Source organism: Periophthalmus magnuspinnatus, chromosome 6 (assembly GCF_009829125.3).
Source record: "Periophthalmus magnuspinnatus isolate fPerMag1 chromosome 6, fPerMag1.2.pri, whole genome shotgun sequence".
In the NCBI taxonomy this organism is placed as follows: domain Eukaryota; kingdom Metazoa; phylum Chordata; class Actinopteri; order Gobiiformes; family Gobiidae; genus Periophthalmus; species Periophthalmus magnuspinnatus.
Genome location: NC_047131.1, coordinates 8,965,179 through 9,253,536, shown reverse-complemented (window position 1 = coordinate 9,253,536; position 288,358 = coordinate 8,965,179). Strand labels below are relative to the sequence as shown.

The 288,358-nt window shown below is 40.4% G+C and overlaps 6 protein-coding genes and 1 non-coding gene across 7 annotated transcripts; 5 read left to right on the top strand and 2 right to left on the bottom strand.

The window, feature by feature from the left end:
- Positions 1-97,004: 97,004 nt before the first annotated feature.
- eif4g2b (eukaryotic translation initiation factor 4, gamma 2b) lies at positions 97,005-121,562 on the top strand. Its single transcript, XM_055222642.1, has 21 exons — positions 97,005-97,219; positions 100,190-100,298; positions 101,935-102,000; positions 102,789-102,914; positions 104,230-104,332; positions 104,804-104,935; positions 106,101-106,167; positions 106,590-106,741; positions 109,773-109,883; positions 111,120-111,302; positions 111,737-111,878; positions 112,008-112,165; positions 112,523-112,636; positions 114,540-114,668; positions 114,958-115,062; positions 115,942-116,157; positions 117,134-117,392; positions 117,592-117,796; positions 118,422-118,627; positions 118,717-118,838; positions 119,539-121,562. The coding sequence occupies exons 8-21, from the start codon at positions 106,658-106,660 to the stop codon at positions 119,602-119,604; spliced, it is 2,100 nt and encodes a 699-aa protein (XP_055078617.1). The 5' UTR covers positions 97,005-97,219; positions 100,190-100,298; positions 101,935-102,000; positions 102,789-102,914; positions 104,230-104,332; positions 104,804-104,935; positions 106,101-106,167; positions 106,590-106,657; the 3' UTR covers positions 119,605-121,562.
- Positions 113,412-113,597, top strand: LOC117372935 (small nucleolar RNA SNORD97). Its single transcript, XR_004541544.1, has one exon. It is a non-coding gene; the product is annotated as a small nucleolar RNA SNORD97 (small nucleolar RNA).
- A 675-nt stretch (positions 121,563-122,237) lies between the features above and the next one.
- Positions 122,238-136,218, bottom strand: LOC129456333 (trichohyalin). Its single transcript, XM_055222563.1, has 10 exons — positions 136,213-136,218; positions 130,630-130,743; positions 129,950-130,210; positions 129,354-129,494; positions 128,963-129,163; positions 127,108-127,295; positions 126,545-126,758; positions 122,962-123,060; positions 122,662-122,726; positions 122,238-122,400 (listed from the first exon to the last, which is right to left on the bottom strand). Exons 1-10 carry the CDS (start codon positions 136,216-136,218, stop codon positions 122,238-122,240), a joined length of 1,452 nt encoding a protein of 483 aa, XP_055078538.1.
- A 3,562-nt stretch (positions 136,219-139,780) lies between these two features.
- lyve1b (lymphatic vessel endothelial hyaluronic receptor 1b) lies at positions 139,781-143,371 on the top strand. The gene is made up of 5 exons (XM_055222562.1): positions 139,781-139,882; positions 140,567-140,732; positions 142,405-142,544; positions 143,114-143,124; positions 143,354-143,371. The coding sequence occupies exons 1-5, from the start codon at positions 139,807-139,809 to the stop codon at positions 143,369-143,371; spliced, it is 411 nt and encodes a 136-aa protein (XP_055078537.1). The 5' UTR covers positions 139,781-139,806.
- Positions 143,372-145,263: 1,892 nt separating this feature from the next.
- rlig1 (RNA 5'-phosphate and 3'-OH ligase 1) lies at positions 145,264-153,990 on the top strand. Its single transcript, XM_033968354.2, has 7 exons — positions 145,264-145,477; positions 145,976-146,093; positions 148,247-148,342; positions 149,864-149,980; positions 150,298-150,546; positions 151,308-151,474; positions 152,379-153,990. The coding sequence occupies exons 1-7, from the start codon at positions 145,388-145,390 to the stop codon at positions 152,562-152,564; spliced, it is 1,023 nt and encodes a 340-aa protein (XP_033824245.1). The 5' UTR covers positions 145,264-145,387; the 3' UTR covers positions 152,565-153,990.
- Positions 153,991-154,821: 831 nt separating this feature from the next.
- Positions 154,822-211,535, bottom strand: cep290 (centrosomal protein 290). Its single transcript, XM_055222638.1, has 52 exons — positions 211,380-211,535; positions 210,887-210,964; positions 210,692-210,761; positions 210,556-210,602; positions 208,799-208,936; positions 208,116-208,169; positions 206,221-206,367; positions 203,639-203,821; positions 201,747-201,836; positions 201,517-201,639; positions 199,273-199,396; positions 198,694-198,866; positions 197,807-197,969; positions 197,297-197,397; positions 194,340-194,406; positions 194,053-194,141; positions 192,856-192,931; positions 191,876-192,009; positions 190,389-190,535; positions 187,975-188,121; positions 187,705-187,820; positions 187,243-187,345; positions 186,831-187,061; positions 185,543-185,716; positions 185,081-185,192; positions 184,349-184,554; positions 180,850-181,001; positions 179,162-179,273; positions 178,404-178,706; positions 177,287-177,439; positions 175,110-175,274; positions 174,916-175,023; positions 174,617-174,748; positions 173,860-174,132; positions 173,249-173,356; positions 172,284-172,483; positions 171,202-171,415; positions 170,548-170,685; positions 169,175-169,396; positions 168,102-168,221; positions 167,883-168,025; positions 167,521-167,676; positions 165,248-165,368; positions 162,011-162,145; positions 161,015-161,101; positions 159,994-160,167; positions 158,636-158,758; positions 157,845-158,011; positions 157,105-157,246; positions 155,943-156,016; positions 155,773-155,864; positions 154,822-155,087 (listed from the first exon to the last, which is right to left on the bottom strand). The coding sequence occupies exons 1-52, from the start codon at positions 211,482-211,484 to the stop codon at positions 154,849-154,851; spliced, it is 7,251 nt and encodes a 2,416-aa protein (XP_055078613.1). The 5' UTR covers positions 211,485-211,535; the 3' UTR covers positions 154,822-154,848.
- A 512-nt stretch (positions 211,536-212,047) lies between these two features.
- tmtc3 (transmembrane O-mannosyltransferase targeting cadherins 3) lies at positions 212,048-262,739 on the top strand. Its single transcript, XM_033968588.2, has 14 exons — positions 212,048-212,188; positions 213,555-213,768; positions 214,344-214,562; positions 221,003-221,102; positions 224,556-224,671; positions 225,071-225,243; positions 239,454-239,706; positions 242,334-242,482; positions 243,155-243,275; positions 246,693-246,804; positions 250,204-250,307; positions 251,027-251,196; positions 253,021-253,247; positions 257,313-262,739. Exons 2-14 carry the CDS (start codon positions 213,580-213,582, stop codon positions 258,167-258,169), a joined length of 2,790 nt encoding a protein of 929 aa, XP_033824479.1. The 5' UTR covers positions 212,048-212,188; positions 213,555-213,579; the 3' UTR covers positions 258,170-262,739.
- The last annotated feature ends 25,619 nt before the right edge of the window (positions 262,740-288,358 follow it).

Here is a 288,358-nt window from a genome sequence, read left to right as displayed (position 1 = left end):
ACATTAGCCTTGGTCTTACCCATAGTCTGTGTAAAGAAGTGGACTAAGTGAGCTCATCGAGGCTACAGCTGTTATAGCGGCCGATATGGAGCCAAACTGCATATTAGGATTTTCAGCCACGAGTATCATAGCAACCAAAGAGCCAATCTGGAGTGTAGTTGTTGAAGGTAACGCCCCTTCCTGCCTGCACCTCTGGATAAAATAGCAAAATCAAAAGACCAGGATCATGTAAAGCGGGTTAATACGAAAATTTTAAGATCAAAATGGCGAGTCTGACAGCAGCAGTTACAGAGAGAGATGGCAGTTTTTCAATAGAAAGTGAATAGGCGTCAAAGGAGCCAGAAGCGCGCCCATGATCACTTTATATTAGGAACGCGGCGGCTAGCAGGTTAGCTATGTCCGTTATATACAGTCTATATAGCAGGGGTGTCAAACTTAATGTCACCGAGGGCCATATCAGCAAAATGGTTTGTCTCAAATTTGCGAAGATATAGAAAATATGTTGGTGTAACTGCATAACTCCTGATAAACCGACATTTTAAGACAGTCGTACATTTAAATTTACCTTGTCGCAGGCCACATAAAATGACATGGCGGGCCGCATTTTGTCCTCGAGTCCTCGAGTTTGACACATGTGATATAGAGTCTATGGTCTATGTTCTCATCTTTTGCTCATTTTTAGATATTAGACCAGGACGAAACCAGAACTGAAATTAGAAATGAGCCAGGACTAATTGCGATTTCTCTGATGAACATTGTGATTATATTAGATTTGTGTTTTAATAAAAAGATTCAGTTCAAAGTTCACATTTTAAACACAACCAGAAGAACCAGAAGTAGCAGTTTGTGTCCAGAATAAGACCCCATGGAGACAGAGGGAGGGCATCTGACACACAGGGACATTTCAGAACAGGTTTGTGCAGATCTAAACTACAGGATTAGCAGGGTTTTGTTTTTTTTTTTACGCAGAATAAAACAGGAGATTTTCTTGTTTGTGGAGGAAATGACGGTACTTCAAAAACTGCTGCTTTTGCGATTCGCTAATTGCGTCTGTTCAAATTGTGATTGTGATTCAGTTATGATTCATCTCTCGGCTCTAACTGGGGCTGGACAGATTTTGGTGTAATTAACGTGGGTAAACTCGGGGTCCGGGGCCTTTAACTGTGTTTCTGTCAAATAAATGAGGATTAATCTACAGATAATCAAATGTATCATGTAAATCCACTCTCTTTTTATGACACTTTAAACGTTATGATCAGTCTCAACAGCCCGGCCCCTCCTCCCTCTCCTTTCCCCCCGTGGCGGTTACTCTCCGCTCGTAAACTACAACGTCCAGTTTCATCAGGACGGTCACCTCTCCTCTCCTCCTCTGGGCTCCAGCGCTCCCTCGTTCACCCAGCCTCGTAAATTAGCGCGTTTCATTCTCCATACACTTCTATTGTGGAGGTTAGCACGACGGACTCCTCCCCCGCCGCTCTGAAATCACACTGTAATAAAAACTCAAGGTCCTTCCTCTGCACCACTGTCCCTCCTCTGTACCACTGTCCCTCCTCTCCACCACTGTCCCTCCTCTGCACCACTGTCTGTACCACTGTCCCTCCTCTGTACCACTGTCCCTCCTCTGTACCTCTTCTGTACCACTGTCTTTCCTCTGCACCACTGTCCCTCTTCTGTACCTATATCCATCCTTTGTACCTCTGTCCCTCCTCTGTCCCACTGTCCCTCAGTCCCTCCTCTGTACCTCTGTGCCTCCTCTGCACCACTGTCCCTCCTCTGTCCCTCCTCTGCACCTCCACTGTCCCTCCTCTGCACCACTGTCCCTCCTCTGCACCACTGTCCCTCCTCTGCACCACTGTCCCTCCTCTGCACCACTGTCCCTCCTCTGCACCACTGTCCCTCCTCTCTGTCATTATATTCCCGTTCTTTCTCCATAGGCTTGTGGAGGGTCATTCCTCCCTGTCAGTCTAAAATCACTGTTTGTTTTGGTCGACACAAAGATGGAGATGGATTTGTGGGTCGTAAACAACTCACGGGAAATATCCAGGAGGAGCTCAAAACTTTACTGAAAGCCTCTGCACCTGATTTTTACCGTCTTAAAAACAGAACTAGTTAATTTTAAACATTCCGAGCATCCTAATTATTCACCATGATGAGTTTATAAGCACTTTTTACACTTTAGACTTACTCACAGAGGGAAGAAGCTATTTTTTTTTCATAAGAGCAGAGACTGATCAGGTTTGTGGTTCTAATCCCACGAGTCAAAGATTTACTGCAGACTTCAGCCAAAAATCCCACCACAATCCATTATCCCGACCAGAATCCTCCATCTTATTGGGAAAAAGCCGGAATGGGTTTCTCACGTGAAGAAGGAGCAGAGGGCTTAAGGTGCAATGGCAAAAAAAAAACCTCAACCTATTATCATTTCTCGTCCTATTTTCTAAAGATGCATTATGTAACTTTCCTGGTGGAGGGTCAGCCACTTCCTTGTCACCATGGAGATATTAGTTTTTTGCTTGAATGTTCCACAGTAGTGAAGTAAACACAGATATAAAGATTTACTGCAGATTTCAGCCAAAAATCCCATCACGATCCATTATCCCAACAGGAATCCTCCATCTTGTTTTGGAATGGGTTTCTCATGTGAGCAGAGGGCTTAAAGTGGCTCAGTGGTTAAAGCGTTCGCCCAAAAACCCAAAGGTCAGTGGTTCAATCCCAATGCTAACAGGTGCACCCTTCTTAGATGTGTGTGAGTGGGATATTTCATTGTTGTTTTTATATTTTTATCTTTTTTTAATCAAAACAGCACTACTAATACTACATAACTTTAAAGAATTGACCTTTTAAATACCCTAACTAAAGATATTCAAATTGTTTTTTTTGCCACTGCCGCCATATTGGTTCGAGTTGCTAATGTAAACAAATGTAAACTCCAAAGGAAATGTGAAAACTAACCCAATATCAGGATTAAACCACTTTTTGGGAAATTTGTATTAGGATTAAAAAAACTCTTCCTGTTAGTCAGAGAAAAGCCAAATAAAAACAGTTTGATTTGCTTTTATCAAATCCAAATAACCACAAAAAGTCTCATATTGTCCCGTTGCGATCCTGCCCTGGCCTGTGTGAGCCTCGTCTAAGCCCTGAGTTTAAAGATGACCCTATAAAGACTGTGGGACTGGACGGGTTTGGGTTTAAATGGGCAGTGATATTAATGACATCATCACAGTCCAGTGTAAAAATCCACTCAGCTGATTGGATCAATACAGAGACTGGAGCTCCTCAGGGACGGGACGGGCACAAGATTGTTACCAAAGTAAATACAATTAAAATGGGACGATGTTTGTTTATTGAGGGAAGAACAGAACAGAACTATTCCAGAGGTCTACGCTAGGGCCGTAAATTTAAGATAGTGAAGTCACTCTTAGCCTAGACCTTAGACTTAAGACTTTACTTTATTGTCCCCGGGGGGAGATTCCTTTCCACATACACAGAGCACGTCTGACATACTGTTGTAACGGTGGAGTATAACCAGTGTTGGGCAAGTTACTTCTCCCAAAAAGTAACAGTAACTCAGTTACTTTTTGGGAGAAGTAACTAGGCAAAGTAACTACTCTGCGTTTACTCCACGTTACTTATTATGCAAAACAATAAAAACACAACAGATGTGAACCTTTAACAGATTGCAATTATATTGCATTTGTTTAAGTAAATTATAGAATGTATCAAAAATAAAAAAAAAACAACATTTCATTTGAAGTGCAAATAAATCAACATGTCACAATTTCAGACAACTGAACTTCAAGTATTTTCTTCATTAAAATAAACAGTAACAATAAAGTGCTTTCAGTAAAATATGTAAAAGTAATATGTGTAAGTAAAAAATGTTTTGCAAAACTAAGGCATTCAAATGTAAATCATGTAAAATAAGACAAAACCTTTAACCTTCTCTGGCCACACACTGTAATTCTCTGTCCAGTATTCAAATATTAATCACCTCTGATCTGAGCCTCTTCCTCTTTGGAGAGAATACAGTCACGTTTCTGATCAAAACACAACTCGGACCTAATCTGCTGTGAACGCACGTGTGGACAGGACATCATTTCCCATCATGCATTACACGTTTGTAGTCCATGCAGGCGGCCGCAGTCGGTGGAGAGCTGCTGCGCTCGCCTCGCTCAAAAACTTCCCCTTACCAGCGCATACGTCAGAGCAAGTCGGTGGCATCTTGGACACAAAACTAACCGGCATGCACCGCGCACCGACTGACGGCGTCGTATCTGCGCCCGCCTCATCTCAAACGAGCCTTTTATCTCACCCCAGCCTCCTCTTTCACCAAAGAAACACAACAGCAGCTCCTCGGCTGAGAGACTCTGATGAAGAGCAGCGTGAACTCAATTAAAAGTAACGAGCTACATTTTATTGTCAGTAACGGTAACGGCGCTACGACGCTAGGAAAAGTAATTAGTTACATTACCAGACAGGAATCAAGTGAACACGACAAACGCAGCACAGACAGGGTGAGTACAAACAGACGATCTCGCCCAGAGTGTCTTCTCCCATCTCCTCTGATCCATGGCAGGTGTGGTGATTAGCCAGATGGAGAGCAGGTGCGCGTGGGAGGAGCCGAGAGCTCCGCCCAGCTCCAGGTACAAGCAGGTGAGGGAGGGGGAAGAGCACACAGGGAGACAAAACAGGAACAGAAAAGCCCACATCATGACGCATACATATATACACAGATAAATACCAAACATCACAGTCACATAAACACATTACAAAAACAGACATTATGCCTCAGCCGGGCCTGTTGTTTAAGAAGGCAATGGGATCAGGCTTCTACCAAACCGTGCCCTCCTGCACCTGATCGCCCTGTACCTCCGTCCTGATCTCCTGGTTTAGCCCTAGTTTAGACCTGGTTTATTCTTAGTTTAGACCTGGTTTAGACCTGGTTTATTCTTAGTTTAGACCTGGTTTAGACCTGGTTTATTCTTAGTTTAGACCTGGTTTAGACCTGGTTTATTCTTAGTTTAGACCTGGTTTAGACCTGGTTTATTCTTAGTTTAGACCTGGTTTAGACCTGGTTTATTCTTAGTTTAGACCTGGTTTAGTTCTGGTACAGTCCTGGTTTAGACCTGGTTTAGACCTGTTTTATTCTTAGATTAGACCTGGTTTAGTTCTGGTTTAGTCCTGGTTTAAACCTGGTTTAGGTCTATTTTAGACCTGGTTTAGTCCTGGTTTAGTCCTGGTTTAGACCTGGTTTAGACCTGGTTTAGTCCTGGTTTAGACCTGGTTTAGTCCTGGTTTAGACCTGGTTTAGTCCTGTTTTAGTCCTGGTCTAGTCCTCCTCTCCTCCGGGGTTAGAGTGGTGATGTCGTAGATCATTATGGCTCATCATTACCTCCATTATGGCTCTGGTTTGACCTTCTGCGTGTTCCCGCTCGCAGCTGCCAAACCTCAGCTTCATAAATATGTAAGAGCCCCTCACGAGCGGAGCTTTAATTCACTTCACATATCTGCATCCAGGAAATAAATAAACAAACACGAGGTGCTTTCTGTCAGAGGAGCCGGAGTATCGAGACATGTGGAGGCGTCACACGTGTTTGGGAGGATTAGACAAGGCCATACATCGTTTACAAGATATTATCCAAGTAAATACATTTGAAAGATATGCAAACACAAAACTGTCAAAACTCTGCAGAAAGAATACACAATATACTTTGCTGCTGACGTCATCAACATTGCCTGGGGGTGTGGTGCTAACTGGAGGCACTGCTCTGTCTGAAACTCTGTTACTCAAGGTTTGGTCCATATTACTCTATTCTCTGATCTATGTTATAATGTAGTTTCCTCATCACAAACAGACCTGGAGTTGTGTTTTGTTTCATTCACATGTTTAACACACAAACTCTGAGTTAGACTGAGTTCTTCTCTCAAACAGAAAACACTCTGTTCCACCTTGTGATGTCATGTGGTAATACAGGAACTGCCCCACTGTGTTTTTAAAATCCATAAACCATCACTAGAATCATTTGGATCATTTCAGCCCTGGAATTGCCCATCTCTACTAAACTAAAGGTAAAAGGAGCTGTTAACTTAAAAACTACCACTTCATGACATCACAAGGTGGAACAGAGCATTTTGAGCTTTGGAGATGTAGATAGAGTAATAATAAAGGGTAAATTAAACAAAACACAACTCCAGGTCTGTTCTTGAGGAAGTAATAACATTATAAAGCTCACAAGAGTTAATTTTGTCATGTAGGACCTTTGGCACAGTCTGACCAGAAAGAGCTGATTTAGCTCAACTACAGCATGTGAGCTGATTCATGCTGTTAAACAACTCCCTCTCAAATAACATTACTGTCACAAGCTACTTAGCATTAGCCAACAGTTTTTCAATTAGTCACTCTCACCTTTTTGTTGAAAATCAAACTCCTAAACAGGACCATGAACACTCAGACTGATCACAGGCTCCTGAAAATGTGCAGATTAGTCACTGATAGAAATGATCAGGTAAAAACAGAATATAATCAATACAAAAAACTGAGAGTACAACATCTCAGAAACCTCCAAACGTCTGATCCACAAATGTTGAACCTTCTCATTATTAGTTTGCAATCAGCTCCACAAACTTGTCATATTAATCTTTTGGCTTAAAGTCCTTTGAGCTGACAACACTCACGACTTTAGGGTTGAACAATGGCTCCACTTTTTGAAGATATTGTGAAAAAATCATTTGGCTTTTGTTTATTTCAAGCGATAGAGAAGACGCTGAACTGATGTTACATGAATATTACCATTTTTGTTTAACATCAGAGCTAATGTCCAGCAGAGGTTTAAAGTGGTTTCTTGGTTGCTGGTTTCCTTGACGATAACTCACCCCTCCCATAATCACTGCTCCTTGTTACCTCAGCCTCTAAAACTGTGAGTGACGCAGCTCCAATCGATCCTATTAAATCTCCTCTGTGCTCTTTGACCCCGGAGGAAGAGGAGGAGGAGGAGGAGAGAGAGAGAGAGAGAGAGAGGAGGAGGAGGAAGAGGAGGAGAGAGAGTGCAGGAGGTGGAGAGAGAGAGAGGAGGAGGAGGAAGACGAGGAGAGAGAGGAGGAGGAAGAGGAGGAGAGAGAGAGGAGCAGAGGGAGGAAGAGGAGGAAGAGGGGAAGAAGAAGAGGAGAGAAAGATTGGAGGAAGAGGAGGAGAAGGAGTGAGGAATAGGCGGAAGAGGAGCAGAGGGAGAGAGGAGGAGGAAGAGGAGGAGGAGGGGGAGGGAGGAAGAGGAGGAGAGAGCAAGAAGATGAAGAAGAGGAGGAGAGGAGTAGAAGAAGGAGGGAGAGGAAGAAGAGAATGAGGAGAGAGAGGAAGAGGAGAGCGAGTAGGATGAGAAGGGAAAGTAGGATGAGGAGAGGAGGAAGAGAAAGAGGGAGGAGAAATGCAAATAGGTGCGTGCTCCTCTGGCTCCTGTCGCAGCTTGTATCGACCGAGGGGACAGATGGTATCCACCGGAGGGACAGTGGCTTTAATCTGCTTTGGAGCTGTCAGCGCAGTATTGATCCTACAGAGACTGAGCATTTACACTGAGACGAACTTTAACATGATGGACTTAAAGTCAAATGAATATGTGAGTCCTTAAAGTCTGTCCACACACACTCCTCCAGCTCTTCAGGGGGACCCCAACCATAAACTGTATGTATAAATGCACATAGTTAACCTGCTCGTGCTTCCAGCTCCATCGACTCTGGCTCCAACTCGCTTTCTATTAACTGCTGCTGTCAGACTCGTCATTTTCGTCTTAAATGTTCATATTAACCGGCTCTACATGATCCTGGGGTTTTTATTTCACTATTTGTCATAACGACTGACAGGAGGGACCAAAGAGACAGAACTCAGGGAAAGTTTAACAATGTTTATTAACAGTTTTAAATGTGCAAATGAAGGTAAATGGATCAGGGAGTTGACAGCGGGGTGTTTGCTGTGGTCCAGCAGTGGAGCGTGAGCAGTACTGGTAGAGGTGAGCTGGGTCAGACGAGGTGAGGTTCGTAAGGGTCGTGGAGAGCTGGGTCGGAGACAGAGGAGCTGAGCGGGTCCAAGGAGCAGAATCTGACGAGGAGCAAAAACATCCAACTTAGAATGAAGCACAAAGAGCAAAAATATGAAAATGGGTCAAGCAGAGTTGTACCACAATGGATATGTGGACGATCTGGTGCTGAGTGTCAGATCCTGACTCTTGCAGGTGTGTGTGGGAGGAGCCCGAGTCTCCACCCAGTTCCAGGCTCAGACACAGAAGGAATGGAGGAAAACAGTGCAAAATGACAGGACAGACTGGGATCATGACACTATTTTATCCATAAATCAAGATATGAACATTAATAACAGACAAATAAGCAAAAAGGGCGTTCCCTTCAACACACACACTACAGTTTATGATCCCGAGACATTCCCAAGCCATCCGAGAGACATAGTCCCTCCAGCCTGGGTCTTCCCCGGGGCCTCCTCCCAGACCTGCTCAGGGAGTTGAAACGCCTTAGTTTCTGAGTGATCTTGTGGTTTGTGATGGACACTATTCAAACCACACGTTTTATCTAAAGCTCTGCCCACAAAACCACATAACCAGGAAGCTCTCTGAAGTCCTCCCCGTGCCCCCACCACACGGCCCCTCCCTGCTCAGCCCCCCCTCACAGAACAGCGAGTAGCAGAGAAACAGCGTCAGAGACTGAAAGTAACTAAACTTTTTAAGAATACATTGCTTTTGGTGAGTATAGCATTTTGAAAACAATAAAAGGAAACATGGTGATCTAAATATGTTGTGTGTTACAGTTTATACCCCATAGAAGTAAAATACCTCCTCTTTAAGTATTTTCTTGGACCTCTTATACTTACTACTTGAGTGATATTATATTGAGTCATAGTATTGTAAATTATTGTCTTTGCTCCCGTTCTATGTAAAGACACAGATGCCCTCCCTGGCCTCTCTCCATACACTCAGATGCCCTCCTTGGCCTCTCTCATAGTAGCAGAGGACAGTTGAGAGTCACAAAGCCGAAGCTCAGATCATGGGCTGCAGTTTTCTCTTTCACTTTTCATATTTATGTTTTGTGTTTTTCTGAGACCCACAGAGCAGAGGGTCTATTGTCAAACGCCTTTTCACAGTTTATTCTTCCTCTGGCTCAAAGAATCCTGTCAAAAATGGCACAGTCAAATGAGACCCGCAAGAACCCTGCAACTACTATTACTGCTACAAATTCTACAATTACTACTACAAATACTACTTCTACTACTACTTCTACTACAATTACTGCTTCTATAGGGGTGGCAGAGTTTAAGTAGTAGTAGTCGTAGTCGCAGAAGTAGCAGTAGTAGTAGTGTAGTTGAATAAGGTACACTTTAGCCTTGTTTCCACTGATTCTCTTCAGAGTGGATCTGTCTGAAGCGAACCGTACCGCTCCGTCTGAGGGGTTTGAAGAAGATCACAGAGGGCGTGGCTAAGGCGCTGGCTACATAAGAAACAAGATGATTGGACAAGAGAGGACGCAGAGTCAAGACGACAAAAAGCAGATATAAGCAGAAAATAATAATCTCTCATCAAACTCTGACTTGATGCTGTATTTCCAGTGACGGAAACTTTATATGTTGAGCTGATGTGTTGCAAAACAAAACACAAATGAAAATACAAATGTTTCCTGTTTATGGAAGCTGCACTTTGTAATGTTTGTGTGACGTCAGTGTCTCATGTCGCAGAGCCCTGACCCTGGACCCGGAGCCTCGAGTCTGAAAACACAAGTCAGCACCAAACAGACCCTCTCCAAGGCCCAAGAGAACTGTACCAGTGGAAAAGAGGCTGTATTGTCTCCATAGGGAAACTGTAGTAGTTGTGATAGTTACGGTAGCAAAGGTTGTACTACTACTACAGTACTTAACAATAGTAACTGTATAGAAGTGGAAGAATGCAGTACAGTAGCAGTAGGTCTAGTATTAACAGTAGTAGTAGAAGTAGCAGTAGTAGTAGTAGTAGTAGCTGTAGTAGCAGAGAATTCCCTGATGACCAGTGACTTTCTCCATAAAAAGCCCATTTTGTTCCAGTTTAAGTCTTTTAAACCCGCCGGGTCATTTCCGGTCGTTCTTGCGTTGGCGTCTGTGTTTATCCTTCCATCGGCGACTCTTTCAGCCGATAAGAGCAGAAAACGGATAAAAATACCCTCAAATTACATCTCGTTTGGTTCATTTGAAAAACGATAAGTTGCTCTTTCATTTTGTCGAACCAAAGCTCTTCAGTCACGGCGTAATGGAGCCGCTAATGTTTTAAGAGGCAGAATTCAGCTAAATAAATGCGTTTAGGGCATTAGAGGACTGGGTTTTATTCATCGTAGCTAATTACAAAAATAAAACAGGAAAATGAAGTTCCTTGGACAGTTAGCGCGTAGCTGTGTGGAGAAGGCGTTTTTGGTTTTATCGCGGACTGAGCTAGCTAGCGCCTGTTCCGCTGGAGATAGCTGCAGTTTTTAATTAGGAATGTGCTTTTTTAATTAGCGTGACGTGTTTTGTGCTAAAGGGGGAAAACAAACATTAGCATAACATCAGTTAGCTCAGATGTGAACGCGTTTATGGCACAACGTTTGAGAAACTGAAAAGCTCTTTAAAGTAAACAAGAGATGGACCTGTTCACATCACACTACGGTGCACAGCTTTAAAACTGCAGTACGGAACTTTTCTAGTGTGGAGATGTGTACGTGTATATCTATATCCATCTATGTCTCCCTTCTCTCTACCTCTCCCCTCGTCTCTCTTTCTTTTTCTCCAAATTCTACCCTTTCCTCCCACTCTCTGCTCCCTCTTGTTCTTTGTCATCATTTCCCTCTCTCTTCCTCCTCTCCTTCTCCCTCTCTTTCCCTCTGTTCCCTCTCGGTCTTCTCCTCCCTCCTCTGTCTAGACGTGCATTGATTCCTCCCTGTCACCTTCTCACATATATCTGTATTCCCTCTTCCCTCTCTCTCTCCCACCCTCCCTTCTTTCCTCTCCTCCTTGTCTTCTCTGACCCTTTGTCAGATACAAAAGTTTATGTATATATATATATATATATATATATATATATATATATATATATATATATATATATATATATATATATATATATATATCCATTCAGTCCCTTCTTTTCACTGTCCCCCTCTCTTCCCCCTTTTCTCTCTCTCTCTCCTCCTCTCTCTCTCCTTTCCCCCATTCTCACAAGTACATTTTTCTTTTCCCCCTCTTGTCTTACTTTTTTGCCAGTCTCTCTTCTTTCTGCCTTTTCTCCAAAGGTATGTGACCATCTTTACTCTCTCCTCTTTTCTTTCCATCTCAACCTTTTTCTTCTCCCTCTCTCTTTTCCTCCTCTCCTCTCTCTCCCTCTCTCTTTCTTCCCCTTCTCTTCCTCATTTTTATATTTTCCTCCCTCTCTTTCTCCTTCTCCCTCCCTCCGTCCAATAGTTACAGAGGTGTCCTTTCTCTCACTTCTCTGTCTCTCTCTGTCTCCCCCTCTCCCTCCCATTCCTTCTCTCTGTCCTTCTCTTTTTCCTTTTCCCTCTCCTCTCTTCCCCCCTCTATCCTTTTATCCCCTCTCTTCCTCCTCTCCCCCCTTGTTCCCCTCTCTCACTCCCTCCCTGTCCCTCTCCCTCCTTCCTTTATGGAGGTGTTCTCTCTCTTACCTCTCTCTGCTCCTTCTCTCCCTCCGTGTCCCCCCCCTCCCTTGTCCCTCTCTCTCTCTCTCCCTCCTCCCCCCCCTCCCTTGCCCCCCCTCCCTTGTCCCCCTCTCTCTCTCTCCCTCCTTCCTACAGTTAGAGGTGTACTCTCTCTTACTCTCTCCCCATCCTTCTCTCCCTCCCTCCCTGTCCCTCCTTCACTCTCTCATTCCTTCCTTCCCACAGTTACAGAGCTGTTCCCTCTTCCTTATTCTCTCCCTCCCTCTCTCCCTGTCCCTCCCTCTCTCCCTGTCTCTCCTTTTCTCCCTCCTTTTCTCCCTCTCTTCCTGTCCCTCCTTCTCTCCCTCCCCCTCTCCTCCTCCCTCCCTGTCCCTCCTTCACTCTCTCATTCCCTCCTTCCCACAGTTACAGAGGTGTTCTCTCCTCCTTCTTCTCTCTCTCCCTCTCTCTCTGTCCCTCCTTCCCTGTCTCTCCCTCTCTCTCTCCCTGTCCCTCTCTCCCTCCCCCTCTCTCTCTCTGTCCTTCTTTCCGTCCCTCAGTCCCATAGGTGCACACAGGTTGTATTGAGTCCCAGTCCGGGGGCTCCTGCAGACACACTGTCAGGTGAGTGTGTGGAGAGGGTGATGGATGCTCCGATCTATAAGATGATGGATCACCTCTGCGTCGGCCATCTTTGTTTCTCAAAGAGCAGGTTACCATGGCGACGACCCCACACACTGACCCTCAGCAGAACAAGAAATAGGATTTGTTCACACAGTGTTGTCAGAGGATCCATGGAATTGAGCCCAACTGAAGTAGAAGTATGCACACTTTAAAAGAGTACTACACTTCTGGAGGGTCTGCCACCTGCTTCAGCTCTGATTTCTTGGCTTAGAATGTGCCGCAGTATGGCATTAAAGCTACCATGAGGGGGTATTTTACTTCTCTGGGGTATTAACTGTAACACAAAACATATTTAGATCACCATGTTTCCTTTTTATGGTTTTGAAAATGCAAAATTCACCCAAAACCACATATTAAGTTTCAGTTTCGTTTTGGAAGCTCTTTGCATTAAGTCACTCCCCCTTCAGAGCACTATCACAACACAACCAGCATTCATCCCGGTAATGAAACTACTGCACATCAAATCAGGTTCGTGAAGGAGCTGTGTAGTTTTGTATCATGTTTTGTATATTTATGCTGACTTGTCGTGTGGGAGCATGGGTGATGCAGGCTTGTGGGCGGAGCCTTGTACAGAATCTCACAGCTAACCGTAAAGTGGGTTCGAATAGGGCCAATTTTGCTGCATATTCCCTCTTTAAGGTAACAAAAACCTGATTTGTCTCTCTGGTGTCACTTACTACTGCACTTTCATATCTTAACGTAATTCCATGATGCATTTGGAATTAAACTATTTTTTATTGTCATCATATTCACCGTCTTTGTGTAAATTATAGTTTGCATATTTCACCAGACCGTCTCTTATCAAAGCCAAAGCGGGGATCAGAGGAGCCGTTTGCCTCTAAACAAATGCCCTAAGTGCTTTTCTGTGTGAAATATTGGTGTTTTGACATTTTAATAGCACAATAACGTCCTCTGTGCGTGAATGTAATGGAGCCATTTCTCCCGCTGTCAGTGAACGCAGCGCCAATAACACTGCACTGATGGAGAGGGACAGTGAGGGCTTCTGGGTAATCGCGGAGTGCTTGTATCAGGCACTTGTTTATTTTAGACACAAAACAATAGCACCTCTTCATCACACAGGTAAGGGTCTGATCAAACTGTGTTAGTGTCATGGTTACCTCATGTACTGTGGGATTTTAAAGGGACGGTAACAGATTTTTCCTCATGTATTTGAACAAAATGTGTCCTACCCCAGGTCAGATCTATTGTATAAGCCACTCTTGGGGTCAAAATGAGTCCGCTGTGTGCAGTCTGCAGCTGATCATAAAGCGTTTTGTTGTCAGAGAATCAGAAAGTGCGTTTTAGCATGCTAGTTGGTTTTAGATTTGCATAAAGCACAAAGTGAGTGAGGAATAACTTTGGACCACTGCAAACTGTTTAAAATGAACTAGGACTTTACATGGGCATTGTTAAAGTGTCTTGCTCAAGGACGCATAGCAAAGTGGACTGGCCTCAGAGGGTTTGAACCACCAACCTGTCTGTTATTTGCTAAACAACCCGGTTTAGTTCCGGTTTAGTCCCGGTTTAGTCCCAGTTTAGTCCCGGTTTAGTCCCGGTTTAGTCCTGGTTAAGTCATGGTTTAGTCTTGGTTTAGTCCTGATTTAGTCCTGGTTCAGTCCTGGTTTACTCCTTGTTCGGTCCTGGTTTAGTCCTGGTTTAATCCTGGTTTAGTCCTGGTTTATTCCCGGTTCAGGCCTGGTTAAGTCCTGGTTTAGTCCCGGTTTAGTCCCGGTTTAGTCCCGGTTTAGTCCCGGTTTAGTCCTGGTTAAGTCTTTGTTTAGTCTTGGTTTAGTCCTGATTTAGTCCTGGTTCAGTCCTGGTTGAGTCCTGGTTTAGTCCTGGTTAAGTCTTTGTTTAGTCCTGGTTTAGTCCTGGTTCAGTCTTGGATTAGTCCTGGTTTAGTTCTGGTTCAGCGTTGGTTCAATCCCTTTTAGAGCCATATCTGGTAGGGCATCTGGAGTAAAACACTTGGCATGAAAAACAGAACTACTTCATTAACCAGTTTGCAGTGGTCCAAAGTTATTCCTCACTTCCCTTATGCATTTAGAGCATCCTGATTACTCACCACAATGAATTTATAAGTGCCTTTCACAACTTCCAGAGCAGAGTTTTGTCGTCATGGCACAGCTAACAACAATTAGCATGCTAACTATGCACTTCCTACTTCCAGAGCTGCTTATACACTACAGTTTAGTCACTGCTGAAGAGTCTCCTTTAATACTGCAAACTGTCCAAAGGGTTTTTCACAGGAACCAGGAACAAAGAAACAAGCCCTGAGGCAACGGAGAGAGAGAGATGGAGGGGGAGAGAGAAGAGAGGGAGAGAAAGAGGAGAGAGGATTGCCAAAGGGCATAGAGTGAGAGAGGAACTGCAGATTGCCAAGAGAGGGAGAGGGGAGGGGGGTAGAGGAAGAGAGGAAGGAAGAAGGAGAGGAATGGAGAGAGAGAATAGGGAAGGAAAGTGAACGGAGAGACAGACAGAGAGAGAGAGAGAGAGAGAGAATGCTCCTTCACATGTGCCCTTTAAAGCCACACAGATTATAGACACATCCAGGATAAAAGAGCAAGGTCAGAGGAGACGAGGAGATAGGAAAGGAGACAAGGAGAGGAGGAGAGAGAGGAGGTGAAGGCTCTGCAGTTGAGTGGTACTTAAACGTAAATGAAAACAGTGGGGCTTAGGCTTAGTCCTGGATTAGGCCTGGTTTAGTCCTGGTTTTAGTCCTGGTTTAGTCTTGGATTAGTCTTGGTTTAGTCCTGGTTTAGTTCTATTTTAGTCCTGGTTTAGTCCTATTTTAGTCCTGGTTTAGTCCTGTTTTAGTCTTGGATTAGTCTTGGTTTAGTTCTGGATTAGTCCTGGTTTAGTCCTATTTTAGTCCTGTTTTAGTCCTGATTTAGGCCTGTTTTAGTCCTGGGTTAGTCTTGGTTTAGTTCTGGATTAGTCCTGGTTTAGTTCTGGATTAGTTCTGGTTTAGTCCTATTTTAGTCCTGGTTTAGGCCTGTTTTAGTCCTGGATTAGTCTTGGTTTAGGTCTGGATTAGTCCTGGTTTAGTCCTATTTTAGTCCTGTTTAGTCCTGTTTTAGTCCTGGTTTAGTCCTGGATTAGTCTTGGTTTAGTTCTGGATTAGTCCTGGTTTAGTCCTGGTTTAGTCCTAGATTAGTCCTGTTTTAGTCCTGGATTAGTCTTGGTTTAGTTCTGGATTAGTCCTGGTTTAGTCCTATTTTAGTCCTGGTTTAGTCCTGGTTTAGTCCTAGATTAGTCCTGTTTTAGCCTTGGTTTAGCCCTCTTTTAGTCCTGGTTTAGTCGTGATTTAGTCCTTGTTAAGATGAACAAGAGGATGTGAAGAGAACTACACTGAAAACAGGTCAGAAAGAAAAAAGAGGGGGGCGAGGGTAAAGAGACAGAGATAGTGAATGAAGAAAGAAAGGGAGAAAGAGGATAAGAGGGAAGAGAAAGAGAGAAAAGAGAAGGGGAGAGAGAAGAACGGACAGATGGAGTGGGTGTTGAAGAGAGAGGGGAGAAGAAAAATGTGGATTAGGGAGAGAGAAGAGAGAGAGAGCAGGTGAAAGGATCATAGGGGATGGGGGTATAGAAAGGCAAAGGGGCGAGGGAGAGGAGAAACCCAGGGGTGGAAGAAGAAAGTGAGAGAGGAATGGAAGAAGAGGGGACAAGAGAGAGAGAAAGAGGGGTGAGTTTTATTGGGACATAACACAGTGGCAGCAGATTATCACAGCTGGGACACATCCAACACCAGCAGCATCTCTATTTACACAAGAGTGATGGCATTTATACACATTTATACACTTTTATACACAGTTATACACATTTATACACATTTATACACATTTATACACATTTATACACATTTATACACAGTTATACACAGTTATACACATTTATACACATTTAAACACATTTATACACATTTATACACATTTATACACATTTATACACATTTAAACACATTTATACACATTTATACACATTTATACACATTTATACACATTTAAACACATTTATACACATTTATACACATTTATACACATTTATACACATTTAAACACATTTATACACATTTATACACTTTTATACACAGTTATACACATTTATACACATTTATACACATTTATACACATTTATACACATTTAAACACATTTATACACTTTTATACACAGTTATACACATTTATACACATTTATACACATTTATACACATTTATACACATTTATACACATTTATACACATTTATACACATTTATACACATTTAAACACATTTATACACATTTATACACTTTTATACACAGTTATACACATTTATACACATTTAAACACATTTATACACATTTATACACTTTTATACACATTTATACACATTTATACACATTTATACACATTTATACACATTTATACACATTTATACACATTTATACACATTTAAACACATTTATACACAGTTATACACATTTATACACAGTTATACACATTTAAACACATTTATACACATTTATACACATTTATACACATTTATACACATTTAAACACATTTATACACATTTATACACATTTAAACACATTTATACACATTTATACACTTTTATACACAGTTATACACATTTATACACATTTATACACATTTATACACATTTAAACACATTTATACACAGTTATACACATTTATACACAGTTATACACATTTAAACACATTTATACACATTTATACACATTTATACACATTTATACACATTTATACACAGTTATACACATTTAAACACATTTATACACATTTATACACATTTATACACTTTGATACACATTTATACACATTTATACACATTTATACACTTTTATACACATTTATACACATTTATACACTTTTATACACATTTATACACATTTATACACATTTATACACATTTAAACACATTTATACACATTTATACACATTTAAACACATTTATACACATTTATACACTTTAATACACAGTTATACACATTTATACACATTTATACACATTTATACACATTTAAACACATTTATACACAGTTATACACATTTATACACAGTTATACACATTTAAACACATTTATACACATTTATACACATTTATACACATTTATACACAGTTATACACATTTAAACACATTTATACACATTTATACACATTTATACACTTTGATACACATTTATACACATTTATACACATTTATACACTTTTATACACATTTATACACATTTATACACTTTTATACACATTTATACACATTTATACACATTTATACACATTTATACACAGTTATACACATTTATACACATTTATACACATTTATACACATTTATGCACATTTATCCACATTTATACACATTTATACACATTTATACACATTTATACACATTTATACACAGTTATACACTTTTAAACACATTTATACACATTTATACACATTTAAACACAGTTATACACATTTATACACATTTAAACACATTTATACACATTTATACACAGTTATACACTTTTAAACACATTTATACACATTTATACACATTTATACACATTTAAACACAGTTATACACATTTATACACATTTATACACAGTTATACACATTTATACACGTTTATACACGTTTATACACATTTATACACAATTATACACATTTATACACATTTAAACACAGTTATACACATTTATACACATTTAAACACATTTATACACATTTATACACATTTAAACACATTTATACACATTTATACACATTTAAACACATTTATACACATTTATACACATTTATACACATTTATACACATTTATACACAGTTATACACATTTATACACTTTTAAACACAGTTATACACATTTATACACTTTTAAACACAGTTATACACATTTATACACATTTATACACATTTATACACATTTATACACAATTATACACATTTATACACTTTTAAACACAGTTATACACATTTATACACTTTTATACACAATTATACACATTTATACACTTTTAAACACAGTTATACACATTTATACACTTTTATACACAGTTATACACATTTATACACTTTTATACACAGTTATACACTTTTATAAACAGTTATACACAGTTATACACTTATACACATTTATACACATTTATACACATGCAGGGTAATTCATATCTTATTATAATATAAAAGTGCAATTTTCTAGAGCAAAATAAAATAAATAAAAATGGCGACTATTTGAAAACTTCATGCCAATACTAAAACTACAGAAAATATATTGCACAGGGAGGGCATCTGACACACAGGGAGGGCATCTGACACACAAGGTTAGCAGCTTTTACACAGGAGACACAGGGACATTTATAAATAGTACAGTATTAGCAAACATAATTAAAAACTGTGTGATTTGAAATGTCACTGTCAAATTAGAATTTCGATTTTCGTTTTGAATAATTTCGCCACACTTTTAATGAGCGTTTTTGAATATTTTAGAGCAGTATTTTCTCAGTGACACGGACGGCCACGGCAGGTTTTGGGTTTGGGATTAAGCCGTTGCTGTAGGCAGAAAGTGCACAAATCTGTGTGATAATCTCAGGCCAAATCCACAATAATCCCAGAGATTACAAACTCCAGCCAAACTCATCACAACATGGAACTACTTTAACAGTTTTACACCAAAAAATATTCAGACTTTGCAGAGATACGTTGGAGGGGACTGCATGGATGTCTATGGTAATGTCACGATACTAAAATTTCAAACTCGATTTCGATACTAAGGAATAGACTCGATACTGATCACGATACCACAGCCTCTTTCTTTAGATAATATACTGTGATTTTCAACATTAAATGATCCGATTGTGTTAATGGAAAACTCAGATTAAAGTATAACAGCATCAGACAGAGCAGTGCCTCTAGTTAGTCCCCCTCGGATTTATAATGTGAGGTTAAAACAGTGTAATCCCTCATTCGTCCAGTAGGGGTTCAGTGTAGAGACGATCCACTTGGACTCTGTAGACCGAAACTAGACAACATCAGACGGGGGAATCAGCTCTCGACTCTGAAATTGTCTGTAGATTTAAATAATTTGACTACAAATTTGAAAAAGTACATTTCAGATAATCTAACGTGTCCACACCAGTCGAGTTAATTTGTAATGTTCTGTCTCACTGTAAAATCCTGCATATATTTGACTTTTTACATTGGTTTGGACTGTGGGAAACATAATGTACTGGACATGGGGACATTTATTGTATTTTACCGCTAATGTCTATGAAGTACTGTTAGAATTATAATGTACTCGTACTGAAATCATTTTTTCTTTTGTTAGATTAATGGATTTGTACATGGTCCCTGACAAATAAAGAATAAAGAAAAAAAAAGGAAGAAAGAACCTGGACACAAGACATTTTACATTTATTGGATCTGAAGCTCTGGGCTAAGCAGACTTCAGTTTGTTAGTCAGACTCAATAAACTCAGGTTCGGTTAAACTCCAGATCTTCAAACCCGTTTCAGCAAAATGTAAAATGTCACAAAATCTGGTGTTTTCAAAGGACAGAGACAAAAAAAGAGACAAACTAAATCAAATCTGACATAAAGCTCAAGTCACTTTAGACTCACTCACACAGGGAAGACGACTTTTACTCGAGTAAGAGTACTGTTACACTGTACTATATGTTACTCCTCTACTTCTCCTTTTATCTCTACATTTACCTCTATCTCACTATTTCCTTCCAGTTTTTCTCCCCGTCTCTCTCTCTCTCTTCCCTCTCCACCTCTTCTTCCTCGTCTTCTCTCTCTTTTTTTCACTCTTCAACTTCTTCCTCTCCCTCTCTCCTCTCACATTCTCTCCATCTTACCTCTCCTATTCTCTCCATCTTTCGCTCATCTTCTTCTCTCTCCCTCTGCCTTTCTCCAAACCAGAGGAGAAGAGGGGGGGCAGAGGAGAGAAAGGGGGAAAGCAAGGGAATGGAAAGAGAGGAGGGTAAAGAGAGAGAGAGAAAGGAAAGGGAAAAAGAGAGAAAAAGAGAGGAGGGGGAGATAGGGGAGATAGAGGGAGAGATGATGGTTAGGGCGGGGGAAGAGGAGATGGAAAATAGAGAGAGACCAAAAGGGAAGTGGGGAGAGAGAGGGGGAGATCAAGGGAATGGAAAGAGAGGAAGGTAAAGAGAGAGAGAGGAGAGAGGAAGATAGAGGGAGAGAGGATGGAGAGGGAGTGAGATAAGAGGGGAAGAAAAGAAGGAGAGAGAGACCATAGGGGAAGTGGGAAGAGAGGAAAGAGAGTGGGAGACCAAGGGAATGGTGAGAGAGGAGGGTAAAGAGAGAGAGAGGATATGGAAGAGAAAGATAGAGAGACGAGAGGGGGAGATAGAGGGAGTGACAGAGGAGGAGAAGAAAATGAAAGAGAGAGAGACCAGAGGGGAAGTGAGGAGAGAGGGGGAGACCAAGGAATGGGAAGGAGGAGGGTAAAGAGAGAAAGAGAAGTGGGAAAAGAGAGAGAGAAAGGAGAGGGGGAGATGAAGGGACAGAGGATTGAGAGGGAGTGAAAGAAAAGGGGAAGAGGAGAAAGGAAGAAGAAAGGCCAGAGGGGAAGTGGGGAGAGAGGAGAGAGAGAAAGAGAGCAAGGGAATGGAATGAAAGGAGGGTAAAGAGAGAGAGGAAAGAGAGAGGGAGATAGAGAGAGAGGATGGAGAGGGAGTGAGAGAGGAGGGGAAGAGGAGAAGGGAGGAGAGAGAGAACAAAAGGGAAGTGGGGAGAGAGGGGGAGACCAAGGGAATGGAAAGAGAGGAGGGTAAAGAGAGAGAGAGAAGATGGGAGAGGGGGAGATAGAGAGATAGCAAGAGAGAGGAGGGGAACAGAAGGAAGGAGAGAGTGACCAGAAGGGAAGTGGGAAGAGAGGAGAGGGGGGGGGGAACTAAGAGAATGGTAAGAGTGGAGGGTAAAGAGAGAGAAGAGGGAAAAGAGGGAGAGATGAGAAGGTGAGATAGAGGGAGAGAGAGGAGGGGAAGAGAAGGAAGGAGAGAGTGACCAGAAGGGAAGTGGAGAGAGAGGAGCGAGAGGGGGAAACCAAGGGAATGGAAAGAGAGGAGCGTAAAGAGAGAGGGAAAAATAGAAAACAAGGGGGAGAGGAGAATTATATACTAAAAACATTATAATACTCACATAAGACCAAAGTACACAGTCTGAAAAGTAGATCCGAAAAGTAAACCTTGTACTCAAAAGTTACTGAAGTACTTGTAACTACCCACAAAACCAGCCCAAATTGGCGTGGCTGCAGACGGAAAAACTAAAATGCATTCCAGATGAGGACAACATGTTTACAAGTGATTAAAATACAGAATAATTCCTGAGATTTAATGAGGCGGACTTAATCAAAATAAATTAAAATGAATTTGCATAAACAGTGCAGTGCCGAGATGCTCCCGTAAGTGCCGGCTTGTCGAACACGGAAAACCATATTCCGCTCTCATCTTCGGAAATGCGGCAGGTCATTATCGAGTCCAATGGAATGCTAATGCTATGCTAATGCTAACCGCGCGGAGGCAGAGTGCAGAGTCTGATGGACACTGACAGGAGCTAAACAAGAAAAAAATAAAAAAAACAAAAAAACTTATAGCTTTATTTAGCAGAAAACTAGCAGATGTAATGAAACAGTATTGAAAGTCCAGTTACATAAACAGAAGGAGTTTATATTACATTTGCAGAGTGGTTAGCATTCCGGGCTATAAGAAGGTCCTTGGAGTTTGCATGTTCTCCCTGTGCCTGGGCGGGTATCAACCATAGACTGTATAAAGAAGTGAACTAAGTGAGTGTAAGTAGAGCGGGTTAATACGAACATTCTAAGACCAAAATGGCGAGTCTGAAGCAGCAGCTACAGAGAGAGAGGCCACAGTTTTTCAATAGAAAGTGAACTGGAGCCAGAGTCCATTCTATGTCCATTTATATAAACAGTCTGTAATTTCAACCCAAAACATGCACAACAGGTCAGGCAGTATTGAGCAAGACTAGACCAAGATCTGGAGCTGGGTCCCACTGCTCCTGACAGGGACTGAAGAATGGGTCAAATGCAGAAGACACACTACGGAATGTTCTACACTATAGCATTAAACCTGAATAGTTGCAAGTTGCAGGTCAGATCTGTGGAGAGAAGAAACAAAATATGTTCAAGTTGTCAATATAAAAACACCTATTGTCTGTTTAATGCTATAGTGTGGAACATTCAAAGAAAAGCAGGCATTTCTCTCTCTCTCTCTTGCACTCTCTTTCTTACACTCACTCTCTCTATTTTGCGCTCTGTCTTATGCTCACTCTCTCTTCTTTCTTTCTTTCTTTCTTTCTTTCTTTCTATCTCTTGCTTTCTTGCTCCCTCTCTTGCTCTCCGCCCTCTCCTCTCCCTCTCTTTCTTACAATCTCTATGTCTTTCTTGCTCTCTTTTTATTGCTCTCACTCTCTCTCTTTCTTGCTGTCTCGCTCTTGCTCTCTTTCTCTCACTCTCTTACAATTCCTTATCTTTCTTGCTCTCTCTGTCTCACTCTCTTTTTCCTGCCTTCTCTCTCTTTTTCTCACCTTTCCCTCTCCTTCTCTCTCTCTCTCTCTTTCTCTTAACACCGTTGCGTATGTTTCCCTCTCTCATGCTCCAGTGACACAGATCATCACCTGTCCTCTCCTCTGTCAGGGTCCTTCACAGCTCAGCGTCCCCTTGTGGCTCATTTCTAATCCCCACACAGCCTGATTACTCTGTTATCAAAATCAAGCACACCCTACTCTATTCTCTGTGGTGCTGAAATCAAACGCACACTTTAAATGACACAACAGTTTGAAGAGGTCACAACGATGGATTTTCTCAAACCGTAAACTTTTAAACAAACCCCAAACATGATGAGTGTGTGTGTGCATTTATAATCACTCTCTTTTTCTCTCTCCTCTCCCTGTCTTCCCTCTATCTCCTCTACTTCTCCACCTCTCTCAGCAGTTACCCCTTTCTCTCTCTCCTCCCAACTTTTCTCTTTCTCTCCATCTCTCCGTCTCTCTCTCTCCTGCTCCAGCTATCTTCTCCTTCCTCTCCTTCTCTACCTCTCCTTCCCCGCCCTCTCTCTCTTCTTTCTTACTCTTAAACTTCAACTTCTTCTTACTCTTTCTCTCTCACTCTCTCTCACCTCCCAACTTTTCTCTCCATCTCTCTATCGCTCTCTCTCGCGCACTCGGTCTATCTTCTCCTTCTCTACCTCTCCTTCCTCACCCTCTCTCTCTTCTTTTTCACTCTTAAACTTCAACTTGTTCTTGCTCTCTCTCTCCCCTCCCAACTTTTCTCTCTTTCTCTCCGTCTCTCTCTCTCGCGCTCTGTCTATGTTCTCCTTCTCTACCTCTCCTTCCTTGCTCTTTCTCTTTTCTTTTCACTCTTAAACGTCAACTTCTTCTCACACTCTCTCCATCTTACCTCTCCTGTTCTCCCCATCTCTTTCTTCTTTCTCATTCTCTCTTTGTTTTCCTCTTTTTTCTCGCTCCATCTTGTGATGTCATTGGGTGGTAATCCTTCACTCATCCTGACAATTCCAGTGCTCCAATTACTTCTATGTCCGATTCTCTTCATCTGAACGTCTGTAAAGGGAGGAGAGGGAAAAGAGAAAAGAGACGAGGAGAGAGGGAGGGAGAGAGGATAGAGAGGGACTGAGAGAGAGGGGAAGAGAGGATGGCTAGAAAGAGAGGATATAAAGAGAGAGAGAGAGGGGAGAAAAAAGTTGGGAGAGGCAGACAGAGAGAGAAGAGGGAGATAAAGGGAGACAGGAGATAGACGGAGAGAGAAGAGAGGAGGAGAAAAGAGGATAGATTTCATTGGAGTCCATTTGGCCCTGTGTAACCCTTCTGTTTGATAAAGGACTTTTCAAGGATGATCTGCTCCCCTCTCTCCTCTTCTTTCTTCCCTCTCTCTCTTCTCTGGCCCCTTATGTCCTGTATAACTCTTGTACAGTTTCATGGTCTGTTCCCCTTTCTCCTCCATCCCTCGCTCTCTCCCTCCTCTTCTCTCGCTCCTCCTCACCCTCTCTTTTCTGTCCTGTGTTATAACTCTTGTACAGTTTCAAGGTTGGTCTGCTCCTCTCTCTTTCTTCCTCCTCCTCTCATCTATCTCTCCTTTCCCCTCGGTCTCCCTCCTCCTCTCCTCCTCTCTCCTAGTGTCCTGTTTAATCGGAACTGGTCTGCTCCTCTCTCCTCCTCCTTCTCCTTCTCCTCCTCCTCCCTCCCTCCCTCCCTCCCTCTATCCCCTGCTGATGTTCTGTATAACAGTTTTCATGGCTCTACTCCTCTCTCATCCCCTCTTCCTCTTCTTTCTCTCCCTCTCTGTTTTATCCTGTCGTGCAGACCAGTTTCATGGCTGGACTGCTCCTCTTCTCCTCTCCTCCTCCCCGCCCTTCCTCCTTCTTTCCTCTCTTCCTCCTTTCCCCTCCTCTTCTCTTCCTCTCCTCCTTTTCTCTTGTGTAGATCAGTGGTTGGGCTGCCTCTCTCCTCCTCCTCTCTGCTCTCCTCCTCTCCTCTCTCCCTCTATCCCTCCTCATGTTGTGTAGATGAGTTTCATGGCTGGGCTGCTCCTCTCTCCCGCCTCTTCCTCCTCCTACTCCTCTCCTCTCCTCTTCTCCTCTCCTCTCTTCCCTCTTTTCTGTCGTGTAGACGAGTTTCATGGCTGGGCTGCTCCTCTCCTCCTCTTCCTCCTCCTCTCCTCTCCTCCTCTCTTCTCTTCCCTCTTTTCTGTCGTGTAGACGAGTTTCATGGCTGGGCTGCTCCTCTCCTCCTCTTCCTCCTCCTCTCCTCCTCTCCTCTTTTCCCTCTTTTCTGTCGTGTAGACGAGTTTCATGGCTGGGCTGCTCCTCTCCTCCTCTTCCTCCTCCTCTCCTCCTCTCCTCTTTTCCCTCTTTTCTGTGGTGTAGACGAGTTTCATGGCTGGGCTGCTCCTCTCCTCCTCTTCCTCCTCCTCTCCTCCTCTCCTCTTTTCCCTCTTTTCTCTCGTGTAGACGAGTTTCATGGCTGGGCTGCTCCTCTCCTCCTCTTCCTCCTCTTCCTCCTCCTCTCCTCCTCTCCTCTTTTCCCTCTTTTCTGTGGTGTAGACGAGTTTCATGGCTGGGCTGCTCCTCTCGGGGAGTCTCTGTTTCAGGCCAGTGCCACAGATTAGCCCCTGGTTCAATAATTATATTACACTGTGGGAGCGAGGGAGATCGAAAGAGAGGAGGGAAGGAGGGGGGTGAGAAAGAGATGGAGAAGAGAGAGAGAGGAAGGGAGAGAAAGGGAGATGGGGGAGGGGGGGGGCAGTAAGAGGAGGAAGAGAAAAGGAGAGGAAGAGGAGGGAGAAAAAGAGAGGAGAGAGAGGGTGAAACGCAGAGATAGAGGAGAGAGTGAAAGAGAGAAAGAGAGAGAGAAGAGTCTTGTTAGAGGAGAGGTGTGACGCTGCCCCCACAGGCCTTCTGCTCTAATTGTTTCAGTGCAGGTAAAAAAAAAAAAAAAAAAAGAGCCTGCAGACACCAGAGATACAAAAAAAGGTGAAGATCAAGTCCACGTGTTTTTGTATTTAGTGTCAAATACTGTACATGACTTTATATTTAGAACATATTTAAATCAGCCTCATTGTGCTTGTGTCGCTCTGTCGTTATAATCTATGACGCATGTGGATCATTATGTTTTAATTTGGACATTTTAAATCACAATATTCATCTAAAACGACTTAATAAAAGAAACAAATCTGCTGACTTCCACGTTACAAAACTGGGAGCTGACGTCCATCCTTAGACCCAAAGCAAACAAAAGAAACCAAAGAGAAAAAAAGAAGGGCCATTAAAGGTTGAAACTGGAGACAACAGCTGTTTACAGTCTCAGTGTAGTTAGCTCCTCCCTTCAGATTGATATAAGGCAATCTGAGCAGAACTGAAGAAGCGGATTGGATGAGCAGCGAATTTGTCCAGTTGACAGATTTAAACTTCGTCTTTTGCTTTCCACCAAAACGACTACACGACGTTGCCGAATCCTACGAGTATCACAGATTAAGAAAATAAAACTGGAGAAGGAAGTGCGTACGTCACAGTGTATGTACCAGCAGAGGTGAAGACAAGGGTTGTTTGACAAAATGGCGTCTTGAAAGTAAGTGATTAAAGATTACTGAAACATGAATCACTTAAAATACAACTTCAGAGGCTCAATGAGAAGAAACAACTAGAACACGGTTAAAAGCTCTGAACAGTCCAGTTTGAAGAGTAGGTCTGATGTAAGTATTTCTGTATCTTGATTCAGGTGTATTTGAACTACTCAACGTCTTCTGTTTAATGTTGTTTCCATATGGTTTTCATAAATTGCCTAAAGTTGTCTGTCCCTGGCTACCGCATGCTTCCTTATGGTTCTCATCCAACAAAATGTCTTTTAAAATGTATTCACAACGTTATTAATTCTCATCTTTTTTCACAAATAACAGCTAAGTAAAAGTTTAAAAAAGGAATTGTAATACTACTACTACTATACTATGTCATTAAAACATATTTATTTCCATGGAAACAGTCACCAAGCCATGTTACATATCAGGTCTGTGGAGACGTGATCCCATTCACGGATATTGTTTTTATTATTTTAAATTTTTTGCAATAAAAACACCCCAACAAGATAGACACATTTAATGCCATACTGTGGAACACTCCCTCATGAAGCAATAACATCTCCATGGAGTAGAAGGTGGCAGGCTCTCAGACCGAGAATGTTACACAGTGGACGTTTAAATCAGCATTAAAATGTGATTTCATGTGATTTGAGCTGAAAAATGAGACTGAAGAGCCTCTTGTGTTCACTGTAAACTCCACTGTGTCTCTGCTCTGATTCACTACATCTGTACACACTTTTACTGCAGTCCTGTCTCCACCCGGGCGATGAAACCTGCGATAAAAAGGGCTCTGCTGTGCGAATAATCCATCACGCCCCGCCCCCGGCACCCCCCGGCGTTTAGAGAAGGGTGCGCTTGTTTCGTGACCTGTTTAAATCACGTCCTGTGGCAAGTTAAAGTATTACGGCTCTGTAATGAAATATTTAGACAGGGCGGTAATGGAGGAGAGGAGCAAGCGCACCCGAGAGAGAAGACGGGTTTAATACAGGTCTGAACCGGGACTGAACCAGGGCTGAACCAGGACTAAAACAGGACTGAACAAAGACTGAACCAGGACTGAAACAGGACTGAACCAGGACTGAAACAGGACTGAAACAGAGAGAGCACGAAGGTTTAATACAGGGCTGAACTGGGAGTAAACTAGGACTAAAACAGGACTAAACCAGGACCAAACAAGGACTGAACCAGGACTGAACCAGGACTAAACCAGCACTGAAACAGGACTGAAAGAGAGAAAGCAGATGGATTTAACTCAGGGTTGAACCGGGACTGAACCAGGACTTAAAATAGGACTAAACCAGGACTAAACCAGGACTCAACCAGGACTAAAATAGGACTAAACCAGAGCTGAACCAGGTGAGGAACAAGCATACTCAAGAGAGTCAGGTTTAGCACGGGACTGGGCCAGCACTAAACTGGGACTAAACCAGGACTGAACCAGGACTGAACCAAGTCGGAAACAGGACTAATACAGGACCAAACCAGGACTAAACCAGGGCCAAACCAAGACAGAACCAGGACTAAATCAGGACTAAACCAGGGCCAAACCAGGGCCAAACCAGGACTAAATCAGGACTAAATCAGGACTAAACCAGGGCCAAACCAAGACTAAACCAGGACTAAACCAGGATTAAACCAGGGCCAAACCAGGACTGAACCAGGACTAAACCAGGACTAAACCAGGACTAAACCAGGACTAAACCAGGACTAAACCAGGACTAAACCAGGACTAAACCAGGATTGAACCAGGTCTACATCAGGACTCTATAGGAGGGAGATGGATGAGGGAGTGAAACTGGGTCAGACTCACAGGTCGAAACAAGACGCTACAGTGCACAAGTGGAACACAGGAGAGAGAGAAAGAAAGAAAAAGAGAGAGAAGGAGGGAGGAGGGGAGAAAAAAGAGAGATGAGGAAGAGAGAAAGAGGAGGGGAGAAAAAAGAGAGAGGGGAGAAGAAAGAGAGGTATAATGATGAAGAGAGAAACAAAGAAGAGTGGGAGAGAATGAGAGAGGAGGTAGAGCGAAAAGCAGATAGAGAAGGAGGAGTTGAATCAAAATACAAATACAATTAAAGTAAACCAACAACACCACTGAAAGTAAACAGGAAAAACGTGAATGAAAAGGCAGAGAGAGAAAGAGAGAGATGGAGGGAGGGGGACAGACAGAGACGACGGAGAGTGGGATGAAGAGGAAGATGAGAGACACGGAGCAGGGGAACATGCAGAAAAAACTGAAAAAGAGAGGCGAGTTGAGCGATGATTTATGAGTCAAAACTCACACAGCAGCCTTTGACACGAGGGCGTTCTACGTATGTGTCTATGGCTCAATGCTCAGCTGTTTCCATGGCGACACAATGCATAGCAAACACTGAAAAGTTTGAAGACTTTCTGAAAACTCAAAACTAAACAACACATTTTCAGGAGCCTGTGACCAATACGAGTGTTCATGATCCTGTTTAAGAGTTTAATTTTCAACAAAAAGGTGAGAGTGACTAACTGAAAAACTGTTGGCTAATGCTAGTTATCTTGTGACTGTAATGTTATCTGAGAAAGACTTGTTTAACAGCACAAATCAGCTCCTCTGCTGTAGTTAATAATCTGTTGTAAAGCAGTTCTTTCTGGTCAGATTGTGTTAAAATAAAGATCAGATTAAACTCTTAACAGATTAAACTCAGACAGAGCAGTGCCTACAGTTAGCATCACACCCACAGGAAACATCGATGACAGCAGCTGCAAAGTATCCAAAGGGGAGTCATGTTTTTGAAAATGTTTAACTCGACTCGAAAATGTGCCATATTAATCTCAAAGTCCTTTCAGATGACCACAAACCTCCCCTGATCTCCAGCTCAATTTTAAAATACATTCATGAATATTATACAACCCCAATTCCAATGAAGTTGGGACACTATATAAAACTTAAAAATAATACAGAATACAATGATTTGCAAATCCTTTTCAACCTATATTGAACTGAATACACTATAAAGACATGATATTTAATGCTCAAACTGATAAACATTATTGTTTTTATGCAAATATTCACAAATTTTCAATTTGATGCCTGCAACACTTCCAATAAAGCTGGGACAGGGGCAACAAAAGAATAGGAAAGTTGAGGAATTCTTAAAATACATCTGTTTGGAACATTCCACAGGTGAACAGGTTAATTGGAAACAGGTGAGTGTCATGATTGGGTATAAAAGGAGTGTCCCCGAAGGGCTCAGTCATTCACAAGCAAGGATGGGGTGAGGTTCACCACTTTGTGAACAACTGTGTGAGCAAATAGTCCAACAGTCTAAGGACAACGTTTCTCAACATACAATTGCAAGAAATTTAGGGATTTCATCATCTACAGTCCATAATATTATCAAAAGATTCAGAGAATCTGGAGGAATCTCTGCACGTGAGCAGCAAGGCCCAAAACAACATTTAATGCCCGTGACCTTCGACCCCTCAAGCGGTACTGTATTAAACACAGACATGAATGTGTAAAGGATATTACCACATGTGCTCAGAAACCATTGTCAGTTAACACAGTTTGTTGCTGCATCTCCAAGTGCAAGTTAAAACTGTACCAGGCAAAGAGAAAGCCAAATATCAACAACACCCAGAAACACCACAGGTTTTTCTGGGCCCGAGCTCACCTGAGATGGACTGACGCAAAGTGGAAAAGTGTGCTGTGATCTGACGAGTTCACATTTCAGATTGCTTTTGGAAATCACGGATGTCATATCATAAAAGGACCATCTGGATTGTTATCAGCGAAAAGTTCAAAACACAGCGTCTGTGATGGTCTGGGGGTGTGTTCGTGCCCATGTGTAACTTGTACATCTGTGAAGGCACCGTTAATACTGAAAGGTACATACAGGATTTGGAGCAACATATGCTGCCATCCAAACGTCTTTTTCAGGGACGTCCCTGCTTATTTCAGCAAGACAATGCCAAGCCACATTCTGCATGTGTTACAACAGCGTGGCTTCGAGGTAAAAGAGTGCGAGCACTAGACTGACCTGCCTGCAGTCCAGACCTGTCTCACACTGAAAATGTGTGACACATTATGAAGCGCAAAATACAACAGCGGAGACCCCAGACTGCTGAGCAACAGAAGTTGCACATTCAGCAACTTTCCTCCTGCAAAGCTTCAACAATTAGTGTCCTCAGTTTCCAAACACTTATTGATTGATGTTAAAAGGAAAGGTGATGTAGCACAGTGGTAAACATGCCCCTGTCCCAGCTTTATTGGAAGTGTTGAAGACATCAAATTGAAAATGAGTGTTTGCAAAAAAAACTATAAAGTTTATCATTTTGAACATTAAATATCATGTCTTTGTAGTTTATTCAGTTCAATATAGGTTGAAAAGGATTTGAAAATCATTGTATTCTGGATTTTAAGTTTTACACAGCGTCCCAACTTCTTTGGAATTGGGGTTGTACTGTCACTTTAATGTAAATAATTTCTATTTTCGTTTCACCCAATTACATGACCCTGCAGTGACTCAACTTCAACTTTTACCTTGTTCTTTCAGAGTGAGAGAGGAAGCGAGAGATCCAAGATGGTGCCGGTGCGTTTGAGAGCTGTCCTCTTGAGTTTAAACTGAAACCTCCTCATTCACATCAGAGTCAGGAAGAGGGTCAATTAAGCAGTGAGGGCGCGATGTCATGAATATTCAGTTACCACGCCGACGACCCCCGACCTCTCAGTACTGTTAATTATATCCTGCCTCCCCCTGCTGGTGGGAGGACGCCCAGAGGAGCTGCCTGAGGTATAATGTTAGGCCAAGTGTATTTGATTAACTACGAGGATAAAAATATACATGATATTTTTAATCATGAATACTGCATACTGCTGTCTGTCACTGTTAGCCAATCACTGCTGGCTATCTTATCTCTCAACCAATCAGCTCGCAGGATATTCATTTAAATACACTCTCTCCCATCCTCCACTACAGCAGCTGAACCACGAGCCGCTTCAACCTCTCCATCTCCTCCTCTTCAGCTCCACCAGGACTCTCTAAATGTTTAGCGTTTTGTTATGGGATGACTAAACCAGGACGAAACCAGGATCAAATCAATCCAGGACTAAACCAGGTCTAACCCAGGAGTAAACTAGGACTAAACCAGGACTAAACTAGGACTAAACCAGGACTAAACCAGGACTAAACCAGGACTAAACCAGGATCAAATCAATCCAGGACTAAACCAGGTCTAACCCAGGAGTAAACTAGGACTAAACCAGGACTAAACTAGGACTAAACCAGGACTAAACCAGGACTAAACCAGGACTAAACCAGGAAAAAACTAGGACTAAACCAGGACTAAACCAGGACTAAACCAGGACTAAACCAGGACTAAACTAGGACTAAACCAGGACTAAACCAGGAATAAACTAGGACTAAACTAGGACTAAACCAGGACTAAACCAGGACTAAACCAGGAATAAACTAGGACTAAACCAGGACTAAACCAGGAATATACCAGGTCTAAACCAGGACTAAATCAGGGCTAAACCAGGAATAACCCAGGATTAAACCAGGACTAAAACAGGACCAAATCAAATCAGAACTAAACCAGGATGTAGCAACATATGAGTAAGCCAAACTAGGAGTAAGCCAGGACTAAACCTGGACTAAACTGGGACTAAACCAGGACTAAACCAGGACTAAACCAGGACTAAACCAGGAGTAAACTAGGACTAAACCAGGACTAAACCAGGACTAAACCAGGACTAAACCAGGACTAAATCAGGGCTAAACCAGGATTAGACCAAGGCTAAACCAGGACTTAATCAATGACTAAACCAGAACTAAACCAGGATTAAACCAGGACTAAAACAGGACCAAATCAAATCAGAACTAAACCAGGATGAAGCAACATATGAGTAAGCCAAACTAGGAGTAAGCCAGGACTAAACCTGGACTAAATTGGGACTAAACCAGGACTAAACCAGGTCTAAACCCAGAGTAAACTAGGACTAAACCAAGGCTAAACCCGGACTAAACCAGGTCTAAACCAGGACAAAAACTAGACCCAAATCCTGCAGTTTACAGCTGTGTCTGAGTTGGGTAAGGTCATCGTCCGTTCCCCTTCTGAATCTTGTGGAGCAGGTGTTCCACATTTCACCTGTTCATTTTTTTCTTCCTTTTATATTTTTTCACCTTTTTCTTTCATTTTTAAGCCTAGTTCTATCTATCTTTGGGACAGAGGAGAGGGAGTCCTGGAGCCCTGACCACCATCTGGAGCACAGGCTGATTCACGGTGCTCTTTACCCAGAAAAAGGCCTCCCTCTGTGGGTGTGGGAGGAGGAGCGATCGCCCACATCTCCAGAGAAGAACTGACACATTCAATCATCATTTTAGAGCCAGGATTTTTACTACAACCAATGAATCAAGATCTGAACATTTGGAGAATCTTTTTTTGAGTTTGTTAGAGTTTGCCATCTGCTCGTCTCTATGGAGATGTTATTGCTTTGGCTATAAGAATGTTCCATGGTATTATTGAATGTTATTGACTATATGAAGTATGTGCAGCTGGCAACATGTCCTTTGCAGACTAATAAAATTTCAACTGCTTATCTCCATGGAGACAAGCAGCTGAGGACATCAGGTCAAGTTACAGGTCAGATCTGGGAAGAAATGAGCCCGCCAGGCACACACATAAGGATGCATGTTCTTCAAGGGAAGTGTTAAGATATGAAAACTGAACAAAAGTTTAAATATTAATTTCATGCCATACTGGGGAACATTCTGGGCAAAGCAAAAACATCATTATGGAGACAGACAAGTGGCAAACACACCACCAGAAAAATTACAAAGTCCACCTTTAATGGAATAATGTACCCAGTTATTATAAAGATGGGCAAAGTTGGTGAAGTGTCTTGCCCAATGACACCACTGGACTGCACGGCATCTGGTCGTTGTTAGTGTGAATTATATGGAATACTCGTGGCTATCAGATTGGAGCAGCACCATGTGCAATCTGAGCCTGGGGGTAGGAGTCAGGTTTGTGGAGAAGCAAACCCGCTCACAGTAAGGACTTTTTTTTCTGTTTTTCAGTGCAATAAATTTAAAAAAAGCTTTTGAGTCTGTTTCTCGGCATTATCTTTTAAGGCTGGTGATGTATACTGCGATGTTATTGCTGGTTTTCAGATGACATCACAACATTCTGGGAACAGGTAAAAATAATATTGTTAAAATTCAGGTTTGTGTTGTAATACAGTGAGTTCTTAGGTCAGTGATCAGATTCAACATTTATGAATTTATCTTTTTGATATTTCATAACAAAGTACAGTGTAATTACCGGGGAAAACTGTCTCTCGCCCCCATCTGGAAGTATGACATCATCACAGTTTACAGTCTGAAATTCACCTATTCAATGATCAACGTTCCTGTTCTAAATTAACCAGTGATCTGTGAGGTCTTATTGAACTGAGAATATGGAACCTCACAATGTGAACGTGTTTACGGCTCTGCTCAGGCTCCAGAGCTGGTTCAGTCTGAATATGAAACAGTTTAAATAAAGCACACGTCACTGCCTCAGGGCCAATCTATACACACACGGTTACTCTAGCTTATATATGCAGCGTCGAATGGGTGAAAAAAACAAAAAACACATAGGTTTTATTTGAGTTTTTGAAGTCATTTGAATTTGCAAGTAGAGACTGTTCATACAAATGGAAATGAGTGTCAGCCTGTCAGGTTAAAGCTGAGGAGCCTGTAGAAGAAACATGTGCACTTTTGGAATGGTTTTTTAAAGGCATAATATGTAACTCATCTGGTGGAACAGTTCACCACTTGCTTCTCTCCATGAAGATGTTATTGTTTTGTGTAAAATGTTCCACAGTATGGCATTAAAACCTATTTTATCTTCACTGAGACAACCAGGTAATGACACCAGTAAGCCAAGGTACAGGGGTCTATAAATACATTTCAGCTGACATTCCCTGGGGGTGTGATGCTAACTGTAGGCCCTGCTCTGTCTGAAACACTGTTACTCAAGTTAGACTTTAATCTGAGCTTTGTTTTAGCACAATCTGAGCAGAAGGAGTTGATTTAGCTGAACTACCACAGGTGAGTTGATTTGTGCTGTTAAACAAGTCCCTCTCATCATTACAGCCACCAGCTAGCTAGCATTAGCCAACAGCAACATTTCAGTTTGTCACTTTCACCTTTTTGTTGAAAATCAAACTCCTAAACAGGACCATGAATGTTCAGATTCTGTGTGTGTTGTTTAAAATCTTTTGTGTGTGTGCGTGTGTGTGTGTGTGGGGGGGGGCGTTGTGTCATTATAGTAACTGCTGAACATTCTGCCAATAGAAATGCATGTAGAACACCCCCAGCATGATGTCACTGCAAAGTATCCTTATAATTCTATGGGAGATTCGCTGTTTTTGAAAAAGAATCTTCAAACTTCTGTTCCACAAATGTTGAACCTTCTTATTATTAGTTTAGAATCAGCTCCACAAGCTTGTCATATTAATCTTATGAATTAAAATCCTTTTAGCTGAAAACACTCACGACTTTGGGGATAAATAAAGGCTCCACTTTCTGGAAATATTGTGAAAAAAATCATTTGACTTTTGTTTATTTAAACTGACAGAGAAGACACTGAACTTTGTGCCAGTTTTTGTTTCATGTGAACAGGCCCAGTAAATATATATTAACCATAAACCAGGTCCACACATCTGCAGTGTGACAGTCACACAAAGAACTCCACCTGAGATTTCTCACCTGTCTCCAGCTCTGGTTAAACTATAGGGATTCAACAATTTAATCGCCTATATTCAACGCAATATATTGGCTGATATACTAACCATTTTTAGCCATCTTTTGTTAGCATGTATTCTCCCTGCCTCTCCTCCATTGTCACAGTAACAGCTCACATCGTTCCATTATCTTCACATGGGGCAATCGTTCTAATGCTGAGTTATTCAGACCGATGTGTGTAATCGAACAGGCCTGTGCTGAGCTAAAGAGACACGCAGGCGGGCTTTTACTGTGAAAGGTCACGCTGGTTTGGTACTTTTATTGTGGCGGTAATGCTCTCCTGATGGCTCCATTGTTACAAGGCACAGAGGCACAGCTTGATAAGAAATTTGGCAAAAAGACAAGTTTTTAACAATAAAATAGCATTCAGTGGTTGTTCTAAAGTGTGTTTTGGCTTTAGAGGTTAAGAATGAATGAAACAGGTGAATTAGAGAGTTAAAAATGACCAACTTGGGCTTGTGACTTGGAAATTTCTGATTGTTTCACACATTAATTATAGAGGACGGCGACGCTCAAACACAACCGCACCACCTCATGCCGCTACCTTCAACTTTTCTCCATTGGCTCCATCTCTGCCCATCAGCCGTCGTCATCTTACTTGTCGTCCGTCATATCGGTCCCATACCTCCCACCGTCGCTGCCTAAACCCAGACTGCCTTAGATCCCTGCCTCTGCCATTACTGCTGCCATATTTGGATGCCTCTCCCTGGCACATCCTTGCCGCGGTCTCCCACTCCACCTCTATCTATCCTTCCCCATGCCTCCAATCACATCCTTTTCCTTTTGTCCCTTTCTGCCAGTGCACAGGTGTGCTGATTGACCAGCTGGAGATAGGCAGTCACATGCTCTGGGCTGTCGTCATAGTAACAACGGGGTGGGTCAAACGTACTAAAATTATAAGAACACTGCAAACCACAAAACACTAAAAGTAAACGCTTATCTGCCTGTACCATATGACATTTAAATGCAAATTTCTTACACAGTGATACATTTTCTGGAACAACATATATTTAATATAGTCAGAAGTAGAAAACATCAACATTAGACCAATTAATAGACCCATGCATTTATTTATTACTGTAATGATCTGATATTTTGTGCGTTTAGTTCAGAGTTGACACCTTTTGTTGTTCTTGTATCTGTTTATGTGGTGTTCATGTAATGCTTTTGTATGGGACACTTGGTTGCTATGGCGACAGGTTGATGTAGTTCTGTTGGTCAGTCACTGGTCTGTTTGGCTCTGGTGAGTTGAGCTGCTGTTGTTCTGCTCTTGTTTTGTCCTGGGTCACGGCCTACAGTAGACCTTGTGTTCACAAAATAAACAACCAGAAGAGACTTGGTATGTTTCCTCACACCAGAACACTACAACACTTTCATGTAGTTTCATGTAACAAAAATCCTCAAACGTCGTAACAACATAATACCTATAGTGCAAAGGGAACAGGAGGAAGTGTAAACATTTTAAATCCCCCCCATTTCCCTTGATCACACTCCAGATAAGACCACCTAACTTCTTTAGTTTCTCCACTATATCTAGAGTGGCCTTGATCTACACAATTTACAAGACTTATCATTTTAATAGATTAAAGTTTGGACACAGCTGAAGCTCCTCCTTCAGCCTATTCCAGAGCCTCACCCCACAGACCGACACACAAAAACCTTTCCTCATCGTTCATTTTTCAGCATGTTTAAAGCCTGATGTTCCTCTAAGGTCCCTCACTTCTCTTTCTATAAATATGTTTTGAATGTTTTCTGGAAATTGAATATTTCTTGCTTTGTGTATAATAAGCACTGTTAAATATTTCACAAAATCTGCAAATTGTTACAATTTAGATGGAATAAAGTGTCTGTGTGTTCTCTGATCCCCACATTATGAATAAACTTAAATGCTCATTTTTGTAGAGTAACTATGGGATGTGTATTGGTTTTATAATTGTTTCCCTTGCCCCTCTGCACAGTAACCCCATTAGGGCAAGATCAACACATACTAAGAGACAGATTTCACATCTAAGGCCTGTCGTGCTTTAGACACTGCAATGCTTCTAGCTAAATTTTACTGAATATATTTAATATGTGCCCTCCAGTTTAGTTTTTCATTTATTATCACTCTCAGGAATTTACTTTGCTGATAACGCTCTATTTTAATCCCTTCCACTATCACATTTATTTCTGTGTTAATCTTGTTTCAAAAAACACCATAGTTGTTTTGTTCACACTTAACTTGTTACTGTTTGGAAAGGATTGTGTCTAGTAATCTGTTCATGCATCTGCAAATAATACAAGCTTTAAAAATTTGGAAACATTACACAAGTCAGTGATATACAGAATGAAAAATGTAGGTCCCAACACTGGTCCCTGTGGGTCAACGCAAAGAATACTCAGACATGATGAGCCATTGTCACTCAGCTTCACAAACTGTTGCCTGTTTGTTAAAGAACTTTCCACCCACTTGGAAAACACTCCACCAGTTCCATATGATTCTAACTTGTGTATTAAAATGTTATGAATAATGATGTTAATTTTTATTTTTGTTATTAGATCAATAGAAACCTTAACCGCAAATGTATTGTTGTGCCCATTAAAGGTCCTATATTACCAAAAACTGATGCCTGTGAGCTTTAAACCATGTTATAATGTTCCTCCTCAAAAACACACCTGGAGTTGTGTTTTGTTTCATTCACATGTTTGAGTAACACTTTATTATTAGTCTGTTACATCTCTAAAGCTCAAAATGCTCTGTTCCACCTTGTGATGTCATGAAGAGGTAGTTTGCATGTTAACAGCTCCTTTAACCTTTAGTTCAGAAGAGATCGGCAATTCAAATGATTCTAGTGAAGGTGTGTGGAGTTTAAAACACAGTGGAGCACTTCCTGTATTACCACTTGATATCACAAGGTGGAACAGAGTTTTTATTTTTTTCTGAGAGAAGAACTCAGCCTAAATATGCAGTTTGTGTATTAAACATGTGTGAATGAAACAGGACTGGAAACAACATTATAACATAAAACTGAAATAGCCTAATATGGGCCCCTTTAGAGCCACTGAAGTTGATCTGTCGACTCTAAAGCCAAACTGACACTGAAGCAATTTATGTTATGTCTACAAAAGATTCAGGTTGGTTATAGGTGGTTTTCAGACTCTAAAATGTGGTGATGTCATACTCCCAGATGAGGGCGCAAGAACCAGATTTCCATTTTGATGACACTGTACTTTACGATAAAATATCCAAAAGGTAAATTCACAAATGTTGAACCTGATCATTTCTATTAGTGTCTAGACTCAAGAACTCACCGTGTTACAACCAAGATCAGCATTTGAACAGTAAGTATTTTAACTATCACCATCTGTATTAAATATGACCGGTCTATGGAATGTGTGATGTCGTCTGAAACATAGTAATAACGTTGAAGTAAAGTCTGTCGCCAGTTTTACCAAGAAGAATGACATTTGCCATTTTGATTTTTGTAGAGAAATACCAGTTTGAAAAGATAAATTGTTCATGTAATCTTGTGGTATTGAGATTTCTTCTTTTTTTTAATCACAGTTCTTACATTTCTGGGCTACATTAATAATCTCTAATCCCTCCTGCGGGTTCAAAAACACAGATCAGCTGATGTGAACTGTTGTCTTGACTTTGACTGTCAGGGATTTGCAAGTTCTTTTCTTACATTAACAAAAAAGTCATTACGTTTGTGAGCAGCGGCGCACGTATCACATAGCTATCCTTAGAAGATCAGTTTATTTTTATGCATTTTATATTTATTTCTGCTTTTTCGGTTCTTTTTCTGCAGAATTCTATGTACAGCTTATTCTTTTTTTATAGACTTTAAACAGCCCCTTTGTCAGCCAAGGACACCCTCTCTTTCTGTGTCTGCTATTACACGAGATTAATGGACAGTTTTGATCGTATAATGTCATGAAGACTGTCAGAGATCCATTGTGGGCTCTGTCAGAGTCTGTTCTTTGATACAGATCACGCCAGTTTTTATTGAAAAAGTCATTTCTAACAACATTCATAGCTGCTACTGATATGATCCATTTATATTGTATTTATTTATCTATTTTTTATTTCTATAATTCTTGTGATAAACTGTACAAAACTGGTAAATGGTCTGTAATATTCATAGACTGTATATATAAATGGACAATGCTAACCTGCTAGCCGTCGCGTTCCAAATATGAAGTGAGCATGGGCTGTGCTTCCAGCTCCATTGACTCTGGCTCCAATTCACTTTCTATTGAAAAAACGTGGCTCCTCTCTCTGTAACTGCTGCTGTGAGGCTTCTCATTTTGGTCTTAAAATGTTCGTATTAACCCGCTCTACATGATCCTTGTGTTTTTATTTCGCTATTGTGTTTGTAAATCAAGATATGAACATTAATAACAGACAAATTACGCGTCTTCTTTCTCCAAGGTCGCTCCTGCTAGTGTTAGCAACAGATTTGATTGACAGCATGGCTAAGCACTTGCTCCCTGCTAAATCAATGGTGCGGGCAGGAAGGGGCATTACCTTCAACATCCTCGCTCCGGATTGGCTCTTTGGTTGCTATGACACATGCAGTCGGTGTTCCAAATGTGGTGCTCGACTCAAAATTTCCCCCCTATAACTGCTCTAGCCTCAATGAGCTTCATTTGACTGGAGCTGAACGCTGTGGATGACATCACACTTACAGTTTATGGTCATATCACATAAGTATTCCACTCTGAGTGTAGTTACCTTAGTACAAATGTTATCAGAACTGTGAGCACTGAGCCTAGTTGGTCTGGTGATTTGTGGACATAAACCCATGATGTTCATGCATGGGTTTATATGAAATCCTCTGTTATTTTGTGCGTATTTGGATTTAGCAGGTCAATATTAAAGTCCCCTCAAATGAACATGTTTGTATGTGTCATATAGGAGAATGTTTCCTCCTCTGAGTTTGTGATTAACTGCACATTAAAGCCCTTAGCCTGGTGCGCTGCAGATTCTCTGTAGAAGAACATTTGTTTGTTTCTCTTTACATATTTCCATAGTTGTCCTCCAACACATGACCCGTGACTGTTGACATCTAATCCACAATTTTAAAGTTCAAGGATTTATCTACAGAAAGTGCTGCTCCTCGTCTCCTTTATTCAGTCTGTTCATAAACTCCTCTGTGTATCTAGGCCTGTCTCGATAACACATTTTGAAGTGCGATATATGGTTGAAGTAAATATAGACGATAAACGATAATATTGAAACCAAACCATAAAGCAGAAATATCCTCCAAAAAAGTATTCTAAATGTACAAAACTGTTAAAAAATGTAACACATACGCAGTGAGTTTGCATCTATAATGAGTCATAGAAGTTATTTATGCAAACTCTACAGCTCAAAGCTCATCATAAAACAGAAAAATAACTCAAATGTTCCCACTAGTCCAAAAATAAATAAAAAATATTGCCCCTAAAATGATCGTTCCATGTGTTATGTGTTGAACGATACAAGTAGATATATTAGTTATAGTGCCAGGTCTGTATGTGTATCTGTATCTGCTTTAGCCCATGTTTCTGATGGTTATGTACAATTTGTGTGTAAACTGTTGTAAATAATTGTTAATGTTACTGCAGTTTACATTTCTACAATTTAAATGAATAATAGACAGAGTCCCATTGTGTTTAATATTCTCCTTAAAACGATCGTGTGCGTAATAGCCTCACTCTGTATTAATATTAAAAAAGCAGTTATTATGGGGGTCTATTTCATGGTCCACATCAGGCAGATTATGTTCAGTATATTCAGAGTTTATGAATCCCCTCTGATCGCTGACTCTCGTTTCCTTCAGCTGAGTGTGCAATGTGTTCAGTGTCAGTGTGTAACTGTGTGATATCTTCCATCTTGTGCTTCACATATATTTTGCAGGTCCTCCAGCTTCCTTCTCTGGTGTGTCATTCAACTTTATGAAGACTTTACAGATACTGGTCACTGTGTTTTTACTGTTCTTTTGTTTCATTTCCTCTCTCTGACTCTTTTGTCAGCGTTCATCTTGGTGAGACGTTTGAACATTTGGTACCTCTTAGCTTTGGTCCTTGTTTGAGAAGAGCAGCTTTATGCTTCCTGTTCACGACCCTGGTGACGATGGTGGGGTCATTGATGGTATCGTTCAGAGCGTTCCTCCTGGGTGACAGGCGGCGAGTGGCGAGTGGCACTCCTCAATGTTGCTACAGTCCAACTTGATCCCTCTGGACTGTAAGAAGGCAGCCACCTTAACTTGTTTGTGCTAGTGATAACATCCTGGCCTCCTGACAACTCTCCTCTGATGTCACCGCACAACGCACAAGCATATGACCGAGGTTTTATTGGGAGCTTGGTAACAATGACACTGTTCATTCTCTGTATACAGTGATCCCTCGTTTATCACTGTGGTTACGTTCTAAAAATGACCCGTAATAGGCCAAATCCGCAAAGGAGTCAGCTTTATTTTTTACAATTATTAAATATATTCTAAGGCTGTAAAACCCCTCACCACACACTTTATACACTTTTCTCACACAGGCATTAACATTTTCTCACATTTCTCTCTTGTTTAAACACTCTCAAAGTTCAAACCTTCGTAGATTTAAAAAAAAAAAAAAAAAGTGTTGTATTATAGAATGAATCCAAAGATCCAGACCTGTTTTCAGGCTCAAATATTTGTTTGATAAACAAAAATATAAACTTTTTCTTATACTGTAAATAAAAATGACAGCTTTTAGAAATACTATAAAAATACAATTTTAATGGTCAACCTACAAGGTTGGACACATAAGAAATGATTTAGTGAGTGACTCACATGTATTTCACAGTTCCTCTGACCACGCCTCTTCGTCCTGGTGTCACTCGCCTGTAGTGTCTTTTTCCACTGAAGGTCTTGGTGCAGGTGTTTTTTCCAAGTGCAAACATGCAGGAACCGTATAAATTATTCTTTTTTCCATGTATGCCTCCCCCCTGACATTCTATTTGTTGTGTTATAATATGTGTTTTGCATCTTGTCATAATAGCAATGACCTTTCTATGATAATAATTAAAAAAAACAAAGAGCTATAAAGCCGATGGTTAATGAGCTGAACGTTTTAAATGGACTCTGAAATAATTACAGTTTTACTTTTAATTATTTAATTGAAGAAGAGTCAAGGTATCATTGTTGCAGGCATTTATTTATGCTTATATATTTTCCCTTTCAATATCAACAATCAAATATAACGTTGTAGGTAATTTCTTCCCAGTTGTAGCTAGTACTGTATTACATAACTTTAAGAAAATATACCTTGTTTCTCCCGTAGAAGAAGTCACATGTGGTGCATGATGGGATACAAAAGTGAGCAAAGTCTGCTCAGATGCACGCTTTGTTCATGGCTGAAGGAAACGTGGGAAACGCAGGGCACATTTGTCGACCGCATTTGTCAGGTGCATGAAATGGGACAGACCTTGTTGCGTCGGCAGTGACGTAAGTGACATTCAATGCCCCTGAAGTAGTGTGCAAACGTCGAATTGAGACACAGCAACTATACGAGCCATTTTTTTAAGGTCTTTTTTATATTTTAACACTACCAGCCACCGTGTGTCACTGTACTTCCTGTATGGTCTTAGTAGGTGTGCCCAGGTTTGCCTATTTAAGGGCTACAGAGCAAAGAATTACCGTTTTTGATCGTGGTTGTGCTCGTGTAGAATGAACACATATTGGGCTCTTTAACCACATGTTCTAATACCTTTAAACTCTGTCAGTCTAGTAGCTGGTGGCGCAGGGCTGCTACACACACATTCATACACCAGTGTACACAGGCACTGATGTATGATTCAAACCCACAACCTTCAAATGGACAAACAGGATCCATTTTTACCTCCTTTACCGGGTCTATGAGACTCTCCTGCTGCATTTTGCCTGCTGTTTTCCTCCCTTAAGATGTGAGAGACTCTTTGATGTGACCAAGTTCATCCATGATCAGGAGACACTGCTGTTGTTGTTAGTGTTGAACAGCTGTCACCACTTCCTCGCCTGTTAGCTGTTAGGTTGTAGCTCAAACATTTTCAAAATTTTCTCACAGGTAATATAAAACTGGCCTGTTACAATAATGACTATTTCCATTTATGGTTCAGTGTTTTATTAATGGAACTATCATTTTTGGGAACTTTTTCTTTTTTCTTTGGAGTATTGTTTTTTTCTGCAATATTATAAAAATATGAAGATTTGAGCTGCAGAACTTTGATTTATGAATTAAAATGCCACAAACTAACTCACTTAAGTGTTGCATTCTGTTGTTTATCTACACAGCTCAACAATATTTCACAATCTTGCACATTTAGAATACATTTTTATGAATATTCTGCTTTATGTTTTGGTTTCAGTGTCATCGTTTATAGTTTATATTGTCCTCAGAAATGTATCGCTCTTCAAATGTTGTTTTCGTGACAGGCCTTGTGTAAAACTGAGTGATTTCAGTTTCATTGCCTGAGTTTGAGTCCCACCTGCTGCTTCCCGCTCATGACGGAGGCGGCTCACATTCATATTTCAAAGAGGCTCAGACTTCAGCAGACTTTGCAGCTCTTTCATAAAGTTTATTCTGCAAAAAACAAGAGTTGAGTTTGTATTTTGTTTTCCTAATGTGAGTCTGACCTTTAGCTGGGGCCTGGCTCTGCATCTCTCTCTGTTCAAGTTTGTTCAGATAAAGCTCAGATAAAGTCAGCACTAACTCTGGGTTTGTGCTCATTATCGTCACAGCGACCAACGTCTCAGCTTAATTGGAAATCTGACTTTTCACACAAGACACAAGATTTATGATTGTGCTGCGTGTAAAAAAGTGGTGGAGAATTGTTATTAGAGTTTGTGAAAACACTGTCAGAACTGTTACATTTCAGCTTTCTGTTGAATGACTCACTAATGGTTCACTAACCCAAAGATCAGAGGTTCGAATCCCGTTCCCACATCGATCAAGTGCGGTGTGAATGAAAACTGGCCACAGTGCAGTCGGGTTGTGAAAAGAATCGAAAATCAGATACTACTTGACACTAAAACTTGTAACGCAGGTAGTAACTGGACTCAAGTGCAACACAAAGAACACAGCCAAACTCCTTGTCTCTGTGAATACAACAGGTTTAAATGAAATACAGAGCCTGCGTGTCTTCTAGATAAACAAATGAAATGAACAAACGACAATCCAGAACATATAGTCTACCCTCCTGATTAGTAATGAACGACAGGTACGGGGAAAAACAGGGAGGCAGCAAACAAAGGACCGGAAAAGGGCTGGGAAACGAAACTGGACATGGGATGAAACAGAAAACAGGCAGAATTGTGACAAAACTATTGACACTACATACTCATTTGCACAGGTATCAGTACTTTTAGCATCGTGACAACACTACAGTGAAATACAAAAGTACAGAGGAATGAACTAGTTATAAGAATTAACAGTGTTTGTACAAATAACATCTAATATATTTGTTTAACCCAAAGCATTCTTAAGTGTGGCCAGTGTACATGAACGTCCCCTGGCTCCTCCCATTGCTCCGCCCGTCCTTTACGCTCCGCCCAGAGGCTTTCATTAGTGGACCAGCTCACCTGCTCACACTTACATGGAGCAGTACGTGAATGACACTGAGTTTGTCCTTTTCATTTATTCATCCATGTCATTTCATATGTACTTTTAATATCATTTTCCACTTCATATTCGCAAAACCTGTCCCACTCCTCCCAACTCCCGCCAAAAGCCCAATAACCCACTCTAAAGTCCTCTCAATAAACATTTAAACTGGGCTTTGGTGCTGCTGTTTCATTATCTCATTTCATTGAAGACACTACGAGGAATCGGTCGTCATTAAGGATTATAACAGTCAGAGAGTATTTTTCAACCTGATAAAAACTTTTATGTTTTTATTCTCCGTGAGTTTTCTTATTGTTCTGTCTGCCTCACAGATAAAAGATTAGACTGTTGTAGAGAGGGTTTCAGAGCGAGGTCAGAGCTGCTTCCTGTCGACAGCTGAACAGAAAAATACCACACACCAAAATAAAGAGTTTTTAGCAAGAAATACAAATAAGTAAATAAGTATAAGACGCATAGACTAGTATACACCCATGGACCACTATGAACCTACTGGACACTGAGGGATTACACAGATATAAGACAAATGGGAATAGAAAACAAAGCACTACCATTTAATGTGGAAAATTACATTCTATTGTCTAAAGAGAGTAGTCAGTTGTCAAATTTACTGCAAAACAAACATATTTAGAACAAAAAATGACCTTGTTCTTGATGTTTTTTCACATAGACATCCCTGCTCTGTCCACATTAGCACATTGGTTCATTTGCAGTTCCTCTCTGACAAACCCGTGCAGTATTTTGACACTTGTATTTATTTAAAACTATAAATGACTGCAGCGTTTTGGCCCATTTTCAAAAACAAACTGCACCTGCTCTGCTCTGTGTCGGAGGAACTGACAGATATCTGTGAACGCAACGCTTTTCTGCCAAAACTCAGCCAATGTATAAATATAGACGAGCGAAAGGAGGAGAGAATGAAAGTCTGAATGTAGGTCAACTTAAAGGAGCGTTGCGGAACTTTTCTGCTGGAGTGTCGGGCGCCTGCTTGTTGCCATGGAGATGTTACTGTGTTGCCTATTAAATGTTCACAGTATGGCATTAAATGGCTTTGGGCGAAATTACAGTCGCTCAGTTGGTAGAGCGTTTGTCCACTGGTCCAAAAGGTTGGTGGTTCGATTCAGACTCTCGACATAAACATCATAGGTTGACTGGTCTGACCTACAGGTTGGCGGTGTGATTCCAGCTCCCACAGTTGAATACTGTCGTTGTGTCCTTGGGCAAGACACTTAGCCCACCTCGCCCCCAGTGTGTCTGTGTCACTGGTGTGTGAATGTGTGTGTGAATGGGTGAGTGGTTCCTTGATGTAAAGCACTTTAAGATATAAAAATGTGACTACTTGCTTACTTAGAGGTCAGATCTGTGGAGAGGTGACCCCTCTCACAGTAAGAGTGCATGTTTTTCCACAGTAAAAAGGTACTATTCATAAAAAGCTCCTGTAATTGAAAATCCAAGATAGAAGAAGTTGTGTGGACTTAGGCAGATCAGTTTTCTCAAATATCACATCACGGAGGCGGTGAAGCACATTTACAACAAGCACAAAATGTTGAAATAACCCAGCAGTTTAGAAAATTTTAGAAATGGATTTTAGAGGGCCCAGATGATTTTATTTTCTGATCGCTTATAATATAATGTTATAATGTAGTTTCCTCATCACAAACAGACCTGGAGTTGTGTTTTGTTTCATTCACATGTTTAACACACAAACTGCATATTCGTCTCTCAAACTGAAAACACTCTGTTCCACCTTGTGATGTCATCAAGTGGCAATACAGGAAGTGCTCCACTGTGTTTTTAAACTCCACACACCTTCACTAGAATCATTTGGATGATTTCAGCCCTGGAACTGCTAATCTCTTCTCAGTTTTATGTAATATAGAACCTTTAAATAAAAGATACAGGTCTTGTGGTCATTAGTTACCACAGAGCTCATTAGCCCCGAGCTTTCAAACTTTATTATTCTTATATTTTTTAAGGATATTGTAAAAATGAATGGGAAAATGTCCTTCCAGAACCAGAAGGTGGGCGGTCACTGCAGAGCTCCATAAAACTGTATTTGCCTGACCAGCCAGTCCCTCCTACGTCTAAAAGCAGGAGAGTCTGGAACCAGATCATAAACAACCGTCTTTATTTGGAATGGTCCAATGACAGCCTTGAATACTGTTGTATCATTCCAGTGGTCGATGAAGTACTCTATTTCAAGTAAAAGTACAGATACAGAGGTAAAAAGTTACTTGAGTAAAAGTTTCACATGAAAACTCAACTTAAGTAAAAAAAAAAATATTTAAGTACCTGTTTAAAAATGTACTTTAAGAGAAAAAAATCAAAGTATTCCACATAAGTGTTGTTAATTTGTTAAAGTGCTATTAATTAAAATGATACAGATTTGATGATACAGTAGTGGAGTAAAAAGTACAAACACCTGCTCTCAAGTGTAGCAAACTAAAAGTAAAAAGTATCCACTGTAAAATGTACTTAAGTAAAGTACAGATACCCAAAAATTCTACTTTTACTATGTTACCTTCCACCACTGTATCATTCAGAAGAAAATATACAGCGTTTTAGTAGCTCACTGTCTCTCAAAGCTTATGCTAATTATTATAAAAAGCGGAAGATATAAAATAAACAGCCTATTGAAATCCAAACTAACTAAAATACAGACTACCCAATTATTTTTATATGTAGAATACTTCAGTTTGTTGTGTTATTTTAGTATTTATCTCTCAAAATTAGCATTAGCTTTAGCACTGAGACACAAACATCAAGTGTCCTCTGGTGATGTATTCATTTTACACTGCCTGATCTTTAAACATTTATGCAAAGGCCTCATAGCGACTGGACAGGAAGTAGTGACGCTAACAGCCAGGTTGAGGGCGCTGTTGTGCACAGACTCTATTGAATTCAGCTGTTTCTCAGTATTTCGAGTTCCTTTCTTTTAATATTTGCTTTGTTTGTTTTGACATGAACGGACCAGTATTAATCAAATGTTTTGTGTGGAAACTCAAACTTCAGCTCAAGGTAATAAATGGTTTTATGAGCACTTATAAACCGTTTCAGTGCACGGCCGTTTCTGAAGGAGAGAGAGGAGTTTGATTGACAGATGTTAATGAAGCGTCATGGCGGCCGCTGTGTTTTGACGGTGAAGAGAAGTGCGGCGAGGGTGAAAAATAAAAGTGATGTTCAAACAGCAGAGGGAGCAGTTCTTATGGAGAGTATGGACTTTAGAAAGATCAGACCTAACGAGGAGTTGTCTTGTCTGGGAGAGGAACAACGCATTATAGATTTGGTTCTGTTAACAAAAGTACTCGGCTAATCCACTGAAGACAGGTTTTTCTGTGTATTTTGGGGCAATAAATACACAATATACATGTTTAATGCCATGCTGTGGAACATTACAAGTAAAACAACCTTCATGGAGACAAGCAGGTGACGAACCCTCTACCAGAAAAGTTATATTATAGTGCATCTTTTAACAAATTAGACTAACTTCACTGAAGCTTAAGCCCTCCACACACTATAGGATAATTTGCCCGATTTTGGCTTTGGTTTGCGTCTCCCCGATTTCAGGGAGGCTTTGGACCCTCATATGTGATCCTGAATCCGCTGCGCTCCTCATGTTTGCTATGTCAGTGTGACTTTGAGCTGCTCTGTCATATCGTAACCATAAAATATCACCATAGCAACAGACAATAAAACAGAGCATCAGGGGCAGACGGAGTGACGGACACAGAGGCAAAAGATACAAACTCGGGAAATAGTGAATATTATCCATCCATACAATGTGCCCTACGCAAATAACGACCCCCAGTCCACAAAACAGCAGTATAATCCAGTTTGAAGGGTTCTGTAAAAGTAAAAAGGTGAAAGTAGATCCTCACGATGTCTGTTTCCTGTGTAGTTTTTCTCCTGTTTTGACTTGTATATCTCTTCTGTATCTAAACTAGAAGTACAATGCTCTGATCTTTGGAACATTTTAAAACCTCACAGTGACTCATTTTACTGTAGACTCACTTACTCACTAACGTTTAGCTTGTAGTGTGCGGTCTCTTCTCTGCCATAACCTGCTGCAGTCTTTGCACTCGCACGATTGTAAGATTTAAAATCCGATTCTTCTCATGTCTGTGGTCTGTGCTTTTTGTCACCCTTTTAAAAACAATTTAAGACTGAAAAGACCTGAAGTGTGTGCCGGGTTTTAGGTTGCATAATTAGTTTTAATAAATAAGTTAAGTTTTTCCTAGTTTTGTAACTTTGGTGAAGTTTATAATTTTACTTCCTAAAACTATGATAAATATTTAGCACAGGTTCTATCCACCAAAGTCAGAATTAGACAAACATGTAAACGTGTCAAATGGACTTTAAAGTGTGTACAGCGTTTATATTTGAACTCTCAGCTCTGTGTATCGATCAGGAGGATTAGCACTTCCTGTTTACTAAAGTCTTTATGGGTGGGCGGAGTCTGATGCTGGCAGCGTGGGAAACAGTCCAAGGGCAGCTCTCTTCTTCGATCTGGCTCTCTTATCTTCTCCTCCCGTTCTACTTTCTTTTTCTCTCTCTCCTCGCTCCTTTCTGTCCATCTCTTCCTCTGTACCTTCACTTTTCCTCTTTCGCCCTCATGCTCAACCCTGTCTCCCTCTTTCTGCCACTCCCTGTCTTTCTGTTGCCCTCATACTCACCCCCCACCCCTTATCTCTATCTCTTTTCCTCTCCCTCTCTTGCTCATACCTCTCTCCTCTCCCCCTCCCTCTCTATGCTGACTCTCCATCTTCCTCCTCTCCTCCTCCTGCCGATGAGAGACAGAGATAGAGAGGGGTTCGATCCTGGACTCAGACGTTTGATCTGAACTCAAGGTCACTCTTCTGTAGTGTGTCTGCATTTAGAGCCATGAGAGATGTTCACAGTACTACAAGGAGAAAAATAGTACTTACAGTAGTAGTAGTAGAAATGGTGAGCAGCAAATTGTAGTAGAAGTAGTAGTAGTAGTTATAGTATTAGTAGCAGTAATAGCAGCAGCAGCAGTAGTAGTTATAGTAGTAGTTGTTGCGATAGTAATGGCAGTAACAATAGTAGTGGCAGTAGTAGTAGCAGTAGTACCCATAATAGTAGTAGTATGAGCAGTAGTAGTAGTATTTTTAATAGTAGTATAGTAGTAAACATGTAGTCATTACAGTAGCTGTGGTGGTAGTAGTATCGTTATTTTTTGTTCCACAGTATGACATTAAACATGTTTCTATGGCGACAAGCAGGTGAAACCACCAGGCCAAGTTACAGGTCGGATTTACAGTGTAGGTTCACAAGAATGTAGGACCTTAAAAGAGTCATGGACAAATATCCAAACCTGCTCGGTCAGCTTCATGTAACAGAGGCCAGAGGATAGCGCCCCCTGTCTGCTGACCCTGTGATGAATGATTCAGCTCCAGTATCAGTGCCGAGAGGGAATAGAACCATCAACTCCACCTGCAGCAGCGTGACAGTGATGAAGAGGGGCCTCCTCCAAGGGTCAAAGGTCAAACCTGGAACTGTGGACCGCACACAAACCTCAGTGAAGAGTAATGGGGTACAGTAAAGAGAGCTGAAACATGTAGACCTGGTTTAGTGTTGGTTTAGACTTGTTTTAGTCCTGGTTTAGTGTTGGATTAGACCTGGTTTAATCCTGGTTTAGTGTTGGTTTAAACTTGTTTTAGTCCTGGTATAAACCTGGTTTAGTCTGGACCTCTTAGTATAGTGAGATTCAATAAAGGGAAGAAATGTAGTCCTGGTTTAGTTCTGAGTTAGTTTTAGTTTGGGCTTTCTATTTATTTATAAAGTTAAACTAAAAATCTGAAAAGTTTTAAAACTGTTCAGTGAGTCAGCCAGCCAGCCACAAGAGCAGCCAAGCACAACCACAGCAGCCACAACCATACAGTGGTCAGTTTTACTGACCTAACTGTAGCTTTAGTTTAGTCATTTTTTCCTTCTTCTTATACTGTGAGCTGGGTTGCCTCTCCACAGATCTGACCAGTAGCCAGGCCTAGTGATGTCACATTGTCGTCAACATAGAGTGACAGTTGGTAGCGTGTTTGTCCACTGATCTTGAGCTAAAAACATCACTGGTTGAGCGGTCAGATCCACTGACCCACAGGTTGGCAGTGTGATTTCAGCTCCCACAGATGAATACTGTTGTTGTGTCCTTGGGCAAGACACTTAACCCACCTCGTGTGAATGTGTGTGTGAATGAGTGACTCGTTTCTTGATGTAAAGTGCTTTGAATGCCTTGAGTTATGGTTACCATGGAGAAATTTTAATGCCATACTGTGTAACCTTCGCCAACGCCATGGTGTGGGGCTCAGACTAGAAAAGTTACATAGTGAAGCTTTAAACCTTTATTCTATATATTTTGTGTATGCCAGTGTGTGCGATAACACTGATGGACAGAAAAGACACATTTCTAATTTAGGACCAAATTAAAACGTTGAGTACTGCGTCGTTCATAATCAGACCCGTTTCCTAAAGTCTTTTATCCCTGACGCTGGTGTGAAACTGCTTTGACAAACGCACCTTTAGTTTGTGACAGTAATAATGAACCTGCTCTCAGTTTAAACGCTTATGTCAGCTCTGTCTCTGTTCAAACGCTTATGTCAGCTCTGTCTCTGTTCAAACGTCAGCTGTCACAGAGGAAACGGCACTTTAAATAACACACATTTACACAGCTGTATTTAGACTAAAGGAAAGGATTCAGATGATAAACGTATTACGGTCTGTCTGCTCCGCTCACTGTCTCTGACCCAGTGGGGAGAGAGGCTGCAGTCTATCACAGACTGTATAAAGAAGTGGACTAAGTGAGTGTGATGTCACCCACAGCATTCAGCTCCAGTCAAATGACGCTCATCAAGGCTGCAGTTATAGAGGCCAATTTGGAGCCGAGTTCCACATTTAGAATTCCAACTGCGAGTATCATAGCAAACAAAAAGCCAATCCAGAGAGAGACTGTTGAAGGTAACGCCCCCACTGGTTTAGCAGGGAGCTGGCACATAGCAATCAAACCTGTCAATCAAACCTTTTGCAAACACTAGCAGGAGCAACCTCAGAGAAAGAAAGTGATTGATTTGTCTGTTAGTAATGTTCATAGCTTGATTTATGGACACAATAGCAAAATAAAATCACCAGGATCATGTAGAGAGGGTTAATGTGAACATTGTAAGACGAAAATGAAGAGACTGACAGCAGCAGTTACAGAGAGAGGAGCTATGGTTTTTCAATAGAAAGTGAATTGGAGTCGATGGAGCCAGAAGTCACTTCCTATTTGGAACGCAGCGGCTAGCACGTTAGCTATGTCAGTTTATACATATAGTCTATGGTGTCTACAGAGGCAAAAGAGCTAAGGAAGTATTTCTACATATGCAATTTGAAGCCAAAATATGTAACTTTGTCGCCATAAATATACTAACATTTCTTTGTTCATTTTGGTCTGAAGAACATGTGTCCTTACTGTGTGCGGGCTTGCATCTTCACAAACTTGACTCTAACTTGACTTAAATGTAGTAAATTCGCAAAAGTAAAAAAAAAAAAAAACTGTGATAAATGTTATTAACTATTCAATATTTAAATAAACACTCATCAGAGTTGTTACAGAAAGATCAGGGCCAAATTTCTCCCAGAGTTAATATTAATGCACAGAGTCAGCCCCCACAGAGTCATATAAAGAGAGTCAAACTAAACATAAACCAAACAGTCACAACAGCAGCCATGACACTCAATCAGTGTAAAAATTACTTTCAAGAGAGTTTACCCAAAAAACTCTGAACTCTACAGCTCAACCCTGTGCCAAACCAGTTCAAACCAGTTCAAATCAGTTTAAATTACTTTAAATCAGTTCAAATCAGTTCAAATCAGTTCAAAACAGTTTAAATCAGTTCAAAACAGTTCAAAGCAGTTCCCACTTCCCTTTCATTTCTGGTGGTAAGTAAATAACACCATGATTAAATACATTTGTAATTAAAATGAATGATAGAAGCTCAAAGCTGTGACATATTGTAGGTTTATTTGAAATTTTTGTCATGTACCTTATAATTGAGGTTGTTTAACAGGGGCCATTAGCCCAGAGTTTGCATTTATATGGATATTTTTTGCTAAAATATCTTACTCTGCAATGTCACAATGGAGAATATTTCTGCTTTGAAGATAATAACTTTAATGGGATGGTAGCTACATCGACCATGATGCTGCAAATTTAAGCTAACTCACATGCTAGGCCCTGTTTCAAAACCAGAGTCAGTGGGAGACGATGCTCTAAAGTGTTAATTCAGAGTTAATATTCCACAGTGTGAAGTCTCCTCCACACTCCACAGAGTCAGAGGCAAACACTGACTCTGTCCAGTGTTGGACTAAATCTGAAAAGTGAACGGTCTAAAAAGTAAACTGAACACTCTGTAACAGGACCTTATGCCACTGAAACAGTGTTGAAGATAACTCTTTAAGAGTTAATCTCACTCTTCATATTTTACTGTGAAGGAAGGCCTCATATATACTGCCTGTTTCCATGGAAATGCTGTTTCTTTGGCTATAATCTTCCACAGTATGGCATAAAACTAAAATCTCCATAGAGAATGTTCTGAAGTATAGTTTTAACTTTCTATTTCCATGGAGTCATGGAGGTGACGTACCACCTACAGAAAGTGAGATACTGTACCTTTAAAGATGGATATACATGCCAAAGGAATAGTTGTTGAGTTAATTATAACTTAAATTAACATGATTATACCCCTGTTAGCTTTACTAGCACTGCAAAAACTCTACTCTGCTCTCTGAGAATTGTCAAAAGTGCTTATCAACTCATCATGGTGAATAATTAGGATGTTCTGAATGCATAAGGTAAGTGAGGAATAACTTCGGACCACTGTAAACTGTTTAAAGTTAACTATTAACTATAACTACTAGCGATTTTCAGACACAGATCCAGAGCCTTTGTTCACGCTTTAGGCTAAGTTAGTTATTATAAAAGTTATTATAAAATGGTACCAAATAGACACAATATTAACACAATGAGTCTGAAGACGTTTGTTCAAAAGTAGCTCCCCAATAAGCCATTCACAAACTTGATCAACTTTAGCCCGGTTATATTTAATGGTGAGTGTGACTAAGAATAATAATTTTGTAAGAATAAAACGTTCTTAAACTGAAAAATACTGATCTTTTGTCATTGAGATTCATGTCCCAAAGTAACCCCCTCCTGCCCTGTTCAAAATGGAGGAGATCTAATGCTTCTATTGTCCACAATCAGATGAAACACAATGAGAGAGAGAGAGAGCTTTGAAAGGGAAAGGATCAGATCTGAGTTCATTTGATACAACAGTATAAATGTGTATATAAGTAGATGCTTTACACATATGAAGACTGAAGCGTCCTCGTTATAATCGTCTATAAGAATCTACACAGTGAGAGCGTTGATTGCATGGCTCAGATAAAGGAGGGTCGTAGTGAAACAGGTTCATGATATTTAAGATTTTTAAGGCTGAAAAACAGAACTAGTTCATTTTAAATGGTTTGCCGAGGTCTAAAGTTATTTTTCACTTACCTTATGCATTCAGAGCATCCGAATTATTCACCACAATTACAATTAGATTCAGACGCTACGCAGCAGACTTATTTTGACTTCAATATATTGTAAGATTATAGACTGTATATAGAAGTGGACTAAGTGAGTGTGACGTCACCCACCCTCAAATGAAGCTCATCGTGGCTGCAGGTATCGTGGCCATATTTGGAATTCCGACCGTTAGTATCATAGCAACCAAAGAGCCAATCTGCTGGTTTAGCGGGGAGCAGACGCCTAGCAACGCTGTCAATTCAACCTTATAAATGTTCATATTTTTATTTACGGACGCAGTAGCGAAATAAAAGTACCAGGATCATGTAGAGCGGGTTAATTTTTAAGACCAACAATTTAAGACGAACATTTTAAGACCAAAATGACAAGTCTGACAGCAGCAGTTACAGAGAGAATGGCCACAGTTTTTCAATGTAAAGTGAATTGAAGCCAGAGTCGATGGAGTTTGAAGCGCTCCCATGCTCACTTCCTGTTTGAAATGCAGCGGCTAGCAGGTTAGCAATGTGCATTTATATATATATACAGTCTGACAGTCGATGGATAAGACACATTTAGCTCAAAAACATGTGAAAAAATCGTGTACTGGGCCTTAAAGGTAAGTTCAGATTTAGTGAGTATTCTGTAGTAGATTTTATATTTACATTCAGACCAGAAATCTGAGCCTGATCTGATATTTGGTGTAAACAGCCAGTACTTTTGCTATTCTCTCTTTGTAAACTCCATTTTTTGTTCTCATTTTTCACATAAGTTCCTGAAAAGCGCCTGCACGAGTCTCTCCCTCTGCACTGGAATAAGTCTGAACATTACGTCTTTACAAAAACGTGACACTTTTGACCCAATCCTCCAATAGAAATGCTAATGCACTGCCAATCAAACTAAAGGCATGTGAATACACGGAACGACAGAATATAAAGAGACGAGAGAGAGGAGAGAGATGGAGAAAGGGGAGGAGAGAGGAGAGATGGAGAGAGAGATGGAGAAAAAGGAGGGAAGGGGGGGAGGGGAAAGGAGGGGAGAGAGGAGGCAAGGACAAGGTGGAGAGGATAGTGAGAGACAGAGAGAGATGTGGAGGAGGAGAGAAAGAGGGGGGAGGAGATGAGAGGAGGATAGAGAAAGGAGAGGAAAGTGATGGAAAAGGGGAGAGGAGGGGAGAGAGGAGGAGATGAGGAGGAGAGAGAGAGAGGGAAAAGGAGAAACGAGGGAAGGAGGAGACAGGAGATGGGTGAGAAAAGGAGGAGACAAGAAGAGATAAAGAGGAGGGAAGAGAGAGGGAAAGGAGAGCGGGAGAGAAGAGAGAAAGAAGAGGAGAAGGTAAGACAGATGAGGAGGAGAGAGGGAAGACGGAGGGGAGGAGGAGAGAGAGGAGACGAGCAAGAGGAAGAGGAGGGGATACAAGAAAAGAAGAGTGCAGAGGGGAGGAAGAGTGAGGAGACAAGGAAGGAGAGAGGAAAGAAATGGAGGAGCGGAAATGAAGGGAGGAGGAGGGGAGGGCGCAAGCAGAAGATGAGATGAGGACAGAAGATAGGAAATGAGGAACGGGGAGGAAGAGGAAAAAGAGGAGGAGAGAGAGGAGAACAGAGGAGGAGAGGAGAAACACAAAGGGGAGACGAGGCAAGGAAAGGGTGTGTGTTATCCTGAGCTATAAATACAGTTGTTTTTGACAGAACCATGCTAATAATGTTGTAAATATGGAAGAGAGTGACAGAGACAGAGCCACGGCCCCAGGAGAGAGAGAGAAAGAGAGGAAAAGAGGAAGATAGAGATGGAGAGAAGGGGGAGAGAGGGGAGAAAGTGTGTGTTAAACTAAAGTAAGAGCAAGAGACAGAGGGAGGAAAATGAGAGAGAGAAAAATAGAGAGAAAGGGGGAGACTGAAAGAGAGGGAGGGAGGTGAAAGAGAGAAAGGGGGAGAAACAGGAGGGAGAGAGAAAGTTTAACTGAAGAGCGTGGGAGTGGGAGGAGGGGGGGCTCCAGTTACTGTGAGCTGGATTTTGGTTCAAACTCCTCCTGGGAGTCTTGCAAAATGTTAGATTTTAACAATATTTTGAACACAACAAAACAAGGATTTTTTTCTCTTTCCTGCTCTCTCTTTCACCTTCTCTCACTATCTTGATATTCTATCCCATCTTTCTCACTCCCTCTTCTTTTTGCTATGCCTCCCCCCTCTCCCGTTTTTGGTCCCTCCTCCCAATTCCATGCATGTGTCTCTTTGCCCCTCTGCTCCTCTTTTCTTTCCCTCTCTGCTGTCTTCCTGCTGCCTTTCTTTTATTTCTTTCATTCCCTCCTCTCTCTTTAGCTCACTTCCCCTCTCTCTTCCACCTCTGTCCTTTCTTTCTTTCTCTCCTTCTCTCTCTTTAGCTTCCTTCCCTTCATTCTTCCGTCTCCCCTTTCTCTCTCTCTTCTCTTTCTTTCTTTGTCCCTCCCTCTTTCTCTCTTAACCCCTCTCTCCTCTCTCTATAACTTCCTTTCTTTTTCTCCCTCTCTCCCTCTCTCCTTACCTCCCTCCTCTCTTCATTTATCTCTCTGACTCGAGGTACATCCTGAATCGCACATAATTAAAACGTGCAGGAGACAAAATGGCCGCCGCTGTAGACCTGGGCTGTTGCATATTCATGCTAATCAGATCGGAGGAAGAGCGATTCATTTGAGGTGATTAAAAAGACCACAGGTTTCTTTGATTAAAACAAACGAGAGGAGAGATAGAGCCGAGACGCAGCGGGAGGGGGAACATCTGCAGGAACATGCACGTTTTGCCGACAAATTGGATCAAAGTTAGGAATTAATGTTATTCCAGACCAGCACATTTAACAAGGGAAAACTGTGAGCACTTTTGGAGGAAAATGCTATTCTCTCTTAATGCCAAAAACGAAATGAAAAAAGATAATTAATACCTGGTGTAGTGATGTCCTTTGGTTCTGTTAAGTGGAACTAAACACTAAACCCTGGGTGTATGGTGTTTTAATACCACTATCTACTGTTCCTAGTTCTTTTCGGCAATTTCAGATAAATTAGCAGCTTTCTCGTCAAAAATGTATAAATCTAAGTGTGTGCTGTCTCATGTGGCCTCTGCAATTTCTAGTATTACATGACATCACACAGGACTGCCCTGATTACAGCCGGGTGTTTCTGATTACAAACACCTGGCTGCAGGGGCGGAGTTTGAAGTGTGGATACCTGTTAGACCAATCACACTGTTATACCTCAAGACCCCGCCCTCTCACTCTCCCCTTTAGTCCTCCAGATCCTGCCCTTCCTCCGCCCTCACTATCCCCTTTATTCCTCCAGGTACAGCCCAGGTTAACAGCTCCGTTTCAAATGCGGTGGTGGCGGGCAGGGTTTAGGTGTTTATGAGTATGAATGAGCAACACGTTTGTTCTTACACCTAGAACAGACTTGCTATGGCCTCAGACATTTCATATTTCATCATTCATCCAAGTATATTTATGTAGATTATGAACAGTTCAATGGCAGCATATTGTTAGAACTGTTAAACCATGCTATATGTTCATCGCAATGGCTCAAATGTGATTTCACAAAACAGAAACAGACTTGAAAAATGAACCACGCCCACTTCCAAAATCTACCCAATCATAGCACAGGTGTCAAGTTGTTACGTCTTATGAAGCACGAACTGGCCTTTAGTCCCACTGTAACGAGAGCCCAATTTTTTAGGCACTATTCATTTAAAACTATCGTTCTTGTAATAAAATAAAATTTGAATCAGGAAGGGCAAGGTTAGCGTGCTAGTTGTTGTTAGCATTACCTGTGACGGCAAAACTCTTATAAACTCATCACGTCGAATGAAAGAGGATGCTCGGAATGCATCAGGTAAGTGAGGAATAAAATAGGATACTAGACAGGCTAACCAGAGATCAGGAGTCGAACCCACAAACTCCTGGTGAGGGGGAGGAGACAGGATAACCGCTCTGCTACCTCCCCCTCTGCTGCAGTAGACTTGTGGTGTTTTGTCTTTTGTCCCAGCTGTGCTTCCGTACGTGACCCACTTCCCTCTGTATTTTCCTGTCTTTTGCGCATACCTGCTCTGCTCCTGCTGCATTTGAATATTTCATGTTGACAGCGTAATGCGAGCGCTCAGATGGATGAAGGGGAGAGCGCGGGGCCCGAGTGAGACCGCGACTCCAAAACTCCGTCGTTAACCTGCAAAATGACAAATGCGTCTGACACGGTAAACAGGCTGGAGTCTGCCTCTCTGCTCACTGTTCTCACTGTGCCGCTCTAGTCTGGATTCAAATCAATGTAATTACTATAGAGCAATATTATTATCCTGCCTCCTCCCTCTCACCAGAAGGTTATGGGTTCGACTCCTGATCTCTCTGAGTGAAGTGTGCATGTGTTAGGAAATGGTGGTAGTTTTCAAAATGTTTAAATTAACAGCTACTTCTTACTTTCTGGCCAGTAGAGATTAGCAGTTCCCGGGCTGAAATCATCAAAATGGTTCTAGTGAAGAAGTATGGAGTTTAAAAACACAGTGGAGCACTTCTTGTATTACAACTGATGACGTCACAAGGTGGAACAGAGTGTTTCCAGTTTGAGAGAGGAACTCAGCCTAAGAATTTGTGTGTTAAACATGTGTGAATGAACCAAAACACAAGTTCGGGTCTGTTTGTGATGAGGAAACTTATGACATAGATCAGAAAAAAGCGTAATATGGGAACTTTAAAGAGGAGGTATTTTACTTCTATATTTTACTTCTGTAACACATAACACATTTAGATCACCAAGTTTCCTTTTGTTGTTTTGAAAATGTGATATTTACCCAAAACAAACTAGTAACATGTTTTGTAAGTTCCAGTTTTGTTTTTGATGCTCTGAGTCTCCCCTCCATTTGCTCGGCACACTAAGTCACTCCCCCTTCAGAGCTCTATCACAACACAATTAGCATGCATCACGCTAATGAAACTACTGTACATTGCATCAGGATTGTGAAGTTGTAGTGTACAGTTTAATATCATGTTTTTGTACATTTTTAAGGAGAATTGTTGTGTGGGAGCATGGGTGACGTAGGCTTGTGGGCGGAGTTTTGTACAGAATCTTAGAGCTAACCATAAGGAGGGTTCAAATAAGGCTTAGGAGAGATTGCTAGATAACTCAAACATGCATGGATGACACTTAAAACCTCTTCAGGCAGGGAACAACATTATAACATAACAAAGAAAGTCTATTTTACATAATAGCCCATCTTTAAGCTGTATATTTTGACCTCAAATACCTCCCTGTGTCTAACCCTCGTCTCCACTTTTCAAACACCTCCATTTTGCTGCTCTTTTGTGGGTCACCTGGCTTCACCTCCATCTTCTCGTTTGTTCCACTTCAACTCTATCCATCATGTTGCCTGCTCCTGCCTGCACCAACCGCACTCAGAGCGCCTCAAATCGGGTTAGCTGAGTCCCAGAGGCCCCTGTGGCTCTGGGGGTGGTCCCTGGTGGTCCCTATCCCCAGTAACAGCACTCCTTTCTGGGCTTGTTCCCGGTGAGTTTGTCCTTGGTTGGAGCTAAAAAAAAGGTGGTTAAAGTTGCTTCTAAAGTCAAGCAGTGAAACACATTGTAAAGTGTAGCATTAATCACCGGGTTCAAGGGTCGTTAGGCAGAGTAAATTGGAAAAATCGTACCTCGGCGCAGGCTTCGAACGCAACACAAGATTTTGTAATGAATAATGACCCCATGGTAAACAAGTGAAGTCTCCCAAAGTAATGTTGTTGGTCCAAAGGTGTGGTTTTAAAAAGAGAGAACTAAAAATACTCCATAAATCATCGGCAGAAGTTGTGAATGACCCAATCACTCATTTGGAATTTTAAGATGTGATTATTTAGTTAAAGCTACAATATGTCACTTTCTGTAACATCCATTTTCCAGGGTTGGGTCACGGAGGCAGCAGTCCAGGCAGGGACTCCCAGACTTCCCTCATCCCAGCCACTTCCTCCAACCCCTCTGGTGGGAATCCAAGGCGTTCCCAGTCCAGCCGAGAGACATGATTCCATGAAAATAGAAAGTTAAAACCATAATTTGGAACATTCTCCATGCAGATAGATAGATTGCATGTAGAATATTATAGCCAAAGGAACAACATTTCTATGGAAACCGGCAAAAGGGTTAAAGAGGAGTAAGAGTCAGGTTTGTGGAGAAGCAAGCCCGCTCATAGTAAGGATGCAAGTTTTTCCAATGCAATGAGCAAAACCAAAATGAAAAAAAACATGCTCTTGGTTAGTCTATTTTATGGCTAAAAGTTCCATATTGTGGCTTTAAACTCCTTCCACAATATATGCATATACTGTACATTCGTCCTGTGTTACTGTGGCAGTGTGGTTATCCTGTCTCCTCCCTTTCACCAGGAGGCTGTGGGTTCGACTCCCGATCTCTGTGAGGGGAGTGTGCATTTCCTCCAAGAGTGGTTATCGTGCCTCTGAAAGATTCTAGCAACAAAAACTTGCGGCTAAAACTTATTATCAAGACGAAACTCAAAAAAGTCTCCTGCATTTGAAGAAAGTTTTTCACATGATTAAAATGTAAATTCTGAACAGTACCTGCTTCACTGTAGCAGCAGGAAAATACATAATTATTCAAGCAAGAGCCAAGGAAATAAACAAGAACAGATCTGAATCAGAGAGGGCCAAAGGTGAGCTCTACACAGGCACCCAATCATCCCAGGTAAATACATTTATATGGAAAATAGTTTGAACAAAAATACAAATAAAAGCTAAAGAAATGCATCTCTTTACATACATTTGCAGGAGACGTTTGGGTTAAAAATAGACTCAAGAGATCTGTGAATTAAGTTAGGATTTTGACAGATCAGTCCCGTAAGATCAGTAACACTCATTTAGACTCCTCTAATGTTTGTTTAGTTTTATCTAGTTTAGTTTTGGTTTAGCCATAGTCTAGACCTGGTTTAGTCCTGGTTTAGTCCTGGTTTAGTCCTGGCTTAGTCCTGGTTTAGTCCTGGTTTAGTCCTGGCTTAGTCCTGGTTTAGTCCTGGTTTAGTCCTAGTCTAGACCTGGATTAGTCCTGGTTTAGTCCTAGTTTAGTCCTATTCTAATCCTAGTTTAGTCCTGGTTTAGCTCTGGTTTAGTTCTGGTTTAGTCCTAGTTAAGTCCTGATTTAGACGTTGTTTAGTCCTGGTTTAATTATGGTTCAGTCCTAGTTTAGTACTGGTTTAGTCCTAGTTTTGTCCTGGTTTAGTCCTAGTTTTGTCCTGGTTTAGTTCTAGTTTAGTCCTGGTTTAGTCCTGGTTTTGTCCTGGTTTAGTCCTAGTCTAGTCCTGGTTTAGTTCTGCTTTAGTCCTGATTTATTCTTGGTTTAGCCCTGGTTTCATACTGGTTTGGTCCTAGTCTAGTCCTAGTTTAGTCCTGATTTAGTACTGGTTTAGTCCTAGTTTTGTCCTGGTTTAGTTCTAGTTTAGTCCTGGTTTAGTCCCCCCAGCGCTAGTTTCATTCGGTTTGGTTTGGTTTCATATTTTTTCAGCTGAAACTACAAAATGGTTAAACTCTCCTAACCACCAGTGTAGTCCCAATGAGACACTCGATTGTGGTCGACATGTGGCTAAGGACTTTAAAATGACACCAACGATTTCACAGCGATTTTCTGAACCTGTTTTTATGTTCACACTTTAATCTTCAAATGAATCAGAGCCGCGTCACCTCCGTCAGAGCATGAGTCAGATCAGCCTGCACAGAACGAGAGAAACAAGAGACACACAAAGTACAATGGAACTATAGAAAAATATAATCTATGTAAATCGACATTATCGGCTTTCAAAGGGGCAGTACATAATTATGCTTTAGTGTCTGCAAACTGCTTGTCTCCATGGAGATGTTATTCTTTTGCCTGAAATCTAGTATCTAGTTTTGATACCAGTTTTAGTATCGATTAGTATCTGATTTTAAATACTTTTGACAACCCTACTGTAGAAATACCTTGACTGTAAGTGGGGCCAGCTCCACAGATCTGACCTGTAACCCGACCTGCTGACGTCACCTGCTTGTCTCCATGGAGTTTAATGTCATACAGCGGAATTACCTCTCCAGCCAGAACCACACACTTTGACAAAACTTTACAAAGATGAGTGGGTCTGGAGTCGGGGCCTGTCTGTCCAGTTTCAGAGGGAATGATTGACAGGTGGATTAACCAATCAGAGTGACGTATGGTCTGTTTGTGTCAAAACAAACATGGCGGATTGCACATAAAAAAATGGGGGAAAATTCAAACTTGCCAAAAAGCTCTAAACTCTTATTTAGCACAGGTAAAATAAGTTAAAGATTTTGTTCTGAATGATACAAGAGTTTTAAAGAGGAGATCTCTACTGTATTTGGGAGACATGTTAGTCCCACGCTCTATAGTCCCACTCCAGACCCTCAAACGGAAGGTAGAAGGGGCTGACTGCTCAGGTAACAGTAGGACTGACTAAAATATACTACACAGTAATAATAGAAGTAACATAACATTTTCAAAACAACAAAAGTTAGCATGGTGATCTAAATATTTTAAGGGCCCATATTACACTACTTTCTGAAACAAAACACAACTCCAGGTCTGTTTTTGATGAGGTAACAACATTATCACATGACTTAAAGCTCACAAGAGTCAGTTTTGTATAATATAGGGCCTTTAATCTCCCATAGACGTGTAACTCTCTCTTTAAAGCTGCTGTTTCCCTGTATCTGAACATAAGTCTGCTCTTGTTGAAATGCCAAACATCTCCAGGTAAATGTCAGGTGTGTTTAATCGTGTACTGTTTGCTCCTCCATCACTTCAACTCTGCTGTTTTTCTGATAAGCGTGTTCAAGTAAGTGTTCAGATATAAATATGAAGGCGATTATGGGTGAAAACTGGATGAAAACTGGAGATTAGATAGAACAGATAGGGCACAAGAGAAATTGTGCCTTTTCTGAATGATGATCTGGCGTCTGCTTGTCTCGACGAAGCGCAACAGTCCCGCCCTCTGGTTCTGAAAGTAAATTTTCCATTTATTTTTCCCATAGACTTTTCAAAACATTCAAATATTAAAGTGGAACTAAGCACCTAAACTCTACACAAAACTGCATTTCAAATAGAGGGGCAGTACCTGAAGGACCAAAGGGGAGGAGGGGCGGGGTCTGGAGGACTAAAGGGGAGGAGGGGCAGGGTCTGGAGGACTAAAGGGGAGAGTGAGAGGGGCGGGGTCTGGAGGACTAAAGGGAGAGTGAGGGGGAGGGGCGGGGTCTGGAGATATAAGAAGTGTGATTGGTCTAAAACATGTGTCAAACTCAAGGCCCGTGGGCCAAATGTGGCCGGCCATGTCCTTTTATGTGGCCTGCTACAAGGTCAATTAAAAGGTATGACTGACTTAAAATATCAGTTTATCAGGAGATACACAGTTACACAGCCATTTTTTTCATATCTATGCAAATCCATATGCAATATTTGTAACTTGAATAAGTAATAAATATAGAAACGGTTAATTAACAAGATTAAAAAGTAGTTGCATTTATTTTACATTAGGTTACATTTATACTGTCTTATAGTTACATCTGGCCCCTTGAGAGCAACAAGTTTGCTGATGTGGCCCTCTGTGAAAATGAGTTTGTCACCTCTTGTCTAAAAGGTATCTACACTTCAACCTCCAACTATGCAGCCAAGTATTTGTAATTAGAAACACCTGACTGTAATCAGGGCAGTCCTGCGTGATGTCATGTAGAACCTGAAATTGCCAGTGGAGGCTTTTCAGTCCAAAAACACATTTAAAACCTAAACTTCTGCCAAATGTTTGAATAAAGTCACAGTTTATAAAGTTTCAGAAACATTTTAAGAATATAGTTCTGGTGGTCATTAGTTACCTCATTAGCCGTGCACAAGCTTTAAGACTTTCAACGTTAATTAAGTCAATGGAAAAAACGAATGGGAAATTTACTTCTGGAACCAATGTGTCTTGTCCCAGAACAGACATACTGTAAAAGGAGCTCTTGAGTTTAAAAAGAAGTCTACTCTTTTATGGTCCGGTCATCAGGAAGTCCACTGTTAGCATGCTAGTTGTTGGTAGCTTCACAGTCACTGCAAAACTCTGGTCTCTGAAAGTTGTGAAAATAATAATTAGGATGTTCAGAATGCATAAGTGAGGAGTAACTTTGAACCACTGCAAATCGTTTAAAATGAACTAGAGACGTTAAAAATCAGGTACAGGGCCTTTAATATTACGAAGTCTCCTCCTCTGTCCTCTGTCTTCTCTGTGGTTTTGTGGCTCTGTTCTGTGGTCACTTTTATTGAATTGACTCCTGTGTAAACAGCAGCAGAGGGACAGGCAACGGGTTTAGATCAATACCCGACCATGTGATTGTCTCCGTATGGCTCTCACCTACAGCGCGGGGAATAACAGAGACAGATAGCAGCGTGTAATACAAAGAAATAAACAAATAGGAGAATTAGGGATAGATTGTTTTAAAATCTGCTCCTCTAACAAGAAAACATGCAGAGACACATGTAATGCCGGTCCTACATTACTCAAGCTTGTAAGAAGATGTGTTATTCTATTGGGTGAGTAATTAAACTTTAACAAACATATAATAATAGAAACAGGTCCACTGATTCTTGTTCAAACTGCAGAACTGATCAAACCCTGCCTGTTCATAGTGGCATTTCAATAGCGTAGTTGTTTCCACAGGGTTCTCATCCAACAGCCTCTTCAACTGGATAATATCTTGCATGTCCCTGGTATTGGAGCGCCCTCTGTTGTCAACAATGGGAATGAACAATGGAAGTGAATGGAGTCTGATGTTTATGGGCTTAAAAACTGCACAGGAGAAGTCCGAAGTTTTATCTATGATGCAACTAAACAGGAAAGATGCTTGCTTTTTTTTTATTTTAATAGATTGGAGGCAGGATGACAGCTTCATCTGCAGTCTCACTTCTTCAGGATAGTATTTCAGGTGTGAGTCCCGGTTTAAAGTCTAGTGTGGAGTCCAAACTGTCAGGTATAAAAGCAAACTGTCATAACGCTAGGCACAAGGGACCAAAAATACAGAACTCAGGGAAGTTTCAACAGTGTTTATCTACAAAGGTGAGGGTTGATAAATGACGGTAGATCAGACGGTGTGTCGGGAATGGGGAGTAGCCGTGGTCCGGGGAAAAACGTGAGGAGCAGAGTCTGAGACGAGGAGTACAGTACCGGTACAAGGAAGCAGGGTCGAAGGTGGGAGTGCTGAGCTGGTCCAAGGAGATCTGGTGAGGAGCAAAGGTAATCCGGTAAGCACGTAACAAACAGAGAAAAAACATGAACAAAGCCGAGCAAGGTATTTTCACGTGAACACACGGACGAGCGTCGGGTCCTGGCTCCTCTTATCCACCGCAGGTACAGCTGATGATGATTGCTTCCAGGTGCGCACGGGAGGAGCCAAGATCTCCGCCCAGCTCCAGACTCAGACACGTGAGGGAGGGGGAAAAGACAGCAAGCGATGTAGGACAGACTGGGATCATGTCACAAACAAAATGTGGGTCTGGAGAAAGAATCTATTAAAAAAAACATTAACAGAAGACCAGATGAACCTCATTGGAAGAGTAGCAAAGATGCAGACAGAGCATTTTTGAGGCTCAGAGAAGACAACAATGAATGAAACAAAACACAACTCCAGGTATGTTTTTCACAAGAGGAGAATAGTATAACAAAAAAGAGTAGAGTAAATTTAGCATAATATGTGTTCTTTAATAAAAAACTAATTGGATTTATATTGCGGTATCTGTCATAGTAGTATTTAGTATCAAATCAAAAATCTCTGGCATTGCCCATACTTATCTTCCACCAACTCTGCCTGCCCAATCCCAGACTATTTTCACTTTATAATCCTCGTTCCAAACTTCCTTAAACTCCGCCCTCTAAACTGCATTAGCGCCTCATTAGTCTTTCCGATGGTGTTTTTAATTTTCCTGCCCACAGCTCGGGTCAGAGGGTCAGAACAGTCTAAATCTGCTCATTTAGTCCTGGTTGAGTTCTGGTGTAGTCCACGTCCTGATGCAGATGCTACGTGAGCCTCATAAAGTGCTTTAACAGATGGAGTCACTAAATAGACTGGACGTTTCCTCCGGAGCCGTCGTCAGGGAAGCGGGACACTGGACTCTACACGGGATAATAGGCTTAATCAGTTTGTCGTGGGGGATTAAAGACACACTAGGCAACTTTTTCAAACTGAAGTAACCTAAAAGTAGAGCGATTAAGGTTAAGGGACACTTTGTTGTCCCCTGTTGTTGGGAAATGTGTCCTTTGCATTTGACCCATCCTTCAGAGTCTCTGGGTGAAACCTGTCAGGGGCAGTGACAGGGAGAACATGCAAACTGTACACAGACACAGGAAGAACATGCAAACGCCAGACAGATAAAGAAGAACATGCAAACTCCACACAGACACAGGAGGAACATGCAGCCATGACACAGAAAGAACATGCAAACTCCACACATAACGCCAGACAGACACAGGGAGAACATGCAAACTCCACACAGACACAGGGAGAAGATGCAAACTCCACACAGACACATACAAACTCCACACAGATATAGAGAGAACATGCAAACTCTACACAGACACAAGAAGAGCATGTAAACTCCACACAGACCTGCTGAAAAGGTTGAGGGTTTACTTTTCATGTTTATAGTTTGAACAAATAAAAATATACAAATAAAAACAGCTAGAAAAAAGTATTCTTTTGTTTCTGTTGGGCAAAAATACTTTTATTTTCTACTCTTTAAATACATTTTCAAACAGGTGCTCTAATACTTTTTTTAAGTAGGTTTTTTCATGTGATACTTTTATTTTTTATTTTTATTTATTTTTTTGCTCCAGTATCTGTACTTTTACTCAAGTAACAAAACTGAGTACTTCTTCCACCATTACCATCTGGCCGTATGATGACATGACATTTTTTGAAGTTATACATTCTATAATTACGCCTCTTCAGTCCTCCAGCATCAGCATATTTTCATATACGTTTATTTCAGCTGCAAATATGTACTTTGAATACAAATATGTCACCTACAGAAGTGATAAAAGTTTTGGTGTGCTCCTGTCTCGTCCCTCATACACTTTTGTTTGTTATCTCTGAGTCTGAGGCGCCGGTGGACGGCTCCTCCTCATGTGAACTCCACGCTGACAAAGGCGCCATGTTAATTAATCTGAATTTCAATTAAAAGTGAAATGTTTGCAGTGTCGTCGCAGCTCAGATAAAGCCGTGGAAATTAAAGGGATGAGAGCGACGCGTGGGAGGGGAATGCTAATTCGGGGACAGAAAATGACAGACAGGCAGGTGATTTTAAAGGGGCGGGATAATAGGATTCATCTGGGTTTTTAAAGGTTTTCTATTGTGCACTGTTCAAACTGCTCATCACAGTCAGAGGTGGGTAGTACACATTTACGCGAGTACTTTTCTAGCTGCATACTTTTACTCCTACTTGAACAATGTTTTATTGAAGTAACAGTACTCTTACTTGAGTAAAAGTTGTGGTTCCTCTTCTCACTGTGTGTAAGTCTAAAGTGACTTGAGCTTTATGTGGACAATGTGAAATGATCTGAACATTTGTGTTTCTTGCGGCTCCTTCAGATATGATTTAGTTTGGCTCATTTTTGTGTCTGAACATAAGACATTTTGTGACTTATTTCCTGTTTTGTCCTCCAGTAATATTATTTTGAAAGAATGTTACTGTTACTTAATTTGTTTGTATATTCTGCCTTAATTAGTATTAGTATTAACTCCTTTATAATTAATTTCTTAGACTTTTTATTAATGTATCATTGTATGTATTTACTGATCTGTCTATCCATCCATCCATCTATCTATCCATCTATCTATCTATCTATCTATCTATCTATCTATCTATCTATCTATCTATCTATCTAGGTAATAGGTAAAGTTACATAAGGTACCTTTTCCTATGGAGGGTATGCCACCTGCTTGTTTCCATGGAGATGATATTCCTTTGCCTCATGTTTCACAGTATTGCTTTAAATTTATCTATCTTTTTTTGTTATTTTTTCATTTAGGGATGTTTTTATAGCTCAAAAAACTTTAAAAACATGCTTTCTTACAGTGTGCAAGGTCACCTCTACACAGATCTGACCAGTAACTTGGCCTGGTCCACATAACGGCATAACATTTAACAGTTTCCACAGAGAGAAGCAGGCGACATCACCAAATCAAGTATTTTTTGGCAATAAAATTATCCTGTTTGTCAAATTAATGATAGATACATTTATACCGTCTGAAAAATGTATATGTATGTAATAATGCACCTTTAAAATTATATATATAAATAAATAATACAAATTTAAGTCTACACAGAGAGCTGCATATTAAAACAGAAATCAAAGTGCAGAAATCAAAACCCAGGAGTCGTGAGAAGGCTAACCACTCTGCCACTGCCCTGCTGTCAAAGCCCTAATGTCCCTCCATATTGACTGCAGTGCGGACTTGAGCTGTGTGTACTTTTAAACGTGTGCCTATAACAAAGTGCTGACCCTGAACACGGCTGTATCGCTCACATTAATCCTTTTGTTTTTTCCCACAATGCTTTGCTGCTGCGGCGCGCTCTCGTACGTGGCGGCGGTCGATGTGGTTTTATCTTTATTACATTTAAATCAATACAAACAGCACAAACTGCAGTCGTTACACAGTGTGCTGCCTGGGATTGAATGAAACACGCAAACACACTGCATAGGCCCTGTGTACGGCTCCGTGTCAGGAATTCAACGCTTATCTGTATTTATGATATAGGTTTAAAGGGGCAATGTGTAACTTTTCTGCCTGTCACCATGGAGATGCTTTTGCTTTGCCTGGAATAAAAGGTCAAAGGATTTATTGCACAAAATTGATCAGAAAATAGCTTAATATGGGCCCATTAAATATATGTATCTTCATGGAGACAAGAAGATAATCCCACCAGGCCCAGTTATAAGTCAGATCTGTGGCAATATGACCCTCGAGGTTTGAACCAGTGACCCTCTACTTAGCAGGTATGTCCTCCGATCCAGGTGCAGCGGTGGGTGTCTGAAACAGGAGAGCGGAGATGAATGCTTTTAGACTGAATAATTCATGATGTACTTTTACAGAACTGTCCCTGTCAGACCAGTTTAAACAGAGACACTGCTGCTCAGGCGCCAGCTCGGAGGGACCTGGGAGGGCATCAGAGCTAATGTTTACAGTCAAGTGGTGATGCGTTAAAGCAGCTTGAATAAAAATCTATCTGGTTCATTTTACCCGATGACCTGGACAGCTGACAGATTACAAAAAAAACGGTTTAGATTTATAAAAGCTTTGGTCATTTCAGTGTCATTTTTGAGTTGAATGTTTATTTTACTTTACCTCCAGTTTCATTATGTCATCCTTCAGTGTCTCTGGGTTAAACCTGCATTTGACCCATCCTTCAGTGTCTCTGGGTTAAACCTGTCAGGAGCAGTGGGACACAGCAGCTCTTGAGGTCAAAATAAGTGTGCTGTCTGCATCTAAATATAAAGCTCGTTAGCATGCTAGTTGTTGTTTTGTTGCTTTACGGTGACGACAACTCCGCTCTGGTTTCTGAGAGTTGTGAAAAATGCTTATAAACTCATCATGGTGAATAATTAGGATGCTCTGAATGCATAAGTTAAGTGAGGAATAAACTTTGGACCGTTTAAAATGAACCAGCTCTGTCTTTCACGTTTTTAAGACACTAAGCTTAAAGTATAAAGTATTTTCTTCACTATTTAGTACATTTAGACACATTTGGTTTATCTGAAAACACGAGTCAAACTAATGGATTATTCTAACACATTTGACCCGTGCACGTGTCCCTGTATATATCTGCATGTTTGTGTTAGAATCATCATAATTGGTCCCTCATCGCATGTTTCATATATTTCAAAGTCCATTTCCTGTTTTTGGGTGCACGCAGTCATCTCCCTGGAAACCAAAACAAAACAGCAACAAATGTGTTTTATTATTAACAAAGCGCTTTGGGACGTCCCGTAGCAGCGCCCCCATCAGTGAGCATGAACGCATTTATTTAAGCCAACTCAATGAGGATATGTGAGTTTGTATTCCCGCTGGTCCCTGGTCTAAATATGAGAGAATGTTGAGTGTAATAAATCTTATATTTTTAAAAACCCAGGCGCAGCAGTGAGAGCAGAGCAGGAGCCTGAATGAGAGGTTCAAGGGCACGGGAAAAAACAGCGCTGGTGAAAAACTGGGATGTGTTTTTTCATATTTTTTGTGACGTTATAATCTCAGATAGAAGGCAGGATCTATTGATACTTTGCACTAGAGGTGTTTTACATGTATCTCTATGGTATAATATTCAGCGGTGACACAATGCACACATTAGCACTGTCAAAAAAAAAAAAAAGATGTAAAATAAAAGATTGTCTGAAAATGCTACAAAAAATACAAAATGGATTTAAACAGCACATTTTCAGGAGCGTGTGATCAATCCGAGTGTTCATGGTCCTGTTTAGGAGTTTGATTTTCAACAAAAAGGTGAGAGTGACTAACTGAAAAACTGTTGGCTAATGCTAATGCTAGCTAGCGCGTGATTCTAATGTTATTTAAGATGGATTTGTTTAACAGCACTAATCAGCTCATCAGTTGTAGTTCTTTATGGTTAGATTGCGTTAAACTAAAACTCAGATTAAAGTCTAAGAGAGCCTCAGACGGAGCAGTGCCTCTAGTTTAGCGTCACACCAACCAAGTATCAATAATGTTAACTGGACGCAAACTCATTACTGTGGCGCCTTGAACGTGGCTCTCACACTGCTCCGTTACAGCTCAGCCGTTTGTTCTGTTTAAGCTGGAATGGGTTTTTGAGCAGCGGAGAGCAGTGTTCAGGAGAGAAAGTGTTTGGTGAATGATTCAGAGCAGAGAGTCAAACAGAGCCGCAGAACTGAGCTAATCGCAAAGCACTCCTCTGGTCTCACTGCAACTTTAAAACAAAAACAAACTGAGTGGAAATCAGAGGTGAGCGGGTAGTGACTTTACAGGCGCTGGACCTGATTTTCATTGTCTAAAAAACATGAAAAACGAGTTCATTTTAAACAGTTTGCAGTTATTCCCCATTTACCTTATGCATTCAGAACATCCTAATTATTCACCATGATGAGTTTATAAGGGCTTTTTTTACAGGAGGATGGGAGGGCATCTGGCACACAGGGATACAGGAGGACGGGAGGGCATCCGACGTGCAAGGAGCTCATCTATTTATGATCTGAAATTTGTGATAATTAATTAAAAATCCATTTGTCCCAGAACCAGTATTTTTCAGAGTTTTCCTGGTGTTTAAATCCAGACTCTGTAATCTCTGCTTCATGGGATTGTTTTGTCATTTGGGAAATATGTCCGTTTCATTGGAATCTGCAGGACATTCCGGAAAATAAGAGGATTTACATTGAAATGAGCCACACGTGAAAATGTATTCAGCGTTGGCTCCCAAAGGCTTTCACCAAATGTACTTATTATTCTGACGTGAGAGAGGTGAGAGAGAGGAGGAACGGAGGAGCAGAGGGAAGGAGCGCGAACCGGGTTTAAAATAGTGAATACAGGACGCTATAGACGCAGGGAGGTTTGTGTGAAATGCAACACAGATAACTCTAAATGTAAAAGAATATGCAAATAATGTGGGTCAGCTGTAGTTTTAAAGCAGCCCTGTTGTGTTTGTGTCGCTCTACAGTTATAAACTCTGACTCTGTGGATCATTATGTTATAATTTGCACATTTTAAATCACAATATTCATCTAAAAAGACTTAATAAAAGAAACTAATCCTCTGACCTGAAAAGGCCAGTTTGCAGAATAAATACACTTCCAACCATTTCTAGAACAGGACTAAACTAGGTCTAAATAAACAAGTCTGAATCCAGAAACCAGCGCTAAGATAGCAACATCTGTCCAAAACAAGTTCATGACTATACCATCCACTTGTCCTGTAGTATACTGTCACTCTGCCCCAGGGCAGCTGTGGCTATCAGTATAAAGTAAAAGAATAATGCAATGTAGAGTGCTTTGAATAAAATGTTATGTGTTGTTATTATTGGGATTAATGAACTAAACTAGAACTAAACCTATTCTAATCATAGACTAAATCAAGAGTAAACCAGAACTAATCCAGGACTAAACCAGGGCTAAACCAAAACTAAACCAGGACTAAACCAGGACTAAACCAGAACTAGACCAGGACTAAACTAAGACTAAACCAGGACTAAACTAGAACGAAACCAGAACTAAACCACGACTAAACCTGGACAAAATCCATTCTAGTCATAGACTAAACCAGAACTAAACCAGGACTAAACCAGGATTAAACCAGAACTAAAAGAGAACTAAACCAGGACTAAATCAGGACTAAACCAGAATTAAACCAGAACTAAACCAGGACTAAACCAGGACTAAACAAAGATAAAACCAGAAATGAACCAGGGCAGTGACTTGATTAAAATGGAGTAAATCAGACAGCAATTTTAACCTAAACCAGGACTAAACCAGCACTAAACCTAAGCAAGAACTGAACCAGGACTAAACTGGAACTAAAGTAAACCAGTCTACTGCACCAGGACTAAACCAGGACTAAGGTAAACCTGGTTTCGTCCTCCTGTGACCGTTTTGCCGTTTATGAGATGTTGGCGTTTTATCCTCTCTTTCCTTCAGTTCACAAAGTCCCGCTCTAATGAAAAAGTGGACCTGTTTGTTTGTTTGCTGATTTGTGGCTCATTTGCATTGAGTGATTGTGCTGAAGTGAACCGTGACAGAGGACGAAGGCTCCACTGAATTAAACACTCCAGGACCAAACTCAAACAAGCCAACAGCACATTCATTTCAGAGTAAGGCAAAAGTATTTAAATGCTTCGGAAATACTTCAATTCATCGCAAAACGTCAATGTTAAAGAGGAGGCATTGTGCGAAATCGACTTTTTTGGAGCTTTCGGCCATGTTATAACGCTGTTTCCTCATCAAAAACATGTCTGAATCTAATCTAGTGATCGCTCCGGGGCCATGTTTGAACCCTTCTTACAGTTAGCAGTACCATTTCGTACAAGACCCCGCCCACATGCCTACATCACCCATGCTCTCCCACTATAATAGTCCATAATATAAAAAAGCAGAATACGAAACAATCCACAACAACTTCACAAACCTGATATGATGTGCAGTAGTTCCATTAATGGGATGCATGCTGATTGTGTTGTTACAGTGCTCTGAAGGGGGAGTAACTTAGTGCAGAGAGCAAAGTGGGGGGCTCAGAAAATGTAAAGGTAATATGGTGATCTAAATATGTCACGTGTTAACGGTTAGTACCTCATAGAAGCAATACACCCTTTTTAAATTGAGTTTTTCTCCACCTTCTCAACATGCCCTTCACCTTCATTTTTCAGTTTCTACATAATTTATTTTTTAAAGTTTGTCTCCTCCAAACATAGTTCACTTTCCCTGCTCCTCCCTGCTCTAAGTACAGCAGTGTCTCAATAATAACGTCTACAGAGAGAGAGACTTGAGACATGTTTGGGATTTGATAAAGGAAAATATATCCTTTTGACCACTTCACCTTTACCTGGTTTTTCCCATCTATCTGAACAAAATGTGTGAAACCAAACCAGAACCAAACCTGGACTAAAAAGGGGCTAAACCTGGACTAAAATGGACTAAACCAGAGAGTAAACCAGGGATTTAACCCAGACTAAACCAAGAATTAAACCAGGAACAAAATCTGAACTAAAAATGGACTAAATCAGGACTGAACAAAGACTGAACCAAAACTAAACCCAGGATGCAATCTAGACTAAACCAGGTCAAAATGATAAATAAGTCAGACCTAAAACTTTACCAAAATTGAGTAAACCTGGACTAAAACAGTTTGAACCAAGGACGAAATCAGGATTTAACCAAACCAGGACCAAACCTGGACTAAAAAGAGACTAAACCAGTACAAAACGAGGACTAAAACAGGGACTTAACCCAGATTAAACCAAGAATTAAACCAGGAACAAAACCAGGACTAAACCAGGAGTAAATCAGGGACTTAACCCAGACTATGTGTTTGAGTAAAATGTGTCTTGCTTTAGTACAGATATATTGTCTTGGTCAATGGTCAGTGGCAAATAGTCACATTTTTATATAGCACTTTTTCACCTTCAAGGCACTAAAAGGAGTTTACATCAACGAACCACTCACCCATTCACACACACATTCACACACCCATTCACACACACACATTCACACACCCATTCACACACACACATTCACACACCCATTCACACACACATTTACACACACATTCATACACCAGTGTACACACACACTGGGGGAAAGGTGGGTTAAAGAGTCTTGAAGATGTAAAAGACCATCTATCATTTACCGACTACTTCTGTTTTTCCATTTTTTAAGATGCTAAAAATTCAGTATGAGACATTTAAGTTGTGTCCTCCAAACAAAGTTCACTTTCCATATACCTACCCACCACTACTCCACCTCTGTCCCTGTAATAAAGTCTAGAGGGAGAGTGAGGTGAGCGACGTGAGGGAGCGCTGCTGTCAAACCAAAATGCACTCTGTGTGGTCATTAGATTCTGTCAGTCAAAAAGACAAAGTACCAGCCCCGAAAAACGATAGAACAGAGACGTGCCGACGCCATACGGAGAGGCTGAGATTCAAAATAAAACTGGACCCTATACACGCCTGTCTGTCAAAGAGCTAGAGCAGGTATAATGGAAAAACGGTGTTGAAATGGAGAAATATAAAGATTTGAATGACAGGGGAATAATAGTCATGTCAAATGCATTACAGAGAGGGATGGACCAGGTTTTAAGCAGCACGAAATGTGGAGTAAAATGAACTAAACCAAAGAACAAAACTAGACCCAAACCAGGAACGAAACCGGGTCTAAACTTGGACCGAAGAAAGACTACCCCAGGACTAAACCCAGGACGACATCAGGACTGAACCAGGTCAAAACGATAAATAAACCAGGACTAAAACTGGACCAAAATGGAGAAAACCAGAGCAAAACTAGAGCCAAATCAGAAACAAAACTTGGACTAAAAGATGGTCTAAACCAGGGGTGTCCAAACTACGGCCCGGGGGCCAAATGCGGCCCTCAGACCAATTTTTACTGGCCCTCAAACCTTCACGTGAAATGGCCCAATTGATCATAATCATTACTTTTTATGGCAAATTTGAGTAATCCTACCAATATAACCTAAATAACATCACGTTGCATTGTCAAACAGACCAAATGTTAATATTTCAAGCCTTATTTAAAGTATGAAGTCAAAAATATGTTAAATGCACCATCTGAATTATCCACTGTATTGACCACTGGCCCTCTGTGTCGAATATTTTTCAAGATATGGCCCTCGGTGGAAAAAGTTTGGGCACCCCTGGTCTAAACTAAGAAATAAACCAGGGACTCAATCCAGACTAAACCAAGAATTAAACCAGCTACAAACCTAGAGTAAAAATGGACTGAACTAGGACTGAACTAGGGCTAAACTAGAACTAAACCAGGATTATATCTGGATTTAACCAGGTCAAAATGATAAATAAACCAGGACTAAATCTGGATTAAAATTGACTACATCTGGGCTAAAGCTAAATCTAAACTAAGGACAGAATCAGGATTTAACAAAACTAGAACCAAACCAGGACCTAACCAGGACTAAAAAGGGACTAAACCAGGACAAAACCAAGGACTGAACTGGGTTTTAAACAGGACCAAACTACTGATGAGCCAGGAATAAAACCAGACTAAAACCGACCAAGGACTAAACCAAGACTTAACTAAGACTAAAGCAGGATTCAACCAAGACTAAACCAAGACTAAACCATAACTCAACTAAGACTAAACCAAGGACTAAACCATGACTAAACCAGGACTTAACCAAGGCTTAAGTAAGGACTAAACTAAGACTAAACCAAGACTAAACCAGGACTGAACCAGGACTTAACCAAGGACAAAACCAGAATTAAATTAGAAACAAAACTAGGGCTAAAACTGTCTAAACCAAAAACAACCAGCACAAAACCAATGAGAATGACACGTCTGAAATGTTCTTAATTTTTTTTCTTCTTGGGACCAGGCGTTTTCTGTAAAAAGTAACTTGGGGCTCAGTCTCATGTTAAACGTTTTATATTGTTCTGATTTTGTGGCCTTTAACGTTGTTGTTTGTGGCTCTAATTTGTTTAAGAATCACTGTTCTGAAGCGTACACTGGTGTGTGAAGGTGGATGTGTGTGTGAGTGGGTGAGTGGTTCTTTGATGTAAAGCATTTTGAGCCTTGAAGGTGGAAAAGCGCTATATAAAAATGTGACCGTTTACCATTTGAACAGCATAAGGATAGTTTGAGTTTAATAACACAGGGCTGTATACAGGTCTGACAGTCACAGAGCTATTGCAGGTTTAATAGAAAATGGTGTTGAAATGTAGAAATATGAAAGATTTGAATGACATGGGAATAATGGAGTGTCAGCTGTTTCACAGACTGAAGGAAACACGCCTGTGCAGATGGACACTTTGGGGGAAATGGGTTTTATATGGGACTAAAACAGTAATAAACCAGGAATAAAGCTAGATAAAATGGACTAAACCAGGACTTAACCTATCTAGACCAAGCTCTAAACCAGGATTTAACTCAGATTAAACCAAGGACTAAACTACAATTTAACTAAAGAACTAAACCAGGAACAAAACCCAGGACTAACCCAGAACTCAACCTGTCTAAACCAAGGACTAAACCAAGACTTAACCAGGAGTAAACCAATCCTAAACCAGGACTGATCCAAGATTTAACCGTGTCTAAATCAGGACTAAAACTGTATTAAACTGAACATAACCCAGAACAAAACCAGAAACCCACCAGGACTGACAGAACTAGAACTACAACCACACCAGAAACACAACCTGGACTAAAAAGAGACTAAGCAAAGAATGAACCAAAAATAAACCAGGACTATACCAGAACTAAACTAGGATTAAGCCCAGGAAGACATCAGGACTTAAATAAACCAGGACTAAACGTGGAATCAGAGTATCTAAACCAAGGACAAAACTAGGACTGACCAAATCTTGAACCAAACCAGGACCAAACCTCGACTAAAAAGAGACTAAAATCCAAGGCTTTAAGCAGGACTAAACTAGGACTAAAACTGGACTAATCCTGTTTCCCTCCTCTGGTTTTTCATCTGTTTTGGTGACATAATGGTGCTAACTTCAGGTCAGTCTTTGCTTTATTGAACTCTTTACTCAGTATCTTTTATGAAGTCCACATACCACGTACCAGATGTATGTACAATATGTTGACAGGTCTTTCATCCATCTACAGCAAACTGCTATAACCTGGCACCATACATCCTTCCTGTTTTTTTTTTAAGGTCAAGGTAATGTTGTGCACTGTCCCTGTTCAAATAAAAGCATACCATACCATACATTTAGCACTGAGTTAACTACATAAAAACACATTGATTTTAGTGTGAAAGCTGCGTTAGCTTCAGGGCTTCACCAGGTTAAAACTCAGAGCAAGGAACGAGCTGAACTGTAACAAATAAGACGAGTTCAAATGAGCTGGATTTAAAATATTTGTCATTTCTAGCGCTGCAGTTGATTAAATAAATTCTTGGACTAAAAACATGTGCTGCCGATCGATTGGTCGAATAAAAAAGGGGGCGTGGCTAAAGCACTGTATCTGTACATATCTGATCCAAACTGCACTCACAGGACTAGAGATCGACTCACATGTGTTCTTTTCATGACCGATGCCAATACCGATTTAAAATGAAAATAAAAATTTGAATCTAAACCAGAACCCAAATACAACTTAACCAAGAACTAAACTAGCACTAAAACAGAACTAAACCAGGACCAAACCATGGCTAAACCAAACTAAACCAGCACTAAAACAGAACTAAACCAGGACTAAAACAGAACTAAACCAGGACTAAAACAGAACTAAACCAGGACTAAACCATGGCTAAAGCAGGACCCAACCAAGGCTAAACCAAACTAAACCAGCACTAAACCAGGACTAAAACAGAACTAAACCAGGACTAAACCAGGACTAAACCATGGCTAAACCAGGACCCAACCAAGGCTAAACCAAAACTAAACCAGAACTAAAGCAGGACTCAACCAGGACTAAACCATGGACAACAAACAGAACTCAACCAGCTCTCAAAACTATTCTTAGATGGATTGGATTTTTAGAATCCAAAGCAACCGATGGCTGATAAGCTCTGTAGATAATTTTTGGGCCAATTTGTAGGGTTAATTTTTTATCATTTTCCTCAAATATATACTTGAATTTACTACAAACCCACAGTTGTATTACAGACTGATAAGAAAGCCGTGTATTCACATTGTGCTCAGTTATCTCTTTGCATGTAAGTGTTGAAATAAAGTTTTATACATATTCTTTAGGCCAAAACATAACATGGGCCTTTCTTAGAGATTGAAGGATAATAGATGATATGCTGGGGGAAAAAAACAACAACAAAAAAACAAGTAACTCCATGGAGACAAGCAGGTGTCACCACTAGGCTAAGTTACATGTCAGATCTGTGGAGAGGCAAGCCAACTCCTGGTAAAAATGCATGTTTTTAGAAGGTATTTTTAAGCAATACAATACACATTGAACACACAAAAAAAAGGAACAGATTACTTTGGACTGATTTTACCAGCTTTCAATCTCAAATAATAGGTCGTTCATTAAATCCATCCATTGTTTGTATTTCAAAGTGTCACTGTTTATCCTGTTCCTTGTTATAACCTGCGTCACTTTAAGCAAATACAAGTCCTCAGTGCTCACATGGGTCTTTACGATTTTCAAATATTTCGTCCATTATTCTTGCCTTGTTTTCGCAAAAAGATCTCATTTGAATACACTTCCAAAACAGATGAGAATGATTGGCATTTCAAGTGCTGTTTGATTTGTGCAGTGCGGTGTCTGTCTGTGTGTGGTCCTGTGTGTCGTGTGTTCAGGAGCGCGGGGTTAACTCAGTCCTCAGATTAAACTGCAGATTCAGGAGCGGATCGATATAAAAGAGGCTGGTCCATGTTATCACAGGACAGGGACAGACAGGGGGACACGCGGAGGACACACCAGAGACAGGGAGCAGCCATTTTAGATCTAATCAGCTCTGCGTTTAACATAAAGAGGTGTGTCGGATCAGTGCGCTGTTTAAAGGTTTTATAATACACAAAACTGACTCTTGTGAGCTTTTAGTCATGTTATAATGCTGTTACCTCCTCTAAAACAGACCTGGAGTTGTGTTTTGTTTCATTCACACATGTTTGAGTAACACTTTATTATTAGTCTGTCACATTTCCAAAGCTCAAAATGCTCTGTTCCACCTTGTGATGTCATGAAGTGGTAGTTTTCAAGTTAACAGCTCCTTTTACTTTTTGTTTAGTAGAAATGTTCAATTCCAGGGCTGAAATCATCCAAATGACTCTAGTGAAGGTGTATGAGGTTTTTGATGAGAACAACATTATAACACGGTGAAAACTAACCAAACTTTGGTCTGAAAATATAAAGTAATTGTTAATAGAATGAATGCAAACTACCTTTACCTCATGTGGCAGAAGGGCTGGGGCTGCATGAATAATTCTGCACTGAACATAACAAAAAACAAAACTGGGAAAGAAACTATGAAATCTTTGAATATCATGAATAAAACTTCTTTAATACATCTCACATACCGTTGGTGTATCCAGGCCCGGGTGTACAGGTTTCAGACGCCTAAACTAATACCACTTAATGTTTGTGTAATAGGTTTAACTCCTTTGAAACTCAAATGCTGCCTCTGCACCCAGCCCTTTGTGCCTTTGTGTATCTGTGACGTTTGGTGTTGCGTTTCATTTTGCTACACGCTACGGAAGAACGACTTGAGAAAACTGTCGAATCGCATGTTTTCTGACAAGCATTGTGATTTGATTTTGCGGATTCTGTTCAAAGTTCACATTTTAAACGTGTCCAGAAGAGCTGACATAAAGATTAAAATCTGAAGTGACACAAGACTCACATTTCAGAATATGTCCGTACCATGGACTGTATATATAAATGGACATAGCTAACATGCTAGCGTTCCAAATAGAAAGTGCGCATTTTTTGTCTTAAAATGTTCGCATTAACTCGCTCTACATGATCCTGCTAATTTTATTTCACTATTTTGTCAGTAAAAACAATATGAACATTAATAACAGACAAATCAGGCGCCTTCTTTCCCCGAGGTCGCTCCTGCTACCGTTAGCAACAGGTTTGATTGACAGCGTTGCTAAGAGCTAATCTTCTGCTCCCCCCTAAACCAGCAGTGTGAGCAGGAAGAGGCGTTACCTTCAACAGTCTCGCTCCGGATTGGCTCATTGGTTGCTATGATACTCACGGTCGGAATTCCTAATATGGAACATGGCTCCAAATTCAGATACATACATACAGGGAGGGCATCTGACACACAAGGACATTTCAGAACATGTTTGTACAGATCTAAACTACAGCCATGCAGAATGACACAGGACATTTTGTCGTTTGTGGAGGAAATTATGGTACTTCAAAAACTGAGATTTGCTAATTGTGATTTTGATTCGATTGTGATTAATTTCACAACTTGCTCTTACACTAAACCAAAACTGAGAAAAAAGTCTGAAACCTCTGAATAACATGAATAAAACGACTTTACTATTTCCCACATGTCCCCTGTGTATCTGTGATGTATGGGCTTTGCGTTTCATTGGCTCCACGCTCAGAGGTTTCACACGTTTGGAAAACAACAGCTCACCCAAATGTTGTGTGAAACATGGAGGAGTGAGAAAGAATCCTGACTCAAACTCACAAACAAAACCAGGCCTCTCCACTCTGAGAGAAACAACATCTCTGCTCCAGTTTACACCGTTGTGCAAGTGTTTTTACAGAAACAAACCTGAAGGAGGAGAAGGGCAGACAGAGACATGATTCTTCTACGGAGGGGATATTTACTTCTATGGGGTATTAAAGAGGAGGTATTTTACTTCTATGGGGTATTAACTGTAACACATAACATACTTACATCACCATGTTTCCTTTTCTTGTTTTGAAATTGCTATATTCGTTTTTGATGCTCTGAGTCTCCCCTCCCTTTGCTCTCCATGCTTAGTCACTTCGCCTTTAGGGCTGTCGCAACACAATCAGCGAGCGTCCCACTAATGAAACTACTGCACATCGCATCAGGTTTGTGAAGTTGTAGTGTACAGTTTTGTATCATGTTTTTGTATATTTATGGAAAACTGTCATGTGGGAGCATGGGTGACGTAGGCTTGTGGGTGGAGCCTTGTACAGAATCTTACAGCTAACTGTGAAGGGCCCGGGAGAAATCGCTAGATTACTCAAACATGCATGGGTGACATCTAAAACCTCTTCAGGGATGTTTTTGATGAGGGAATAACATAATAATGGAGGAGAAGGATACAAAAAGTTGATTTCCCCAATTACCCACTGTTTCATGGTGCACTGCATAGCTTTTTACGCTTAATACTTGGAGATGTTATTGCTTGACTTGAACATTCCGCAGTAAGGCATTAAACTACGACATCTAACATTTAGTGAATGTTATATTTTAGATATTCTAAATGCTTTAGGCTTGGTGGTGTCATTTAGATGTCTGATAGGTTTGATGTCATAATATGGAACATTAATGGCAAATCAATAGCATCTCTATGGTGACAAACAGTTGGTAGTCCGCTGTGTACTGTTTGCATCTAATTATTAAATGTTTTATTGTCTGATAATCAGGATGTGCGTGTTAGCATGCTAGTTGTTGTTAGCTTTACTATGACGGCAAAACTCTGGTCTCTCAGAGTTGTGAGCAAAGCACTTAAGTGGTGACAGTAGCTCAGTGTGTGTGTGTGTGTGTAGGTGGGTGGGGGTGTGTGTGTGTGCGTGTGTGTGAGTGTGTGGTTCCTTGTTGTGCTTTGAGCCTTGAAGGTGGAAAAGCGTGATATAAAAATGTGACCTTTTACAAACTCATCATGGTGAGTGATTAGGATGTTCTGAATGCATAAGGTAAGTGAGGAATAACTTCGGACCACTGCAGACTTGTTCTGTTTTTCTCATTCTTAAAACAGTAAAAGTCCCGTACAGGGTCTTTAAATGTGTGTATATGTGTATACGTGTGTGTGTGGGGGTGTGTGTGTATGTGCGTGGGTGTGTGTGTGTGTGTGTGATAAATAGTTGGGTTGGTTCTCCTTGTGTACAAAGCCAAAGTCACACTGTGGCTGTGAGTGTGAGGGGAGTGTTAATGCTCTGATACCACGGCAACGCTAACAGGCTTTCCCACAAAATACTCAAATAAATAAATATAAAACATGTTAGAAAAGGTTACAGTCTCAAGGGAAAGAGAGAGAGATGATTTCTGAAGGTTAAAGTGAAACAAACCAAAGGAGAGAAAGAGAGAGAGAGATAGGGAGAGAAGAGGAGAGAGGAAAGAAGGAGAGATAGAGGAGAAGAAAGGGGGAGAGGAAAGGGGAAGAGGGAGAGAGAGAGAGAGGAAAGAGGGAGGGAAAGAAGAGGAGAGAGAAAGAGAGAGGTAAGAGGCAGAGAGGGAGAGAGGAAAGAGGGAGAGAGAGAGGAAAGAGGGAGGGAGAGAGGAAAGAGGGAGAGACGATTTCTGAAGGTTAAAGTTAAGCAGACCAGAGGACAGAGAGAGAAAAGGGAAAGAGGGAGTGAAGAGAAAAGAGGAAAGAGCGAGATAGAGATGATATTGCTGGGTTAAAGTCAAGCAGACCAGAGAGAGAGAGAAGAAAGAAGGGAGAGAAGAGGAGAAAGGAAAGAGGGAAAAAGAGAGTGGGGGGGAGAAAAGGAGAGAGGAAAGAGAGAGCGAGAAAGAGAGAGAGAGAATGAGAGAGGGAGTGAGGGTGAAAGATTGAGAGAGGGAGTGGAGACAAAGAAGGAGAGGAAGAAAAAGGGAGAGAGGAGAGGGTGGAGGAGTTGAGGGGGGAGAGGGGAAGAGAGCGGTGGAGACAGAGGAGAGGGGGATGAGGAGAGGGAAGGAGAGGAGGGAAAGAGAGAGCAGGAAAGAAGTGCGGGTGCAAGAGAGGAATGGGAGAGAGGAGAAAGAAGAAGCGGGAAAGCGAGACGAGAAGAGAGGAGAGAGTGAGGAGACAGGGAGAGAGTGATGGAAGGAATGAGAGAGAAGGAGAAAGGAGACAGTGATGGAGAAGAGGAGAGGGTACAGGGGAAAGAGAGGACAGGAGACGACAGAGAAGAGAAGGATAAGAGAGAGAAAGAGGGAGCGTAGGGAGAGGGAAGGATAGAGGGGTGATGAGGAGTGAGAGACAGATGAGGAAAGAAGGAAAGAGGTGGAGAGATGAGAGTGAGACGAGCGGGTGGAGGAGTTGAGAGAGGAGGACACAAAGGGAGGGCATCTGACACATAGGGACATTTCAGAGCAGCTTTTACCCAGAGACCCATGGAGACAACTTTTAAAATACCTTGATTAAAACTTGCCATTATGATCTTGATATCATCACACTGTTATAAAGAGAATTAACACTCAAAAATAAATATTAAGACACAGAAAGAGAATGTCCACTGAAAGCTTTCTCTCTCAGGAAGTTCCTTGTGACTGAATTATTTTGAAAGTCTTAGACCGCCCTCTAGTGGAAGAAACCAGCAAACTACATCATATCACAAATGAAAAGACTCCATTGAACTGTACAGGTCAGAATGTTGATATGTGATGTAAATATGGCCAGAACTAATCCAAGATGAAAGTAAAGATGTGAAATTTGAAAAACGTGTGCATTTATCTGGATGGACCTAAAATAACCACTAACAGTCAAAAGTTTGGACACACTCTCATTCAATAGTTTGTTTTGTATTTATTTATTTATTTATTTATTTATTCACCACTTTCTACATTTTCTATCCAAACAGAGGACATCAAATATATAAAGCAAGATTTATGGAATTATGCAGCAAAGAAAGTTAGTTTTGATGTCTTCGTTGAGGATCCACAGGGTAAGTAACCATGGAAATAAAGAAAACATACAATGAAAAAGAGTGTCCAAACTTTTGACTGGTGGTATACTTTAGTGCAAAGAGGACATTCCCTGGGGGGGTTATAAAACTAGCAGTGATCAGATGAAATGATCAAAATCGTCCCTACATATTAATATCTGCAGTACAAAATCCCACATTGGTCCTTCTCGATGCTAAACGTTGTTACCGTGTCAGTGTGTTGTTAAACCCTGTGCACTTTGAGTTGTTTACACGCTGTAGCTGCACAAACGCATTAGAAATAAGTGCTTCTGTCAGCAGCGAGCTAATGCTACGTTAGCTCTGTCAGCGATTGCTACAGTGATAGAGCCATTACAGGGGCCTGCGGTTCAAACTGAAGGAGACTACATGATTTACAACACAGACTCAGGCCGTGGGAAAGAGACTGAGTAAAAACAACAGCACACGGTGTTGTACTGATCTGCTCTGTGGAGAGGTGAGCACAACAGGGAGAGGTATGAAGGAGGGTCTGGAATTAAAGGGCCCATATTACTCTGTTTTCTGATCTATGTTCTAATGTTCTAATGTTCTATGTTCCTCATCACAAACAGACCTGGAGTTGTGTTTTGTTTCACTCACACATGTTTAACACACAAACCCAACATATGTAAGCTGAGTTCTTCTCTCAAACTGGAAACGCTCTGTTCCACCTTGTGATGTCATGTGGTAATACAGGAAGTGCTCCACTGTGTTTTTAAGCTCCATACATCTTCACTACAATCATTTGGATCATTTCAGTCCTGTAATTGCTAATCTCTTTTGAACTAAAGGTAAAAGGAGCTGTTAACTTGAAAACTACCACATCATGACATCACAAGGTGGAACAGAGCATTTTGAGCTTTGGAGATGTAACAGACTAATAATAAAGTGTTACTCAAACATGTGTGTGTGAAACAAAACACAACTCCAGGTCTGTTTTTGAGGAGGTAACAGCATTATAACATGGTGTAAACCAGGGGTGCTCAGACTTTTTCAGTATGTGAGCTACTTTTAAAATGATCATGTCTGAAAGATCTACCACCTAATACAAACATGTTAAACACATATTTATTTGTAAATGTATTATGAATTCTTACATGTACAGTGCATTTTGATGTACCTTGCACAATGTCATGAGATAATACTGCACAACACAACTGAACTTCTTACATGTTCATAATTACTTGAATGATGATTACTGCTCTGACACTGAATGGAATCAGTGAGGGATGCATAGTTCGGGCAGTAGCTTCTGACAGCCAGGAGTAAAATTGCATTTTTCGTTTGAAAGCGATAACAGAGCTAATCATGTTGATTACGGTTTTGTCTTTTTTTTTTTTTATAGCCATAAAAATCATGTTAAATGAAGAAATTTACTGCATTTTTCACACAACTACTTCTATTTTACACATCCATCCATATTTTTTTCTTTTATCAAATAAATGAGTGAGAAAATCCCTGCAGCCCCGCGCTCTCATTCGTCACCTTCAAGGGACAACAGAGGCAGATTACCGTATTGATGGTAAAATATTTAGATAGCCCCATGTCTCCGCTTTGAGACGCCGTTTGAATTTACATGAGAGCACGAAAACATCTGAAAACTCAAACACAGAAGCAATACATACAAAAATATAGGTTTGTCCACATAAACATTTCACCCTGACAACACATATTTCTTTTTGTCATAAATTCTTATCTGAATATACATTATTTAATCATATTTACACTGCTTTGTGAACCTTCTCTTACATGTACAGACTAGAGCACTACCAGTTGGATCTGTTCATTTATCTTAACCACCACTTCTACCACTTGAAAAGTTACATAGTGAAGCTTTACTTGTTCTACATACACAAAATTGACTTTTGTGAGGTTTGAGTCATGTTAGAATGTTGTTGCCTCATCATAAACAATGTGTGAATGAAACAAAACACAAGTCCAGGTATGTTTTTGATGAGAAGACAACATTAAAACATAAATCACAAAATAGTGTAATATGGCCCTTTAATACAAAAAACAAAACATATTATTGGACAAAATTAACACTGGGTTTAGCATCGTGCTTTGTACAAAAACGGCCCTCAAGACGAGCGACACAAACAGGTTCATGTGGATGTAGTTCCTGGTGCAATGGAACTTTCTGGAACAAAACACATATACACAGAAGAGGCAGAGTAATGCAGTTTTTAAAGGAGAAGTATTATGTAAAACTTTTATGCACTTTGAACCATGTTGTAATGGTGCTTCCTCATCATTAGTTTACTAAAAGTTGTATTTTGATTGATTAATGCATGTTTGAGTAATCCTGTATTGTCCTGCATTTGGGGTTTGGCGCTCAGAAAATGTTCACCTACCCCCTGTCCCCACCCACTTTTTTGTATTACTAAGAGTCCACTGTGAAGAGGACGGGCTTCTCAGCTCTGCAGATTTGAACTGGAAGTCAATAGACCCCTTTCTATTAAGTCATTTTAGATAAATACTGATAAATCCTTTTTCTTTCTCTACCCTGGAAAGTAACATAAACAATGCACTTATGTAATAAACACACACTTAAAAACAACATGACAGATTATGATTTTAAATTTTTTTATTTATTTGTTGGAGTATTTTTGATGTGTTAACCAGTTGTTCCTGTCCTAGATGTCAGATAGTACAGTTGATAGTCTAGGTCTCTTTAGTGCAGTTGCCCAAAGTAGATTTCGTCATCTGAGCTGTCATCTGGCATGTCAAAGCAGAACTGAAATCCCGCTTTTGGTCGTTTTCGTTTTTTCTTCTTTCGTTGGGATACCCTCTGGCCAGTGGAAGGGCCATTAGCCTCCGGTTCATCTGGAATGTCGCAATAAAACCGGACACTTGGTGGAGGGTCTTCTGACTCAAATGTCGCCGCTGATGATCCTTGAAGAGCTTCATTTTGTTGTGACTGGAAATTGATCAGGAGAGCTTGTAACCTTAATGTCTGCTTGCTCCTCCGGTTACGATTTCTCCTCTGTTTTGACGTCAGTTTCTCCTCCTCTGGCTCGGGCTCTGGTGTGGGCCCCACAGCTGCTGGAGGGATCTGAACTTTGTCAATTTCAGGAACTTGATTGCTCCTGCTGTCACCTGTTGGGGTCTTGTCTCTAATTTTTGTATTTTCAGTTGAAGAGTTGTTCCTAGAAAGCTGGAAGAGGGACTCATCAACTTGTCCAAAGCAGACCTTGAATTCCGGTTTGCTGTCTGGAAACGAAAAGCATTCTCCAGCCTTTTTCTCATCTTTCTTTGGTCTCCTCACTTTCGGTGGCACAGCAGGTCCACTTATGTCCACTGGCTCATGAGTCTCTTTGCTGTCCTTTGTGTTGTTCAAAGAAAGCTTGAAGAGGGACTCATCGACTTGTCCAAAGCAGACTGTGAATTCCGGTTTGCCGGCTGGGAACAAAAAGCGTTCTTCGCCCTTTTTAGTATCTCTCTTTGGTCTCCTTGTTTCCGGTTGCACAGACTGTCCTCTGTCCCCGGACTTGTTCAAAGCAAGTTTGAACAGGGTCTCATCGACTTCTCCAAAATAGACCTTAAATTCTGGTTCTTCGCCCGGGATCTCAAACAATACGTGATCTCCGCCCTTTTTCGCATTGTGCTTTGCTTTCTTAGATTTAGCTTGCATTGTTGGGGTCTTATCAGCATTTGTGTTGCCCGTTGAAGACTTGTTCAAAGGAAACTTGAACAGGGACTTGTCCACTTGTCCAAAGCAGACATTGAACTGTGGTTTTTGTCCTGGGAAGTCCAACACAAAGTTCTCTCCAGCCTTTGAACCAGCACGCTTTGGTTTCCTGGTCTTCTCTCCTCTCAGCTCCATCGTCTCAGGCTCTGCTGTTGGGGCCTGGGTTGGTTGAGGCATCTGAACATGACCTTGGTGTTTTTCTGAAGTTGGACTCTCTTTCCTGTCCTCTTTCATTGTCTTGTCCAGTGAAGAACATGGAGCCTGATTTTGAGTCTCATCATTGGTTCCTTGATTCCCAGGTCTTGTCTCATGTTGGACCCAGGTTCTAGGAGCCTTTGATGAGTCTGTTCTGCGGTGGTTGTTACGGCGTCGGTTGGCATATCCATTTGGTCTGTTGTCAGGTTCAGTGACCACTTCAGAAGCCTCAAAAGGCTGTCTCGTTACATGGCACGCCCACCTCACTGTAACGTTGGAAGGTTTCTGGTTCTTTCCTTTCCTTTTTCCCATGTTGATAGTATTATCACTAAATGTGATAGATTTGTTCACTTAAGATTTGTGAGTTTGAGGTTTGAGATCTGTGATTCTCTGTTTGCTCTTGTCCACAAGTGCTTTCTGTTAAATGACTAAAATCTACCGCTGGGTCACACTTACTAAAATTCAGTGGAAAGTCAGTGTGACATCACAAAGCAACATTCTCGTCGTCATGACGATGGAGCCATGACGATGGAGCCATGACGATGGAGCCATGACGACAGAACAGAATAAGTTGCCTTTACGTAACATTCTAGAACATCTCTGTGGTCTGTTCTATGGAAAATTCAACCATAGATTCTGGTCGATCGGCCACAATTATATGGTGGAATTTTCTCCTTAACCAACCCATCCACATGAAACAAAAACTGGCACAAAGTTCAACATCTTTTCTGTAAATAAACAGAAGTGAAATTATTATTATTTTTATTATTATTATTTTTATCATCGTCATTTAGGCGTTTATGCCATTATTCAAAGACAGGAATGTTGTCCATGTCCACACCATATGATTAAGTCTGTTTTGGAGTCAGTCCTAAAGAAAAGTTCAGTTTTTGTGCTTTATAAGTTTGAAATAAGTCTGAATATACATGAAATATTCAAACTTATAAAGCACAAAAGCTGAACTTGACTTTCCATGGATACGTGGTTGTGCACTTGTAGCTGGGACAGCGGTAAACCTGGATCTAAACACAATCAGATGAACAAATATATTGTAATTATCCACGTACCATCACCGTCTTCTGTTGTTGAGTTGTACCCGTCCCTGTCGCTGTGACGGACACCTCGGGCTGCTGCAGATGTGTCCAACCAGGAAGTCAAAAATTAAAAAAAGATAAGGCAAGATTCTAAATAAAATCTTATATATAATCATGTCTACTATGTTTTAGTGAAACGTGTAGTCTAACCTGTCATGTGAAAATGTATGATAGTGTCATGAAGTATTATTTTCTGCCACAGCATTCAGGAAAAAAAAAAACACTACTACACAGTGACACAGTTTGTTTTACTTTATTGTGCAATATGTACAACGTCATCCAGTAGGTTCATCGTGGTCCATGGGTGTACACTAGTCTATGTGTCTTATACTTGTGAAAGATACAGCTCAAGATCATTCTAAAACTATTCAGAAAAGTTTAATTTCTGTCCTGTGAATGGGACTTTTTTAGTATTGATACTTGCTCAAATGAATCTCAGTTTTGATACTAATTTTGTTTGTTCTAAAGTTGACTTCCTTCATTAAGCCTCACACCTTTACTCCTCTGCAGTGTTTTTTTTTCTGTGCTGAGTTGAGTTATAGGTCACACCGGCCGCAGCTTCGATTTAACTTTGGTGAAGTGAAGCGTGGAATTACTGTTGGCAGTGTCTCCTCCAAATGTCACACAGTGGTCTGGTCACACATTTTAAAAATCAATAAGTTCTTCTCTAAAACTAAAAACACTCTGTCTTACCTTATGATGCCATGTAGTAATACAGGAAGTGCTCCACTGTGTTTTTTAAACTCCACACACCTTCACTAGAATCATTTGGAGGATTCCAGATCTGGAATTGCCAATCTCAAGTGAAGTGAAAGGAGCTTTGAAAAGGAAAGGATCAGGTCAGTACAACAGTACAAATGTGTATATAAGTACATGCTTTACACATATGAAGACTAAAGTGTCCTCATTATATTCATCTATACGAATCTACACAGTGAGAGCGTTGATTGCATGGCTCAGGTAAAGGAGGGTCGCAGTGAAACAGGTTCATGATATTTAAGATTTTTAAGGTGCTATACCTGATTTTTACTGTCTTAAAAATGTGAAAAACAGAACTGGTTCAGTTTGCAGTGGTTCAAATCTTTTCCTCGTTTACCTTATGTATTCAGAACATCCTACTTATTCACCATGATGAGTTTATAAGCTCTTTTCACAACTTTCAATGACCAGAGTGGAGTTTTGCAGTGAAGGTGAAGCTAATAACAACTAGCATGATAACGCATGAATCCTGATTCTCAGATTTAAAAAAATGCTTTTTAATTAGATGCAGACTGTACACAGTGGACTTATTTTGATCTGAAGAGAAAGTAAGTAAATAAACTCAATTTATTTAGAGCTTGTGGCCGATAAAAATTACACAGTTCTTTACAGAAAGCAGGTCCACCAAATAAATACCAAAGAGTCACATAGGGTCATGGGACTCAGTCAACCAAAAGTTTTAAACAGCAGTGTCTTCACTCCTGAGGCTTAAACCTGTTTTTTGGAACCATAGCAGGTCCTGACTGGAGGAGCGGAGGGTGCGTCCAGAGCATAGACTTTGTAAATAAATGAACATAGCTAACCTGCTAGCCGCCACATTTCAAATAGAAAATGAGCATGTGCACGCTTCTGGCTTCATCGACTCCAATTCATTTCACATTGGAACATTTTTATCCGTCTCTCTGTAACCGCTGCAGTGAGCCTTGTCCTTTTGGTCTTAAAATGTTTGTTTTGATCCGTTCCACATCCTTGTATTTTTATTTCACTATTGTAAATCAAGATATGAACATTAATAATAGACAAATCAGGCACTCTAGCTAGCATTGGCAACAGGTTTGTGATAACATTTTTCCTCGGCCACTATGAGAAAGCAAATGTATTTCAACAAGCAGACCAAGAGAGATTGATTTTTTGTAGCAGGAATTATGTGTCAGTGTGCGTACAGCAATGAAATCTCTGCTGCGTAATAAAATTCGACATGAATGAGTCTACAAGCAGTGCCACTATCACAATCTGTTCACTTTCAGGTCCTCAAAGAGTAGCCATTTGTTTAGAGAAGCAAATCAGTATCATAAAATGGAGGACACTACAAATTTTGGGTACGTTCACAATTACTCATAAACCACATCAAAACTGGAACTAAACTGGGATTCATTTAGAAACTAATCCTGGACTAAACCAGGTCTACCATTCTGGTTAAACTGGGCTCAAACTAGAACCCAACAGGAACAATTGCTTTATTTATGCAGACAAAGAAGACATTGAACCTTGTGACAGTTTTTGTTTCATGTGGACAAGCCCCATAATTACTGAAATATTAATCATAAACAATATGAACAAATCTGAAATCTGACAGTTAAAAAGAAGTTTAAAGAAAATATTTCCAGACTGTTGTGTTGTCAATAGAACCCAACCTGTCCCAGGATTCCCCGGGTAGACCTGATTTATCTCATGATAAATTTGGCAAGAGCGTGTAAATGTGTAGTCGCGTGTGCCACACTATACTGTCTGGACACGCTTGTGTTTATGCTTCACTTCCTGCTCATCTAGGCCTTAGTTGTTGCTTAATGTTTCTTAGGATCTGAGGATAACATACATACAGTCACACACAAGTATTAAATGTATCTTTATCTAGACTATACAGGCTCTAAAACACAAAAGACCTTTTATAACAGAAACAGTGACATTTCAAATCAAATGTTAAAAAAATAATTTGAAAAATCAGATTTTCATCAATAATACACTGTATATGTTCAGTATTCTCTGTTTCAAAGCCCAGAGTCACCGTATTTGATCCTTTTTTTGGTTGATGTTTTCAAAAATTCTCAACCTACAATAGAAACAATCGTTTAAGTAGTTGAATGATCAAAAAATATAACTGCTGTCTACACAAATTAAATAATGGCTAGTTACAGCCCTCTATGGCCAAATGCCTAGTTTAATATCACACAAAAAGTGGATGGACTGTAAAATTGGCTAATAACTCACCAAAAAACTCTCTGTATCTATCTATATCTATATATAATCATCAATATATAACACTCACGCAGCTCTTCAGGCTTAATACCAATTGTTGTCCTTGTAGTCTTCTGAATATCTCAGGTTTTTGTTCCTGGGTTTGGTGGAAACAGATGTCACGTTCTTCAGTTTGGTTCTGGTCCTTCTCCCTTGCAGACACACATCCTCATAATCATAGAAATTGTCATATTCAGGTCAAGTCCATATCATCTACCTTCTTATTTTTGTTCTTTTTCTTTCTGGTGGTATTTATAGCTGTGGTATGCTGAAGCCTGGATCTCCCCCTCTTCACATTGCAATACCTGAGCCACATTGATAGGTGTAGCTTCTGGCTCTGATGGTGCAGTGTTCTCTGGTTGATCTTTTGTGTATTTAGAGGAGGTAAACCAATCCTCAAGAACACCCTTATCCTCCCTGACTGGATCTTCATCCTCCGGTGGATTGAACATTTTGGCTTCCAGTAACATCTCCCAAGTGTCCAGAACCTCACTTACTTCTATTGCTGACATCTTCTGATGTTCACAATTGGCAGTTTTAGGTTGGGAGGTTTGAGAGATCGTGTATCAGAGAACACTTGCATCTTCAGCTTGGATGATATCAGGCTGGGATACCACAACCACACAGGCAGATTCAGTCATTTATGGTGTTTCCACCATATCAGTCTCCTCAAGGAATTTAAACTGGTCACTGTGCTCTACTACATCTTCATCCACTAATGGTTCAGAGCTGATGGAGTCATATTCAGAGTTGGTTAACTCTACTTGAGCCTGTGTTGCTGGCTCTTCATCTTCTTGTGGAATGACTGTAGCCTTTCCAGAAGTCCCTGGAGTGGCCTGGACCTCATTTAGTTCCATTGCTGACGTAGCCTGGTTCTTCATCCTCCGGTAGACTGCAAGTTTTTCCTCCCACGACATCTTCCAGATCTAATTTACCTGAACTGGTGGTGCCTTCTGGTCTTCTTCACACACATGAGTTTGTGACTGAGAGGTTTCGACCGCACAGACCAGAGTTTCTATCCCTTTATCTTGGGCCATTTCAATTTCAGTTGTGAAATCTTCAACGGAACTTTCATCATCTGGATTCTTTTGAGATATGTCATCTTCAGCCTGGGTTGATGGTTGTTCAGTCTGAAGTGAAATGACGTCTTTACCTTCATCAAAAGTCTCCTGGACCTCTTTCTGTGTCTTCCTGATTGACAGTGTTGCTGAGTACCCACTTCCTGCTAAACCAGCAGTGCGGGCGGTAAGGCATGTTACCTTCAACAAACTCAATAAGGATTGACTCTTTGGTTGCTATGATACTCACAGTCTGAATTCCTAAGATGCAACTTGGCTCCAAATTGGCCCTTATAACTGCTAGCCTCGGTGAGCTTCATTTGAGCCAAACGCTCTGGGTGACGTCAAATTCACTTAGTCCACGTCTTTATACAGTCTATGGAGCAAGGAGGTAAAAGGTGTAGAATGTACTGAGCGGCCTGCTCGGGGAGTGCTCTAAAAATAACAACAAAAATTTTAAAATCGATCTTGAACTTTACTGGAAGCCAGTGAACGGATGATAGAACCAGACTGATGTGGAGGACTGTGGAACCAGATCGATGTGGGACATTGTGAGTGCTCTTGTTAAAAGCCTTGCAGTAGAGTAGAACTGCTTACACACCACATCTGTGTTGGGGTAAGATACATTTTCAAATACATGGTACAGCTGTAATAACGGAGAAGCTAACTATACTGAAACTGGAAAAAAGCCTTTCTTTACAGTATCTGTATGTAGGCTAGGTCTATTGAGCTACACTAAGTGTGCACTGTGCCTGAGATATACTTAACATATTCATACAATTCTTAATAGGTGTTTTCACACCTACCAGCATCCTGGCTAGCTCTATTGTTCTCTTTTTTCCTTTGTTTGCTTTGGGTCTGAGTATGGACTTATAGATATATTAGACATCATCATGTCTAAGGCTGCCATTCAAGTTCAAGGAAGGATTTCCTTTCCTAACAAAAATTGCTTATTTAACTCCCCTCTCAAGCCATTTATTTTTTGGCTAAGATCTGTACCTCACTATCTTCAAAGGAGTGGTTAGTGGCTTTGAGATGCAGATGTACAGCAGTCTGGTGTCCAGAGGAGCTCTCACAGTGATGTTGATACATTCTATTATGGAGTGGCTGTTTAGTTTCTCCAATGTAACGCTCACTGCACTCTTGACTACAGAGAATGTACATAAGAGGGCCTTAGACATCATCTATCCTCCATCTATAACTCCATCCTCAGACCCAAACAAAAGAAACAAAGAGAACAACCTGGCTAGCCAGGGTGCCAATAGGAATTGTATGAATATGTTAAGTATGTCTCAGGTACAGCGCACACTTAGTGTAGCTCAATAGACCTAGCCTACAAATAGAAACTGTAGACAAAGCTGTGTCTAGTTTCAGTGTAATTAACCCCTCCCTTCAGGCAGATATAAGACAGTGTCCACCAGCAATCTGACCAGAACTGAAGAAGCGGCTCCAACAACCTTTGTTGTTGGAGCCGCTGCTGCATGTCCACTTGACAGATTTAACTTTGGCTTTTACTTTTGAATGAAGGAAACGTTTCCAAGTGTTGCTTGTAAACAGGAAGTTGAAACAGGTTTTTCACACCAAATACGGTAATATTTAAACACCAGATCTAAACCAGGTCTATAACTAGACTATGCCAGGGCTAAACAAGGACTAAAACAGGTCTACATTGTATAGTTCCAATGTAAACAAGGACTAGCTCAAAGGAGGACAAAGAGGTGGACAAAATTGACAAAAAAAATGAAACAAACACAAGAAGAGCAGAGGCTGATCTTAAAACGGCTGATTAAATAGAATCTAAACTTGTCTAATGAGGTTTCAGAAAATCTGATATCCATACATCCTGGAGACATAATTCTAGACCTTGTTAGGCTTTTTAAAGTATCATTGATATGTGTTTGACCTACATTTTCAGACAATTTCAAAATAAGCGTTTACACATCAGTATCAGTCTTTTTGTGTTGAAATATCTAAACTATAATCAAACTCTTTATTATAAACTCAGTTTAAAGTATTTTATCTCTTTTAGATTAAGCAGATTCTTCCTGCACTGCAAACGTTACATGACCTGTCAATCATCTGTGAAAGGCGGGTTGTTGTTGGTCAGCGCTGAATTTGATTGGACGACAGGAAAGACACTCTAAATCCTAGGCATTTTGTCCCAACCATGATTTTTGTAAAGTGTTAAACTGATTGTGATCAAACTGATAACGGTTATGTATAGAAAGAACATCTTTAAATATTGGGGGTGAGAAATATGGTTTTATACTTTGTTTCTGCCAATAATTCAATTTTGACCACAGACCTATCTTAAAAAAATGCAATCTATCTGCAGCTGTCTAAAGTAGTTAGTGCAGTCTTCCAAAAACGCAAAGGTCTGTGTGTGATACTACCCTGCTCTGAGCCTCCAAACAGTGCATGCTGTTGTTGTGTCCTTGGGCAACACTCACTCACCTTACCTAAGTGCGAAAGTTCCATTGAACCAGTGAATGGTTGGTTGTAGTCAGAGTGGCCATTGGCGCAGATTGGCAGCCTTGCTTCTGTCAGTCTACCCCAGTGCAGCTGTGGCTTGTCCCCAACCCCATGATTCTGGTCTTGTCAAGCTTGTAAAGCACAATACAAGTGTAAGACATATATTTTATAAGGTAGTTAGTAGTAGTAGATTAGTAAATGTGCACTCCATACACAACGCTGGTTTTCAAATGACTTCACAACTTTCTATAGAACAATCACATTTAATACAGATGGGGCAGCTAAAATAAATATCGTTAAAATGCAGATTTGTGTTGTAATACATTAAGTTTATGAGTCTGGTCACTGATAGAAATGATCAGGTTCATAGGGAAATCTGGTCCTTGCCAGTGTCATCATCATCATCATCATATGTATGTGAAAGGAAACTGAAACCCATGAATAGGTGGTGGCTCAAACATCAGATCTGTCTCATTGTAATTAACTCGCACTTGTTCTTTTGAACAGTTCCTTAATGTGAATGGCTGAAACTGGACCTCATTTTTGAAAAGAACCTATTTTTCTTTGTAATTTTTATGCATTTTTTTAAACTGATTACCGTTGAACCAACACAAGAATCAGCACAAAAGCAGAGAGAGAGCTCTTGGTGTACACACAAAAAAAAACAAAAAAAACAAAACACATTTGGCATAATAATAATAATGGTTGTTGTTGTTGTTGTTATTATTGTTGTTGTTGTTGTTGTTGTGCACCTTAATTTTATTTAGATAATGCATAATTCCAAAGGGTTTGAGCCATTTTAAACAAACCTTAGCCTTTGTCTTTCTCTCTCTGAGATTACTTTGTAGGTGAAATAAATTCTCACATTGGCTTCAGTTATATAAATAAATGTAAAAAGAGCCTGTCTTGTGAACGACTCTTTGAAATGAACGCATGCAAAAGATTCTGATCTCATGAAGGAGCCGAATTTCCCATAACTAACTCGTACCATTCGCCAATTTAAATTAATTACTTATTTATTCATTTTCATTTTTCAGCAAACCCTTCACTCTGATCGAAATGCCTTGGTTTTAGCTGGTCCCTTGATTATGATTGGTCAAATGCGTCATAGCAACAGAGTGCGTGTCCAATGCGAACCAGCGACATCTCTGTCCCGAGCTCCAGCAGCAGCGTCTGTCCGCTAGTGCAAACACGCCAAACGGGACAAATCTGGACAATAATCCGCCTCATTCACTGCATATAGCTCACCCGATACCCCCAACCAAACCATCAACTCCATTCTTTCTTCTCCATTTCTCCCTTGGTGGTCAAAAAACAACCTAAAACTGAAGTAGCTTTGGTGAAGGTAAGCGGACTTTCCTTCTGACCGGTTTTATTCAAAATGGCGGCCGCTTAGCCTCGATGCTAACACCAAAGCTAACTGTAGCATATTAGCTCCAAAAACGGGATTTATGGCCGAGTTTTGTCTGGTTTTCATCTCTGTTTAGCGGAATAGCTTTGTCACTGTATGCACCTCTCATATCGACAGCTTTAGAGACGCTTTAGGCTTAAAATATCACATTATTTCATGCATAGTTTTGTGAAGTTGTTGGAATTTTGACAGATGTAAAATACAGCATGGATTTGACTAAAAACAGGTTTATGATTTTTACATATGAAGCCGGGTTTATACAAAGAAAAATGCTTAGATCCAGATAGTTCACGTTATGCCTCGTGTTTTATTATAATTGCCAATGCATGTGTTTAAAATGAGATACCCTATTTATTATCACATTAGTGAGATTTTTCATAAAAGTTAGATTAAAAGTGATATACAGTGTAAAGACAATCCTAAATCCACACCCATTGATGCAACAGAATTTGCACCGCCATCCCTTGAATATTTTTACATGTATACTACTACTCTTTGAAAGGGACAAGTCATCTGATTCTTAATCCAAGCTAAAATAATGTAATAATTGATCTGGGTGTAAATGAGGAGAGTAAAACGCATGCTGGAATAAAACCAAAAATAGCCTCGTTAATTGGGGGTTACATGAGGTCTTTCCCTTTTGTTTATCAGCGAGTCGTGGTTGTTATTGGATATATTACCTAATGGACCCAGTCTATTCCATTAGACACGACCTTGATTCACTCTAGGCTTAAACGTTGGATCAATTTTTGTCTTGAAATGTCATAACAATTTTATAGATGCTGCCTGAGATTATGATGGCTCCTATTCAAGTGCACCTACTCATCGTTTTCTTTATATAATTACTTAGTTGTGGGTACACTATGTCTCATGAATAATAGTAGATGCTGATGTATCTCCAAGGCAAGCTAACCAAACACGTAATAAAAAAAGAACTAAAGCTTGAACATCTATTTTTGTCGTTTGGGGCATGTTATTGACAATGCAGGCATAATTATTAGAAATATGTATACGCATCTGTAGCGTATGTAAACCTCACGCTTTTTGGAAAATGCCTAGCTTAGTCCCTGCCTGCTTCACGCTGTTCTACTGAGCAACACAGCCGCTTTGGGTGCACACAAAGCGGGTAGGAGTCTGCACAACACCCGGCGTTATGTCATGTAGAGTTTCCGAAGGCGTTGCTACTGCACAATTGGTATTTCTATTAAACCACGCACTCAGTTCTTCAAGTATACAGATAAATGGTGTGTAATAGGATTTGTGCAGTGTTCATATTTCGGTTATAAATGCAGAAGAGGCTGTGATGAGAGCAGTGAGGATGGAGACTGCCCTTGCCCGATTTGCGTCGCTCTATTGTACATGCTGCTGCCAGATTCGTCTTAGAAGCGGGTCTGCGCATGCGTGAGCCGGCCTTTCGCCTCTTGTACGGCAACTGCGCTTGGACAAACTGCACCGGGTTTTAATTTGTCAGACAGCCATCAATCTTCATTACGACCGTTTTGTCCCGGACAAAGGCTGGCCTAGTCTTTAAAACACGTGTTAAACTGTTAAACCAGGTTATATTTTTGATACGAGAAGTTAAAAATGGTGAATATGTCGTTAGCTTCGTTTTAACATGGCACAGACGGACAGCCAAGCCACAGCCCTCTTGCACCGCATTGTCGTGTGCTGTTTTCATTTTTTTGCTCATAAAATCTCCATCAAATATTCATTTTTTTAGTATGGCAACAAAACTCCACTTTAGATCATTTGCTATTTGCTAACCCATCATTAGCAAAGTTACAAAATCCATGTTGTAAACGTGAACACTGGACGATGGGGTTTAGCAACAAATTATTAGCATGTGAGGCTAAAGAACCGCACCTTGGCTTTGTTGTTGACGAACAAAAACGACAATTTTGCGCCTTTTAAGCGAGTGACATCTGACATAACTCGGTTTATACACACGAAATATGTTGTATATAACACTTTCAATGCGCTAATGCGAGGTTTGGTTTAAATAAAGCCACGAAATCGCGTTTAAAGCAAGCGTATAACAAAAGAGGTGATGTTATTCAACCCCGGTGCGTCAGTCGTCATTACTACATAACAACAACAACTGAACAACAGGAGCAGAGCTTGATGAAGTGGAATTCATTGAAATAGTAGTAAGTAGTAAATAAGTAGTAAATAAAAGATATTTGTTTATCCCGCAATCTGTACAATCATATTTTTTTACTGTTCATTATTTCGTATTAAATATTCCTACAAGACCAAAATCTAGGTTATGTTCTCAGTTGGAATGAAAGCTCAGACAGTAATGCAATGTTTTGACAGATGAAGTCATATGTAGGTCATTGGGTTAGCAAGTGATGTAATAAACCTTCCAGCCGTCTAAATTCTGTCTTGAAGAATAACACACAAAACAAAAAATACAACAAAAATGAAATGAAATATGATCGTAAAGCTTTCTATGAATTTGGGAGGAGTTTGAAATATTTGTGAACACAATTCTGCAAGTGTCAAAACAGAGGGTGAATACTGTGCACATATTGAGGTCATTAGGTCAGTCTCGAAAACTTTTTGGTTTAAAATGTTTTGTGTTTTTATCTGTTACTATATTTTTCATGAATTAAATCTGCCCTTTTTCTCTGTTGTTTTGGACCCAGGCCAAAATTATCTTATTATGATATTCTTTTGTTGTACTCAAAAACACTGTGCTAGGAAATTTTGACTAAAAATGAACATTGTAATTTATTGCACGCTGCCAGATCATAATTCTGTCTATGTAGGTGTGGGGTCAATAGTAGGTTTTGGAATGCTCTACCAACTAAGCTACTGCCGCCCTGTGTTTGTGCACATGTTGGTGCTGCTTTTGTAATGCACTGATTTTATCTTTTACCTTTCTTCCTCCTCTCTGTACAGAGCCGTTTTCCCCATCCCTCCCTATTACTCTTATTCTTTTAGGGATTCTTCGTTGTCAAGCCGCCAAAGTGGAGAGTGTGATTGCAGAAGGGGGTGCTTCTCGTTTCAGGTACAGTACGCTCACACAGGCACAGAATGCACGGAACGCAAGGGACACACTGGACCTGTTCACTGTGCTTGTTTTGAAGTGCATTACATTTTCAGTCATAGATGAACATGTCGTCTGCCTGCCATTTAATACTAGATACAATAAAACCCCAAGATATCCTTAGAAAGGATATCTTGGTGTTTTATGTTTTTTTTCCACCTATGTATTGTCCATCCATCCCATCCATTTTCTTCCACTTCCTCTTGGCCAGGTCATGGGGCCACAGTCTAAGCAGGGACTCCCAGACTTTCTTCACCCCAGACACTTCCTCCAGCTCGTTGGATGGGACTCCAAGGCGTTCCCACCTATGTATCGTGTTATCTGTATACTTGTTTTTTGTTGACTCTGTGAAGCACTTTGGGCAGCTGGAGTTGTTTTAAATGTGCTATAGAAATAAAAATTTGAAACTTGAATTGAACATTAATCCCATGTATTTTCCTGATTGTATAGGTCTAAGTTACATGGTTGGCATAAACAGAATAAGACCCCATGGGGACATTATATTCAGATTAGAAGGTCTTACATCTCTGGAAAAATAATGGAACTTCGATTGTAACTTAATTAAAATCTTGAAAAGTATTGCATTGTTTTGTCCCCCCCCCCCCCCCCCCCCCCAAAAAAAAAAAAAAAAATAAAATAAAAAAATAAAAATAAGAATTTGCTCAGAATGCACATTGTAAACAACTCCAGGAGCATTGACATTTGAGATAACACTGAAGACTGATAAGACTGAATCCCATGCTTTTCAGAACATGTTTCTAGGGGTCTATCCTACAGGGTCTTTCTTATTCTGTAAAGCACTTTGAATTACCTTGTGTACGAATTGTGCTATACAAACAAACTTGCTGTGCTAGGGTTAGCAGCTTTTACACAGAACGAGACCCCATGGAGATAAAGGGAGGGCAAATGACAGACAGGGACATTTCAGGACATATTTGTAAAACCAGATTTGATGACTGCACCAAGTGAATCGTGATTTCAGGTAGTTTGCGATTCATGTTGCAGCCTTTTGTTAAGATGCTCTACCACTGGATGCAGATTAAGTGTCTCATGCTCTTACTGTTGCCTGTGGCTCTGATATGATCTGGCTCTACATTTTCGTGACTTGCCCCTTTTTCCTCTGGGACTCAGGGATGTCCGGTTCACAGTGTGGTTAGATTTAAAATGGCTGCCACATTCTTCTTGTCCTTTTGTGTAACTGTTCTTTAAAAACTCAGGGAGGGGCCGGGACAGAACAGGCCCTGGGAGGAGTGGAGTGGAAAAGTTATGATCAAATTTGGAGATATTTGTATATTACTGAGTATTGTCTAACTAGGGCTGTAACGATTAGTCTGAAGAATTGTGATTAATTGGCTACTGAAATAATCGTTAAGTATTTTGATGGCTGTTAATCATTATCTGAAATGTAACTGAAACCATCTTTGGAAGAAAACATATACAACACAAATAATGTTCAGGAAATTATCACCGAAAGACAAAAGAAGATCAATCAATATGAGAAAAAGAATAGATTTTAAAAAATGTTTTGTCTTCCATATCTCCCAGTCCTGTACTGAATACAATGCTCATGTTTTTGTGTGTGTTTGTGTGTGTGCAGTGCTTCTTCGGGGGGAGGAGGTGGTAGGGGTGCACCTCAGCACTATCCCAAGACTGTCGGCAACAGGTTTGTTTGGCTCTGAATTCAATTTTTTCATGTTATTTATTTCATTTACAATGCGGCTCTGATACAGAGATGTCCCACTACAAAAGAGCGGCCCAATCAACAACTCAAGATCCACCTCCAATGTATTTAAAGATGGAGTGTGTCTGTAGGTCTTTTAAAAACATTGTTATTTTTTGAATGAATAAAAGTCTTGAAGCCCGTGACTAGAGATAGACCAGTATTTAGACTGTAGATGGCCACTGGCCTTAAATCTCCATCAGAAGCCAATATTTTGTTTTATTGAATCTGCTGCCTAAAAATACAGATAAAGCTTTATATTAACACTTTAATACAAAGAGATAGATGCACAAAACATGACTACACAGCTTTTATAGGTTTGTGGTAAAAATAGTGAGTTTGTAGTAAATTTAAATTACATAATTTTGGGAGAATACCGGTAATCTAAATCCGCTCCACATATCAGCCTAAAAATATCAGCAGATCTTATTGGTTGCAGCTGGTGTTGGCATCGCCCATGAAAAAACACATATTGATCGATCTCTATCTGTGAGCAAATAACACGACTCTACAGGAAGATCTTTGCACCCAGAGATCATTCTGAAGAGGTGCTCATCATGTTTGTGCCATTAAACTGCTCCCTGCACGGGAATTGTGTCAGATATTTCAAAGTGAGCGGTTTGAGTTCTTTTTTTTCAACACAACATGGTTTTAAAGCTCAAATTTTCTCCCTTAAAGCCTCCACAGTCTAGACTCTAACCTCCTGCTGTTTGTTGTCTGTGTGTGTGCAGCGAGTTCCTGGGGAAAACCCCAGGGCAAAGCGTTCAGAGATGGGTTCCTTCACGAAGCACTAGACGAGATGTCAACTCCAGCAACGAGAAAGAGAGACACGATGCAATCTTCAGGAAAGTGAGGGGGTAAGAAACCAGACTTACACTGTGTTTAAAGGACAGAGAAGCATATATACATCAAAGTCATTATAAACAGTTTGAATGGAAAAATATAGTGGTATACTTAAAAGCGCACTATGTAACCTCTCTGGTGGACGGTCTGGCACCTGCTTGACACATGGAAATGTTATTGAGAGAATTCCACACAATAGCATTAAACTAATATATCTTTTTTTTTCAATCACAAGTGTTGTTAATGCAACACAGCCCTATTGTGCTTGTATCTGCTCTATATTTATAATCTGTGACACACATGGATCATTATGTTATAATTTGCACATTTTAAATCGCAGTATTTGTGTAAAACGACTTGATAAAAGAAATAAGTCCGCTGACTTCGGTGCCCAATTTGAGTTGACGTTGCTGTAAGCATCATCATAACTGCTCCTGTAGCTATCTGCACATCACACTAATGAGCAGCAGATTTATTTATTTTTTTACCAAAATTACCATGCAACACTGCCAAATCCTGCATATATCACTGATTAAGAAAATGAAACTGGAGAAGGAAGTGCATACGTCACCGTGTACTGGCGGACATGAAACGGGGGTGGATCGGCAAAATGGCGTTTTGAAAATAAGTGATTAAAGACAACTGAAACATGCATGAATCACTACAAATACAACTTCGGGTGAGTAAATGAATGAAAAAAAAAAGCTAAACTGACTTTCCAGAGATTATAACCATAATAGATTTGCTTTAAAAACATCCAATCTGGATGTCACCTCTCCATAGAGCTGATCTGACTTACTGGCGTCACTTGCTTATGTCCACAGAGAAAGATTTATTATTACTATTACTATTTAATCCCATACAAAACAGTGGCAAAGCCACATCACCATGGAAACAAACAAGTGGCAGACCCTTGACCAGAAAAGTTTCATAGTGCACCTTTTAAAGTGGCTGTACCCAATTTCTTGTAACAAGGTAACATTTGTTTTGCCTCAGTACAGATGTATTGTAAAAGCAGCTCTTAGGATCAAAATGGAACAGCTTTGTAAAAAATGTTCATCCTCTGTGAACCAGGAAGTACTACTGGTGCGTAGTTGTTAGCATTACTGTGACACTCTGGCCTCTGAAAGTTTTAAAAAGTGCTTATGTTAACTCATTGTGTTGAATAATTGAGATGCTCTAAAAGTGACAGAACTAGTTAATTTTAAATGGTTTGCAGAGATCCAAAGTTATTCCTCACTTTACTGTTTTTCATATTTTTCAAGACAGTAAAAATCTGGTCCAGCGTCTTTAAATCTAAAATCCTTCTCACTTGTCTCTCCTCCGCAGCATACTCAACAAACTCACGCCGGAGAAGTTTGACAAGCTATGCCTTGAGCTGCTGAACGTGGGCGTAGACTCAAAACTCGTCCTTAAAGGAATCATCTTGCTGGTGAGTTTTTAAGCAAATGTCACTGGCTTGTTTGTAATGAACATGTTTAACTGACCCATATTTTCTCTCTCGTGCCCTCTTCCTCCTCTCTTCTCTCCTTCATCCCTTTCCTACTCTCTCCCCTCCTCACCTCTTCTCTAATCTCTCTCTCATCAATCTGTCCCCCGCTTGTTTCTTTCCCTCTCTTCTCTTTCTTTATTCCTCACTCCTCCACTCCTCTCCCTTTCACTCTCATGTCCATATCTGTCTTCTCTCCTTCCTCCTGTTTCTCACCTTCTCCTCCTCCTTTGCTTCATCTCCCCTATTTTTCTCATCTCTCTTCTTTTTCTCCCCTCTTGTTCATTTCTCTCTTATCTCTCCCCTCCCTCTCTTTTGTCTGTCTCCCATTCCTCCCCCCACACTCTTTTCTTTCTCTCTCTGTCTCTCTCTCCTTCTCCCCCTCTCTTTTCTCCCTCCCCCTCTCCTCTGTAGATTGTAGACAAAGCCTTAGAAGAGCCCAAGTACAGCTCCCTGTATGCTCAGCTATGTCTGCGTTTGGCCGAGGACGCACCAAACTTTGACGGCCCTTCACCTGAGATCCAAACATCCCAAAAGCAGAGCACAGTGAGTCCTCCTCCTCCTCTTCTTCTTCCTCTCACAATAACATTTATATGTTTAAAGGTGCCATATCGCATTTTTACTGTCTTTAAAATGGAAAAAAAAACAGAAAAAGTTCATTTTAAAAGGTTTGCAAGTTGCAAGTTATTCCTCACTTACCTTATGTAGTGAGAGCATTCTTATTATTCAGCATGATAATTTTATAAGTGCTCCTCACAACTTTCAGAGACCAGAGCGGAGTTTTGCTGTGGCGGTAAAGTCAACAGCTAGCATGTAATTCCCTTTTTTATTACAAGTTTAATGATTATGATTAGATTTTGAATTTGTTTAAAGAAAGGATTGAGTCTATAGTGCATATTTTAAACATCTCCAGGAGCATTTATTTGAAGAGAAAGCTTTTATATGTATGTGTGTGTGTGTGTGTGTGTGTGTGTGTGTGGTGGTGGGGGGGGGGGGGGGGGGGGGGGGGGGGGTGTATGGGGGTGTATATTTTTTATGTATATATACACACACGCACACACACCCATAGCAGTTTTCAATTTAGAATTAAGTATTAGCAGAACGTTCCATATACCAGGAAGCTGCTGAAACTCATGAATGCACAATGTGGAAGTAATGTATAAATCTCACGCTTTTCAGGAACAAGTTTGTAGAGTTCATTTTATGTCTGAGGAGGCAACTGTAGTTTGCATTAGGGTTGTATTGAAAAACTGATTCTAATCAATACTAAGACTAGATACTTATTTGTTCAGGTGTCGATACTAAAAAAGCCACATTCACATAACAGAAATGAACCTTTTCTGAATATCTTTAGAGTGATCTTGAGCTTTATCAGAACAAGTATAAGACACACAGACTAGTGTACACCCATGAACCACCACACTGAGATCACACAGATATAAGGACACATGGGAATAGAGAAGAAACTACTACCATTTAATGCTGAAAATCACATTTATTGTCTAAGGAAAGTGATTTTCATCATCATTGTGGTATCAGAATTGGTATTGAGTCTATTCCGCAGTATCAAAATCGAGTTTGAAATTTTAAGGGATTGCATCCTTAAATATTGATCTAATGTTTTGACCACTTTCCCAATGGACCAAGGCCCACATTTGTTTACATTATTATGTTAATAACTCATGTACAAAAATAAAATTTTGTTTTTCAGACCTTCAGAAGACTGCTGATTTCCAAGCTTCAAGATGAATTTGAAAACCGCACCAGAAATGTTGAAAGTGAGTCTCATCTGTCCCAAATATCCATAACCCTGAAATAACTAGTGACCCATAACCTCTTGCGCAGTATTTCTCAAACTGTGGTACCCGACCTTCTTCAGGTGGTACTTGGACAGCTCTTCAGTTTGTGGTTTTGTTTAATTCAGAGTTCTTTTTATCCACTTTTTTTCATCCTATTTTGGACAATTTCTTGTTTAGAACTACAGTGGAAGTTATGTAGTCTACTTTTAGACCCTGAATAGTTCTGTTGTAGACCTGGAATAGTTCTGTTGTAGACTTGGTGGTACCCGGAAAGCCAAATCTTTTTTTCTTTGGTGGCACTTTGTGTAATTAATTTGAGACCAACTGCCCTAACCCCTTATATGACCTAGTTCTTCTGCCTCTTTCACATTTCAACTCTTTCTCTTTGTGCTCGTGTCCAGTCTACGACAAACATGACAACCCCCTCACGTCGGAGGAGGAGGAGCAGCGTGCCATCGCTAAGATCAAGATGCTCGGAAACATCAAATTCATCGGGGAACTCGGCAAACTTGACCTCATCCACGAGTCTATCCTTCATAAGTGCATCAAAACAGTACGTGCTGTCGGGCTGCGCAGGGCGGGGAGGGTAAAGTCGTAGCATTAATGATAAAGAAATTAGAGGAAGTATTTAGAAGTTTGAGGACGTAGTACCGGTATGTAGTAAATCTATCTCTAACTGGTTCCCTTTTTGCCTCTTTTGCATTGTCACGGTTCACAGGTCGCTTTGATGCGACTCCCTCCAGCTGAGTTGTGTCTCTGCTTCAGTTTGGCGAAACAGTGACGTCACCCAAGCTTAACTAATGTTTTCTTAATAAATAAAGTCAGAATCATAACTGAACTTTACTCATTAATTCCAAGGCAGATTTCCACTATCCCCAAAAAGACATTTAGTAGTTCCAAGTTTGTTCCTCTGTGAGACGTGGCTATAGCTAAAGCTAGAGTAAACACTTAACTACTTCCAGTTCTGGTTTTCAGCACAGTCTGTACTGTCTTTTGTCCAATCATCTTCTTTCGTGTGTAGCATGCCTTAGCTAAAGTGATCCAGGGGGCGCTAATACCCTCCAGACGGGGCAGTATCGATCTGCTCCAAACTGAACAAGAGAACACAAGGCATCACTAGTATTCATATGAGTTTCAGACACGTACACAGCTTTAGAGCAGCTTTTTCAGACAAAAGTGAAGCAGGAGGGCCGCACTCAGACAACACACACTCCCAAAGCATTGATCTAATTTTGTCTTAAAGTCCTGCATTGACAGTATACTCAATGGGTGGAAAAAAATCCAGTTTTAAAGTCGGGTACCTAAGCTGTAGGTATGGGACGATATTAAATTTTAGACTCATGATTATCGTGGCCAAAATAATCGCAATTAACGATATTATCGCGATAATTATTAACCTGTTGACATTCCGGGCCAACTTTACAACTTTACAGCAATGTACATACACTTCTACATCACCCACACAAACAAACTACACATCAAATGAAAGCTGCGGCGCTCGTCTTTCTGGATATGCAAACCTTTTTCACCTGCAATCACCACAGTGCTGACAGGAAAGACGTTTTTACAGAAAAGTCACAAAGTGTGAATCTGGACTTCACTTACCATTGAGCGCTCTGGTTCTGTCAAACATCAACATATTCACACAAAGTTGGTCTCTTTTGTTCCGTAAAGGTCCAGAGAATATAATCCAGTCAAGAAATTATGTCCACAAAATAAGATCCTCCATGTCCAATCTGCTGCAGGAAAGTACTCCAAATATGAAATCTGCTCCGTCACTTCTTTGCCGTTCTTTTGTCGATTTCAGGCATAATAAACTTCTGACAGCGCCAACTTTGTTCCCCAGTGCTAAACACATGTGTCAGCTTGTGATTGACACCAGTGTTGGTCAATAAGGTTGTGGGTTACTGAGGCCGCAGACAGCGAATCAGTGCTACAGATACACTGAAAGTTTACGCCCCACTCTTCCCCTTGTAGAATCAACCCATTACATCACACACTTTTAGTGACGTTTTCCCCTTACAGCCAATGAGCAGCGGGACAGGATGATGTATCACATGCCATGGTTTTCCGTAAACAGACGTACCCGGAAGAAAATGTGTACTCCTCAATGCCATGCTGTCGAAATGGACCGGTCCTTGTTGCGCCGGAAGTGACGCAAGTGCCCGTCGACGAACACTTAATTTTTTTAAATTAAGGCACTTTGGTGAATTGGGAAACGAGTGGATGCAGAAATGTGTGCATAATGGCGCATTTTACGCACTGTTGTTTTGCGTTTTAAACATGACGAAACGGACAAACCAAAGGGAGGACGTGATCGAGGACACTGTGGATGTTTGTACAAGTGAAACTAGAGGCATCTCTGACCTGGAGCAGTTCATGGCAAAGAGTAAAGATCCCACAGTGGACTCAGGAGTAAAGGACCTTATTTTTTGATGGATTGGATGCTGTTCTCGATCGGTTTGGGTGGTTTATTCTGCTATTGACTTAATTGTAGGTAAAATACACCGTGTATAATCGTTAGCTTTGCTTCTGTGCACATAGTGCGCATTCAGACCATGCGCTCTGGCACATTTGTGTTCAGCTGTATGAATTAGACTTAATTTGTCAATTTTTTAAAAGGTGTTGTTTTATTCTGCAGTTTGCATTATTGTAGGTAAAAATCTAAGATGTGCACACATTAGCGTCTCATCTGTGTGCACGGGTGAGGCGCGCACTGGTACGTTCCTGTGGAGAATTACGGATCAGACTTTGTTTATTGTTGATATCTGACAGAATATAGTTCAGACAGAGATAAGCACAGAAGCTACAAGTGTCAATGCTATGACAGAGTGGGCAAACACCAGAACTAACATCTAAACGTTGCATTGGAACTGGAAACATGAGGCAGTGTGGTGCCGTAAAGGCGATTATAATCGTGCGCGATGATCGCAATTATAAAAAATGCCACGAACGATTAATTGTGGACCTTTTATCGCGATTAACAATATTATCGTCCCATCCCTACTAAGCTGTCATAGTGTAGAAAGACGCTTCTTTGTGATGTAAATTCTCATTGTCTGTTAAAGGTCCTATATTACACAAAATTGACTCTTGTGAGCCTTTAGCCACATTATAATGCTGTTACCTCCTCAAAAACACACCTGGAGTTGTGTTTTGTTTCATTCACACATGTTTGAGTTTCTATTATTAGTCTGTGTACATCTCTGTTCCACCTTGTGAACATTTTCATGTTAACAGCTCCTTTTACCTTTTGTTCAGTAGAGATTGCCTATTCCAGGACTGAAATAATCCGATTGATTCTTGTGAAGGTGTTTGGAGTTTAAAAACACAGTTTAGCACTTCCTGTATTACCACATGACATCACAAGGTGGAACAGAGTGTTTCTGTTTCAGCGAAGAACTCAGCTTTAATATGAAGGATTTATGTGTTAAATATGTGAGAATGAAATAAAACACAACTCCAGGTCTGTTTGTGATGAGGAAACAACATAACCGATATGAGAAAATAGCCTAATATGGAACCTTTTAAAGCTGTGAACTCTACAGATGATATGTCACATTTTCTACCTTTTTGTGTTTCAGCTTCTGGAAAAGAAGAAGAGAGTCCAGCTCAAAGACATGGGCGAGGACCTGGAGTGCCTCTGTCAGATAATGAGAACCGTGGGGCCCAGACTCGACCATGAGAAAGCCAAGGTACGCCCCCTGCTGCTCACTAAGGGCACCTTCAGGGCATTATTCAGTCCCTCTGCAGCTAACCAAAGGCATCACCTCTCAAAGTGAAGCCAGTTTTAACCCTAATGAACAGAATGAGTGCAGTGAAGGTGCAAGAACTTTAAAAACAGACAAGCCTCGTTCACACTTGGAGCACTTCCTGTATATCACCACTTAATGACATAATACGCAGGTTTGTGTGTTAAACATGTGTGAATGAAACAAAGCACAACTCCAGGTCTGTTTGTGATGAGGAAACAACATTAGAACATAGATCAAGTTTGTATAATATAGGCCCTTTAAAAAAGTCAGAAAAATCACTGAGTATTTTCGTCAATTTTCTGGGAACTATGTGTAAATGAGGCTAAACTAATTATGCAGAATTAACCATATAGGCCATTCTGCTGAAAAAATGATTTTTGGTAGAGATTCAAAATGCAAAAGATGTAACAATGGCAGAGGAGATCGATTAAAGGCCCTGCACCTGTTTCCACTTATGTATTGTCTTGCCCCAGTACAGATATATTGTATAAGCAGCTCTTGAAGTCAAAATAAGTCCAGTGTGTGCTGTCTGCATCTAAGAATAAAACGGGTCATTGTCTGATAAGCAGGAAGTGCATGTTAGCATGCTAGCTTTTTGTTAGCTATACCATCCACTCTGGTCTCTGAGAGTTGTAAAAAGTGCTTATAAACTCATTGTGGTGAATTTAAGACAATAAAAATCAGGTACAATGTCTTTATATTGTAAATTGTTAGTTCCCTGATCCCGTTTCTTGCACGTTTACAATAGTGTAAACCTGAGTTCTGTTTTTGCATGTCTTATTTCCTGGTTTAGTTCAGCTCTCGTGTTCGCTCAGCCCCTCCTTCTGAGCGCAGTCACATTTATCTTCATATGAGGCTCTCCACAGAATCATTACACTCTGCATTTGATAATAAGCACATTTTTCACAAACATTACCCCTCTCTCTCTCCCTCCCTTCCCTGTATCTTGTCTCTTTCTCTCCTCTCTCTCACACCAATCACCTCTTTTTTCTCCCCTCCCTCACTACCCTCCCTTCTCTATCTCATTATCTTTTCCCTCATTTTTTCTCCCTCCCTCTTCTCTTTCTACCATCATTGCTCTAACCCTCTCCTCTTCTGTCCCTCCTTTCTCCTATCGTCTCTCCTTCCCTCTCTCCTTCCCTCTGTCTCCCTCTCTCCCTCCTCTCTCTTTCACAGTCTCTTATGGATCAGTACTTTGGCCGGATGCGCTCCCTGATGAACAACAAAGAGCTGCCGGCGCGTATTCGCTTTCTGCTGCAGGACACGGTGGAGCTGAGGGAGAACGCCTGGGTCCCACGGAAGGCCTTTCTGGACAACGGGCCCAAGACCATCACACAGATACGCCAGGACGCTGTCAAAGTAATATACACAACATATACTTAACACAAATGTTAAAATTATTATACATAAATATACACGCAGATACACCCGGATGCTGTCAAAATAAACTAATATTAAATATAACTTACAAAATATGAATGTAGAGGATGGTGTCAAAGTCAGACATGAATATGAACTGTAAAGTATACACATTCAAAAACATATCTACTATTGTAGCCACAGCTGCCCTAGGACAGATTGATGGAAGCGAGGCTGCCAGTCTGCACCATCGACCCCTCCCACCACCAACACTCACACACATCATATTCATACAAGGCACTGTGGGTGAAGTGTATTGCCTGAGGACAAACCACTAGCACTTGGTTTCCTTCGGGGTAGGAGACTGTCTCCCCACCTGTTAGTACCTAACCTCACCCCCTCCTCTCTCTTTTCCTCTCCTCTCTGTGTGTCAGGATTTGGGCGTGTTCATTCCCGCTCCCATGTCTCAGGGCCTGAGGATGGACTTCTTCCTGGAGAGTCCCTTTATGCCCAACCGCCTCAAACTGGACCGGGAGACTCTGGGCGGGCTGGCCGACATGTTCGGACAGATGCCAGGTAACCACAACACACACAATACAATACCCTCTGACTGCTAGAGGACATTGACTTTTGACTACATGAATATTAGCTCTAAGACCATAATCCCCTTTGTTTAAATCTTTTGTTCTTCTGTCTCGTGTCCAGGCAGTGGGATAGGCACCGGCCCGGGGGTGATCCAGGACCGATACTCCCCGACTATGGGACGTCACCGCACCAACCCTCTGTTCAATGGTCACAGCATGGTCCCTCCTCCACAGAACCAGTATGAGCTGAGCAACAAGTCCTTCACTAAGACCAACCAGGTACACACACACACACACCCCCACACCCCCCCCCCACACACACACACCCACACACACCGCCAGGTACACACACATGCACACACCAGCAGGTGCACACACATAAAAACACACAAACACAACCTGTATACTAGCTCCAGGTTAAAGTCAACCTTGCCGTCTAGATGAATTCTTGTGAACTTAGTTCAGTGCTACATATGTCAGTCCTTGTGTTGGCCAGATTAAGACTAACAGTACTGTACAGTGAAATGTGTCGTGCTCTAAGTGCAGTTTACTATCAACACTTCTAATGTAGCCCTGTGTTAATCTGGGCAGTTGTCAGATTTACATCTTCTGACTCTGTGCTGTGTTTGGACTCAGGTCCAGAACCAGCATTTTCTGAACCAGAACCAGAACCACCTGGCCCAGCAACAGGTTCAGACCAAAGACCTGCCCCCACGATTCAGCAAGAAGGGCTCGCTCAACGCAGACGAGGTTTGAGTCAAATGTATCACACTGTTACAGTCAACACAGGGATGTAACAGTAACAATGAATGAATTTTGTGATCTACATTATAATGTAGTTTCCTCATCACAAACAGACCAGGAGTTGTGTTTTGTTTCATTCACACATGTTTAACACACAAATCCTGCACATTTAGTTCTTCTCTCACAGAAACAGAAAACACTCTGTTCCATCTTGTGATGTCATGTGGTAATACAGGAAGTGCTCCACTGTGTTTTTAAACTCCACACACCTTCACCAGAATCATTTGGATAATTCCATACCAATTACCAATTTCTACTGAACTAAAGGTAAAAGGAGCTGTTAACTTGAAAACTACCACTTCATGACATCACAAGGTGGAACAGAGCATTTTGAGCTTTGGAGATGTAACAGACTAATAATTAAGTGTTACTCAAACATGTGTGAATGAAACAAAACACAACTCCAGGTCTGTTTTTGAGGAGGTAACAACATTATAGCATGGCTTAAAACTCGCAAGAGTCAGTTTTGCGTAATATAGGACCTTTTTAATGAAAAGATTCAAAAAATACCAAGGAACATTTAGCACATTCAGGGCTAAAAATTAACTTCGTTCATCTTGAGTACAGTGATCTGGAGCTGTTTCTCAGCCATACCACATTCACTATTTTAGACCCACTTATGGTGCCTTTGTATTGTAAAAGTCCAAGTTACTTCTACTAGTACATTACCATGATGTTCCCTGTACTGTTACATCCCTGTGTACACAAATACTTCTGTTGAATGCCCGGTGATTATGAAAAGACGCGTTATTCTGAGGGTCCGACCTGCTGCCAGTCTGTCCTAAACCTTACCTTCTTCTCTCCTTTTAAACTCCACTCTCTCTTCATCCTTCTCTCTCTCCCTCTGTCTGTTCTTATTCAATCTGGTTGCAGGGCCATTGATTGCGATTATGAGATATGAGGGCATCATTTTAAACTGTGTGACATGTTCCACCATTCATTTCACTAAAACTACAGTTGGTCAACATGATAACTTTAAAAAAAAGTTTGATTTTACTTCCTGGTTGGACACGGCCAGCAGGTGTGACATATGTAGAGGTATTTTTATAACTGTTACCTAGCGACCATAATGCAAACAAGGGCCAAAACCTGTCTAAATTACACAATAGCGACATTTGAAATTTTAATTTTTATTAGTCTTATCATATTTATTGAGAAGGCAGTATGAATTTGTGCATTTCTGTTAAATTGAAGCAATAAGCATAAGACGTAATACTAAAGCCATACAATAACAAAAAGAAATACAAAAGCTCAAACCAAATCTACTGACTAAACAAAAGTAAAAAGTTGCGTCATTTATTTTCATTTAAGTGTCAGAAAAATGTCTTCTTTGTGCGTAAACTGTGTTTTGGATGGAGTTTTCAGTGTTGATAACATAGGCAGAGGGATTCTGTTTTACAACTCTGCACTACTTCCTTTATTTTTTTGAACTTTTTTTTATCAACTTTTTTCCCACAAACTGCCACTTAACTGATGTGTAACTATGATAAATATTTACCATAGATAATATCCACCAAACCACGTCACAATTATGAATACATGAAAACCTGTTACATGCACTTTGTAAATATTTATCAATTCAGTGACATTTTGTGAAGAAAAACTAAAAAGAAAAGCACAGTAACATCTGCTGCCCGTGTCTAACCAGGAAGTGAAATTATAAACTTCACCAAAATAATTAAAAACAAAAAAAAACTAGGCAGGATTTTTGATAAAGTCTTAAATGTTAACTGTGTTTTAGTGAAATGAGTCGTCTAACCTGTCATGTACTTTTTTCCCCTGTGAATTTGGCCTGTACATATGTTTTTAACCTTGTTTTATTCTGTTTTGTGTCTCTGGTGTTTTTCAGATCAGCCTGAGACCAGCACAGTCGTTCCTGCTCAACAAGAACCAGGTGCCCAAGCTCCAGCCGCAGATCCCAAACATGATGCCCCCTAGTGCCCAACCGCCGCGCACACAGACCCCTCCTCTGGGGCAGGTAAGAGCGCGGAGGTCACATCATAGACTGTATATATAAATGGACATGACTAACTTGCTAGCCCCTACATTCCAGATAGAAAGTGAGCATGTGCACGATTCGGCTCCATCAACTCGACTGCTGTCAGACCGTCATTTTGGTCTTAAAATGTCCCGCTCTACCTGATCCTGTAACAGACCAATTAGATGCCTTCTTTGCCCAAGATTGCTCCCATATTTAATGATTAAAGTTGTTACTTTTAAATAGTTTCATTATTTCATCTCATTAATTCTTTCTTTCTACGGTTCAGCCTCCACAGCTGGGACTGAAGACCAACCCTCCACCGATTCAGGAGAAACCTCCGAAAACCAGCAAGAAGCCTCCTCCAGCGAGAGAAGAGCTCATCAAGATGACCGTGAGTCAGACAGAATACAAGTGTCACTGGTATCACTCCACAGGATCACTCTTTTACTATTCAGAGTAAAAGTGAAATTATTATTTTTCCCCATCCCTGTTAACTTCCCATGTGAGTTTGTGTTCTGTCGCGAGACCTCACGAGAGGCGCGGTTCTAGTAGTTCTTACCTGTGTGTCAAGATGGTGGCTGAATAAAATTTTCTCTGCAACAAGATCCTCGTGTTTTTGGGAATTTACAATCCCAATTATACTGAATTTAAGCAAGGCAAGAATGTTTTTTTATAATTGGAAGGGTGTCTGTTAAAAATATTAAATTCAATATTTACAGGCTGAAAATCAGTTAATAAAATTAATAATAAACATGAAATAAAAGTGCAATGACTTTTCTTACAGAGAGAATGACACTCACTTGGCTCCATGGAGATAATAACTTTACCTGGAATGTTCCACAGTATCTTTTATGGAGACAACACTAGGCCAAGTCAGAGTTCAGAGCTGACCTGTAATGTTTGCCCTGAAGGCCAAGCTGGGCCAAAATGCACTGGTCTGTATTTCAAGTCAATGGTCTTGCTGAAATAAAGGCTTTTGAGCTTTTGTGATAACGTTGGTCCATCATCAAAAACATGCCTCAGTACATTTCCATGCATGTTTCATTATTTAAGTGATCTGTCCTGGCCCTGTCACGTCAAAAGTGAAGCTAAGAAAAACATGTTAATACATTGTTTTCATGATCGTGTGATGTGTTATGTGTTAGCACTTAATACCCCATAGAAATAAAATACCCCTTCTTTGGCATTTTTGTACACACTTGTCCATGTACTCACTCAGTTATCCCTTCGATTCTTTTGTATAATAGTGTTGTTTAAATGCTGTACTCAGGAGGCGATAGTGACGGAGTACCTGAACAGTAAGAACCTGTCTGAAGCCGTGTGCGCGCTCAGAGACATGAAGGCTCCGAAACACTTCCTGCCTGAGCTCCTGTGTAAAGTCCTGCTCTGCTCCCTGGACCGACCTGACCCGGACAAAGAGCACGCCAGCACCCTGATCCACAGTCTGAGGGCCGAGGGCGTCGTGTCCTCGGAGAACTTCATGCAGGTACAGACCACAGAAACAGTGAAATAGACAGGGGTCGGCCATATCTCATATTTGGTGCGTTCTTGTTATTTACGTTATTTTAATATTAAAGGTCCTGTGGTTACACAAAACTGACTCGTGTGAGGTTCAAGCCGTGTTCAAGTCCTTGAAGTGTCCACTTCAGTGTACACTTTGTCTTCAAAGCTCAAAATGCTCTGTTCTACCTTGTGATGTCATGAAGTGATTGTTTATTTAAGTTAACAGTTACTTTTACCTTTTGTTCAGAAGAGATTGGCAATTCCAGGGCTGAAATGATCCAAATTTGTGTAATGAAGGTGTGTGGAGTTTAAAAACACATTGGAGCACTTCCTGTATTACCACATGACATCACAAGGTGGAACAGAGTGTTTTCAGTTTGAGAGAAGAACTCAGGATTTGTGTGTGAAACATGTTGTTTCCTCATCACAAACAGACCTGGAGTTGTGTTTTTTTTCATTCACACATTGTAACATAAATCAGATAATAGCCTAATATGGGCCCTTTTTAAACACGTTTTCCTCTGTCCTGTTGGATCTTGTGCATATTAAGGACAACAATTTCAAGTTGAGTCACATAGCATTACCCCTGAGAACTAAACAGATTGTTCTGTTTATGGTCATGTAGCAAGCGGGACTTGCATCACGGTAGCGTGGACTATTCCAAGTTTAAACTAGGACTAAACCAGTGATAAAATAGGACGACACCATTGCCACCATTTAAGGTATTACCCAAAGGAGGTAATGCCAAACTTTAGCCAGACCTCTTAGGCAAGACACTTCACTGACATTGCCCTGCGTGTGCGTGTGTGCGTGCGCGTTCTGAATAATACAGAAAATTGTAAAGCAGCTGCAAGTCTGGAAAACCTCTGTACAAGACTAATTCATTACTATTATAAATACAAGAAGAGATGACATATCATCAATGTCTTTAACTCTCCCTGCCTCTCTCTCTCCTTTAGGCGTTCCTGAGCGTCCTGGACCAGTGCCCAAAGATCGAGCAGGACATTCCTCTGGTGAAGTCGTACTTGGCTCAGTTCGCGGCTCGTGCCATCATCGCAGAGCTGGTTAGCGTTGCGGAGCTAGCTCATCCTCTGGAGAACGGGACGCACTTCCCTCTGTTTCTGCTCTGCCTTCAACAAACAGCCAAACTCAAAGACAAAGAGTGGCTCACTGATCTGTTCACCCAGAGCAAGGTCAACATGCAGAAGATGCTCCCAGGTAACACACGAGAGGGTGTTTTAAAGAAGACACGTTATTCTCATGTGTGCTCTGTAGTTATAATCTGACACCCGTGGGTCAGCTCTGAAAAGTTGATTTTGCAGAATAGGTCTGACTGAAAAAAACGTGATCTATTCAAAAGACTCATTTGTTCTGATTTGTATTTATATTTATAGATCTATTTTGTTTCTTTGTTCAGAAATCGACCAGAATAAGGACCGCATGTTGGAGATCCTGGAGGGTAAAGGCCTGAGCTTCCTGTTTCCACTGCTGAAGCTGGAGAAGGAGCTCCTGAAGCAGATCACAGCCGACCCTTCGCCTCAGTCCATCTACAAGTGGATCAAAGACAACATTTCACCCAAACTGCACACGGACAAGGGCTTCGTCAACATACTCATGACCAGGTACTGCTGCTACTACTATACTCATGTCCAGGTATTTTAACACTACTATTGCTACTATCACCACTACTACCATTGCTACTGCAACATCTCCCTCAAACTGCACACAGAGCTTTGTCAACATGTTACTGATAGTGATAATACTACTACTATTATTAATGCTACTGTGATATATTACTCATTTATAAACTGGGCATATGTACAAAAGTGTTACACATGTGAGTTACCACATTACGTTTGGGATCTATAAAAAAAAAAAATGAAAATGAGAGGTCTTGTCCAAAAACTAGCTTTGTCCATATGTACACTTTTAGAAAGAATTCTACATACATTTGTATAAATTAGACCCCAGGTACTAATATATAATACTTGTAGTAACAGTAGGAGTGGTGATAGTACTACTAGTTCAAGGAACCTCTCTCAGTCAAAGTTTATTTGTATAGCACAATTCGTACGGAAAGTAACAAAAAGTGCTTTACAGAATAAGAAAGACATTAAAATCACAATACAAACAAATCAATCACCATAAAATTAACATTAAAAGAGAACAGAATGAAGACCTTTCAGACTATGGGCGATCCTCATGTCAACGCATCTGACCTTTGACCCCCCTCCCCTCCGTTTTTAGTTTCCTGCAGTACATCTGTCAGGAGCTGGGCGTGTCCGATGGCGATGAGCAGAGCCCTCCTTCCAAAGAGCAGCTGGAGCAGGAGAAACTGCTGCTCTTGTCCTTCAAACCTGTGATGCAGAAGTTCCTCCACGACCACACGGAGCTGCAGGTCAGCGCCCTGTACGCTCTGCAGGTGCACTGCAACACGCAGGGCTTCCCCAAAGGTAAAAGGCGGCCACTATATATAATATATACTACTATAAACAAATCTTACACAGTGTGACCTCTGTGTGACCAAACCTCTGCTCCTCAGGAATGCTGCTGCGATACTTTGTGCACTTCTACGACATGGAGATCATTGAGGAGGAGGCTTTTCTGGCCTGGAAAGAAGACATCACTCAGGAGTTCCCCGGGAAAGGGAAGGCGCTGTTCCAGGTATGAACCACAATACTGAACACTGCACATGCTACTGAGCGGTCCGGGTTAGGAACATTCAGATCTTTTTTTTATGCCACAGGGAAATTGATTGTGTAGGTGTCTCTTTAAATCGGCCGTATTGTGCTTGTGTGCCCTCTATAGTTATAACCTCTGACACACATAGATCATTGTTATAATTTGCACATTTTAAATCACAATAGTCATCTAAAATGACTTAATAAAACAAACAAGTCCACTGACTGTCACGTTGAAATGAAAATTGCGGTACCCAATGGAAGCTGACATCGCCGTAAGCATCATCACAAAGCGCCGCATACTGTCGGCCCCTCCCATGGACAGCTGCAGATCATACAAGCGAGTAGCAGATTTCTTTTCATTTGGACCAAAATTATTACACGATACAGCTGAATCCTACGAGTATCACCATGTAAGAAAATAAAACTGGAGAATGAAGTAAGTACAGAGCAGAGGCGGTGAAAACAGGAGTTGATCGGCAAAATGGTGCCTTCAAAAAAGGCCTGATTTAATATTGTGTGACTGTGTCTTAATTGGACGCTACATAAAACATCCAGTTTCAACTCACTCAAGTTACAAGGGAAGGTTTTGTGCGTTCTTTACAACCTTAGAATTGTTTTAACTAATCATCTTTAACCTTTTATTAATTTGTTTTATAAAATATATTTTTTGCATATTTTAGGTGAACCAGTGGCTGACTTGGCTTGAGACCGCGGAGGAGGAGGAGTCAGAGGACGACGGCGACTGAAAACACGACCACAGAAGAAGAAACTCATCATGGAGGATGTGACGCGGATCCAGCAGAGATCCACCTTCTATTATTCTACTATTACTACAACAGCACTCTGCGCCTTTATCGCCCTACCTTTTCCGTTTATTAAACTCTTCTTTTGTGCTTAACCACTATGCGCTGCATACAAACCAATAGTGCTTCGTATTCGACGGTAGATTTCATGAATTTAAAAGTGGCTCAGATAAATGTGTGGGTTTTTTGTTCTGTTTTTTGTAAAAGCATGCATTTCTTTTCAAATATTACTTTTTTTTACTTATTCAAAGCCCTCCCTATGACCTATGACCGTTAAAATGACATTGCTAACTCTTATCTCTAGAATTACGTGATCTTTGCATGGGCCAATTAATTTAGTATTTTCAAATTGGCCAGATTTAAATAAAAAAGTAAGTTTCCCAATTTTCTTGCAAATGTTAAGACTGTTGAAAATGATGGACTAATGGAATTTGTTGGTGAAAAAGTTAGACATTGACAGCTAACTTTACATTGCTGTATTGTTAAAGTGTAGGCATCTTTGCTAACTACATTCACAACACATCTGCTACCCGGTGTGCTCTGTTTTGCATATTCAGGTTTTTTTTAAGTCAGATGCCCTACCCAATGCAACCATCTGCATCTTATCCACATTTAGGACTAGCTTCTGACTACCCTCAAATGGCAATGTCTTCATAAATATTAGCATATTAGTAAAAGTTAGCTTCAAAGTTGCTAATACTAATTGGTTGGGACATTCAAAGGTTTGATATGAAATATAACAACGCAGTATTTGTAAATTTCACACTGGATGTAGAAAACTTTGTAATTGAGATTTGCATATTAATTAAAATTCAAATGTGCGGTGAACTACACAAAACATAATGAAATTGTATCTAATTGTCTTGATGTTTTCATTCAAGAAGGCGTCAACAAACACTGGCGCTTTTCAATGATACTTGAAAGTTGATAAATAAATGCAGTGCAGTTTTAATTTGATTAGATTTTAATTGGAGCTTTGAGTTTTGACCCTCTCGGGCTACTACTACTACTACTACTACAGCATTACCTTTAAGACATTGGAGAACTTGTACTTGGAAATGCAAAGTTTTTGAGTGACTACTTTCACCATTAATATTACTACTACAGTAAGCTTTTAGTGATAGTAAGTAATTGGAAATTTTTAAATATCAAATTTTCTTAAACTTACAAACTGAGGTACTTGTATTTGGGAGTTTTTAGTTACTACTACTACTACAACTACAGTAAGCGTTCAGTGCTTCAGAAATTCAAGAGTTTCAACAGTATTTGGCTATTCAAAAGTAACTTAATAATTTGATAAACTTCTAAATGGAAAAATTTGTAGTTTCTTGGTTACTACTACTATAACTATACATCAGTGAACACACTCCATTGGTCCACTATTTAAACAGTCTCTGATCCAGAATGCCTTTTCCTAATTGAAACTAAAGTTATATCGTTCTTTAATATCTTGAATAAAATTATGGATATATTCTGAGTATCCATAATTCAATTCAGTTCAGTGTCGTCTCTACGTGGCTACGATTTCAGTCTGTATTGAACCTGTAAACGATGATGGTTTTTGCTAACGCCTGTGTTCCTACCTCTTAGATAGATGGGCTTTTTTGTTTTTGATGTTTTTGTGTGCTTGGATAATAAGAAAAAACAAACAAACGTATGAATTAATGAAATAAACGATCCCATTTGTGAGAGAAACTGCAAAGAGACGTGATTTTAAGAATGTCCAAAATGTGTTGGGCTGGAGAATCTTGAAAGGCTAAATTTTAAAGTCTAAAGAGAATGAGGTTTTGTCCTAAAATGGTTGTAGAGCCGGAGGAGATCCTGAATTCTTATGTAATGTATATTCATGATTACTGTGCACCTGTTGCTTTAATATCAATAAAAGTCCATGAGCACCAAAACTGAGTTATAAGATTATTCACTCAAGATTAAAGTGGGACTAAACTCATAAACTCCGCCCACAGCCACATTTCAAAAAAGAGCTGATAAACTGGGCACTGTTTTGAGGACTAAAGGGAAAGGGGGAGGAGGGGCGGGGTCTGGAGGACTAAACAGAGCTTTTTAAGTATCAATGAGTATCTGATTTTTGATATTTCTGACAACCCTGCAATTATCTTGGAGCCTTTGAGCAAGACAAAAAAGGTAAGGTTGGCGATCTTCTTGTAAATCAGTTGTACACAAACAGTTTAGCTGTTCAAATATTGTATTAAACAAATGTTTACTAAAACATTCTATGCAAAACAGAAAAAAGACTCATATTTTTGTGTAAAAAGTAAATAAAAGTTGCACCATGTGACTTCTCTCATTGCTGTGGAGATGTTCTTGCTTTGCCTGTAATGTTTCACCGTATGGCGATCAATTTGTTTATCTCCATAGAAACAAGCAGACGCTGCCACCAGATCAGATCTGTGAAGTTTGGGTGCTGCCAGGTTTATAATCCTGTCTTCTGTTCTTGGTGCCTGTGTTATTCCTGGTTCGTTCTTAGTTCCTGTTATTCCTGGTTCGTTCTTGGTGCCTGTGTTATTCCTGGTTCGTTCTTGGTTCCTGTTATTCCTGGTTCGTTCTTGGTGCCTGTGTTATTCCTGGTTTGTGGGGATCCAGAAGTACTCGACGTTCCTCCTGCCGTGTCTGCGTGAGGCTGGAGCAGAGTCTGGTCCTGGTCTGTCTGAGCTGAACGGGGGACACTCATCAAAATGAACCGGACCTCCAGAGCCAGGAGCCACCGCACGCACCATGGACCTGAGCAGAGAGGTAATGTTTGTTTGTTTTTTAAGCAATGCAATACATTATTCATTCACTCCATACTTGGTTGTGTATCTACTAAAGATGTCACAGCTGCCCGGGGGTGGACTGAGAAAGTGAGACTGTCAATCTGCACTTCACTTTCTGCCCCTCCCACCTCCACCACTCACACACACCACATTTAACACATTAACACATTAATGTTTTGCCCTATGTTCAGTTATCCCTCAGTACATCAGTGCCCCCCGGTGGTCAGACCTGGATGAGCTCCGTTCTGGATCATCTGGACTGGCCTCAGTGGAGATGTAGACAGGGTCTCCCTCCTGGAAATAAAATACAAATATAGAGACAACTGCAACTTCTACACCTACTATACATACTGCCACTACTACTACAATATACTATCACTGCTGCTGCCACTACTACTAATTCACAACACCTAGTTTAATTGCAACCTCTACACCTACTACTACTACTACTAATATTTTTATTTTTTTACTTATTTGGCAGTGTAGTCAGTTGATAGTAATAATCTTGTTTAAATATTTATTTTCTTACAGTGAAGTTCTTGGGTGTTCCGTCCGGGTTCCTGAGGATCTTGACTCTCTGATCACTCTCACTCATACACAGGAAGAAGCTCTGGATGTTCGCCTGGCACTGAAAAAAGAGAGGACTAAACCAGGACTAAACCAGGACTAAACCAGGACTAAACCAGGACTGAACCAGGACTAAACCAGGACTAAACCAGGACTAAACCAGGACTGAACCAGGACTAAACCAGGACTAAACCAGGACTGAACCAGGACTAAACCAGGACTAAACCAGGACTAAACCAGGACTAAACCAGGACTGAACCAGGACTGAACCAGGACTAAACCAGGACTAAACCAGGACTAAACCAGGACTAAACCAGGACTGAACCAGGACTAAACCAGGACTAAACCAGGACTAAACCAGGACTGAACCAGGACTAAATCAGGACTAAACCAGGACTAAACCGGGACTGAACCAGGACTAAACCAGGACTAAACCAGGACTAAACCAGGACTAAACCGGGACTAAACCAGGACTAAACCGGGACTAAACCAGGACTGAATCAGGACTAAACCAGGACTAAACCAGGACTGAATCAGGACTAAACCAGGACTGAATCAGGACTAAACCAGGACTAAACCAGGACTGAATCAGGACTAAACCAGGACTAAGCCAGGACTAAACCAGGACTGAATCAGGACTAAACCAGGACTAAACCAGGACTAAACCAGGACTGAATCAGGACTAAACCAGGACTAAACCAGGACTGAATCAGGACTGAATCAGGACTAAACCAGGACTAAACCAGGACTAAACCAGGACTGAACCAGGACTAAACCAGGACTAAACCAGGACTAAACCAGGACTGAACCAGGACTAAACCAGGACTAAACCAGGACTAAACCAGGACTAAACCAGGACTGAACCAGGACTGAACCAGGACTAAACCAGGACTAAACCAGGACTAAACCAGGACTAAACCAGGACTGAACCAGGACTAAACCAGGACTAAACCAGGACTAAACCAGGACTGAACCAGGACTAAATCAGGACTAAACCAGGACTAAACCGGGACTGAACCGGGACTAAACCAGGACTAAACCGGGACTAAACCAGGACTAAACCGGGACTAAACCAGGACTAAACCGGGACTAAACCAGGACTGAATCAGGACTAAACCAGGACTAAACCAGGACTGAATCAGGACTAAACCAGGACTGAATCAGGACTAAACCAGGACTAAACCAGGACTGAATCAGGACTAAACCAGGACTAAGCCAGGACTAAACCAGGACTGAATCAGGACTAAACCAGGACTAAACCAGGACTAAACCAGGACTGAATCAGGACTGAATCAGGACTAAACCAGGACTAAACCAGGACTAAACCAGGACTAAACCAGGACTGAATCAGGACTAAACCAGGACTGAATCAGGACTAAACCAGGACTAAACCAAGACTAAACCAGGACTGAATCAGGACTAAACCAGGACTAAACCAGGACTGAACCAGGACTAAACCAGGACTAAACCAGGACTAAACCAGGACTGAACCAGGACTAAACCAGGACTAAACCAGGACTAAACCAGGACTGAACCAGGACTGAACCAGGACTAAACCAGGACTAAACCAGGACTGAACCAGGACTAAACCAGGACTAAACCAGGACTAAACCAGGACTGAACCAGGACTAAATCAGGACTAAACCAGGACTAAACCGGGACTGAACCAGGACTAAACCAGGACTAAACCAGGACTAAACCGGGACTAAACCAGGACTAAACCGGGACTAAACCAGGACTGAATCAGGACTAAACCAGGACTAAACCAGGACTGAATCAGGACTAAACCAGGACTGAATCAGGACTAAACCAGGACTAAACCAGGACTGAATCAGGACTAAACCAGGACTAAGCCAGGACTAAACCAGGACTGAATCAGGACTAAACCAGGACTAAACCAGGACTAAACCAGGACTGAATCAGGACTAAACCAGGACTAAACCAGGACTGAATCAGGACTGAATCAGGACTAAACCAGGACTAAACCAGGACTAAACCAGGACTGAATCAGGACTAAACCAGGACTGAATCAGGACTAAACCAGGACTAAACCAAGACTAAACCAGGACTGAATCAGGACTAAACCAGGACTGAATCAGGACTAAACCAGGACTAAACCAGGACTGAATCAGGACTAAACCAGGACTGAATCAGGACTAAACCAGGACTAAACCAGGACTGAATCAGGACTGAATCAGGACTGAATCAGGACTAAACCAGGACTGAATCAGGACTGAATCAGGACTAAACCAGGACTAAGCCAGGACTAAACCAGGACTGAATCAGGACTGAACCAGGACTAAACTAGGACTGAATCAGGACTGAATCAGGACTAAACCAGGACTAAACCAGGACTAAACCAGGACTAAACCAGGACTGAATCAGGACTAAACCAGGACTAAACCAGGACTGAATCAGGACTAAACCAGGACTGAATCAGGACTAAACCAGGACTAAACCAGGACTAAACCAGGACTAAACCAGGACTGAATCAGGACTAAACCAGGACTAAACCAGGACTAAACCAGGACTGAATCAGGACTAAACCAGGACTGAATCAGGACTAAACCAGGACTAAACCAGGACTGAATCAGGACTGAATCAGGACTAAACCAGGACTAAACCAGGACTAAACCAGGACTGAATCAGGACTAAACCAGGACTGAATCAGGACTAAACCAGGACTAAACCAGGACTAAACCAAGACTAAACCAGGACTGAATCAGGACTAAACCAGGACTAAACCAGGACTGAATCAGGACTAAACCAGGACTAAACCAGGACTGAATCAGGACTGAATCAGGACTGAATCAGGACTAAACCAGGACTGAATCAGGACTGAATCAGGACTAAACCAGGACTAAGCCAGGACTAAACCAGGACTGAATCAGGACTGAACCAGGACTAAACCAGGACTAAGCCGGGACTAAACCAGGACTGAATCAGGACTAAACCAGGACTAAACCAGGACTGAATCAGGACTAAACCAGGACTAAACCAGGTCTAAACCAGGACTAAACCAGGACTGAATCAGGACTAAACCAGGACTAAACCAGGACTAAACCAGGACTGAATCAGGACTAACCAGGACTAAACCAGGACTAAACCAGGACTAAACCAGGACTAAACCAGGACTAAACCAGGACTGAATCAGTACTAAACCAGGACTAAACTTGATTCAAACCCAGTGTAAACCAGGTGTAAACTTTGTGTAAACCCAATCTAAACCTAGTCTGAACCTAGTGTAAACCCGGTCTAAACCTGGTCTAAACCCGGTCTAAACCCGGTCTCAACCCGGTCTCAACCCGGTCTAAACCCGGTCTAAACCCGGTCTAAACCCGGTCTAAACCCGGTCTAAACCCGGTTTAAACCCGGTCTAAACCCGGTCTAAACCCGGTCTAAACCCGGTCTAAATTCAGTCTAAACCCGGTCTAAACCCGGTCTAAACCCGGTCTAAACCTGGTCTAAATTCAGTCTAAACCCGGTCTAAACCCGGTCTAAACCCGGTCTAAACCCGGTCTAAACCCGGTCTAAACTCTGCTTACAGCCTTGTTTTGCCGGAGTGCTCGTAGCTCCTCCTCAGCTCTGATCCGCAGGCTTAGATCCTGGAATCTCTCTTTCCACTGGAGACACTCGGATACTCGCTCGTGACGATCCTTTTCGGCCAATCGTCTCTCAGCGTCTGCCTCTCGCTGCGCCTGATTGGCCTTTTGACTCTCCTCTTCTGACATCACAGCACGCCGCCTCGAGTTCTGTTCACTGGGAAATAAAATGTACAATAATTTAGTCAAAATTTTTTATGAACTCCAACAGTGGGTATCAAGATGAAAATGTATCATGGGGTGTAATAAACAGGACTAAGTCAGAACTAAACCAGGACTGAACCAGGACTGAACCAGGACTAAAACAGGACTAAACTAGGATTAAACCAGGACTAAAACAGACTGAACCAGGACTAAACAAGGTCTAAACCATGACTAAATCAGGACTAAATCAGGATAAAACCAAAAGTGAATCGACTAACCACTCTGCCACAGTAACACAGAACATGCACACTCCACTCAGAGAGATCAGAACCCTTAACCTCGTGGCTGGGGGGCAGACTGACCTCTCTTGCAGCTGTCTGTATTCCTCGGTGCTCTGTCTCAGTCTCTGCCTCAGCTCCTCTCGTTCTTGTTCTAGACTCCGGTTCTCTTGGATCAGAGCATGTTTTTCTCCAGAGACTCGGTCCAGCTTCAGTTTGGTCTCAAAGAAATCCTTCTCCATCTGAGCCTGAAGCAGCTGCAGCTCTTTGTGCTGAAGGTAAAAGACTTTTATAAAAGTACAATTTATATTTCAAATTTCATAAACATTTCAAAAACCTAACCATGTCCCCAGATACGAGGTAAACACATACAGCTTTTACTGATAATTATAATGCTGATTTATTCTTAAAGAGGGAAAAGTGATGAGCGGGGCTGATGGAGCAGACTGACAGCCTCACTTTTGTCAGTCTGAGTTTGGAGTGAATAAAGTCTACACTGCACACGCCTGTAGAGTGATTTACAAGTGTGAGGCATGGCTGAATTTCCTCTTTTACTATAAAATTAAATATATTTAAAAATGGTCGACACTGTTATTACATTTGACCCAAAGCTGAAAACAAAGGGATGAATTAATTAAATATATTGCAGATTTGCTCCATCAAAGCTTTGTTGTATTTTGTACTAAGAATCAAATGTGCTGTAATCTTGTTTGTTATTTAAACCCTGGAGTTCTCCTGATCATAATAATCAAGTTTCTAAAGACACTTGAACCAGGTCGCGTTTGGCCCGAGCAGAGATGTCCTCGTGTCACTGTATCCCCTCAGACTCTGACTCAGACGGTGGTCCCATAGTGATGACCTCAGCCCTCTGTTCTGATGCAGTATTCGTTACTCGAGGCTCTCCTCTTACACTTGATCCAGTCTATCAAGGCCAGTGGTGGATGAAGTACTCAGTTATGTGACTTAAAGGGCCCATATTACACTATTCTCTGATCTATGTTCTAATGTTGTTTCCTCATCACAAACAGACCTGGACTTGTGTTTCGTTTCATTCACACATGTTTAACACACAAACCCTGCACATTTAGGCTTCTCTTCTGAGTTCTTCTCTCAAACAGAAAACACTCTGTTCCACCTTGTGATGTCATGTGGTAATACAGGAAGTGCTCCACTGTGTTTTTAAACTCCACACACCTTCACTAGAATCATTTGGATACTGCCAGTCCTGGAATTCCAAGGTAAATGGAGCTGTCAATACGAAAACTACCACTTCATGACATCACAAGGTGGAACAGCGCATTTTGAGCTTTGGAAATGTGACAGACTAATAATAAAGTGTTACTCAAACATGTGTGAATGAAACAAAACACAACTCCAGGTCTGTTTGTGATGAGGTAACAACATTATAACATGGATTAAACCTTGTGAAAGTCAATTGTGCATATTATAGGATCTTTAAGTAAAAGTACAGATACAGAGGTAAAAACTTACTCAAGTAAAAGTAAAAGTATCACAGGAAAAAAATCTACTTAAGATTTTAAGACCTTTGTTCTACCAACTGAGCCACTGAGGCCCAACATTTCTCAAGTTAATTTAGAAAAAAATGTGTCATTAAAGGTTCACTGTGTAAATGCTCGGGGGCGGGGTTGGACACACGCTTCTCTTCGTTACTGATTTGTGTGGAATGTTCCACAGTGTGGCATTCAACACTAAACTCTTGCAATAACTAGTGCTGAACTTATTCAATTCCAGGTGTTTTTGCTGTAAAAACATGTATTCTTATCATGATGGGGGATTTCTCCTCCACAGATGTGATTTGTGACTTGGCCTGGTGTCTCCATGAAGATACAGGCTTAATGCCATACTGTGGAGCACTCCAGGAGTCTCTGTCCACCTGAAAAGTCCCGTGGTGTCTCTTTTAGTCTCCCTACAGTTGTACCTCTGACTTGAGCTGCATCAGTTGGTCTCTGAGCTGTTGGCGCTCCTCCTCTGAGATCTGTCTCTCTCTCTCTGACCCGAGCGCTCGAGCTTCAGCTGCCGCCCGCGCTGTCTCCGCCCCTCCTCGTGCTGACTCCGCCTCCTCCGCCGCCCGAGAGTTTAGTGCTGCCCTTTGCTGGCTCTGCTGCAGCTTCTGCTTCAGCTGCAGAAAAAGACAGCTGGTTTAGTCCTCCACACCACATTCATACAGGGCAAGGTGGAGGAAGTGTCTTGCCTAAGGACACAACAACAGTTTCCACTAGATATTCACAGCAGTCTCCGTGCTTATCCTCTGAGATCAGATGAGATCAGGCACTGACAAACAGTAGTAGCAGTAGTAGTATTTGCAGTACCTCTTTGAGCTGGTTCTGCAGGTCCTGGTTCAGGTTCCTCAGGTTCCTCATGGTCAGCTCGTTCTCATTCCTCATCATGATTCGCTCCATGTGGATCTCATTGGACAGATATTTGTTCTCTCTCTTCAAGTCCTCACACTCCTGAACAAGAGATAAATTAAAGGTGCACTCTGCAACTCTTCTTTCTGCCCCTCTCCATGGAGATGTTCTTACTTTTCCTGAAATATTTCATAGTACTGCATTATGTCTGTGTAATCCCTCAGTCATCCAGGTCTGATCCAAAGCAAAAGACGAAGTTTGAATCTGAGCAGCGAAACGTCTTCATTCCTACAACAATTTGTCCAGTTGACAGATTTAAACTTCGTCTTTTGCTATAATACTGCATTATCTATTAAAAAAGATCTTGAAAACCATTCATTCCTGCTGTGAGTGGGGTCGCCTCTCCACAGATCTGACCTATAACTTAACCTGGTTTAATGTCTTACTGTGACACATTTCAGGCAAAGCAACTGCATCTCCATGGAGACTACCAGGCGACGGCGTACCCTGAACGAGAACAGTTCCACAGTGCACCTTTAAATCCTGACTAGCCTCACCTTCCTCTTGCGGACCAGCTCCCCCTGCAGGTGGTTGACCTGTAGGAACGAGCCCGTTGGAGCTGTGGCACTGATGGGCCTCACAGCTCGGACCGGTCTCCTCACGTTAGACCCGTTATGACCAGGATTCGGACCTGTACTTGGACCGTGTCTGGTCTTGTTCATGCTGGAGGAGCTAAGGGACAGAGAGGAGAGCAGGGGGTCTTCCAGGGACTTCCCCAGAGACGGGAGGTCCGAGTGGGACTTGGCTCTCAGCGACATCTGGGAGAATAAAAGAGAGAGTCAGGTAAAGGTGCTGTACTTTGACTTTTACTGCGTTAAAAATGTGCAAAACAGAACTGGTCCATTTTAAACAGTTTGCCCTGGTCTGAAGTTATATCTCACTTACCTGTGCAATATTTAACACAAAACAATCACCATGGAGAGCAGAAAAGTGACATTGTACACCTTTAATAGTACTTCATTTCTACCAGTCTTTTGTCTGTTTTGTAAATGTACCTCTCTGCACAAAGAATTGATTGAAAATAGTAAAAGAAAAACGTGTCCGTATTATAAAACTCTTACCTTGTGTTGTCTCTGTCGTGAAGTGACTCAGGGGAGTGGAGCGTCTCAAATGGAGGTCAGGGGATTTAAAGCACATTTATATTTGATGTGAAACGTGAGCTCATACCTGCACATACACGGCTGCTATGGAGATAAACAGAGCAGTGAATGACCAGGGACTGGGGCAGGGGCTGGGACTGGGACAGGAACTGGGACAGGGGCAGTGATGGGGACAGGAACTGGGACAGGGTCTGGGACAAGGAAGAGAACAGAAACTGAAACAGGAGCTGGGACTTGGAGTGGGACAGGTGCTGGGACTGAGACTGGGACAGGGACCGAGACTGGGACTAGGAGAGGGGCTGGGGCAGGGACTGGGACAGAGGGTGGGACAGGGGTTGGGACAGGGACAGGATTTATTATGGATTTATCTCTATGCAAATAAAATGATATGTTTATATTTTAATGATTGACTAAACACTCCAACCTGGTGACGTCATTAGGTGGCCATCTAGAAAGTTCTTTTTAAACTCCATCTTCACCTCCCTTTAGCCCATGTTCTGTCCATAGGGTTTGATATGAGCCAGTATCAACATTAATGATGTGTTCCTCTGCATCGAGGAGTCTGATTGGCTGCTGGATCAGTTTCAGGAAGTTCAATCCAGGAAGTGCTCCCTGTGACCTGTGGATAGGATGGACGCTGAACAGAACACGCCTCGCCTCCTTCTCCTCAATTCCTCTCAACCACTGTGCAGGAAATGGGTGAAGAAGTCCCAGTCACAAAGGAGACACAGCGAGGAGAGAGGAGCAGAGGAGAGAGGGACAGAGGAGGAGAGGAGCAGAGGTAATGAGAGCGGGACAGAGGAGAGGAGAGAGGGACAGAGGAGAGAGGAGGAGAGGAGCAGAGATGATGAGAGAGGGACAGAGGAGAGGAGAGAGGGACAGAGGAGAGAGGAGGAGAGGAGCAGAGGTAATGAGAGCGGGAAAGAGGAGAGAGGAGGAGAGGAGCAGAGATGATGAGAGAGGGACAGAGGAGAGGAGAGAGGGACAGAGGAGAGAGGAGGAGAGGAGCAGAGGTAATGAGAGCGGGAAAGAGGAGAGAGGAGGAGAGGAGCAGAGATGATGAGAGAGGGACAGAGGAGAGAGGAGAGGAGCAGAGGTAATGAGAGAGGGACAGAGGAGAGGAGGAGCAGAGGAGAGAGGAGGGTGAATGGGCCTTTCTTTGGGCGCTGGTTCAAAATGGCCCTGCTTTGTTATTATAATAATCATAAGGATTATTTTTATATTATTGGATTTTTAGATGAAAATCAGACCAACATCTTTGCTTTCAAATAAATGTTGAACATATTTGTATTTGGACATTTTGTGTCTGTTCCATAGTTATTATCTACGACACCTGTGGCTCATTATGTTATCATTTGGACATTTTAAATCATAATTTGGACATTTTAAATCACAATATTCATCTAAAACAACTTAATAAAAGAAACAAATCCAATGACTTCCGTGTTAGAAAACTGTGGTGCCAATGTCTTGATAGATGTAAATGTTGTTGTTTTTTTTTAGGCCCGAGCCCCTACAGGGCGTAGGGCCTATTGCTTCTGCAACGATGAGTGCTTCGCACTCATCGTTGCAGACTGTCTTCCGCACCTTGCACAGACTCCTGTGTCCTAGCAACCCATATTTGTTCTTGCTAGCATGTCAGCGTCAACATCGAGTCAATGGGTGAAGCCCATTGACTCAATGTTGACGCTGACGCAGCGCGAAGCGCTAATGTCCCCAAACACACTCCTGACATCGAGCCCTATCCAAGCCCCCATGCCGCAGGCATGGGCCATACTTATTACTGCTAAAATGAATGGAAATCAATGGGAGGTCAATGGCGGACCCCAGGAGAGGATGAAACGCTCAGTTTTGTTAAGTAAAAGTCCACATATAGGAGCAAAGAAAGTACCTGTTCAAGATATACTTAAAGAGTAAGAAGTCATTTTGCGCATATGTTGAGGTCCTGTAAGTCTTCAAATGTATTGATTTTGATTAATAAAGATTTGTGCTGAATTTTGTTCAATAAGAACGACTCCATCTAGTTGTTTTTATTTGTATATTTTGTTTGCTCAAATTATGAACGTGTTAAAAATAAACCCTCAACCTTTTCAGCAGGGCTCAAACAATAGTAAGCATACTTTTACTTTTCAGCTCAGTTCAAAAATGTAGTAGAGTAGAAAGTACAGATACCTGCTCTGAAAGTGAAGTACAGGTAAAAAGTATCTACTTTAAACTTTACTTACTTATTTTCCACCAGTGTATATAACCCAAAGCCTGTTAAATATGATCTATAGCTCCTATTACATGGCATCATAGGCCGACCTGTCTCGATGTCGGGACAGCAGACTCTCTTTGACAATTTGCTGAATGTCCCTCTCTGTTCAAAGTCCACAAGCTTAAAATATCCAGGCTGAAATTAATAAATGTGTCAGATTTCTAATGTGGCCTGTTCATCTTTGTTTCCCAAACTAAAATAATCCAAGTTCCCTGTTAATACTACTGACGGATTGTACTTTGCTCCAGTAGAGGTGACAGCTGTGCAGATACCTGCTCTGATGTCCTCTGTGCTGTGGACACCTGTGCAGATGAACATGTGGACAAAGTTGTTGGTTCCCTTCGATAAGGAAGGTTGTCCAGACTTCTTATATACGTTTATTTTTAAAATAGTTCTGTTGAAGCATGGCTGAAAAGTAATGTCTGACTTTCATTGGTTAAATTTCATAGAATTTTTATTTATTATTACTTTTGTCAGATTCAAGTTATTTTTGTGACCATTGTGAGTTTTTCCTTCATTAACTGTACCTTTCATTAACTTTCATTTTCATTAGAAAATGACAAAAGACCATTTTAGAAAACAAATACATTTCATTTAAATTTGAGAAAATACACAAAGAAACCATGTACAATCTATATAGTAGTAGATTTTTATTTTATTTTTTGTTTGTATCAAAATTACTATGTGTATCACTGATTAAGAAAATAAAATTGAAGGTTGAAGTAAGTACAGAGCAGTGGGTGTAAGCCAGTAGCGGTGAAAACGAGAGTTGATTGGCAAGATGGTGACAATAAATAATGAAAGTAAGAGATTAAAGACATGCACAGACCACTTCAAAAACACATTTGAGAGGGGAAATGAGAAGGGGAAACAACTATAACATGATTAGAAGCTCTGAAAAAACTATTTTGCAGAATAGGTCTACTTTAAAGAACACTTTATTGTCCCCATAGAGAAATTTGTCCTCTACCTCTAACCCATCCATCTACACCTCTTATGCAAGCTTCCAGGAGCAGTGGGCGCACAGTGCAGCACTTGGTGAGCCATTTCCAGATCTCCAGAGTTAGTTTTCGTCAGGGCCTTAGCTGTGCATGTGTGTGCTCTGTGTTGATAGTGGAAACCAGAATCAAACCCATAACCTTCTTGTTGTGAGGCATGAGTGCGAGCCCCTCAGCCACCATGACACACTACAGTTTGTCAGGCCATGCTGTCAGAAACAGTCTATCTACAACAAGGGAATGTTCTGTCACTGGTGCAGATGTTAAAGAGGGGGTATTTTACTTCTGGAGAGTATTAACTGCTAACAGACGACATATTTAGATCACAATGTTACCTTTAATTGTTTTGAAAATGCTATATTCACAGAAAACAATGTATTAACATGTTAAATAAGTTTCAGTTTTGTTTGTGACGCTCAGAGTCTCCCCTCTCTTTGCTCTCTGCGTCAAGTCACTCCCCCTTCAGAGCACTATCACAGCACAATCAGTGTGCACCCCGCTATAAAACTACACATCACATCAGGTTTGTCAAGTTATTGTGTACTGTTTGGTATCATGTTTTTGTATATTTGTGGATGGAGCATTGGACAGAATCGTTCAGCTAACTGTAAGGAGGGTTTGAACGGACTCAAACATGCATGGATGACATTTAAAACCACTTGAGGCATGTTTTTGATGAGGGAACAACATTATAACAAGAAAACTCCAAAAAAGTCGATTTTGTATAATACCCCTCTTTAAGTAAATACATAATTACACACATAGACATAGATATTCTGATTATTTCAGTGAAATTCTATCATTGAAGAAACAAGGCCTGTTAGTTGTGTATGTTACGGGTCCGGTCTAGGGGGCAGACCCGAACAGAAGAAAATCCCTGAAAAACCAGGAAAAATAATGAGACGACAGGCAGTGAGCTCGGTTCTGTGCAGCCTCGCTTCATATTATGTTTAATGACAAATAATTCAAAATACACATTTTGACAATAGCATTCACCAATTACTTTCATGAAAATAAATTATCTTTTTTACTAAAACAAAAACACATTCATATGCAAAATACCAGCATAATAAGTACTCCTACTTATAAAAATGTAAATCTATTACTTTATACATTTACTGAATTAAGTTTCTTACTTAAGCATATCTGAAATAATAATTTACTCTTTTAAAAGTCTGGCTAACACATTAACACAATTTTCTATTTACTATTAAACATTTACCAACTTTTACAAACATTCTTACTAATAACACAAGTGCAAAAAGTGATTTCTTAACATTAACAATAAAGTCTTATTACACATTCTTGTCTCACATGGCCGTTCAAGTTTTAGAAGAGCAACGCCATTACAGAACCTCGTGTTCAATTCACGGTAACTTGCAGAAATGAAAGTGATTATTTCACGGTCTACTTTTATAAAAACGTACTTTTACATTGGTGCTAAACATCCTAAATAATATATACTATCATTGTATCCAGTTTTATGTGTGAACAACATTAAATTATCTGAAAAACCAGGAAAAATAATGAGACGACAGGCAGTGAGCTCGGTTCTGTGCAGCCTCGCTTCATGTTACATTTCACCGGCCCCTTGTGGCACTCTCCCAAAACATGAAAAAATCTCAAATAAAACAAGTCACATTAAAAATTTATAATAATTGAAGGATCTAGTATATTTTAAAGCAACAGGAGCCTCAAGTAAGTCTCTTTGTAAATAATCCAATAATTAATAACATAAAATGTGACTGCACATTTTGTGTGCGTCACATGTAGTTTTGAATCACCATACATTTTACCGTTCCACCATTCACCTGCATTAGTGAAGTGAATTCACAAACTAGGAGATTGCTTTGGTGAGGTGCAACATCAACACTATCTGATACTTTTCTAATGATACAGGCTCACAGACCTAAAGGCTGAATGTCACTGATTTTTACTGTCTTAAAAATTTAAAAAAAACAAACTAGTTCATTTTAAATGATTTGCAGCAGTCCAAAGTTATTCCTCACTGACTTTAAGCAGAGCATCCTAACTACTCACCACAATGAGTAATGTATGAAGTTTTGCAGTGATGGCAAAGCTAACAACTAGCATTTTTTCTGATTCTCTGACAATAAAACACTATTATTAGAGCTTTTTGACCTCAAAGCCTGCTAAATAAACTTTAGCTTTTTTCTACTAAATTGTATATAAGGTGTTCTAATAGCATGGTCTACTGTTCTGACTCCTTTTTTCTATCTGACATCATACATCACTGCCCTGATTACAGCCAACAAAGTTTGAAGTGTGGAAGCCTGTTTGATGAATCATAGGCAGTGTCCCAATTCGCCAAATGCACCATTTGAAGTACTCCCCTAAGTACCGATCGAAGTACCCAGCCGAAAATGTGTACTCCTCAGTGTAACCGCCATGTTGTCGAAATGGGACATGCCTACACCACGGACCGTACTTCCACCGGTGTCTTTGCGCGTACGTTACATACATTATGTACATTATTTTTTATTATTTCGTCGCACCCGTTTATTTCTGTTTAGATTGAATATCAGTGGGCAAATATAACGTTCAAGGTGATTTTTTCTCAATTGTAGCTACTTCATAACTTTAACAAAATATACCTTGTGAAAACATAATAACAGAGATCATTTTTACATTCATAGTCTATAAACCAGAGAACACTGATTAGTTGTACATAAAGTTGGGACATTAAAGTTTAACGATTCGGTATTTGCGCAGGTTTCATTTGATCTGTGGCTAAACCACTTTAATACCAGTAGGGAGCGCTGTTTACCTTCTATGCCGTGCCAGTTCATTAGGCCCGAGCCTGGGACAACGTCCCGGTGAGGGGCTCATTAAAACCGCGTCTGGAGCGTGGAAAATGGCAAAAATCAAGTAGTAAACACGCCCCGACATGGCAGTGAGTGGTGTCAGAAATTAGAACTCGACGAGCTCTAATTGTCACAAAAGACCCCGAGAAAAAATTACGAAACACGACTCGGTAGCGCCACCTCAAACTTTGATTTTCATGGGGCCAATGGGAGCCCGACTCGGAAAAAAGTCAAAGTAAAAATCTGAAACTCACATCAAAAAATTGTACATGTCGAGACATGACAAAAATTATATTATGGCCCCGCCCTATAATGTACAGGACGTCGGCCATATTGGATCAAACCCGGGAACGACAAAAGTGCACACCCTCGCATTCAGGACATTTTCTCGCACAGTTTTCATCACAAACACGTCAAATTTGGTCAAATCCCACTAAACACATGTGTGATTAAAGATTAACAATTATATTTTGATTATGACTTTGAGTGTGGTCAGGGTGAATTTTCAACAAAATCGCAATTTTTGGAATAATTCAAAAAAATATTTCTCTTTCACACATTTTTTGTTGGGAAAACGCTAATACAGCGTTTATGCACATTTGTGAGCTGAACGCAATGATATGCAAATCAAGGCACTCTCTCACAAAATGGCTCTCTAGCGCCCTCTTCAAGTTTCATTTTCAAAAATTCGTTGAAGACAATCGATTTGTCGTGCACTTGTGAAAAAATTCACAGGGGCCTTATTTGTGATGGGGCACAATGTGAGAAAGTCACATGACTGTAGCTGTTATGGTTTAGGAGAAAAATAATGGGTGGAAAAAAAAATTCCATTATTATTATTATTATACGTGCCGGATTGAACTCATTTTTGACCCCCTGAATGTTAACGAAAACTCAATTTTATTGGATCCAAAATTCAAGATTGGCGAAAAATTTTGTTTTTTTAAATTCCTACTGAAAAATATTGATGATTGATGGCCGTTTGCGCATGCAAAGCCCGATTTTGCTCAAATTCGAATCAGTTGTAAAACATTCCGGCCTAATTCTAATGTTTGTGAAAGAATTACATTTGGCGCGACAGCGCCCCCTACAGAATAACAAATACATTTGTATGGAAGGCTGAAAATTTAGTTTTTCTAAATGTTACCAAATTTGACACAAAATTCCATTGGGTCATCCCAATCAATAAAGTCAATAACACCCATGTGTTTTTTTGCACCGTGTTGCCATGGCAATGCGCCAAAGTGCCAATGTTATCCTAATGGGAAACCTTCCAATTTTTCCCATTCATGGGAAAAATATTAGTTTGATGGAATAATGTGAAATTTGGCACCATGACTCTTCATGTCATCCTGATCAAAAAAGTCAATCAGACCCAAGTCATATTTTTCACTGGGTTGCCATGGTGATGCGCGAAAGCGCCCATGTTATCCTAATGGGAAAATTTCCAAATTTTCGTACATTTCAAAGTCTTATAATGACTTATTACCGTCAACGACGAACATAAAATTTGGCACAGTGATTCTTCAGGTCGTCCCCGACAAAAAAGTCCGAAGGGCCAAGTTTGTATTTTGCACGGTGTTGCCATGGCGATGCCTGGAAAACCCATGTTTTTGCATTTTGTGCATCAGCACTTCCAATGTGTTTTGACTTGTTTGGTGACAAGTGCAGCCCAAAGCCGCAATAAAAAAGGGACAAGTGGCGCGTTAGCGCCACCCACAGGGAGTGCCGGGTCGGCCGAGTGCGAAGCATGGCCCGCGAGGGCCGTTCGATGCCGCTTGCGGCTTTAATTTGTTTTTGTTTTTTTGGGTGAATATAGCTTTTTTTGAACAATAAAAGGTAACGTAGTGATCTAAATATGTTATGTGTTATTTATCTAGTTTCTTATCAATCTCCTGTCATCACATTACTAATGTGTTGTGGAAACTGACAGAGCAGATAGTGCAGAGGAAGTGTGGCCCTCCGTGGCCTCTGTAGAATTTGCTGCTGAAGCAAAAAATGATAAAAACAGAAATGATGTTTAAACAAAGAGCATCCGTTTCTATAGGGGAGTTTCACATAGGGAGGAGAGGGGGAGGGGGTAAATAACTTAAAATAATTAATAGTTTCCATAGATTAAGGGAGAGGGTACAGGGATGTGAGCGAGGATAGGGGATAAGTGAAAACACATTTTTTTTTAGCATTCAAGCTTCAAATACAGAAGGAGTATGGACCCTACCGGCTGAAGTCGACCTGAAGCAGTTAGAAAGAGGCTGAAAACAGTAGCTGCATACAGTGATGTTAGGTATCACCTTAACAAGGACTAAACCAGGGCTAAACCAGGAATAAACCAGGACTAAACCAGGTCTAAACCTAAACTAAACCAGAACTAAACCAGGACTAAACCAGGACTAAACCAGGAATAAACAAGGACTAAACCAGGACTAAACCAGGAATAAAACAGGACTAAACCAGGACTAAACCAGGAATAAACCAGGAATAAACCAGGAATAAACCAGGACCAGATGAGGACATGGACCTTTCATTGATCCTGATTGTTGTTCACATGTGTGAGTGTATGTGGCTACCGGGACTTTATCACTTTTGTTTCCTCTTGCTCTCCCCCCATCTCTTGCCCCCCTCCCCTCTCTCTTTCCCCCTCTCCTTTCCTCCTGACCTCTCTGTGTCTCTCTCCTCTCACCCCTCTCTGTGTCTCTCTCTCCCCTCTCTATCATTCTCTCCTGCAACCTCTCTCATTCTTTATCTCTCTCACTCTCTCTCTTTCTCTCCTCATGACCTACAGACCCCTCTCTCTCTCTCTTCTCTCTCTCTCTCTCTCTCCCTCCCTCTCTCCCTTTTGGCCCCCTCTCCACCCCTCTCTGTGTCTCTCTCTCTCCTCTCTATCATTCTCTCCTGCAACCTCTCTCACTTTTTGTCCTCTCTTACTCCCTCTCTTTCTCTCCTCATAACCTCCAGACCTCTCTCTCTCTCTCTGTCTCTATCTCCCCGCTCTATCATTCTCCCACCCCTCCCTATCTCTCTTCCTCTTTCTCTCTCTACACCCCTTTCTGTCTCTCTGTCCTCTCTCTCTACTTGTCCTCTTTCTCTCCTCTCTTCTGTCTTTCTCTCGGTCCCATACCATTCCTGGTTTTCCTTTCGGACAATGTACTAGGATGTTTGGATGTTGTTAGTAACATGGAGCTTTTTGGATTCTTTTTGTTCCTGATCCTGACAGACTTCAGCTCATCTCTGGACCACAGCCTCATCGCAGGTCAGAAAAATGTCACAATGTAACATTATTAAACAAACTTAAAGCTCCACTATGCAACTTTTTCTGGTTGATGTCCATTACCTGCTTGTTGCCATGGAGATATCATTGCTTTGCCTAAATTTTCCACAGTTTGTCATCAAACTTTATTTCACTTATTAAATTGCAGGTGTTTTTATTTCTCAGACTTGGAACTTGTCTCCATGGAGATAGATGTGTTACACTGTAGTGTGGAACAATCTGGGCAAAGCAATGATTTATGGAAACAGGTCATCTACTAGAAAAGCTACACAATGTCCCTTTAAACGTATATTCTTTTAGTAATGATCAAGCATTTGGAATACAATGTGATGCACTCAAGAGGTCTCCAGCCTAGTTCTGGTTAATCCTGGACTAGTTCTGATTTAGTCCTGGTTTAGTCCTGATTTAGTCCTAGTTCAGTCCTGATTTAGTCCTGGTTTAATTCAACTTTAAACCTGGTGTTTCCTCTCTCTTTAGTATTCCCCATCATTCCCTCATGTATCTGGAGTTCTCTTGCTGACCAAACCTGTAGCACATTAGCAGTGTAGTTTAATCCTGGTCTAGTTTTGGTTTAAGCCCTGATCTAGTCCTGGTTTAGTTCTGGGGTAGTCCTGGTGTAGTCCTGGTTTAGTTCTAGTTTAATCCTGGTCTTTCCTCTCTCTCCAGTGTCCCCCATCTCTCCTGTATCTGGAGTTCTGTTGTTGACCGGACCTATGGAACAGTACCAGTTTGACTTCTCTGAGGCGCAGGAGGCCTGTCTCTTTAAGAATGTCTCCATGGCGACCAGACCCCAACTCCAGAAGGCCCTGGACCACGGACTTGAAGCGTGCAGGTGGGACCAGGCATAGACCTGGTTTAGAACTGGTTCAGTCCTTGTTTAGATGTGATATTAGCCCTGGTTTATCTCTGCATGTGCTACTAACTTGCTGTGCCACATGCTAGTCTCCATGTAGAGTTTATTGTTGACCTGGCAATTTCCAAGATAAATTACTGTCAATGTGCCGGGAAGGCTTACGTGTGAATAAAGCTAAAAAATTGCGAGTACCACGAGTTGGTTTCCTTGGTTACGATCTTGGTTTCCTTGGTTATGAGTTTGGTCTCCTTGGTTACGAGTTTGGTCTCCTTGGTTACGAGTTTGGTTTCCTTGGTTACGAGTTTGGTTTCCTTGGTTACGAGTTTGTTCTCCTTGGTTACGAGTTTGGTCTCCTTGGTTACGAGTTTGGTCTCCTTGGTTACGAGTTTGGTTTCCTTGGTTACGAGTTTGGTCTCCCTGGTTACGAGTTTGGTTTCCTTGGTTACGAGTTTGGTCTCCTTGGTTACGAGTTTGGTCTCCTTGGTTACGAGTTTGGTCTCCTTGGTTACGAGTTTGGTCTCCTTGGTTACGAGTTTGGTTTCCTGCGATACAAGCTTGGTTTCCTTGGTTATGAACTTGGTTTCCTGGGAATATAAACTTAATTTCCTCGATTACAATTTTAGTGACAAGCTTGATTTCCTTGGTTACGAGTTTGATTTTCTTGATTACGATGTTGATTTCCTTGGTTACGAGTTAGATTTTCTTGATTACGATGTTGATTTCCTAGGTTACGAGTTAGATTTTCTTGATTACGATGTTGATTTCCTTGGTTACTATCTTGATTTCCTGTTTACGCTATGTGGTTATGTTCCATTCTCATTTGGTTTAAAGTCCATATGTCAGGTTATACTGCTAATGTCACAGTTATGTCAAAACAGTTAACATATATATTCAAAATCTTGCCTAATTTTTCTATTTTTTTTTTTAAATTTTGGTTAAGTTTATCATTTTATTCCCTGGTTGAACACGAGGAACAGAGATGACACATGTAGAGGTAATTCCATGACTGTTACCTAGCAACCGTAATGCTAACAAAATTACACAATAGTTATGATTAGACTAATAAATATAGATGACAACAGCAGAGAAAAAACATTTAGCAGAAAAATGCCTTGTGCGTTTGGTCCCTGCAGTTTTCAGTGTTAGTGACATTGACAGAGTGGATATTCTGTTATAGGACTCAGCAGTGGTGAAGTACTCAATTTTGTAAAAGTACAGATACAGAGGTAAAAAGTAACTCAAGTAAAAGTAACAGTATCATATGAAAACATCTACTTAAGTAAAAGTATTTAAGTACATGTTTAAAAATATACTTAAGTAAAAGTAAAGCAAAAAGCAAAAGTATTTCACATAAGTGTTAAGTGTGTAGTGATGCTGATTAAAAGTGATGCATATTTTGGTCACCAGTGACAATACAAATTTTGTGTATTTATTTGTGTTTTACTTGCAAACTGTCACTTAACTCATGTGAAACTATGATAAATATTTACCACAGGTACTTCGCCAAACCAAGTCAGAATTAGAAAAACGTGAAAACCTGTCAAATGCACTTGAGTAATATTTTGATCCTTTAAATGGTGCAGTATTGCGTTGTCATGTAAGAGAGTGCAGAGACACAATTGCCAGGTTAACGTGTTTTTGTATCGAGCAGGTTTGGTTGGCTTTCGGAGCAGATAGCCGCCGTGCCCCGCCTCTCCTCAGTCTCCACCTGTGGCAGTGGGAAAACGGGCGTGGTCACCTGGAACGCTGAAACAAACCGGAAGTTTGGAGTGTGGTGCTTCAACGCCTCAGGTACAAAGCATAGACTGTGTGTCAGATGCCCTCCCTGTGTCTCCATGGGTCTTATTCTGTGTAAAAACTTGAAAATTGTCTCCAGTGGTCATTCTTCATCCAGTAGTCCTTAAAATACTCAAAAGTACTAGCCCAAAACATATAGTAGTAGTATTAGTAGCTGTAATACTAGGTCAGTGTTTGTCAATTTTTTCTTCTTTTCCAGATACAAAGGAGGATCAAACAACTACAACTTTTACTACTACTACTACTACTACTACTGTAACTACTATGGCTTCTACAACTACTACTATTGGGGCTTTTATAACAACTCTTTCCACAACATCTGAAGCAAAACATTCTGCTATGAAGCCATCGATCACAATAAAGACAATTAATGTTTGGTCCTCTTTCGCCCCATGGATTCACTCCACTGTTAAACCACAGACGCCTGTTGCTACGGAAACAATATACAATACATTAACAAAAAGATCTTTCATTGATTTAATTCATCCATCTTCCACTTTTGGTTCGACTTCAACAAGTAAAACTCATGGATCAGCTATAAACTCTGAAAGCGTCCCCTTAAGACCCCCGCCAGGTAAGTTTCCTGCATCCTCTGCTCCATCTGACCCTCTCCTCTGCATCCTCTGCTCCATCTGACCCTCTCCTTTGCATCCTCTGCTCCATCTGACCCTCTCTTCTGAATCCTCTGCTCCATCTGACCCTCTCCTCTGCATCCTCTGCTCCATAGAATCCCTTTATCATTAAAAAGCCAGGTTTATTTCTCATATGCAATGATTTCTGATAAGTTTTGTGATTTCTTTCAGCTCTGTCCACAGCTCTGATCATCTTCTGTGCCATTGTCCTTGTCCTAATGATAGGGGGCGCTTTCTTCTTCTACAAACTGTGAGTTGTATTTGTATTCAAAATTAAAATCTGCAAATGTGATCTGTTATAATAGCGACAAGATCCATTCTCTCTCTATTTAAGGCATCTGACACACGGAGATATATTTTTCTGTCCATAATTTCTCTCTGTCTCTGTTCTTGTTTAGCTCTGACCGGTGCGGCTGCTCTCACACTTCACAAAAAGACCACACAGAGACGGAGATGTGGAAGATTCAAGAAGAGGAGGAAGCGAGGAGTGAGAGGGAGGAAGAGGAGGAGAGGGAGGAGAAGAGGTTCACCATCTGCAGTGAAACCATGCTATATGCTAACCCTGATACAAGAATGGACTGACTATTGATACTTTTCAGTGAAATCACGTATATATGTCTATGGTGGAATGTTCAGCAGTTACCATGGTGACACATTGCATGCATAACACAGCCAAGAAAGTTTTAAGATCATCTGAAAACTCTACAAAAAATACAAAATGTGCTGCATCCAGTTAGCATCACAGGGAATCTTGATGACATCAGCTGCAAAGTATCTAAATGAAAATATGAAAGAAATTATAAATGTGCTGTACCTGATTTTTACTGTCTTTAAAAACATGAAAAACAGAACTAGTTTGTTTTAAATGGTTTGCAATGATCCAAAGTGATTCCTTACTTACATAAACTGTGTCTGTTGGAAGAAGTAAATGTGGATATAAACTCATTTTATTTTAAGTACTTTTGCACAACCCCCAAAATAAAATAAATGCATACATTTTCAATATTAAATGGTTTCATTTTCTTATATCACTAAACAATTCTAATGCTGATCTAGCTAATTACAAAAACATTGGACACGATGGACAATGTTTTGGTTCTTAAGACGACTGTCCAATTAGAAAGCAGAATGAGCTGCACGAGCCTCTCAGTTGGGTTGCCAGTTTCGATACTGAAATCCAGCTCGCTTAAACCTAAAAGGACGAGGAAAAGTTGTATGTCTTCGAGCTGCAGCTTAAGGCAGTAGCAGCACAGGTTCAGTTGTGGTTCAGTTGTGATTGTAATACCTTTTTTTAACTGTACTTTTTTAACTGTAAGAGCGCAGGCTACATATAGTTCCTTTAAGCACTGGGTACAGTACCATGGTTTGGAAAAAAAAATCTGATAGCTACAACAACAACAACAACAACAACAACAATAATAATAATAATAATAATAATAATAATAATAATAATAATAATAATAATAATAATAATAATAATAGCTCTCGATTTACCGGTCAATCTACGTTCCTACCCTCACCTATGGTCATGAGCTTTGGGTAATGACCGAAAGGACAAGATCGCGGATACAAGCGGCTGAAATGGGCTTCCTCCGCAGAGTGGCCGGGCGCACCCTTAGGGATAGGGTGAGGAGCTCGGTCACACGGGAGGAGCTCGGAGTAGAGCCGCTGCTCCTACACGTTGAGAGGAACCAGCTGAGGTGGCTCGGGCATCTGCTCAGGATGCCTCCTGGACGCCTCCCTAGGGAGGTGTTCTGGGCATGTCCCACCGGGAGGAGGCCCCGGGGAAGACCCAGGACACGCTGGAGGGACTATGTCTCTCGGCTGGCCTGGGAACGCCTTGGGGTCCCACCGGAGGAGCTGGAGGACGTGTCCGGGGTGAGGGAAGTCTGGGAGTCCCTGCTTAGACTGCTGCCCCCGCGACCCGGCCCCGGATAAGCGGAAGAAAATGGATGGATGGATGGATGGATAATAATAATAATAATAATAATAATAATAATAATAATAATAATAGTTTGTATTATTGTAATATTGTGCTGGCAGAAAAACTATGGGCTTTGTAGGATGATATGGTTGTACGGATCTGGCAACACATCGGAGAATATTGCGCACACTTGTCTCTCAAACACGCTTCGAACATTCAATGAGTTTCTGCTTGAATCACACATTTTCTCTGTGATTGTGAGACTCTGGCGGCGGGAGGAGATGCGGCGGCTCGGCTCGGTGCAGCACAAGGTTCCGTGTATTTTTACCACGGAGGTTTGGGAAGAACCGTCTCGAAAACGCGACTGTCAGGTGAGCGCTAATGCTAATGCTAACAGAGGATGCTAACGGATGCTAATGATGCTAAAGGCTAAAAACACTGCGCCTTGATGCTACGCGTCTCTGATCTCAAACAGTTTTGTGACTTTTTCTGCTTTAACACGCCCTAACTATTGTAAATATTTATTTTATAGATTAACAACAGACCTATGTTGTAGTATGAAAATGAATAAAATAAATTTAATATTTAATTTTGACTATCTGAAGTCCTATAGTTCTATTGTGAGCAGTGCACTCAAAAATATATATGTCAAAATTTCTTATAAAACTGAGCTGCAGAGTTGGCTTAAGAATCCCATGCATTTCAGAACATGTTTTTAGAGGTCTGAACTACAGGGTTAGCTGCTTTTACACAGAATAAGGGGCATTTACTAATGTGCAGAGACATTACATTAGTATCTAAATATACTTTTTTGAAGCCTTTATGATTTATTGATTGCAACCAGTTAAAGTGAATTTTGAATTTGTCAGCCGTATCAGGTCGTTGCCACGGAGACCCTGAATCCTGTTGCCATTGACGCGGATGTGGAATCTGCAATTGCCACAGAGAAAGTGGATGGTACCTGCTGCTACGTCTCCATGTTCAGAGGTCAGTGCCACTGTAAAGTGACAAGTTGACATATTTTGGTTTGGTGGGATAGTACTTTTAGTAAATATTTATCATAGTTTTACATCAGTTAAGTAGGGATGGGACGATATACGATAATATCGTTAATCCCGATAAAAAAGGTCCACAATTAATTGTTCGTGGCATTTTTTTATAATTGCGATCATCGCGCACGATTATAATCGCCTTTACGGCACAACACTGCCTCATGTTTCCAGTTCCAATGCAACGTTTAGATGTTAGTTCTGGTGTTTGCCCACTCTGACATAGCAATGACACTTGTAGCTTCTGTGCTTATCTCTGAACTATATTCTGTCAGATATCAACAATAAACAAAGTCTGATCCGTAATTCTCCACAGGAACGTACCAGTGCGCGCCTCACCCGTGCGCACAGATGAGACGCTAATGTGTGCACATCTTATATTTTTACCTACAATAATGCAAACTGCAGAATAAAACAACAACTTTTAAACAATAGACAAATTAAGTCTAATTCACACAGCTGAACACAAATGTGCCAGAGCGCATGGTCCGAATGTGCACTATATGCACAGAAGCAATGATAACAATTATACACGGTGTATTTTACGTACAATTAAGTCAATAGCAGAATAAACCACACTTACCGATCGAGAACAGCATCCAATCCATCAAAAAATAAGGTCCTTTACTCCTGAGTCCACTGTGGGATCTTTAATCTTTGCCATGAACCGCTCCAGGTCAGAGATGCCTCTAGTTTAACTTGTACAAACATCCACAGTGTTCTCGATCACATCCTCCCTTTGGTTTGTCCGTTTCGTCATGTTTAAAACGCAAAAAAACAGTGCGTAAAATGCGCACACAGTGCGTAAAATACGCACACATTTCTGCATCCACTCGTTTCCCAATTCACCAAAGTGCCTTAATTTAAAAAAATTAAGTGTTCGTCGACGGGCACTTGCGTCACTTCCGGTGCAACAAGGACTGGTCCATTTCGACAGCATGGCATTGAGGAGTACACATTTTCTTCCGGGTACGTCTGTTTACGGAAAACCATGCCATGTGATACATCATCCTGTCTCGCTGCTCATTGGCTGTAAGGGGAAAACGTCACTAAAAGTGAGTGATGTAATTGGTTGATTCTACAAGGGGAAGAGTGGGGCGTAAACTTTCTGTCATCTGTAGAACTGATTCGCTGTCTGCGGCCTCAGTAACCCACAACCTTATTGGCCAACACTGGTGTCAATCACAAGCTAACACGTGTGTTTAGCACTGGGGAACAAAGTTGGCGCTGTCAGAAGTTTATTATGCCTGAAATCGACAAAAGAAAGGCAAAGAAGTGACAGAGCAGATTTCATATTTGGAGTACTTTCCTGCAGCAGATTGGACATGGAGGATCTTATTTTGTGGACATAATTTCTTGACTGGATTATATTCTCTGGACCTTTACGGAACAAATGAGACCAACTTTGTGTGAATATGTTGATGTTTGACAGAACCAGAGCGCTCAATGGTAAGTGAAGTCCAGATTCACACTTTGTGACTTTTCTGTGAAAACGTCTTTCCTGTCAGCACTGTGGTGATTGCAGGTGAAAATGGTTTGCATATCCAGAAAGACGAGCGCCGCAGCTTTCATTTGATGTGTAGATTGTTTGTGTGGGTGACGCAGAAGTGTATGTACATTGCTGTAAAGTTGTAAAGTAGGCTCGGGCCGTCGGAACGTTAACAGGTTAATAATTATCGCGATAATATCGTTAATTGCGATTATTTTGGCCACGATAATCGTGAGTCTAAAATTTAATATCGTCCCATACCTACAGTTAAGTGGCAGTCAGTCATGACATCACAAGGTGGACCAGAACATTTTGAGCTTTGGAGATGTAGACAGACTAATAGTAAAGGGTTGAACAAACATTTGTGAATGAAACAAAACACAACTCCAAGTATGTTTTTGAGGAGGTAGCAACATTATAATATGACCCAAACCTCACAAGAGTGAATTTTGTGTACTATAGGACCTTTAAAATATACTTTAAATTGACCTTTATGAGTCTGAGTGACTTTGTAGTGTATTTGCTTGTGCGCTTGTGCATAACACTTTTTGACAATTCAGTGGTTGGCCTCTGATTTGTAAAGTTTATCTTTGTCTCCTCAGGTGAGCCGTACCTTTGGGCTCGACTGGACCGAAAGCCAAACAAACAGGCGGAGAAGCGATTTAAGAGACACCTGCACCTGCACCGCACTGGCAAAGGTCTGACACAGTTTGAACACTAAGGGGAGGGTTCAACGTAATAGAAATGAATAGATGTTTAGGAGATTAAGAAAGAATGGAGCTATTGATATTTTTCAGTGACATTATTCTGGGGGTGTTCTGCATGTATTTCTATGGTTGAATGTTCAGCAGTTACCATGGTGACAAAGTGCACATATTAGCAAACACAGGTAAAAAAGTTTTAAAATGGTCTGAAAACTTAAAGAAAAAAAAAAACTAAATGCATTTAAACAACAGTTTGAGGAGCCTGTGATCGTTCATGATTCTGTTTAGGAGTTTGATTTTCAACAAAAATGTGACAGTGACTAACTGAAAAACTGTTGGCTAATACTAACTAGCTTATGATTGTAATGTTATTTGAGGGACTTGTTTAAGCACCAATCAGCTCACCTAGTTTAGTTGAGCTGAGTCTTTTCTTTCTGCTCAGATTAAAGTCAAATTTGAGTAACAGCATCAAACAGAGCAGAGCCTCCAGTTAGCAACACACTGCCAAGGAATGTTAATAACATCAGCTGCAAAGTATCAATATATTGCACAAGTAATAGTCTATACATTGTAGCATGTTTTTTTTTTTTAAAGAAACAAAATCATCTTTACATCAGTGAGCAGGGCAGTTTTTGGCAGTTTGAGAAATCAAGAAAATAAAAGTGCTGTCACGTATTTTAATGTGTTGAATCCTATCTAAAGCCTTGTTTACAGTGTGGTTGCTTGGTAACAGAAGTTTAAAATAAACAACAAAATTATGAAATTTGAGAAGTTTGTCTTTTGCTATTTTTGTATTTCACAAAGTTCAAATCTGTCAACTTCAGTTCTAGTCAGATCGCTGGTGGCCACTGCCTTATATCTATCTGAGGGGAGGGGCGAACCACACTGAAACTGTAAACAGCTGAAGAAGCGGCTTGGATGAGCAGGGAAACGTCTTCACTCCTACAACGATTTGTCCAGTTGACAGATTTGAACTTCGTCTTTTGCTGTGGATCAGACCTGGATGACTGAGGGTCTACACGGATGAAATACAAAAATGTTTGGCAATATATACCATGACTGCAGTCTGCTAGCCTGGCAGATCCAGACTGATATCTGTGTCTATTTTTCATACAAAGAGATATGAGCCTGGTCACAACTCCCTCTGTTGCACCTAGAGTCAAGACCAAATATGGCCATCCAATTAGATTTGTTTATTTCTCACGTGAACTGACTCATGTGAAGTACCTTGTGATATTTTATTCCTTTTTTCCCCGTTAGCAGCCATATTTGTTTTGATACAGCGCACCATGTGTGTCCCTGATGGCTAATCCATCTGTCAATCATGCCCATCTGAACTCTGGGAGATTCATCATGTCTATCCTGGATCCCAGGCCATCACTGTGCAGCATCTAAACAAAACTTTAAAAGAATAAACATTTCAGTACATACATGTAAAATGAAAACAAAAGGACAAAATGTCTACAGATAGTTTAGTCACAGCCCTATTGTTTGATGTCTAATGTTCTGGTGCAGGTTTCTTGTGGAATGTGGAAGAGGACTTTAAATCTGTCCCTGAGGCTTGGATCCCGGCTCATGGGGTAAAACATGTGAACGATCAGCCTGTGCCAGATGAGAACGGACACATCCCAGGTACAAAACATCAGAGCACCTTTAACAACAACAACAACAACAACAACTTTATTCACTACACCAGGTCCTACAGTATGAATCAAAAATGGATACAAAGCCCAATGTCTTCTCTGTCAGTATAAATAAACAAAAGTGGTGCTTTTATTCAACCCCAAAGACGTGATGTCGTCAGCTGAAATGAGTTTGTGGAGCCAGTGCCAAACAGTTATTTCAAAAACAGTGAATCATCCTTAAGGTTATATAGGCCCCTGCGTAACATCTGAAATTATGACATTTCCTAGAGCATGAAAAGAACCTGTTTTTCCCTCTCTGCTCAGGCTGGGTTCCCGTGGACAGAGACAGTAAACAGTACTGCTGGCACTCCTCTGTGGTGGACTATGAGCTCGGAGCCGCTCTGGTCCTCAGACCCACATCCCATAACAACAACCACAACAACTGCAACGGCCACTTTGACCAGCAGGAGGGGCAGCAGAGGGGGGCACTGGAGATAACTGTTGTTCCTTTAAATGAACTGATGGAGCAGACTCTAGAGCTGATTGGGACCAACGTCAACGGGAATCCATACGGTAATAATGGTTTTCAGTTGGGGTCAGTGGTGGAAAGTCAGATCTTGAGGGATGGAACTGATCACATAGCTCTGGTTGCCATGGTAATGTGTTAACATCTATAGCTATGAACAGGCCTAAACTCTTTTTTTGGAGCTTTCTGCCATGTTATAACGTTGTTCTCTCATCTAAAACATGTCTGAAGAGGCTTTAGATGTCACCCATGCATGTTTGAGTATTTTAGAGATCTCTCCTGGGCCCTATTCAAGCCCTTCTTACGGTTAGCTTTATGATTCAGTACAATGAATCACCCACAAGCCACGTCACCCATGCTCTCACACAACAATTCTGCATAAATATACAAAAAAATTATACAAAACAAAGGACTACAACTTCACAAACCTGATGTGATGTGCAGTAGATTCCAGCTCCAACAGATGAATGCTGTCGTTGTGTCCTTTGGCAAGACACTCGCCCCCAGTGTCTACATACACTGGAGTATGAATGTGTGTATGAATGGGTTAGTGGTTTGTTGATGTAAAGCTCTTTGAGTGACTTAAAGGTGGAACAGCGCTATATAAAAATGTGATCATTTACTATTTAGGTGCTCTCCCTCTGAGCCTGTGCAGTCCATAAATCGTCCCTAGACTTGAGAAATTCTGCCATCAAACTGCACTCAAAGTCTGTGTTTATATTAGCATTCTCTTTGCTCTTTCACAGGAGAAATCCAGGTACCCCAGTTTTGTTCCTCCTAATCCTGATTGTTGCCTTGTGTCCTGTAGGCTTGGGCTGTAAGAAGCGCCCGGTGCACTGCCTGGTGTCTCACGGCTCTCTGCCCCTCGCCAACCCTCCACCGCTGGACTTCAACAAACTCCGGTCCTGGTTCCAGAGGCCGGAGGGGCGAGTTGAGGGGATCGTCTGGCATTGCAGCAACGGAACTCTGCTCAAGGTGAAGCCAGCTTTATAATGTACTATTTATTTACTATTCAAGATGTAACCGATATTCTTTCTGCTCTGCCCCAGTCTGTGTGCCACTTGTCAGTCCTAGTTTGGTCCAAAAGACAGATCTGATGCACTCAGGACAGACTTGTGGGAGTTTGTATCCCAGATAAATACATTTTATTTTTACAAAAACAATAAGTAAATTTGTAAACTTGAATATAACTTGACATACATTTGGTTCTGGCAATAGATTTTAAAAGCTTAATATCGGTATAGGCAAATATCGGTTATTGGTTACAAATCATAGACTGTATAAAGAAGTGGACTAAGTGATTGTGACCCACAGCGTTCAGCTCCAGTCAAATGAAGCTCATCGAGGCCTGAGCAGTTATAGGGGCCAAGTTGGAGCCGAATTGGATTTCCGACCATGAGTAACATAGCAACCAAAGAGCCAATATGGAGCGAGGCTGTTGAGACCCACATCGCTAGTTTAGCAGGGAATGAGAACTTAGCAACACTGTCAATCAAACCTGTTACTAATGTTATTGGGAAAGATCTCGGGGAAAGAAGGCGCCTGATTTGTTTGTTATTAATGTTCAAATCTGGATTCATGGACAAAATAGTGAAATAAGGATCAAGTAGAGCTAATTTGAATATTTTAAGACCAAAATGATGAGTCTGACAGCAGCAGTTACAGAGAGAGAAGCCACAATGAATCGGAGCCAGAGCTGTTGGATCTGAAAGCGCACCCTTGATCCCTTCCTATTTGGAATGTTGGTGTGTATGGCCACAGCAGCAGGTCAAATATTGGGCATCAGCATCGTCCTTAAGCGGGAGACGAGCCAGACTCTTTAAAAATAGAATTATTTTAATCAGTACTTGTATTCCTAATTTATTTTTCTCTTTCTCAGCTGCACCGGCATCATGTGGGGCTACCGTGGCCTGACGGGGACACTCTCCTCTCCTCTCGCTCTATGGTGGTTCATGTCAACGCCGCGGTGAACAAGTACAACGACTTTAAAGATTTATTCACGTCTTTCTCCAAACTCAACGGGCACAAGTTTGACAGACTCCAGGACCTGGTGTTTGAGAGTTAGACAAAACAGGACGAGTGTGGACCAAAAGATTTACCTCAAATGAATAAAACATTTCCATTTTGTTTTTTGGGGCTGTAGTTGACGAAAGACACATTCTGCCCGTTTTTTTTACTAAAAACAGGGCGTGGCAAAACGATTACATATCTCTGTGTATCTGACCCAAACTGCACTCACAAGACTACACCTGCAGGGGGAGTTCATACAAAAACTACTATTCATGCAGAAAAAAGTGCTAGAAAACAATGTATTTGTATAAAGACAAATACAAAATAATACTAAATCTTCAGCTAACTCCCGCCCTCACCTCCTTTCTGCTGTTGTCCCATAGAAATACTTATGATCTAATTAAAATGATTAGACAAATTTTGCTCTATTAAAACGCCATTGATTAAACTAAATCACTAAAGCCCTAGTTTTGTTCTAAATGTGATTGAAATGTGCAAAGACTTTGAAGCACATTTGTAACAACATTAATCTTATATTTTCAAGTCAAACACCTAAACTCCACCCACAACCACATTTCAAATAGAGCTGCTTCACGGGGCAGTACCTGGAGGACTAAACGGGAGAGTGAGGGGTGGAGGAGGGACGGGGTCTGCAGGTATAAGGAACAGTGTGTGACCTATTTTGCACTAAAGTCCCCAAAAAATGACTAGGAACAGTAGATAATGCTGTTACAACACCACATAAACAGTGTAGTAGCAAATGAGTGGATTTATTTATTTTTAGCTCCGCTTTAAAATCCTGAATGGTCGTATTTTTAGTAGTACAGAATGCATTTGTTTACATTCTCTGTAATTTGAAGTTGACAAAATAGTGAAAGTTGCCATTTCATTTTCATTTGCTTTGAGATAATTTTGACTTTTCTACGGGCCCGTCACAAGAACACAGTTTGAAGATTGATACATCGCTGCAGAGGAATATCATGATGCACAATTATATTAAAACTACTTTATGCCACTGATAAAAGAAGAAGAAGAATCCCAGTGAACCCTTTTTTTTTTTTTTTAATAAACTGTCAAAGGCCTGAGTTGCAACAAAATGAGCAGAGTGAACCAACAATTAGCCACAAAAGTCACTTATTCAACCCTCTACAGCTCAAATCTTATTGTGCTACAGCTAAAATAACAAAAATCTCCCCATTATTGCAAAGAAAATGTGCACAAGATGAGAATTTAGCCCAAAAATATGTTGTTCCAGCTTTCATATACTGAACAATACGTTGATCTAGTTCTCGTGATGGGCCCCCTTAGTGCTGTCCTAACATTCAAGTGGTTGGACTGTTTTTTTAAATGTTCTGGTTTAAATTTTGTAAAATCATACAAATAAAATTAATGTTTACAAAGCTGTCTTGTTATGTTTATAGAACAATTTGCTGTAAATACTCGTTAAACACAATTATGAAATAAAGACTGAATCTAACTTGAAAGACTTTTATTTACAAGTTAATATAATATATTTAATGAACACATTTACACATTCGCAAAACTTTCTACAAAATAAAAATATTCAAGATGTCAGAGAAATGACTAAACATTTTCATTGATACTTTGCAGCTGATGTCATTAGGATTCCCTAGCAACGTGATGCTAACTGTAGGCACTGCTCGGTCTTAAGCTCTGTTAGACTTTAATAAACAACCTGACCATAAAGAACTGACTGAGCTGAACTACGACCGGTGAGCTCATTTGTGCAGTAGAACAAGTCTCAATAACATAAGCTAGCATTAGCCAAAAGTTTCTCTCTCTCAAAGTCTCTCACCTTTTTGTTGAAAATCAAATTCCTAAATCCATTTTGTACTTTTTCTTGAGTTTTCAGACCATCTTAAAACTTTTTTGTCAGTGTTTGCTAGTGTGTTCATTGTGTCACTATAGTAACTGCAGAGCGTTCCACCATAGAGATACATGTAGAACACTCCCAGTGCGATGTCAGTGCAAAGTATCAACTGAAGTAATTTAAGAACAGGTTTATGACTTAAAACAAAAACAAACCTCATACAGTAGTTTCATTAGCATTAAACATATTGCCATTATACTCACCAACAACATATTTTTGGTGAGTATAACATTTTCAAAACAATAAAAGGTACCATGGTGATCTAAATATGTTATGTCTTAGTAGTTAATACCCCATAGACGTGTAATACCCCCTCTTTAATGCCATAAAGTGGAAAATTCCAGGTAAGGCAATAACTTCCTAATGAAAACTGAACCAGAACCTGAAGAATTATAGTTGTTCCCATGGTTAACTCCCTAGCAGTGACGTTGTTGCTATGGTTTCCTCCCTAGCTGATGGACACGTTGGGCAAGTCGGCGCCAAATTGCTGACACACTTTCTTGAGCTGTTCCTCCAGTAGGATGTTCTTCTTGAGTTCCACATTGTAGTTGTATTTTAAGTCCTCGATCTCTTCGAAAAACGCGGGGTCAAAGGTCGCCAGCTCGTTCCTCAGCTTCTGCACCTCCGTCTGCAGCTGTGCACGCTCCGACTCGGAACGCTCCAGACGGGATTCCAACTTCAACAATTCTGAGGAAAAGACAGACAAGGGTGAGCTGAAGATAGATATTTGTGCCATATCGTTCAGCCTTTACTTTACAGTGACATTATGCTGGGAGTGTTCTATTTTTGTGATTGCAATTTCGATTTTATTGTAATTAATCTCGCAGGCCTAGTTTAAGATTAGGACTGACATGAGATGATACAAATTCTGGGGTTTTAGACATTATCCATCCATCCATCAAAATGAAGAATGAGTTGCACTGTTGGCATAGCGATTAACAATTCAGAACAAAATACTGTCTCTTTTGAATGGTAAAAAGTCACCTACTTAAACCCACAAATAGGTTTATGGTTAATATCTCTGTGCCAGTTTTTGTTTCATGTGGATAGGCCCAGTGATTACAAAGTTCAGCGTCTTCTCTGTCATTTTAAATAAACAAAAGTCACACGATTCAGAAAGCAGAGCCATTATTCAGCCCCAAAGGCACAAGTGTTGTCAGCTGAAAGGACTTTAAGCCATAAGATTAAAATGACAGGTTTGTGGAGCTGATCCTAAACTAATAATGAAAAGGTTCAACATTTGTGGAGCAGAAGTTTGGAGAGTTCCTTCAAAAACAGTGAATGTCCCATAGAAACAGGCCCCGCCCTCCGTCTGAAACTGACACTTAAAATGACCCATGTATGAATTAGTGCATTATAAAAATATTCTGACCGTCTTTGGTGGATTTCTCCGTTTCCTTCTTGTCACTTGAGATCTGTTGTTTCAGTTCAGAAATCTCATTTTGCAGCTCAGAGTTTATTAACCTAAAAATACACAAATGATACGTGTGTAAGTCCTGAGGATAATGCACATTTCATACAACAGTAAACACAAGTGCAGACCTGAGAGCCTGAAACTCCTTCATGAGTCCAGAGTCGCTCTTTGCTCCAGAGGGAAAACTCTTCAACAGCTCCACCTGCAGCACAGGCAGGGAACATTTATACACATGACAAACATTTATTAAAATGTAACAATAACAGGAGTATCAAGGTTGACACGTAAAATAAACTTCTGGATAAATGTTCGTTGCGCATAAATCGTCTGGGGGGGGTTCTGTTTTAGAGCCAGACTGTAATATATAAATGAGCAGAGCTAACCTGATAGCTGATATGTTCCAAATAGGAAGTGAGCATGGACACTGGCAAACCGTCGCCCCTCTCTCTGTAACTGCTGCTGTCTGGCTCGTCATTTTGGTGTTAAAATGTTTGTATTGATCGGCGCAACATGATCTTGGTGTTTTTATGCAGCGATTTTGTGCATAAATCAAGATATGAAGATCAATAAGAGACAAATCAGGGCCTTCTTTCCTGAGGTCGCCCCCGCTAGCGATAGCAACAGGTTTGATTGATGCTTCCTTCTAAACTAGCCGACGTGGGCAGGAGGAGGCGTTACCTTCAACAGCCTAGCGCCGGATTGGCTTTTTGGTTGCTATGATACTATCGGTCAGTACTCAGCTCCATATTGGCCCCTGCTCACCTCGATGGGCTTCATTTGACTGGACACTATGGGTGACGTTACACTCACTCAGTCCACTTCTTCATACAGTCTATGTTTAGAACTCAGAAACAGTTCCTGAAAATTTTAACTTTTCTTCATAAACTGCCACTTGACTGATGAGCTTGAAGTAAAAATATCTTACATTTGTATTGTACTTTACAGCCTCTCAGAGCTAACTAAAGCCATAGTTCAATCGCTCCATAGTCTGCAGTGGTTTAATACTTCTGTAGCCACACCTGCCCTGGGACAGACTGACAGAAGCAAATCAATCATGTATTAACTAATTATTTTTAACCAAGATGAGCGACTCGTGAGGATCATTCTGCTTTCTGATTGAATAATCGTTTTGAGAACAAAATATACATTTTTCATTTCACAGACCAAAATCCAGATAGAACCATATATTTAACCATTTATATTTGGGCCTCCTGTTACTATAAGGCTTATAAATATGATATGGGTGGTTATATGGGTTATATGGGTTTGGGAGTGTATTTAGGCTCAGACCTGGTCCTCCAGTCTCCTCACATGTCTCTGCGTCTCCTCCTCGCGCTCCTTAGACTCTTTCACTTTCACTTTAAGTTCAGACAAAACGGCCGACTTCTCCGATAACTCCTTCTCCAGCTCCTGCATCTTTTTCTCAAACATCCTGAGCAAAATGAGATGAAAATAGAGATTTTTTTTCCAAGAAAGAAAATTTAAGGCATCAACTATGAGACTAGATGTACAAGAACAGATGTCAAATTATGAATATAGCACTGAATATTTTAAATAAAAAAAATGTGTTTATAAATGTGGGTGCATTGTTTAAACTAATAAGGAATATTTCAAAACATTTGCAGATCTTGGTCCCATAGAAATCAGCTATTTAAATACACTACTATACCCCCCTCTACTGGTCAAAGGAGGCCTATTACAACAGTAATGTTTGCATAACTAAGATGAGACAGATCAGGACTTCACACATAAACCTTGAAACTATTTCTAATGCAATGTGGCATTAAGTCCAATTTGGTTCTGCTCTGGTCCTGGTTTAGTCCTGGTCCAGTCCTGGTTCAGTGCTAGTCCAGTGCTGATCCAGTCCTAGTCTAGTCCTGCTTTACATCTAGTTGAGTCCTGGTCCAATCCTGGTTAAGTCCTAGTTTATTCCTAATTTAGTCTTGGACCAGTCGTAGTTTAGTCCTGGTTTAGTCTTGGTTAAGTCCTAGTTTACTCCTGGGTTAGTCCTGGTCTAGAGTGTCACAGACCTGTTGAGGACTGAAGTCTTGGTCTTGCCCTGGTCTCCTTCGGCTAATGTCCGGTTCAGGGCGGATCTCAGCCTGGTTTTGGTCTCCTCCAGATCCGACTCCAGTCTCTCTACCGTCACCTCCAAAGTTTTCTGTGTCGCTCTCAGACGCTCGGACGCCTCTGCCTCCTGAAAAATCATTAAAAAAAATTAAAACTAAAAAATTAACAAAATTACAATTAAAATTTAAATTGTCGCCTTGGGGAAATTACAAATGTTTGTTTTTGTAATATACTGTACTCAGATGGGTAGTACTGGAGTAACTTTGAACTAAATTTCACTTCTTAGAATATATTACTCAAGTAGAAGTCAAAGTATTAGGTCTGATAATTACTCTAACAGTGTAACAGTACTCTTAAGTTGTGGTTCCTCTTCCCACTATGAGTAAGTTTAAAAGTGACAAAAGCTTTATGTTACAATATGAAATGATTTGAATATTTGTGTTTCTTTCAGCTCCTTCAGAAAGGATTTAGTTTGTCTCTTTTTTACCAGCTCTTGTGCATCATTTAACGTTTTGTAAAATTACATACATTTCAAATTATAAATCGGTCTAGACAGTACTCTTACTTGAATAATAATTTCTCCAAACACTATTTTCTCTTTTGGCTTCTACTTTACCCACCTCTGATTGTTATCACATAGCTGATTTTATTTTTTGACAAATATGAGAAAATTAGCAATTTTCCTTTCTGAGCCCGAGAGATTAATCAATTAATTAATAAAACAAACAAAATACATAAACAGGTGTAGTACCCTCTTGTTCTCTCTCCTGAGTCGTTCGTTCTCCATGACAATCTTCTCCAGGCCTTTGGTTTTAGCCTCGAGTTTAGACACGAGCTGAGCTTCACTGTCGGCCCTCTGCTTCTCACACTCCTCCTGAAAATAACAACATAGACATCAGGGAATCTGAGTCAGAAATGTATCAAATTAAAGATTATGCTGAGCTCTCCACTGGCAAAAAAAATGAAGTAGTAAAAAATAAATAAATAAATAAAACCCTAAACATACATTATTACTGTGAGTGGGGCCGCAGGTGTAGAGTGTAGTGTTTATGGTTTAGGGGTTTGGGTTTCTTTATCTTTAGATACAATCTTTATTTAGGGGTTAGGGTGTAGGGTTTAGGGGGTGGGGCATAGGGTTTAGTGAGTAGGGTGTAGGGTTTAGTGAGTAGGGTTTAGGGAGTAGGGCGTAGGGTTTAGGGAGTAGGGCGCAGGGTTTAGTGAGTAGGGTGTAGGGTTTAGTGAGTAGGGTGTAGGGTTTAGTGAGTAGGGTGTAGAGTTTAGGGAGTAGGGTGTAGAGTTTAGGGAGTAGGGCGTAGGGTTTAGGGAGTAGGGTGTAGGGTTTAGGGAGTAGGGTGTAGGGTGTAGGGTTTAGGGGGTAAGGCGTAGGGTTTAGAATTTCAAGTATAGGGCTTAAGGGTTAGGGCTTAGAGTATAAGGTTTAGGGGGTAGGGCGTAGGATGTAGGGGTTAAGGTTTAGGACATAGGGCTTAGTGTAGAACTTGGAGCACAGGGTTTAGGGCATAAGGTTTAGGGCATAAGGTTTAGGGCATAAGGTTTAGGGCATAGGGCTATGGCATAGATTGCTTCTACCCCATCTCTGAACATGATGCCCAAAGTTCAGAGTTTTTGGACTGGACTGCTCTTTTTCGGGCCAGGTTGTCTTTTTATAAATCACAAACTTAAAGTGTTGGTGTTATGTATGTGATAATGACATACTTTGAAACATTACTTAGAAAATATAACAAGCATGGACGACCTTTCAGAAAAGTTCCATAGTACACCTTTAAGCTTTTGTGGATTTTTCAATTTGTGATTTCTTTCCCAAAAACAGTGATTCTCAGAGGCCCCATCTAGAACTGTAACACTGAGCTCTAGAATGACGTTAGGGCTGAACGTTTTGGGACAAATATCAAATTTGCGATTGTTATGATAAGCTAATACAAGAATCACATCTGAGAACATGTTTGCACAGAGTTAACAGTTTTTTTTATGTAGAATAAGACAGGAGATTTTGTTATTTGTGGGAGAAATTATGGTACTTCAAAAACTGCGATAAGCCTTACAGCCCTAAATGAAATATTATTCTCATATTAGTAAATAGTTCCACACCTTGAGTTTGTGGCACTGTTTTTCCAGCGCTCTGATCTTGTTCTGGTCTGATTCAGATGAAGACGAGTTTTTCTTTAAGTTCTCGTTCTCTCTCTGAACTCGCTCCACGACTTTCTTCATCAAACCGATCGTCTTCTCCAACTCAGGGACCGTTTTACCGCTCGATCCGCCACCCTGAGAAACCAAAACACAACATTTCTTTAAAGTGCATATGACGGGTTTTCATGTTTTTTTCCTGTTCTGACTTGGTTTGGAGGGATTGTTCCTGTAGTAAACATTTATCATAGTTTTGCATCAGTTAAGTGGCAGTTTGAGAGGTACAAAAATAAAGGAAGTAGTGTGAGTTCTAAAAGAGAGTCCTTCTACTTATGTCATTATGTCATCAACAGATTTAACACAGATTTAACAAAATAAAAGCTCTGTTATCAACTTTTATTAGTCTAATCATAACTATTGCGTAATTTAGACAAATCCTTGTTTAATTTTTGTATAGACTTGGTTTGGTCCTGTTAAAGTCCAGGTTTAGTTCTGGTTTAGTCCAGGTTTAACTCCAGGTCTTGATATTATTGATATGTTTATGCAAGCGAGAATGTACCAGGAGAATACATGTGATCCGATGTAATTTTTTTCCCCCTACCAGGTTGATTTAAAATGTCAAGTTTATTTTGAATAAAATTCTACAGATTTAAACAGGATCTGTTTATTTTAGATTTTAATATTATCAAGGTGCCACTGTGAAATAAGTAGTTATGAATATTGTTTAGGGTGTAGGGCTTAGGGTGTAGGTTTGGAGTTGGTTTTAAAAAATTATTAAGACTTTATTTATTTATTTATTTATTTATTTATTTATTTATTTATTTGTCTATGTATGTATTTATTTATTTATGTATTCATTCATTCATTTTATTCCCTCTGGGTTTTGTTGGACAGAGCTGATTTAAGTATGAAATGGGGGTGAAGAGTAAGGTGAGACTTTCAGTAAATTGTCAGATCCAGACATCGAAGTACAAGTGAAACTCACTCCTCTGACGTGGGCCAGTCTCTTCTCCACTTCAGCTTTGTCTTTTTTCAGAGCGTTGCACATCTCCTTCAGATATGCCACCTGGTCCTAAAACAACAGGTTTAGTTGTCGTTATGTACTTAGGCACGACACTTAACCCACCTCGTCCCCAGTGTCTGTGTGCACTGGTGTGTGAATGTGTGTGTGTGAATGGGTGAGTGGTTCCTTGATGTAAAGTGCTTTGAATGCCATGAAGGTAGAAAATCTCTGTATAAATGTGACCATAAATGTGACCAGAACTACTGGACACAGAAAACCTAAGGAGTCTAAGTGCAAACTTCTGCTCCACAAATGCTGAACCTTCTCATTATTAGTTTAGGATCGGCGCCACAAACTTGTCATACTTTTGGCTTAAAGTCCTTTCAGCTGACAACGCTCACATCCTTGGGGTTGAATAATCGCACCACTTTCTGAAGCTGTTGCGAAAAAGTCATTTGAGTTTTGTTTATTTAAAGTGACAGAGAAGACACTGAACTTTGTGCCAGTTTTTGTTTCATGTGGACAGGCCCAGTGATTACAGATATTAAACATAAACCAGGTCCACACATCTGCAGTGTGACAGTTACACAGAGAACTCCACCTGAGGATCTGACCTGTCTCCAGCTCAGGTTAAACTGCAGGTAAATATGTTATCATTAAGTATTCTATAAGTGTAAGTACCAGGTTTGCAGCTATAAATACCCAGTTTACTTGTTGCCTTGGGTCAAATAGATTCAGAAGATTACACACATTATGTAAGAGGTCTTTTCACTTTGTCCTTAAACATTTGTGGTTTTCTGATCTAAAGCAGCGCATCACTTCATACTTTATAACATATGGAGGATTAGCACATGTCTCACAGCACATTCATCACGCAGCACTCTTATTTTATTCTTATTTTACTTTGAAGAGACCCGGCACACTTTTTGTGGGTTTTTTGAGGATTTAGTTGGATGTTATAGTGGTATAGGTCCGTACTTTGAGACGAGGGACGTCTTTCTTGGTCTGCTCCACTTGAAACTTCAGCTCCAGGTTCTCAGAGGCCAGTTTGAGGTTTTCTTTGTAGATGTCCTGGTCTCTCTGGGAGGGGGTGCCTGTGCCGCGACCAGAAGTCTGAAAAATAGTAGATATAAAAGTTTTTAAAATGCAGGTTTTCACGTTTTTTCTAATCATGACTTGGTTTGGTGGGATAGCAACTGCGCTAAATATTAATCATAGTATTACATCAGTTAAGTGAGAAGAAAAGTACAAAAATACAGTAAGGAGTGCTGAGTTACTAAATACCTTTATCTATGTCATCCATATGATACTACACATACATATGAACTTCACCAAAATAAAAAAGGCAAGATTTCTATTACAACCTTAAATATAATCAGGTTAACGATGTTTAATTGAAATGAAAAATCCTTTCAGGGAACTGTATTGTCCTGGTCTTATTCAACTGGCATTTCACGTTTTAAATCTAAAAATATTACATATTCAAAAATGTTAAATAATTCAGTATCTATTTTAGAGCATCATTGTAAAAACTAATTGATATTTTGCAGTGACATCATGCTGGGGGTGTTCAACATGTATCTCTATGATGGAATGTTCAGCAGTTACAATGGAGACAAAATGGACACATAAGCAAACACTGTAAAAAAAAATGTTTTAAGAAGAAGAAATGGGCTTAAACAGCACATTTTCAGGAGCCTGTGATCAGTACAAGTGTTCATGGTCCTGTTTAGGAGTTTGATTTTCAGCAAGAAGTGAAAGTGACCAACTGAAAAACTGTTGGCTAATGCTAACTAGCTTTTGACTGTAATTTTATGTGTGAGAGACAAATCAGCTCACCTGTTGTAGTTTAAGCTAAGTTAGTTCTTTCTGGTCAAAACTCAGATTACAGTCTGACAGAGTTTCAGACAGAGCAGTGCCTACAGCTAAAATCACACCCCCAGGGAATGTTGATGACATCAGCTGTAGTATCAATGCTAATCAATGTTAAAACCCGTAATGAAACCAGAACTCATTTGAGCAGGTATTCATACTATGGTTTTGAGAAGTAGGATGACAAAGAAAAAATATTAACTTCTCTTTACTGGATCTTATGTTAATTCCAAATATACTTGTTCCTTTGTTGTACAGAGTTTTTAAATTTCAGTAAAGTGTGGTGGTGTAGCGGAATAAGGCAGCTCAAATGAGGCTCTAATAGCTACAAAAAGAAAATCAATAAATAAGCTCTATTAATGAAGATTAACTACAGACATTTGACCTGCCCCATCTCAGTTTAACACTACAGGGATATATGAGGATGGGAGGGCATGACAAGAAAATATGCAATAACATTTTGGTAAATTATGGGAAATAAAACTTCACCAAAGCAACAACGACAGCAGTATTAAAGGGAAGGATAACTCACGAGGAGCTAAGAAGCCACTGTCCACTACTCTCTGTTGAACTCTCCTCTTTCTACATCACTGCATCTGTACCTTTGAACGCCTAACACCACGTCTGCTGTGATGTCTCCTCTCTCTCTCCCCCCTCTTCTCTTTCTCTCCCTCCTTTCTCTCCTCTTTCTCCTCTCCTCTCGTTTGCAAGTCTTCCAGACCTTCTTCTTGGTCAGCCATTTTGACTTCTCTCTCATCATCTTTCTCTTGTTCCGCTGTTTTTCGTGAGTCCATATCCTCACCTTCCTCGCTCTCCTCTCTTCCCTCTCTCTCTTCTCCTCTCTTTTGTGAGTCTTCCGAGCCTTCTTCTTGGTCGGCCATTTTGTCTTCTCTCCTCCCTCTCTCCTCTTTCTCTTGTTCTTCCTCTGCTTTTTGTGAATCCATGTCTTGCTCACTCTCCTCTCTTCCCTCGCCCTCCTCTTTCTCCTCTCCTCTCTTTTGTGAGTCTTCCGAGCCTTCTTCTTGGTCGGCCATTTTGTCTTCTCTCCTCCCTCTCTCCTCTTTCTCTTGTTCTTCCTCTGCTTTTTGTGAGTCCATGTCTTGCTCACTCTCCTCTCTTCCCTCGCCCTCCTCTTTCTCCTCTCCTCTCTTTTGCGAGTCTTCCAAGCCTTCTTCTTGGTTGGCCATTTTGTCTTCTTCCCTCTCTCTCTCCTCTCTTTCCTCCTTTCTCTCTGTATCCTCATCTTCTGTTCCTGACTCGTCCAAACCATCCTCTTGGTCGGCCATATTGGCTCCTGTTGAGTTTTCTCCCGGGTCTTGTTTGAATTCCTCCATTTTCTCTTCTGCTTTCTCTGTCACCTCATTGTCTTCTTGTATAACTCCCTCATGAAAAAGACATTTATTTTGTTTATTTTGTGTTTTGTAATCATTTTTATGGTCCTCATCTTCCAAATTTGCACTCTTTTGGTTCATTTCAGCTCGAGTTTCCAAGTCTAGCGCCCCATCTCTGCCAGTTGAACTAGTGCCAGAGCGTTGGTCTTCATCACCAATGTCAAAAGTGTCTGAACAGATTTTGTGAAGAATTTTTGTGGAGGGAAGTTTCTGTTTTTTCATCTTTAAGATTTTGAAAAGAAAAAGAAGACAGGGGCAGAAAGGCAGAAAAGCGTTCAAGAAAAGTTAGAAAAACATGAAGGGTTAGTCTAAGTCTTGGCATTAGCACTTACTGTTAAAATAGTCTGAATTAAATACCTTAAAGCAGCATCATAACGTCTATGGTTAATCTGCCTGTTTCAGTGTTTTTATAACTTTCTGTTGGTTAAATCAACTACTACAACCCCAGATATATTGTATAAGCAGCAATCAAAATATATCCACTGTGTACTCTCTGCATCTAAGTATAAAGCATGCTATTGTCCAAGAATCAAGAAGTGCACGTTAGCATGCTACTTGTTGTCAGCTTTATTGTGACGATGTAGATTTTTTAAATAAAGTGATAATAATTTTGTCCCAGTAAATATATATTATAAAAGCAGCTCTTAGGGTCAATATTAGACTGTTGTGTAAAGCATTTTTATCCTTTAAGAACCAGGAAGTACTGGTGGTGTGCTGTTAGGATGCTAGTTGCCCGCTCTCATCTATGAAAGTTGTGAAAAGCGTGTATAAACTCTGTGTGGCGAATAATTAGTGTCCTCTCAATGCATAAGGTCAGTGAGGAATAACTTTGGCCCACTGCAAACTCTTTAAAATGAACTAGTTCTGTTTTTCACATTTTTAAGATGATAAAAATCACCTCCTTCAAATTATTTCTCTCCTGTATAAATATATATACATGTCTGTGTCTTACCGAGGGTCTGGATAGTGAGTCTTTGAGCTGTGTCTCTAAAATCTGGACTCTTTCCTCTAGAATCTGGTTCCTCTGAGTCAGCATCTCCATCGCCTCGTCCCGTGTTAACGCCTGCTGTTCCCTGAAAACAAAACTGTTATTAGCAATTATCCTTCCATCAATCCATCAGTCTATCAATCATCTCACTATTCATTGTAGTAGTGTAGTAGTTTTGCAAAATCTGAACTTGGTGCTGAACAATCTGGAAAATGTTTGATTCTGTTCAAAGTTTACATTTTAAACAAGCCTAGAAGAATTGACAAAAAGAATAAAATCTGAACTGACAAACTAATACAAGAATCACACTTCAGAACATGTTTGTACAGATCTAAACTACAGACTTAGACGACTGTCTGCAGAATAAGACTACATGAAGACACAGAGGGAGCATCTGACATAAAGCAACATTTCTTAAATATAGGGTTAGCAGTTTTTATGCAGAATAAGACTCCATGGACACACAAGGAGAGCATCTGACACACACAGGTCTAACTACAGGGTTAACAGTTTTTATTCAGAATAAGACGGGAGATTTTGTTGTTTATGGAGGAAATCATGATATGTTTGTGAGTTGCTCATTTTGTCCATTCAAATTGTCATTTAGATTCAATTACGATGAATCTTGCAGCCCTGTTTTTAACATATTTACTTATTTACAGAGAACTATCAAAGTTCACATGAGGACTTTTCTCTTGATTTGCCTTAATGAAAAAACCCTGAAACGTGTCCACCGTTTCTATGGTTATAAATAGTCTAATGTCTGCCTCTCCTTAACAAACATGTCCTATCATGACCTGGTCTGCATCTCCAAAAAAAATACACATAAATTTATCCTCATGATTTGATAAAGCTTCATTTAATAAAACTAAAATGTCATGAGTATTCAGAGATGGGCAGTTCTCACTTACCTTTACGTTAGGAAAATTTGTAACTTTTTAAAGAAATTGTACTTTTCAGAGTACATTTCTAGCAGCATACTACTACTTAAGTATAGTAATATCTTATTGAAGTAACAGTACTGCTTCTTGAGTAATATATAGTAGAGTGTAACAGTACTCTTACTTGAGTAAAAGTTGTGGTTCCTCTTCTCACAGTGAGTAAGTCTAAAGTGACAAAAGCTCGACAATTTGAAATGATTTGAAAATTTGTGTTTCTTATTGCAGATATGATTCAGTTTGTCATATTTTTGTTTCTATCCTTGAAAATATCAGATTTCGTGCATTATTTCATTCTTTGCCTTTCAAATTACATTAAGTTAAAATTATAAATCAGATGTTATATCCCCACAGTTACTATTTAAAGGTCCTATATTACACAAAATTGACTCTTGTAAGCTTAAAGTCATGTTATAATGCTGTTAACTCCTCAAAAACAGACCTGGAGTTGTGTTTTGTTTGTGTTAGTCTTACTTTAGTACATTTTTTGGCTTGTGTACCACCTCTGAGAGTACTCCTCAATTACACAAAATTCAAATGGAGTATTAGAATAACATTAAACGGACAACAGCTGATAAAACTTATATTGATTGCACTTAGGGATCTGGACTATTTTGAGTTAAAGCAGTGAGAGACAATTTGGAACCATCATTTTTGAAAGAATTCGTATATAAACAAAAATGTAAGATACGAGCCAGCGGTCATCAGCAGGTCAAAGAGTTAAAGCATAAAAAGGTGAAATGGTTGTGGTTTAGGCCTACTAATCGCAATCGAATCTGAATAATTTGAACAGGCGCCATAATATTGTAACTGTACCATCATTTCCTCCACAAACAACAAAATCTCCTGTGTATCAGATGCCCTCCCTGCGTCTCAGTGGGATCTTATTCTGCACACAAACTGCTAACCCTCTAGTAACCCTCTGTTTTGAAGTGTGATTCTTGTATTACATTGTCAGTTCATATTTCAGTCTTTTTGTCAAATCTTCTGGATGTGTTTAAAATGTGATGTTGGCAGTAGCAGAAGGACTATTCAGTACTGGCACTTGATCTACCCACCCACAGTAGGGGTATCAGTAGTAGTAGTAGTAGTATTATTAGTATTAGTAGTAGCAGTAGCAGTAGCAGTAGCAGTAGCAGAAGTAGCAGTGGTAGTCTGAAGTACGTGATGTTATTGATCTGTCCCACTTGTAATTAAACAGGAGTGGTAATGTAATAGTGGTAATACTGTTATTATTATTAGTGGTAGTGGTGGTAGTGGTAGTAGTGGTAGTAGTATAGCAGTAGCAGTATAAAGTACTTGATGTTGTTGATCTGTCCCTCCAGATCTCTGTTCCTCCCCCTCAGCTCCTGCAGCTCTGTCTCTCTCTCCTCTGTTCGAACGGACACCACATGGTCCACAGTCACTCCTCTGGACTTCAGCTTCTTCAGCAGAGACGCCTTCTCCTGCTCCAGCCTGAAATACATACAATATACACACAGATAGAAGAAGAAACTTCATATAAGATCATGAACAATCTTAGTTTTAATGGTCAGGTGGATCAGACGGAGCAGTGCCTATGGTTAGCATCACATCCCCAGGGAATGTTGATGACATCAGCTACAAAGTATCAATAACAAAAACATGTCTACCTTCTAGTTAGTTAAACTGGCATTACAGACCTGGAGTACAGATCTTTCAGAGTGTTCATCTGTTTGGTCAGACTCTCGTTTTCTCGTTCTTTTTCTTTTAAAGTCATTTTTACTTTTTCCAGTTTAGTTTTCCACTTCTTGCCCTCCTCCCATCGGATCACCTCTTCTTTGGGCTGCCACAAAATCAAAACAAATGTTACAAACTCATCACAGAACTGTAAAATGATATTGTTAACTAGACTTCCAAACCTTTCCAGAATCGTCTTTCACTGGTTTAGTGTCTCCTTTGTCCAGTTCTGATTCCAGCTTCCTGATTTTCTTCTGCAGATTTTCAATGGTTTGGCCTTTACTGTCACTCTCAGGCTGATTCTGAAAAAGAAAAGAAAAATAAAGTTAAAAATGACAACTTTCAACTTTCATTTTTATCAAAGATGGAGCATTAAAGTCACTCTATAAAACTTTTTGGTTGTGTTTATTGTACTGCAAAAGGTGGGCTTGCATCTCCACAAACCTGACTCTTACTTGGCCTGGGGGAGGGTCTCATCCTGCTTGTTTCCATGGATAATCCATTAATCAAACTTTATTTATAAAGCGCTTTTCATACAAAATATTTAACTCAAAGTACTTATACTAATACATTAAAAACAATCCCCAATTTACAGATCTTATGTGGTTTTAACGTTCTATTTGACGACTTGTAATTCAATATACTGTGATCATACACTGTATAAAGAAGTCTATTAGCAGTTTAGCAGTTTTAGGGGAGAATATGGTGCCGAGTCCCATGTTAGGAATTCCGACAGCGAGTATCATAGCTGGAGCGAGGCTGTTGAAAATAACACCCCTTCCTGCCCTCACCGCTGGTTTAGCAGGGGGCGCATAGCAACGCTGTCAATCAAACCTGTTGCTAACACTAGCAGGAGTGACCTCGGGGAAAGAAGGCGCCTGCTTTGTCTGTTATTAATGTTCATATCTTGAGTTATGTACACAATAGCGAAATAAAAATACCAAGATCACGTAGAACGGGTTAATACAAACATTTTAATACCAAAATGACGAGTCTGACAGCAGCAGTTACAGAGAGAGGGGTGACAATTTTCTGAGGCAAAATGAACTGGAGCCAGAGTCAATGGAGTCGAAAGCGCGCCCATGATCACTTCCTATTTGGAACACGGCATCTAGCAGGTTAGCTATGTCCATTTATATACAGTCTATGATTGTCACAGCCCCGATATTATTGTGAGACTTTTGACGATACAGTATCACTCTATTTCAGTTATTATTACATCCCTAAATAAAAAAAAACTGATTCTTTCTTTTACCTGCAGTGCGTTGCTGAGGCGTTTGACCTGTTGTTTTAACTCCTTCACCTCCCTCTCTCTCTCCTCTTTCTCCTTCTCCAGTCTCCTCTGAGTCTTCTGGCTCCTTTGTACTTCCTGGTTCAGACTCTCCACTTCCTCCTTCAGGCTGGACTCACGGTTTCTGGAAGATTTCAGATTGTCCTTCAGCACCTGCAGCTCCTCAGTCAGATCCTGCACCTGGGACTGAAACAAAAAAGACAAAATATGTTTTTAAAGGCACACTATGTAACTTTTCCCCCTGCCTGTCGCCATGGAAATTTTACACAGTTTGGAATTAAATCAAACAAGTGACACCACCAGGCCAAGTTACTGGTTAGATCTGTGGAGAGATGACTCACAGTAAGAATGCATGTTTTCTAGATACTTTTTGCAAAAACACCTGCACTATTTAGATCACCTGAATATAAGCCGCAGCAGCTAAATTTTAAAATAAAATACATTTTGTTTATATAAAGGAATATACTTGAATATAACTTGAATGTAAGCTGCATATTAAAAATATGTTGTAACATGAGATATTTGCACAGAAAGATGGCAGATGGAGTTTTTTTTAATTTTAATTTAAGACAGGTTTTTTTCAAATTGTGCCTGAAAATTGGCAGTGCGTCACCAAAACGCCATCAACACGGAAGGAACATATCTGCAGGTTTACAAAATAAAACAGCACAAACACGGGCCATCTGCTTTTGTCATCTTTTTACATTGACTAAGTTCTTCCTGCTGCCACCTCCAACATCGCACCATTGATTCACTGATGCCAAGCTTATGTGCAATGGCTCCATTTCCTGCTTTGATACTAGATCCATTACCTTTAACTTAAAAGTTGTATTATATGCATTTCTTTGTATGTTTTCCATGATGAGGGTGTGTGCATGATGCACAAAATGACAGTTCAAAATCAAAACTAGTGTATTCTTCAACACATAAGCTTTCCCCACGTCTGTCTCACTTTTGCATTTACTGCTAGAGAGTGCCGACCGATGGGAGTGTGGGAAAAAAGTAGCAGCTTATAGTTAGAAATTTACAGTATCAACATTGTATTACCAATAGTGTTGTCACAATACTAAAATTTCAAATGATCAATACTAAGCATTACAATTCCACGATGGCAATACAAAACACTCTTTCTTTAGACAATAGAATGTGATTTTCCACATTAAATGGTAGTACTTTCTTTTCTATTCCTATGTGTCTTATATCTGTGTAATCCCTCAGTGTCCAGTAGGTTCATAGTGGTCCATGGGTGTATACTAGTCTATGTGTCTTATACTTGTGAAAGATACAGCTCAAGATCATTCTAAAGATATTCAGGGAAGGTTAATTTCTTGTTTCACCTTGAGGTCCTTAGTGTGGCGGTCGATGAGCTGTTGGACGTTCAGACCTTGTTCTTTCTGAGCGGCTGCAGAGATCACCTGCTGTTCAGCGGCAGAGGTGAGCTCCGCCCTCATCGCCAGCAGTGCTCGACCCAGACTCTGAAGGAGACAAGGGTCAGGGGTCAGAGGTCAGTCATGAGGCAGGGACAGGTCAGCACTAGAGCGACAACACATCTCACGTTAAAGAGATCGCAGCTAACAAAGTTATTAGCATGGATCTATGGTTATAGCTGTGACGTAAAGTGTGTGAGGGAGGTTCAGGTAAGAAGCTAGGCTAAGCTAATGTTAGTGGTGACTGGCAGTAAGATATACACACTGGTAATCCATGTTTTATGCATTTTGCCAAATTATCACTTCATTAGTTACATTTACATTTATATTTGATACAGTTTGTGGTTAAACATATGCTTTTAAAAGGTAATTGTCTTTTGTTTGATGAATAAGGAACAAAACTGAAGCTAAAAATCAGCTGTGAAGTTTCTGGTTAGATCCAGAAGTGATATCATCACTTAACAACTTTATAGTCATGCTAACGACTAGCATGAGTGACGCAAATTTGGCAAATGACTCACATTGATAAATAATATTCTGTGTACTGAGATACTGTGTTGTTACCTTGAGCTGTTTATCCTTCTGAGCGAGCTGCCCTTTAAGCCGGTCGACTAAACTCTTAAGGCTGTTGCTAGGAGACCGGGCATTGGCCTCTCTCTGGACCTGGAGCTCGGTCTGAACTTGGACCAGGTCTAGCTCAATCTGTGTCATGTGACTCCTCTGTTCTTCCAACTCATTGGTTAGAGCTTTCACCTGCGCAGTGTAATGCTCCTCCAGCCTAGAGTCAGAAACACAGAGGAGAATAAGTGAAGGACAATTATGAAGACCAAAACTTAGAACTAAACTTTTCAAATAATTAATTCCTTATAATACGTTGAGTGCTCTTTCCCTTTAAAGATAAAATAAGTTTATGTCTGAATTTCTCAAAACTGCTGATAAATGTGTGTTGTCTTTGTCAAGCAGTTACGAGGGGGTCTGATATTATGTGAATTGTTTTGCATGAGTCCCATGTCCCATGGATATAACTACAGCTTCTCTATTGATACTTTAATCTATGAGCCCAAACATCCTTGTCAAAGGCTGATCTCTCAAAAGCTGAGCAGCACCGGGCCTGGTCAGTACTTGGATGGGAGACTGCTGGAAATCCCAGGGGCCACAGGGGGGCAGCAGCGTCAAAACTGTTGTGGCCTTTGGCTTCACCACATTGCCAAGTATGAATGTGGGGTGTGTGTGTGTGCGTGTGTGTATGGAGTGTTGGTAGTGGCTGAAGGGGTTGATGGCGAAGATTGGCAGCCTCACTTCCGTAAGATTGCCTCAGGGCCGCTGTGACTAACACCACCAAGTGTAGAGTGAATGAAAGAGCCCTGCTTAACTTCTGCAATCTCACAAGATCAGACTTTGACAAATAATTTAGTTTTGCCCCAGTACAGATATATTGTCATCATCTGCAAACCAGGATGTGCGCTTTTGTTGTTGTTAGCATTATCTTGATGGCAAAACTCTGCTCTGGTCTCTGAGAGTTGTGAAAGGCGCTTATTGCAGTGAATAATTAGGGTGCTCTGAACGCATAAGGTGAGCGAGGAATAACTGAACTGGTTGTTTTCCATGTTTTTACACGGTACATTTAAACATATTATAGAACTGACCTGTGTCTCTCCTCCTCGTGCCTCTGCCCTTCACTCTGTAGTTCTCTCTGGGCTCTCTCCGCCTCCGCAGATCTGAGCCTCAGCTGATCTGTGATGCTCGACAGGCTCAGCTCCAGCTCCGACACCGTCAGCTCCAGTTCAGACAAACGCTCCAAGTGTTTAGAGCTCGGTACTTTCAACGCCGGTTTCTTTATCAGTTCCTGGGGACAATAAAACAATGACATGAATATATTATTGCATTTGTGCTTTAAGAGAAGAACTTTTGTGCTTCTTTCATGTGCCTGATAATTACAGAGATATTAACCATAAACCAGGCCAAAATATCAGCATTCTAAATATTTGGCAGCAGATTCACTACACCAAACTATTCTTAACTGTCTCTCATTGGGATGGGACCTATTTTTGTCCAATTTTAATTCAGATTGGAAAACGGTTAAGCACATTTCTTGAAAAGCTTTAGTTCCAAAAAGCAAAAATATAAAGTTCAATAAATCTAAAATTGTGAAGCCAAAACTGAGCGGAGTGTATGTGAAATGACGCAGTCTCGCCTTTTGTCTCATATTGTCGCATCCCACCTCTGGTCTCTCATCACATTGGTGTAACAAATGCTCACAGGAAAATGTTTGTATAATATTGGCTAGTGTGTTTTATTACTACGCTATGATGATAACAGAAAAAAGCTCCTCCCTTCAGACAGATATAAGGCAGTGTCCACCGGTAATCTGACCAGAACTGAGGAAGCGGCTTGAATGAGCAGCCAAACGTCTTCACTTCAACAACTTTTTGTCCAGTTGACAGATTTGAATTTTTCTTTTACTATGAATCAGACCTCGACAACTGAGGGATTACACAGACACTATGCTACAATAATTATAATAAAAAACGAGTGGAGGGCCAGTTTAAAACAGGCCAAAGGCTCCCTAACCATCTGGTGACTAAAACAACAGTGGGCTTTATGTTTGTACCAAAGCAGTGAGTTTGAGCTGGTCCACGGAGCTGTCGGTCTGTGAGTCCAGTTTCTCATGAAGAGCTCTGAGTTCATCCAGGTGTTTCTTTATCATCTCCTCCTGCTCCTATGGGGAAAAAAAAACAAAACACATAAACCTGCTCTAGATATAAAGATGAATACATCAATCAAGATAATTCAGGTCTCAATATAATCAAGTCAAACTAAATATAAAGTGCTTTTTTATCTGTCTTTATATGTCACAGTAAAGTAATATTGAGTAATACATTTCTAGAAGTTGCATGAGTCCATAGAAATAGAAAGAGGAGTTTTATTACATATATTATAGCCAAAAGAACCACATCTCCATGAAAACTCCTCTTACTTGGCTTTTCCAGGCCAAGTAAGAGTAAGGTTTGTGGAGGTGCAAGCCCGTCCATAGTAAAAATATCAAAAATGAAATGCTTTTTTATAGTCTACTCTTTGGTTAAAAAGTTACACGGTGGGGCTTTAACTCTACTTTATAATGCAGAAAGTTTTATTTTGTGAAGTTGGTCACATAAGAATGGTATTCAAAGAAAAATGGATTCTTGGATTTTTAGTTTTTGAATTGTTGAGTTGAGCTTGTACCTGCCGCGCCTCCCCCAGCTGCTTCTGGTACTTCTTGACAACCTCCTCCTTCTTATCGAGTCGCCCCTGCAGGTCTCGGATGGCCTGCTGGGCCAGCTTTAGTCCGGTCTGGTCTTGGTCTTTGGTCCGGTCTTGGTTCTGATTCAGTTCTGCCAGGAGCCTCTCTCTTTGGGCTGTGGCAGGGAGTCTCAGACGCAGCTCGTTTATGACCCGGTCTCTGGAGATCAGGTTCTGCTCAGACCTCCACAAGGCCGACTCCTTCTCTTTCAGTTTCTGTAAAAATACAACCGATTTAGAGGAGGTGAAAAGGGTAATAGTTATAGTTAACACATTTGGCACATATATTCTAATAGGACGACCAAACGATCCTTATACTGTATACACACAGAAAATATCTAATTGTGACATTCATTGTGATTGCATTTAGATTTGTTATTTTATGTTTTACAAGTAGGATTCAATTCACAGTACACATTTTACACATACATTAACAATTGAGAGAAGACTGAAATCTGAACTGCTGCACACCTGTCAGAACATGTTTGTAGAGATCTAAACTATAAACCAAGCACGTTTTCCACATTACTCATTGAATAGATTGTGATCAACCCTGAGCTAAAATGGCTAAAATCAAGTGCAAAGGTCAAATAAGCAAATATGAAATTCAACAGATTCCATTTCTAATTAAACACATTTTTCATATTAACTTTATTCTATTAAATTGTATTCATTTCCAATATTCCCTTTTGAGCTGTACCTCGTCCAAATTCTTGCAGGTGGCCTGGAGGTCCTTAATAGTTTTTAAATGTTCTCTAATTTTCTCCAGAGAAAAATCCAACTGATGACCCAGAGGCAAAGAGGGGTCAGGGAGGAAACCGCTGTCTTCAATCTGAAAGACAACAAAATAAAAAGGTTAAGGTAAGGCCACTCAGCCAACAGGCCAACACTGCTCTGTCAGACTCTCTCCTTTGTATTGTATACCGTACATTCCATATGGATATATTCACTCTACCTCCTCTGTACCATATACTTTCTCTCATGAACATATAACTGTACCTTCTGAGTGTTGCTGAGCAGTTCATCTTGGTGTTTTTCATACTGGTCGAGTTGTCTCTCCAGCTCCAGTTCTCTCTGATCCCAGACCAGCTGCCTCTCCTCCAGGAGCTACCACAAATAGAATAGTAAAACAAAACATAAGGTGACAAAGCATAATATTTTTGTTATGTATGTAAACTGGAGCTGTTCCTCACTGTGTTTTGCTGCACCATGTCCTCCTCCAGTCTCTGTATATTCCTCTCCTGCTCCTGGACCAGTCTCTTCAGAAAAACCGTCTCCTCTTTTTGGACCAACAGCTCACGGCTCCTCCTCATTTCCTGTAGCCGAGCCTCCTCCATGCGCCGCTGCCACTCCATCACCTGTGCAAATAAAAAGTAAAAATCTAGCAAAGTAATATGAAAGAAATGTAAGATGTTATTATGGAAGCATACAGAGACGTAAATTTAAATTAAACACCCTTTAACATAAATCTGACAACACACTTAAAAAGGCCATGTCAATAGTTGCTCGATTTAAGTTGAGATACACATGAAATAATGTAAATACGTTCGTTTATTTATTTTTTAACCATTATCTCTGCATATTAAATGTGCTCTTATGATGTGGACATTAGGAAGAATCGGCACTGCAAAGTTAAAGGTGTGCTATGTAATTTTGTGATAGAGGGTCAGCTAACTACGTGGAGCATATTGCTATCTATCTTTGTGAACACAAGCAGATGATGACATAAAAGTAGGTCACAGGTCAGATCTGTGGAGAGGTGTGCTTTGTGCTTACAGTTAAAATATATGTTTTTCTTATTTATGGGCAATAGATAAAAATGTTATTCATTTAATGGTTTAAGGATAGACATGATTAATGCCAAATTATTATGATTAATGCCAATATCCAAATTGTGAATAATATCCCCATGGAAACGAACAAACAGACCCCCCACTAGAGGAGTTACATATGCACCTTTGCAGCAAATCACTCAAATTTTACTAAAATTTCAGAATGTCCAGTTGTTTTGTTAAGAGTCAACATCACTAAGAAGCAATTGACCAACTGAATATTCTGTGCAATATCTCATTAGTACATTATTTTCTAATCAGTTCAAGGTTTTACAAAACAAAAATATATTGTAATAAGCTTTATTTGTAATTGTTGTACAAGAAGGGGACTAATGAAGTGTTACATCACCCATACCGTTGTCTCCAGCCAAATTCAGCTCATCGGGGCTAGCAGTTATAGGGACGAATTTGGAGCCAAGTTTGGAATTTGGAATTTGGAACGCAGGTATCATAGCAAACAAAGAGTCAATCTGGAGCGAGGGTGTTGATGGTAACATACCGTCACACCCGCACCACTGGTTTAGCATCTGTCTGTTGTTCATGTTCATATCTTGATTTGTAGACACAATCGTAAAATAAAAACATCAGGATCATGTAGAGCGGGTTAATACGAACATTTTAAAACCAAAATGACAAGGCTGACAACAGCAGTTACAGAGAGAAGGGTGACTATTTTAATAGAAAGTGAATTGGGGTACGGAGTCGATGGAGCCATAAGAGCGCCCATGCTCACTTAATAATTTACCTTGCAGAACGCAGCAGGATGTCCGCGGCAATGTCCATTTGTATAAACAGTCTATGGCTTTTTCCCAACATTATGAAGACGGATCTGGGACATTCAAATGACATTCTTTGATTCCAAATATGTTTCTGGATTGAAAGAATGTATTTCCATTGGACCAGAATGAAAGCTATATATTTATCTCTTGGAAAAGGCAGTCCCAGTAGATACGCAAAATATGCAGTGTCAAATCAGCCATGTTAAGGTCAAATATGTAACAGAGTACATTATGATGAAATAGGCCCTTGTGTTCAAACGAATATGATAAGACTAAACAGTGATATCACATATGTCTATACTTTGAGAATAGTCCAAGGTTTCGCAAACTGTGGTAATTGTCTAAAAAAAAGAGCATTTTAGTAAAATTTTGGTGCTGCAATCAGTACTGAGTATCAACATGAATCATGACACACTCTGGTGTACGTCAACTTTTTTACATCATAATCATGGATCTATTAAAATAACTGGACAGGGTATTAGCGCTTGAACCTGTCTTGAGTTGGACCACTCCTTGGTACTGCAGCAAAAAATCCTTCCCTTCCTTCCTTTTTTCCAGAAAAGCACAATATAAATGCAAACTGGACTGACAGCTTTCAAAAAGGTCTGATTTTGTGTCAATTTTTACCTTTACCTACTCTCGGTCACTTTGTATGTGAGACTGCGTGCTTTTGTGGGAGAAGTGCCCATTCACTTCAACAGGCAGCTGATACACAGGAATATAGGAGGATGGAAGGGAGGGCATCTGACACATGCATACCTTCTGAGCCCCTTTAGCATCCTTTAGTGTAGCGATCAACTCCTCCAGGCCCCTCATCCTCAGCTCCAGCTCCTTTGCTTTGCTCTCCGCTCTCCTCCTCTCCTCTTCTGCCTGTCTTCTCTCGTCCGTTGCCCTCCCTCGCTCCTCCTGCATCTGCAACAGAGACCACAGCTTTAGATATATTTATCAAAATAAGTACTTTTAGACAATAACCATCAACACAACCATTTGTTAAGTACTTGAGTAATATTAATTTGAAGTAACAATTCAATTTAACCAGCCTACAAGTAACAAAAGCTTTCTGTTGACATGAGAAGTGACCAGAGCATTTATTAAATAAGCACTTTTAGACAACAACCATCTCCCAAACAAAACTTTGTATTGATACTCTGCAGTGACATCATGCTGGGGATATGATATTTGTATCTCTATGGTGGAATGTTCAACAGTTCCTATAGAGACACATCTCACACACTAGCAAACACTGTCAAAAAAAATTTAAGATGGTCTGAAAACTGAAGAAAAAAAACAAATCAATACAAGCCTTCATGGGCTTGTTTAGGTGTTTGATTTTTAGGTGTTTGCTAGCTAGCTTGTGACTGTAATGTTATGTGTGAGATATTTGTTAAACAGTACAAATAATTTGAAAGTAGTGCTGTCAGTTAGCATCACACCCGTGCTCTAAAGTATATGTTCTTGAGTAATATTATTCTGAAGTATAATCCTGAACCCAACCACAATACTAGGGAAATTATATCTAAATGTTCGGCCTTTTAAGTACTTTGTTTTAAATATTTTTATTTATCAAATCATAATCTCTGTGTAGATTAGGAGTTTTGACCTAGTGTACCACATGGTTGCTATGTAACAGTTATGGAATTCCCGAGTGTTATATCATGATTTCCAACTGGGAAGTGAAATTTTATACCTAAAACATTGACAAACTTTGAAAAATGTTATTATTTTGTTTATAAAATCTTATAAAAATATAATGATCTTAAGTGTGTCCAGTAAAATTAGTCATCTACCTGTCACTCACTCAGAGCATAACAGAGGAGAAGTTAGTAGGGACAAATATATGTGTTTGGTCTGCATTTAACAGATAAAATGCCTGTACCTGGACCAGGGCCACAGCAAACTTCTCCTGCTGTTTGAGAGGCAGAGCTCCAGAGAACTGCCTCCTGAGAGACTGCACCGTCTGACGAAGGTGACGGCAGCGGTTTCGAGCTTCTTGTCGAGCGAGGAAGAGGGCATGGTCACTCTGTTCCTGCTTCTGTTCGGCCCGGAGCCTCTGGACCTCCAGCTTTTGCACAGAGGAGAGAGCAGAGCGCAGCCGGCCCAGAGCAGACGCTTCACTGACCTGCAGAGACATGATGTGCTGGTGCAGTGTGGCGATCAGGGACTTCTCATCAGACTGGGACTAAGAACACACAAGAAATGTTTACAGAATAGGCTCAGTTATATTACAATATATTAAAAAAAACAAATGAGGAAATAATTGTAAGAAAAAAGTCGTATGCATCTTTTTCATGCAGTACTTAAAGGGCCCTTATTATGTAATTTTCTTATCACACATATTTGAGAAACCCTTTATTATTAGTCGCTCTACATGTCCAATACTCAAAATGCTCAGTTAAAATAAAAAGTAAAAAAATTTAAATAATCCCGTCCAGCCTTGATTTCCCTCTATACAGTAATTGCAAATTTCCTCCATCAAAAGACATCAGCAGAAATTGCATTATACATATTCATTATGTACCATACATAAAGAGAAAGCTGAGTATGTTGTGGTAGTTTTCATGTTAACAAAACACAACTACAGGTATGTTGTGATGAAAATCACATCATATGGGCCCTTTAGGTTCATTCTGTCACCTGCAGGTCTAGTATCTGTCTCCTGAGGGACTCCAGCTCTCTCTCTTTACTCTGATGTTTGGACTCAAGAGCTGAGGCCTGCAGCATGGCCACATCTGACACCTCCTGCAGCCTACAGACACACAGAGACACAGCAAAGGGTTAGATGAAACTCTAAATACAGTTGTCCTTCACTATAACGCGGTTCACCTTTCGTAGCCTCGCTATTTTGCGGATTTTAGAGGATTTTTTATTTTATTTTTTTTTACAGCGTATGAACATGCATTGTGTTCTGCATTCTGATTGGCTAAGGGACTGTAGTAGACCATTGTCCATCAGTCTCCTTCGTGCCGTGTCTCCTGTACAGTACAGAATGTGTTCAGCTTGACAAATTTACATAAATGTTCACTAGCTAGCATTTTTATTTACAGTATGGGAAAATGTTTATATTTTTATTTTTGGGCCTGGAAACTGGTCTTGATCTTTGGTTACTGTACTTACTTTTTAAAACCCACAAAGTTTTGAACTTTGAGAGTGTTTAAACAAGAGAGACATGTGAGAAAATATTAATGCGGGTCTGAGAAAAGTGTATAAAGTGTGTGGTGAGGGGTTTTACAGCTGCAAAACATATTTAATAATTGTAAAAATAAAGCTGATACTTTGTGGATTTTGTCTATTGAGGGTTATTTTTAGAACGTAACCCCCACAAAAAATCTTTGGTAAGAACTTTTGTGCACCACGAAAAAGCTGGGTTGTTGGGTCAAGCATAAATAATAAAAATTAAAAAAATCAAAAGGTTTAAAAAGTCCTATACAAGACTAATGCAGAGTTATATTATTTAGAATCAAAGTTCAAAGGTTATACAGACTAATTTAGCTCTGCTATGTTGTTTTTACAAAAAAAAAAAAAAAAAAAAAAAAAAAAAACTGGACCTGTGTTTTGTTTCATTCATTCTGATAAAATCTAACTGTCTTCACTCAGATGTAATTCAACAAGCAAGCAGCTAATGATGCATTAATTATAATTAATTAATTAATATGACAAGTTTGTGGAGCCAATCCCAAAATAATAATGAGAAGGTTCAACATTTGTGGAGCAGTGAATGTCCCATAGAGTTACACAGGCCTCTGAACATTTAAATTGTCCTCATCAAATTATACAACGTTAATGCAACACATTATATCAAATTTTAATTCATAGCACAGTGCTATTTTGACTGTAGCTCATATATTGATACTTTGCAGCTGATGTCATCAATATTCCGTGGGGGTGTGATGCTAACTGTAGGCATGCTCTGTCTGAAGCTTTTGTTAGACTTTAATCTGTGCTTTATTTTAACACAAATTGACCAGAAAGAGCTGATGTGCCTCTCAGATAAGATTATAGTCACAGGCTAGCTAGCATTAGCCAACAGTTTTTCAGTTACTGTAGTCACTCTCACCTTTTTTGTTGAAAATCAAACTCCTAAACAGGACCATGAACATCCGGATTGATCACAGCCTCCTGAAAATGTGTTATTTAAATCCATTTTGTATTTTTTTTTTAGTTTTCAGACTATCTTAAAACTTTTTTGGCTGTTTTGCTCAAGTGTGCATTGTGTCTCCATGGTAACTCCTGAACATTCTGTCATAAACATACATACAGAACACCCCCAGCGTGCAAAGTATCAATTAGATTCAACTTTAAATGTAGCCTGAATATAAACATACTTGGTGACTTCTTCTCTCAGCAGAGCTTCAGTCTTCTCCAGTTCGTTGATTCGGGCCCGGTCGGCATCGCTAACAGATTTACTCACACAATTCGACAGCTCGTCTCTCAACTCACGCTCCAGACTCTGCAAATCCACGTTCATCTTTGTCAGCTGAAATTAAAACAGTAAAGACCCATCAGATACAAGCTTTAAAGTAAACACCTAAACTCCGCCCACAATCACATTTCAAATAGAGCTGCTTAACTGGGTAGTACCTGCAGGACTAAAGAGGAGAGTGAGGGGGGAGGAGTGGGGTCTGGAGGTATAAGTAACAGTGTTGGTCCACTTCAAACTTGGCCCCTGCAGTCAGGTGTTTGTAATCAGAAACACCTGGCTCTACTCATCCTGTGTGATGTCACATAATACTTGAAATTGCAGAGGTAACTGGAGGCAGCACAGTTTTTGACAGTTTTAGACCACAAAGCTCCAAATTCTTTTCTTTTTTCTTTTGCACCAAATTATATATATATATATATATATATATATAAAAAAAAAAAAGATTAGAAACAGTAGACAATGTTATTAAAACATCATATAGACAGTTTAGTAGAATAAGACAAAGTAATATAAGAATCATATTTCAGAACATGTTTGTACACATCTAAAGTACAGGGTCAGCTGTTTTTATGCAGAATAAGACAGAAAATGTTGTTTGTGGAAGAAATGATGGTACTTCAAAAGCTGCACCTTTGCAAATTTGTTAATTGTGTCCATTCAAATTGTGATTAATCTTTCAGCCCTAATGACAGGTTAGACTGCTCCTTTCACTAAAACATAGTTAGCATCATTATATTTAAAATATTTTTCTAAAAATGTAGTTGTTAGTTTAAACCTAAACCTAGTTAAAACAGAAAATACCTTTCTTGTGCATAGACTGTCTGAATGGAGTTTTCTGTGTTGATGACACAGTCAGAGGGATTCTGTTTTTGAACTCAACTCTACTCCCTGTATTTTCTACTTTTCATCTCATCTTTTTGCCACTTCACAGATCTAAAACTATGTTGATGGTTTTTAAATGTCTCCGTGGGTTGGTTCTCTGACATGGTTCTTTCTGTTCATGTTCCCACTGGAACGTTGAGACTGGGCTTTTGCTGTAGCTGGTCTCAGTTTTGTGTTATAAGATTGTACTTTATATTGCCTTTGTACAACACTTTGGGCAGCTGTGGTTGTTTTTAAATGTGCTTTATGAATAAATTTGACTTGACTTAACTAAAACTATGATAAATATTTACCAGTTACCATCCCACTAAACCACCATGATTCACATTTGTCAGCTGAAGTTGGAGTTTTCCCTGTTAGTGACATAGGTAGAGGGATTCCGTTTTATAACTCACTTACTGTATTTTTTCCCACAAACGACCACTGATGTAACAGATACGAGCCATAGAAAACAGGCTTTAAAAGGGAAAAACCTCACAGCACTAAATGTGTGTGAATTTGGCAAAAGAAGACTCAAGTCAACAGGACATGTAAAAGTTCACTGACCCAAAATATTTAACACAAACAAAACAGTCCTGATGTAATATAAACCCAAACTTTCCCAAACTAAGTCCAACATCAAGAAGTATATAAAATGTGTATTTATTCATTGTAAATTAAAGACACAGCACGTAACTTTACTGTGGGGTTTGATGATCTTAGCCTGGTGGAATCACTGGTTTGTCTCCATTGAGATGAATAACTTCAATGCCATACTGTGGAATATTTCAGGCTCCATGGACACAAGTAGAGCGCGAACCCTCCACCAGAAAAGTGACATAGTGCAACTTTAAAACTATTGCTAATATTTATTTATTCATTCTTGTTGTAGGCTGCAATTATTTAGATAATAGAATGTCCTCTGCAAACTACTGTCACCAAAAGTATCAAAAATCAGATACTGATCAATATTAAAACTAGTATCAAAACCAGACTCATTTGATCAGTACCAATACTGTAAAGTCACATTCACAGGACAGAAATGAATCTTTCCTGAATATCTTTAGAATGATCTTGAGCTGTATCTTTCATAAGTAGTTGGGGCGACAGTGGCTCAGTGGTTAGAGTGTTGGTCCCCCAACCCGAAGGTCGGAGGATCGAGTCCCACTCGGACCAAGTTCTGTCGTTGTGTCCAGGGCAGCTGTGGCTACAATAGTAGCTTACCATCACCAAGTGTGGAAATGAATGAATAATGACTATAGTGTAGCACTTTGAGAGGCTTTGACAAGCCTGTAAAGCGCATTACAAGTGTAAGCCATTATTATTATTAAGTATAAAACACATAGACTAGTGAACCTACACTACACTATGAACCTACTGGACACTGAGCAATTACACAGATATAAGGACACATGGGAATAGAAAAGAAAGTACTGTACTACTATTTAATCTTGAAAAAATCACATTCTATTAAGAACGTGTTTTATTACCATTGTGGTATCAGAATAAGTATTGAGAATCAAATCTATTCCTTAGTATTGAAATAGGGATCTGACGCTGCTGTAAAGAGTCGGCTCCACTGATGGATAGCTGCAGATCCCGCTAGTGCAGTGCTTCTCAAATAGTGGGGCATGCCCCCCTGGGGGGCGCAGTGAGATGCCTGGGGGGGCGCGTATGACTCTGCGTATGACACTGTAGGTACTGTAGATATCGCGTACGCAGCGTGCACACAGCAAAAAGCAGGAGATAGCGAACAGATCGTGACACAGGGCAGTGAACAAGATCTTTCAACTGAAGACAATCACGCCTTTAGACTTTAATAATGCCACCACTTTCTGAGGTTACTTTGAAAAATAACATTTAGAAAGAAAAACTTTGTGAGTATTATGATTACAAGTTAGACTGAATCACTAGACCTTTATTCATGCTTACATCCTCAATGGGACACATTAAATATTTGATTTGGGCTTGTTAAAGTAGATTTTCAGAAATGTACAGTAAAAAGTACTGTTTAAGGTAATATGGGCCATTTCACCTGGAAGCCTGAGGGCCAAGAAAAAATCATCTGAGGGCCGCATTTGCCCCCAGGCCACAGTTTGGGCTTGCCTGGTTTCCATAGTTAATTCAGCTGGAACGCTCTGAGGTCGAAAATCGTAATGTTCAAATGGAAAATATCCAACCTCCCAATTGCCTGGAACACAGCAGTTTTACCTGGCAACCATAATGTTAACAGGGGCCAAAACGTGTCTAAGTTGCACAATAGTTAAGATTAGATTAATTAAAACAATAACAACACCACCATTTTGGTAAATAAAAGTTTAAACTGCCACAAAAATGCCTTCCGTATGCATACATTGTCCCTGCATTTTAAATATAATCTCCCATTTTGACAGAAGTACAGGTATTCCTGATTCCTGAACATTTCCCCATGAGTTGAGTGTGAATGGAAACGGATGAAAATTAGCCTTTGGCTATAATCCAGTGTGTTGTCCAAAAAGATGAAAAAGAGTTTCTTTAGAATAATGAGTTTCAGTAGTTACCTCTGTGAACTTGGCCTCGAGCTCTGCGTTTCTCTCCTCCACCTGGGTGAGGGAACTCCTTATATGGTCATACATGCGTTGGGCGTGGTCTGCTCTCTGGCGTTCATTCAGCTCCTTCATCTCCAGAGTCGTGATGTGTCTCGCGGCTGAAACTATCTCACTGTTCAGCTGAGCCTTTCCTGCTTTGGCTAGAGTGTTACTTTCACCTGAGGAAACAGTGACAATAGAGGGGTTTGGTAGTGCTATTAAGGTCAACAAACAAAATATGATGCTAAATGAGCAGCAAAAACATACAGGAAAAGCAAAAGCTGAACCCAACAAAAAATAAATAAAAGCAGAGAGAACCCCGAGAAAAATAAGACAAATGAAGGTATTTTTGTTTAAAATTTTAGAGCAGATATCTATGCTCTCTACTCCACTACATTTTTGTACTGAATTAAAGTAAAAGTATTTTGAGAAACATTCCTGGTTTTGTCCTGGTTCAGTCCTGATTCAGTCCTGATTCAGTCCAGGTTCATTCCTGGTTCGAGTCCTGGTTCGAGTCCTGGTTCGAGTCCTGGTTCGAGTCCTGGTTCGAGTCCTGGTTCGAGTCCTGATTCGAGTCCTGATTCGAGTCCTGGTTCGAGTCCTGGTTCGAGTCCTGGTTCGAGTCCTGGTTCGAGTCCTGGTTCGAGTCCTGGTTCGAGTCCTGGTTCGAGTCCTGGTTCAAGTCATTACATGAACATCGTATACCTCCATTGCCGCTGTTCTTCCAGGCCTGCTCCAGAGTGTTGAGTTTTTCTTTGGTGATCTCCAGTTCTTTGGTCACAGCCGAGACCTGCTCCTGGAGAGATGCGTTCTCACTCTACAGAAAATAAACATGTTCATTTAATATATGTCATATTTCACAGTTCAGTTTTCACTATTTAGTTAGGTTTAGTCCTGGTTCAGTCCTAGTTAAGTCATGGTTAAGTCATCTTTCAATCTTAGTTTAGTCTTGTCTCAGTCATGATTTAATCCTGATTCACTGCAAATTTAGATCTGGTTCAGTCATGGTTCAGAGGAGGTATGTATTTACATCTATCCAACTATAAAACACAACATTGACTCAGGTCTGTTTCTTTCTTAATTCTAAACATTATAATTTAAATAAACAAATAAATGAATTAATATCTTTATCATCAAAAAACATGTAGCCGTAGTTCTTGTATTGACCTGTAGCTGTTCCAGTTTGGTGGTCCTCTGCACCAGTCTGCTGTCTCTCTGTAGAAGGTCTCTGTATTTGACTGTGAGCTCAGTGAACTGTGTGTTTGCCTTCTCCAGCTCCGACAGAGGAACGCTCTGGTCTAAGGCTTTCTGTAGGGCCGAGATCCTGTAGGCCGCCATGTCCTGAACACAAAAACAGAGAAACATTTTCAGGAGCCTGTGATCAATACGATACGTTCATGGTTCTGTTTAGGAGTTTGATTTTCAACAAAAAAGTGAGAGTGACCAACTGAAAAACTGTTGGCTATTGCTAGGTAGCTTGTAAATCTAATTTTATGTAAGAGACTTGTTTAGCAGCACAGATCAGCTAAATCTCACAGAGCCTCAAACAGAGCAGAGCCTCTAGTTAGCATCACACCACCAGGGAATGTTGATGACATCAGCTGCAAAGTATCAATAGATGATCTGACCCTGTGCTTTGGTAATAATCTGTAGAGATGGTTGGTGTTTTTGAGCATAGAACATCACCATAGAACCAAGCATTTGTCAAGCTGAAACTTGGATGAAATTACACAGTACAATCCTGACTAGACCCACAGTTAGCCCATGATCCCTCTTTCTGTCCCTCTCTCACCTTGTATCTGTGGCAGCTAGCCCCTCCCCTCTTCCCTCTCTTCTCTCTTCTCTCTTAACCTCCCTCTGTCCCGCCCTCTCACCTGGTATTCTTGCAGTTATCCTCCCATCCTCCTTCTCTCCCCTTATATATCTGCACATACTCTCTCCTCCCTTTCTCTCTCTTTCTCTGTCTTTCCTCTTCCTTTCCTCCCCTTCACTCCTCCATCACCTTGTATCTCTGCAGGTATCCAATCCTCTGGGTCAGCATAATCTGCATGGCAGTGCTATATTCTCTCTCTCCTCTGTCTCTCCCTCCCTCCCCTTCCCTCCCGCTCCTCCCACTTTCTCTTTTCCTCCCACCATCTCTCCTCTGTCTCTCCCTCTCTCTTCTGTTCCACCCTCTCCCCTCTCTCCCCCCCTCACTCTTTTTCTTCCCTCCCCCTCCCCCTCCTTCCCCTTCCTCTCCTCCCTCTGTCCTCCTTCACCTTGTATCTCTGCAGGTAGTCGATCCTCCCTCTCTTCTCTCTCTCCTCCTTTCTCCTCTCTTACCTTGCCTCTCTGCAGGCAGCCTTTCGTCACTCTTTCTCCCTTTCTCTCCCTCTCGTTCCCCTCCCTCTCACCTCTCTCACCTTGTATCTCTGCAGGTAGCTATTCCTCCCTCTCCTCCTCTCTCCACTCTTACCTTGTATCTCTGTAGGTAGCCGATCCTTTGGGTGACGGTGGTCTGCATCGCAGTGCTCTCCTCTTTCAGTCTCCCGTTCTCCTTCCTCAGGTGTTGTTCCTGCTCTAGCGTTGTGGTGTAGCGTCGCGTTAGCTTCTTCTCGTTCACTTGGAGCACAGTTAGCTTCCTAAGGGCTTCACTCAGCTGCCTCCTCACCTCCTCTGGGCCTTTGTCCAAAGTGTCCAACAGCTCCTGAACAAAAAAACAGTACTAATAGTAAAACACTTAGTCATAGTCAGTTTTCTTCTCATGCCATTGACCAAAACACTGCCTATTTGCCAGAACATGCTCAACAGGTTTGGAGCACACTTCCCTACTCAACATCAATGATTTCAAATGTAGATTTTCGTTCCATTCTTTAGATGTGACTTACATGGTACTTTTTTACAACGAGGGCGTCCACCTGCTGCTGCTCCTCCAATCTGCTCTTTGTCTCAGTGAATGTCTCCTTCTCTTTCTCCCACACAGACTTCTCACTAAAAAGGATAAAGTCATGACATGTTTAGGTTCAGTAACACCACCTCCTTTATGGTGCTTTATGACTTTCTACATTTTAGATACATATCAAGCAAGACATATGGAATTATGTAGTAAAGAAAAAAGTTAAATAACTACAAAATAATTAGCAACAAAGCAAAGTGTTGATAAGGGTTGATTTTAAATTGAAAATATATTTACCTTGCAACATAATTCCATATATCTTGCCTCATATATTTGATGTCTTCTATATTTATATAAAATGTGAAAAGTAGTAAAATAAAAAAAAATAAAAATGAATGAATGAAAGAGTGTGTCCAAACTTTTGACTGGTAGTTTAGGTGTTAAAATAACTGACCTGAGGTATTCCTTGTAGAGCAGGCCTTGCTGGTGGCTGATCACTGCAAACTTCTCTTTATATTCCTCTAAAGTGGAGCCCAGTTTGTTGGTCAGCTCCTCCTGGTTCCTCAGCTCCTGATTTCAGACGATTAAAGCCTTTAATATTTACTACTGATGTTTTGCAGCTGTTGTCATCAACATTCCCTGAGAGGTGTGACACTAACTGTAGTAATAGCAGTGGTAGAACTAGCAGGAGTAGGACTAGTAATAGTAGTAACAGTAAGAGTACCTGCAGTAATCTGACGGCATACTCGTTGAGAGAGCTGATGACCTCGGTGCTGCTCAGATCCAGGTCTTGGGGCAGAGGGATCGGTCTCAGAACTGAACCGGGACAGGACTTTCTCAAAAGCTCCATTTCACTCTGCAACTGCGACACCTGGCGACATTATAAATACATATGACAGTTTAGACCAGTGTTTATCAAATAGTGGTACATAAGCTCCTTCAGGTGGTACTTAGACAGTCTTGAGTTTGTGAGTTTGTCTCATTTAGAGTTCATTTTATCCACTTTTTCTGTCCTCCTTTAGATCACTTATTGCTCAGAAGTATAGTGGAAGTGCAGTCCCTTTTAGATCTAGTTTAGTCCTGGATTAGACCTGGAATAGTTCTGTTAGACCTAGTTTAGATCTGGTGGTACTCAGAAGGCCAGATCTTTTCTTTGGTAGACCTTGGTGTGAAAAGAGTTTGAGAGTCACTGGGTTAGACTACTCAAGAAAACACCATAGTCATAGTCAACACTGTGGTACTTATATTGCATAGTTTTCATAGCGTACATACTGTATACTGAGCAGGGACTACATAGACCAGGTTTGGACCAGGTCTGAACCAGAACTAAACCAGGACTACAGACCAACCACTCTGTCATCCTCACTATATATTTGAGAGGAGAGAGACTGGGTTTGGACCAGATCTGGACCAGGACTGGTTTTACAATTTTGATTGCACATGGATTACTAGGAATAACAGTTTAAACAAGGGCTAAAGATCATCTAATTTACACAATATTTATTAGTTCACAAACACAAAATATAAGGGTTAATTAATGCTGGGTATCAGAACTCAAAAAGATGGATTTATGGATCCCTAGTTAAAAGTTCAAACTGTTTTGCGGCTTACACAAAGTATGATTAAAATCTGCAGTAGGATTCAAAGAAAATACTACAAATGAATCTTAATCAACAACAGAACAATTTGAAGAGCTGTCATCTCTGCATCATGTTTTCCTCTCACTACATTTTTAAATAACACTTGTTTTTTTTACTCTGATTCAAAACAGAAGCAAACCATATATCTGCTCCAAAAATGTTCTGGGACTAATTGGTCTCTGAAGGCTTTGTGCTCCATAAATACTGTAGATTTTCAAAGTGTGAAAGCATGGGTGGAGTTTTGAGTGTCGAGTTTGGATGACAATGAAAGAGGGAAGCGGAGATGCCATATGGTTTAACATGGGGCCGTGAGGAGCTGCCAGAGATATGCTGCTTTATAAATATTTATCTACACAAACTGACAACGCTGCAAAAGTGGAGAGGGAAAACTGTACTGGTGTTGTACAGAGAGAGACTGGAACAGAGTTGTCAAAAGTATCAACATTAAAGTTATTATCGATAGGGCTGTCACAATAGATACCATATTAACTTATCGTTCAGTATATGAACGCTGGAGGGCTCAATATTTAAGTGCAGTGTGTTTGGGTATTTTTGTTTTAATACAATTGCAATGGAGCTGTAAAATGCTGAAAACGTGAAACCTTCTATGGCTAATTATTGACAAATAATAGTACATTCTGTTATTTATCTGTTTGCCTTTTAATGGTACTGTCTATTTAAAAAATGTTTTTCTGGAATCAGTGGCATAAAGTAGTTTAAATATTATCATTTATCGCTGTATCTCTCTGTACCAATATATCGGGCTTCAACATTTGTTATCATGACCAGCATTGCCAGCAAGATGAATTCTAGTGATTTTTGTCAGCTCACAGACTCTTGAGAATCCGTTTTGTCCAACTGGACATTTGCATGTGATAGATCCAAGACTGACCAATCACAGGCAGCACTGTGGTTTCTACAGAAGCCAGTGCCGAATGAACCAAAACAAACATGGCAACGCAGATTGACCGATATCAGCAACTGATCTGATTAGAATCCAAACAATTACGTTTGAAGAGGAAAGCGCTTTCTACATGTGATACAAAACCCCCGAGACTCCTGTACACTCAACTGGATTTAACTGAAGCTTGATCTTTACGCTTATTCTACTGCACTTCGACCAATCAGTGTGAAGTGCTTGTTTGAACGCTCCAGTAATTAGTTACGATCGCTTTCTGTGAGAGCCCAGAATGATGTGTACAACTCTATTCAGAGAGCTACACATATCAGTCTATTGTACTGTATTACGTCTGTGGAATTTTCCACAGTTTGGAAGCTTCTAAATACAAAAGTACAAAACTTCTAAAGACTTATAAATAGTCAATGATACTTGCAAGGCCAACTTTATTCTTTGGTAAGGTGTGATGTGAAAAGATTTAGCATAACTGCACCATCTGCAAGTAGTACCATAGACATATTATTTTTGTTAGTTTCAGACCACATCTTTAGCTTTAGCCAGTTGAGTTAGTGAGTTGTCTTATTCTTATCATGTGTGTACCTTCTCCTTAGCAGTGGCCAGTTGTCCGATGGCATTGGTGGCCTCCTCTCTGGCCGTCTTCAGTTCCAGTCGCAGCTCCTCGTTTCGGCCGATCAGCTGATGGAGGTGAGACTGAAGAAGGGAGTCTGTGCTCTTCAAATCTGAGGACTGAAACATGCACAAAAAATGTCAATCATATTATGAAAACTCGTTCCAGTAGAGAAATGTGTCGTCTGCATTTGACCCATCCATCACCTGCCTGGAGTTTTATTGAAAAATAAAAATGAGCCATATATGTGTGTAATCCCTCAGTCGTCCAGGTAGGTATGGCTTTTACAGACGAAAATGCAATTACTCACCACTGACCCTCATATAATGTTGCCACTCATTCGATGATGAATGAATAATGAATCATTGTTAGGATTAAACAAATACAAATAAATTACAAAACATTTATTTGGTTAGTTTGATTTTTAAATAGTCACAAAAATGGCTTGCATTTAAATTACCTGCATTTTAGATGGAGTTTTTTTGTGTGGATGACAAAGGTAGAGAAATTCTGTTTTAGAACTCAGCGCTATTTACTGGCTTTTACAACTTCTCAACTTTTTTCAACAAACTGCCACTGACTTGATGTACACCTATGATAAAAGTTTAGTACTGGTTCTATCCACCAAACCAAGTCATAATTATTAAAACATGAAACCCTGTCTTGCCCTTTATTGCCTTGCTTCTCTGTTCTTGTTGTGTGTCGCTATGGGATGAACTACCGGCCCCAAACTTGAATGTCTGTTTTGAATCACTATTGTGTCCTTCACTTTCAAAGTAGTCACAAGAATCAAACCAGGAACATTTTTACCAGGAACATTTTATCATCAAAGTCTGAAAGGTTTCTCAGAATTTGTGAATGAGTTGAACCAAAGCCATAGCATCACACAGTGTTTTTTGTGTGGTCTTAATCCTGTTGAACTGTGCTTAAACACTGCCATATGGTTCATGTTAAACAAAACCATGCAGACTACCGTTGCACCTTTTTGTCAGACAGGGATCCTCAATTCTGTATTTTAAGCTTTAGATTATGAACACGCAATACAACAGAATCAGCGTACATCTCGCAAATTAAACTACTACACATAGCATCAGGTTTGTGAAGTTGTAGTGTACAGTTTTGTATGGCGCTTTTGTATATTTATGGAGAATTGTCATGTAGGAGAATGGGTGATGTAAGGTCGTGGGCTGAGGTGTGGACAGAATCGTATTGCTAACTTTAAGGAGGGTTCGACTAGGGCCCGGAGAGATCACTAAAATACTCAAAAAACCTCTTCAGACATGTTTTTCATGAGGGAATAACGTTATTACATGGCAGGAAGCTCGCCTTTTTTAAACAAAATGAATATTACAACAGCTAACAGCTACTACAGCAGTCTCTGGTTTAAAACTTGTCCACTCACCAGAAGGTTTGTGGTTCAATCCCCAACGCAAACTGAACTGCAGTGTGTATTTCTGACCTTGGTGAGTTTCTCCAGTGCAGGGATCTTTAACAAAGCTGCTTCAGAGGGAGAGCCTTCACTGATCTTTAAGAACTGAAGCACATCTTTGAGCGCCCCCTCCAGGTCAGAGCGAACCCTGCCTTGCTCCTCCACTGCGACACAGAGATAAACAATTTAATCAAAATTTCATCCAGTTTCAGTACAGATAAAAATATTGCATGTTAAATGTGCAAGGTTACCCAGACAACGCAAAAATGAAATAAAGCACCCTCTACGCAGATTTTTTTTTAATCCTGATTTCAGATTTGATTTAAATTTTGCCCAATAACAATGGCTTTCAATATTAATACCTTGAAAATAAACTATACAGACTTTTCTGTGCCATTTACCACAAAAAAATATTCAAATTTCTTCATTAAAATTTGATTAACTGTACAGCTCTAACTCTGGGTATGTTTTTGATGAGGAAACAACTAAACCGATTGTAAAATAGTTTAAAATTATGTTTGTTTTGAAAAAATAAAGTTATGGTCATGTTTTTTTATATAGCGCTGTTCCACCTTCAAGGCTCAAAGCGCTTTACATTAAGGAACCACTCACCCACACATTCATACACCAGCGTACACTAGTGAGACACTGGTGTATGTGCGTGATTCGGGATTGCGGGATTCAAACCACGAACCTTCGGATCACTGGACACTGAACACTCTACCAGCTGAGCTACTGTCGCCCCAGGTATGCTTTTGTGATCCATGTTTTAAAGCCAGTGTAGTTTAGACGAGTGACTTTGGATCATTATTGAGACTCTTTCTGCTCCTCAAAAACTGGACAAATTATGATTAAAATGTGATTCACAAAATGAGTTGCCATAGGAACTTCTTTGCTTATCTCAAACATAATATAAATAATAATACCTAATGTGTTAAATAGTGTACATATTGTGATTAAAATATTATAAAGTGTAAAATAATACATAAATAAATAAACAACAGACTCACATTTGGCCTCATACTGAGTTTTCTGCAGGTCCAGCTCTCGTTCTTTGTTTCTCATTTGTCTCTCCAAGTAATCCATCTGAAAATAAACAGAGTTAGGTCTCATTTAATACATGTATCTATAGGACAATGTTAAAGGGATATACTGGTTAAAATAGGGCTGCAATCATAATTTGACACATTTTTGAAGTACCATCATTTCCTCCACAAACAAAATCTTTTGCCCTGTAGTTTAGATCTGCACAAACATGTTCTGAAATGTCCGTGTGTCAGATGCCCTTCCTGTGTGTCCATGAGGTCTTATTCTGCATAAAAACTGCTAACCCTGTTTAGATCTGTATGAACATGTTCTAAAATGTAATTCTTGTATTAGTTTGTCAGTTCAGTTTTTCGTCAGTTCTCCTGGAGGTGTTTAAAATGTGAAATTTGAATAAAATCCCATTATTAAAGTGAATTTCACAAATGGTGCAGCCCTCGTTTAAAACATCTTGTGTCATGGTGTTTTTTTTGCACAAACCAAACAGAATCTGCCTAAATAAATGTGTATCTATCTTTCACAATAGATCATATTTAGCGAGGTCAAAACCAGATGGAAAACAGCACTAAACTAGGAAAATCAAATCTTTCTTGTAGGAGGGTCCACCATCTACTTGTTTGCATGGAGAGGCTACTGCTTTACCTAAAATGTTTCACAGTATGGCATTAAAGTTATGTATCTTAATGGAGACAAGCAGATGCGATCTACTTGTCTCCATTAAGATACATTTAGAGTAAGAATACTTTCTAGGTTCTTTCTATGGATTTTTGAGCAATAAAAACATCTGTAATTGAATAAATGCAAGACAGATAAGTTTATACATTGAAACATTTCAGGCAATATCTCCATGGAGACAAGCAGGTGGTGGACTGTCTTCGGAAAAAGTTACATAGTGCATCTTAAAATTGCCTTACAGTGACAAATGAGTACAGCTCGAGACACTTAGGGTGTATTCAACACTTCCACATTGACCACATCAAAGCTGGGACTAAATCCGGGACTAAACCTGGACTAGATCAGGACTAAATCAGGAGTACGACAGGCCAAAATCAGATCTACATTCAGATTCAAACTGAGCCCTGAGCTAAGGATACAAGAGTGACATGAGTGCAGCAGTTATTGTGTACTTTTATTGTAGTTTTGGGAGGGCATCAGGACTGTACCTTCCGTCTGACCTCCTCCTCTAGAGGTCCAGTGGCTCTGAGAGATCGGCTGGGCCCTGGGTCCTCATCCACAGGCAGGCCGGACTGTCCTGGAGGAAGCAAACAAAATATCACGGTGAGGGTCTACATAATTTAACTGAAATACAAGAGATAAAGTGGGTGATCTTTGTCTACAAGATAATATTGATTCAAGTCATTGGTGGAATAATGAACATTCGTTAATTTGAGTTTGAGTTCATAACAATAATGTTTTTGTCAGTATAAACACATATTAATAAAAGCTGCACCTCTCTCTTTGACCAGACGGCGGATCTGTTTCTTCAGCTCCAGTCTTTCCTCTTCCAGACGCTCGATCTGGAAACAAGCAACATTTGTCTGTGGAATAGTGCTGTCAACTGACAAAAATAAATAAATAAGATAATAAGAAGAAGAACTCACAGATAAAATCACATTTCTGAAATAGGATTAATCATGAATCATAGCAAAGACTTTAATGTCAATATATCAAAGCTCCAATATGTAACTTTTCTGGAGGTGGCAGGTCATCGACAAGTTTTTTAGTGCAGTAAACACAGCCACAATGAAAAAAGATGCTTTGTGTAATTGATTTCTATCTAGACATTCTTATTAATTTAGTTGTAAAACTTTTATTTGGAGAGCAAACCCTATTTAAATTATTCTATTTAAAATAAAAACAAAAAAATCAAATCAGCCACAGGAGTCACTACTATGTCCAAGTCCTGTCCCTGTGGATCAATTCAGTTCGAGTCTAAGGCCAAATAGTTTGTTGTTGACGCCTTGTGAGTGCTGCTGAAATGCTCTGAACGAGTCCAGTGATGCTTTATGGATTTAAACAGTGTGCTTTCGGGTTTCTGGTCTCTTGTGTAACTATCTAGGGAAGATTCTGACATTCTGAGAGGCCAAAGTTTGCTTGATGTCCTTTGTAAACTTGTGTGAATTAAACTAATCACAACTCCAGCTGTTTTTGGTGTGGGAACTTCAACATTTGGATCATTGGAGGAATGCTTAGATTAATACTACTCAGTTTAAAGGTTGTGGATTGTTTCCAAATTAACTCTTGTGAGCATTAAGTCATATTGGAATGCTGTTACTGCCTCAAAAACATACCTGGACTTTTGTTTGAATATGTTTGAATAATCCTTTATTATTAGTCTGTTACATCTCCAAAGCACAAAATGGCCTATTCCACTTTGTGATGTCATTAAGTAGTTTTCAACTTAAATAACTACTTTTTATCTTTAGTTCAGTAGAAATTGACAGTTCCAGAGCTGAAATAATCAAAATGATTCTAGGTGTATGGAGTTTGAAAACACTTCTTGTATTACTACATGACATCCATCCACTTTCTTCCACTTATCCGGAGCCAGGTCACGGGGGCAGCAGTCTAAGCAGGGACTCCCAGGCTTTCCTCACCCCAGACATGACCTCTAGCTCCTCCGGTGGGACCCCGAGGCATTCCTAGGCCAGCTGCGAAACAGCCCCACCAGCGTGGCCCGGGTCTTCCCTGAAGCCTCCTCTCGGTGGAACATGCCCAGACCACCTCCCTAGGGAGGCGTATCCTGAACAGATGGCCAAGCCACCTGAGCTGGCTCCTCACGGTGTGGAAGAGCAGCGGCTCCACACCGAGTTCCTCCCGTGTGACTGAGCTCCTCAACCTTTCTCTAAGGGAGTGTCCAGCCACCTTGAGGAGAAAGCTCATGACCATAGGTGAGGGTAGGAACTTAGACTGAGAGCTTCGACTCAGCTCCTTCTTTACCACAATGGTCCAATACAGCAACCGCATCACTGCAGACGCTGCACCGATCCGCCTGTCAATCTCACACTCCATCCTTCCCTCACTCTTGAGCAAGACTCAGAAATACTTGAACTCCTCCACTTGAGCCAAGAACTCTCCACCCATCCGTAGAGGGCAAGCCACCTATTTCTGGTTGAGAACCATGGCCTCGGATTTGGAAGAGCTGATTCTCATCCCAGCAGCTTCACACTCGGCTGCAAACCGCCCCAGTGCCTGCTGCAGGTCCTGGATCGATGAAGCCATCAGGACAACATCATCTGCAAACAGCAGAGATGAAATCCTGTGGTCCCCGAACTGGACCCTGTCCGGCCCTGACTGCACCTAGAAATTCTGTCCATAAATACGATGAACAGAACCGGTGACAACGGGAAGCTTTGGCGGAGTCCAACATGCACCGGGAACATGTTTGACTACTGCCGACAATGCAAACACAGCTCCTTTTCTGGTCATACAGGGACCAGACAGCCCTTAGCAAAGGGCCCCTGACCCCATAGTCCCGGAGCACCCCCCAAAGGGAACCGCGAGCGACACAGTCGAATGCCTTCTCCAGGTTGAGCAAACTCCCATAAACCCAATGGAGAATGTAGAGCTGGTCCAGTGTTCCACGACCTGGACGAAAATCAAACTGCTCCTCCTGAAATTGAGGTTCGATTACCAATCGGATTCTCCTCTCCAGTACCCTAGAAGAGATCCTACCGGGAAGGCTGAGGAATGTGATTCCCCTGTAGTTGAAACACACCCTCCCTCCAGACCCTCTTCTTAAACAGAGGGACCACCACCATGGTCTGCCAGTCCAGGCATAGTGTCCCCGACCACCACGCGGTGTTGCAGAGACGTGGCAGCCAAGACAGTTTCCCCTGGGATCTAGGAGAAGCTCTCCTGGAGGTGCAAATTGAAGACCCCACTGACAGCGGGCTCCGCCAGACGTTCCCAACAGACCCTTACAGTACACTTGGTCTATCTGGCTTCCTCCTCCACCAGTGGATCCAATTCACGACCAGGTGGTGATCGGTTGACAGCTCTGCCCCTCTCTTCAGCTGAGTGTCACACGACTGGAGGTCAGATGATATGACAACAAAGTTGATCATCGACCTCTGACTTGGGGTATCCTGGTACACCACATGATATCATAAGGTGGTGAGTATTTGTTTGAGAGAAGAACTCAGCCTACGCAAGGTTTGAGGAAACAACATTATAACACAGATCAGGAAATAGCATAATATGTGCCCTTTAAGCAAAACGGAAGCCGCCTCACAAACTGCAGCTTAAATCTAATTACATTGATTAATGTGACATTCCGAGGTCCCTGGACAGCTCCGAATTTTCCCACGACTTTGCTCCAGACTCCATTTTGTTTTTTTGCCCTTGTTTTTCCACGCTTGGAGTGGTCTGTTTATGTTTTTTGTCTGATTGTGAGCGCATTTTTACCTCTTTGGTAAGGATCTGGTTCTCTGCGCGGTACTGACGCTGCCGTACGTCTTTGGCTCGTCTGAACGTGGTCAAATCTACTTCCTGTTTGGGCTCCAGTCCTGCAGGTTCAGAAAATACAGTGACAGAAATCAGCTTGATTTGGTTTATTCAGAGACCAAAGAGAGGAACGAGAAAAGGAACGAGGGAAAAAGGAGAGAGCAGACAGAGAGGAAGGAGAGAAGAAGTGAGTGAGGAGTAGAGTAAATTGAAATGAACTTTTTTGTCTCTAAAAATGTCACCAGATATTATTATGTCATTACTAGATTACTGTCTGAATAATCACAATTATTCATTAGCCAATTAATCTAAGCATCTCCTAAACCAATATCCGATTTTGACTGCAAAAATAACAATAACAACAAACAAACTTTCCTTATTTCCTGTGCTGTAATGTGACCTTTCCCTGTGAATCTTTGGGCTGAGACTAAACCGGCTTAAATGTGACATTTGTTTGATAAAAATTCTGACCCAGTTTTTCGCGGAAATACTCGTTTTCATCCAGGAGGTCGTTGATTCTCATGTCCAGTTGGTTAATTTCTTTGGTCATAGCTTCGGCCTCCAAATCCTTCGTCCTAATTACATTTTTACATTCTTTGATCTCTGCAATGGCTGCCTCCAACCCATAAGTGCCCTGTCAGAAGAAACAGACAGAAAAATAGTCACTAAAAAACAAGAAACATTTGTGCTGTTTGGAGTTTTTTGGGTTGGGATGTAGATTAGCTACAGTGAGGGGAATTAATAATTTTAGTTCCGTCTTTTTGCAACAGTTAGTGCTTTCACTAAAATACAAAAAAAATCAAGTCTTATTCCAGGAAATCCAAAAGAAAGTCATTTGTTTAGGTCTGATAAAATAAAAATAACCTTTGAAAACTAGCACTAAACCAAGACTAAATCAGAAGTAACCATGGTCTAAATTAAATATTTTACACATTAGCTACAGACCGCGGGCAGCTGTCTCATTTTGTTACTAAGTGCTGCTTTTACAATACACTTTTTTGGGGAAAAAAAGTCGGGCACTCAATCTTCAGCAGCCTCATGCTATGTCCATAGTTTTTTAATAAATCAGCAGAGAAAAGTCCTGTTTAAAACACTGCGTAACTTGTTTTAAAGCAAGGTCCTCTGCATTTGATCCATCCTTCAATGCATGCTGGGCGACCCAGGGATTGAACCTTGAATCTTCTTTCTGCTGAGTTCTACCAATCACCCGTCATGCTGTGAGGGTTTGAAATCCTTAAATGATTTTTGTGTGATGCTTCTATTCATTTAGTTTGATTCATGTAAGATTATTATTTTATATTCATCTTGATTGAAACAAAATCAAAATCAAATTAAAGATGAGGTGAAACAGAGCCTACAGCCTCGTATTGCTTGAGTCGGTTGTTGGCGTCGATAAGCTCCTTGTCCCTCTCCTCGGCGTGACTCTCAGACACTTTCAGAGCTTGTTCGGCCTCTGTCGCTCTGGTCTCTGTCTCTTCCAGTTTAGATTTGAGCTCATCCATTTTCCTCTGCTGTATCATCGATGGGAAACCTACAAGAACAAGAGGAAATTGAACCTCTGAACTAAAATCTGTCTAAAACTAATACATCCATCTATACTTTTTATTATGAAAAATTATTACATTTTTCAATATTCATTTCATTACCATAAACAAGATAGATTTTTAATGCAAAAAATAGTCAAATTTTGTCTGCTCTCCAAAAGTTACTGAGTATTGGCTGTATATCTCTCCATTAAAAAGAGCCAAGCTGAACTCCGACAGTTTGATTTCAATTCAATTAAAATCTTCTAAATTAAACACAGATTATGACTGATTAAAACTGATTGGAAAATGTGAGGGTCTAGAGTAGTTTAAAAAGCCTGAATACTTCATAATATAATTCCAGTGTATCTGATTTGACCTTTGTCGTAGTGAAAATAGGAATAGAGATTTGACCTTTGTCGGTCCTGGTGGAGGTCTTGAGCTCTTCGATCAGCTGTGTGTGTTTCTCCATCTCTCCAGTGTAAAGCTGCATCTGCTCAGTCAACACCTGGATCTGAGAGTCTCTGTCCTGCACTGCCTGATCAAAACACAAACTGATATTAGCCGACAGTGAACTCAGCAAACAAACTTTTCCTGTAGCTCCAAAATGTGTCGCTCTGCAGGCTTCCACTAGGCCTGTCACGATAACATATTTTGAAGTTCGATATATTAGATGATGAACGATAACACTGAAACTCATTTAAGCCACTGACACAATAACCCAAGAGTAAACTTGAACGACAAAAACTATTCTAAATCCACAATATTAAAAAATCATGAGCTGCAAAAAATAAACTGCAAAATGAAACACTTAAGTTGTTAGTTTGGATCTGTAATGAGCAAAAAGTTATTAACGGCTCAAATCTTATCATATAGCCAAAAAATCACCTAAAATTGCACAGTAGTGCAAAGAAAATGTACACATGATAAATATTGACCCCCAAAAAATGTTGTTCCAGCTTTCATAGACTGAAGGATAAGTCGATAGTCATTATCGTAACAGGCCTGGCTTCTAGTTTAGCTCCAGACTCTTCTCTAGATCTTCTGAGCTATGTTTGGTCACAGACAGAGATTAAAGCCGCACTGTTCATGTTCATAATCAATGTTAAACTTGAGGCTCTTAGGGATCTGCCATACAGGTTTGTCAAAATTATTGATACGTAAATACGAATTAATATTAACACTAGTATTGAAAGTAGATATTAATTTGAATAAGTATCAATACGAAACTTAAATAAGATTCAATTTGAATGGGTGGTCTTGGTTGCTCTAGATTGGGACATTGTAATATTTGAGAAAGTAATATTATTGAGTGTTGAAACTTACATTAAATTGCCTAAAAATGTTGAGTTTTTTTTATATAATTGTGATATAGAAATTGGTATCAAGCTGCCTTTCCCCTACTATTGATATTGAGTTTAATATTTTAGTATTATGACAACGCTAGTGCCAGTATCATAAATTTACATAATTAGCACCTAAGCAGATCTCCAAAATGTTAGTGCCATATGAACCATCTCGCACTTTGACTGGGCCTCCTGCTTGTGCCCAGAGTCAGGACGAAACATGGGGAATCAGAGTTTCAGTTTTATGCAGCTAAAACCTGGAACAGTCTTCCTAAAGATATGAGACAGACCTCTACTTTGACAATGTTTAAATCCAGGCTCCAAACGGTTCTGTTTAGCTGTGCATACGACACAGCTGTGCAAACTTTCTGTCTGTTATTCCCAATCTTCGTGTGTACAGAAAGAGTAGATGAGTAGGAGGGATGTGGGAGAAGAAATGGTTAAACTTACGGCACATAGATCATAAATGACCTGTCCAGAGCAGCAATGGAGGTGAGAGGAGGAAGACAGTGAAATAAAATATGATGAAAGAGAGACAAGGACAACTTCACAAGAAACAAAAGAGCATAAATAAAGTGAAAGGTTAGCACAGTCTTGAGTGGTGTATGGGCTATAACTTCTACTGCATTGTGATGGGTAGAACGTTGCACTATGGGAAATTTTAAAATGTTATGTAAGAGGACAGGTTTTGAAGAATTTACAGGAGACCACACACTTGTATAAGAACGAGATGGTCAACCTAGATGCTCTTGGGTACTGATATTTTGCAGCTGATGTCATCAATATTCCCTGGGGATGTGTTGCTAACTGGAGGCACTACTCTACTCTCTTGCGCTATTAAACGTTGATCTGAGCTTTATTTTGATTATTGACCGCAAATCTTTAAGAGAGCTGTGTATTCATGTTTTGTGCAGTTAACATCTTTGCAGTAAAGTTTTCAAATAAAGCTTTGTGTCTATTCTTTAGGCAGCAGATTGGGCCAAAACAAAATATCGGCCTGTGCTGGTGAATGTAGACCAATATCCAATATGCTAAAAAGCGCAGATATCGGCCAACCGCTCTAATTATATTATGTAAAAATGAACAGCAAATAGCCCAATCAGAGTTAGCACAGAGTGGTGACATCATACAATTAAAAAAGTAAATACATTTAATTAATAAGTAATGCATGGATGAGTGGAAAACGGTTTTGGTATTAAATCCATTATATTTTTCTGATTGTCTCTCAAGAAAGTACTTGCGCCCCCTACTTTGCAGCCCGGTCCTTTGATTAAGAATCACTACTGTAGATGATATATCCCCATGTCTTTACCTGCTGCAGAGCCATAATGTTGTTCTTGTCCAGGTCTATCTGAGCCGACCGCAGTTTCTCTCTGAGCTCTTGGATCATCTGTTGATACACCAGGATCTCATCGTCCTTCGTTGACAAAACGGCCTACAAGAAAAAAAAACAATAAATAAATAAATAACTGAAATAAATGTGACAAGACGACGGATGATTGGCTCCTCCTCTGTCCTCAGTTTTGAACAACCTGGACCCACCTTCCACTCTTGAACTTTGGCGTTGACGGCGGCCATGATGGGGTCCTCCTCCTCCGCCATGTTCTGGATCTTCTCCATCAGCTCTCGCACCTGCGCAGAACCACGACAGGTTGCACAGGTTAAGATTTTGGTTAAGCCACTGAGGAGACCCATCTCCAGATCTTGAGCATCCAGACACAGGGATAAACAAAATACACACAGAGAAGCTGACTAGATGTTTCATTGTTTTTGTCATATTAAAAATATATTTTCTTGTGTATTGAATGTGATTCTTGTGTATTAAAGAAGCACAATGTAATTTTTTGGTGCTGCTTGTTTCCATAATGTCACTGGTTTGTTCCACAGTATGGTGTAAGACTTCTATGTAGCTTGTATTCAATAACATTTCATTTTTATAACAGCAAAGAAAATTTACATTCCAGGGAAACCTATAACATCTCCATCGAGACAGACAGGTTGCGCATCCTCCCAGTGGGCCTTTATTTTGATACCTTTTTGAGTGCTGTTCTGTGGTGGTCTGTATAAATCCTTCAGAGTTTAAATGTGTTTCTCTTTCTCCTCTGAGTGAAATGGAGATTGGACTCATATCTTTGGTCTTTATGTACAGCTCAGACTTCACTATAGTTTACGATCCTGTTCAACCCTCTGAAATACAGCTATCAGGTTACTGCACCCTCCATAAATCTCTCTATCTTCTCCCTCACTCTCTACCTCTGTCTTTCTCTCCCTTCAGTTCCTTCTTTCTCTATTTTTTCCTCTTTCTACAAATCTTTCTCTCTCCTTCTCCAATTATCTCACTCTCCCCTATCCCTTTCTCTCTCCTCTCTCTCACATCTGTATCCTGGCATTTTCTCTCGGTCTCTCTCTCATCTGTACCTTGGTGTGTTCCGTGTACCTCTCTCTTCTCAAACTCTCTCCGCTGTAACTTGGGACGGTCACTGTCCCTCTCTCTCTCCCTGTCTCTCTTCTCTCTCTCACCTGTATCTTCATGTGTTCCATGGCCCTCTCTCTCTGCCCATCCCTCTTCTCTCTCTCTCACCTGTATCTTGATGTGTCCCTTGTCCTCCTCTCATTCCCTGTCTCTCTTCTCTCTCATTCACCTGTATCTTGACATGCTCCCTGCCCCCCTCTCCTCTCTCACTCACTTGTATTGTGATGTAGACCCTGTCCCTCTCTCTCTTCTCTCGCTCACCTGTATCTTGGCGTATTCCCTGTTCCTCTCTTCTCCCTCTCACTTGTATCTTGGCATAGTCCCTGTTTCTCTTCTCTCTCTCTCTCTCCTGTATCTTAGTGTGGTCCCTGTCCATCTTCTCTATGCCTGTATCTCTTCTCTCTCACCTGCATCTTGGCATGTTCCCTGCTCTTTGTCTCTTCCCGTCTCTCTTCTCTCTCTCTCTGACCTGAATCTTGGTGTGGTCCCTGTCCCTCTCTCTCTTCTCTCGCTCACCTGTATCTTAGCGTGGTCTCTGCCTCTCTGTCTCTCTCTCACTTTCTTCCTGTCCTTCTCTCTTCTCTCTCTCACCTGTATCTTGGTGTGGTCTCTGCCTCTGTCCCTCTCTCTCCCCCTCTGTCTTTCTGTTCCTCTCTCTTTACCTGTCTCTCTTCTCTCTCTTTCACCTGTATCTTGGTGTGCTCCCTGTCCCCCCCTTTTCTCGCTCACTTGTATCTCGATGTAGACCCTGTCCCTCTCTGTCTTCTCTCTCTCACGTGTATCTTGGCGTGTTCCCTGTTCCTCTCTCTTTTCTCTGTCTCTCTCTCACTTGTATCTTGGCATGGATCCTGTCTCTCTTCTCTCTCTCTCTCTCTCTCTCTCACCTGTATCTTTGCGCGGCCTCTGCCTCTCTAACTCTCCCTCGCTTCCTCCCTGTTCCTTTCTGCTTTCTCTCTCTCACCTGTATCTTGGCATGGTCCCTGTCCCTCCGGAGCTGGTCCATGACTGTGTCGCTCTGTTGAACCACGATCTTCATCCTGTTGTACTCGTCAGCCATTTTGTCCATCTCCAGCACAGACTCTTCCAGACTCTTCTGCAGCTGCTCGTTCTGCAACTTCAGATCTGCATTCTCATCCTCTGTCCGCTGCAAACACAAAAAGGACATTAAACTAAAAAAAAAACTAAGTAATATTAAAACTAGCACAGGTTTTACAGCCAAAATAGCTTTTCTAAACTGCTCATAGTTCAAAATTGAACTGGGAGACAGATCAGAATTCAAATTTCCATCCATTTTCCTCTGCTTATCCGGGGCCGGGTCACGGGGGCAGCAGTCTAAGCAAGGACTCCCAGACTCCCATACCCCAGACACTTCCTCCAGCTCCTCCGGTGGGACCCCAAGGCATTCCCAGGCCAGCTGAGAGTCCCTTCAGCATGTCCTGGGTCTTCCTTGGGGCCTCCTCCCGGTGGGACATGCCCAGAACACCTCCCTAGGGAGAATTCATACTTTGACTTCCAAAATGCAGATATGTGGACCTGGTTTATGGTTAATATCTCTGTAATTAATGGGCCTGTCCACATGAAACAAAAACTGACATAAAATGCATTGTCTTCTGTGTCAGCACAAAAATGTAAATCTCATTTTAAAAGACAGTTTAAAAGTAAAATTAGTATCTTCCATAGGATCCAGTTTCATCCACATTGCACTTTCTCTCACTGTGAAAAATAATGGCTTTATTCATTAAACAGAGTGATGAGGGAGAACAGGGAGGAACAGTGCAGAGGGTCCAGTCATAGTAAATCAGACAGAGGAGCTGGTCAGAATATTTCAATGTTGGGAAAAGTGCGAAAAAGTAAATACAGGAATAAGCAATAAATCCAAAGGAGACCAAGATGAAAATCATAAGAAAAACAGATTAGAGCCTGCACTTGGTTCCGAAAGGAAATTTCCCATTCATTTTTCCCATAGACCTTCAAATTATGATAAGTTAAAATGTAATGCAAAATATTAATAACAAAAAAAAGGATTCCTTCCACCATCTGACAACAACCCCAGTCGAGGTCAGCAGCTCTCTGCCCACACTGTAAACAGTGTTGCTGAAGCACTACTTCCCTCTTCCTGAGGTGTCGGACGGTTTGCCAGAATCTCTTTGAGGCTGACTGGTCCTCCTCCATGGCCTCCCCGAACTCCTCCCAACCCCAAGTTTTTGCATCTGCGACCGCATAAGCCATGGCACGCTTGGCCCGCCGGTACTCGTCAGCTCCCTCAGGAGTCCCACAAGCCAATGAGGATAGATAGACAGAATTCCTTCTTCAGCCTGACAGCATCTCTTACTTCTAGTGTCCACCACTGTGCGGGTTGTGGCTGCGACAAGCACCACAGACCTTATGACCACAGCTATGAGTGGCCACATTGACAACAGAAGCAGAGAACATGGCCCACAGAGAATCCATGTCCCCAGTCTCCCCCGGGATCTGGGAGAAGCTCTCCTGGAGGTGCGAGTTGAAATCCCCGCTGACTGCAGGCTCCACCAGAGGTTCCCAACAGAACCTCACAGTACGTTTGGGTCAGCCAGGTTTATCTGGCTTCCTCCTCCACCAGTGGATTGAACTCACCACCAGGTGGTGATCAGTTGACAGCTCTGCTCCTTTCTTCATCCGAGTTTCCAAGACCAGAGTTTGTGTCATCTCGCCGGAGGTCAGATGACACAACAACAAAGTCGATCATTGACTTCTGACCTAGGGTGTTCTGGTTCCATGTGCATTGATGATAACAGTGACCCCTCTCTAAGTGTCACTGTTATTACCCATATAGAGTCCCCCAATAGAAAAATAGAGTCCCCAGTCGGTGCACTGTCCCGGTACAACAGTGAGAGACCTGTCCCCTACCTGAACGCACAGGGACATGACCCTCTCACCGGAGTGTACTCCAACATGTGGCGGCTGAGCTGTGGGGCAATAAGCAAGCCCACACCAACTCGCCTCTCTCTGCGGGCAACGCCAGAGAAATGGGGAGTCCAGCCCACCTCAAGGAGCTGGGTAACAACTGCCACCCAGATTTCTCTGCACCAGCCCCTACCGGATCCTCCCGCAGGTGGTGGGTCCACAGGAGGACCGCTCCACGTTGCTCCTTCAGGCTGTGCCCGGTCGGGCCCCGTGGGAAAAGCCCCAGCTACCAGGTTCACCACCCTCCCCAAGCCTGGCTCCAGGGTGTGGCCCCGGTAACACCAGTCAGGGCGACATAACTGGCCTTGATTGAATTCTCATCATGAAGGGTTTCTGAACCGCTCTTAGTCTGACCCATCTCCCAGGACCTGTTTGCCATGTGTGCCCCTACCAGGGGCATGAAGTCCCCGACAACATAGCTCCCAGGATCATTCGAGTGCTCATATCTATCTTACATTCATTCAGTTACCAGTGTTTTCATTGCTCAAAAATGCATTAATCATCATTCTCACTGTGAGTGGAGTCACCTCTGCACAGACTAGATTTATTCACATGAAATTAAAACAGTTCAGTGTCTTCTCTGGTGGCTTGTGTGTTTACCTGCAGGTCCTCCAGACACTGGTACAGCTGCCTGTTTGCCTGGTTCAGTTTCTTCTGGATCTCTGCGCTCTCATCTCGACCAGACACCGGCTCTTTGGAATCGAGTTCAGCTCTGTAATACTCTACGTCCTGGATCAGCTGCTCATTCTGATAAACCAAAAGAAACCAAATGCGTATGTTTGTTTTAAATAAGGCTCAGCGGGTTAGTGTCCGATATAACAACTTAAAATAACAGTTTCTTCAAAAAAGTAAACGCTAAAGTGTATTACAGTAAAATGAATTAGAACTCTGAGAACAGACTGCACAGAATGACACTGGATCACTGGGGATCTAACTCAGGACTGGGGCAATACAATATTACTTCTACAGTTTAAAACTACAACTAGTAGTCCACCACTTCTTACCTCTTTCTTCAGTTTTTTTATCTTGAGATCAGTAAAACAAAAAGGTATAGATTAGCATTCCGTGTCATTTTGGTGAAATTGCCTTTGTTCTGACCTCTCCAAATTAAAATAATCAAAGTAAATGCACAAGTTTGGGGTCTTTGTAAAGGTAACACCCTATAGTTTTACCCACAGGCATCAGAATCACTGTAAGTTTGTCTGCTGAGCATTTATACACTTTGGAACTTTGGAAAAAAAAAATTCTCATCCTCGCCAAAAAATTTTTGTGAAAATGAAGGTGTAGAAAGCTGCAGTAGGGAGCTGGGGCCAAAAATACACTATATCTCAACTGACAAGATTGTTGACCACTTACATTTCAAATTTGAGGTCAATACCTATAAAAATTAAGAGTTTTACAATCATTTTATCATGAGTAAGTCCAGGCCTCTCCAAACTTATCCGAATGAAGACATTTGGAGAATGTTTGGAAAAAGTGCAATAACTTTTGAATGTTTCAACCCACAGACATAAATGAGGCTCTACTGAAAACTCACACTGAGAGGAATCTGTATCTGCACAGCTGCTCTATTACTGTACATTTATATATCATATCAAAACACAATATAAAATGTATATTTGTATATAAAATACAGTCAAAACAAGTGGTATGGGTCAAAATAAATATATATTTACAAACCACACACTGCAAACAGTGAACAAACACACACACTTCAAAACACACTGTACATGATTGTACAGCGTGTTCCGCAGTTCATGGGATTTAAGAGGAAAACATCACTAAACGTGTGTAATGTAACAGCTTGATTCTACAAGGGGGAGAGTGGGGCGTACTCTTTCAGTCATCTGTAGCTCTCATTCACTGTCCGCGGCTCCAGTAACCCACAGCCCCCACCTTATTGGCCAACTTTGGTGTCAATCACAAGCTGACAAGTTTGTTTTGCGCTGAGGAACAAAGTTGGCGCTGTCAGAAGTTTATTATGCTTGAAACTGACAAAAGAAATGCAGAGAAGTGACGGAACAGATTTCACTTTCCTGCAGCAGATTGGACATGGAGGCTCTAACTTCCTTTGTGGACATAATTTCTTGACTGGATTATATTCTCTGGACCTTTACGGAACGAATGAGACCAACTTTGTGTGAATATGTTGATGTTTGACAGAACCAGAGCGCTCAATGTAAGTGAAGTCCAAATCCACATTTCTGACTTCTCTGTAAAAACGTCTTTCCTGTCAGCACTGTGGTGATTAGAGGTGTAAATGGTTTACATATTCAGAAAGATGAATGCCGTAGCTTTCATTTGATGTGTAGATTGTTTGTGTGGGTGACGCAGAAATACACGTACATTGCTGTAAAGTTGTAACGTAAAGGCCACGGCCCGCGGGCGGGCCGTCGGAACGCTAAGTGGTTAAAGCAAAATAATGCTAATTTGACTAAAATTACTTTTTACAGATTCATAAAGTAAATAAATTAATGAATGAATAAAATGTTTACCGCTCGTTTTAGCCGCAGGACCTCGGCCTCAGCTTCCTCCACTCGAGCTTTCATCTGCAAACAGCACAAAACAAAACCTTTAACTGAAAAACGACTACATATAAACAATTTGTGACAAAAGTCACTTGCTTGTCTCTATGGAGATAGATATTTTAAATGCCCTACTTTGCTATCTCCATTTTGTTGGTAAAATGCACTTCTATATTAACCTCCTGAGACCCGAGCTCTTACATGACTTTATTTGCATTTATTTATTATTTATTATTAAGTGCCTGAACACAGCAACCTTTTTCCTGCGTGTAAAAACAAAATGAGAAACAATTGTGCCTCTTGGAACAATGTGTCTCATTTGAAGTGCTGCAAACAGGCGCAGGAAGACATATGCCTTTAAAATAAATAAATAAATAAAAAATAAAACTTAATTAAAAAATTAATCAAGAAAATGTAAAAATAAAAATAATAAAATAAAAACAAGTACATAAATAAATAAATAAATAAATACAAATAAAATAAATAAATATTCTTTATTGTAAACTCTTAGAAATATTCCAAATTGAACATTTTTGCATTGTTGCTGTTCTCATTCTTCTAAAAAATTGCATTGTGGCCTAGACAACCCAAAATGTGTTGTCCACAGATGAGGACACCAGGTCTCAGGAGGTTAAAGTGGAGTGGACTGGTACCTCTTGTCTGAGTTCTCGTTCTTTCCCCATGTCTTTCTTCAGCTCTGTGGCCTCTCTTTGACTCTGCTCCAGCTGAGACTCCAGTTGTCCTAACTGTACCAGGAACCTGCCGTCTGTGCCTGGAGCTGCTCTCAGGAACTGCCAACAACAAATACAAAATACAGTTGCAGTTACACTACAACAGAACTGGTTTAGAAGCATCAAAATCAAAATCTCCTGTCTTTTTCGGCATAAAAACTGCTAACCCTGTAGTTCAGATCTGTACAAACATGTTCTGAAATGTGATTCTTGTATCAGTTTGTCAGTTTTCATTGTCTTTTTGTCAGTTCTTCTGGACATGTTTAAAATGTGAATCCTTTTTATTAAACATAAGTTGCAAATTGAACTGCAATGCTAGTCAGAAAAATCACAATCAGACAGCATTCTCAAATCTTTCAGCTCTAGTATCTACTTTACATCTTCATTTTCAATAAAGTAACAGCAATTTTACCCAAGAAGGAATAATAAATCAATTAATTTAATTAATACATAACAATGTGACAATAACAATTACATTTTTCTCCTATTTTAAAAAGATATTACAACTGTTACAAAAAAATGACTGTTTTACATTAGATTTAGCTTTATGGCCTCGGCATTATTGGATAAGGTTTGTCCAAGTCTAAATTTCTCAATTTTATTCACATTTTGTAGTTTTGTCAAGATTTACTGTGAATTATAAGAACATTTGACTTGTTTTGTAGCTGATAATTTACAAGACAAAATCTTCACTTTTTAGCTTTTCCCCCAGTTCCGTTCACTGGTTCAATATAAAGTCATGGCAGATAAAGTATAATTTTTAAGTCTTGTTCCAGTTTTAAAAAAGAAACAATACTCACTACATTTGTGAATGGACAACAGTTGTAATGTTGATGTTCTTGAGTTGTTTGCACAGCAGAGCTGCTTGTGCGAGTGTGAGGAATTAGCTTTAAAATCCTCTTAGAAATTCAGCCAATCACTGAGTGGCATTACACCCTTTGCTATTGGTTGAACTGGACAGTATTTCCTTCGACAGTTTGGTGCTATGTTATTTTCATATAAATACATTTTTTTTTTTAAATGTTCTTGCTTTGCCAAGTCATATATTGCATAGAGATCAACCAATGTTATTTTTCAAGGCAGAGACCCATTGTTTACAATTCAGAGAAAATAATGGCTGATAAGACAGTTTTATTAATTTTCCCTAAATGATCTAATCTGTATTTAGTCCAAACTCACCCATGACCTTGGATCATTACAAACTGGACCAGAGAACAGTGTAGTCACATTTTTGCAGAACCTCTCTGGGCTGAAGTATTCAAATCAAGTTTCATGCAAATATTCTTTAGGGATATATTCAGCTGGTTGGGCCAAACAAAATATCTGCCTCTGCTGGAGATTTAAGGCCAATAGCCACTATGCTAAAAAGCGCAAATATTATCAGTCTATCTCTAATATTGCATTCTGCTGTTTTAGCTTTGAAACAGCTCAAACTTATTTTTATTTAAACTGTTTAACAAATTCAAAAGTAATAAGATAAGATAAGATATGCCTTTATTAGCTTTATACATTATACATTTGCGTAATCATCAAAATAGATGAAAATGATGAATCTATTTTGTGAGACAGGAGCAGGAGGGGGGGCAGTCTAATAATAACTTTGACTCTAGTAGTCACCAAATACAATAGATTTTAAAATAACTACTTAGAGAAGGATAGTACCTTATACAATACCTTACCCTAGACTCTGTTTCCAGTCTTTTGATTTCATCCTTTAGCTCATTTTCTAAAAAATACAAAACAACAACAACCTTATAAAACTGTAAACCTTTGTATTTTAACTAGTTTTAAAAGTAAACTTTGGCTTTATCTTACCAACTTTGGCGTGTTCCTCGACCATGTTCTCCATGAACTTGACAGACACAGTGACCTCTCTGTCCTTGATCTGAAACACAAAGTTCATACTGAAAGTGACTTTAGTTTATTTATTATTTCATTCACTGTCCACAGCAGCCTTGGGGCACAATAAGAAGAATATATTACATTTATGAGATAAGAACCCCATTTTACCTTGAGCAGAGCCTGGAGCACTTGCAGAACATGTGTGACCTTCTTTGGTGCTTTGTCTGTCACCTGCCAATCCTCCGTCTGTGAACACACAATCATAACTTTATACAATCTAATGTTATTTTAAACTATGGCAGTGTTTTGTTTAGTTTTTTTCCATCATCCTTGTGGTATTTCTGCAGGTGTTAGGTGTCTGCAATCCTGCTATAGTGTGACCACATCAAATCTGGCCCTAAACGTTGCCTTGAAAAGAGTGATATCTCTGTAGTCTGAGAAGTCTGGAATTTCCCTGGCAACTCTAAACTAGGATGACATCCGGAAGTCGACCAGAAAGTTACATACTGTATCTTTAAATACATTTACAACTTCATGGAGTTGCTTGATCATAGTATCCTTTGTTGAAAATTGACTTGGCATCTTCACAGTCTGAACAATTTGAGCATGTTGTTATGTTGATTATTCTGTAAGTTTAAGAGTAAAAAAATAGAATACGTACCTCAGCAAACATAGCAACAAGCTCCTCCATCTGTTCTTTCTCAAGTTCATGGAGGGTCTGTGGGTTAATCCTGTCCACTCTTTCCCATTCAAGTGTCACGGTCATCTTTGCAGTTTACAGCTACTAAACCACTATAACTTATGTGTAATGTTTATGTTTTAGTTAATAACTTGTTGCAGTCTAACAGTGCTATGTATCGGAAAATTCCACTTGAAAAATAAACATCTCTGGTTTGGCATCTCGCTACAAAACATTGATCTGCACTGAAAATATTGTCCACTGAGAAATTAGAAATGTGCGTTGGGTTGTGAGATGTCCATAGTTTGTATGCTGGTGTAAAAAAGACCCGAAATGTAAAGATTTGTTTATAAAATTCACGAGTAAAATGTAAACAGGAGAGAGAGGAGTCAGGCTGGGCTTCTGCTGCTGCCTAGGAAACCACTCATATGTAACTTTACCACTTCCGGTTTAAAACTTGGTCAAAACTGAAATAAAACATGCCTAGAATGCTAAATGGCACACAGAACCTGCTTTAATATGGTATCCGGTTCATGTCATTATAATTTCATCACCTTACACGAAATGACAAATTAATATGAGCTTGTTTTTCTTCTGAAGCAGCGATGCTAAGCTAAGTTTTAACTAGCGCGCTCGCCTCTGCCCCGGAAGTGATTGAGTGCTCCGCTGTGTAGTCTCTCAAAAGAAAAAATGTTGCTGCTTCGTTTCTAGTACAATCTTACGTTTTATTTAACATTTCCAAGTGCCAGATTGAATCGACCTGCACCCCTGCCTACTGTGTGATTGACGTGGTAAGTTAAAAATAAAAAATAAGACGTGTGCATATTTTGTAAGGAAAAAACCGGTGACAGGCTAGTTAGAATTAGCCACAAATTTAGCCACCTTCTCATAAAAATACAGTTTTCCACGTTGTATGGTTTTCGGAGATTGCCGGAAAAAGTGAAGAGAGTTTTGAATAAGTGATGTAGAAGGATATATGAGCTTTACTGTGAGGAAATGCTTGCAAACTGTGCACGTATAAGTTTGAATGCACCCGGACCTGAGATTTGAGTAGACAGCTGTCAGTGAGGCGTTGAGAGAGTAATGTCTCGTGCTTCTGTGCCAATGTGGAATGCCTTAGTCCTCACTACAAAAAAAGTTTGGTTTCGCAACTCTGATTAGATTTGCAATGTATGTTTATAAAGTAGAATTCTGTTTAGAGTGCACATTGAAAACAGCTTTAGGAGCATTTGCATCTGAGAGAAGACTGAAATCTGAACTGTTAAACTAGAAGACTACAAGAATCTGATGTATTGCAGAACATGTTTGTAGAGGTCTAAACTACAGGTAGAGGTGTATATATATATATATATATATATATATATATATATAAATTACATACACAGTACACACTCAGTCTCAGGGTACAACAAGGTTTTTCTATGCATAGACAAGATATTTTGTTCTTGCAGAGGATCTACATAATTACAACCTTCGTGATCAGTAAAATACCTAACTTCCATAAACATAACCTGTGTTTCCAGATACTAGGTGGAAAAGTTCAAATCAAATACAGTAATACAATACAGCAAAAATGTTGGACATGGTGGTCAAGTTGACCCATACTTTAATATTGCTGGGTATTAAATACTATACTGGATAATATAGTGGGGCCCATCTCCAGATCACAGAAGCTAAGCAGGGCTGGGCCTGGTTAGTACTTAAATGGGAGACCGTTGGGAAGGTACCACAGTGGGGCCCCAGTGGCAAAAATTGTTGCTGTGTCCTGAGGCAAGACCAACACTGCCTAGTATGAATGTGGTGTGTGCGTGAATGTTGGTGATGGTTGTCAGATTGGCAGCCTTGCTTCCGTTAGTCTGTCCCAGGGCAGCTGTGGCTACAGTAGTAGCTTACAACACCGAGTGTGGTGTGAATGAATAAATTATTATTATTATTATTATTATTATTATTATTATTATTATTGAACATAATAGTCTGAACTCTGTGCCAAACCACATGATTTTACTGACAGAGGCCTCTTGATTGAAAAAAACAACAACAACCATATCATTAACAATTAGAATTTAATGAATCTCAATCTCCTGATTAATTTCCATGACCAACTGTGAGATTTGTGTATTGTTCTTGTATAAATTTCATTCTTCCCTCTTCTTTCAGTGCTCGATGAGGCCTGGCCCTGGCCATGGCTGCTGTGTCCTGGAGAGAGACCATTCTGTTGGCTGGGCTGGTGGTGAGCTGTTACTGGAACAGTTTGTCCTGTGGTTTTGTGTTTGACGATGTTTCTGCCATCCTCGACAACAAAGACCTGAGACCTTCCACTCCCATCAAAAACCTCTTCCTCAATGACTTCTGGGGCACGCCGATGGCTGAGGTAACATTTGAGACATTTCTGCAAATTGATAAAGTCTCAACCAACATGCAACTTTAATGCTAAAGTCATTTTACAACTGGTCTTGTCAAAAGTATCAAAAATCTGATGCTAATCAGTGCGAAATCTAGAATCAAAACTAGATACTCATTTGAGCAGGTATCAATGCTAAAAAGTCACATTCACAAGAGAGAAATGAACCTTTCCTAAATAGCTTTAGAATGATCTTGAGCTGCATCAGGACAAGTATAAGACACAGAGAGTAGTGTACATCCATGGACCACTATGGAACCACCTGGACACTGAGGGATTACACAGATATAAGGCCGCATGGGAATAGAAAAGAAAATATAATGTTGAAAATCACATTCTATTGTGTAAAGAATGATTTCTCATTGTTGTATTGGAATCAAAATCAGTGTTGAGTATCGAGTTTTTTCCTTATTATTATCGAAATAAGTATGAAATTTTAGCATCGTGACCACACTACCCCTAATATCTGTGTTTGATCCTACTTTGATTTTGCAGTGAAACTGTCTAAAAACACTAAGTCAAAGCCTGTGTGATTGTCATTTCAGGAGCGTAGCCACAAGTCGTACCGGCCGCTGACAGTGTTGACCTTTCGGCTGAACTACCTGTGGAGCGAGCTCAATGCCGCCTCCTATCACCTCCTGAATGTACTGTTGCATGTGGTGGTGTGTGTTCTGTTCCTGCGCGTCTCTCGGCTTTTCCTGGATCATAAGTATGGTCTAGTGGCTACGCTGCTGTTCGCTGTGCATCCTATCCACACAGAGGCTGTAAGTACATACACACCTGTCTATTTATAGTGTTTAGTGTTAAGACCGATGCTGTAGCCAAATTGTATGCAAATTAAAAAAAAACTACCTGGAGTTGTGTTTTGTTTCATTCACACGTTTAACACACAACCCCCCCATATTTAGCAAGTGCCCCACTGTGTTTTTCGACTCCATACACCTTCACTAGGATCACTTGGATAATTCCAACCCTCAAATTTACAGCTGTTGTTTTAGCCTTGTTAAAACGTCTTTACTTTAGGAGACTCTCTGTGACAATTTCAACTCAACAAAAGGTATAGCTGTTAACTTTAAAACTCAAAACATACTCAAACATGTGTGAATGAAACAAAACACAACTCCAGGTATGTTTTTGATGCAGTAACAACATTATAACATGACTGAAATCTCACAAGTCAATTTTTTAAGGCTGTAGCAAGTTAAGTAATCACAACGAGGGGTGGGACAATTAACAATAATATAATTTATCGTGATTAAAAAGGGTTGACAGTAATGGTTAGGGGGACATTTTATCTAATCGTGATAATCGCCAGCAAAGATAATCACCATTATATCTCCATCAGGGAGAAGCAGCTTTTGTTCTGCACATTCTGATCTCCTCTCCACTGTTGTTTTCACTTACAACAAAATACTATAGATCCTCTCACTCTTTAATGCAGTTTAAGACAAAACTGAAAACCCACCTCTTCTCCCCGGCATTTAATACTAGCTAGACAGGATATCTTTATGTTTTATTGTTCTTGTATTGTGTACCTTGTCCTATGTATCTGTACATTTTTGTTGACTTTTCTGTGAAGCACTTTGGTCATTTGAAGTTGTTTTAAATGTGCTGTATTTAATTCAGTTCAAGTTTAACAGTTGTCTAAATATGGAACTGTCAGCAACTTTAATAATTATCGTGATATAATCGTTACCAATATCGTCCCATGCCTAATCACAACTAATCGGTTATTGAGGTGATTGTCAACTAACGCAGTAATCAAATAATCATGAAGTAGACAGACCCAAAACATTCTTGTGCAGTCTGCTGACAAATGGAGCTTCCTGTCTCAACCAGAGCAGTAAATACATGAAAATGGCTTGAGAAATTGGTATATTTTTTTTAATTGTCTGGTATATGTGGACAATACAACTGCCATCTGTATATATAGTCTATCAGAGTGACCTCAAGTGGCTCAATTTCAGCACTATCTGGATAAAATTGAGTAAAAATCTCATGTTCTGAGACTTTCATTAATAGATTAACCAAAATGATTAAGGATTATAAACACTGGTAATAAACTGATTACCAAAATAATCATTAGTTGCAGCCCCACAATTTTTCATAATATAGGACCTTTAAGAAAATGCCACAGGGATGAGGAATGCCATTTCAAACGGCCATTTCTTGTTTCCTTTGACTTACAGTAGGAAATAGCTCTTGTTTGTCCCCATGTCCATTCTGGAGTCGTCTTACATAGCTTTTTATCAGGGCTCTTATCAGTACAATGTTGTAGTTCTGAACTTGATTACCCTGCTGCTGCATAACTCTACTTCTTTTCATTTCTCAAAGACCCTCTATTTTGTCAAAGGACTCTTGCCCAATTAGGACGTGTAATTAATCCTACTGAAGTGAATTTGTCCCTGCAGCAGAGACGGACAGCTTGTTCTACTGTTACAAAGTCCTATCAAATCTTCACTGGAAGTCAATGGGAACGATTAGCTTCACAAATAACCCCTCTGAGTTAGCCTGGCCAATAGCCTCCGTTGCTAATCTCGTCTGAAATCTTCTCTGAGTGCAGCGCTTGTGTTTGGAGTCCAGCCCAAAGCTTTAAAGAGCCTCTCGCGATAAATGTACAATGCCCTCCTCTGTCAGCCCCACTTATCTGGTCACTTTGAATAAATGAGCTGCCATTTTGTGAATCTTCAGGAACAAAACTGCAGCTTCATCGCTAAAGTGCGTATGACAGGATTTCATGTTTTCCACTAAACCACGTAATAATTTGAAAAAGTGCCCGTGGTAAATATTTGTCAAATTTTTACATCAATTAAGTGGCAGTTGGTGAAAAAAAAAAAAAGAAAAAAGAAATGTGGGTCTACAATTACGGTCTTATTATGAAAAGTGCTGATTATGTGCTCTGTAACATGTCCTGAAATTCATGATGTTCTTGTATTAGTTGAGCAGTTCTAGTGGAGCTGTCGTCTTTCAGTGGTTTGGTCGATTTCTCAACAAAACAGCAGAAAGAAAACAGCATAGAGTGTTGTCCTTTTTTCATTGATTCTACAGGAATCTGCCATGTTTTTCAGTCCTTTGTGATATTTTTTTTTCCTTATAAGCAGCCATATTTGTTTTGATATGAGTGGACCATGAGTGATCCCTGATTGGCTAATCCACCTGTCAATCACATCCATCTGAAAACCGGACATTCACTCAGACTAGTGTTGTCATCATAGACTGTATATATAAATGGACATAGCTAACATGCTAGCTGCCTCATTCCAAATAGGAAGTGAATGTGGGCGTGCTTCCTGCTCCATCAACTCTGGCTCCGATTTACTTTTCTATTGTAAAACTGTCGCCCCTCTCTCTGTAACTGCTGCTGTCAGGCTTGTTTTGGCTCATCTTAGTCTTAGTGTTCGTATTAACCCGCTTTACATGATCCTTTTTATTTCACTATTGTGTCCTTAAATGAAGATATGAACATTAATAACAGACAAATCGGCCGCCTTCTTTCCCTGAGGTTGCTCCCACTAGCATTGGGAACAGGTTTGATTTGACATTGTTGCTAAGCACTGCTAAACAAACGGTGCAGGCGGAAAGACCCATAACCTTCCAACAGCCCCGCCCGGATTGGCTCTTTGGTTGCTATGATACTCGCGTTCAGAGTTCTAATAACGTCTAGCTTCAATGAGCTTCATTTGACTGGAGCCGAATGCTATGGGTGACGTCACACTCACACTTAGTCCACCTTTTTATACAGTCTAGTGTATGTGTCTTATACTTGTTCTCTACAGCTCAAGATCTATCTATTCTAAAGATATTCAGGAAAGGTTCATTTCTGTCCTGTGAATGAGACTTTTTTTTAGTATTGATACCTGTGAAAAATGAGTATATAGTTTCAATATTAGTTTTAATTCCTATCTGATTTTTCATACTTTTGATACTTTTGACTCTAACTCAGACTCACATCTTTGTAAAGTATTGGAGGAGTCTGAATTCTGGACTCCAGGCAAATTAGCCCCATTTGTATCCTTTCAGCCTTAACGTCTTTATACATTTGATCTCTGACCCAGACTTCGACTCCACAGTATTTATGTTGAACTGCATTAAAACAGACATCAGTTATGCTCAGTTATTTTCACTGGTCTGAACACATGAATGCATTTACTAGCTTTAGATCTTACCCTCTGTGGAATTGTGGAGGTAATTTAGTGTCAATTACACAGAATTAAAACTAAAAACACATTTAGTTTAAAAGAGTTAGACAAATGCAGTGCAGATGTGAGGGCGGCTGGAGCACAGAAGCAGGAACCATGTTTTTGTGTTAAACTACTGCAGAGCTCCTCTTCATAGTGACTTTTCATTGTAACAAGCAGCAGATTTTCATTTTATCTGTTTTATTGTAGAAAAATTACATCTTTGAATCCTACGTGTATGACCCAAACTTTTTTTTTTTTTTTTTTTTTTTTTTTGAAGTAATCAAAAGGAAGTGCAGATTAAGAGGCAGAGATGGGGGGGTAGGAGAGGTCTACAGTTTTCTGAGCACTCAAGCCTCAAATGCAAGACAATACAGGATTACTCAAACATGCAGGAATCAATGGTGCTTTTTACAGTTGCTAAAAATAGATTGTGATATCACACTGCAAAGGATTATGGGATACTTGATACGAGCCAGTCCCTTCTACTGTTCTGTTTGAATCCAGAAGGGCGTAGAATCGGACCATAGAGCGTGGCAAACCTCCGTCCTAACTTGGGATGTCCAACAACAGACGGCAATTTGTACCACGTGTCATCTCAAATATGGAAAATATCTTCTCTCCAAAACAAAATATATATTTAATTTTTTTTTACCTGAGAGAAATAAGTTTGGTGCTTGATTCTGCAGAAATCCACACCGTTTCTTAGTCCTCTATATTTTTTTATTTCCTTTTTTGCTCCTAAACCGCCATGTTTGTTTTGACCAGAACAGAGCATGCATCTGTCTTGGTATAAGAGATTACAGTTTGTGAATCAGGACCTTTGTAGGTTCCTACCTGAAGTTGTTGCGGGCGGGCACTGGCATATGGCCTTAGAGCTCAGATGCCTTTTCTCTACACATGAGGGCGATGAGCGTACGCTGACACTTGTGTGTTCGGTCAAGGCCTTGGAATTGTACAGGACTTAGATGAAAGGGCATAGGATGAAAGGCACCATAGACCAGCTCTGTCTGTTTTAAGAGACAGGTGCTGAGGCTGTCCCTGTCTAAAGGTTGGTTGTCTTACTGCCTTGTTGACGCGATCCTTCAAGCGTATGTGTGCACGTGGCAGCAAGCACCTCCTTTGGTGAACACTTTGGTGCTTCTCAATGATGAGTTTGTTTTTCCCTCTAGCCTTGTGCCTGGCAAGTTAGTGGTTTGCTTGTTGGGACCTTCTGCATCCGTCACAAGTTGTTTTATTGCCAGCATGAGGGGCGAGACTGACCTTTGCCTCATGTGGGGCAATGTCTTCTAGTTGTTGCTGGTTCCAGGGTTGATGGCTCCAGTAGTTTGCCTCTGGTTCAGATTTTTAACAGAATATGATTATTAAATCATAAATTGTGAATCTAATCATAATCACAATGCTTGTCGGAATAACTACAATTAGATATTTTCCTCAAAGCGTTCAGACCTCCTACAAATACTCTTGTGAACTGTAGTGTTGAAGTTAGTGTCTCCTGTCTCCGGTCTCAGGTCAAACTGAACAGTTCTCTTCCTTCCTCTGCAGATCTACATATTTATAGCTGACTCTTTGAAATCCCTTTGTTTACATGGTACATGCTTATCCCACTTCACCTGTTCTATTGTGACTATTTTTAAAGCTATTGTGGTTTGTAAAGTTCCCAGGGCTAAACAAAACAGTTTTTGTTTTGTTTTTTTTCCACATGGGGGCGCTCTTCTGTCACTCAAGCTGTTACACAGCTGTTGGTCAGTACTTAAAAGTTGTTATATTTAGTATTTAGTTTAACTGCTTGGGATTTACATAGGAAATACAATATTTTTATTTCATTGTTTGGGTTTCAATCCATTCATAAAATTATTTTTAATTAAATACTGGTGTGTGTTATATTCAAATTTTCATTACATACTGACCTGTTGCTTGAGAACTAGGTTCAAATTAAGAACTTGTTTAAAGTGATTTTGGTAAGCAGGTTATAACAAGGAATGGGTTAAAAAAATGATCCTTTGAAATTGATACAATGGAGGAAATTATTTAAACTGGCAAATGTATTTATTTTATTTTGCCCATTTACCAAGCTGATATTTAGATTTAAATAACAGAGGAAAGGACTTAATTGAGACAAATACACCTCCACACTGTCCTCTCTATCTAGTTCTCTCTGTCATTTCTTCTTTGCCTCCTCTCCTCGCTCTCTCCATCTTTCTTCCCCATTGGTCCTTCATTTATCAATCTCTTCTTCTATCTCTCTTGCTCTCTCTCTTGCATGCTTTCTTTCTCTCTGTTTTTTGCTTTTTCTCTTGCCCACTTTTTTCTGCCTCTTGTCCCCTTCTTTTCTTCTTTTCTTTCCCTCTGCCCACTCTCGCTTTTCTCTCACCTTTCCTGTTCTCTCCTAACCCAAACAGATAAGGTAGTCCTGACCAAGATTAGCTCAAGATCTGGAGATGTGTCCCACTGCTCCTGACAGGTTTAACCCAGAGACACTGAAGGATGGGTCAAATGCAGGTTTAACCCATAGACTGTATATATAAATGGACATGGCTAACCTGCTAGCCACTGTTTTCCAAATAGGAAGTGATCATGGGCGCGCTGCCGGCTCTTATCGACTCTGGCTCCAATTCACTTTCTATTGAAAAACTGTTGCCCCTGTAACTGCTGCTGTCAGTCTCGTCATTTTGGTTTTAAAATGTTTGTATTAACCCGCTCTACACAATCGTGGCATTTTTATTTCGCTGTTGTGTCTGTAAATCAAGATATGAACATTAATAACAAACAAATCAGGCGCCTTCTTTCACCGAGATTGCTCCCACTAGCTTTAGCAAGAGGTTTGATTGACAGTGTTGCTAAGCTAAGGGAAGGGGCGTTACCTTCGACAACCTTGCTTCGGATTGGCTCCTTGGTTACAATGATACTCACGGTCAGAATTCCAGAGGATGCAGAGGACAAATCTGCCTATGGGGACAATAAAGTGAATCTTAACATCTCATCCCTTTCTCTTTCCCTCTTTCACTCCCTTTTCTCTCTTTCAGGTGACAGGTGTGGTTGGGCGTGCAGAGCTCCTCTCCTCCATCTTCCTCTTGGCTGCATTTCTGGCGTACACCAAGTCCACCAGCCCAGATCATTCCATAGGTAAGAGTCTTCAGAAAGGTATTACCCCTCTCTCACATGGAGCAGGAGCCAGTATTCTGTATCTTTTTATACAGTAGTATCAATTTCAATGCTAATTAAATGGTAGTACTTTCTTTTCTGTTCTTATATCTGTGTAATCCTCAGTGTCCAGTAGGTTCATAGTGGTCCATGTGTGTATACTAGTCTATGTGTCTTATACTTGTGAAAGATACAGTTCAAGATCATTCTAAAGATATTCAGGACAGGTTCATTTCTGTCCTGTGAATGGGACTTTTTTTAGTATCGGTGCCTGCTCAAATGAGTATCTAATCTCAATTAAACTCATGATTCACAAGTTTAATCTGTCTTTATATAAATACATTGTTACATAGTGGTTTTTGCATGAGCTCCCCCTCCAGGTGTAGTCTTGTGGGTGCAGTTTGGGTCAGATACATAGGTTGTGTCTCAGTTCGACTGTTATACACTTCGTCGGCTGCATTTGAAGAGCACTTGCGTAACTTCCGGTGTGACGGGGCCTGTCCCATTTTATTGCAGCCGACAAATGTGTCCTGCGTTTCCAGCGTTTCCGTGGAGATCGACCGTGAACGAAGCGTGCATCCGAGCAGACTTCGCACACTGCTATATCCCATCATGCACCGTACGTGACTTTTTCTATGGGAGAAACAAGGTATATTTTCTTAAAGTTATGTGATACGGTGTTAGCTACAACTGGGGAAAAAAATTACCTTGAACGTTATATTTACCTATTGATATTTAAATGTAAAGATTAATTCCTTACTTCATTCAATCAAAACAGAAATAAACCACTGTGACGACGATACCTTCACTCTATAAAAATAAAACTGTCATAATTCGAAGTGTGCAACTGTCGAATTGGGACACAACCTGAGATACATAATAGTTTCAAGAGCTGTTGCCATGTCCCCTTTTCAGTGACGTCAACTACAGCTCTGGTAGTACATCCAAAAGTAGGTATGAGCCAATATGGATTTGTATTGTATTGCATTTGTATTATTCTTTACTTTAATTCAATTTGATTTTGTATTTTTTTCTGCCAGTATTCAATATAATTTTTGGTCTTTTAAAATCTTTATCAAGGCCCACCTTGAAAAACCAGAAATAGAGGTACAATAGCAGAATACACTATAATCTTAAGTACTTCACATTCTTTTTGTGTACTAACTCACTCCTTTTAATTCACCAAACGTCCATTATCTATATGCAACTGTATAAACAACAGTGGTCTGTAATTTGACCTGAACAGCCGCAGTACATAACGGAAAAGTGAAGTCATCGAGGATTCATTATGTTTGTATTATACAGGGCAAATAATAATTATACGTATTAAAAGAGAACATGTCTATCAAGACACCGGAAATTTACAAACGAATCATAATTAGTTTGGAATGAAAATTGTATATAATCAAAATGTACAAACCACAACTGTAATCTGAGCTAACATTAAAAGAGACGACTAAAGCAAAGGGTACAGTAGAACTAGAGCAGGACTGAACTGGGTCAGAGCCAGTGAACCCAGTCTGAACCCGTACGAAACCAGGACTGAACCGGGACCTAAGACGGGACCTAAGACGGGACCTAAGACGGGACCTAAGACGGGACCTAAGACGGGACCTAAGACGGGACCTAAGACGGGACCTAAGACGGGACCTAAGACGGGACCTAAGACGGGACCTAAGACGGGACCTAAGACGGGACCTAAGACGGGACCTAAGACGGGACCTAAGACGGGACCTGAATGGAATTTAACCAGGATTTAGTTGGGGAAAAAATTGATGACTCTTTTCTGTATTGGGATTTCACTATCTTAATAATTGCAGTATGCTGTCCTAATTATTAAAGCCACAGTGTGTAAGTTTTTAGAAAAAATAGAGCAGTAAAAGCATATTTTATCATTTTGCCCTTATTGTGAGCTGTTATTTAACTGTTATTTGAGCTGTTATTTAAATAAATTACTTCAGCTTTGCCTCATTACACCTTGTCCCACTGCCCACACTCAAATGGGAACTCACAAACGCTCATGATGACAGTTAAATTACATCTGCTCCTTTGCACCTGGCAACAGCTCAAAAATGGGATTATTACAGTGGTGGCAGGGAGTGGTCTGAAATTCCCCATGTAAATAAGATTGTAATAGTTTCTCTAGGCTATAATTTGCTTAACGCTCCATTTATGAAGTTGCCTAATCTCATTTAATATGCAATGGATGAATAAGTGCGTTGTCGTTAGAGTTTTTATACGGTTATGATATTAAATTACAAAGAATATTTGAAGGCTGTTGCTATAAACAAACACAAAAACATGGCAGATATCAGATGTGCAAAGAGATGCATCGATATTAAGTCAGAGGAAAAGCAAGTAAACTCAGACTTTGGTGTTTTTAAACCAGGCTCAAAATAGAGTTTTCAAAAGTATTGAAAATCAGACACTAATTGATACTGAAGCTATTAACGAAACTAGACCCTCATTTGAGCAGGACACAAATTAATCTTTCCTGAATTTCTTTGGAATGATCTTGAGCTGTATCTTTCACAAGTATAAGACACATAGACTAGTGTACACCCAAAACAATAAAAGGAAACATAGTGATCTAAATATGTTATGCGTTACAGTTAATACCCCATAGAAGTAAAATGCTGCCTATTCAAACACATTGTAAACAAACCCTCCTCTGTATTATATAATCTAAACACTGAATTTAAAGTGTGACACTGTTTATTTCCATATGAACCACTTCTTCTTGAATCGCTGTGAAACGTGGCATGCTCCGATAGAACAACAAACTATTGAAAACCGAGGATGACTCAAAGTTAAACCTTCGTGACCCAGAGTTGGAGGCGATGTCAGGGGACACACCGCCATTTTCACGCTCAAAATGTAGAAGCCATCATGAGACAAAAGCTGATTAAAACGGCTGATTATTGACAATATATCATTGTATTTTTTCTAGTTTTGTTATTAGTTAGATTAGATTGTTTTTCTTTTAAAGTGCATATGTCGGGACAGGCTGTAGATTTCGCTAAATATAGTTAAATGTCCTATATTACACAAAATTGACTCTTTTGAGCTTTAATCCATGTTATAATGTTGTTACCACCTCAAAAACATACCTGGAGTTGTGTTTTGTTTGAGTAACCCTGCATTATTAGTCTGTCTACATCTCCAAAGCTCAAAATGTGCTGTTCAACCTTGTGATGTCGTGAAGCAGTAGTTTTTTAATTTACTTATTTAGTTATTTTATAGAGGGGGTATTGTCGAAAATCTACTTTTTGGAGCTTTCTACGATGTTATAACCTTGTTCTCTCGTCAAAAACAACCAGCAAAGAGGTTTTATGTCCTTCATGCATGTTTGAGTAATCTAATGAAACTACGGTTTAAAACATTATGGTTTTGTATCTTTATTTCATCGTTTTAATGTGCGTTGTGTTGTTTCAGTGTGGAGCCCCATCGCCCTGACGGTGGTCCTGGTTGCCGTGGCGACGCTGTGTAAAGAGCAGGGCATCACTGTGGTGGGGGTCTGCTGCGTCTACGAGGTCTTCGTCGCTCAGGGGGTCAGTATATGCTCCTGGTGATCCCCATACATGTCAGAGAGATGTGTGAATAAAAACACAGGGGCCTGACAAACATAAGTGAAGCACTAAACTCTACTCTGATAATCTGAGGAGAAATGTGGTTTTATTCAAAATGATGGGTGACCAATGATCCCCTTCGTTTCACATGTGTCACCGAAATGAGCAAATCTGTTTGGACGGCTCTGTGTAAAAAATAGAGAGATTTGTCTGGTAAATTTGTTGTACATTGTCATTCATATAACTGCATGCATAGGACACAACAGTATTATGCAGAACCGCTGACCTTTGGGTTGGTGGGTGAGCACTTGAACCATTGACCCACTGTCGCCAGTTCTTACCCCTTCTCTGTTTCTTTCTCTCAACTCTCTCCCTCCTCAGTTCACGCTCCCTCTGCTCCTGGATACTGTCAGACATGTCGTCCTGGGTAAAGATGGCTTCCCTCTGGCTCTTCTGCAAACGCTCCTAAAGCTTATCGTTCTGGTCATCAGCACTCTGCTCCTCGTCATCATCAGAGTGCAGGTCATACAGTCCCAGCTGCCCGTCTTCACCAGGTAAAAAAAAACTAGAGCTGTCAATTTTATCGTGTAAATAATACCGCCTTAATATCAAGTCTTTTTAATGGCAACATTTTTTCATGCAAATTAATCCCATGCTAATTTTAGCTGTCAGCATGAGGCAACTTCAGATGAGTTTAAGGAGACGGATGAGCTGTTCGTACAGAAAGTAGAGAGTGCAATATTGACATGTTTTAAACGCCATAACTCTTGGCTCTGCTGGTTCTGTTCCTGCGAAATATTTCGAAACTTTTAGAAATGTATTGGCGATTAAATGTACTTTTTTTTTAAGTGCTAATAAAAATTGCAAAGAATGAAATTACTTTTATTACCTTTAACAATATTTAGTAGCGAACTAAGGCAACACTAAGGCAACAACTAAAAAGAATAAACCAGGGGTCACCAACCTTTTTTAAAATGAGAGCTACTTTATGGGCACTGAGTCATACAAAGGGCTACCAGTTTGAGACGCTCTTCTGAAATAACACATTTTCTCAGTTTGCCTTTAGTTATACATTATTAATAATGATAAATGATAATCATCTATGTGAACACACTGATCATGTTGCAAGACACTGATCACATTAATGATTTCTCAAAATAATTATCAACAATGAGCAAGGAGGGAAACATATCAGTATTCAGCACTTTAACTTTATTAATCTTAGTAATTGTTAAATTTCCAGATGACACATCACTACATCTCATAGGAAAAGTGTCCCATTTTCACTATCCATTCACAAACCTTTTTAACAAAACATAAATAATATACATTGCACCATGTTTCATAAAGTTATCGATTATGTAATGTTAAAGAAAAATAAGCTTACATATTTTTAAATAAATCTCGGTTGCGTTGTGTGACGTTTTCACTGGTGTCGTGAAAAAAGCCTTTTGTTTACCTAAAGCTGCGTTTAGCTCTGGGCTTGTTCTGCCCATAGTGCGCGTCCCCGTAGGGAGTGCGCGTCCCCGTGGGTAGTTAGTGTGGAGTTTTGTGAGACGTAGTGAATATGGCGTCATTTGACTATCATAGTGAAGTGTCCCTCCACATTGTGTCGCTTTGCGGTCACCACAGTCGCTCCGCAGATGAGATACACGCAGGTTTCTTTTACAGTCTTAAATCGTTGTGAAAGTGATCTCTTTATTTTCTACCATGTTTTGGAGTAAGAAACCGCTTTCAGCGCATCCTCACAGCGCTCGCGAGCGGAGCACTGGTTTTGTCACGCGCACAATACTGACCTTGGAAGTGAGTAGGTCAAAGTTCACATTAACTTATCTAAACTTCACGTATAATGAACATATGTTTAAGATATTGTCATTTTTAAATCTATATAAACGCAAGGGTGATAAAAAAAAATAGCTACAGAATAAAATTAAATTTTAGATGCAGCTCATTAGTGAGTTGTGCTATTTTTTAGAACCGGTCTGCGGGCGACTCATGTGGGGCTTGGGGGCGACATGGCGCCCGCGGGCACAGGGTTGGTGACCCCTGGAATAAACCAATGAAAAAGTAGGGACATAGGGGTGGAGGTGCATGTGGGTGGAGGTCTGCGGGGGTAGGGTCCTCCATGTGCTGGTCTGCAGGGTTGGGTCCTCTAGGTGAAGGTCTGCTGCCAGAGCACATTACTGTGGAACATTTTACAGTAGAGCCACTGTAGTGTTTGAATGAATGGATGCTGATGATCACACTATTACAGATGGGCCTATATGTTTTGACAAAGCACATTTCTAGAAGTATTTATACCTACAAATGCAGATATAAATATAGCTGTGCATCACAAGCTAATCGCAAGTTAACTCAGGGTAATCATGTGATTTATCGTGATTTAAAAATTTTACTGATTAACAGTCCTAAAAAAAACAACAACTACAGGTACACCGCCTGTGTCAGGTAAAAAATACAAAGTTTATTTATACATTTAACAGTGTTCTCCATTATTAAAGTGCTTTATGTTTTTTTGCTTATTGTGTTGCCTTAATTGCCTTAGAAAAATAACAAATACTGTTCTGAAAGACTAAATATGAAACATAGGCAAAAAAGTCATAATTACAATTTATAAGACATAAAATTATGAATGTGAAAAAATATTTGTTCCACCATAGTGTGAGTAAAATCTATGGGAAACACTCAGGTAAACACATTCAAATACAGCTTTATTTATTCACTACAACTACAGGTACACCCGTGTTCACCAGGTAGTGTATAAATGAAGTTGTGTTTGGATGTGTTTACCTGGTGAACACGGGTGTACCTGTAGTTGCTGTTCACTCAAAAACACAATAAAGGGCATGGTTTTAACTTTCTATTTCCTTTTAAGGAATCATGCAGGTGACATCTCCATCTCCAGGAAGTTACACAACATGTAAACATGTACACAACAGGCTTTAAAATGTGTCTTTAGTATTTATGTGATTGGCACCAAGGTGTGACCGCACAATTAAATGGTGTGAGCTTTGCCAAATGCCCAGATTGTGTGAAAGAGTTAGGTGAGAATTTATCACTGTCAAATAATTCTTCATGCTTTTGCTTTAAAATAAACAGGAGTGTCCAGAATTCTGAGAAAAACACAATTTCAGTTAATACATTCTGCCATTTGGTGGGAAAGTGTTGTCGTTTTTGGCTCTTTGTAAAATAAGTGATTTGTTCAAATTGGAACATTTTCTCAAACCTTTTCCAACAGAAATAATGCTGCAACAACAAATCAACTTTGGTGTGAAATCTAGTCTCATTTATTTTCTTCAACAAGACAAGTCGGATTAAGTGGGATTTCAAAAAATGCAGTTGGTGAGATCTCGACCATGGTCCAGAGTTCCACACACCTGGAGTTGTGTGTTTTGAGCCAACCAAAGATGAACTGGTTCTGGTTGATTAATCTGCCGCCTTCAAACACCTCACCTATGACAATACCTGCAGTTCTGTAAAAGTTAGTTTTTGATATAAATATATTCAGGAATTCTAGTATAAGATGTATAGAATTTGGGGACACTATCGATAATACGATTTTTGTGTTTTAACCAAACATGATCACTTTGAATCTATATTTGAAAATGATGTGTCCTTTTCTTAAACCAAGAATGTCCCATGTGGACTGCCGTAATCTTGCGCCTAACATGTAGTAAATATACAACATTTACCTATATTTATTCTGTTAAAAAAACTTCATGTAACCTGATCCCAGTTTAAAATTAAAATCACAATGAACCTGGTTTGCCAGAGCCTAAAACCTCCAGACAGAGGACACTTCTATGTCTCTGAGTGGTGTACATGTCCTCTCTGTGGCAGAGTGGTTATCCTGTTTCCCCCTTCAATGAGGAGGTAGTGGGTTACACACACAATTTTGTGTATAATTAATTCACTCCACACTTGATGGTGGTAAGTTACTATTGTAGCCACAGCTGCTTTGGGGCAGACTGACAGACGTGAGGCTACCAATCTCCACCATCGGCATCTCCACCCACCTCCAACACTTACACACCACATGCCTGTGCATATTCATACTGGGCAGTGTGGGTGAAGTATTGTGCCAAAAGGCACTAGGATAGTTCAATATTCCCAGCGGTTAAATCATCTGCCATATCAGCCTAATGACAATCATCCTTGTGAATGCAAATTACCACCATTTAATTAAATATTTGTATAGATACTGACCTGCTAAGATTTAACTGACATTCCCTGACATGTGCATGCAGTTGTAACAAACTCAATTTGACAGCACAGGTGTTTTGAATGAGGCTGGTGCAGGTGTAGTCTTGCGAGTGCAGTTGGGGTCAGATAAATAAAGATGCGTAATAGCTTTGAGATCGTTTGCCATGCCCCCTTTTTAGTCGACCAATCGATCAGTCTTTAGTCCAACAAGAATTTATTTGGTTGACTACAGGCCTAAACTCCAGGTATGTTTTGGATGAGGGAACAATGCTATAACATGGTCAATAGTTCAAAAAAGTCAATTTGCATGATCTGTGCCCCTTTTTAAAATGTTAACATTTATACATTTTTAAAATCACCTTAGCTCATTCATGGCCATGGTCTAGATTAACATGTTGTGATGTCCTGTGCAATCAAATATATATTTAAAGTACCATACATTTCAGACTATTGAGCGCACCTGAATATAGCGTGCACCAGCTAATTTTTAAAAAGAAAATGCATTTTGTACATATATAGTTCACACTTGAATATAAGCCACATGCTACAAATATGTTGTAACATGAGAAATTTAGACAGAAAGACTGTACACGGAAGTTTTTTTGAGTTTTAATTTAAGACACGCTTTTTTCAAACTGCTTGTAAATCCTCAGTACGGCACCAACACACCATCAACACGGGATGAACATATTTATATGATTAGAAAATAAAATGGCACTAACATGGGTCATCTGCTTTTATTTCCTCAGAAAGCTTTTGTCATCTTTTTACATTAACTAAGTTCTTCCAGCTGCCACCTCCAATGTCGCACAATTGATTCATTAATGCCAAACTTGCGTGCAGTGGCTCTATTTCCTTCTTTGATATCAGATCCATTGCCTTTAACTGAAAAGCTGCATAATTTGTATTTATTTTTGTGTTTTCCATGATGAGGGTGTGTGCATGATGCGCAAAATGACAGTTCAAAATCAAAACTAGTGTATTCTTCAGCTTTCCTCACGTCTGTCTCATGTTTGCGTTTACTGCTAGAGAGTGCTCCCCAGTGGCCGTTAGCCAGTAACAATCTATAAATTAGCTGCACCTCTGTATAGGCCGCAGGGTTCAGAGCGTGGGGAAAAAGTAGCAGCTTATAGTCCGAAATTCACTGTATTTTTTCTTTAAGTCTACCAGTTTCTACATTTGATATACTGACAGAAGACATCAAATATATGAAGTAATAAATGGAATTATGCCACAAAGAAAAAAGTGAAAGAACTCGACTATCCACCCTTTACTTTGTGGACAGTGCTGCAAACCCTTGTCCTTGTCTAAATGAGCTTCATGATGAAGATTCCTGAAATGGTTTTCATTTCACAGCTGTGCTGCCTCAGGGTCAAGAAATGTCAAGTGAAAACCAGGGGTCAAAGCAAAGGGCAAAGGCTATTTTTAAAAATCTAAAACAAGTTTTGAGTTATTTGAATTATTATTATTATTATTATTATTATTATTATTATTATTATTATTATTATTATTATTATTATTATTATTATTATTATTATTATTATTATTATTATTATTATTTTTCACATTCCACTTGTTCATTTATGGTTTTGATGCTTCAGTGAGAATCTGTAATATAATGGAAATAAAGAAGAAACATAAATGGAAAGCTCCAAACTTGTGCCTAAACTTTTGCCTGTTCGCTTATACTCCATCAAACATAATGTAATTTGCACAGGGTTCTTCCATCAGTCATGTGCTCTCTTTCACCAAAACAAAACATAATTAAAAGTTTGTGTCACAGCTCCCTGCTCTGGACAGCACGCACGGGCCAACTGTCTGTCAGAAATTGGGATAGCCCGAATCATTCAAATGATGGATTATTCAGCCTACCACCCATTCAAAACATTGGTAACAGATTTTCTGACAGGTGCAATCATAAATCAGGTTTGGTATTATGAAAAATACTTGGTGTCCTGCCTCTCAGTGAGGAGGTTGTGGGTTAGACTCCTGATCTCTGATCAGGGGAGTGTGTTTGTCCTCCCAGTCATGATTGGCTGCAGGTGCTGAGGTTTAGGTAGATTCAGATCAGAGAGAGTTCCTTTAGGTTTAAATCAACTGGATTTCACCATTGAAATTGGCAACCCAAATGAGAAAGTCATGTGAGGCTCATTCTGCTTGGATAATAATCTCAATCGCCAAATTCTAACATAAACTTTTTTGGCCATTATGTCCAATGTTTTTTGTACTTCAGAATAAATCGAGAATCGTTATCTATAAGAGCTGTGGTTATAAAAGTATCAAAAATAAGACACTAATCAATATTAAAACTATTGAAGTTGAATACTCATTTGAACAGATATTGATACTAAAAAGTCCCATTCACAGAACAGAAATGAACCTTTCCTGAATATCTTTAAAATGATCTTGAGCTGCATCAGAACAAGTATAAGACACATAGACTAGTATACACACATGGACCACTATGAACCTACTGGACACTGAGGATTACACACATATAAGACACATGGGAATAGAAAAGAAAGTGCTACCATTTTATGTTGAAAATCACATTCTGTTGTGTTTTAATTAAGATTGTGGTGTCAGAATCAGTACTGAGTATGGAGTCTATTCCCACGTATTGAAATCGAGTTTGAAATTTTAGTATTTTGACAACCTATCTGAGGACACAGATATAGATTGTGTTTGAGAAATTTCAGATCCAAATTCCACAACCCCTCCTTTTAATCTCTATATAAAATGCAGAATATTGGCCTTTAGCCTTCTTCAGGGTCAGATGAGTTCCTCTTTCAACCTGATAAAGCCGCGTTGTTGTATGTAACCCCAGCACTTGTGCGTTCTTGTCTGGTCATAAGATGTGACGACAAACTAAGATTCTTTGTGTAAAATACTGGATCTTTCATGCTCTTTAAAATGTTTTATGAGAACTCGGGTCACCTCTCCTCCTCCTGTCTTTCATGGCTGGAAGGTTAAAGCCAATTGAGTCAGTTAGTTGTTTTTGACTAACACATGAGCTGAGGTCCCAGTGTCTTAAAGGCCCTGTACTCAATTTTTCCCATGTGTTTGAGCAAAATGCGTCTTGCCGTAGTAGAGATATATTGTCTAAGCAGCTCTTGAGGTCAAAATAAATCAGCTGTGTGCTGTCTGTATCTAACTATAAAGTGTTTTTATCATCTGAGAATCAGGAAGTGTAGACCTGTCACGATAACAAATTTTGAAGTTCAATATATTGCTGAAGTAAATATAGACTTAACGATAGTATTGAAACTAATTTATGCCACTGACATAGTAAAAGCCAAAGTTAAATCTGTCAACCAGACAAAACGTTGTAGGAGTGAAGACGTTTCACTGCTCATCCTTCTTCAGTTCTGGTCAGATTGCTGCTGGACACTGTCTTACATCTGTCTGAAGGGAGGAGCCAACTACACTGAAACTGTAAACGGCTATTGTTTACAGTTTCACCCTTAATGGCCTACATTCAACCTGTAATAGCCCTTCTGGCTAGCTCTATTGTTCTCTTTGTTTCCTTTGGGTCTGAGGGTGGAGTTATACATTAGGGACAGGTGACATCTAAGACTCTCATTCCTCTTCAAGGACTGGGACAAAAATCGCTTCTTTAAATCCCATCTCAAACCATTTCTTTTCTCTGGCTAATATCTGTACCCCACTATCTTCAAAGGAGTGGTTAGTGGCTCTGAAATGGAGATGCACGGCAGAATGGGGTCCAAAGGAGCTCTCTTGATGTTGCAAGAAAAGAAATGGTGTTTGCTTTTAAAATGCAGAGGACTTGCGGCGTAGAGGGCGCTCCTGTCTCCAATATCCAGCTTGACAACAGATGAAGCAAGGTTCATTGGAAAATCTTCTCTTGTTCTTTCGATTGGCTCTCCTCCCATATTTGCTCTGCTTACGTATTGGCTGATGAGTCTGTAGTTGTCTATGACATTGTGAATGCATTTTGTTGGGTCTTAACAGGATGAGCAGTCTATCCACTGTGTCCCAAAAGTGAGGAAATCAGGAGTTGGGAAGGGCCATTGTTGAAATTGTATCTGCATCTTAGTGTTATAGCAGCATGGTGGTACACACATGAGATTTTAGAGCCAAAAAGACTGAAAAAGTCCAATCAAGTAATTGAAATATGGGAAGTTTAGCTTTTGTGAGATTTTTGTGTAAATCAAAAATGGTATAGGATCAGAACTATGGCCGTTGGGTATGTTTAGAGAATTCCAGTCAAGCATTTTACATTGTCCTTTGATTTACCAGTCTTTGTAGATGAAGTTTTCCTTTTAAAATGAAATAATGTCTGTATTGCAAGAGCTCACTAAGTAAAACTTGTTCAAGCGAACGGTGGTGATCCAGAACATAAGCCAATGTCCATCCGTGTTCTTCTTTAAAAACTCTATGCATCGGGAAACAAAAACAAAAAAAAATGTGTTCTGGACCACCACTCATTGATCCTACTCTTCTGACACCATTATTGTTGTGGAAAAATTACTCTTTTGATTAATAATCATCCATTTGTGAAGCCTGGTGAGTTTTGAAATACAGAAAAAAGGTTTATTCTTTGTTACATCAGACACAGACAGGACAGGGCCCAGATCTGCCCTGGCCACAGACTGGTCGCCTTCCAGTGTCCCAAGTCTCTCCTTGACCATCTCTCTCCCCCTGGACCTTAGTCTTCCCCAGTTTCCCTGAACATCTGAGCTCTGAGTATTTATACCAGAAACATCTCAGGTAAAGCAACAAGCTGGTGTCAGACCCTTCACCAGAAAAGTTGCATAGTGCTTCTTTAATTACTCCTCTTCATCACCTTAGGCCGAACTCTCTTGTCGACCTCCAAATCGACATTTCTATTGGATTAGTCTGGGCCTGATTTCTCAAAGTACGATCTGAATGATAAAATACCACACCATTAGCCTGGATATGCTAATCTACTCAGCGCTAACCCCCCGACGACTCCGGATTGTCTCCAACGGACGACCCAGACCAGGATTAAACCAGGATTAAACCAGGATGATCACGTTTGTTTAGTTTTTTAAGATGGTACTACTAAAGAGAAGATAAAGAGAAGTTTGAAGTCTCTGAAGTTATGATGAGGGGATTAAGGAGGTTGTTTTGGCTAATTGTTGAAACTAAGTCTAGCTTAAGTAAGTCAGGATGTCTCGGGTCTTATTTTGAGTATAGGGGCATTCAGAGACACTCAGCGATGTTTGGGTTAAAAGAAGCAACAAGAGCTTGAGCAGGGAAAAATACAAAGACGATAATGGAGACAGTAGCTCACTTGGTACACTTTGTCCACTGATCCGAAGGTTGGTGGCACGAATCCTGCTCCCGTCATCAACATCATTGGTTGAGTGGTCAGATCTACTAACCCAGAGGTTGGCGGTGCGATTCCAGCTCCCACAGATGAAAGATTTTGTTGTTTCCTTGAGCAAGATACTTATTCCACTCGCCCTAGTGTCTGCGTACACTGGTGTGTGAATGTGTGTGTGAATGTGTGTATGAATGAGTGCCTTGAAGGTGGAAAAGCGCTATATAAAAATATGACCATGTGACCATAACTGGAAGTTTAAAGCTTTGGTGCCTGATTTTCAAACTGAAATTAAGAATAGAGTATTTTTTTTTGAAACTACGCATTTTAACTTTTTTTTAATTATCATTTTTTATTCCTTTTTCAAAATTTTGGGATTGGGAAAGGAAAATTAGTGGTTTTCTGATTTTTGTATTTTTTCCATCTCAGAAGGCAAATCAAATGTACAGCAGATTCATAGTACAGGGCTTGTTAATTCCTGGTTTAGTTTGAATTTAGCTTTATTTTGGGAAATTTTATGTTTTGTGCATAGACTGTATAAAGAAACAGACTACATGAGTGTGACATCACCCACAGCGTTCGGCTCCAAAGAGCCAATCTGGAGCAAGACTGTTGAGGCTGATGCCCCTTCACCACAGCACCACTGTTTGAGCAAGGAACAGACGCTTGGTAACGCTGTCAATCAAACTTGTTGCTAGCAGGAGTGACCTCAGGGAAAGAAGGCGACTGATTTGTCTGTTATTAAAGTTCATATCTTGATGTACAGACACAATAGTGAAATAAAAACACAAGGATCATGTAGAGAGGGTTAATATGAACATTTTAAGACCAAAATGACGAGTCTGACAGCAGCAGTTACAGAGAGAGGGGACATAGTCTTTCGATGTAAAGTGAATTGAAGTCAGTAGAGCCAGCAGCACGCCCATGATCACTTCCTATTTGGAACGCAGCGGCTAGCAGGTGAGCTATGTCCATTTATATATACAGTCTATGGTTTTGTTGTACTTAATCCCAACACTGCTCCACATGTTACTGCAGCGAAAACTTGTTATGCGAGTTTTATAGACCGGTCTGAGTGAGTTTTTAGGATTATTTTATCTTAATCCATCAGGGCTCGTCTGTGATTTTCAGAGTAGCATCTGTATTATTCTTCTGCTACTGGCACTCACCTTTTGACAGCTCTGCCTCACTTAAAACCTCACAGTCTCCCTCACTTGGACTGGAGGTTTACCACATCCTAATTTCCATGGACATGTTGTTCCTTTCGCTTTTACAATATGCCATACTTAGGAGAATGTTTGGAGAATGTATGGTTTCACCTTTCTCGTTCCATGGAGTTATGTGGGTGACGTGCTTAGGCCTGTCATGATACTCACTATATCAACTTATATAGTGAATGAGATTTTTGGCCTGAGTATTTATCGTGGGGTATTTATTTGGGTGTTTTTGTTTTGTCTCTTTCCCCCTCACTGTCCCCTTTTACTCCTTCTCCCTTCTCTTTCTCTCCCTCTCTTCTCTCACCTCCTTCCTTTCTCCCTCTTTCCTCTCCCTTCCCTCTCCCCCTCTCTCCACTCTTCTCTCTGACTCTTTCCTGCTCACCATCCCTCTTTACACTCTCTCACCCCTCACTCTGTCTCTGTCTCTCACTTTTTCCATCTCTTTTCCCTCTTTCTTTCTCCTGCTCTCCTGTTCCTCGCTCTTATTCTTCCTTTACCTCTCTTCCTCTCTTGCTCTCTCCTTCCCTCTTTCTTCCTCTCTCCCCCTCGCCCTGTCTTCTTCTCTCTCCCACCCTCTCCCCCTGCCCTCCTCCCTCTCTCTCTTCCTCTTTCTTCCTCTTCCTTTACTCCTCTCTTCCGCTCTCCCTCTATCTCTACCTCCCTCTTCCTCTCTACCTTTCTCTTCCTCTCTCACTCTCTCTTTACCTCTCTTTTCCTCTCTCCCTGTCTCTGTTTACCTCCCTCTTTCTCTTTCTCTCTCCTTTTCTTTCTTTACCTCCCTTTTCCTTTCTATCTCCCTCTTCCTCTCTCTCTTTACCTCTCTCTTCCTTTCTACCCCCCTCTTCCTCTCTCTCTTTACCTCTCTTCCTTTCTACCTCCCTCTTCCTCTCTCTCTCTTTACCTCTCTTCCTTTCTACCTCCCTCTTCCTCTCCTCCTCTCTCTTTACCTCTCTTCCATTCTACCTCCCTCTTCCTCTCTCTCTCTTCCTTTCTACCTCCCTCTTCCTCTCCTCCTCTCTCTCTTTACCTCTCTTCCATTCTACCTCCCTCTTTCTCTCTCTTTCTTCCTTTCTACCTCCCCGCTTCCTCTCTTCCTCTCTCTCTTTACCTCTTTCTTCCTTTCTACCTCCCTCTTCCTCTCTCTCTCTTTACCTCTCTTCCTTTCTACCTCCCTCTTCCTCTCTTTACCTCTCTCTTCCTTTCTACCTCCCTCTTCCTCTCTTCCTCTCTCTCTTTACCTCTCTCTTCCTTTCTACCTCCCTCTTCCTCTCTTTACCTCTCTCTTCCTTTCTACCTCCCTCTTCCTCTCTTCCTCTCTCTCTTTACCTCTCTCTTCCTTTCTACCTCCCTCTTCCTCTCTCTCTTTACCTCTCTTCCTTTCTACCTCCCTCTTCCTCTCTTTCTCTCTCTTTACCTCCCTCTTCCTCTCTCTTTACCTCCCTCTCCCTCTCTCTTTTCCCCCTCCTCTCTCTCTCCCTCTTCTCTCTGTCCCTTCAGGTTCATGAGGGATGCGTCTCTAATCAAATTTGTGTCTCTGGTTTTAATCTCTCATCACAGGAGTCGCTCTTTCTGCACAAACGCGTCTCTGCATCAGGATCAGCATCAGAACAGGAAGCGCTCCATGTGTTTCTCTGTCGGTTATAAACTGTAAATCACATCACCGCATTAGAGCCATGAATTAACCTTGGGAATATGACCTCGCTCTGGGGTTAGTAAACAAAAAGGAAAATATAGACGATAGATAGATCGATCATGTCGTAATGTCCGATGGAGGTGTACAGGTCTATATATAACTCTATGGGAGATTCACTGTTGGAAATAAATCTGCAGACTTCTTCTCCACAAATGTTGAACCTTGACATCGGCCTCGCAAACTCGTCACATTAATCTTATGGCTTAAAGTCCTTTGACAACACTCACGTCTTTGGGGTTGAGTAATGGCTCCACTTTCTGAAGCTGCTGTGAAAGTCATTTGAGTTTTGTTTATTTAAACTGACAGAGAAGACAGTGGAGTGACAAAAAGCCTGAAATGTAAACTGACAAACTAACACAAGAATCACACTTCAGAACATGTTTGTGCAGATCTAAACTATACGGTTAGCAGTTTGTGTGCAGAGTAAGACCACACGGACACACAGGGAGGGCATCTGACACACAGGGACACTTCGGAACATGTTTGTACAAACCTAAACTACAGGGTTTGTGTGCAGAATAAGAGATTTTGTAGTTTGTGGAGGAAATTATGGTAAACTACAGCCTTTACGTTTCGCTAGTTGTGTTCAAATTTCATCTCGATCACGATGAATCTTGGAGGCCTGTTATATAAGCACTAGTAGAACAATTCTTTATTTGTTTGTTTTTAATAGTTTTATGTGCAACACTTTAAAAACATGTCACTTCATAAAATGTGCTCTATATAAATAAAGTGCATGCGTTTTGCCCTGCAGTTCAGAATGTTTGGCCTGTAATGACACGACCCTTTTCTGCCTGTTGAACTTCAGCTTCAGTTTTAGTCCAGTTACAATAACACTCTCGGGTTGGCCTTGTTTTTGTTTTGGAAAAGAAAGCTATAAAAATATGAACTGTTATGTACTGTACTGTTCTGCCCTGGGACTGTGGTCATTTTAAAGTCAGTGTAGATCAAGTCAAAACGGTATCATTTCATTTACTTTGATCAAAACTTGGATCAAAATTGCACTTTGAGTTGGCACAATTGTCAAATCGCAAAGGCAGCAGTTAGATAGTATAATGTTCTGTTTTTTATATGGAAAAATATTATTGTACCTGTAGTTTAGGCCAAGGATGTAACAGTAACCGAAATATCGTGATATTGTATCGTCAAATTACACGTCTCTTGACTTAAACTCTTGATAAACCCTTTCCACGGAGCTACCTCGCTGTTCCGGTTCTCTCAGAAAGTGCAGAGCCACACTTCCCGCTCTGTTCATTGTGTATTGTAAATTAGCTGAGTCATGCTAAAATAAATCTAAATCGATATTGAAATACCAGGCAGTGGACGGCAAGTTTTGGATAGATCATCACGGACAACATGTTAAGACCTTTACTACGACGTAAATACTTCACCAGAGGAAGCTTCTGTATTTAAAAAAGTAGGTAAGGCTGAGGGTGAGACTTATACTCTGATGCGACTTATCTGTGAAATTATTAAAATATGTCATTTTATCACATCTTCGTTATTGTCACACTGACAACCAGGCGAGAGCTTCTTTACCAGTATGACAGCCTGAATAAATATACTGGTAAATGTGTTATGTTAGCGTGCTGTACTGCTATTCAACCTGTTGTTTTCTATTTTATTCCTATTATTATAACTTGCCTTTAAAGATAAAATGTCTGTTCTTGGTCTTGGATTTTATAAAATAATTTCCCCAAAAAAATGTGACTGAGAGTCCAGTGCAACTAATGTTTTTTTCTTCATTATTATGCATTTTTTTTGCTGGTGCGACTTATACTCCAGAGCGACTTATAGTCCAGAAAATATGGTATTTGTGTCTTGAAGCTAATGCTCAAATTACAATGAATTAGTGATTTTACACCGAAAAACTATGGCCATTAGATGTATTTTCATAAAGTTGTTTGGTTCTATTTTGAGATTTAGATTCGCATTAGCATTAGCATTAGTATTAGCTTTAAGACTACTTTTATATGTTACATGTCTGGGCGTCTCTGATCATCCGTCTATAACTTGCTGTCCACTGTCTCATATTTAAATATTGATTTATTTTAGCTCAACTCTGCTAAATCCTCATAGAGAATTAATGGAGCGGGAAGAATTGCTCCGCACTTTTTGAGAGAACCGGAACTAGTCGGGCAGCTCCGTGAAAAAGGCCAATAGCTAAAAAAAACAGGGGGAACTACATTGACCATGATTCTTTGCTTTGCTTTAGTGTAGATCTACAAAACAACTGTTATTAAGTGCTTTTAAATCTTTTTTTTTTTTTTTTTTTTTTTTACCAATAAATCTCACTTCAAGACATATTACCATGACGATCGTTTGTTGTCCCTCTCTCATCAGATTTGATAACCCGGCCGCTGTAAGCCCCACCCCTTCTCGACAGCTCACCTTTAACTACCTGCTCCCGGTGAACGCGTGGCTCCTCCTCTTCCCCTCGGAGCTGTGCTGTGACTGGACCATGGGGACCATCCCTCTGGTCGAGTCCATCCTCGACCCTCGGAACCTGGCCACGCTGCTGTTCTACACCTCCCTGGGTCTCCTGGCTCTCCACAGCCTCCGACACCGGCACAGCTCCGCTAAAACCGTCATCATGGTGAGTGAAACGACTGACCAGCCAGTCCCCTCTACAAACAATTTGAATCCAGAAGAGCCTAGGACTGGACCAGAGATCAGGACAAACCACTGTCCTAACTAGGGCGGGTCCTTTAAAATGCATATTAATAATTTTCTTAAGATTTATATGAGATAAGAGCAGAGGATTTGGTATTTTCTGGTATTTATCTGTAAAGAGGCAGATTAAACTCATGACCCTCAATTTTAATCATGCAAAAAACGCTATTCATGCAGAAAAAAAAGTACTAGGAAAAAATGTATTTATATTAAGTCTGAACTCCCCCTGCAGGTGTAGTCTTGTGAGTGCAGTTTGAGTCAGATACATAGAGATGCATAATAGTTTTGAGTGCTTTTGCCACATCCCTTTTTAGTTTGATCCAGTCGATCGGTAGCACATGTCTTTACCACCCTGTGTTTCAGAACATGTTTGTAGAGCTCTAAACTACAGGGTTGGTAGCTTTTACACAGATTACGACCACCGTGGAGACACAGGGAGGGCATCTGACACAGAGGGACGCTTCAGAACATGTTTGTAGAGGGCTAAGCTACCGGGTTAACAGCTTTTACACAGAAGAAGACCCCAACAGGACATGACATTACCCAAATAATTGCAGTCTTTGTGATTTGCCAATTCAATTTACAGTCTCACTACAGCCCTGGTAACTCTGCAGGGTTTTCATGTGATGTAGTTGGACTTAGGTGGAGCAGAGGAGACCTAAAACCAACATGAACTCTTTGAAGAATCCTTCTTTTTCTTTGTCACATTGGCTCAAGTTTAGTCAAAACGATTCCTCATGTTCCAAGATGTTCTAGGTACATTCGGACATTTAGTTAAGCGAACATGAAACGCATTTTATCTCAGGGAATTTTCATGAAATAATATTTTCCTTGAAGTAATTTGAAATCGCACGCCATTTTAACTTGTTCCTCGTGTTGGAAGGCTCATTACTAAACATGAGCTAATGCAGATGAAGAAAAGCATTAGGGCGAAAATAAAAGGGTCTGGGTTAAAATCATCATCCTTTCAGCATTAAGCTTTATTGACGACTTTTGTAATGGTTTAAATGTGTTTTCTACGCACTTTATGCCGACACGTATTCCAGTTTTGAGATCAAGTGTGTTCCCGACGTTATTCTAAAACTGAACCAAGATCCACCTGGAAACCCTCAAATTAATAGATCACAATTTTCAATTTTATTTTATTTGATTTTGACTCGTTTATGTTCAAAATAATATTTGAGCCATGTAATTGTTTTAAACAACTCAGACTTCATTTAAAAAGGGGGTATTACACAAAATTGACGATTTGAAGCTTTCTATCATGTTATAACATCTTTCCCTCGTCAAAAACATGCCTGAAGAGGTTTTAGATGCCATCCATGCGTGTTTGAGTAATATAGCGATCTTTCCTGAGGCCTATTAGAACCTGTTTTACAGTTAGCAGTAAGATTCTCTACAAAGCTCCGCCCACAAGCTTTCATCACTCATGCTCCCACACGACAATTCTCCGTAAATATACAAAAACATCAAACAAAACAATGCAATACAACTTCACAAATCTGATGTGATGTGCAGTAGTTTCATTAGGAAAGGGGAGTGACTTAGCACGGGAGGTAAGGTGAGGTGGGACTCATGCAGGAATGACATTTAAAACCTCCTCTAGCACATTTTTGATGAGGGGATACTGTTATAACATTGCAGAAAGCTCCAAAACGTAAATTTCACATGTCGTAGCATCAGTACATGTTTCATCTATTTGCTGAATGTCTCACCGCTCTTCAATCCCTTTCCCTCAGCTCTCTGTGTTATAAAAATCAACTTGACTAATGCAAACTAAACAAATGTTGTATATTGTGAAAGGCTCTGACAGAGGAGCCAGTGAACCGTAGGCTTCGGGGGAGAGTCGACACAAAAGTGAATTAATGAAGCCCTGACCCTGAGTCGTTTTTACTGCTCCTGTTGTGAAACTTTAAAGCTCGACCAGGACAGAGCTGTTCAGGACCGGGTTATGCAACAAAGAGATGTAAAGTGCAACTGAGGTCATGTCAAATGTCCTAAGATCCAGCTACTATTTTCAACTCCTCCTTCACAGGATTACTCAAGCATGAATGAATCACTCAAAATAAAAGTCATGCTAGGGGTGTTCAACATGTGTCTATGGTGGAATGTTAACTTAAGAAAAAATACAAAATGGATTTAAACAACACATTTTCAAGAGCCTGTGATCAATACGAGCGTTTGTGATCCTGTTTAGGAGTTTGATTTTCAACAAAAAGGGAGCAACTAACTGAAAAACTGTTGGTTAATGCTAGCTAACGTGCAACTCGGCTCACCTGTTGTAGTTCCGGCTAAATCAGCTCTTTCTGGTCTGATTGTGTTAAAACGAAACTCAGATTAAAGTCTAACAAAGCAACAGACAGAGCAGTGCCTACAGTTAGCGTCACATTTCCGGGGAATGTTGATGACATAAGCTGCAAAGTATCAATATAACATGGTTTGAGTTCTTAAAAGTCGATTTTGCTTCATGCATCCCATTTAAACACCAACCTGAACAGTGAAGCTCTGTAACTGTGTGTGTGTGTGTGTGCTCTGCTGCGCCCCCTTCAGGCTCTGTCCCTCATGGTGCTGCCCTTCGTCCCGGCCTCAAACCTCTTCTTCCCCGTGGGCTTCGTGGTGGCGGAGAGGGTCCTGTACGTCCCCAGTATGGGCTTCTGTGTCCTGGTCGCACACGGGCTCAAGATCCTCTCACACAAAGGGTCAGGCTTCTTCTGTTTTGAATGTTTTAATCTACATTTTAGGTCCGTCATGATAAACACTATCTCGACCTCAATAAATCTGAGATGGAACAATATTTTCAGGGTAAGTTTTTCTTTGGACTACTGAGAAATTTGGGGTGATAACTGAACTCTGCTCCAGACTACATATAGATATCATCACGCAGATAAACTGGGCTCAAATACAACACAAAGAATGCAGTCTAACGTCTTAGTAATTTCAACAGAGTGTGTCCTTCAAGCAGGTAATTTTTAAGACAAATCAGGCAATGAACAACACACTTTGGAGAATCAATATGGGAAACAGGCAATGCAAACGATAGAGTAGTTAAAGTACAGAGCTTGAGTGTCTTTCTTGGAAAACAGGGAATTAGCAACCGGCTGGGAAACGGAGCTGGACTGGGGATAAATTGTGACAGATATAGAAGTACCAACATACATATAGAAGTACTACACCAGGCCTAACCATTTATTTAGAAAGCATTATTAAGAAAAAGGCTTGGACATTTTATAGACTCTCAATTTGATTACAATTCCACTATTTTCACAACCCTATTATAATTATTTTACTCAAATTCTATTCTCTTAACATTGCGTTTGATCTGATTACACTGGCCTTTTATCAGTAGCCTCTCCTTCTCTCCTCTGTCACAGGATCCTGAAAAAGTTCTCGTGGTTCCTGATGATTCTTATGCTCACCACTCACGCAGCAAAGACCTTCCACAGGAACTGGGACTGGGAGTCTGAATACACTCTGTTCACCGCTGCTCTGAAGGTAAAGTCTGGCTCCTCTGGCTCTGCTCCTCTGGCTCTGCTCCTCTGGCTCTGCTCCTCTGCTCCTCTGGCTCTGCTCCTCTGCTCCTCTGGCTCTGCTCCTCTGCTCCTCTGACTCTGCTCCTCTGGCTCTGCTCCTCTGGCTCTGCTCCTCTGCTCCTCTGGCTCTGCTCCTCTGCTCCTCTGGCTCTGCTCCTCTGGCTCTGCTCCTCTGGCTCTGCTCCTCTGCTCCTCTGGCTCTGCTCCTCTGCTCCTCTGACTCTGCTCCTCTGGCTCTGCTCCTCTGATTCTGCTCCTCTGGCTCTGCTCCTCTGATTCTGCTCCTCTGGCTCTGCTCCTCTGCTCCTCTGGCTCTGCTCCTCTGCTCCTCTGGCTCTGCTCCTCTGGCTCTGCTCCTCTGGCTCTGCTCCTCTGCTCCTCTGGCTCTGCTCCTCTGCTCCTCTGGCTCTGCTCCTCTGCTCCTCTGGCTCTGCTCCTCTGCTCCTCTGGCTCTGCTCCTCTGCTCCTCTGGCTCTGCTCCTCTGGCTCTGCTCCTCTGCTCCTCTGACTCTGCTCTTCTGCTCCTCTGGCTCTGCTCTTCTGCTCCTCTGGCTCTGCTCTTCTGCTCCTCTGGCTCTGCTCCTCTGATTCTGCTCCTCTGGCTCTGCTCCTCTGCTCCTCTGGCTCTGCTCCTCTGCTCCTCTGGCTCTGCTCCTCTGGCACTGCTCCTCTGCTCCTCTGCTCCTCTGCTCCTCTGCTCCTCCTCTGGCTTTCTTATCAATATCAATTCCAATACCACGATGATGATAAAAACACATAAATGGTAGTATTTTCTTTTCTATTCCTATGTGTCTTATATCTGTGTAATCCCTCAGTGTCCAGTAGTTTCCATAGTGGTCCATGGGTGTATACTAGTCTCATACCTATTCTGATACAGCTCAAGATCATTTTAAAGACATTCAGGAAAGGTTCATTTCTGTTCTGTGAATGTGACATTTTTTTAGTATCGATGCCTGAAAAATGAGTATTTAGTTACAATGTACAATCTGGCAGTTAAACAGTTAATTCCACTGACCTGTCCTCAAGCTCAGTTTTAAACTTTGAACTTTATAAAGTGAACCCAACCTATTTAGATAAAAGATATAAGATTACATTGGATACACACAATCAAATTTGGACAAAATCCTTGCTCACAGAAACAAGAATTTCACCTCATTAAAACCACGAAGTATCATTGTCACGACACCATCTTATTTCGATTTTGCATTTATGAGTTGATGTGTTTTGCCAAGATCGTTCAAACTTTTAATTCAAAAGTTCACAAAATTTCATCCAAATTTGATAGCAAAAGTTCAATGCATTCTTGAGACATCGTGTTAGAGTGATTTAGAGTAGTGATTTTATGTTCACATCCTGGAAACCGAAAACAAAATAAGAAGAAACGTCTCTAAATCATGAGCGCTGATGGATAATATTTCACTCTGTGTTGTGAAGCTTAAGTAAGGTACATGTGTTTGTGTGTACTCTCATTGTTCTGTATTGTTCCAGTGATTTGATAAGAGCTCTCTGCGTCAGTTACATAGTCTAACGCTGGACCTGCTCCAGTCTAAACACAGGCGAATGATGACAGATGAAAGCGTCTCAACATTCAAACTTTATAGCACCATCTAATTTGAATATAAAGTTAATATGTGAAGGTCCCATGTTACGCAAAATGGACTCTTGTGAGCTTTATGTCATGTTTTAATGTTGTTACCTCATCAAAAACAGACCTGGAGCTGTGTTTTGTTTCATTCACACATGTTTGAGTAACACTTTATTATTACCGGTAGTCTGTAACATCTCCAAAGCTCAAATTGCTCTGTTCCACCTTGTGATGTCATGAAGTGGTAGTTGTCACATTAACTGCTCCATTTGCTTTTAGTTCAGTAGAGATGGGCAATTCCAGATCTGAAATCATCCAGATGATTCAAGTGAAGGTGTATGGAGTTTAAAAACACATTTAAGGCAAAGCAGTAACATCTCCATAACAAAGAGCAGGTGACAAACCCTCAACCAGAAAAGTTACGTCTTGCGTCTTTAAAATGGAGCATAAAAAAATGACGAAACTAGAGTTCTCCCGGGATTACCTGTGTTTACAAAAGCAGTAGATTTAGTGTTATCCCATCATAGTCACTGTATTCCTGAATTTATTTCCTTGTGGAATTCCTCTTTGGAGAAATAATTAGTACATGGGTTTATGCTAATGCTAGAACACAGGAGTCACATGCATCTCACCACATGTTAAACTACAGCCTGCAGCCTCCAGCACAACGAGAACAATGGAGACGTCAGCTTTGTTCTGCACAAGACAGTGAAATAACTCAATAAGACGAGCCTGTCTAATCACTATTTATGTTTCAGTGCTACGAATCTGTAAACAAGAACTTATTCATGGTTTGGCCTCCTGCAACATTTTTACAGCATTCAAAATAAATATGTTTTTGTTTGTTGATCACTGTAGCAACAGATCTGATTTTCCATCATTCTGAGACCCATGGATAGAGCTTATTAGCGATCTCTTATAATAGTAAGAATTCGTCTTAAAAAAGCTCTTTTCCAGATGCTCAAAGTCATTTTATAATTCCATGTATTCTTCATTCACTCCATACTCGGTGATAAGTTACTACTGTAGCCAGAGCTGCCCTGAGACAGACTGACAAAAGTGAGGCTGCCAGTCTGCGATATCACCCACACCTACAAGTGTACATCCGCCCTTCTACCAGTGAGTAGGGCACCTTTAAAGTGGGGGTATTATATGTTTTTATGTTCCTTCATCAAAGACATTCCTGAAGAGTTTTTAGACGTCATCCATGCATGTTTGAGTAATATAGCGATCTCTCCCGAGCCCTATTCAAACCCTCCTTACGGTTAACTGTACGATTCTGTCCAATGCTCCGCCCACAAACCTACATCACCCATGCTCCCACATGCCAATTCTCCATGAATGTACAAAAACATGATACAAAACTGTACACTACAACTTCACAAACCTGATATGATGTGCAGTGGTTTCATAGCGGGATGCACGCTGATTGTGTTGTGATAGTGCTCTGAAGGGGGAGGGACTTGGAGAGCAAACAAAATTGGAACTTATAAAACATGTCAGTATGTTTTTGGTGGATATAACATTTTTAAAGCAATTAAAGGAAACACGGTGATGTTATGTTTTAGCAGTTTATACCCAATCGAATCTTTAAATAAATAAAGTTGATATTTGAAAGCAGTTGTATTTTATTATGTTCTGCCAAGTGGTGTATTCTCTCTTCTTCATAAATCTTTGTTCCTGCCGAGGTGAACAGATATAATTCAAACGCATTGACAGACTTGGCTCTGAGCTTTGACAGAAGGTTCCGTCTAAATATTATCTGTTTTTTTTTTTTTCATTCTTGAATGAAAGGTGAACAAGAACAACGCCAAACTGTGGAACAACGTCGGCCACGCGCTGGAAAACCAAAACAACTACGCCATGGCCCTGAGGTACTTCCTGCAGGCCACCAGAGTCCAGCCCGGTAAGGACAAAATGAGCCTAGAGGAACGGCCATGTTCTTATACAACATTTTTGCATAATATTTAATTTTTTATCTGTTAAAGGGGCAGATGTCTGGAACAGTTCAGTGCAGCTCGACTCTCTTTCACTTTAAAATTAAGTTTAAAACCGTAACTATCAATGGCAGAACGTAACAAAGTAAAAGTAGTAAAATATGTATTGAAATAAAGTACACATACCTAAAATTTGTACTTTACTTTTACTTCACTACATTTGAGAGGAGTATCTGTACTTTCTGCTCCACTACATTTTTTAACTAGACTTTTCAGCAGGCCTCAGACAATAATGAAAAATACTTTTACTTTTCATTCCAAGGGTTTATTTTTAACACGCTCAAAATCTACACATAAAAACAGCTGATAGAAAATGATCAATTGTTTCTGTTGAACAAAATTCAACACAAATCTTTATCAAAATCACTACATTTGAAGCTTCATTATGTCTCAAAATCTGTGCAAAATACTTTAACTTTTTACCCTTTTCCATTTTTAATACTTTTACTTAACTAACAAAATTGTTCCATAATACCTAAAGTGACAGGTTTTCATGTAATTTGTTTCTAATTCTTACTTGGTTTGGTGGGATAGTATCTGCGGTAAATATTCATCATAGTTTTACATCAGTTAAGTGGCAGTGGAAAAAAGTTAAGAAGAAAAAAACAAAAATACAGGAAGTAGTGCTGAGGTCTAGGCCTGTCGTGATGATTATATGATGGGAGGAATAATCATTTTTTGGGGTCAATATTTATCGTGAGATGTTTTGGTGGTTTTTTTGGACTAGCAAGAAAATCTTGGTTATTTTCCTGTTCGTTGATGAGATTTAAGCTGTAGAAATTTTAATTATGAACTATGACTCATTATAGACACCATATTTTTTAAGTTTTGTACATTTACAGTACTTTTTGGGGGATAATTCTGCTAGTTTAGTTTCAGTATTATCATTTATCATCTATATTTACTTCAACGACAGTAAATTCAACAACAGTAAATAATGCAATTCTGCTTCGGTTGCAAGTAATGATTATTTTATTAATCGATTAGTCTAGCGATTATTCTTTTGATTAATCGGTTTGTTTGTTTGTTTTGCGAAAAACCTGCAAGAGGTCATGAGATTTTCTTTCTAAATTTGACCCAGATGAAGCTAAAGTGATCATACAGTGTCTAATTATAAATTGCTTAACTATCCAAGAATCAGGAAATTGACCACCAACTTATTTCCAGCATATAAAAGTGGTTATAAACTCATCATGGTGAATAATTAGGATGTTCTGAATGCATAAGATAAGTGAGGAATAACTTTAGACCACTGCAAATGCTTTAAAATTAACTAGTTCTGTTTTTCACGTTTTTAAGACAGTAAAAATCAGGTACATAGACGTTGAACTCCTGTCTGCTCATTCAGATTTGAGGACGGTTGGGTTTAATGATGATAATATTGAGCAGACTCTGAAACGCTCCAGATCAAGCTCCTGAGACATGTTTACAGTTGCTGTTCTGTCTGCTGTACATTTGCTTTGCTCTTCATTCAAACTGAATTTATTTACCATAATACTGAGTATTTCCCTGTGTGTGAAATGCCCATGCTAGAGTTGGATTATTAGTTTATTCTTTGAAAGAGAAACAAAAAATACTTTTGCCCATCATCAAAGTCAACCATGATGCATCTGAATTTGATTTGATTCAGCTGTGTTCATCTTTGTAATGTTTATCAACCATTTGAATAGTTTGTTTTTGCCGACTTTGACCAAGTATTTATCAGAAAAATGTTTTATATTTCAAGATTAAATTTGACCAAAAGAATCTAGCCACTGCGTTTCAAATAGGAAGTGAGCATGGGCGTGCTTTAGGCTCCATCGACTGTGGCTCCAGTTCACTTTCTATTGAAAAACTGTGGCCCCTCTCTCTGTAACTGCTGCTGTCAGACTCGTCATTTTGTTTGTTTTAACCCACGCCATGATCCTGGTGGTTTTATTTCCCTATTATGTATGTAAATCGAGATATGAACATTAATATGAGGTGCTTTCTTTCACCAAGGTCGCTCCCGCTAACGTTAGCAACAGGAGCGAAGGCGCATGTACCTTCAACAACCTCGTTCCTGATTGGCTCTCTGGTTTCACGCTCAGATTTCCAAATATTGTCCCTGGTTACAGATTCTACACGAAAGTTGAGCAATTAAAACATATATAATTGAATAAAAGGCAGATAGGTAAGTTTTATGCCATACAGTGGAACATTCCAGGCGAAGTAATATCATCCCCATGGAAACAAGAAGCAAGGAAGCAGACCTCCACTTCCAGAAAAATTACACAGTGCATATTTAACTTACTACAAAAAAAAGACATTCCTTGCCAAACGATTGGTCGACTAAAAACGGGACGTGGCAAAAACTCAAAACTATTACATATCTCTATGTATCTGACCCAAACTGCACTCACAAGACTACACCTGTAGGGGGAGCCCATGCAAAAAACTACTATTTATCCAGAAAAATAATAAACTTGTGAATCATGCGTTTAATCTGACTTTTTACAGAGAAATACCAAAAAATATCAAATCTACAGCTCACTCACATCTCCTTTCTGCTGTTGTCCCATAGAAATCCTTATAATCTAAATAAAATGAATGAGTGCATCAGTACACACCCCGTTCCTCAGAACTCACCTCACGTGGTGTTTTCCTGGAAACATTGTTGAAATGTTTTTGACACCCAAGGGTGCTTCCTCTGAGATTAAAGAGCCCACCATATTAACTGCTCAATGAAACTAACAAAGAGACTATTGAGTTAGAATCTAAGTAAATGCACAGATAAAAAGAGAATAAAACGGAGCTTTCAACACTTTTACAAATACTTAGTGTGCTGGTCCATTCGCAGAGAGGTTAGCTAAAGTGTGGGGTTTAAAAATACTTTGAGTACAATTTAAAATAACTATACCTTAATTTACTTTAAATCAGTCCTATTCTACAAAGATGTTCTAGCTGTTTCTTCTCATTTACCCTCTGAAGTTGTATTTGGAGTGATTCATTTTTGAGTAATCTTTAATCACTTATTTTCAAGACGTCATTGCTCAGATCTGCCCCCGTTTACACCTCCACCGGTCCCTGCTAGACATGAGACGACATTAAATTAAAATGTGGTATTAACGATTACATCACAGTAATGATTAAAGCTGCTGACAGTTTAAAAATGTTCTGAATATGATCATTATAATGTTTTTATGAATAAGTTCCATATTTCAACAGCTGTTATAGTATTTTAGTACTGTCCTATAAGTGAAAACAGCAGTGAAACGATAAAAAAGAATGCAAATTATTTTATTCATATGTTTTGTTTTTAGTAAATGTCTGGTTCTCTTTATTCACAGATGACATCGGAGCTCATATGAACGTGGGACGGACCTACAAGAACTTGAACCGCTCCAGAGAGGCAGAGGAGGCCTACCTGGTGGCCAAGGGGCTGATGCCACAGGTGAGAGAGGGAAGAGAGGGGGATAGAGGGAATGAGGGACAAAGAAGGAGGAGAGGAGGCTAATCTGGTGACCACAGGGTTGATGTCACAGGTGAGAGAGAGAAGAGAAGGGGATAGAGGGAACAAGGGACAAAGAAGGAGGAGAGGAGGCTTATCTGGTGACCACGGGGTTGATGTCACAGGTGAGAGAGAGAAGAGAGGAAAGGAGAAAGAAAGAAGGAGGAGAGGAGGTTTATCTGGTGGCCAAGGGATTGATGCCACAGGTGAGAGAGAGAAGAGAAGGGGAGGGAAGAAAAAAGGAGGAGATGAGGCTTATCTCATGGCCAAGGAACTGATGCCACAAGTGAGAGAGGAGAGAAAGAGAGAAATAGCGGGAGAAGAGAGAAAGCAAAAGAGGGAAGAGTGATTGAGATTGAGGAAGAGGAAGGAGGGGGAGAAACAGAGGGAAAGAGATGGAAGAAAAGGATGGAGAAGGACAGAGAGAGGTAGAGGAGGGCTTCCAAAAATCAAAAAACTTGCATTGACTTGTGGAGGTCATTCTGGCCTCGTCAAACTGTTGACTCAAGAAAATCGGGTCCAATGTTTAGTTTAGACAAGTCCAGACTAAGAACTAAATGAACTCAGCAACACATTTTTCCCTTTTAGGTTAATCTCATAGTTGTCCATCTGACCCTCTGCTCCTCATCCTCTGCTAAAAGTATAAATCTCTTCTTTTTAAGGTCATTCCTGGTAAGAAATACGCAACCCGAGTGGCTCCAAACCACCTGAACGTTTACATAAATTTGGCGAATTTGATCCGAGCGAACGAGTCCCGTCTGGAGGAGGCAGACCAGCTGTACAGACAGGCCATCAGTATGAGACCGGACTTCAAGCAGGCTTACATCAGCAGGTGGGTGACATTACATCTCTGATCTTGGCCTCATGTTAGACTATTGTGTTACTATTAAACTATACTAACAGGCAAAAGTTTGGACACAGCTTCTCATTCAGTGTTTTTGTTGCTTCTTACTAGATTTTATATACACACATAAGATCAAATATATAAAGTAAGATATGTGGAATTATGTAGCAATGAAAACAAGTGAAATAACATTTTTAAAATATTTTAGATTCAAGTTTCTCAACATAGCCAGGCTTTGCTTTGTCGACAGCGCTACAAACACTTTCTCAATGAGCTTCATGAAGAAGTCTAGAGAACGACCGATATCTTGTTGTTTTTTGTTGTTGTTGTTGTTGTTGTTGTTGTTGTTGTTTTTTCATGGCCGATACAGATCCAGAATCCAGAGCAACCGATGGACGTTTTTTTGCGACAATTTTGATAATTTCCCCTAAATTATGTCATTTAAATTTACAACAAACTCTTCATATTAAAGGGTTCAAATAAAGGTTTGTGTGTATTTCTAGGCAGCAGATTGATCAAATCAAACTATCAGCCGATACTGGAGATTTAAGGCAGAGAGCCGATACACTAAAAAGTCCAAATATCGGCAAAGATATATTGGTCTATCTCTAATGAAGTCTCCTGGAATGGCTTTTGCTTCGCAGCTGTGCCGCGTCAGTGTCAAGAAATGCTGTAAGTGCAAAGCATTGATCCAAGCAAAGGGTGAAGGCTATTTTTATATATCTTTAATCTATTTTATGTTTTGTTACTACATTCCACATCTGTTATTTATAGTTTTTATGCCTTCAGTAAGAATCTACAATATAAATAGTCATGAAAATAAATAAAACTATTCCATGAAGAAGTGTGTCCAAACTTTTGACTGGTCATGTGATCTTCTGAAGGGTGTTTTCAAAAAGACACAGTTTAATGCACAATGTAACTTTACTAATGGGGATGTTTCTGTGACGTGTCCGGTCAGATGGTTTAAATAAGTTTTGGCCCGGGACTTTCAACTGGGATGAAGGGACCTTTTTACTCTCACACATCTGGGATACTGTCCTGAATAAGTCAGACTGCATCCACCGGTAGGACGTCAGTGTCAAAACCTGTTTAAATCAGCTGACTGGACACGTCACAGAAAGCGCATTTTAGACGTCCAAACTGTCAAACCTTGGTCTGGAAAAAAGCCATTAATTAAAGCCATTAAAGCCCAAATTTAGGCTGTGATATCATTATGTTATAGACTTGGTTTAGATCTGGTGGATCTCAGAAAGGTCAAACATTTTCTTAGGTGGTTCTTGTTGTGAAAGTTTTGACAATCACAGTTCTGTAGTATTACATTACATAGTCTATTTAGTATCTATTCCCTACAAAGAAAACAATGGAAATACATCATCTCTTACTGTGAGATGTTTGTCTCCATGGAAAAAAAGTTTAATGTCATAAAGCAATAACATCTTTGTGTAAACAAACAGGTGTCGAACCCTCCACAATAAAATTTACATAGTGCGTCTTTAAAGCCACTATAAGTAACTTTTTAAACCAACAAATAAACTGAAATAAAACCTTTGTTTTCTTTCGGTTGTGTTCATTGAAAAGCGTGCGCCCTTACTGTGAGCTGGCTGCATCTCCACAAACCTGACACGTATTTGACCTGCCTGTTTACATGTAAATGTTGTTCGCTTGTTTATAATATTCCACAGTGTGACATAAAATTTGTCTTTCTCCATGGAGATTGTTCCAAGTTCCATCTGCCACCTCCAGAAAGTTCCACACTGTGCCTTCAAGTATATTTTTTTGCATATTAAATATTGTTGTGTTATGTTCCAGAGGTGAGCTTCTGCTGAAGATGAACAAGCTGACGGAGGCGCGCGATGCCTACCTCCGCGCTCTGGATCTGGACCGAACCAACGCAGATCTGTGGTACAACCTGGCCATAGTCCACATCGAGATGAAGGAACCACAAGAGGCTCTCACCAACTTCAACCACGCTCTGGAGATCAGCCCCAAACACAAGCTGGCTCTGTTCAACTCAGCTCTGCTCATGCAAGAGTCCGGTAAGGAAAAATTATGTACATAGACTGACGGTGAAAGCAGAGGAGGAGAGGAGGGAGAGGAGGAGAGAGTCAGATGGAGAAGAGGATACAGAGGAGGAGGAGAGGGTCAGATGGACAACTATAAGGTTAATGTAAAAAAATCCAAACTTCAAAATGTAAATTGTAAACATAAAGTGCAAATTAGTTACATACCAGGTAAAGTCAGCCTGTTCATTCACTCACAAACTTTGGCATCTGAAAAGTGGCATAGTGCAGGTCAAAAGAACTAAAAACCCAACAAACAACAATATATTAAAGGTACAGTATGTAACTTTTAGGTGGTGGCACATCACCTGCATGATTCCATGGAAAAAGAAAGTTAAAACCATGCTCCAGAACATTCTCCAAAGATTTAAACCATATTGTGGAATATTTTAGCCAATGTAACAAATTTACCATAGAAACAAGCTGGAGGCGGCCCTGCTCCAGGCCAAGTAAGAGTCAGGTTTGCGGAGATGCAAGCCCACTCACAGTAAGGACGCATGTTTTTCATTGTAATAAACACAAATAAACTGAGAAGGCTTTTATTTTAGTCTATTTTTATGGCTAAAAAGTTACATACTGTGGCGTTATAAAAGAAGAAAAATGACGTTTATGTTCACAATAATTCAGTACACTTCTGTTTTGAAATCCTGTAATCCCATCTAATCCAATCTCACCCGCACCTTTATGTTCTGAATGCCTGGGGTTTATTGGAATTTTCTGCCCTCTTTGATTCAGGCGTTTCACTGGGCTTCACTTTTCAGGGCGCAGTGTTTTTAAAAGGATTTTGTATTTGTTTTATTATTGACAATGACTCACTCAAACCAGTCACTCCTTCACCTTTTAGTCCCACCTCCAAACCGCAGCCGCATAAATCAGAGCTTTGTCGTCAAACAAAATGTCATGATAGTGATCGGTTAACTCTGAGTCACTAATGAAGTATAAAAAATATGTTTTGATTTCTGCGGTGACAGGTTGAGCCTCGCTGTGACATTTAATTCAAACGTTTTACACAAAGGTCAAAGAGATGGTGGATTTTAGATTGGGAAAACCAAATAAACCAACGATGTGAACAGAAGTGGAACGTTACATCGACAGGTCCCTGCGCTCTGCTCTGAGAAAACTGTTAAAATCTGCTCCTTTAATTAAAAGTACCACTGTATAACTCTGGTGGGGAGGGTCTGCCACCTGCGCCGATCCAGCTTTTTCAGGCTGGATACCGATATTGATACTTTGCTTTTGAGTCAGTACCCGATATCAAATGATTATAGGTTTGAGGGGACTGAAAATGTCACTTATTTTCTTAAAACACAGTAAACCTATGACACAGAAATCCAACAGTGTTATGTAATTGTTCTGTTTCCTTCAGATAACCAGTGAACAGCTTCATGCGAATAAAAGTTCAAACATTATGAGACATTCTGGGCCAAAATCAGCCGGTACGTCGTCTTATTACAACCAATTAAAGGCCCAACTGTGATTTTGGCTTAACCTCCAGCATGAACCAAATTCGATATCAGTATCGGTATCGGTACATCCACATACTCCCGGTTGTCTATTTTATTGATTGACTTGCCTGCAATGTTCCACAGTATAGCTTTAGTTTAAACATATCTGTTTTGCATTTAGATAACTACAAGTGTTTCGGTGGCTAAAATTACCCCATGCATTTTTACTGTGAATGGAGCGGCCTCTCCACAGATCAGATCCGTCACTTGGCCTGGTGCATTACCTGCTAGCTACATTTAATTCCATACCACGGGGCATTTTGAGGAATAACATCTCCATCGAGACACGCAGGAAGTTACATAGTGTACCATTTATTTATTTATTTATGTATTTCTGTCTGTCTGTCTGTCGTTCTTTCTGTTGTTCTTTCTGTCGTTCTTTCTGTCTGTCTGTCGTTCTTTCTGTCTTTCTGTCATTCTTTCTGTCTTTCTTTCGTTCTTTCTGTCTGTCTTTCTGACTTTTCTTCTTTGTTTCTGTCTTTATGTCATTGTTTCTGTCTGTCTTTCTTTCTGTCCTTCTTTCTTTCTGTCATTCTTTCTCTGTCTTTCTGTCTTTTCTTTCTGTCTATCTTTCTGTCTGTCTTTCCTTCTTTCTTTCTGTCTTTCGTCTGTCTTTCCTTCTTTCTTTCTGTCGTTCTTTCTTTCTTTCTGTCTTTCTGTCATTCTTTCTTTCTGTCTATCTTTCTGTCTGTCTTTCCTTCTTTTTTCTTTCTTTGTCATTCTTTCTTTCTGTCTGTCATTCTGTCTGTCTTTCTGACTTTTCTTTCTTTCTCTCTTTTTGTTTTTTCTTCTCTTTCTGTCTTTTCTTCTTTGTTTCTGTCTTTCTTTATGTCTTTACTTCTTTCTTTCTGTCTTTTCTTCTTTGTTTCTGTCTTTCTTTATGTCTTTTCTTCTTTCTTTCTGTCTTTCTTTCCTTTTAGTAGGAAGCAGAAAACCTTTAATGAAAGCGTGTAATTAAAGGAGTCATTGTGTTGTAGAGCGTTGTATCATTATAATCTACGACACCCCTGGATTATTATGTTATAATTTGGACATTTTAAATCACAGATCATGGTAGTGAGCAGCAGATCCTTTGTTCCAAAACGACTTTGCGACGCTGCGCTACCAAATCCTACGTGTATCACTGATTGAGGAAATAAAATTGGGGAACAAAGTACGGAGCAGTCGACGTGTACCGCTGTTGCCGACTAAAGAAATTCTTGCGGCACTAAAGACGTGCGCTGCTGATCGATTGGTCGAATAAAGAGGGGGTGTGGCCAAAACTGTCAAAATTATGCATTTCTGTGTATCTGACCCAAACTGCACTCACAACACTACACCTGCAGGGGGAGATCACGCAAAAACGAATATTTATACGTAGAAAAGTACTCGAAAATGATGTATTTATATAAAGAACCAGAGTTTAAACTGACTTTTTACAGATAAATACAAAAAAACACCAAATCTTCATTTCGCTCACTCTCTTAACTTTGCTTTTCTGCTGTTGTCCCATATCAATCCTTATCTACATAAAACAATAATTCAACTAATACAAACTTTGATTAGGACTCAACCGATTAATCAACTAAACAAAAGCTCTAGAGCAGTGGCGTCTTGAATAAAATGACTCAAACATGAATCACTCTAAATACAACCTCGAGCAGGAAATGACAGGAAATGGTTATAACACGGTTTAAATTGAAACTTTCATGTCGCAGAATGGGTTCGCTTTAAATCTCCATGACAACACAGACTCCCTCGTCACTCCTGTCAGCATTGTTCCGTCCTGCTGCATATTTGTTGTTTGTTCAAAGCGTTGTGACCTCGCTTGCATAAACCCGATGACTTATCACATGTCACAGAGCGTTCAGTGAAGGATGGTTTTCATAATCCATTACCGGAAACCTCCATGTTTTCAGAGCCAGACCTCGGCAAAGGCATTTGTGTTTGTTTTGGGGCAGGCGCGCACAGGTGAGCGGCGTGGACGTGCTAGGTGTGATGGTATGCTAGCGCCAGGTGTGTTTCAACTCGCTTTGGCTGGGTCTATAAATCATAATTTTGTTGTTAATTATTTGAAGTAGAGTTAAAAAAAAAACGTATTGTACCGTCATACCAGTTTTTAGTTTTTTTTTCATCCTCCTTTATGCCTTTGTGTCAGATGCCCTCCATGTGTTTGAGCAAAATGCATGAAAATATTTTGTATAAGGAGCTCTCGAGGTTGAAATATGTCCACCGTGTACTGTCTAAGCAGAAAATGTTTTATTGTCTGATAATCAGGAAGTGTGTGCTTAACATGCTAGTAGCTGTTAGCGTTACCTTGTTGGCAAAACTCCACTCTTGTCTCTGAAAGTTGTGTAAAGCTCTTATAAACTCATCCTGGTGAATAATTAGAATGTTCTGAATGCATAATGTAAGTGAGGAGAAACTTTGGACTAATGCAAACAGTTTAAAATAAATTAAATCTGTTTTTTATGTTTTTAAGTTGTAAAAATCAGGTACTGCACCTTTAATAAGTTTCATTGTTTATCGAAATGCTACTTTTTTTCCTCTTTCATAGGTGACCCAAAGTTCTGGCCTGAAGCTAACCGTCGTTTCTTGCTGTACGTGGAGGAGGAGCCGCAGGACGCCAACGGCTACTTTAACCTGGGGATGCTAGCCATGGACGCTAACGAAGACGAGGCTGCCGAGCGCTGGATGAAAAAGGCAATTCGGCTCCAACCGGGCTTCCGTAGCGCTTTGTTTAATCTCGCTCTGCTTTACTCACAAGCCAAACGCGAGACCGACGCTTTGCCGGTTTTGGACGAGCTTTTGCGCTATCACCCCGATCACATTAAAGGGCTAATCTTGAAAGGAGATATTTTAATGAACCACAAAAAGGACACTCAAGGAGCTAAAGTTTGTTTTGAAAGAATAGTCGCGCTGGATCCGACAAACGTGCAGGGCAAACACAATTTGTGCGTGGTTTATTTCGAGGAGCGCGATTTGCCGAAAGCGGAAAGCTGTTTGGAAGAGACGTTAGCGTTAGCGCCAAACGAGGAGTACGTGAAGCGGCATTTGAATATCGTGCGTAGCAAAATGGCCGCCATGAGTGCAGCTGGGCAGCCGTTAACTACGCCTCCGCCATCTCCACAAGAGGGCGCCGTTCAACGAGAGGAAATGCAACCGAGCGTCAACAAGGTGCAGAAGGATAAGCAGCAGGAAGGGAGCGGCACTAATGCTAACGGAAAGCAGAAGAATAGCAGGAAGTCTAAGGAAGCTAGCAGCGCGGGGCAGAGCAGTTTGGACCAGAGCCAATCTGACAAGCGGACTAAACCTGCAGGAAAGTCGACCAAAGATATAAACGACATTGAAGAAAAACGAGCGGCGGCACTGAAAAGACTGGAGGAGATCGAGAGGATTCTGAGCACGGAATGATTTTTTTAACAAAGTGCACACTGCAAAAACACAAATATGAACCGTTAAAATGACTTGAATTTGATTTAAAGGGAAAATCACTAAAAGGTTTAATTTTGTTTTGTTGGAGTATCTGCCACCTTCTTTGAGATGTTATTGCTTTGCCTGGAATGTTTCACAGTATGGCATTAAACCTGTGTATTTGTAGAAACAAGTAGGTGATGCCACTAAATAAAGTTTTGCAAGGTGTTTTTGAGCAATAACAAAAACCTGTAATTAAATAAACGCAGGACGAATGAGCTTTATGTCACACTGTGGAACACGTCTCCATGGAGATGAGCAGGTGGCAGACCCTCCGACAGAAGAGTTACACAGTGCATCTAGTTTTGACAAGTTTTGATTTATCTCAAGGTAAAATATCCACCCATAACGTTTTTTGGATCAAGTTGATTTACCAAGGGTGTGTTGGCAATAGATGACGCTCGGTAACAGTATTGGGAGTACAACCAGGACTGAACTGGGACTGGACCGGGACTGAACCAGAACTAGTCCAGGACTTAACTAGGATTAAAGCAGGACTAAACCAAGACCAAAACAAGTCTATATTAGGACTAAACTAAGTTCAAATCAGGACCAAATGTGAACACAGAGGGGTTTTTTCCAATTTTACTTTAAAGACGCACTACATAACTTTCCAGGTCAAGGGACCAGTCCTTGCTTGGCCCCATAGAGATGTTATTGCTTTGCCTGGAATGTTCCACAGTATGGCATTAAACTGATTGAAGAAAAACAACATTGAAAACCCTGTGTAATGCACTGACAGAAGTTAAATGATTGGTAACACTATAAAAAAATGACACTTTAATTAGCAGTAATGAAGCATAAACCAAGATCTGTATCATTAATAAATGTTTATTATGAATTAAGTCGTGGTTCATGCTTCATTAAAGGTCCTATATTACACAAAATGGACTCTTGTGAGCTTAAAGCCAAGTTATAATGTTGTTACATCCTCAAAAACAGACCTGGAGTCTGTTTGCGTTGTCTGTTTAAGGTGTAGTTAATATAAAGTGGCACCAAACAGCACAGCCGACATAACAACATTAAAATGAATTAGCAGTAGACCAGTCTTTTTCAGAAATCAAGTCATTTTAATGTGTTTATGTTTGCAGTGTGCTAAATGGACTGGGGTTAACTGTATTTTTATTATTTCTTTTTTTGCATTTTTAAAACACTAATCATGAGCTTCAAAGGGAAAGCACAAAGCCGAGCGCGTTTGGGTGGCACTATTTAAGTGAATGTGACGCAGTGTATTTAGTCTAATATGCAAAGACTGGCCACGATGTTGGGTACACCTCCTCCAATGGGTTTACACAGCTACAAGTTATTATTCTATATGTTTTTTGTGTCAGATGCCCTCCCATCCTCCTGTATCCTTGTGCATTAGACTGAGATGGGGGCAGCTCAAACGTCTCTAGTTAATCTGCAGATGCTGTGGTGCGTCAGATGCCCTCCCAAATAAATATAGCGGGAGATTGCACGATGTTACAAATAGATTTTCAGGTTTTTGAATAATAATTTTTGTTGATTCTGCATTGAAAAACATTGGGAGGGGCCGTACCTTACACAGTGGCCAGTGGGTGTGTGTATTGTTTCCATTGTTTGGGGGAACCATTCATGTTTATCACTGGATTCTTTTTCTTGTATTTTTTTTTTTTCTCGATGCAAAGATGTGACTCATAACTATGACATTGAAATGATTGTATCCAAAACAATGGGAGGAAGTGACGTCGCCCCCTAGAGGATTGAGCGATATCTGAAAATAGCCCCTCTTCATCATAAAGGATCTCGCTGTGAAACGCGTAAACAATTTCAACCCTCTCTGTCTTCCTGAACGCGACGCAGTGGACATTTTGAGACGATTACTACACTACTTTGCAATGGGGAGTCTTCCGGCAAAACAAAGCTCACACCAGAATCTCAAAATATGTTTTAGTTCAGGCTGAAAAATCTGTAGAAATGATCAAGTTGTGATTATAATTAGATTTGCTATGTTTTACCTTGACAAGTAAAGATTCACTCTGTAACATTTTGTAGTAGTAGGGTCAATCCCCAGCTTACATTTCTCCTCATGTTATTACTAAGCCTGAAATGTTACACAGTATAGCATTACGCTTGTCTGTCTTCATGGAGAGGTCCCACTCACCATATAAAGATTTTTCAAAGTTTTTGTGGGTTTTAAGTGAAATGAATGCTAGATATCATTACAGGCGAAGCACTATCATCTCCATGGAGACAAGCAGGTGTTGGACCCTCCTTTAGAAAGGTTACATACCTGAAATGTTGCGTAGTGTGGCATTAAACCTGTTTATCTTATATTTATTCAATTATAGTAAGTGTTAATTTGCTTAAACATTCATTCTTACAGTGAATGGACTCGCCTCTCCACAGATTTCACCTGTGATTGGCCTGCTTATCTCCATTGGGATTGATGAGTTTAATGCCATACCGTGGAACATTCTTGGCAAAGCCGTAGCATCACCTGGAGATGTTACACAGTGCACCTTTAGCTCAGTTTTCATGTTTTTACATTGCAGTGGTATCCATGGGTTTCAGAATGATGAAAAATTGGGGCCGTTGCCATAGCGATTAACAATTTGAAACTACATACAGTACATGTTTTGAGACGGGAAACATCCTGAACTGTTGCATGTAACAGGATTCTGGGAATAGTTGAGACTTATCTTCGAGTTGTGAAGTTTGCACAAATGGATTGGTCTGAGATCTGGAGATGTTTTGTGGAGACATAGCTCTCTCCTTTATACCCATTTGAGTCATGAGGTTTTCATTTTCTGACTGCATTCACTTCAAAGTTTGAATTTTCACAGTGAATTTCCTCCAAAACAATCTTATGTTTTGCTTTTTTACTGCTAAGATCTGGTTTTAAAACTCTCAAAAGTGTAAAAGGCCCTGTACCTGAGTTTTTTCCATGTATTTGGGGGAAATGTCGTACAAGCAGCTCTTGTGTCTAATTAGAAGCTGTTTTATTGTTTGATATTCAGGAAGTGCGCCTTTGCATGCTAGTTGTCACGAAGTTACAGGTGAGATCTGTGGTGAAGAGAGCCCACTCACAGTAAGAATACGTGTTTTTTTAATTGTATTTTTAAAACAACCCTAACAAAATAAATATCCGATGATTAGGAAGTGTGCATTAGCATGCTAGCTGTTGTTTTCTGAAAGTGGAGGAAAGCACTTATAAACTCATCATGGTGAATAATTAGGATGTTCAGAATCCATAATGTAAGTGAGGAATAACTTTGGACCACTGTAAACTATTTAAAATGAACCAGTTTTCGTTTTTACGTTTTAAGACGGTAAAAATCAGGTACAGCTCCTTTAACTCCATATATTCACTCGTATGTATTTTGTACTTTTTGTCCGTTCATTGATGTGACACAAGTCGATGCTGCACTGATTCTCTGGAGGCGTTAAAACGGCTCTTTAGTCGCTTTAGAACTTATTTACTGTCAACATCTGCAGTTCCGTGTAAAATGATACAACCTCAATTACGATGGCGGCGCCCACGGCAACTTCTATCTGGAATGAGGTGGATCACGATTGACTCTTAACCAAGAAGAGACTGTAAAATGAAACATGTGCCAAATACAAAACGGCACATGTTTGTATTTGGTGCATGTTATACAGCAGTATCAATAAAAAGTGATTGGAAGTGAATGGAAATTACATTGTTTTTGTTTTTTTTTGGTTTTTTTTTGTTTTGGGTTTTTTTTTTTTTTTTTTTGGGGGGGGTTGTTGTTTTGTTTTGTTTTTTGTGTTTTTAAAACTACAATATGTAACTTTCAAGCCAGTTACTAAAATAAATACATGTTTGTTTGTTTTGTGGGGTTTTGTGTTTTGTTGTTGTCTTGTTTTTGGTTTGTTTTTTTGTTTTGTTTTTTTCATTTTGGTTGTGTTTATTGCATTAAAACACATACTTGGCCTGGAGGAAATGTTCATTGACTATAACATCAAACAGTATGGCATAAAACATATCTATTTTTATGAAGTGTTGTTTTAACTTCCAGTTTCAGTGGAATCCTGAGTGTGACATGCCACCTCCAGAAAGTTACATATTGTACCTTTTAAAATTCTTGACAAAATTCTCTATAACATTTTATTTATGTGAGGCCATTTTGGGGTTTTTTCACACATTTGTCATTGAAATAGTGTATTTGGGAGAGTTTTTGTAGTGTACAAAACACTAACAAAAACAAAAAACAATGTAAAAGTGTCACATCAGCACATCGTTCCACATAACCCGACTGTGAAACCCGCTGAACCCGTGTCACATGATCACATCTCCACAGTGCAATATTCAGAGCCGTGTTCTGACTCTTTGGACCCTGGTACGACGTGGCTTTCTGCATTCACTTCAGATCTGTGTTTTTTTCTGCTTTTTCTTGAGATGTTTTGTTTTGTTATTTATTGTTCTGATGCACTGTACCTTTATGACCACTGGCAGTATGCTCATGTATCCGGCTTTTATTAATCTTTTGGAAAATCTTTTGTGAAATAAAACGTTATAAAGTCGTTTGTTCTGCTTTCACTGAAGCGACTTTTCGGACGTCACTTTCAACACCAACTACTTCCTTTATTTTCCATAGCTTTCCGTAGTCAAATATCTTTAAAGTAAATGCTGGATACTTTGCAGCTGATGTCATCAACATTCCCCTGGGAGTGTGATGCTAACTAGAGGCACTGCTCTGTCTGAGGCTCTGTTAGACTTTTTTAATCTGAGCTTTATTTTATCGCATCTGACCAAAAAGAACTGAATTAGCTGGAACTACAACAGGTGAGATGATTTGTGCTGTTAAACAAGTTTCTCGCACATTAAATTACAGTCACAAGCTAGCTAGCATTAGCCAACAGTTTTTAAGTTTGTCACTTTCACCTTTTTGTGTAAAGTCAAACTCCTAAACAGGACCATAAACGCTCGGATTGATCACAGGCTCATGAAAATGTGCTGTTTAAATGCATTTAGTATTCTTATTGAGTTTTCAGACTGTCTTTAAAGTTTTTGGGATGTGTTTGCTAATGTGTGCATTGTGTCACCATGGTAACTACTGACCATTCCGATATAGACATACATGCAGAACCCACCCAGCAAGATGTCCCTGCAGAGTATCAACAGGCTGCGTTCATGTTTTAGAATTTTCTGATGTCATAGCTTCAGATGGAGGGCGGGGCTGGAATGTCCCACAGTATGATATTAAGCTTGGCGACACCACAGGTCAGATCTGTGGAGAGGAGAGCCCACTCACAGTCAGAATACTTTTTTTTGTCGTGTTTTTGAGCAGTAAAAACATCCCAAACAAAATAAGTGCAAGATAGATAGATGTCTGTGGAACACTCCAGGTGAAGCAGTAACATCTCCATGGAGACCAATCGGTGGCAGACTCTCCTCCACTAGAAAAGTTACATCGTGCACCTTTAATTTACAGATTATCATATATTTAGTAGAAAGGAAAATGTCAAACTAACCCTATTTAGTCCTGGAATGTTTCACAGTGTGGCATTAAACTCCTCTACGTCCATGGATAAAATATTGCTGTGACACCACCAGGTCAAGCTACAGGTCAGATCTGCGGAATGGCAACCCTCGCTCACGGTAAGAATGCATCTTTAATAAAACAGCTGTAACAAAACAAATAATAGCAGAGACGTTTAATGCCGTACTGTGGAGCATTCCTAGCGAAGCATAATATCTCCACGGAGACCAGCGGGTGACAGACGCTCCACCAGGTCGACAGGTCTGTGCAGCGATAATGAAACGAAGACAAATGTTTGACCTTTGTCTCGTGTGTTTTTTCTCCTCCACACGACATCGAGCCAATCCAATTTCCCCCCGGATCTAACGAGGCTCACCCAAATTTTAATCAAATCTGTAGAAGTATGAAACGACCTTGAACGAGGGAGGAAGGAGGGAGGGAGAGGGGGGTGGACGGACGGAGAGAGAGGGACAGGGGAAGGAAGGAGGGAGAGACAGAGTAGAACAGAGTGAGGTACATGGAAGTAGAGGAAGAAAGAGTGAGGTGGGGGTATGAAAGAGGGAGAGAGAGACAGGGAGAAAGGAGAGGAAGTAGAACAGGGAGAGATTGAGAGGGAGGTAGATGGAGGGAGAGAGAGTAAGTAGAACAGAGGAAAATAGATGGAGAAAGAGGGAGTAGTACAGAGGGAGATAGATGGAGGGAGAGAAGGAGGGGGAGTGAAAAAGAGTGAGGTGGGGGTGTGAAAGAGGGAGGGAGAGACGGGGAGAAGGGAGAGAGAGCTGGAGAGGGAGTAGAACAGAAGGAGATGGAGGGAGAGAAGGAGTAGAATGGAGGGAGGTAGATGAAGAGAGGGAATAGAACAGAGGAAGAGAGGGAGTAGAGTAGAACAGAGGGAGGAAGGAGGTAAGGCAATGGCAAAAAAGAGGGAGGGGGGGTGGAGTGAGGGAGAGAAATGGAGAAAGCTGGGAAAGGAAAACTGCACAAAGTTAGATTCCTCGTGTTCAGAGTAGGGCTGTCAAAAGTATCAAGAAAATCAGATACTAATCGATCCTAAAACTAGTACTGAAACTCAATACTCGTTTGAGCAGGTATCGATACTGAACAAGATCAAATTTAACCTTTTAACTGATTTTATGCTTTCTGATCTTTCTAAGAGAGAGAGAATAGAGAAAGAAAGATCGCGCCTCCTCACCCACTGCAAAAACGATTGAATCTGGATTAAATTGTGGTCGGCTGCTCGGCCCCACTGTGGACTGTGCCGGGTTTTTTTACTCTAAATGAGATGAAGAGGAAATACTCTTCCTCTAATTACACACAGACCGGACTGGACATATTTCATAACTGACTTAAGCTTAAGTCATTAATCATTATGTGGGAGGAGAGAGAGCTCACAGAGGGACGAATCCACTAAAGAGGACATTATGAGAATTCAAACTCACGCTCAACTTGAACTACTTTATTTCTTACATTTAGAGGTCACATAGTTCAATCATTATTTCACATTTTGTTCATTAAAGGTCCAATATTACACAAAACTGTCTCTTGTGAGCTTTAAGTCATGTTATAATCCTGCTACCTCCTCAAAAACAGACCTGGAGTTGTGTTTTGTTTCATTCACACATTTTTGAGTAACTGTTTATTATTAGTCCATGACATCTCCAAAGCTCAAAATGCTCTGTTCCACCTTGTGATGTCACGCAGTTGTAGTTTTCAGCTAGTTAACAGCTCCTTTTACCTTTTGCTCAGTAGAGATTGGCAATTCTAGGGCTGAAATAATCCGAATGATTCTAGTGAAGGTGTGTCCCTCCATCACTCTCTCCATCACGCCTTGAACCAGAACCAAACACGGCCGTCCAATCAGATGTGTTTCATTTTCAGTGACACATGTGAGAGGAAGGAGCTCATTGGTCGTCTATCATCTGGAACAAAATCACTTTTCCCTCACCTCAGATTAACACAGTTTAGTGCTTCACTCACTGATTCTGCAGAAATCCTCCATGTTTTTCAGTCCCCTGTGCCTTTTTCCCCCCCAGAACATATACAATCCAAAAGTAGCTAGTATCGCTCCACATGTTAGCCCCAATGTATTTTCAATGGGAGAGTTAGCATTAGCCTCCGAACATGACAAACTATGAAAAAGCAGGACTATTTTGGCAACTCTGTCGTTTAGCTGGTCAATAATGCACTGAAATTATAGCGAGTCACAACAGTTTGATGATGAAATGTTTTATTATTTAGTTTTATTTCCTCAAGCTCCACAAATCCTGCAAACATGAGCGAACTTTACTAATGTGTTTTCTGGAATAAAGGCATTTCGATGTAATAAGCAGTAGTAGATTTTTATTTATGTGGTTTTATTTCTGGTTAGCACTCACGCCTCACACCAAGAAAGTCCCGGGTTTGATTCCCAGGTCGCCCGGGCCTCAAAACATTTGCTAAATCAAGTAAAATTTAGCTCAGGTTCATGTAACTTTTCTAGTGCACCAGCTCCTTGTCTCCATGGAGATGTTATTACTTTGCCTGGAATGTCCCACAGTATGATATTAAATTTGTGTCTCCATCAGGAACAAGCAGGTGACACCAACAGGCCAAGTTACAGGTCAGATCTGTGGAGACGAGAGCCCACACAGAGTAAGAGTACATGTTAGAGTACTGTACATACATACAAAGTTACATACAGTAGTGCACCTTTAAATGTTTGACCATATATTTTTGTATGTGTCTAGTCTAGTCTCGTTTACAGCACAGACTCTTGGGTAACACTGTGACTGAACTGGCCTTGAAAGAAATGTACTTTTTTTTTCATTGTGGTCGTTTCCATGGAGATGCATACAGTCGCTTTATTGTGAGATTTTTCTTTATTTTCAGGGTCAGATTACAGAACAAACTCAATACATCAGGCTCCGTGAAGCTCACAGACGCCAAGGCCAGAACCGAACCAGAGCAGGGACGGAACAACAAGGGTTTTAATGAAGAGTCGATACATTTTATAACTTAAAGGCTCTGAATCTGATTTTTATCTTAAGAACATGAAAAAAACTAGCTCATTTTAAACCAAAGTCCATTTAGTCCAAAGTTATTCCTCACTTGCCTTACACATTGAGACCATCCTAATTATTCACCATGATGAGTTTATAAGTGCTTTTCACCAGAGAGGAGTTTTGCCTTCACGGTAAAGCAATAAGTAGCATGCCAACTGCACAGTTCCTGATTCTCAGACAACAAAATGCTTTATAATTGGATGTAGACAGTATACACCTCATTTATTTTGACCTCAAGAGCTGCTTATACAATATATATATCTGTTTATGTATCTGTACTGGGGCAAGACACATTACAGGTCATGTACAAAAGTAGAATATGTCTTGCTCCAGTACAGATACATTGTGACATCTGTGTGTTTTTATCCAGCGCAAAACAGGAAGTAAGGCTATGCTCTGGTCTCTGAGAGTTGTGAAAAGCAATTATAAACTCATCATGGTGAGTAATTAGGATGTTCTGTATGCATAAGGTAAGTGAGGAATAACTCTGGACCACTGCAAATTGTTTAAAATGAACTAGCTCTGTTTTTCACATTTTTAAGCCTGTACAAATCCAGTACAGCACATTTAAAGCTCATATGTCTTGTTGGTTTCATACATGAGGACACATCATTTAGCACAAACTGGTTTTAGTCGTAGGATCTGGCAACCCAAAAGTTAGGATCTCATTCTGCTTTCTGATTGGATAAATTTACTTAATAGAAAGTGTTTTTGCGATTGTAAATAAATCAACAGAAAAATTCATTATTTGACTTAATATATGTGGACTTTTTTAATTGTTATGTGCTGGGCTGATAGATTTAAAGCCCTACTCTGGAGCTTTGATAGAAAAGCAATAACATCTCCAAGCAGGTGACGGGTTCTCCACCATAAACATTACATAGTGCGCCTTTCATGTATTTTCTTATACCATGATATCTCTGTGATGTATCGTTATGTAATATACAGTGGTAGTAGTAGTAGTAGTAGTAGTAGTAGTAGTAGTAGTAGTAGTAGTAGTAGTAGTAGTAGTAGTAGTAGTAGTAGTAGTAGTAGAGGTAATCTCTAATATTCTGGAGCCCTATGGCAGTTTATAATTCTATTCTTCATTCTGACTGAGTTTGGGGGGAAAAAAACTGTGAACTCGTGTTCCCCTGTCATCTCTTCATCTTCACACTTTACTGTCAAGCTGATGGGAATAGAGTCATTTTCCCACATTTTCTCATTGGCTGTGTCAGAATGTCCCCTCCAGCCCCTGACCCCTCGTTCACTACAGAGACCTGAACTCTCTTAACCTTATTCTGCCCCGCCCACTTTTTTCCGTGAATGCAACTAAACCGGGGTGTCAAACGCATTTTCACTGAGGGCCACATCAGCAAATGGCGCCCTCAAAGGGCCAGATGTAAAATAAATCTAACTACTTTTAAACTTGTTAATTAACTGTCTCTGTATTTATTACTAATTTTAGTTACAAATATTACATATGCATTTACCCAGATGTAAAAACAGGGCTGTGTAGCTGTGTATCTCTTGATAAAATTAAATTTTAAAACCATTATACCTTTTAATTTACGATGTCGAGGGCCACAGAAAAGGATGTGGAGGGCCACATTTGGCCCGCTGGCCTTGAGTTTGACACGTGAACTAAACTGTGCTTTCTTTGTAGTAGCACTTTCGGTTAAATGGAAATCTCGTTCCTTTCAATGGAGAATTTGGGAAGAGTTTTGGCGCTAAAATGATTGGTTTGTGTCAAATGTTCAATGTTTATGTGCAACAATCAGTCAACACCTCACCAATTCTCTGGGAAGCTTTAAAATGGCTCTGTAGTCCCTAAAAAACGTATCTGATGTCAAGATTGGCAAATGACGATGGCGGAGCCCACAGCAGCGTCCGGAATAAAGTGAATAGAGCCTCATTAACTGAAAGATTCAGACACACAGATCACTACTTTCTGGTCATGTGACTCTGGGTCTGGATGAAAAAAAGTCTAAAGGCTAAACTCTGATAAAACTCAATTTCTGTCATAAATAATTATCAGACTGGACTGGCACAAGTCTTTCGTAAGCGGCTTCCTGCATCCTGCTAATGAAACTACTGCACATCTCATTAGTTTTGTGAAGTTGCAGTGTATTGTTTTGTGTCACGCTCTTGTATATTTCTGAAAAATGTCCGTTTGGGGGCATGTGTGAGGCTTAGACTTGTGGGCGGAGCCTTGAAGAGAATTGTACATCTAACAGTAAGGACAGTTTGAATGGAGCACGGGAGAGATCACTAGGTTACTCAAACATGCATGGATGACATCTAAAACCTCTTGAAGCATGTTTTTGAAGAGGGAACAACTTTATAACATGGTATAAAAAGTCTATTTCATGTAATGAAGTTTTCCCTGCAGCATTTTACTCACAAACTTGGTCATTTTAAACTGAAACTCTGCCCTGAAGTGTTTTTTGTTTGGCGTGTGCTGTGGACTAGACAGAAACGGGAAAGAATTTCACTCTTGAGCAAATTGAGAGTAAAAGATGAGCTGTAGGAGCTGTCAGTCATTTCTGCTTTGATCTGGTCCTGTTTAAGTGAGTGGAACTAAACAGTTTGGGCCTGGAGCTAGTTTACTATAGGCTTCTACACCAGTACAAGCATGTTTTAATCCTGTTGGGAAATGTGTCTTCTGCATTTGATCCATCCTTCAAAGTAGGTGGGCCATATCCACAAAAATCATGTGTAGTAATGTTATAACTTAATCATTTTTGGATAGACATGGTTGTCAGGTCTGCAGTTTCCCATTTGGATTTGGAAAAAATGTCTAATTGTGTTTTTTTTCTGACAAGTGTTGAGATTTATACACATCCTGTAGAAGACTGAAATGTGAGCTGACAAACTGATCCAAGAGTCACGTTTTAGAACATGTTTGTACAGAGGTCTGTGTAATCCCTCAGTCGTCCAGGTCTAATCCATGGTAAAAGCTAAAAGTTAAATCTGTCAGATGGACAAAAAGTTTTGGAGTGAAGACGTTTGGCTGCTCATCCAAGTCGCTTCTTCAGTTCTGGTCAGATTACTGCTGGACACAGCCTTATATTTATATGAAGGGAGGAGCTAACTACACTGAAACAGCTTTTGTTTACAGTTTCTGTTGGTGTGATAAGTCTATTGAGCTACACTAAGTGTGCACTGTGCCTGAGACATAATCATAATCATTCCGCTCATAATGGGTGCTTCGACACCTATTGGCAGGAAACAAAGGGATGTTTTTACAGATCTAAACGGCAGGGTCACTCAGAATAAAACAGGAGATTTTGTTTTTTGGAGAAGACTGGTACTAAAATCGAAGCCTTTGCGATTTGCTAAATGTGTTCCCCTCTTTACCCCGCCTCCTCCCTCAGCCCTGCTACTGCGCTCTCACTCTGGTGTCACTTTTAAAGTTCATTTGTTAAAACACTGGTTCAAACTCAGAGGTCAAAGGTCATGTTTAGGCAGAAACTTCAAAAGTACCAAAGATCTGAAAAGATCTGTTTTACCAAAAACATATTTTCATCAGATGCTTCTGACAAATATGTGAAGTTATTTCACTGAGCACAAAGTAGTACATGTAGTACATGCAGTTTGATTCATTTAAAATGATAAGTTAATCTAATATAAATAATAATATTAATAGCCAAAGAAGGTTGGACTCTGACAACTGGACAATAATAACAAAAATAAAATGAGCTTTGAATGAGGCAACCCCACAAACAGAAGAGCGTCCAAGTCCCACCTGAAGGAGCGAGCGTACCACCCGTGGTACACATACCACAGTTTGAGAAACACTGCTCTAGATAATAACTGTAAGAGAAAATGATGTTTATCAACAAAAGTCAAATAAATCATTTTCACTTTCATAGACTTTCCTTTTGAGATTTTTCATGGTCATAAAGTTTGAGTTTCATTTCTAATCTGTCAGCCCTGCACAACAGATTCAAGCACTTGCCCACCAACCGGAGGGTAGCTGGTTCAAATCTAACATTGTGTCTTCGGGCAATACACTTAACCCACTTTGCCCACTCTAGTCACATTTGCTGGTTGGCTGCAGGGCATCTGGCATAAAATCACAAAAATAGTTGTGCTAATTATCTGTAATGTCCCTGACATAGTTTTAAATTACACTGATCTAAACCTTTGCACTGCTCTGATCTCTAAATGACATTGGTTCAGCTCTGGTTGAATCAATGCTCCTCTGTGAGTGTGCTCTTTTGAAGTGCGGGTACCGGCCATGTTTGTAGTTAACCCTATTACTGAACTACAAATCTCAGGGATCAGAGGTTGTCAAGTAAATATCCTGAGAGGGTACAGGCGGGGGCCGTGTTTGTGATAACATTTTCACATCATTTATGTTATGGAGACAAGCATGTGAAACAACCAGGAGAAGTTATAAGTCAGATCTGTGGAGAGGCAACCTACTCTCTGTAATGAATTAAATCTATTTGTTTATGTCTGTGCATATATATAATTTTTTAGATCAGTTCAGACTAGTGGAGCAAAGCTGAACTATGCCAAGGTAAAATTCTACGCACTGGAGGAGTTTCAGTGCATTTATACACAAAATTTGTCAGTATCGAGTCGATTTTGCCAAAGAATCACTTTGAATCCGACCGAAATAAAACTCCCTGGTATCTCCCATCACTGACTCACTGCTTTAAACCCACAGGGAGGTTAAACAGAGCGGGTCTGTGGAGCAGGCCTGCATTTGTAATGACTTTGAAACCGGACTGCAGAGAAGAGCTAATGCAGTTAAAGGTAAACTGTCTGTTTATTTTATTTATATATTTTGAGGGTACATAAAAGCCGTTAAAGGGGCGGTTGGAGTCTGGAGAATGTTTAATGTCTGAAACAGATCTGTGCCCGTCCTGATCTAGTCAAACTAATGTTGTTACATAAAGGGACGTGAGATCACCGGTGTAAGAAAGTGAAATGAAACCAAGGTCTCATATTCGGATCATTTTATTTATTTATTTTTACTTTTATTACGTTGTTACCACGGATGGGACAAGATCTTGTGAGAACATATTTTAGGTTATAACATAGATCAGAAAATTGTGTAATCTGGGCCCTTTAAATTTTACACTACAAGAAAAAAATAACTCTATGTTAATTGGATTTTTATTTGAATGTTTTTGGCTTTTTTCTTTTTAGTTTCTCACATGCTATAAACCACATGCATTGTTAATATTTGCCTCCAAAATATTATAATAATGTATTTATTATAAACAATGTTAAAAAATACTTGTCTCAATCTCGTAGACCCAATCTTTTCTTGTCTCAGTCCTAGCTGTTACCCCAACAAAAAAAAACCTGGAGATGATTCTGCCTCCATTCCTGTCTCCATGGAGATGTTGCTGCGTTGCATGTAATGTTCCACAGTGATATTAAACTTCTGTCTTGCATTTATTCAAATAGAGATGTTTTTGTTGCTTAAAAAAACAAAAACAAACATGCATTCTTATTGTACACTGGGTCACAGATCTGATCTGTAACATGGCCTGGTAAGTTTGCTTGTCACCATGGAAAGAGATGAGTTAAAAACATAACATTGTAGGCAAAGCAATAAGAAGCAGGCGGCAAACCATCAATTATTTTGTTGTAGACTGGAGGCAAATAAGCAACAGCATCATACAGATAAAAAAATATCTAAATTACACATTTCTATAGCTGTGAGCATAGCCTGAATATATAAGTGTACATGGCTAACCTGCTAGCAGCCATGTTCCAAATACCAAGTGAGCGTGGATGTGGTTTGACTCCATCAAACTCACTTTCTATTGAAAACCTATGGGCCCTCTCTCTGTAACTGCTGCTGTCAGCCTCGTCATTCAGACCTTAAAATGTTTGTTTTAACCCGCTCTACATGATCCTGGAGTTTTATTTCACTTGTGTCTCTAAATCAATAACCTTGCCAGCAAGACAAATTCTCCAGATTTTTTTGAGTTCACAAACCCTTGAGAATCCGTCTTGTTCAGCTCCAGCTGAAACGTTTGCATATGACACGTCCCGAAACTGACCAATCGCAGAGCAGCACTGTGGTTTGTCTTGCCCCATCCATCACTGGTTCTGATCTCTTTCAGCAGCGTATTGATCTGTAGAACTCTATTCAGCATGTATCTGGTGAGAGCCAGGTTAAATCAAGATCAGGTGCCTTCTTTCACCAAGGCCGCTCCTGCTAGCATTAGAAACAGGTTTGATTGTGAGCGTGGCTAAGGGCCCGGTCCCTACTAAACCAGGCAAAGCAATGGGCGAGTACTTTCAACAACCTCAGTCCTGATGGGCTCTTTGGTTGTGTGTCTGAATTTCCAAATATGGGCACTAGTTGCAAATTAGCCGCTATAACTGCTAGCCCTGATGACTGTATGTGTCTGGAGCTGAACGCTGTGGGAGACTCACACTCCCTCAGTTCTTTATACAGTCTATGGTTGGTGTCTATTTGAGACAGTGGTTTATCATCTGTCTCTGTCTTCTTCATGTTTCATTTAGTTTAATATCAAACCCACAGTGTATTACAGATGTCCATTACCCAGAGTGCACTGGGCCCTCAGTAAATCCCAGCTGCTCTTTGGCTCATGGACCTGAGCCAAAACTGACCCCTCCCTGTGTACCCTTTTACTGACCCCTCCCTATTTAAGCACATTTATGTTGGAGGACAAAATTGTATTTATTTTGCATTGATTAATGTGTGTATGTTCTATGTTCATGAAGTTTGATGCTAAACAATGTATTTATTTGTATTTAATAAAAGTCTGTTAATCTCTCAGACAGGTGTAGGGTCCATAGTAAAGAATTCATCATCATCGTTTTTAGAGACAGTACTTTTGATGTTTGAGGGGGAGATTTTGCTTATTGCTGTTGTTACTGTCTCAATTATTCACCAAGATGAGTTTATAAGCTGTTGGTGGTGCACTGTGCCTGTCATAATTAGTATAATCATTCAAGCCCCTAATGGTTGCTCTCACACCTGTTAGCATCCTGGCTCTAATGTTTTCTTTGTTTTGCTTTGGGTCTGAGGATGCAGATATAGATAGAAGATAGATGATGTCTAAGGCCCCTATTCCTGTTCAAGGAAGGTCCCAGTCTTCTGTACATCTCCATCTTAAAGCCACTAACCACTGCTTTGAAGATAGTGAGGTGCAGATCTTAGCCAAAGAAAAGAAATGGTTTGAGAGGGCAGTTAAAGAGACAATTATTGTTAGGAAAGACAATCCATCTTTGAACAGGAATGGGGGTCTGACATATCACCAATCCCTCTTCTATAACTCCATCTTCAGACCCAAATCAAACAAAGGAAACAAAGAAAAACAATAGCGCTAGCCAGGATGCTAATAGGTGTGAAAGCAGCCATTAGGGGCTTGAATGATTATGCTAATTGTGACTCAGACAGAGTAATTACACAGACATACCAGACGAATGCATTATTATTATTGATTTAACTTAAAGATCCTATATTATACAGAATTGACTCTTGTGAGTTTTAAGTGTAAATGGATTATTTTAAAATGTACGTGACCTTAAGTGTCTCTAGTCTGTGTGTGTCCAGTCTGTGTGTGCGAGGACAGAGCACACTGGCAATCGACCTCTTAATCACAGACTTGAGTGTTTAAACAGCAGTGGAAGTAATGCATCTGTAATCAAGTATAATAACATTTATGAGGACAGGGGCGGAGCTCAGAGGGGCAGCAGAGAGCCAGGGGTATGTGTATGTCTGTATGTGTGTGTGTGTGTGTGTGTGTGTGCATGTGTGTATATGTGTATGGACAGCATACTTCTTTTAAATGTAGTGGACATTTTCACTTATTGCTTGTAGCTGTAGTGAAATGATGATTGATAATAAAACAAAAATTCAAATCTGTCAACTGCACAAAAGCTGAATGAGTGAAGACACCTCCTCCTGTAGTGCACTGTTGATTTCAACCAGCAGGCGACACATGTGTACTGAGGATCACAGCAGACACAAACAGTACTGAATAAACCCCATGTGTACTGAGGACCACCATTCCCTCTAAGCTGCGCACATGCGCCATTGCGCACTGCTGACACAGTCTCCGCGCACAGAAAATAAACACGGCAGGACCAAACTGTACTGAATAAACCCCAGGTGTGCTGAGGACTATAACAGGCTCAAACAGCGCTGAATAAACCCCATGGAGGAATCTGGAGAAATCAAACATCTGAGAAGAGTTCAAGTGAGTGTGAATTTGCAGCAGGAGACAACAACAACAGTGACAACTTTGAACACAAATGACTAAAATAACTGGCTTTAGCTCCACGTTTCTAGTGACACAGACCAGTGATGGACCAAACGAGTCAATGCATCAACGTGTGTGGAGCCGCGTCACCGTGTGTGTCACATGACAATACATGTCCTGTGTCATGTGATGTGTTTTTTGTCGTGTAGAGTGAGGTATGCGAGGCTCAAGGCATTGAGTCTTTGTTTATTACCACAAAACCACAAAAAAAGAAGCCAGGCCTTTACTTCTGTGTGGCTCGTTTTGCTCAGCCCTGAGAGGAGCTGCAGATCTGCTCAAACACTGTATTATTTAACATCCATCACTTTATTATATGATACACTGCTATTAGCTGTAATGACATAACACTGCACTACGTGTCTGAATGAACGAGCCCTGCGTTTTGTCAACGCTTCTGCATAGGAAGGAGTTCATTTTTTAAACCCGTAGATGGCGCTCTAGAGTACATCAACACAGTGTTGAAAATGTGTTACACACACCTTGAGGCGTAATCTACCCATCACTAATACAAGCAGTCATCAAAATCTAACTGTGAGCTAGTTTCAAGGCCAGTTTGTGTGAAATGGAACATCCGGATGGAGCAGTGGAGTGACTGGAGGGCTGGAAACAGTCTGGTCTGTGACCTGTGTGTTTCTGAAGGAGCGACAGAGTTGATGGAATATTGGGAATATTACAGGTGTGTGGAGGAACATGCGGCTGTTCTGGACCTGCTTTGCTTCAGAGAAATACAGGACGTTTCTTCAGGAAAAATGTGGTTTTGATTTGCATCTGTGAGAGGTGAGTGTGAGCACTGTTCAGGGCTGTGTATAAGGGCACCTGTCTGACCAGTGCACCTGTCTGACCACCGCACCTGTCTGACCACCGCACCTGTCTGACCAGTGCACCTGTCTGACCACTGCACCTGTCTGACCACCGCACCTGTCTGACCACCGCACCTGTCTGACCACTGCACCTGTCTGACCAGTGCACTGTTGTTGTCAGTATCTCTTCATGTACAGTCTGTGTTGTGTTTCACATGTGTCATATGTCACTCATTGAGACAATGATAATTCCAGAAATAACAACAGCACTGAAGACTGAGTAGGAGGAAGACAAACACTGACCAGCCCTGTTTGTGTGTTTGTATGATTGTGTGTTTGTGTGCTTGTGTGTTTGTATGATTGTGTGTTTGTGTGCTTGTGTGTTTGTATGATTGTGTGTTTGTATGATTGTGTGTTTGTATGATTGTGTGTTTGTGTGCTTGTGTGTTTGTATGATTGTGTGTTTGTATGATTGTGTGTTTGTATGACTGTGTGCTTGTATGACTGTGTGTTTGTATGATTGTGTGTTTGTATTATTGTGTGCTTGTATGATTGTGTGTTTGTATGATTGTGTGTTTGTATGATTGTGTGCTTGTATGATTGTGTGCTTGTATGATTGTGTGTTTGTATGATTGTGTGCTTGTATGATTGTGTGTTTGTATGATTGTGTGTTTGTATGATTGTGTGTTTGTATGACTGTGTGCTTGTATGACTGTGTGCTTGTATGACTGTGTGTTTGTATGATTGTGTGTTTGTATGATTGTGTGTTTGTATTATTGTGTGCTTGTATGATTGTGTGTTTGTATGATTGTGTGCTTGTATGATTGTGTGTTTGTATGATTGTGTGTTTGTATGATTGTGTGTTTGTATGATTGTGTGTTTGTATGATTGTGTGCTTGTATAGTTGTATTTTTGGAACTGGATCTAATTTTTCTTTAATTCACATTTTTCCTGATTAAGGCTGAACGAACACAAGATTCCACAGAGAAGCAGAGCAGGCGACACCAGTGCGATCTGTTTGGCATCATAACAGTTTTTAGTTATTTAATTTAATTTTTGTAGTTCAACATTTGATTTCGAGCCTTCTCTCTGTGATTAGTTTGTAGATGAGTTCTCAGATTGACTTCTGTCATATACATAAACTCTTCTGAACAGCTCTCGGACATGAACGGATCCAAAAGATTCGGATCCGCTTAAAGAGCGGAAAGTCCCATCACTAATATGTTGTGTTGTTTGTTTGTGCCGTGTACACACACTTTTACAGGTCTATAAAGGCACTGAAATTTCACAATAAAAGCACACAGAGCTGGCTCAAGATTCAGATGCATTTTACGACCCTGAATTTGACTTGTCTTTCAGTGTTCTGGTCCTATTTATTGTTTTATACTATGTTTGTGTAGGTTTAAAGGGCTATAAAAACACTGGATTTTCACAATAAAAGCTCGGCCTGTTTTCACAATAAAAGCTCTGTTCCTTGGTGTTTTCAGACATATGGATTTGTAATGAAAGACTGGCACATGGAGTGGCACAATGGGCATTCCTCATGGACGACCTCATTCACTCTAGAGTCAGGAGAAAAGGAACAACGCACAGGAGGAGAGGAAAGAGTTTAAAATGTCCCAGGACAAGGAAGGAAAGAGGAGGAAGGAAGGGAAGAGAGAGAGAGAGAGAGAGAGAGAGGAAAAAACAGAGAAAGAGTGGAAGAAAGAAGCAAGAGGAGAGAGGAAGAGAGCAAGAGGGGTGAGAGAGAGAAAGGGTGGAGGGAAAGAAAGAGAGGAGGGAGAGAGAGGACAGTGAGAAAAAGGGGGAAGAGAGACAGAGTTAGAGAGAGAGGCGTTAGAAGGAAGACAGAGAGAGGGGAGAGAAAGAGGGGTGAGAGAGAGAGGAAAGAGAGACAGAAAGAGTGAAGGGAAAGACAGAGAGAGAAGAAGGAGAGAGGGTGAGAGAAAACAGTGGGAAAGAGGGGGAAGAGACGGATAGAGAGAGGAGTGAGTAGAAAGATAGAGAGAAGAGAGAAAGAGGGGGAAGAGAGAAGAAAGAGGAGAGGGAGAGAGATGACAGAGAGAAAGGGGGGAGGGAAAGAGAGAGAGAGGAGGGAGAAGAAGGAGAGAGGGAGAGAGGACAGTGAGAAAGGGGGGAGGGAAAGCATGAGAGAAGAGGGAGAAGAAGGAGAGAGGGAGAGAGAGTACAGTGAGAAAGAGGGGGAAGAGGGAGACAGAGAGAGTTAAAGACAGGAGAGAGAAAGAGGGGATGAGAGAGAGGAAAGAGAGAGAGAAAGGATGAGGGAAAGAGAGAAGGAGAAGAGAGGGCGAGAGAGAACAGTGAGAAAGGGGGGGAGAGATAGAGAGAGAGGAGTGAGAAGGAAGATAGAGAGAGGAGAGAAAAAGGGAGGAAGACAGAAGGAAGAGGAGAGGGAGAGAGATGACAGAGAGAAAGCGTGGAGGGAAAAAGAGAGAGAGGAGGGAGAAGAAGGAGAGAGGGGGAGAGAGAACAGTGAGAAAGAGGGGGTGAGAGAGAGGAAAGAGAGAGAGAAAGGATGGAGGGAAAGAGAGAGAAGAGAGAAGGAGGAGAGAGGGTGAGAGAACAGTGAGAAAGAGGGGGAAGAGAGAGATAGAGGAGTGAAAAGGAAGATAGAGAGAGGGAAAGCGGGGGAAGAGAGAAGAAAGAGGAGAGGGAGAGAGATGACACATAGATAGGGGGGAGGGAAAGAGAGAGAGAGGAGGGAGAAGAAGAGAGGGAAAGCGTGCACAGTAAGAAAGAGGGGGAAGAGAGAGACAGAGTTAAAGAGAAGAGAGGGAAAGAGGGGGAAGAGAGAGACAGAGTTAAAGAGAAGAGAGGGAAAGAGGGAGTGAGAGAGGAAAGAGAGAAAGAAAGGATAGAGGGAAAGAGTGAGAGAGATGGAGGAGAGAGGGTGAGAAAGAACAGTGAGAAAGAGGGGGAAGAAAGGAGTGAGAAGGAAGATAGAGAGAGGAGAGGGAAAGTGGAGGAAGAGAAGAAAGAGGAGAGGGAGAGAGATGACAGAGAGAAAGGGGGAGGAGCAAGGGAGAAAGTTAAAAAGAGAGAGAAGAGAGAAGGAGGAGAGAGGGTGAGAGAGAACAGTGAGAAAGAGGGGGAAGAAAATGCCAAAATGGGCCTTCAGTAGATCTAAGAGATAAAAAACGGGACAACAGAGAATCTAACCCTAGAAGAAAAGGTCTGACCGTTCTCTCGCTAGTGCATTGGAAAAGTTTCAAAGGATTTTCAGATGGTGTGAAATCCCGCTGTATTTCAAACCGACAAACACCTTAAGAGAGAAACTAGTTGTGTGCATCCATTAAGGGCCTGAATGATTATACTATATCTGACTCAGGCACAGTTCACAGGTCACATGCTCACTTCCCCTGTACCACTCGTCTTTTCTTTCACCTGAAGTTAAAACACAAGATGAAGACTGTACAGGGAGGACGTGTGGTGGAGGAGGAGAAAAAGCTTTTGGAAGACACACAGACAGATCGAGGGGAGGGCAGAAAGAGGTGAGAGAGGGGACAATTGAAAAAAGAAACAAGAAGAGAGGTGTGAGAGGAGATAGCAACTGCAGAGGAGGTTAGGTTAAAAGGAAAGGAGCAGAGAGAGGAAAGAGGGAGATGGAGGTAGAGATAGAGCAGAAGAGGGGGCAGAGGGTACAGGAGCTGGGACATGGTTTTTAAAAAATGGCCCAGGAAAAGGAATGAGAGAGGGGAGCGGAGGAGGAGGGTTGGAGAGAGGGAGGAAACAGATAAAGGGAAAGAGGAGAGAAAGAGGAGTGCGAAAGAGGGGGTGGCGGAGAGAGAATTGGGGGAGAGAGGATGAGAAGAGAGAGGGAAGAGGAGGGAGAGAAAGAGGTGGGAGAGGGGAGAATCAGACAGACAAGAAGAGAGGAGGGAGAGGGGAGAGAGGAGATCGAAACTGCAGAGGAGTTTAGTTGTTTTTTTTAAATGTCCTGGGAGAAGAAAGAAGAGAAAAGGAAAGGGAGGAGAGAAATACAGTTTATATTTAGCTGTAAGATTCTGTTTGATGCTCCGCCCACAATCCTACATCACCTATCGCACGACAATTCTCCATAAATGTACAAAAACATGATACAATAACAGCAACAACAACATGACTACAACTTCACAAACCTGATGTGATGTGCAGACAGTAGAGCGTTTGTCCATGTGAAGGTTGGTGGCTCAAATCACGCTCTCCACATAAACATCATTGACTGAGCGCTCATATCCACTGACCCACAGGGTAGTGGTGTGATTCCAGCTCCAACAGGTGAATACTGTTGTTGTCTCCTTGGGCAAGACACTTAACCCTCCACAGCTCCAGTCTCTGTGTACATTGGTGTATGAATCTGTGTGTGAATGTGTGTGTGAATGTGTGTGTGAATGTGTGTGTGAATGTGTGAGTCAATGTGTGTGTGAATGTGTGAATGGTTCCTTGACATAAAGAGCTTTGAGTGTCTTGAATGTGGAAAAGCGCTATATAAAAATCTGACCATTTAATACCCCATAGAAGTAAAATACCCCCTCTTTAATACCCCATAGACGTGTAATACCTCCTCTTTAATACCCCATAGACATGTAATACCTCCTCTTTAATACCTCATAGACGTGTAATACCTCCTCTTTAATACTCCATAAGCGTGTAATACCTCCTCTTTAATACCTCCTCTTTAATGGGGGTATTTTACTTCTCATAGACATGTAATACCTCCTGTTTAATACCTCATAGACGTGTAATACCCCCTCATTAATACCCCATAGACGTGTAATAGCTTCTCTTTAATACCCCACACATGTACTGCAGTGTCTCCTCTCTGTTATTCTACCACTGCAGATCCTCCGGGCTCATCTGAAAACACAGGCACTTGTTTCTATTTTAAATCGTGTCTAATGAGAGTCTGTTCCCATTAGGTGCATGTTGTTCATGAGAAGCAGATGACAGTGTTGTGTAACCGGCGTCTGCCAAAATTATGAATCAAATCACCAAAACTTCAAGTCAGGCGTTGGATCCAACACAGGCCCAGCTGTCTCTCACACAGAGACGGCACTCATGTTTAAAATGATGAGAATTAAACACCGCAAATGGTTTAGACCTGATTTGAATGTTTATTTTGTGGTTTGATTCTTTTTGACAGGTTTAAAGTGGGGGTATTTTACTTCTATGGGGTATTAAAGAGGGGGTATTTTACTTCTATGGGGTATTAAAGTGGGGGTATTTTACTTCTATGGGGTATTGAAGTGGGGGTATTTTTACTTCTATGGGGTATTAAAGTGGGGGTATTTTTACTTCTATGGGGTATTAAAGTGGGGGTATTTTTACTTCTATGGGGTATTAAAGTGGGGGTATTTTACTACTATGGGGTATTAAAGTAGGGGTATTTTACTTTTATGGGGTATTAAAGTGGGGGTATTTTACTTCTATGGGGTATTAAAGTGGGGGTATTTTACTTCTATGGGGTATTAAAGAGGACGTATTTTACTTCTATGGGGTATTAAAGAGAGGGTATTTTACTTTTATGGGGTATTAAAGTGGGGGTATTTTACTTTTATGGGGTATTAAAGAGGGGTATTTTACTTGTATGGGGTATTAAAGAGGGGTACTTTACTTCTGTGGGGTCAAAGAGAATGTGGCTTTGCTTTGTTTGTTTTCCCTAAAATATTCCACAGTTTGGCATTACATTTATCTGTCTCCATGAAAACAAGCAAGTAGATCCACCTGGCCAAGTTTCAAGTTAGGTCTGTGGAGAGGGAGGTTTGCTCACAGTAAGAATGTATGTTTTAATATTTGGACTACATTGACTTAGTGCATTGTAAACAAGCTTAATGCCGTACAATGGAAAATCTTAATGACTAAGACTTAGTTACTAATATAACTCTGGGAACTGAACTGTGAACCCTGTGGTAATGGGGCATAATCTAATTCTTACATAACTCACCTCCATGAGAACAAACCAGTTTAAATGTATCTGTGTCCAGGCTCTAAAAATATCAGCTATTAAACGATAAATGTCCTAATCATGAGATGTTTTTGCAACTCAACCTGGAATGACCTCATTCACACCAGGTCAGAGCTTTGGACCGTGGTTTAGCCCTGGTTTAGTCCAGATTCATTGATCATTTGGTTCTGGTTTAGTTCTGGTTTAGTTCTGGTTCAGATCTGGTTCAGACCTGGTTTAGCCCGCTTTGGTCTTGGTTTACCTGTGGTTTAGTCCTAATTAAACCTTAGTTCATTCAAGATTTTGCCCTGGTTTAGTCCCGGTTTAGTCCTGGTTTAGTCCCAGTTCAGCCCTAATTCAGTCCTGCTTTAGTACTGTTTTAGTCTTAGTTTAGCCAGTCCTGCTTTAGTCTTGGTCTAGTCCTGGTTTAACCCTGGTTCAGTGCAGTTTTGACCTGATTTAGTCCTGGTTTAGTCTAGATTGAGTCATTGTTTGGTTTTGGTTTAGCTCTGGTTCAGACCTGATTTAGTCCTAGTTCAGATCTGGTTCTGACCTGGTTCAGATCTGGTTTAGTCTTGGTTTAGTCCTAGTTTAACCCTAGTTCATTCATGGTTTTGCCCTGGTTCAGTCCAGGACTAGATCAAGGCTAAATCTTGGTCTAGCCCTGGTTTAGCCCTGGTTCAGCCCAGGTTCAATCCTGGTTCAGTCCTGGTTTAGTCTTGCTTTAGTCCTGGTTAAGTCCTGGTTTAGCCTTGCTTTAGTCTTGCTTTAGTCCTGCTTTAGTCCTGGTTTAGTCCTGGTTTAGTCCTGGTTCAGTCCTGGTTTAGTCTTGTTTTAGTCCTGGTTTAGTCTTGTTTTAGTCTTGCTTTAGTCCTGGTTCAGTCCCGGTTCAGTCCCGGTTCAGTCCCGGTTCAGTCCTGGTTCAGTCCTGGTTCAGTCCTGGTTCAGTCCCGGTCTGTTTTGTTCTTATAAATCTGTTTTACACTGTTGCCGGTGGAGAGCAGTGATGTGTTTGTGAGAGACAGGCTCCAGTTAGAACCTCCTGTCACGGCTCTGTCTTATCTGATTTACAGTTGAGCAGATATTTTTTTGTATATTTATCCAAGTCACCCTGATAGAGTCTAACCCTCACCCTCTCACCTGGTGCTTGCATAACCCCGTGTGAAATGTGAGCCAGTGCCGGTGTCTTCAGTGTAAACAGTGCTGTGTGTGCTGTATGTGGATGCCTGTGTTTTGACTGCTGTGGGCGCTTGTGTCTCTTGGTAAACGTTTTTGGTCTCATGATATATGAAGTGAGCTTTGGAGGAGCGTGTGGGCAGAGTCAGAGGAGGTGAATCTGATACGGCCCTCATCCTCGCTATCGACAAAACATCTGTAAGACACAGCTCTGGTACAGGCCACAGATCGTGCATTATTTAAAGTGAAACTAAAAACGAAATCCACTTTTTTCTATTAAACTGTGTGTATGATGTTTTAATAACTTTATCTACTGTTCACATTTTTTAGGCTATTTTGGTGCAAAGTACATTTGCAGCTTTCTCATCTAAAACGTCTAAATCTAAGTGTGTGCTGCCTCCTGTGGCCTCTGCAATTTCAAGTACTACATGACATCACACAGGACTGCCCAGATTAAAGCCAGGTGTTTCTCGGCGCAGGAGCAAGTGTTGATACCTGTTAGACCAATCAGATTGTGACTTATAACCCCAGACCCCGCCCCTCATGCCCCCCTCACTCTCCCCTTTAGTCCTCCAGATTCTGCTCAGTTTAGAAGCTCCATTTGAGTTTACGTGTTAAAGCACTTTACACTATGTAACTTTTCTTTCTGAAGACTTTATTGCTTTGTTGGGAATGTTCTGACTCAGTCCCATTAAAATATTGCAGACATTATACATGTATTGAACTGTAAAAAACTGACAAATCTTTCTTCCTCACTATGGCTTGCTTCTCCACAAACCTGATTCTTATTTGACCTGGAGGAGCACTTCCTCTTGCTTGTTTCCATGGAAATGCCATATGGTATAAAACCTATCTATCTCCATGGAGAATTTTACGAAGTAGGTTTTAACTCTCCGTAGAAACATGCAGGTGATTTTCCACCTCCAGAAAGTTACATAATGTTACTTTAAAGGCAATGTAACTGATTTGTACTGTTCTAAAAAGATGAAAAACAGAACTAGTTCATTTCAAACAGTTTGCAGTTACTCCTCATTTAGCTTATGCACTCTGAACATCCTAATTATTCACCACGATGAGTTTATAAGCAACAATTTTCAGGGACCAGAGCAGAGTTTTGCATAGTGTTAAATATAACAACAGCTCGCATGCTAACACACACTTCCTGATTCTTGTACAATTAAACGCTTCATAATTAGATGCAGACAGTACACAGCTGACCTATTTTGACCTCAGGAGCTGCTTATACAATATATCTGTTTGAGACCAGACAAAATGTGCTCAGATACATGGGAAAGAAGACCTTTAAAGCATGTTTAATATTGTAATGGTCCAGATAAGTGCTCCGGGGCTCCTGACAGCTCTGAATGGATTTGACGAATGGGCCAGATGCAGATGACAAATCCAAACCATTTCCTCTCGTCTGTTTAAGCTCCTGCTGCTGAGGCTGCTGCTTTATATCCCTCTAATGTACTCCTAATGAGGTGCCGCTGTTGTTTACGTTAGCATACTTTTATTAGCCCCATAAACCTGCTAATGCGCCCCCACTGAAACGCGATACTGTGCCGCGGTGCCAGATTTACATTAAGACCGTTTAAAGCTCGCACATAAAAGGCTTCACCAAACGTAGGGCTGCTCTGAGAGACGCTGTGAGGTCAAACACTTAAAACGCATATGCCTCGTTATCGCAGCTCGTTTTCAGATTACATGTGACACTATGGGGCCGGTGCTAACTCAAAGCAGAGACTCTTAACTCTATAGGAGTTTATGGAGCCGGATTACAGTAATGAATTGTAATGGGAAAAGATTCTACCGGGTTGACGCATGCACAGAACAGCTGCTGAATCCAAACGCCGATGCAGAAGCAATTTGAGAGATTTATAAAACGGTACAAAGACTTTACAGGACATATATTACGCATTACTGGACACCGTATCTGATTTTTACTGTTTTTAAACGTGAAAAACAGAATTTGTTCATTTTAAACTGTTTGCAATGGTCCAAAGTTATTCCATTCTGAGCATCCTAATTATTCACCATGATGAGTTTATAAGCACTTTTCACAGCTCTCAGAGACCAGAGCAGTGCAGTGCATGCTAACGCGCACTTCCTGTTATCAAATTAAGTAGTTTTCAGACTTTATTTTTACTCCTACTTGGGTGATACTGTATGTTTGACAGTCTAAGTTGTGGTTCGTCTTCTCACTGCGAGTAAGTCTACAACTGGCAAAAGCTTTATGTCAATGATATGAAATGATCTGAACATCTGTGTGATTTTGCAGCTCCTTCAGATATGATTTAGTTTGTTTAATTTTTTTGGAAAATACCAGATGTTTGCGTTATTTAATGGACCTGAACTTGATTTTTACTGTCTGAAAATGTGAAAAACTGCTGTGGTCCGAAGTCTGAACATCCTAATTATTCACCACAATGAGTTTATAAGAGCTTTTCACAACTTTCAGAGACCAGAGCAAAGTTTTATCGTCAGAGAGATGCTAACAACAACTAGCATGCTAACCGCGCAGTATAATTAGCTGCAGACAGTACATAGCAAACTTATTATGACCTCAACAGCTGCTTATACAATATACATCTGAACTGGGGAGATACACATTTTGCTCAAATACAGTTGGGTACAGGACGTTTTAAGGATTTATTTACATAACAGGTGACGAGCCAAAGTGATTGAGTCCAGACCCTTCCTCTGAGGAGTGGGGCACTTTAAACATGGTCACAAACATGAGGTGTTGAGTTCTTTAGAGTCTGGTGAAGGTGCACGACAGGGAGGTTAACTGCTCTGATCCTCTGTAAGACCACACACATATGAAACTATGGAGCGACAGTGACTCACGGGTCAGAGCTGTGGTCCACTAACCCCAAGGCTGGACCATCCATTTCTGCACTGTTGTGTCCTCAGGCAAGACACTTCACTTCCCACAGTGGTTACTATGAACGTGGTGTGGGCGTGAGTGGTGTTGGAGGTGGTGGGAGGGGCCGGATTGACAGCCTCATTTCTGTCAGTCTGTCCCAGGGCAACTGTGGCTACAATAGTAACTGAGGGAGGAGTGAATGATGCTCTGTAAAGGGTTTTGAGAGTCTTTAGGTGCGTTATATAAATCCAATGCATTATTGTTATTATTATTATTATTATTATTATTATTATTATTATTATTATTGTTATTATTATTATTATTATTATTATTATTATTATTATTATTATTATTATGGCTATTTTACTTCTATGGAGTAGTAACCGCTAAAATAACGTATTTAGATCACCATGTTTATTAGTTTGAAAATGCTATATTCCCCCCGAAAACAGCATATTTACACCCTTTGCTCTCCTTGCTAAGTCACTCCTCCTTCAGAGCGCTATCAAAACACAATCAGTGTGCATCCCACCAACAAAACTACTGCACATTACATCAGGTTTGTGAAGTTGTAGTGTACAGTTTTGTATCATGTTTTTGTATGTTTATGGAGAATTTTCACGTGAGAGCACAGGTGACATAGTCTAATGGGCGGAGCTTTGTACAGAATCTTACAGCTAACTGTGAGGAGTGTTTGAATAGGGCCCAGGAGCGATCGCAAAACTACTCAAACATGCATGGATGACATCTAAAACCTCTTCAGGCATGTTTTTGAATAACGTTATAAAATGGTAGAAAGCTCCATCCAGTTGATTTTTCATCATACCTCCTCTTTAAGGTTAGGACCAGGGCAGAGGTTATGGATTTAATCTGAATGTGAGAAAACAGGGCTGTGGGAACATAAACACACTAGGACCTGTCACTAAAAGAAATGATCAGGAAAAAACATGAAATCGTGTGTTCTGTTCTGACTGTGGAATAATGTGTTTTTGCAGAGCTCTTCTTCGTCCTTGTGCACCTGCTTCTCCTCCTCATTAACCATCATTATTATTAATATTATTCTCCATATTTTTGTGAGCGTTAGAACAAAGGCTCTGGTTCTCACACACCCATTCATTGAGCTCTCTCTGACCTCTGCAGCTGCTCCTCGCTCAAATTAAAGCTGTTTTCTGAGACTATACTTGGTCAGATCAGCAACAATAAACATTCCTTAGATTAATATCATACTTTTTACACTGTGTTATTCATGAATTATTCATACTTGGGTGACATTAGATTACTGTATCACTGTATTTCCCTAAACATGGCCTTAACCTAAACCCTAACATGAAAGCTGTTATAATAAATAAATACATAAATACATACATTTTGTATTAATAATGCTTTGGATTTATATAATACATTTCAAGACACCCAAGGTAAGTTACTATTGTAGCCACAGCTGCCCTGGGACAGACTGATAGAAGTAAGGCTGCCAATAGGGCTCTTCTGACCAACACCATCACACACACACACACACACACCCCAACACACACACACACCCACACACACGCACACACACACCATATTCATACTAGTCAATGTGGGTGAAGTGTCTCGCTTAACTCTACAAACTTAACTCTATAAAGTCAGATGCTATCACTGCAGATAGAGTTGTGATTGTGGACTTTCTATTACCATAACTCCGCAACCAAGTGTTCATCTCAAAGCAGATTCATGGGGCTCTTTAAGGACTGAACACATTATAGACCATTTCTTTTTTAAGCCATAAAAATCATGTTAAAGGAAGTATCAGCATGTATTTTTGCCTTTTTTTCCACACAACTCCCTCTACTTTACATATCCATCCTTATTTTTCCTTTCATGCATCAAATAACTGACTGGAAGAATCCCGGTGGCGCTACGCTCTGATTGGTCATCTTCGAGGGACAACGTAAGCACATCACCGTAATGACAGTAACGTATTTAAACAGCCCCGTGGGTCTGCTTTGAGATGACGTTTATATTTACATGATAGAACAACGATAATGGAAAAGTTACGATAATGGAAAGTCCGTAACCTTGAGTTTATTGGCCACTGCTGTCCCACTGTAGCACCTGCTATTCCCAATATTCTCCTATCCAACTACTAACCAAGCCCTGCTCTAATTAACTTCAACGATGACCCCATGGAACATTCCAGGAACATGAATAGGGCCAGGGAGAGATTGCTAAATTACTCAAACATGCATGGAAATCTATAATCTTTCCTCACAAATGGACAAAGTCATGCAGTGGACACCCAGCTTAAATTTGACAAAGAAATATATTCTGAGGTCAATGGTTTACGTGAATTTTAGATTTACAGTATAAGGGACTTTCTTGTGACCTTTGACTCATCAGAAGAGTGACTAAACTGTTTCACATTTCAACACCTTCAGTTCTTCTGTCTTTGTAAAATGTGAAAATTCTGGTTAACATTTTTTTAAAGTGGTTCCCTTCATTCAGACTTGACAGACTCCCTTCATTCTGACTGAAGTTAGAACCTGTTTTTGAAATTCCCTTCATTCACTCCTGTCTGTCTCTCAGGTCTTCATTTTAGGCCAACCAGA

What these genes read in the sequence shown, in the direction of transcription:
- eif4g2b (XM_055222642.1), top strand. Translation starts at nt 106,658, where the DNA reads ATGCTCGGAAACATCAAATTCATCGGGGAACTCGGCAAACTTGACCTC. An exon ending in TCGACCATGAGAAAGCCAAG is followed by an intron (nt 109,884 to 111,119) that starts GTACGCCCCCTG and finishes TCTCTTTCACAG; the next exon opens with TCTCTTATGGATCAGTACTT. An exon ending in CATGCAGAAGATGCTCCCAG is followed by an intron (nt 117,393 to 117,591) that starts GTAACACACGAG and finishes TTCTTTGTTCAG; the next exon opens with AAATCGACCAGAATAAGGAC.
- LOC129456333 (XM_055222563.1), bottom strand. An exon ending in TGCAGAACCAGCTCAAAGAG is followed by an intron (nt 129,164 to 129,353) that starts GTACTGCAAATA and finishes CTTTTTCTGCAG; the next exon opens with CTGAAGCAGAAGCTGCAGCA. An exon ending in GAACACCCAAGAACTTCACT is followed by an intron (nt 122,727 to 122,961) that starts GTAAGAAAATAA and finishes TTTTATTTCCAG; the next exon opens with GAGGGAGACCCTGTCTACAT.
- lyve1b (XM_055222562.1), top strand. Translation starts at nt 139,807, where the DNA reads ATGGAGCTTTTTGGATTCTTTTTGTTCCTGATCCTGACAGACTTCAGC. An exon ending in GGACCACAGCCTCATCGCAG is followed by an intron (nt 139,883 to 140,566) that starts GTCAGAAAAATG and finishes CTCTCTCTCCAG; the next exon opens with TGTCCCCCATCTCTCCTGTA. An exon ending in CACGGACTTGAAGCGTGCAG is followed by an intron (nt 140,733 to 142,404) that starts GTGGGACCAGGC and finishes TGTATCGAGCAG; the next exon opens with GTTTGGTTGGCTTTCGGAGC.
- rlig1 (XM_033968354.2), top strand. Translation starts at nt 145,388, where the DNA reads ATGCGGCGGCTCGGCTCGGTGCAGCACAAGGTTCCGTGTATTTTTACC. An exon ending in CTACGTCTCCATGTTCAGAG is followed by an intron (nt 146,094 to 148,246) that starts GTCAGTGCCACT and finishes TTGTCTCCTCAG; the next exon opens with GTGAGCCGTACCTTTGGGCT. An exon ending in TGAGAACGGACACATCCCAG is followed by an intron (nt 149,981 to 150,297) that starts GTACAAAACATC and finishes CTCTCTGCTCAG; the next exon opens with GCTGGGTTCCCGTGGACAGA.
- cep290 (XM_055222638.1), bottom strand. Translation starts at nt 211,484, where the DNA reads ATGACCGTGACACTTGAATGGGAAAGAGTGGACAGGATTAACCCACAG. An exon ending in CTCCACCAGGACCGACAAAG is followed by an intron (nt 198,867 to 199,272) that starts GTCAAATCTCTA and finishes TTGTTCTTGTAG; the next exon opens with GTTTCCCATCGATGATACAG. An exon ending in AGCTGGGGGAGGCGCGGCAG is followed by an intron (nt 173,357 to 173,859) that starts GTACAAGCTCAA and finishes TTTTCCCCATAG; the next exon opens with GAGCAGGAGGAGATGATAAA.
- tmtc3 (XM_033968588.2), top strand. Translation starts at nt 213,580, where the DNA reads ATGGCTGCTGTGTCCTGGAGAGAGACCATTCTGTTGGCTGGGCTGGTG. An exon ending in CAGCCCAGATCATTCCATAG is followed by an intron (nt 221,103 to 224,555) that starts GTAAGAGTCTTC and finishes GTGTTGTTTCAG; the next exon opens with TGTGGAGCCCCATCGCCCTG. An exon ending in TGTTCACCGCTGCTCTGAAG is followed by an intron (nt 243,276 to 246,692) that starts GTAAAGTCTGGC and finishes CTTGAATGAAAG; the next exon opens with GTGAACAAGAACAACGCCAA.